Raw genomic sequence first — 288358 nt, forward strand, 5'->3', positions numbered from 1 at the left:
ATCAGCTTTGGAATGCGTGCTGTAAATGTGTTGTATTTAAAACACGGCCATACTGTTTTATCGCCATGTCAGCAGGACTGATCTACTTACCTCACTCTCTGCTAATCAGGAACAAATCCTTGTGCCTTAATCTACGGCCCCCTGCACCCCTCCGCCCATCCCATTAGATTAACAAAATAGCATGCATGCACTTATGAACATACACACACACACACACACACACACACACACACACACACACACACACAGCCCATGACCTCAATCTCATTCTCTGAGAAAGGTATAGTTAATTATAATTTTGTGTGAGTTTGAACAGAAGTTATTTAATAGGAAAAACATGACAACAAAAAACATCACTCAACAAGCTTCACACTGATTTTGTTATTTATTTGTTTAGTTTTAGGAGTTGTATGTGTGTGAATTGTAAACTCTTGTGTGTGTGTGTGTGTGTGTGTGTGTGTGTGTGTGTGTGTGTGTGTGCATGTGTGTGTGTGTGTGTGTGTGTGTGTGTGCGCAGCAAACATATGCAACCAAATTAAAGCCTTAAAGCTGGTGAATTGAAAAGGATTTGATGCAGAGAGCAATTCATGGGAATTAAGCAAATTAGGTCTCCAATTAGCTGCTGACATTGAATAGGAAGATTTGGTGAACAAAAATTAATTAGATGGATTTGTCATTGTTCTAATGAGCATCACCAGAAAATAACTGTTGTGAATAACTCCCTCTCTCTCTCTCTCTCTCTCTCTCTCTCTCTCTCTCTCTCTCTTAAGCTTTATCCTTCTGACATATTGTTTGTCGGTTTAGAATCTAATTTCATGTCAAATATTGCCTCATTCAAATATTCAATAATTTGCAAATAAGAAGGCCACATGAGCTAAGACAAACAAACTTCAGAAAAGTCAATGTATGACCTAATCCTCTTAGGCTGGAGCAGTGTGGATGTAAATGCCAACCTTTGCAAGTCAGAGAGGAATTTCACTATTGATGTGAGAGCCGGACAGGTAAAAATTGATTTCATTCTTATTATGGCAGTATTTTGGAGTCATCTGATCACTGAACTGTTCCTGCTTTCAGTTATTCTTTTTAGGGTGTCCCTTTATGATATGTGGCTTCTGTCATTTACTGTATTCATTTTGTCAGTGACTTTGTGTTCAACTTCAATTTATCTTTCATTATTTCAGTTGCTCTATGTTTCTGCCTCGACTGGTTCTCCTTCTTAGCAAATACAGAGTCCCTAAAAAAGCCTTCCCACCTCTCCAATAAATACCCTCCCCTCCCTCTCTCCCTGCTTCCTTCCCTTTCCTCTGCTTCCTTCATCCCTGACTTCCCGTGGCCCCCCTCTTTCTGCAGCAGTGGTTATGGATTACACTGTGTGATAAGCTTCCTATTTCTTGAAACTATTTGGGATTGCTCAGATTATCGGGCCGCATATCCTTGGGAGTCGGCTTTGGAAAGCCTGATTTTAGTCTCTTAAGGTAGAAGATTTTGCATCCCGACAGCTTTGACTAATTAGCATCTAACACCGGGTGGTATTTTAGCATTGGGCTCACTTTTAGTGCACACACGCACACACACACACACACACAAATCACAACTGAGTGAATAAGGTGTTGAATTCAATATAATTTAATGAGAACAAAACATTGTGTTTTTGTTCTTCTAAAAACATTCAGAACACAATTGAAATAAGTGCAGTAGCTCCATACAATTCATACATTTAATCAATGAACACACTAAAATCACTTTAGTTTGCAGAATATAATGTAAAATTGTCCACTTCAATTTCAACATCACCTAATGACGTATTGATTAGTAAATAAGACTAAAATATCTCGTTCACCCATCAGTAATTCAGGGCCAAACTGTGAGTAGAGTATAAACTATTAACTCTCAGGGTACGGAGGCATGCAGGACCGGGTGGAACCCCACTTGTGGCTGCATGCTGGACCATGGCCAGTAGAGTCTGGGTGCCAAGCAGGACAGGGGGAGTGTTTGGGCTTGAGGGCAGCACCAGTAGGTGGTTCTGTGGGGCCGGGCGAGGGCAGGGTGGTAGGTGGGGCTAAGGGAGGGAAGGGGAAGCTGTCCTGCCACCCTGCGTACCCTCCGCCGCGGCCTTCGGCAGTGGTAGTCCCCGTTAGAAAAGTCCTGGTAGTTTGTTGGGTGAATTGCCCAGAAGTGACCTTTGCCGTTGTCACTGCGGCCTGCTTTGATGAAGCAATCATTCAGGGACAAGTTGTGACGCACGCTGTTCCTCCAGTTTTTATCCTGTTGGAGCAACGAGAGAAAAGAAATATGATTAGGCAAAAAAACAAACCTGAAACCAAAGTAAGAGTTAAATAATGGGCGTCCCCAATTGAAAATTAACATAGGTGACTATTAAGCATCACTGATCCTGCCTAGGATGTCACCTTGTCCTGTTGTTGGCAGGATGCGCCATAGCGTGTGAAGACTGTATATGATCGCAGTAAGACACAACACCCTCAGTTACCTTTTTAGCACATCAAACCTGTGATCGACTTTAATCCACTAGGCAGCGTCCAATCTGTTGTTGCACTTGGTAAAGGCAGAGGCGGTTTGCAACCTAGCAACAGGATTACTTTATTTGTAAATTTGCCAACAAGAAGATCATCAAGTGTCCCTGCGAGCACCTAATTGCCTAACCACTCCGACAGATTACCTGTGCCAAGTAGGTCGCTTCACTTGTGAAAATGGCAGCCATGTTATTTTTTAGCAACCGAATGAAACACGCGGAAGGCTTTGGGCAAACACGCGTTCTCGATATCTGTCTCGTGATCACCTTACCAGCAGCTGCGACAAGTCAACAAAGCAACACAGCATGATTCATTTCAAAATCGTCCCACAGACAGAGATCCCGTATCGTAGTTTCACATTATCGCCCAGTTTGACCTTCCATAAGTTCCTCCACAACTACAACTACTGTCTTCATACAGTGCCGTGTAATCTGCCTGCCAGGTAAATAGAATAACACAAGACCACTGATGTGAACATACCTTACTCTTGAAGTAAGGGTAGTGGTCCATGATCCACTGGTAGATGTCACATAGCAGCAGTTTCTTCTGCTCTGACGCCAGGATTGCCTTGGAGATGAGCGCTATGTACGACTGGTTGGGTTTGTCCGCAGACTTCTCTGGACTGCCGTTGTTAGATGTGGTGGTGGTCACTTCCTCCTCCCCCTCCTCTTGTTGCTCTTCATCCCCCTCCTCTTCTTTGACTTTCTTTTCTTTGGTCTCTGCCTCTGACCTCTGTAGCCACTTCTCCTGTCTCTCTGAGCGAATCCCCACCTCTTCGGGTTTAAGATTCTGATGATTTAGCATGTTGTTCGCCGTCTGCTCTGCTGTACGACTTCCTGTCGCTTCCTCTTTAGAACCTTTGACTCCCTTATTGAACAGAAGGTAGTCAATAGTGAAGCTCAGTCCCAGCCTTTCTCTACCGCCGGTGCGGCTGCTTCTGTCTTCCATTGTCATCTCTGAATTAAGATACCTGTTAAACAAGTATCAGGTGATAAGTGAAAAGTCTCTCTCCCAAAAAGTCCCTTTTTTGTGTATGAGTTTCACTGCATGGCTATTCCCTTTAAAAGTGCAGGACCCTTCATAAACTGAACGCCTCAATGCCCCTCGCTTCTCCCGCTGAAGTCTTTCTGTTGACAAGATCACAGATAAAGATGAGCCTCTCAACTGTTGTTAACCTCGACGCGCTCACGAGCGACACAATCTCAACCTGTGGAAATGACGTCAGTCTATAAATAAATACGGCTACTTTGTTAAGCAACAAATTCTAATTAAATTATTTCCCCTCTCTGATAAACCTGACGATCAAAGACACTTTCTCAATATCCAACAGCCTTTTTGCTCCTGACTCGAAGAGTTGTGCTTCACGGTTGTGAAGGTGTCTCTATTTATATGACTGTGAATTTATCCCTCACAGAAAGGGGTAAAGAAGGCACAGGGGAGGTCCAGGTAGGGGGTCTCAATTGAGGCGGATTATTTTTATTAACCCAAGCAAATCTTTGTAATTACGGGAGATTAAACACTCAAGATTTAGTAAGACATGGTGTGCAGAGGATGGATGCTGTAGAATCAAAGGCCTTTTAGATACCAGTGTTATCCTGTTAACGTTGTTTTGTCCATGAGGATGCTGTCCAAAGAATTACTTCAATTACCATAGAGCAGTAATTAAAGGGATAGTTTGGATGTTTTGAAGTGGGGTTGTATGAGGTACTTATCCATAGTCAGTGTAGTAGATGGCGGTCGGCATAACCCCCAGTTTGGAAAAGCAGGCACGACCCTTCTAGCTTTCCAAAGCTCCTGTATAGCAGCGTAAACACTCAACACAAAACACTCCCCTAGTACTCTGAGCTCCCAGTCTCGGCAGCGCGGCTAACTGAGCTAACTAGCTGACGGCAGTTGCAGTTAGCAGCAGTGGGCGGTTAGCATTGACGTTACTTTAGCAACAAATAAAGCTTTCTGTCCAACAGGCAACTCTGTAGATCACTGAGAGTCAAGGCAGAGCAGCCGGAGGACATCAGAGAGAAAACCAGAAAACATTTTATACACAAAATATGATCCGGTTTCAACAAAATCAATGGTCGTGGCATACAGCGTTACGCACTTTCCCCGGGAGATCCGACCCGCTCTCCAAAGTTACATAGTGTAAGAACAGGCAATCTGGGCGAGCAGTTGGAATGACAGAAGCACAATTCTCCCTATTACAAGTCAGCATCAAAAGGATTTTTATTGTCACTTTAATTACCACTGTCCATCATGCGAACTGCAATACATATTATAAATTATATTTCTGTATATCTGTATCTGTGTCTCTGTGTCCCAACAGGCAGCAGCAGATGGCCGACCCACCAAGAGTCAGGGTCTGCCTGAGGTTTCTGCCTGTTAAAAGCAAGATTTTCCTCACTACTGTCGCACCAATGCTTGCTCTTGGGGGGAATTGTTGGGTCTCTAAATCATAGAGAGTGGTGTAGACCTACTCCTGTAAAGTGTCGCGAGATAACTATTGTTATGATTTGACACTATAAATAAAATAGAATTGAAATTTTAAAGTAAAATAGTTACGCAATGTTGTTTTAAGTGTACACTATATTTAGAATATGTTTTCACTGCTTTACATTGCCGTCAGGCTTTATGCATTCACCATACATTCTAATGGGGAACTGAAACCATTATCTATGCTCTCTTCAAAGCCACCAGACTCCGTTGACAAAAACAGTAGTTGTACAAGGGAGTTGCTGGTCTACAATGCCTTGACCGGTTAGTTAGTTAGTGTTATTGTGTGACTTTGGTGTTTTAAAGGGTTAGTCACACAATAAATCTGAACTATCCCTTTAATGCAGGGGTGTCAAACTCAACTTCACTAAGGGCCACATTGGGAAATGAGAATCGCATCATGGGCCACACACCTTTGACACCAATTCACTTTTGCTAGTTTAACGGTGGAAAAAAGGGTCAATGAGCGAGGCGCATGGTTCAAAAGGGTTGTACTTAGTGTCTTCATTCATTCACAGGCGTGTTTTGGGCATAACATGTAATAAACCAATCAGAGTGTCAGCTCCCATTCCCTTTAACACCCAGGGGCGTTTGGACCTTGCTATTGTGATGGAGGATTTGCTAAGCAGGAAGGAGAAACTGATCTGCTCATATATGGCACGAGCACTATGCCACCAAAACTATTTCACATTGTAATATTTTTATTTTTTATCTTTTGCATGTGCGTGTGCTGCTGTGTGTCCCTGTGTGTGTAACAAGCATAGTGTGTGCGCGCTGTGCATGAGCCTAAAATATTTGCGCTGTTAAAATAACAATGAAATGCTGCGTTATTGACTTAGACCATGTTTTTGTTTGTCAATGGTGCGATCACTCTCCGCTGCCTCAAGATAGCAATACGTCAAGAATGCACCTAAACACACCTTCCTGTAAGACCAGCACGCCCATGGGCGCACAGATGGGCGCAGGTGCATTTGCTATTTAAACGACGCGGGCACTGGACGAGAAATTGACAACTGCGTCAGTCTTAAACTAGCAAAGACACTTGGGTCAACCTTTGCACTGCGCTGCGCCGGGTGCAAGATAGGGCCCACAGTCAGCAAAAAAGTTAGCCATCATAGGGTTTAGCAAATCAAGCAAAACAATGATTCATTTTTTTTTTTTTTTATAACAATCTGTTTCACAGGCCTGAATATGCAAACTCACTGGTTGTGTGGGAATTTCTGAGTCTCAAAGTCGGCACATCTGCCAAATTCTGTTTTGAGTGTCACATAATTACAGTTTGAGTTTCCCCGTCTTTTTGATTTGGCGCGCATATAGACGGGCCAAAATCTATTGTGAACCTAAATTGATTGCGGGCCGGTTTAAAATTTGCGAGGGGCCGGATTTAGCCCGCGGGCCTTGAGTTTGACATGTGCTTTAATGGGTGAAGTTCAATTTTTTGGAGAGAAAACACACTTGAGTCTCCTTTTCTGGAAAGGGCACAAATGTACTGGCTAGACACTGACAGGTAACAGAACAGTAAAATGGATGACTGAAACAAATTTTTCCTGTTGTTGACATGACCTGTTTTTTATTTGTGTCAGTTACCTTTATTCCAATTCTTACAAACTATTATTATAAAAGAGACGTCTTTGTTATTAGCCATGGGAAACGTTTTTTTCACATACAAAACAGTATGTAGGCTAATTGATATGGTTTTACTGCTTGTGAGTGAGTTCAACAAATATAATCTTAGATATCTTTTAAGATCCAAATTGAAAGTTTAAAATTGAGAGGCCTCTAATCTACTACAGTGTATTGTATTGTATTGCAATCTTTACTTGTGTAATGTATATTTGACTTGCTCATTATGGTTTATTTCTCAGAATGTACATTTACCTCAATTTGAAAGAACAGTTATTGAATAGTCCTCTCTAATTATGTGTTAGGACTCTATTACTGACTTTTTCTCTGTGTTTAGCCTACTTTACTTCTTAAATGTTATCATTTGTGCTTTAATTGTGATGTTTTAATGCCAATGAAGAATTTATGGTTTTATTTTTTAACCACTTGAATCTTCATGTACTCAAACTGTGCCTTTACGTTTCTTATAAGTAAGATCAAAGTCATATAAAACATTTTATAATGTTTTAATTATAGCATTCATATTCTGTATCTGCTTTTGTAGTGCTTCAGTGAAACTGTGTTTATGAAATATTTAAATACAAAATGTGATTTTTACATTTAGAGTGTTACATCAATTGGGAAATTATCAATGTCCATTATTTCCATGTTTTATATAGCCTATCTATAAGTCTCTGGGATCTAAAACAAATAAGGTCTAGTTTTAACAGTGTTTATGTGCATGACACTCCCCAACATTAGGGTATAATAATAATAATAATAATAATAATAATATTGTCCACACCATTATACCTCAGCCATCACATTAGTGCAGATAAGAGCAAAGTATATATGCTTTATGCTGTAGTTTTAGTGAGAGAATTAATTAAAAGACAAAAGTCAAATCATGGACTATATTGCCCTCTTCTGTTTAAATAATGAAACATGTTACACACACACACGCGCACACACACGCGCACACACACACACACACACACACACACACACACACACACACACACACACACACACACACACAGCAGAGAGCACCATGCTGCCTTTATATTAGCAAGCTTTTGCATTGTAATTAACTACATCAACTCCAGTGTCCAATACAGTTATTACAAAATATGAAACTATTTAAAAAACTTGGGTCTGCATTTGTGAACTAACTTTAGACAGGTGTTTGAAAACAACTAAATCCTGTCTATCCTATATATTTTATTTATAAATCATAATAAACAACCTTTTCCATCAAGAAGTGCAGTGGAAAAATCAGCTGCCCTTTGTGTACACAACGTTGTTTTATTGACGTTTCACATCCCAAGTAAAGCCAAAACAAACCACACCATTTTATTACATAATACTGCAATTCCTTTAATAGATTTTTGTGTTTTGATGAGGCTATTATTTGCCACCGTTTGCCACATATGAGGAGCCCCTGGAAAAGCAGGGCTGGATCACCAGAGGGAGTATACATTTGTTCCTTAGCACACTTATTTCCATTTTGCTAAAAGCGTGACCCAACATAGTATTTGTGTTTTGGTCAGGGTCTATACTTTGACGTCGAAGTGTATTTCGTTAGTTACTCATTTTAATTCAATTATGAACATACCTTAGACAAAGCATTAACTCCACAACTCACGGCTTGACGCAGAACCTGAAACGGAGTATTTTGCTCGGACGGGATTGGAACAGACCATGCGACCCGGTCCACATGTCACCCCATGCTTTACATCAACGTTGAATTTAAACAGATTTTAAGACACAATTTCAAGATATCTCGATACTATAAAAAAGAAATATCATGGGTATCAAAATGATTCGACACGTGGTATCATTAATGGACACTGAGGCCTATTTTCGAAAAGAGACCTGTCTCTTAGTGTTTTTAAAAAGTTGCACTGTAACTTTAAAACAAGGTCGTCCCGCCCACTTTGTATATAGCTCTTCGGGCTCTGGTTAAAGCAGCACTGTGATTGGCTGAGGATACCAGTCTATCAAAGCAGGCTCTGCGTTTCATTGGTGAGAGACTACCCTTCGTCTCTGACTCTCGCGGTACCGCTGCACGAAGATGGCGGCCGAACTGGTGGAAGCGATGGCAAGTAGAGCTCGGCTAGCTTTGGTTTGATGGAACTGGCGCGTTAGTGTGGTTTGAAACTCACCTCGGTCGTGGGGATACTGGGGACTTTGTATGAATGTATTTAAGAGTTTTCCTCCAAGAATTGTAGCGTAATACATTCACAACCAAACGAACTAGCCTGTGTTGCTAACGTAGCTAGGCTGCTAGGTAATGTTAACTAAGCAAGTGCGTTGGTTTAGCTAGCATCACGCTGGCTCTAAAGGAAGACACCGAAATAAATGATGTGACCATAAAAACGCTGCTAGCATTCTTCTCGGCGCGCTACTATTGGGCATTATTTGGCTTATAATGATGTATGTCTGTAGGTACCCGGTTCGTTTATGAAGCTGTGCACCTGTCAAAATGTCCAGTTGATGATTGAATAACGTTTTCTGAAAGCCCAGTCTGTAGAGAAGCTAGCCAGCCGAACATCGCAGGCTGTATTGTTCAAGTGAGGCTGAAGACATTGACTTTATGGCTGCATTTTGCACAGTATGGCCATCACTAGCCTGGACAGCCGCGTTATTGTGCTCATTTAACGTTCATCTAGACACAAAGCAGCTGTGCCACTGATGCACATCTCAACGATGTCAGACAAAGCTAAAGCTCGTTATACGGCTCAGGTCTTTCCAGTAACAACAACATTCCATGATGTGTCCTAGGTTCACATACTCTACGTTGCTGCTACTTTATAAATACAAAATGCGCATGCAGGCTGTAGGTTTTGTCTTAAGTGGCCTGTTTTGAGATAACCGACGCCACTTATTATTTAAGTAGTGCACACATTAAAGTAAATTAAGCCTTTGTGACAAACGTTTGATTAGCATTTGATTGCGCTAAAAACACTCTTAAGTTGATTCAAGGACTAAACATCTGTGCTTGGTATGGTTTGTCTTCCGTTCAAAGTGTGGTTGTCATTGCTACACAAACGACTTCACCCGTAAACAACCAACACTAAATGCAAATAATATTTAACAGTGAATACTTGGGAATTGATTGATGTTAGACGTTGGTTAGTTTTAAGGCATATTCTACCTCCGTGGGACTGTAAACAGACTTGGTATACATGTAATCACTGTGCAAGGCAAACTATACCGGTCTCTTTTTATAATAAAGATCCAATTTATAGGTTTTACCACTTTTTTGTGTGTGATCCCTCTTCATCCCCACCAGGATGTGCGCCCGGCTTCGTGCGTTGTGTCGTGTGTTGGTTCGCCGTGTAGTGTATGTATTACAGTGAAATGCAGAGATGGTCATACTTTTGAACTTTTGTTGCAGATTCAGGGTTTGTTTAATGGTACCACAATTATTTTTAAGACTGATGAAAATGAGTAGGCCATAATGCAAGTGGTCAGAACAAGGAGCAATGTGACTCCTAATTACAAGGCAGGTTCAAGCCTCTGGAGGATTAAAGTGACTAAGGCCGAAAGCTAATTTTAGTAGGAATCAAATAGTTTGAGACACTGTTATGTCATGTTAAATGCTGTATAAGTTAATTATAAAATAATTGTGTGGAGCCTGCCATGGGCAAAAGTTAGCGAGTGTGTTTAGGCAGGAATTTTCACAAGAAACAATGTTTAATAACTTGATACATTACTGGAGCAATTCACAGAATGTTAACACTGTTCTACTGGAATGTATTTTCCACCTTGGGTTACAAAGGTTACACTTAGAAAATCAAACTGTGAATAACTTCAGAAAAACAATGCTCAAAAAACTCAGAAGTAGAAGAACTCAAAAACCATTAGCATTGTGGAAGTAAGTGGTTCTGCATTTAAAACAAGTATCAATATGCCCTGAATGGGGACTTGGCTCTAAAACTTTAGTCTGTATTTGTAAATTCATGGCATTGTCCCTCATACCTTCCCCGTTTACAGACGTCATTGTCCCTGTATCGTGTTTCTCATGATTTTTGTCTTGTCCTCCCTCTAGAACATGGTCAAAAGTTTCCGGGTCTCAGACCTGCAGACGCTGCTGGCCTCAATGGGCCGCAGCAAAAGTGGGCTGAAACAGGACCTGGTGGGGCGTGCGCTGAGGCTAGTGCAGACCGAATACAGCCCGGAGCTTCTGAAGAACGTCAGGCAGCTCTACGAGTCGCGCTTTCCCAAAACATCTGGCTGGCTTGCAGCGCGGCGTCCAGAGGGCATCCCAGTTGCCTACTCATCCCTCAGCTCCTCCCCCACTGCCACCTCTCAGGGCGCAGACTACCTCAACGGGATTTCCAAACCGATCCCCACACCTGCAGCAGAGGTCAAGCTGGTGCCGCTGCCCTTCTACCAAACTTTGGAGACACTGTTGCCTCCAACAGAGCTAAGTAAGTGTATATAGTTTGAAGTTTCTGTATCCTTGTAATTGTAATCATTTGTTTAGTAGAAATGTTATCTCCACATACTGTGCTGTTCTTATGATGGGTTGTCTATATACATTTTTACAGTTGACGTGAACAGTGAGAAACTGCAGGACAGTCAATGCATATTTGAGTTAACACCGAACCAAGCAGACCAGATCAGAAATGCAAGGTAAGGAAATCCTAACTTTCTCCCCAGATCTGCTTGGATAACATTAGCTCAATTTACAAACTCTGTAACTAATCCTCATTTCAATTTCATCTTTTTCTTTTTTAAGTGAGCTTCGTCCAGGAATCCGATCAATCCAAGTGGTTCTTAGGTAAGTTCCCACTAATTCCCATTTGAACATAATAGATATTTCACTCTCCTTTTACTTGGAAGGTGCTGGTTCTGCCAATGACTGTGCTGGTAATCTTACACGTTATAATGCCATTTATATATTTTACTGCAGGAAGTTCTATTACATCATATTTTATTCTTTAAACTTGATTTGGGGCATCATTAGTTTGCATAATTGGTCAATGGCAAAACATGCAGAAGTACTCTAGGATATTTTAAACCAAAATTAAGTTTGAGGCTGAGGCATAGCCTACATTTTCCTTATATAACATAGGCCTGTTACTTTGACAACATTGCATGTTTTAGTTTGTTTGCAATGCGTCTTAGAGATGGCTCTTCTGTAAAAACCGCAATATGAATGAAGATCATTCATTCGTTGAGTCATCAGTCCCTCCAGAAAAACGTGATTATGCGATTGCATAATTCAATGCATAATCAGCCAAAGTCTGCATATTGATGCAGGGGCCGCATTTTTTCAAATACGCAGCACTTTCGCCGCATAAATTGCCGATTTCCGCGCAAAACATGCGGGGCTTGCATGATTTCATAATCCCCGCATTTTCATTGCAAAAAAGTCCCATATATCTTAGCAGAAATTTGAAAAAAAGTTGCGTTTACTTCACACAAGAGCAGCCATTTCCCTTGTTGCCATGGAAACATTATGAAGTGACGTAATTATGCGACGTGAACATCATCGAAAAGCAGGGTGTTGGGGGAATCCCTTTTTTTTTTTCTCTCTCTCTTTTTCATCAAACCGCAGTTTTTGCAAGTTCCCACAATTTCATCGCATAAATATCCCGCATATTCCATCGCATTTTTTAAGAAAACGTGCTGCATAATCAAGGATTTTTGCCCACAATAATCACACAAAAAACTGCGCATTTTTCTGGAAGGACTGAGTCGTGAAGCCCATAAACATCTGTGTAGCCTATATATGGAAAATGCGCCGCTTTCAGTCGACTTTTTAATGTGTACTTTAAAGTTGTCAAGTTGCATCCACTGGTGTTTTCCAAAGTAGCCCATCAAATGAGGATGTTTCATCTGCATTTATTGGTTTTGTCATCAGTTACTTTGTTAATATTTTCCAAACACTGACGACTCTCCGCTCTCTACGTGAAAGGACACAACCTCTCAGCTGAGCGCACGCACGCACACACACACACACACACACACACACACACACACACACACACACACTTATGTAGAACATGTGGGGGTGGGACTGATACAGACACATGGGCACGTTTCTCCATCATCATGCTTGCATTGTTTTAAAGAGGAGGCTAGTGGTCGTAAAAATACATGCTTAGCGAATAATAACTTGTTGATCTAAACTATTTTATTAGAATAAAAAAAATGTATGCAAAAAAAGTAGCCGCCTGACTGGACTTAAATAAGCAGTCAGCCGTTTGGCTGGCAGACGACACTTGTGGAAAACTCTGCTGAAACAGATTCAGATCTAGTGGTCAGACATTCTTATGATGCTAACCTTTCTCTCTCGTATCCCACTCTGTTGCAGACTCTGTTACACAGACTCCATTGGTGTCCAGGAGGACCAGTATCCTCCCAACATTGCTGTCAAAGTCAACCAGTCCTACTGTCATGTGCCGGTTAGTTGATTGACCTTTCTGAGACGAGCCATACCTTTTTTAGAGTTAGTAGTCATTCCTGTCTAGGGCTGGGCAATATATCGATATTATATTGATATCGTGATATGAGACTAGATATTGTCTTAGCTTTTGGATATCGTAAGATCGTAAATGGCTTAAGTGTTGTCTTTTCCTGGTTTTAAAGGCTGCATTACAGTAGTGATGTACTTTTCTGTGTTACCAGACTACTCTAGCTGTTGTATTATTTTTTTTACCCAGACATTATATCTACATTACTGAAGATTACATATCTTAAATCTCATTGTGAAGATATTTTGTTAAAGCACCAATTGTTAACCCTATGATATCGCCACAATATCGACATCGAGGTATTAGGACAAGAATATCGCGATATCTGATTTTCTCCATATCGCCCAGCCCTATTCCTGTCTTCCATTTGTTTTTAAATACAGTCAATTAGTCACTAATTTAGGTGTCATTGGCAGATTTACTGACTGGTCAGGGCCAAATTAGATGTTGAATAAGGCAAGACAAATTAATAACCAGGTGGGTTCACCAGCCTAAAGGCATCAACTCGCTGGCAAGTTGTCAGTAGGAAACTCTCCGTCTTGGTGTTCAAACTGTTCATGTGCTGGTGGGAAGCTAAAACATCCAAGACTAGTGTTTGCTGTTCCATTGTTGGTGTTCTCATAACATGGGCTGAGGTCAAAAGAGCTTTCCTGAGTCTCTGCAGTTCTCTTACTAACTTAACAACTTGTATTGTTTAGACATGAAATGTGCAATTTAGTAACAGCAGGGTATTATCAAAAATTAACAAAGGAGGCTTTTTGGTTGGTAGGCTTTAGATATACGTAAATAAATAAATACACAGAAGCACAAACCGATGACAATACAAATACGCTGCATGAGTGACTGTAATCTAACATCCATGTGCAACTTGCTCAGTGCTCCACCTTAAGTTTTGCTCATTTTACGTCTTTGCAAGTAAACCACTTCTGTCTTTTCACTTTACCAATGTTTTGCTTCACAGTTCAAAAAGGGACAGTACAACTAACCCCATCAAGAGCCCAACAACTAATTAGTCTTTTAAACTGTATCTAAGCCCTTCAGATGGAATTCTGATGCCTGTCATGTCAACAAAGTACTCTAAAACAATTTTATTAAGATGATCCATTGGATAATTTACATCATTCTTTTTTTTGTGTGTGTCTGTGTGTTTACAGGGCTATTACCCTTCTAACAAGCCTGGCGTTGAGCCTCGTCGCCCTTGTCGTCCTGTTAACATCACTCCCTGGTTGCATCTCTCCAATGTCACCAACAGAGTCACCGTCACCTGGGGAAACTTCGGCAAGGTCAGAGTCTGATGCTGAACCACTTATGTTGGCGTAGCTCAGGGTCGTGGTGGGGCACCATTGCAAGCTGGTACATGCAGTTCTTCTTTTGTTTCATGGGTTCCATTCAGTTGCTCCTGAGGGCCGTGAGCTGAACTACTTTAACTAGCGTCTTGATCCAGATAAGCAACTGGGTGATGAATGCACTCTTACTCCTGTTGGCACCCTCTTCTTTAGACCTCTCGTCTAAACCAATTAGGAATGAGCAACATGAAAGTTGAAATTAAACACAATAAGAAGTAGGGCTGTAAGGAAATAGATCAAAGCTTATTTCATAATGTTGAAATTCAAGTTTTAAACCAACATTCGAATGCTGGGGCTCTGGCGGCATTAAATATGATGACATTTGAAGCTTCATTCGAAAACATCCATAGAAACTTTGAATGTAAAGGAAAACAGAGTGACATTCGGTACAGCCCTAATAAGAAGCCTTTTTGTATGCCGTTTTCCTTGTGCGATAATAGTGTTTTCTTTATCACAGAGTTTTGGAAATCCTCCGATCACCATAGCCTACAGTAAGCTGTTGCCTGACAGTTGAATAGCTCTGTGTTAAAGCTATATTGCTCAACTATTTTATATTAATGAACGTCTGTTACATTCAAGCCATTGCCAAATGAGTTGATACAAAGCTAATTCAGACTATCGGCTCCACAAAAACTCTGTATTTCTCCCTATGGCTATGTTTACAAAATGGTGTGGTCCGGCGACATTCACATGCAGAAGCTCGAGTGATGCGTTTTTACATCACCGCTGAGAAAGGACGACAGCAGCGTTTGGCTTTGGAGATGAATAGGACATAAAACTTACAAGACAATAACCTCTTCTGAAGAGTCCATTATGTTTTTTTTTTTTTTTTTTAATCCTCCGTGTCCTCCTTGATTTGACTGGTTAAGCGCTACTAGCAGCTTCACGGAGGAGGAGTGGGGGGTGGTGCGCGATCACCGAAGGCTTGCGTCATGTGGATGGTCGACAGTGTTATTACTTAGAATTCTTAATGGGGGTGACAGAAACTGCGATCTATAGCTTTAAGTAAATATAGCCTGCATCAAAACATATGATGTCCATGGGAAAAGGAGTGTCATTACAGATCTGTTCCGGCACAAAGGTTTGGACAGTATTTTAACAGCCTCCTTTTATTTACAACATGATCAAAATACTGCTGTTTTAGACCAACAGCAGCCCTTTAGAAGTGTGTTGCACCGGAGCAATGTTGAATTGATTTAAGCTCAATCCTCTTTCTCCGTCCATCAAGGTCCATAACCTTGTGGTTGGCCCACAAGTGGGGGTGTGGGGAATTCAGTCCATCAAATTCTAAGGTTTTTGCTAAGCATCGAGTCACATTTGCACAAATATCCCAGAGATACTGAACATTCATTAATAGAAAGAATTTGCTGTGTTTGGTTTCCCTAAGATGTGTGACTTTTGTAGTTGGCCCACATAAATTATGTAAGAGGATATTATCTTGCATTAAATATGGTTATATAATCAGGAGGGTTCAAGAGAGTAGATTTGCCTTTTTAATTCTTCTTCACCAAGTAGATTTCCCGTACCATAATAAATCTTGTGTATTAAAGTTTCTGTTTTTTAAGTGGCTTTGAGGTTCACTTAGTGTATATGCTCTATTTTAGATTGGTAGCCTTTTGAAATAAATGCTCACAGCCTGTTAATCTGATTTCAGCGGTACTCGGTGGCAGTGTATTTAGTGAGGGTTTTCACTGCAGCAGACCTCTTCAGCCAACTCAAACTCTGCTCTGTTGAAAGTGCAGAACGCTGTCGTGAACGCAGTAAGTATTACCTTCGTACTCTGCCTAAATTATTTTGCAAATGGGACTTTGAAATTGAAAACTACACTAAGAAGAAGCCATTGACGAAAACCTTTTGTTAGCACTGTTTTGCGTGTTTAATTTCACATGACAATATATTTGTCTGATAAGCTGTTATGACGTTATATTTTGTCTGCCATTGATCTATAGTTCAAGACAAACTACGTTTTGACCCAGAGAGTGAAATTGCGACTACAGGCCTCCGGGTTTCTCTTATCTGTCCAGTGAGTATACCTGACATGTTAAGATGTGGATAGGTCAGTCTTCACTGTCCTAGACATGTTTCTGTTTCTGATCTTTTGCAGACTCAAAGGCCAGTTTCATAAATGTTTGTTCTATGATTCCTGTTTTTGTTTGATTTGTTTTTCTTTCCTCGAGACCACAGAGGGTGGGGGGTGGGCGAGGGTTGTTATTCTTTTTCAATTGTGTTTGTATGTATCATACAAAAAATTTTAAATAAATAAATGTTTGTTCTATGAAGCTTTATTAATTGAGCATGCTTCTTCCCTCTCCCCCTTCCCAGTTGGTGAAGATGCGGCTCGGTGTGCCATGTCGAGTTTTAACTTGTGCCCATCTCCAGTGTTTCGACGCAGTCTTCTTCCTGCAGATGAATGAGAAGAAGCCCACATGGACTTGCCCCGTCTGTGACAAGCCTGCTCCCTTTGAGCTGCTCACTATTGATGGGTAAGAAGACAGAAGCATGCTCTGACTTGTCCCACCCCCGCAGCACCATCTTCCCCTCAATAAATTCAAAAAATGTACACTATTGCGTAATTCTAGCTATGTGCTGTGTGTTGAAGCCAGCTTGGGGGAAATTATTCAACCTGCACAGATGTTGGGGTATTTTAAGGACTCTTCATACAAGCTGAACCATGCACCAACCTCCCTTTTTTGTTATCAGTTTTAAAGCTTTGAATGTTTTGCATGGCATTAGAGAGTGGTTATCTGTATCCTGTCAGGTTATATTTCAACATTTTTGATCCTGTAAATTGGCTTGTTTGCTGACTCTAAGATCTACTTAATGTAACAAGGCTGTAGTTTTAGAGAACCATGTAATCGTGGGACTCAAGTGGACCCAACATTTATTTTTATTTATTTTTTATACAGTACTCATTGCTGCAAGTGACTCTCAAGACAACTACAGTGATGTGTACTCTCAACAAATGTACATTTTTATATATATATATATATATGCGCAAAATGTAGAACAAAAAAAATAATTCATGATAAAATACTTTTATCCACAGCACTTTGGGCATGTAGTTTCCTGCAAATTCTAAGCAACTCTCACAGACACTCCCTTACTTACACAAAGACTGAAAGCATTGTGTTACACTTTGACTTTGCATTCCTTAAATTAAGCTGGTGTGAAAGTCCTTTCTTTAATTCACCTCTCTAGGTTTTCACTAGATCACTAATAAACTGCTAGGGGTTTAAGCTTATTTTGTGAATTTTCTTCATGGAACGTAACTTGACTCAATCTTGCTATTTAATGAAAATTGTCAAGATTATAGAACATGGTAGATCATGGTGTCAAAGTAGTTTGAGGATTTAGAATGAATGATTTAGAATGACGGACATGATCTGCAGGCTGCAGAAAAGGACAAAAAATATGAAATTTGACTCATGCAGACCTTTGCTAGGCTCCTGCAACTACGTTTGAATGGAGTATTCTGTTCCTTTTCTGGTATGAAATCTGTTTACTGAGGCGACTCTAACCAGCAGTGTGTGCATTTCAGGCTACTATCTGAGATTCTGAAAGAGACGAGCGAGGACATTGAGGAGATTGAGTACTTAACTGACGGCTCCTGGCGACCCATCCGAGATGACAAGGAGAGGGACAGGGAAAGAGAACGCAGCAACACACCAGAGTATCCTGTTGTTGATATATGTAAGTGTCCAACCCCTTCAATTTGGCCTCTTTGCCCTTTTTTGTGTGTGCTTTTTTTCCCCCCACCCCGTGCGTTAGTTTGCTAGTGTAAATCTTTTTGTAATCCATTTTAAAATGGCCTTAATGTCTGCAGGCATTCCTGAGGCAAACGGTCATTCACCGGCCCACAGCAGCACCAGCGTGGGGATGGCAGGAGGACCTGCTGTGGCACCGGGAGGAGGTGCAGTGGTAGATCTGACTCTTGACTCCTCCTCTGAGGAGGAAGGGGGCGGGGCAGGAGGAGACAGTGAAGACACTGAGGACAGCGCCGACAGTCCTGCCCCGAAGAGGGGCCGATACAACTACGACAAGGACCTGGTCACTGCCTACTGACCCCACAGCTCTGTCCCCTCACAGACTGACACACACACAGAGACAAGAGAGGCAGGGGGCTAAAAGGACAGGAACACAGTAATCCACTAGATGCAACAACCCTCCCTTATGCCCAAACGTCAGAGCCTTTTAGCAGCTCGGGTTATATCCAGTCAAAACAGACATACACTCAAACATGCACTGTTAATGAATCTTCAATCTGGAGTGATTAGGATTCCTCTTTGTACTGTACACCACTGGACGCAACTCTCTTTTTGGCCAACCGTCACCTTGCAGTGAATATCTGTACCGTCCTGCCTCTACTTAAGAGACTGAATGGATCGGGCACCCCACCACCACCGCCACCCTTCCCCCTCTCTCTCCAGACTATTCCCTCTCTACCACCTCATCTCTGTTTGTATTTGACTTGGAATTACAGGCTCTTTTAGCCATGGGCGTTCCATCTGTGCGTCTCTGATTTTTGTCACATTTGTGATGAACAGGCAAGTTAAAAATGGAGGCTCCTCCGTAGCTTTTGGTAAAAGGTCAAAAACAAGTAGTGGAAAAGAGCATTCAAAATTTGGGTGAGGACAAGGCAGAGATATCTGGAGTGTGATGCAAATTAAAATCTCTCCCATTGTGTTTATTTGTTTGTTTAGAGAATTAATTCAAAGCTTGAAAGGGTTTTTTCAGGAATTTTTTTTTTTTATTATGAAAGGGCAGAACACAATACTGGCCTCAGTGTGTGATGCTTTCCATTTATATTTGTCCTTAGCTAAAGAGAACCTACCTCAGTCATAAAAACTTAGCAGACTGACCAGAGAGTAGCTTAGAAAGAAGCGGAGGACAAGAATTGATTTGTCCTTCTGAAGTCAATTTTACACTGGAGATTTTGTTTTCCTACATGTTTTTGTTTTTTAATTCCATCGTTCCATGCAGCTCTGTTCCCTCTGCAGCAACACAATCTTTGTTAAAGGGTGAGATAGTTTGTGGATAACCAAGCTAACTAGGCAAAATGCAAAAAGGTTGTGGGTGGAACGCTTCCCCTCTGTAAAACAACCGCGGTTATTGCGCTACAAGTAACAGGATTTATTAGGAGTGATATATCAGCATTGTGTATTGACGTAACTCATCCAAATTACTGTGCGGCAGCTGTGCCAAAGCAGATCTATTTTAGGAATTCAATGACAGGAAATGGTTGTGAGATTTTGGTGCCTTTTTCGTTGAGTGGTGAAGATAGGAGCCCATTGTTTAAGGCTGGCTGAGCTGGCCAGCAGATGAGACCCCAGTCTGAAGGATGGTGTTTAGCTACATTGAGGATTTCCTTAGATGTTTTTCCAGTGGGAGAAATAGACAGAAGCAGAATGAAATCTGTGGTAAAAAAAACAAAAAAAAAAAGTTATGGAATAGTAATCAGAAGTGCCGTCATCCTTTTTCTTTTCTTTTTTTTAACCACTTTTTGATGTCCTCTGTCCTCCCATATTTATTGAATTGCTTCACATTTTCTTAACCGTTGTGTGTAGTCTACATAATATGTGGCTGTAGTTGTGTACAGACAGAACTATTGCTTGCAGAAAGCGGGACACCTCTGCTGCTGTGGTTTGAGTGTTGAGTTATAATTGGTCCGGGCTCATGGCTGTGCTTTTGATGAATGCTCCTTTTCTTTTCCTCTAAATGAAGCCGACCTGGGTCAAAGCACCATTCGGAGTACTTTGCTACAGTGGGTTCAGCTTGTCTGACGCAACAAAACTTAATGAAGTGCCAATAAGTGCAACCCTTCCACGCTTAAAGTCATTGATTGGATTACAAATGGTTTTTGTCTGGAACAAGTTGCTTCAACCAGCAATCCCCTCGGGCCTCTTTTCAATATACATAAGGTCACATCTATTTGCTGGAATAGAATTGGACTTTAATTGCAACATGCTGTAGGCTTACAACTAATATTCCTAGTATTGTCAGTATGTGATGGCTGCTCCTCAGAAGGAGACTCGGGCTGCATGTGCAGGCTTTAGGTTTTGTCTGCAGGAAGGCCATCAGGGTTTGCTTGAAGATGAGAAAAGATGTTGCTGTGTTGCTAGAGCTGTTTGCACTTTTCGTCTGATACTTCATCCCAAGTTTAAGGTTTATTTATTTTAAAACCATCATGTAGTGAGTATTAATCAAGGATCCCTGACCATGTGATCAGATCTCGTCGACCATCTCATGCGTGTGATTCCAAAAAAAAAAAAAAAGCGTCTGTCTGCTCCACTGTGAGACACATTGGGTGTGGGCTTGTTTCCTTCTCTCATCATCCCTTTTGTTATGGTTTGATCAGTACAGAATCTGGTGTTCTTTTCCTTGCTCATAAGCACAGATAAATGACATTTATACGTCAATACGGAGCCTCACTGTTGCAAGTGCATTATTCGATAAGGTTGATGATTTGAAAAGGTAGGTTGAGTCAAATCTGGTCTTCCATTTTTCTCCTCCTTTTGACATTTTGACATAGTTTACAGAATCAGTATACTGTTGAAACATGTTTGATAAACCACACAAAATTGATTGAGGGCACTTTGCCCGTTATACGTTATAAAGAATGTCCTTTTCAGGGACAGACTCTAAGGCGCTTAAAACAAAATAATGTACAGAACTCTAATACCTGTCTTCAACTAGGCAATTTGTATTTGTAAGTAACTGCGCTATACATATAACAAAAATCACATTGTTCATTTGTTAATAGGTATAGAATGTCCTATTTGAACGGATCTCCTAAACTTTTCTTTTCCTTTTTATGGTTAAAGATGAGAGGGCGGTGCCGGTTGCTTCTGTGGAACTGAGCCAGACACGTTCGCAGCTTGTTTGGGAGCTGGAGAGAGCTGAGGGTCTGGTCTTTTTGTAGTGGCATCTTTCTTCTTATAATAATGCATACGGTAGCATGGGCAGAGGCTTACAATCCATGATGTAAATGTTTTGTTTGTTGTGTTTTTTTTATATGTTCATATTAAAAGACAATAAAATTTAAATAATATTTTATTAAGCCTTGAATCGCCTCCAGTTGTTACTATAGGCAAACCGACAATAAGAAGCTGTTGAGGGCAGCAGCACCTGAAGCTGATGCCACAGAGGTCCGGTTGAGGTTGAGGTTGAGATTGTTCTGTCCTGTACCAAATGCTCAGATCTGGGGACACATTTGATGCCTGTTGAGGATAAAACTGTAAAATTTCAAATGATCGTATTCTAACAGCTGTTTATTGATGTGTGGAATTAATTAAAATCAGTTCTTAAAAACATGTCTGCCATTGTTTTATTTTGACAATAGTGAGTAAACCATGAAACAAAGCTGCTTTTATTTCCATATATTTTAAAGGTTTGACAAAATGTTAACTTGCTTATACAGGTCGAGGGTAGCACACATACTGCATTTGAAATTGATCCAGTGGGTTTTACATACATATCAGTACATCAGCTAAATCTCTGTCTGCTGACATTTTTTTTTTTTTGGTCTAAGAAAACATTGACTCAAACCGCATTATATTTGTCATCTATGTTTTTCTTTTGATCACACTGAGGTTGAGCTTCATCACGATGTAATAAAGATTAACAGGAGACAGTGAGATTGTGCGGCAGCCATGATTTACAAGCAACAGAAGATGATAATAAATTAGGTTATTTATATGTAATATACTATTTTCTATCTTTTCTTCCAACACCACAGGTTTGTGGTCAAGATTGGGACTTCAGGAAAGGTCAGAGAAGGTCCTGCTTTCTATTCTGAGAAGGTGTGTGGATGTGTTTGTGTTTGTAGCCATGGCGAGATGGGGCATGTTCTGTTGAAGAAATTTCTTTTTGCATTTATCACATTGGTTGTCCATTAGTTTTATACTTTGTAGCTCTTGTACCTCAGCTAAGTCTGATACCGGGGGAGCCGGTATATTGAAAGACCTAAATAAAAAAATACAACTGCAAATGTTCCACCTTGAAGAAGTGTGTATTTTGTATTTTTAAACTGAAAACGTAGTGAATCTCTTTTCTCATAATCCATTGTAAATCTTCAGTTCCCTCTTGTTACCGCTGGGTGGCAGTGATGTTCTACGCAGCTTGTTTACTAACCGCCATTAAACAAATAAGAAAGCACCAGCAGCCGGGTGGATAAGATTGTTAAACTGGACTAACGTTATGCTGTCTATGGATTTGCCTCATTTAAAAACAACATTCCGGAGGCGTTATCACAAACTGCAGATGTCGTAAATCTTCCAGTCCGTCCATGTACATCTCCCATGAGATTTCTGCATCTCTCGTATCAACTTGTCAGATGGACTCAGTCTCGCGCTATTTATGAAGAGCTCTCCCTGTGGGTGTCACAGGTCTGATGCCGCAGCTGCTGCTTCCTGTATTGAAGCACCACCAGAACGAGCCAAAGCCCAATTTCGTTTCAGAGCCCCACACCCAGAACTGAAACACGGAGGAATTTGATGCTCGGACGCTGCCGTCCTGCAGAGGGGAAGCTAGCCGAGTCGGTCTGCCGGTGTAGCTGCGGGGAAGACCGCGGCGGCCCGTGTCTTGTGAAAGCGGAGAAGCGAGGAGCTGCACATTAGGACTGAGAGACGCAGGGCACGATTTCTCCAGGAGCTGGTGCTAGCTAGTAGCAGCTAGCTAGTTGGGTAATAGCAGCAGGTAGATAACCCAGAAGAAGCAATAGAACAATAGAAATGTGTTTACTCCAAAAACTATAGATGCACCGGAAAGCGACCTGACCTTTAAAGAGCATCTCGGCATGATACGGTTTAACGTTACCCAAATAGCTGACTGACATGCTACCGAAAGTATACTAACTCTTTGCTAACGTTAGCTAGCCAAGTTACTAGCCACCAAGAGCTGATCCTGTTGCTTTTTCAAACTTGAGTTTCGAATAAGGAAAAGGCTAGATTAGCAGCCTTCCAGCTCACTGCGGGTTAGTGCATTCTTTGAGAAAGTCATTTAGGTTTTTTTTTTATTGAAATGGCTCCTAAAAGAAGACCCGTTCCCCTGAACATAACGCCCATCGGGGAAGGACAGGCCACCTCAAACACGATTGATGCTGCATCTGAGTGAGTAGCCCTAGTATAAGTCAAGATTAATTGTATTTGTATAGCTGTGTTAAAGAGAGCTTGTTAATAATTGATCTTTGTGTGGTAGTTATGACCATTTACCAACACGGTATACCACCATTACCTCAATTTAAATAGAGTAGTTAAATGTTCCTGTCTTATGCTTTCTCGCTCCCTCTGTCTGTCTGTGTGTTAAACCCTGCTGCTGAACCAACTGTCTCTTCCCTACAGAGCCAACCTCGAGGCCTTACAAAAGAAACTGGGTGAGTTGGACCTGGACGAACAACAGAGGAAACGACTGGAGGCCTTTCTGACCCAGAAAGCTCAGGTTGGGGAGCTGAAGGATGAGGATTTTGACCCCATATGTGAATTGGGTGCTGGAAACGGAGGAGTAGTCAACAAGGTCCGCCACAAACCCTCGGGATTGGTCATGGCTCGGAAGGTAAAAAAAATAAAATAAATTGCTGCATTTTTTTTGTTGCATGTGAAGTGTGACAGTTGGAGGGAGCTGAATCAGAATACATTTCAGAGGTGTTTTTGCGCAACACTGGTGCTGGCTATGTTTGTTTCACACAATTCTGCATCATGGATGACTTGCTGTGTGGAGAAAAGCGCACCATGCACCATTTTTCAATGCAACAATAACATACTCGCCAAAAGTATATTATAGGAAAATGTACACAGGCAGATATTCGTAACAGGAATACGAATTTTGCATAACTGGCTATAAACTGCTGTGCTTTTCCAGTAGGGCCGAGATCACCCGAGTGGTATCGACGCCTCCGTGGCAAGTGTTTGACGATCGCCACAGAGTCAGTAGTCAGCGCATCGACGAGTCTGTGGCAGGAGCCAAGCACTGGCAGGCGATCTGTGGCACTCGTCGACACCTGTCCGCAAACTTGCCGACTTCCCGTTGTAAAAACCATCCATGCACCCCACCACCCCCAACCGAGGCAGATGTGTAGTAGCTGTAACTGCCGTCAGGTACTTGGGTGCCGCTCAGATCGGCTGCCAGTGCTTGGCGCCTGCCACAGACTGCCCACAGACTCGTCGATGCGCTGACTACTGATCAACTCCTCTCTGGCGTCTCATGACCCTGGTTGCCACAGAGGCGTCGGAGGATCTCGAGATAAAAATTCTTATTCCGAATCGTACCCCGCTTTCCCACATGAGAGCCCTGAGTCCGACCCAGCCATCCACTACAACTGACATGTTACAGGAGTGAATAGGCACATTTGTTGTGTGTGACAAAAGTAGGCCGAATAAATTTAATCTCACCAAGAAAAGCTAAAATGATGGGGACGTAGACAGAAAAGGCCATATCCAGTGGAAAAAAACATTCTGCACATTTCATGTAGGCCTACATTTAAGTGTATGCCTCCACAAGTAACGTTACTAACCAGAATATAAACAAAGCCTATGTAAACGTTACTGCTTTTTTATCAAAAACGGCAGCATTCCTGTTTAGTTTTTGCCATTTAAAAAAAGATTTATGCCAGCTGACCACCCCCCTGCCGGTTGAGGGACAACCAGGCAGATATGTAATATATTTATAACTGCCGACAGGTAGTCACAACGTGGTACCGCTCAGCTAGGCAAGTTTGCTGACGGGTGTCGACGAGTGCCACAGATCGCCTGCCAGTGCTTGGCTCCTGCCACAGACTCGTTGATGCGCTGACTACTGATCGACGCCTCAGTGGCGATCGTCAGACACTTGCCACGGACGCTTCGATACCACTCGGAGGATCTCGCTGCCGCTCTGTCTCTCATCATCCTATGTTTGACCAAGACAAAAATATGTCGTCATAAATCATCTGGGCCAGTATACTGGCCGATAATGGCTCATCACAGATAAATCATTTGTGGCATGTACGTTCAGTTTTTATTGAATTTTTTGAAATGCCAATTTTGTTTTTCACAAATTACAGGTGTGCATCTGCCTCTAAAATCCAGTATTGGTTAGGCATTTTAAGCGATCTTCGTATAGTGTTGTAAACTTGTGGTGATTTGGTTAGCCCGTTCCATCATCATCATAATGAATAGTGGAAAATCTATGAGACAGAAAGTTATTGGGACTCCATACAGACACTGCAGCAGCAACTCAAGCAAGCACAAGCTTGTAGACTCGAGCCTTTTCATCTTGGTTGAAAATTCATTTTTCCCCTAAAAGTTCTGCAAAGGACGAGAAACAATTTGGAAATATGGGCACTTGTCTTTGTTATATTTCACTAGCAATTTAAACAGTTTTTAAATGAAATCCCAAATAGTGTGTGTTGAGATTACTACGAACAGGAAAGCGTTATAGTTATGCCAAACGCCACCTCTGAAATGCGTTCCCTTGAGACACAAAGAGGCCAGAGAATGATGTGACTGCATCTGCAGCAGTTTATGGTGTCATCCTTTCCCTCCTCAGTTGATCCACCTGGAAATCAAACCTGCCATCAGAAACCAGATTATCAGAGAGCTGCAGGTGCTTCATGAATGCAACTCCCCCTACATTGTGGGCTTCTATGGAGCCTTTTACAGCGATGGGGAGATCAGCATCTGTATGGAGCACATGGTAAGAGCCCTCCTACCAATGGCCAAAGAAATGAATGTGGTTGGACACAAGTATTTTGTCTTTTATGTAATGATTTTTAATGTGCAACTTGTCTCTACAGGATGGTGGATCCTTGGACCAGGTCCTGAAGGAAGCCAGAAGAATCCCAGAAGAAATCCTGGGGAAAGTTAGCATAGCTGTATGTAGTTCTGTTGCATTTTAAAATACTAGTTTCTGTCTTTTTAATGACATTTTAAAAATAGTTTGCAGTTTGAATTTGCCAGTGATATGAAGATTCTCAAAGGTTGTTACTATGCATGTTGATGCAGACGCACTGCTCATTGTGGGTGGGTGTGCTTGTGGTGTTGCTTAACTAGCTGTATGTTCAGTCATGCATTCAACTCTTGCATCATGTTCAAATACCCAAGTGTAATAATGGGATTACCAAAAATAATATGTATTTTAAATTGATATGTACATAAGGAAAGTGTGTGTGTATATATACTCTTGTCTAAGAATTGGCCCTTTTGTATTTTTGTTAAATGGTTTTCCTCCATTGTTTACAGGTATTGAGGGGATTAGCCTACCTGCGGGAGAAGCACCAGATCATGCACAGAGGTAAGGGTGTTCTCTAGTCGCAGTGAAGTACATTTGCTCTCAAAATCCCTTGTGCAATATTTTTCAGACTCACTGCAGTACAAGAGATACAGAGTGTTTTAGTTTACAAAATCAAATGATAAGTGGCTACACAGTTTCTGAGTTATGTTGATGATCAGGGTCTATGTGGACATTAAATTGTGGAGTGTTGTGTAGCACTATAATTTAATTTGCACATCACAGATTTTTATCACAAGCATTCTGTTAAATGCAGTGTTTATTACACAGTCACTTTTAGGGGTATTTATTGGCTTAAAGCTGGCGTGCAAAACGTTTGTTCCCCTCTGGCAGTGAGCGTAATTACACAAACACTGTCGAAGTGCTTGAGAAAAGAAGTGGGATTACTAATAACGTATCGCAGTGGTGTCACTTCCTGCCTGTCAAGGTATTGGGTGATACAGGTAGACTGACATACCGTGTAACCAATCAGAAAACCCAAATAAGCAGCTAGGCTGTGAAGAAGTAGAAGTGAGTGAGCAAGGTTGGTTGACTACACTTCGTGCACTGCTCATGTAACAACGTTGTTGTGGGTTAAATAAACCACTTGTTCTCAGTACAAATAAGCTGTGTCGGCATCCTTCCGGTGCGCCGGTGTGGGAATGTCACCACCGATATCTGACACCACATCTCAGGCCTACTGAGAAATACAGAGCGCTTTCCCCTGGCAGCGATAGGTTTAATCAGCATTGTGTGAACTTGTTTGGCAAGGACGTGAATGTAACGGACGTTCATTTATATTTAAAAGTTCTGCGCTCTAGCTCTAACTCCTGACAATTGCTTTCAGAACGAATAACGCTAAAAGCAGGGTGCTATTTTCAACTCAAAATGTCGATAGATCCACTCCTAATGATATTTTATCGCATGGCGACTGAGAATTATGCTCAAGTACAGTCTTTCACTACAGTTTCACCATTTAGTGTATGGACTAGGAAACCATTAGGGTGAATGGGCCTCCATTCACCGACGTCTTTAAGTTTTCTCTTTAATATGTTCCTAAGGAAGTCCCTAAGAAAAGTCTACGTCTGATTCATGACGTGTTCTTAAGCAGCAGAATTATTCGCAGGTGTGTTCTTAGAATGATGAATCCCAATGTCTTCGTAAATTGAAAGCTTGTGCCTGTTGCTCCTATTTAGCATAGGTTAACGCCCCGTTAATTCCCATAAAAGGGCACGAGATGGCAGGGCACCCTTGGAGAAATGTCCAGAAGACGTGGCAAAGACAGAAAAACATTGGTAATTCTGAAGTGGAGGTACTGCAAGAAGTTCACGAAAAACGAGACATCCTATTAAGTAGCGTCAGCAGTGCATACTAAGCAGCTAATACAACCGATGCATGGAACGCAGTTACTCATGCAGTGAACGCTGTATCCGGGGAAGGGCACAGAACCAATGAAGTAAAAAATAAATGGTTTGATCTGAAATCTGAGGCAATTTTTTATTTTTATTTCAAAACATAGACACTTTTGGCGTATAAATAGCGTGATCAATCACTTATTGGATGGAAGGGGGTTCCTCGTTAACCTAATTGATGTGAATTGAAGGCAAAGCAAGTTTATTTATATAGACCTAGCACAATTCATACACAATGGCAATTCAAAGGTGTGTGTGTGTGTGTGTGTGTGTGTGTGTGTGTGTGTGTGTGTGTGTGTGTGTGTGTGTGTGTGTGTGTGTGTGTGTGTGTGTGTGTGTGTGTGTGTGTGTGTGTGTGTGTGTGTGTGTGTGTGTGTGTGAAAACAAACGTATAATTAGTCACAAAATGGAGAGAAATTTAAAATTGGAACGGACGAAAACGGTATAGCTATTATTATTTTTTTTTCATTTGTTTTATTTCAATTCATTTTGAGTTTGTAATTTTGATCAGTCGATTTCTCAAGGACTTGTATTGCCAAAAAGTAATGAGCACATCGACTACTTCCAACCTTGCTGCAACAGTTAACCAGTACTACGGGTTGTTAGACTGAAGCATATTGGCATGTTTTTAATCGTTAATTTTTATTTTCGATAGGACATACAGTTTTTTAGCCACAATGTAGTTAAATAAAGAGATACATCTGGAATATATTGGGTTTTCATTGGCGTTAGCTGTAAAATGTACAGACATGCTATATGGGTTTAGGGCAACTCTGCCTTGTTTTCAGATTACAGAAAAGTCATCCTCGTTTAGAAATGTAGATATATTCTTTTTATGGACTTTTGATGTGGTTAATATAATGAGTCCAATCCTTTCAGTATTAGTGGTGGCTAAATTTTGCTGATGCTTGTGAGGCAACCAGCTGAGATTCAGACCCTGCAAATGTTACAGTCTAAACACCACATTAAAAAATAAATAAATAGAAAAACAGGATTATCCTCTAATTTTCCCCTGACATTATTCTTACTTCTCTGAAACAGACTCCAACATAAATAACAAAAAGCATTCAGGTATGATTGCTATTTCCAAATGTCTCTGAACTTGTTTTTTCTTCTTAGTGGAACCACTTTAAATATGCCACATTAACTAGACCGTCTCCAGTCGTCCCTGTACTTTTTCATTCAAATTTGTATTAATTGTCTTCATGCTTTTTCCTCCATATGTACTGCATCAACATCTTAAGAGCTTTAGCACGCTCACCACAGGGCAAGCTATTGTTTAAGAATATCACGAGTTTCTCATCATAGAAATTTGTAGCATGATGGGGAAGGCTCAGTAAAGACCATTTTCTTTGCATTCAAACTAAATCACAAGTCCCATCATAGCAAAGTCTAAGCACACAGCGCACCAGCGAGCAACCATGGGTGTGTTGTTATGATTAGCACTGGTGAAGGCAGCGTTTAGACCTGCATAGTGCAGTGAAGTCTCTCAGTGCTACAGGGTCGGTGGTACTCTAGGACAGTTGTCTGCGAGCTCAGGCGGTAATTACAGCCTCTCAGATGTGATTATACAGCAGCCGCGCCCTGTTGACCCCTCCCTCCGCGGCTCCCTCCACCGTTCTCCCGCTCTTTCATGCCACCTCTTTCTCAGTCACTCCTCGCATGTCCTCGATTAGATTGTTGAAAAAAAAAATTTTTTTTAATTTAAAATTTTTTGTACTGTATACACACACCATTCATGCCCCTACATCTGTTAACATATTCAAGCCATACCGGCGTAGCAGTGTTCTTATCTGCCATCTGTTTATAAGCAGCCCCCTTCCCTCAAAAAATGGTATAGCTCAAATGATCAATGGTAAGGTGTTTGGAGTATGGGCGACAGATGAGATACAGTATGACGACGTGTCTCACTGAAAAACGTGATGTACATTTGTTTGTCTGTCCACGTCCCCTCTGCCACATAGATGTCAAGCCCTCCAACATCCTGGTCAACTCTCGCGGGGAGATCAAGCTGTGTGACTTTGGTGTGAGCGGCCAGCTCATAGATTCCATGGCCAACTCCTTTGTTGGAACGCGCTCCTACATGTCGGTGAGTCAGCTCTGCACGCCTGCGCCCCCACCCCTTTTCCTCTGGCCCTATCCCCACTTTCCTTCTCCTCTTTTCTCACATTGCTCTTGTTCACTGGCCCCGCCCTCTGCCTTCCCTACCTCTGGCCCTCCCTCACTCCCCTGCCAAGAACCGAGGGCTGTGCCCAGGAAAGGGCTCTTTGGCAAGGAGCGAGGCAACTGTGCTCGCTCCTTCTCGTCCTTCTCTCCCCTCACTCTTGGACACCTGGTGGGTGCAGTGGCGAAAGCTGCTCGTCTGTCTCGTCCCTTACCCACAAGGCACCAGTGGTGTAGAGACACTTGTCCTTTCATCATTATTTCCTACACACACACACACACACACACACACACACACACACACACACACACACACACACACCTGTCTTTGCTCACCCGTCTAACTAAAGCTACTCTTCACTTCCTGCCAAACCCTCCCATCCTCTGTCCTCTTACCCTCACCACACCCCAGCTCTCTTTGCCATAACACCCCCCCCCATTATCCTCTCCACCACTTCCTGTACCTTCCCCACCCACTCCTCTGCCCAACCCTCTCTCCTGCCTGGCGTCTTGGCTCTACTCGCTCCCTCTGACGTAGATTCTGTGTTTCTCAACAGCCGGAGAGACTGCAGGGCACTCACTACTCGGTTCAGTCTGACGTGTGGAGCATGGGTCTGTCCCTGGTGGAGTTGGCGATTGGCCGCTACCCCATCCCCCCACCAGAAGCCAAAGAGCTGGAGGCCATCTTCGGACGTGCCATTATGGACGGGGCCGAGGGAGAGCCTCACACCAACATGCAGAGGCCCAGACCACCGGGCAGACCCGTGAGCGGTAGGAATCGCAAAAACATTTTCACACACGTACATGCAGATTTGTACAGACTTGGCAGTAACAGCATTTTAACATTCATGTTTTCAGGATAAAGGCATTCAAATATAAAATAAACTTTGCTCAAGAAACGATTTCAATCAATTTGTTACGGAGGGAGAAAAAAATCTAGTGGTGTCCATGATGTGCAACTTCTCCACAGGTCATGGGATGGACAGTAGACCAGCGATGGCCATCTTTGAACTTTTGGACTACATTGTGAATGAGGTTTGAGAAAGCACTTATTTGCATAAACGCACATTTCTCTACACACAACCACACAGTGTATGTTTGCTTTAATTCGGTTTTTTGACCTTTTTTGATTCTTGGTTCCTCCTTAGCCACCCCCTAAACTGCCACTTGGGGTATTCACCAACGACTTTCAAGACTTTGTGACAAAATGGTGAGTGTCTGCAACGACATTTTTAGAGTTGGCTGCAACAACAAAAAAGTGCATTGCTCTTATCGGTTTTTACGCAAAAGTGAATCATGAGAAGTAGATAAGGAGTGTTATGTACAAGATGGTCGCAGAAACTAGTTTAGTAAGATTGTTTGAAAAAATAAAATCCAACTTAATCCTTTATTTACAGGATCAGTTTTATAGTCTCACTTGTCAGTAACCTTTTTTGGTGTCATTTGTGTCTGCAGTTTGATCAAAAACCCAGCTGAAAGGGCAGATCTGAAGATGTTGATGGTGGGTACCTGAACTTGGTCTTCATGTACTGTATCTGTGTGATAGTTTGATTGCCGGTTTATTTATTTTTTGTGCTAATGATGGTAGCAGTAAAAAAAAAACAATGGTATTCCTTTTGTTTTTCTTTCAGAGTCACACATTCATCAAAAGATCAGAAGTGGAGGAAGTGGACTTTGCTGGCTGGTTGTGCAAAACCATGGGCCTCAACCAGCCCAGTACTCCCACCCGCGGCACTGAGTGAACAGGCCCCCACTGTCCTGACACACCTTCGGTCTTGCTTGCATACACATCAATATACTGCACCTACACACACGTACACACACGTACACAAGCCATCCCACACATTGGCACTTTTTTTCTATCTTTCTCTTGGGGAAAACGATCTTCCCCCACATTTATTTCTTCACCAGCAGCAGGGCCCGTTGAGTCATTGTACCCCAGCTTCACCATGCCAGTGTCAAGAGTAGCCACAGCTCATGTTTCCACACTGCAACAGCGGATGTAAAGCACTGAAGGGCTGCCAGTGTGTCAGCTGAATTTGCATTGATTGACAAACTTCTTTTGTATTGTTGAATATACTGTATTCATCTTTTTCTTTTTTTATGGCAACAGTTGATGGCTTGTGTGACTTGTATTTTAACAAATGACCTGCTGTAGAGATTTCCATACAAAGAAATCCGAACATATCACCTACTTGCAAATTCTAAATTGGTTTTATCAAAGGTGAATGCACTTATTTTGATTTAAAATCCCTTTGTCAAATGTATTCATGCTAAAATGACCAGAGACCTTGCAATTCAATGTAATTAATTGTTAGTAGAGAGTTCAGGGCGTGTGTGTGCGCGTGTGCGTGTGTGCGTGCGTGCGTGCGTGTGTGTGTGTGTGTGTTCATTTTCACTTTTTGGTAAATGAGTGATCACTCTAAAGATCCCTTTGTGAACAATGTCACAAACCAAAGAGGGTACTCATGACTAAATGTTTTCAGTGCGTGATCAGTTTGTTTTCATATGCACATTCATGAACAGTATATTGGTGTATTTTAAGCTTTTTGATTGTTTTTTTTGTTTTGTTTTCTTCTTCTAATCCGTGGTCTACACTCGGCGTTGACATTGTTTCCTCAACATACATTTCAATGCGCATCCCACACTGGGGCTCTCACATGGGAGGAGTCCTATGCTGTGGATGCCTGATATATGCCAGAATGTCATTAATTGACATTGAGAAAACAATGATCAAAATGTATTCAAGGGATGATATAGCATGGTTTATCTTTCTAATACTGTATGTGTATTTTTTTTTTCCCAAGATCATGATTGGGATGATGATCTATTTTTATCAAAAGCCTGAATCTCTGCAATGTCAATATGAAATTTCAATCATGTTGACTAATTCAATTTTTTTTTTTTTTTTTTTTTTCCTCTTTGTTGTTGGTCTGTACTTTCCCCTGAAGTGTATTTGGTTATGCTTTCACTGTACTGCTACATGTGGCGCTCCAAGCTTTCTCTTGGGACACAACCAGCCTAAAGGCGTGCTTTTGGAAAAGGGTTGAAATACATTTGACAACCCTTACCATGTGATTTTAACCCAATTAATTATGGTGAAAATACAACCCAAAGTTGAGTGGCACTTCAGACGTTTCAAGTAGTACAAGGGGTTTGACTGAACATTTTAACCCAGGTCAGTGTTGCTCACATGGTGGTGGTGGTGTTACTTGCTAGCCTGCCGTCTTGCTAGAGCTGTTGTATTCTCTGCTTATGGCTGCCCTTTCTTATCCCCCCCCCCCCAAAGAAAAGTGCATCCGTTCAGACAAAATGGATGCATTGTCACTTGTATGTGTACAAAGCTATATACAAAAATTACAGGAGTACTATTTTGCAGTCTTAATATACAAATTTTTGATTTATGTAAATGACAAGGGAGAAGAGTCATTTTATTATAATATAAAAATGTGTTGGATATGGTTATAATGTATAAAAAGATTAAAATAAAACTTATTTGTGAATGTACTGTACGTTATTTCATTCATGACAGCCATTTATGCAGCTATGTCTAACAGCCTTACCAGAAATTGTACCACACCAATAAGATAGATAGAAATGCTTTTGTCATTGTACTAAACACAACGAAATATTATAAATGTATCCATTTTCAACAAAACAATAACCATACAGACAACAGTGAAGAAACATATAGATATATTACAGTGACACAACTACAGACCCCATTTTAGAGTAGACCTCAATAGTGAATATTTTGAAATGTTTTACTTCATGATTATGAATTGATATAGTTACTGTCAGGGTCCTCGTTGTAAAGTGTATTTATTGTCTTTTCTGAACATTTTTATATTCAGCATAGACTCACAACCTAGACGACTTTGATTTTCCCCAACTACTCTCTAATACGGTAGTTCCTAACCTTTTTGGTCTGAGGTACCCCCCCCCCACACACACACACACACACACACACACACACACAGCCCTGTCAGATGAACTCACATACCCCTTCATCGATTCCAAAGTATGCTCCAAATGTATAACACTAATTATTATATAAAAGTTGATATTGTTATTTGTTTCATACAATTGAATTTACAAAATTTGTTAAAATATTAGTTGGTTTGGTCTAACTAGTTTTCACACACACATAACTGCAACATGTAATGTTCAGGTGTAATAGTTGACCTAATGTTAATATGTGGATATATTATTTTAATCAAATCAAATAATTTCAATGTGTTGAGTTCGTTGAGCTACTCCACAATCTTGTAGGAACTGCAGAAGTACCTTTTATTTATATGTCAATGAGAAGTACCCCCTGGAGTCGATACTGGCCACTGATTGGCTGGCAGGTTTCCGATTAAACACGTCATCAACATAGTTCCAGGCACAACGCGCAGGTAATCATAGCAACAATACGCCTAGCTTATTGAACCATATATGTCAATGAATTGAACCCGTTAACGTTAGCTAACATTTAGCTAGTAAACTGACTACACACAGTTTGAGAGATGGATAACGACTATTTCTAACTTTCAATTAAATTAGCTACATATTTAAAAATAAGTACATTATAGCCATGTCCGTTCAGCATTGAACGACTGTATGGGTAAGTTACAGTTAGCTAACGTTAGCTTATTATTTTTTACATTTAGCTAACGTTAACGTTAACTACCAACTTTAACTGTTTCAGTCTTTGTTAGTCAAACGGCGATCTGAATCCGGGGATTATTGTTAATCTTTTTTTGCTAGCTTTAATCAAAACATCATTCAGACAGTAATGACAAACACAGATATGTGATGTGGGGTGTCTGGCCTTGGAGAGGAGCAGTTTATATTGGACTGAAAGACGAAATTACTATTAAAAATGTCTGACTTCATCTCAGACTGCCAAGGGCTCAACGAAGTTGGCTTCCGATTCGGCAGTTAAGGGGAAATTTAAGGGGAACTTAAAACTGTCCGATTCAGCAGGGAAACATAATTTACATTGCTGAGTGATTCCGTTTTTTGAACATCTTACTGCATTGAAAGAGTATTAGCTAGTCATTAGATTAATTTAATAAATGTATACATTAATTATGTCTAAAACTCACTTTTAGATTTGTTATTGTCTTTATGAGAACGTAATAAAAGGAGATTTCACCGTTTTTTTCATATGTAGACCACATTAGACCAAGTCCAGATCCAAAACCAATATACCTAAACTTGTCAAATCTGGACTAAATTATCCCAGAGAGTCTAAATAGTCTTAAAACCCCATTTTCAGATATGTGAAAGCCTTATTCTATTTGTGAAAATGCAATAAAGGGAGATTTTATTTTTCACATGTAGACCTGACCACATAAGACCAGGTATTGAGGTATAGTCTGGGTACAGTGGTTTCGGATCTGGACTTGGTCTAATGTGGTCTACATATATAAATATAAAAAAAGAAGAAGTAAAATCTCCCTTTATTGCATTCTCATAAAGACAATAAAGCTTTCACAAATCTAAAAGTGTGTTTTAGACATAATTCATAATTTACCTTAATGACTAACACTCTTTCAATACAGTTGGATGTACAAAAACCGGAGGATCAGGAACCAGGATCAGGAAGACAATTTAAGTTCCCCTTAAATTTCCCCTTAACTGCCGAATCGGAAGCTGCGACTCGGAAGCCAACTTCAGCGTCGTAATGGCTCAACTAATTAGGCCAAAACTGAATAGAAGGCAACTTGTGTAAATATTATGTATTTATGTGAAAGTGCATATCCTGCTGTTTTCATTTCACTTAGGCTGCAACTTATCCACCTGCAGCCTCTTCACTTAACATAGTAAATTATAGCAAGTCATGGCACCAAACATCCAAATACTGCAATTCATGTGCGTTTCTGAAGTTTAAAAGCTTTGACTCCCCTGTGCTTAAGCAGAGACAGTGCTTAACAGTGCCCTCTATGCAGAGGGTGTGTCACTACCTCTCCCTGCCAAATAGTCCCTTGACTCCCCTGCATGGTTATCTGTGCAGTGCCAAGCCAGTGTCGAGCCCTGCTCTACTGTGTAAAACACGGTTCCCGTGAGACTGGAGCCAAACGGCAACGGTTTACAGCCAGCAATTGTGAAAATAACGTTTTCTATAGTATGAGCATGGAACATATGACTTTAAAGTGCTTTCAGTGGTGTGTTGGTATGGTTTATGGTGCAACAGAATTATTGAATACATCTTGTGCTCCATCCCACTCTATGGCACAATGGCTGGCTTGCACTCGCTGAGGGGGTGTTTGGGTGGGCGGTTGGAAGTGGCGCAACATCAAGTGCAATAGCTGTACATTTACACTAGGGAACTTGCCATATTCCACAATGGATAAAGCATTGCTTGACTTAGTAATGTCTTCTCTGATGCCTCACCTGTTGGAGCTTGGCAGGTATTATGTACAGAGACCAGGCCCGAGCCAGAAAGTGTATCAAGGGGGTTGCTGGCAGCCCCTACAGTATGTGTTGGAATGTGCCATGGCTTGCTTTTGGGGTGGGACACCATGACCTCAGGCAATAGGATGGGTGGGTGTAACCCGACTCACATAGAACAGGGTAAGGAGCAGTGAGAGATGAGGCGGGTGAGAATTGACAAGAGTTACAACTCATTTATCCTTTAAACCAAGTGTCCATAGATGAGACGTTGGCTGACGTTCACTGTGAAACCACAGCGTGGGAAGGCATGGGTTAATGATTTGTGTCATCTCTGATTGAGTTTATGTTTTTGACAACTGTCCACTTTTGAGCGCAAATAAATTTCCACTTTAATTTGGTTCACAGAGGGAGGAGGGAGAGGAGACGGAATGCTGTTTCTTTAAGAGAGAGGGAGTGAGAGTGAGTGAGAGAGAGAGAGAGAGAGAGAAAGGGAGGGACCTCTTTGCCCTCCAGAAACCAGGAAGGGAATTGAGTTGATCTGCTGCTGCTTGGTTAGCGCATACGGGGCTTTAAGCTGCACAACAGTGAGAGGGAGAGGAGGAGAGGAGAGGGCTGAGCTAACCCACAACAAGCTTCACCACGGCCATCGCAGGTGAGCTAAAGGCACCCTGCCATCCCCCCGCTGTCTGCCCTGGGCCTGAAGTCCAGAGGGGAGCAGGGCAGAGGAGGAGAGGAGAGAGGGAGGAATGAGGGAGGGGGACAGAAAGGAGAGCAGGGTGGGGGGGTTGGCCGGAGAGGAGAGGTGGGTCGCAGCAGTAGTCCCTAGTCAAGGTTCCTCTTTTTTTAATCCTCCTAAAGTACTTCCTCTGTCCTGCTCTTTACCTCTGGGGAATCTTGAGATAAAGTTTATAGGATGTGTTCAAGGCATTAACTTTTCAGGCAGGTGGAAGCACTTAAAGAAGGAGGAGGAGGAGGAGGTGGAGGTAGGGGGGGGGTGGTGCTCTCGAGAGAGGGTGGGGGGTACTGAACTGAAAATAATTGCACAAGGTATAAGCAATAGCAACAACTTTTTGGGACAGCGGCGATTGAAATGCTCCGTGCGGGGCAAGTTGTGTGCTGTGTGCGCAGGGCATGTTGTGGTGGCATTACACTGTTTGAAATAGGAATAAGTCATAATTTAGGTCAGGAGTTTTACGTGTGTCGGAAATGTCACTAGAGTGTGAGCCAATGATGGAATCCACCTCTGATGTTTGGTTACTGCTCTTGACAGTTGTGGCTGAATTTTCTTTCCTTTTTTTTTTTTTCTTCACACGAAGCTCGGCCCTGTTTGATGGCTGGTCTGTACTTTAATACCTGGCAGCCTGCTAGCAACATACTGTAGTGTATAATTCAGCCCTGAGTGCTTACGTTAGAGCAGGCTTGGAGATGGTGGGGGTGGTGAGGGCAGAGAGAGCTGGGATGCGTAGTCCACAGCAGGGGCTGTAAAGCAGGTCAAATGGGGATTCAGAACTCTATATCCCAGAGTGCCTTGCCCTTGGCAATCCAGGAAAGGGAACAGCCGCCAGCCTATCCTGACAAGGAGGTGTGGTGAGTGAGAAGTTGTCACACCAATGAGAGCAGGGGATGCAGAGCTGAGTTGTGGGCTGAAAACAGAAAGAGGTTGGGTTGGTGGTGGTGGTGGGGGGTAGGTGTCTGTTTGTGTGGGATCAGGCAAGGGCTTGCCTGTATGACTAGGGCCACTCGCAAGTTTCCTGTCTGGTAAAGCTCTATAGCCCTGCCCAGAGACGGAGGCAGCAGAGCTGGCCGGCAGGCAGGGGAGGCAGATAGGGCCCTGGAAACATTTTCTGCCTATTTGGTAAGCACTCCAAAGACACACACAACACACACACACACACAACACACAACACACACACACACACACACACACACACACACACACACACACACACACACACACACACACACACACACACACACACACACTGTGTCTTTAGACTGTGACAGAGAGGAGAAGAGAGGGGAGCAGAGGAAATAAATACCATATTGTGTTGTGTGTGTGAAGGAGAGTGAGAGAGATGGGGCTTGATAGAGTTCAGAGTTCTTGACCCACTTGCAGATAAAGGAGGGAATTGCAAATAGGTCAGTACTGAGTGTAAGGTGCTGCACAGAACACAGCTCATAGAAATAGTTTGTCCTAAAGTTTCCATCCACATCAGGCTAACTTTTAAACTATGGGCATGCATTGCACATCAGTATTGTTTCTGTCTTATCAAGGCACATCACTATTTTAATGTTTTGGTTTACTGCTGTGATTAAATGACACTGCTGCTATTATTAGTAGAGTGAAAAGATGAAGACCGTTGCGCATCCTGTACTGCTGCTTCTTTAGGAGTGTTAAAGTAATTCCACTACAACTACTGCATCAAATTTTTGCCAGACTATTATGCCTGTACTATAGAGTACAGGTGTGGTATTGAGTGATAGTTTACTTGAGAAACCTCAGACATCTGTTCTTGCTGAAGGGGAGAGTAGGTGACACATCTTGTAACAACTGGACTTTACTGGTCGGGCTAAGCTGCCTCAGCTAAATCCATGCAATATTAAAATAAAACTTCACCTCTGGTAACTTTGTGAACTATGCTGAAAAACTTGTGTACTTGCTGATTGATTTCAATTTTTCTCCGCTACTCACACCATGGTCAATCTCATGACATCTTCTACTCCCAGTTCACCCCCCCCCCTCCCCTTTCTTACCAACATCGTGTTAAAAGCAGATTCTAATCTAGCCTGTCATGTCCTGCTTGCTTGTGGTTTAAAGACTTCACAGTAACCCTGAATGCCTTGCTCGATAACCAGATGCTTATTTTTTGGCTTTGCATACTTGTTGAACCCGTTTTTTAAACGTGTGGGCACAGAGAGGGTACAAGAAGAGCACAGTACATGAAGACGCCCAAATGCTGGGAAAGTGTTTGGAATGCGGCAGCAGGAAAGGTTGATAACACATTTTTTTTATTCCGTTCAATGTCATAGAAAATATTAGTTACTGTACCTACTTCCTAGGTACTACTATGGAAGAAAAGTATAGTTTGTTCAAGTAAATTCCAACAAGAGGTTAAACTAGGACGCCATATGTGTTTGTGTGTGTGTGTGTGTGTGTGCGCTTGTGTGCATGCATGCATGTATGCGTGTGCGTCTGTGTTACCAACAATAGACTCCAGGGGAATTGCAGGGGACTTCAGTGGCTGTGGGCAGGTCCAAGACACCACCCATCAATTTGGCGGTGAGGCTGCATACAGTTTGATATTCCTGTATGTTTGTGCCTACACCACTATGGCCTGAAACTAGCAGGTTCAGTTAGACTGAGAAGACAGGTTGCGTGATGTCGCCGTGGCAGTTTTAGGCTTTATTTCAGAGTGAAATGTTGGCTGTATACAATGCACTACATGTAACAGTCATTATGTTTTTCAAAGTTTTGTTTATGTGGTCAAATGATATATTGTGGCCCATATGGTGGAATCAAAACTTGAGTTGTTTTGTACTTCATACCATACATTATCATTTCTGGGCTGCTGTTCTATCTCTGTTTGTTTGTATCAGTTACAACATTTTGAATACTTTCATCTGCCTCTTCCTTAGTGAATGCAGCTTCACTTCCCCCTAATGTTTGGTTCCCCTGGTCAGCTGCTCAGTATACCACAGCTTCCAGCCTGGCTAGGCAGATAGACAGACCCCTCTCTGTTGTTTTTCTGTTGTTGTGCTGAAGTCTAGAGGGAGTAAAGGGGCTTCTTCTGTTCTCTTCTGGGACATTTATTATGGAGAGGCCAACACAACCTGATCAAATTAGAGTGGGAGAGGATGAGGCTGGGATGTCTTTCAGGTTGGGGTAAAGCTGGACTTAAATTGTCACACTTTTGGAGTTGGATGACGTCTTTTGGTGATGTTAATCGAGGGTTTTTACATTTTCAGTATACTGTTAAAAAAAAAAAAAAAACTGAATTAGTTGAAGGCAGAATAGATGTATCAGAACCTCCTTTTAATTAATCAGAAAGGCTAACTGATCAGGAAGGGGATATGTGACCAATCTGACACTGTCTGCATGTTGATTCATGGCGTTTTTCCATTATATGGTACCTGCTCGACTCGCCTCGACTCTACTCGCCTTTTTAGTTTTTCCATTATGAAAAAAAGTAACTAGTACTAGCTAGGTACTTTTTTTAGTATCTCCTCCGTCGATGTTCCAAGCGAGCTGAGGCGATACCAAAAGGTGACGTGAAAACATGCAGACTACTGATTGGTCAGAGAGAATCATGCTCGCCTCACGCATGAGGCAGTACCAACGGGGTAAGCTAGCCTCCACAAAGCGTAGCTCCTATGGCGCCATTTTGATGCTAACAAGCCATCACCTCCCGTTAGCATTCCATTGACTCCCATTCATTTTGGAGCCACTTTGACATCGAATAACTTTACATCTGAAGCGTTTAAAGACTCTATTTGTCCATTGTTTATTTCTAAAGAAACATGACAATGTATAAAAGGCTTCATTACCTTGTATCTCACGTTATGGCTCCGTAGCAGACGGTTTGTCGGTCATAACGATTGTGTCATAACCACGCGACTAGTAGAGTACAGGAGAAGCTCGCAGGCAGTTTCAGCTCACATTAGCTGTTTAAGTTTAATTACTGTTAACTAGCGTTTTAGTTAGCAATAATTAGCCTGTGCCTATGTTATCTCCTTACGTATACCTATGCTCTCTGTCTCTGCAAGATTGGGAATGATTGAGATTTCTCTTGGCACAGCTACCAGAAGACTTACAACTTTCAGACAGGTTGCTCACGTCACATCTACGTTGTCTCTCTCAGTTGGAGGCTGCGCAGTAACGCTCAGCGCTCACCGGAAAAGTGCTTCTAATATCCTTCACTGGTCTCCGTCCAGAGCAACGGGATCTGTTGGTTATTTTACTGTCTGTATGTACGGTACTAAATCTGCAATGGAAAATGGAGGACGGGGCACCACGGCCGAGCAGAGCTGGTACTAGCAGTGGGTTAGTGCCATTAGTGAATTGGTTTGGGATGAAACGGGAGAGAAGATGGGTGGGTTGCATTGAAGGACGGCGAGACACACGAGGATGGGTGGGTCTGCGATGCTTTGCCTCATCAGCAGTGGAAAGGGGAAGTGGGTGATGTGGTGGTGGGTACTGTGCAATGCAGAGTCTGAGACAGAGATGGAGCAATGATGAGATGAGAGCGACAGATGAGAGGGAGGGAGAGCGAGAGAGGGTCAGACAGTAGGGACAGAGAGAGCAAGCAAGCAGAGAGCTGGTCATCTGATAACAGAGCGGGTTCTGTTACACGCCTGTCACAGACTTACAGGAAGTCCTCTTTCCCTGTTGGGCTGCGCATGCACAAAGTGGCGCATCCAGGGCAAGTTGGGCCTGTGGACTGACCAACCGGCCCGCTTGAGTTGTGCAGGACGGCGCTGTGTTGGGTTGTAGTGCCGTTTCTGAAGCCATGTGTTAGATTTTGTTACACTTCCTGGTTGGCAGCATGGCGGTGTCAGAGCGTGTTACTCAAGCTAAAAGGAACTCAGACCGTGGATGTGGTTTTATTACACTGCAGCTTGTGAAAGGCTCCTGTCCCAAGACATGTTATATTTACTACTATGTTACTTAATATCCACCAAAAGACAATATTTTTAACTGGCATGAAACTAAGGGACTAAGCGAGTATTGTAGTTTATAGTTTTTAGTTAGTATTGATAGAATAATATTTAATTAACAAGCATAATCAAATGAATGAATTGGTTAATGTCGATACACTGTTGTGTTTCTCTGTATAGAATAAAACAAAAATAAACACCTCCACAATGCTATGCTGAGAATACTATTTTAGTTCTTTGTATGTTGTCTCAACTCTAATGGTAATCTTTTATGCTGTACGTCTTAGCGGAGTGGCATTAAACTGCATTATATTTTGTCTGTCATTTACATATAGAGAACCAAATAATATGAGAAATTATTACATTAAAATGCAATCCAACACTACAAACTACAGATTTAGAATTGACCTCAAATACCGTCTTTCAGTTATTGTGTTTCAGTTATTTTAAAATGTAAGTTTTTATAAAAGTAATAATTCACAGCTGTTGTACTGGATTGAATTACAATGTGTGTGTGTGTTTTAAAAAAAAAAAATTATTTGTTGGCCTGTGGCTATACAGTTGGTCTGCCTGATACAAACAAGCAAGAAAACAACATACAGACAGATTTAGAACAGTGGGAGAGCTTCCCGACCCTGAGTACTTAGTGCTGCTAAGTACTCGGGTGGGGGTTTCACTGCTACAGGTTTCACTTTTCCAGGTCCTTTGCTATGTGGCAGCACACACATAGATCTTTATAACATCATAAAACCCCCTGCTAGCTTCCTCACATTAAACTTTGCCCAACTTGTGCACGGCTACCTTCCCTCCCATTGAAGCAGGTTACACCAGGTAACTGAATGAGATCTCTGAGTTTATCATTGACAGCTGAGCCGGATTCCTTGGCCAACATACAGTACGCTCAGGAGTTATGATTGAGCTTGTGAGTTTAACGCCCTGCCTCGCCCACTACCTTTTCACTGGCTTTGTGTCTGTGTTTGGCTGTACTTCCTGGTTCATTTCTAGTAAAAGCTGCCAGGCTGAGACCAGCCCATGCAACTTCAGTTTTATCAGTCACTAGCCCTCTTCCTGCTTTGCTCCCAATATGACCAATCAGGTTTCCTTCCACTACTGGCAGCAGTGAGTCACTTGACTTGCACTTGCGCTCAAAATCCACTCTTCCAAGAAACTGCCACCCCCTCCCCATTCTGATTATCTTGCATTATCTTGGTCCGACCTTGAACCACCTTGACCTGAGTGAAGATTTTCCCTTGCAGCAGGGCGGGCTAGGCAGGTTTGTTGCCTTAGATGCCAGTCAAGATAGGCAATGAATGAGGACAGGGGGAGGAAAGTGAAATGATAAAAAGGGTCAGGGAGGCATAGACAGGAGCAAAGGGCATACCAAATTCTTCAACTTGATGTTTAATGTCTTGATTTTTCACTTGTTTTCCGTCCGGACTTTGCTGCTGTATTTCTGTTGCACTCTAATCTTAATACAAGCGTGCATTAAGTCTACATCTGAGTAGAATTGGGAGTAACCTGATAGAATTGTTCTCTAGAATTATCTTGTAAAAGCTAAAAACACTTCACAAGGTGTTATACAATTAACAACGGCTCTGTATTTCAGTACTAAAAGGTGGCCCATCTTTGCTCCATTAACATTTTATGTTTTAAGACGGGTCATCAACTACATTTTTCCAGGGGCCAGAATGTTGCCAAGCTCACACTCCGGGGGCCAGACTTTCAAATAAAGAAAATAAACTGTACTTATACCTAATAAGCCTATCATTGTTTGATATTTTCACTTTCTTACTAAATTAATGCTCTATTTATTTACATGTATTAGTGTAACCAGACTCCTAAAAAAACATGGAAAATCCATAATGTTAACTAGATAGGCTACTTAACTAGAAAATGATCTCAGACTAGGAGGCAGTTCACTGAGGAATGATGGTTAAAATCTGTGATTACGGAAACGTCGTTGTAGTATGCAGTGTTCTGATTGGAGGAAAACACTTGTAGGAAGAAAGGCCTGTTGTCAGGTAAAAATGTCACTCAACAAGCCTGAAGCGATAAGTTGACGTGGAAACCCACAGCTTTAATGAAGAATGGTCTAATAAGTACGGATTTGTCTTGCTGAGTTTAAGTAATGCTAAACCTGTAGGCATCAAGAATAAAGAATGCAAACATGACGATGACGTCATTTGCATGCATATTAAGTAGCCATGTGGATTTGTTGTGGTCTTATAATACATCCATGGATTTACTGCTCCAGCGGAAAGGGTGGTTTGTTTAGCCAGCAGCTAAGTTTACAATAATTTGTCCAAATTTCAAGATTCGTGGCAAACTAAGAAACAGTTAGACCACAAATCGACAGCTTTTCATTTTAGCTTGTGTGTAAAATATTCGCTATTTGCAGAGTCGCATGCTGTGTTTGTAAAACAGCGCAGTGGATGAGAGTGGACTGCATGCAGACAGAGCAGATTGAAATATTGCTTCCTACATGTTTATACCTGTAGGTATTGATAAGTATTGGCTTTTTACACACAAAGGTTTTATTTTACTTACAGTAACGAACGTAGCGTCATCGGCACCAGCGGCCGTTGATAATCCTCTCTGTATCGTTCAGAGTTAGGTAGCCTACATGTGCTGCATGTTGTAACACGCATACCTCAGCGATGCTGTGTGTGGAGCGCGGACATCGCTGTGTTAGAATCCAGGGAAGCAGGAGGATTTTCCTGTTCGGTTTCTCCGTTATCTCCGACTCTGGCAGTGGCTGTGGTGCCTGGAAAAGAGCAGCTGCAGGCTACCGGTAAGCTAACGTTACCCTGTGTCTTTAGCTGCATGCTACCAGCCGGTAAGCTACTTTGTTCTTTTTTTCCTTCAGGTGTGCGCAAGTAGGTGGGGGTGGAGCTGGGGGAATCGCCGATCCAGCCTTTGATTTCGATAGTTGAAACCATTTCGATCAATTTCGGTTTATAAATAAAAATCGTGACACCCCTAGTATTTGCTTTAACATTCAATAGAGTCAAACCAAAAGGTTCTCAAAAATTGAAATGCAAATATTAAAATGGTTAAAAACGGAAATATTAACTTCAGTTTTTGATAGTGTGATCATAATTTTCTTTACTATAGGAGTGTACAATAAAACCTTAAAACATTTTTTTTAAAGTGCCGGGTAAGGTATTTCTTTCTTTGTCTATCTAAGAAACATCTGAGGTTGCAGAGGGTTAACAGTTTGTTCCTTTTGTATTTAGGAATGACTGGTATGTGTCAGCCAAAGACAGAGATACTTTGAAAGTGTAATTTCTGCAGTCCTTAGATGATACATATCAGGCATGGTAACAACACTTTTACTAACTGCAACCACAGCCTGATGTCAACGTGTTTGTCAGTGAATGACAAGCAAGCTGGGTGTGACTGCCTTGGCATGGATAGTTAGAACACAGCGCATAGTCATCTGAAGTAACAGCAAAACGGAAACTGCTTTACAGGAGTCAGTTGTGGGTTGTTTCGTTCCTGAGGTGTAATTTTGATATGTCCTTGCTGTGTGTGTGTGTGTCAGTAAATAGGAAGGGCTAGAGGCACGTTACGGGTGAGATGGAGGTGATGAGGGTGGATGGGATGGGTCAGTCCTGTGTTGAAATAGTTGTTTGACTTGCAAAGCAGGCCTATGTGCTCTCGGACTGGGCATTGAGAGAAGGCCCTAACCCTGGAAGTTGAACACCCGGGACACGGATAGCTGCCGCGTTGCTCTGTGCTGGGTTGCGGGCCTTGTCACCCACAGGCATGAATTAGTGATAAGGAATGTTTCGAGCTATGAGGAGGTGTCGGGATCAGGTTTGTTGCGCTGTTTCCTCTTTCTCAGTGCACTTTGCGGGGTTATTCTGGGACAGGTGGCTCCTGCATGCCGAGTATTCCCTCCATGCTTCGCTGGCACTTAATTGCATTTGTGTGTGTATGTGTGTGTTTTATCTCCCCTCAGCTCAGCGTCTTTACCCCACAAAGCCGTGACCCGGGGTCAGCTATATGCACAGGATAACGCGATACGCAAGCTTGCAGCAAAGCCTGGACTAGTGCAGGTGCTGTGGATCTGTGTTAGAGAAAAGCAGGTTGACTCGGGTCTGGATGGGCTGACAGAGATCTATTTCCACCTGTGAAGGGCGTGACCGGTAGGCATGCGGTTGCCCTTTGTCTTGATCTTTCTTCCATCTCACTCTGCTCTCTCTTCCTCTCTCCCTTCTGTGCCATCTCTCTTTGCCCTCGCCTCCCTCCCGTCAGCATATTCAGATGAGGGCTTGGATAATAAAATTTGCTCATGCCATGTCTGACAGTCCGCTTTCATCTGAGCTTTGTGAAACGCAGTGGCAGTGTTTGCAGAGGCTTTGTGGTCAATTGCCTATCAACACTTAATGAGTTAAGGGAGATGTACAGTATGGAGCAAGAAACGGTGGAGCTGTTAAACAGTTTACCATTAATCAAACAAAGTAGTACCCTTTAATATGACTTATCCTTTTCGTAACGAAAGCAATCATTGACCCATTTAGAGGATCATGATAAGTTTGAACAAATGTCTGCCTGCCTCCCTAGAGAGGTCTTTTTTTTATTTATTTATTTATTTTTTTTATACTCTCACCTGTGGGCAGAGCTGAAACGTCAGATCACAAGGTGTGGGGACAGATAGGCGTTGCTTTTTACAGGGGAGAACATAACCGGTAGGAAAGAGGAGAGGCAGCCAGGTTAGGCAGGTTTGATAGTGGCGTGTAGCATTCAAACATACCAGGAGGGCTGATCTGAAGAATTTCATGTCAATGCCTCACTCGTGTAGAGACCAACACACTCAATGCCTCACCCCCTGCTGGGTCTCCCTGGCAGATGGAGAAGGGGTGGGGGGTTGGATGTGCTGGATGTCCTATGTCCTATATGTGTGTTTTATGTGTGTTTTGTGCGTTATTGATGTCTCCATGATGTTACTGTACGTGTGTGTGTGTGTGTGTGTGTGTGTGTGTGTGTGTGTGTGTGTGTGTGTGTGTGTGTGTGTGTGTGTGTGTGTGTGTGTGTGTGTGTGTGTGTGTGTGTGTGTGTGTGTGTGTTCATAGAGAAATCGAGGATGGCTTGTTCTGCTGAAACCCCCCTCCCACTGCGCAGGCTTCAGTCGATCATTTTAATCTCCCCCCCACACGTGAGCGAGGGGACAGTCTTTCCTGAAACTTGGCACACAGTACAGGGTGGGGTAACCAGCTCAGACCGGATTGACAACCTCCCTTTTTAATACTGTTCCCTCGCAGCTTGTTGCGTGTCCTCTTCCTCCTCCTGTGGAGTTTTTCCACAGGGTCTGCTCTGGCAGCCCCCCTCCCTCCCTCCCCCCTGCCCCTTTTCCTCCACCTCCCCAGCTCTCTACTGACAGTGAACAAGCTGCACAGTCCAGATCCCAGCATGCTCTCTGATCCCCACTGCCCTCTGCCTATCTGTCCTCTACGACCTCTTGGTTTCTTGCACGAGTGCACACACACACACACACGCACACGTAAATGTAGGCGTGTATATACAAGTAAACGGCCACCTGCGCACATATACAGTTCATATTCACGTTTTCATTTTAAAACGATAACCATCTCGTCCTCACAAGCATTACAGCACCATTTCAGATCTCTGTCCATACTAACACACCTGAAAGCGCATATCGCAGACCGTTCACGTACAATTGGCATGTGCGTGCCGTTAAGGCTGATAAGCCGCTGGACACGGGAATTGTCGCAAAATGAATAATGGCTTGCCTCTTGCACACGAGGCAGTAGTAGCATTATAAAATGCCGAATTTTAACTGCAACAACAGCTGCTAGCATCAACGGCAAGGCCAGAAACGGCTGTAATTCGTTATCCATGTTGAATTCAGTCATTCAAGTCAAGGCTGATGTTTTCTTGTCTTGCAGAAAAGGGTCACATGATAAGGGCATGACCAATCAGGGAAGGACACGTTGGGACTGATGAGACCCAGTCAGGGAGTGAACGTGGGTGTCTGCGTCATTGTTTCCAAAGGTTTCCGTTTCTGCCGGCTTAGACTAGAACGCAAACTGAAATGGGGTCAGCAGCATTCCAAACCTCTCCATTTGTAGGGGCTCTGAAACGCCGCTGTAGTGTGGATGCGAGGCATAAATGTAGCAAAGGATATGCGTTTTATTACGAATACATAGTAGTGTGGATGTAGCCTTAGTCATTCAACTACTTATGATGTTTAAACAGGCAAAATGCCTAGCCAAATGCATTCAAAATTGTTGTGAGCTACCATTTATTCAACAGAAACTCATGGATTGAAAATTGTCACACTTGTGCTATTGTAGTAAATACACCTGTTGTGCCAGTAGATTTGCTTTAAAATCAGTTGCAGTGTTACTGTGTGGCTTCTCTCCAGTTACTTGGGACACACCCCCTAACGGCTCTGGAGTCCAGTGAAAAGGAGTGCAGTGTTTGAGTTGGCTGTTTTTGCTCCTATATCATTTGAGCTACTCCTCACAAAAAAGATTATTTACAGCGTTCAACATATGTGGCAAATGTAAAGCCTTCACTGTGAAGTTCAGTTTCAGGTCAGAGCTCAAAATGATTTTCCTCCTCTTTGGGTATAACAATCACATCATGGTGAAGGATTTTGATATGATGGCTTGGGTATTAAAACACATATTTTAATGAAACTGTCAATATGTTGATGAGAAAAATCAGTAGAGAAACGTTGGCATTGCCAAGATACTTAATGAATAAAGATGACGTGTAGAGTGAATCTTTTTAGATTTGATTTAGAGACTGACAAAGTCAGTACACAGTTTACTTGAGTGAATGTCATGAGCATACAGTATAGGATAGAGAAAAATAATATCAATACATCACCGATTTTAAAATGGGGTCATTTTAGGTTGCAGGCCAAATATTAGTATTCACCAACCACCTTTTATACTGCATACAGTTACATACAGCAGTATTAAATTGTTATAGCAGAGTCGCATTGTCGTTGCGGTTTGTTTGCCAGAGGTTTCCATGATTTTTAAGACAGATTTTTGACATTAAATCATTTTGCAGTCTTTTATTTTTTTCTGAGCTGTGACATCTTGCTTAGAAAGCTCATCCATCAAAATGCTGATTACCAAACCTGTTTTATGGCTGATAATACTTAATTGGCACGCAATCTGATATTAATCAGAAACTTTATTGATCCCCAGGGGGAAATTGGGTTATGTTACAGTTGCTCCCATTCTAGAATAGAAATATATGTATATATAAACATAGAGAAATTATTAAAAAAATAGAAATAAGTATGTAAAAATGTGTGCATCATACATTATATAACAATATAGAGAAAAAATGGAAATAAATGTGTGTATACTAACGATATATAACAGTGTAAACAATAATTAATGGTGTCAAAATAGTCTTAGTTTAAATGTACAGTATAAAAGCAGTATTGCACAGTTGAATTATTATGACCCAACTGTGTAGCTGTTGCTAAGAAACGCCTGTCTCTATCTGTGCATTTTACCCGCGTATGTTGTGGACTGTGCACTAATCTCTTGTGATAGATATAACTGCATGACAATGCATCCTACTAACTAACTTGGTATCTTCATGGTTCTTAAATTAGGACTTCTCCGTTCGTACCTCCATAAGGCCCTCTTTGTATATGTTATCAGAGGGGCCCCTCGTTTAGAACTATAGAATATGACTTAATAAGGATATGAGGAGGTAGTATCATGAGAACTGCAGGATCTTAAGACCAGGATGGATAAGTGGGCTATGTACTTTAGTTGAAGAGACTGTATTTCCATACACTGTTCTGCCTCCCAGACTTGACAATATAATCTTAAGTTTGGACTCATGTGGGTTCAGTGTTCTTTGTCTTTAGAATCGTCACAATTGAAGTAAACCTTACACTCGTACTAAGATTTGAAATTCCAACTGTGTCCTCCATTAACCTTTTTGTATGTACTGGATTGTGCTCTTAAGCATTCCAGTATATATTTCTGACTGTGGTGAATCAATGAATCAATATACCTCTCTCTTTCTACATAAAGAATGTCATGAGCTGATCTATTATTTCCTGTTTGTCTCTCCCCTCCATCCCATCCCTCTATCCAACTCTTCTCCCCTCAGACAGGCAGACGGACAGACGGCAGGACGGATACACGGGTGGGGGCTGTGCTAGGCGGCTCGGCGGCAGGCTGGTGGAAGATGTCGTCAGGAGCCGGTGGGAGGGGTGGCAGGCGGCTCAGGGGGACAGCAAGCAGCGGTGGTGGAGGAGGGAGAGGAGGGGCAGGAGAGGCAGAGGAAGGCCCAGTGGGGATCCCTTTCCCTGAGCACAGCGCAGACATCCTGGGCAGCCTGAACAAGCAGCGGCTCAGCGGCCTGCTGTGCGATGTGCTCCTGGTTACGCAGGACCGGGAGTTCCCAGCTCACCGCTCCGTCCTGGCGTCATGCAGCTCCTACTTCCACAAGCTCTTCACTTCAGGGGCCGCCGCTGACCAACAGAACATCTACAACATCGACTTTGTGTCGGCAGATGCTCTGGGATCGTTGCTGGACTTTGCCTACACAGCTACATTGACAGTCAGTCACAGCAGTGTGGCTGATATCCTTGCTGCTGCACGCCTCCTGGAAATCCCACCTGTCCAGGACGTCTGTACACACCTGCTGGACACCAAAGTGCTCTCCCTGCCGGTACAAGACCATTATAGAACTACAAATGACGTGTTAAAGCCAAATTTAAGCTTTGAGTTGAGATTTGATCTGCTCTGCCTTAATGAGTTAATGACACCATAAGCAACCCATTGTAAGTGTTGTAAATGAATGTATAGCAAAGCACAGACCATGCAGTTCATGGGGGAGTAGGTGTGTTTTGGAACTGGAATAACTCATTAAAAATGTAGTTCTTCTGCTTCAGCCACTTGGGGAATTAGGTGTCTGGTGGTCATCATACCACCCCCTTCATTAAATAGTCAGCATAGTCAAGCTTACATCATGGCCTTTATCAGTCCCTCTCACCACACACACCCACAGCCTTTGGGTTCAGCACTCATTCTGAGCCAATAGCGTGTGTGGAAGGACAGAATGCTATTTCGCCAACTACAGACGCAGCATATCGCAGCTACACTTCAGCATGATCAAGTGTAGCTGTGATATGCACATGCATGTGCTCATGGGTATAATGAACCCCTGGGTGTGCATCCAGGATAGTGATCTGCCTATGCTGATAGGCCTTACAGATGTAGGTCTTTCTCGTCAGGCTTCACCTTAACAGATGTGCTTTATAGAAAGTGATTCCTTTTTTTAATATATTTCTTTATTTTGACATTACTGCTGTACTCCTGTCTTTCTCTATATCTTCCCCTTTCTTTTTTTTGTGCAAACTTTCACGGACACTAAATATTTCCTGCACTAACTCTCTTTGTTCCCCGTCATGTTTCACTAGACGGGCAGTGAGCAAAGAGATGAAGATGAAGATGAGGAGGGGAAGGGCAGAGGAGGCAGGGAGCAGGGGAACCGAGTGCGGGCCAAGGAATACCTGGAGTACTTCCAGAGAGGGGCGCACTGGAGCAGCAGCTGCAGCACGCCAGAGCTCAGGGACCTGCCCACACACCTGCACTTTAACCACGGGAATGGGGGGGGGCCCAGCAACGGGACTCCTGCTGGCCCTGGTGAGTACTACTCCCCCCTGGCCCTCGCCTTGGCTCAGGCCCCCACACTGGAGCCAGAGGAAGAGGAAGAGGATGAAGAGGAAGATGAGGACGGGGAGGCGATGCAGGGGAACGGAGCAAGTCTGGGGTCGTCTTACTACCCTCCATCCCAAAATGGGCACTTCTACCTCCCCCCTGAGTCTAGGCGGGGGCAGCAGACAGAGGTGGAGGATGGAAGTAGAGAGGCGAGGGAGAGGGGTTCTGCCAGTGCCCTCCTGCAGCAAATGATGGACTCCATCGAGAGGCAGAAGGAGCGTGAAACAACCGGGGAGGAACAGGGCGACGGGGATGACCCCGACATGGAATTTTACTTGAATTATTTTAACAGCACGCAGCATGAGGACCCAGCCTCTGCCGCCATGACGCAGGGAGTGCCGCCGCTCTGGTTATCACGGGGCAGAACGGGCCAAGACAGAGTAGGAGAAGGAGGAAGAGAGAGGGGGGGGGGAGAGAGAGGCAGCGGGGTCGGAGGAGGTGGAGGCGAGAGGAAGATGCGCTCCAAGGCCTTCCAGAAATGCCCCATATGTTCCAAGGTCATTCAAGGAGCAGGCAAGCTACCCCGCCACATCCGAACGCACACGGGAGAGAAACCTTATGAATGCGCCATCTGCAAAGTGCGCTTTACCAGGTAAGCCCAATTAATGAAGTGACTACCCCATGTCACATGTACTAATAGTCTTGGACTTGGCACCGTTGACAAATTGTCCGCCAGTGGGAAACACCACGAAGCCAGGGGTATTAGCACTAACCAACTTAGCTTTGCATTAGGGAGGCACAGCAGTTTGTGAATCTAATGAATGTTTACCTTGATCATGGACTGAGTATCCCTAACCAGGTCTTTTCAATGTCACATTGTAACCAAATGTTAATCAAAATGGCATGTGGAATATTCCAGCCCTGAGAGAGGGGGTCAAATGGTTATAAATGTCTGTTTTATTGTGACGGCCTTCATAGCAAAGTCCTGGAATTTTAACATAGGGATCCTATAAAAGGCTGTGCCATGGTAGTGTTATCTAGTGGAGGGCTGCTATAAAGTGCTGTGTTCTGATACAGAGGGGGGATTACAGGCCCTGGATGGTGCTCTATGTGCTCCAATGCAGTAATTTGAACTTTTGATCTCTGGTTATGTTGATTATTGCCCACGGCAGAGTAGTTACACCACCTCTCTCTCTCTCTCTCTCTCTCTCTCTCTCTCTCTCTCTCTCTCTCTCTCTTCCTCCTTTACCTCTCTAATGAAATCTGCCATGTGCCGAGCCGATAAATGTGGCTAGTCTACAGCAGGGGACTTGAGTGCACATGGTTTCCCTGTATTTAGGAGTCCTGCATTTTCCTTGAAATCATTCCTTTTAATTAATTAATCAGTGGACTTGTGCTGGAAATAGATGGCTAGAAATACCCAGAACCTCTGCTGGCATGGCAGGTAGGGAAGACCAATCAGAATTTGCCTTCTAGCTAAATTCGACCGGCAGTGGGAAGGGGGTATTGTAATCTTAATCCTGTTTGATCAGGGTTAAGAGTGTGCCTCGCACGGTAATAAATCACTCCTGTCCTTTAAATAATTCACCTCTGTCAGTGTGCCACTTTTTTTCAAGGCTTCGGCCTGTGTGTATGTGTGTGTGTGCGTGCGTGCATGTGTGCGTTTCTCTTACATGTTTCTTTTGTTCATTTTTATATTTTGGGGCGCAGGTACAGACCTGTAAGTGGTGCTGTGGGTTTATTTATTTGCTTGTATGACAGTTAATCCACTTACATGGCGTGTGTGTGCGTGCATGTGTGTGTTCAAATTGAGTTGTCTTAACTACGCTTGTTTGTTTAGGAGCCCTCTGCCCTTAGTGGAGAAGGGTTAGGCGATTAAAGAGCTTGGGAGCTAGAGACATAGTAAGGGCTAAAGGGGGGAGGGAGGGACAAGAGTCAGATGAAGGCCAAGGCATCCTGATAAAGTTTAGTAGGTGGCGGGGGTGGACCATTGCAACATGATAAATGTTCCAGGGTGTTATGAGATGACTTTAGGTTTAGAGAGGTCTAGCCATAGTTTTGGTCTGGTGTGACAACTGCTCTTGTACAAAATGCAATCAATTGCTTGTGGGGATAGAACTAGGCGGCAAAATTGATGCCCATTTACAGACTCATCTATATTTCAGTACTACTCAAATATAAATGTCAAGTTTTCAAAATGATTTTGGAATTGTTCAGCTGCAGAGAACATTGAAGTCCTTAATTTCTGTTCACAAAGCACATGCTTTTCTGGAATGTGTCAATTGTTATGGTTTCTTCCTCAAAGAAAAGTTAACAGAAATCGTAAAAATGCCAACTGACAGAGTGAACATTGAGCTTCCGCGTCAGTCCACAGTTGTGCTCTTGTGTGCAATTACACAGATAAAGATGTAAAGTTTATGGCTTCTCCTCAGTTGGCCTGGCTGCCCTCACAGAATAATCCCACTGGAAGAGATCCAAAGGATGGCTGTTTAATAGGAAATAAAACCATCGGAAGCATATTAAGCTGACCACAAATGAGAACTAATAATATATTTTGAGTTAATTATATATTTGTACGTGATATACCCTGATTAGTAACTGAGGCTGAAAAGAGAACCTGAAGCTGGCTGTGTGTACTGAGTGTATTCAGATAGCTGGTCCTCTAGTGCTTTTGAATTCTTTGTCTGTGTATTCTGATGTGATCTGATGTTTACTTTGTCTTTCTTCCAGGCAGGACAAGCTCAAGGTTCATATGCGGAAGCATACAGGAGAGAAGCCTTACCTGTGTACGCAATGTGGAGCCGCCTTTGCTCACAACTACGACCTGAAGAACCACATGCGCGTACACACCGGCCTGCGCCCCTATCAGTGCTCAAGCTGCTTTAAGACTTTCGTGCGCTCGGATCACCTGCACCGCCACCTCAAGAAGGACGGCTGCAACGGCATCCCCTCTCGTCGAGGCCGAAAGCCTCGGGTGCGAGAGCCAGGGCTCCTTGATGCCCCCCTGGGTCTGCTGAGCCCAAGCTCCGACACAGGCCCTGGGCCTCGTACCATCAGGGGCCGGCGGCGATCGGAGGCATCCTCCGCAGCAGAGGTTGAGGGGGCTGCTGGAGCCCGTGCACACAGTCCTCAACTGCAGGACTTGGCAGGGGAGGCGGGGCCCTGAGACTGCAGCGGCGACAAGGACACTGCTGGACACCATAGTCACTCTGCACCGCCTGTGAGACAGGCCAGTGAACAGAGAGGAGAAAAAAACACGCAAAGGCAAACTTTAAAAAACAACAACAACTAACTATTCCTCTATAAACCAAATCAGGGTGTCACAAAAAATCTAATCTTTATATTTCTTTCTCCTTTTACTTTAGGAAATGGAGTAGACTTGCAAGCACTTGAGTCGGTTTATCTGTTAAAGAGCAAAGAACGCTTCAAATCATGCACCCATGACGTCCACTTTCTGGGCCATTTCTTTCTTTATAATAATAGGGGTTTTATACATTGGCATATGTGCGTAGGCAAATGTATGATAGATACAAAAAAAAAAAAAAAACTATGCAGTTGATTTAGATTTTTATTGGTTTTGTCCTCACAGCCTTCAAAGCTCTAAGCAAGGTGTCTATCAAGCACCTTCTGGCTGCTGTACGGGTGAAGCGAGGACAAATCCTCCCAGTGAAAACAACTCTTTTTCTATTCTTTTGCAGTTCTGAAATGTACAGTTACCATAGAAACAACATTGCCACAAAATGGCATATGCAAGGAAAAACTCACCACAATTTTGATGCAACAGTTTTTTCTCTCTAAATGTTCCAGAAAGAATCAGACAAGGGTTTGATTGAAGTGTTACTTACTCTATAAAAATGCGTTTTAAGAATCTATGGTTTGTCTTATTGCAAAACAAATTCATGTTGAGTCAAATCCACTTTAATGGGGGCTCTTCAGTTGCAGGACTAGGGAATACGAGGGGTGGAGGGTTTGTGTTTTTAAAGCACTACCACCGTCAATGTATCTGTTGGCTCGACTACTTTGCCTCTTATCCCTCAGAACCCTGCAATTTCAGCATTTCTGTTTTCCCTTTAGATTTTGTCTTAATTGTTTGTCGTTCCTTTTTGTTGACTGCTTCGGGTACTTGACACTTTATAATTGTATACATGTATATACAGCAGGTGGTGATATTGACATTAGTCCCCTCTTAATGCTGAGGTGTACTTACCAATCCTCTTAGGCTTGATGTCATATTTCTCACAGAGTGAAGCTTGTGGGTGGGCGAAATAAACCTGTATGAATGTCTGATGGGGAAAAAAAAAAACCCATTGAGTCACCCATTTGCCCTAAACTTAACTTAAGTTTAGGGTTTAACTTAACTTGATTTGTATAGTTCCTGCCCAAAGGATGAGAAGGTTGAATGAATGAATGTGCTTAACTTTGTGCAGTTTTTCGGAATCTGTCCTTGTGTGACAAGGCGCGGGTAGCATTTAACCAACCGCAGGTTAAAGGAATGGCAGGGATCCCGAGTGAGAGAATGACAAAGAGTACGAAGAAGAGATAGATGAGCACCTTTTTTTTCCCTATGTTTGCACAGCTTTACTAAAGATATCCAACAGAGCGAGAGAGAGAGGTTATATTTAAAGGAAGTGGGCTGGTGTTGGGGAGGGAGTGAGTGGAGGTTTATGTATCATGCTTATTCCAATCTTTTTTGCCCTAGGGACCACACAACCATGAGGCAACCTGTATGATGAAGAGAGCAATAAATACCTGTCCAAGTTGGGAGGCCAAATAGGAGCGCAGCTGCAGCTGGTTGATGGGGGAGGGGAACAAGGGAAGGGGAGGGGGATCTCACAATGTCTGTTGCATTCCAAAAAATAATCTCCCCCAGCTCAGCCACGTTTCCAGGCAGGAGGGGATCAAATCAGGCCTTTTCTCTCCCTCTCTCTCCCTCTGTATTCCTCTAATGCCCCCGAACTAGCCTAGAGGGGATATTATTATATTAGAGCCTGGTGTTACTGTGGGTAGGATGCCTGGTGCTGGCAGTTTAGTTTGCGAGTGTGTTTATATGTACGTGTGTTTGTGTACATGTGTGTGCGTGGCAGCCAGGGTCGCTCTGGCCACATCATCAGTGTGTGAGTCAGCCACAGCCTGTTCAAACATGCACCCTGAGCTGCCAGCCCCAATGCACTTTCTCTGTCTCTCACACACACACAGACACACGCACACACACTCTGCTCACTGGGCCCAGGTATCCTGTAGAGAATGGGAAAGCACCAGATCTGACATATCTGTTTGAATATTGCAAGTGACTCCATACATCTGGATTTGTTAGTCTTAAAATACCCAAGTTTTGTTATTGTGATCCAAATCCAATGTTATTTTTTCAAAATAGCACATTGAGCTTTTGAGTCAAGAGAACATGTGTGTCACAGCCACCCTGTAATTTCTGCAGTAGTGCTATAGTTCATCTATCAGTCCTTTTTGCACCTTGATTGGAAAGAGGCAGGTTATGAATGCACTTTGTTACTGAGGAGGGCACTTTTGTCAAGAAAAACGGGTACTTTCAAACAAACTTCTGTCCATGGTGGTGAAGTTGAGCTCCTCCACTGGTTTGGTTCAGGTTTTGACGACCAAGCTGCCAAAAAAAAACAATCTAAAAGATCCCTAAAAGAGACGCCGGGTGGGTTTCCGATACAACCGTTGAGTTTTGTGACCTTTTAAAAGACTAAATCAATCCATGTAGCTGATCGCACTTGAAGTTAGTTGATGCTGAAATCTAGCAGAGTTGTCTGTTAAGTCTTAATGTAAAGGAAGCGGCTAGAAGAAGGAGGCAGACAAAGAAGAAAGGGCGCTGGGTGTGTGTGTGTGTGCATGCATGCATTTTCTTTTCGTGCATGTGCACAAGCATGTGTTGCAGGCTGGAGGGTCTCAGGACAAGCTTGGATAAACAAACTTTGTGTCTGCCCCATCTGTTCACCAGCTACTCTCATAACTACACGTGTTCTCCGAGGAGCCACAGTGAAAATAGGTCCACTGTACCACAGAAGCAAAAATACCATATTGTAAAACAACTCATTGGACAGTTGCTTGTTTACTTCACGGCTCTCTTGGTGCAGATTTGCATACCTTTTTGTTTACCCTTGTTGGTGATTGTCAGGGGTTGGCTACGTCTTCATAGTTTTAGTTTCTTTTTTTGCTTCTCCGTTATGATGAAGATGGGGTTTATTAATTCGCAGTTTGACTCCCACAGGCTGACCAATGCAGGCCGGGTGTGTGATTTTCATGTAGTGTACTTCATGTACTTGGTATGGACCGCTTAAATCACTTTTGTGTTGATGTGGCAGGATGTCAGACCTGTTTGCCATCTTAAACACTGTTTCTTTGGACCTTAATATTTCCCCGCAAGTCTTACGTTGTTTTGTAGATTAACCAAAGCTTTTGCCCTCGATCTTAGTCTACTGTAGACTAGAGATATTGAAAGTATGTCTATAATTTATCCCGACTGGGACTCCCAGATTTAGCCACACACAGATGCCCTCCTCTTGAATAGATATGCAGAAATGTGTGTGAAATCATACAGCTATTTACTTGAGTTTGCTTTCTCTTGCTCTTTGTATCCTTGTGGACAATAGAATCAGAGGTTTAAGGATGTATGGTTTATTTCTGTCTGTCTACACTTGTTTTCTTAAAATAACTTGTTGTGCTACATTTTTTTTTCTAACAATTTTACACGGCTGTGTGTGTATGTGTGCGTGTGTGTGGGTTGGGGTCATGGTTTTGGGTTGCTGTGCCAGGAGGGTGGGGTAAATGGGTGCTTGGGTGGGGTTATGGATATAAAGCCTGATAGCACTGGAAATGGTGCTTTAGCTGAGAGAGCAAAAGTTTGCACTAATGTTAAATGTCCTTGTCCTGCTTATGGGAGAAGGGCAGGCGACCTCAGAAAGGCCTGCGAGTTTCCATGAGCACAGAGCAGTGTGGTTAATCAATGGTCTCTTAAAGAGTCCATCCAACCCATCCGTAGAAATAATCATGTACAGTATATTAAGAAATATACAGACGTCCAACAACAACAAATACCAAAGGAGAAGAAATGGCTTGCATTCAAGTCATTGGACATTTTAAGCTACCGAGTTGGATTAATAAGTTTTGTTGTTAAATCTGAAGGCTCTTGAAAAGAGAACTTTTGATGGACACTAGAAATGGTGTGATTACAGTTCTTCATATTAAGAAATATTCCAAATATACAACATTGAGGCACTTAGAAAGTTCAAAGCCTCACCGAAATCATTTGAAACCTTTTTGAGTTTGTCCTGGTCTGATGGCTGAGATGTACCGTGTGCAGGTGCCAGATAGATTAAATCCAGTTCTTTTTTCAATTTTACAGATGGGATCTTATCAACATTTGTCTCATGTTCAGTCAACTGATGAATAATGAGAATGAAATATATTGGGTTTTGTTGAACACTGTTATTTTGATAATTGCTGAACTGGATGTTTTCAGTTTACTGTCCGAAAAAAAAAAAAAGATTGAATTGAAATGTAATTGAAGCAGACTGGGACTTTGTGGCCTTGTCTGAGCAGCACTAAGCTTGTTTGTTTTTTAATGTTTCCAGACAGTTGTATTGTGCAGTGTGGGGCTGAGGCTCCCTCCCACCAGGTTGACAATGCTAACATCAAGGGCCACAGTGTGGCAGGAACTGACAAAACTCACAACTTTTGTCTATTTTTTTTTTTTTTTTTTACCATAAGCACTTTTCTTCCCATATTTAAAAACCAAATTGTTAAAAGCTGATTGCTTGGTACTAAAATTGATCATTTAGTTGTTTAAGCTTTACTTGAATAAATATTTATTTTTTAATATATTTTATAATAATGTCTCTGTACTGGCCACTACTTCAGAGCTTTGTCTCTGTCAGCCTCTATGGCTCCACAACTGGTGCATCCCCAGCCTCAGCCCCAGACCAAGGTTGCTCTGACCCAGGCTACACTGAGACAGTCTCAGAACTTTATTGCAAGTGTTTTTCCAAATTGACCTTGATATGTTTTTTTTTTTTGTTTTTGTTTTTTTTGCCTATGCTGTTATCAAAGAGTTTTTGTGAATATCTGAGAAGGCCATAAAACAAAGACAACCAACAGCTATGATAACAATTATAACTGTAAATAATCAAGCGAAGCAGGACAGGATGACTGTTAATATTGAGATTCGTGGCGGCAGACAGGGGACTATTTGCTTTGCTTTGTCATTTTGCTGCACACCTGATTATTTTATTTTTTTTGCGTTTTAAAAAAAAAAATTTCCATCAGGCTCTTGATGCACAGCAAGCTGAGCACAGCATATGCAGTACGGCACTATGCGCAGCGTGGCTCTGGCACTTCCACAGACAGCCCTGGGTCCTTCAGAGAGGCAGGCTGGTGTCTGTTGGCTGCTCTCAGCCAAGTGGGGACAGTTTGCACTTGGAGTCTCTCTCAGTCTCTGGGGATACAAAGGTTGACATACAGGGAGGAGGATTAAATACGGGTGGTAGGGGAAAGCAGGATGCTGTTTTTTTTTTGTTTTTTTTTCTTTCAGGGATGAGGTTAGAAGCCCAGGTGATGGACTACTTGCTGAGCAATGGTTCCAGTGTCGGTCCTCTTTAGCTGGTAGGAATTGCATGGCCACAATATAATAATTTTAATACAAAGGAGTTCACCACAGATTTCACATTGGGGAATGGCAACAATGAGACTGTTGCTGATCTCTTTTGTCTCTATGTAAGTACTACTCAGGTGGAAAATACACTGCTATGCATTGGATTTCAGTGTCTGCTAAGTTTATGGTATGTCTAATCGCCCTCCAAGTTACTTCTCTGTATTTGGCTTTCTTGTTCATACCAATATTTAACCTAATAGTTCCCAGAAAGATAAAAGCAGGAACAGTTCCCTCGTTAAAAATGTGGCTGTGACCAGCCTATTTCTCCATCTAATATTGATCCAGTGAATTGTTTGTTAGAGGGAAAGAAGCCACTGGAGATTCAGGGTAGGGGGGGGGGGGTGTATGTTCTCCTACTCTCTTCTCCCAACGCTCTCCCTCTCTCCGGACTCCCAAGTCTACATCTTTGCTGCCGACTGGCCTTTGATCAAAGATCACACACCCTTAGTCGGGGAATTGAAAGGAGGGAGAGGGGATTGGATGAGGTACAGAGGAAGAGACTGTTTCAGTTTTCCGTCACCTAAACTAATTTCGGATACATTCCATAACTTCATACTGTGACTCCCACTTTGGAGTTTTTGGCAGGTGTAAAGGATGTGTGTTGCAGACGGCAGGAGGAAATGGTCAACATTTTGCAGTTGGCAGATTCAGTCAGTCTGCCTAGCCTCACTATCCCTCCACAGTGTGACACACAGACATGTAGACAGACAGTTAAAAGGCCCCGTGGTGTACCGCTATCCAACTGCCTTTTTTTTTTTTTTTTTTCCAGCTTCTGCGATTGTAACAAAAGCACTTTGCGAAAGGCCATCCTGAAATTTTGTGTGCTCTTATTTTATGGTTATCACTATTGTTATTAATTTGTTGATCTTGTTGATGTTTTCTCAGTGGAGATGATTATTTAAAACAAAAACAAACAAAAAAACAATTTGATGAAAATAAAAATGAAAAAAACTTGAATATTTGGTATCTGGATTGAAGGTGGTTTGAGCTGCCACCATATCTGGACATAAACAAACACTTCTCTGTTGTACCACCACCATACCTGTTATATGCAGCTTATTGCATAGTCACACAAAGGTAGGGTGGGGGGGCACTGGACAGGCCTCCCCCTACCTGCTCTCTGCTTACTGTCTTAGATCTTGTTGGGAGAAAGGTCATTTGATCTCATTTTGGGAGACTCCTTTTCTTGAAAAAGAAACCTGTATAACAGTTGGAAAGCTTTCTGAGAAGGCTGGCTGTGCTGAATGTTAAACACGCAGTGTTGTATCTACTGCAGAATCTTTTTGTCTGCAATAACGCCCTGTCTGTAGTTAAATGCTGGATCTGGTATCCATAAAGAGCTTAAATGATTATAAAAGACAGATGAAATGGCCAAACGACCATCATGCACTTTTGCAAATCAGTACAGATTTTTTCTTTTTTTTTTTTTTGGCCTTAACATCTTTTGTCAAATCAAAATTATCGCAGTGAAGTGGAAAGAATATTGATCATTAAAAACTTTTAATAAATCCATAGTTCGGGAAATGTTTTGACTTGGGAGAGAGATAAATGGGCTACTATTTATAATAGATTTGTAACTGATTATTATGATAATCCTTTACAGAGGGTTTTTTTTTTTCTTCTGATGTACATAAAAAATTAAAATGGCAGAATATGTCCCAATTCTCAAACCTTGATATTAATTGTAAATGCAATGCACACAATACCCTTAGGCAGAAAACTGTTGCTCCACTTCTTCCTTGTTGCACATCTGACCACACCCCAATCTGTTTCACAACAAGTGTATCTCAAAGGCAGAGCACCTGCTGTGGCATCACTAATTGAATGGAGCGTGGCCAGAAAGTGCAACGCCATTGAGCGTTTTAACCCGCAGAGGGCAGCAGCCGTTTTCTTCCCCATGTGATTCAGTTTACTTTTTTTTTTTTTTTAAATAACCCCTTTCTCTTCACAAAGTTTTTTTCTTAGCTTAGCAGTCTGTTAGTCCATATCTGTTGAAAGCTGCAGGGGTGGGGGGGTGGGGACTATAGGTGATTTTTGGAGAATTTGCACTTTTTGGCGATGAAAAGAAATTGTATTGTATATGAGACCACTAAATCCACACAGTCTAAAACCATATAATTCCATTTTGTGTCATTTTTTTTTTTTCTGTTCTTTTTTTTTTAATATATCCAAAAATGTCTGGCATCTGGTTGTCTGGTTTAAAGAATATAAAATCTTTCTATTAAAAACAATGGTTGCAAAGCTTTGGCTGGATGATTTTGTCTCGTATTCTAACTTATCAAACATAATACGGTACATTAGTGTTACAATAATACAAACAAAAGTCTTTGGTTTGTTATCTGCAATCAGGAATGTATGGTAAGTACACAGTATTTTACCATATTACGTTACCCCGTCCAATAATTTAATAACTTTATTATGTAGAGTTAGAAGGGTGATCAAAATAACAGTCTACACTTTACATTACAGTTTAACATCGGTCTGTCATATGTTAACATGGTTAGCTTCACAAAGGCAGGTAGTCCTTTATATAGCAGCAGGACTGCTGTATGGGATTACATTATATTGATGTGTTTCTGTTGTATTGCTCTCTTATGTACGTCGGTACTCTACACCAACCAGAAGGTGGCAGTATTGTCACTTCTCATCATCTGAGGATGCAGAAGATGATGGGGTCAGTTCAGCCACATATCACTGCTGTGTGTGTGTGTGTGTGTGTGTGTGTGTCTCTCTCTCTCTTTTTGCATTCCTTCTTTTGCTCACTCACTCACTCTTTACTGAGCAAGACAGCATAGATCAAGTTAGTATCCACATTTCATACGACGCATAAGCATGTTCACACGTACAGCCTTGTACGTTACAAATAAATCCTCCATATCCAGTGCAGACACAGTGTGTTTTGGCCTGACGTGCGTAAAGAATAGTACCGTAGTTAAGGTTAGGTTTGGTTCTAAGGATGATTACTAATCGAGGCTAAGGTCTTTGTTTGAGGATATATTTATCGAGGTTAGGCCACCTATAGTGTTCATCCAAGAAGTCCAGCGGCAGACTGCAACCGTGGGCTTGTTGTCACCCTGTCTTCCTGTTTGTCTCGGTCTGTCTCCCTGAGGCAATCCTGTGGGGTGACAGAGGTCATAGAACAGCTCATTAACCCCACCCCGACAGCCCACACATTGCTGCAGTCCTCAGGCCCTGGCTACACACACACACACACACACACTTTATAATGCTCTACTAATAGCACTTAAGTCGACTTAAGCCCATTCCGTAAGCATGTTTTCAGGGATGCACTATGAGACATGTATGTCTTGCATGGTTTATGTAGTATCGCTGCATTTAAATGTTTTCTCATAAAACTGGATACTCACATTTTCCGTATATGTGTGAAAAATTGCATAGTTTGCATTTTTATAAAACCACTTTTTAACATCTAATATAACACAACTACACACTGAGTAATATCTTAGAGTATGTGATGTTTCATTCAGTCATGTTGAACCTGTTGGCCAGATGTCTTGGGGCTCCAAGTCATTAATTGTTATGTTTGTAAGGTATCTAAAAGCACAGTGGGATATGGTGTTATTTTCCATGTTCAGACAGCATTGTTGCAGTCAAAACATATTGGATAAGAGGAACAGCAGCACTTCAGGGGCTGGGAGATGCCTGGGAGCTGTTGTCTGGCGTCTCTAGTGGTATTATTCCCCCAATCATGTGCTTGTGAACGTGCATGCATGTGTGTGTGTGTGTGTGTGTGTGTGTGTGTGTGTGTGTGTGTGTGTGTGTGTGTGTGCCTGCAATTGTTTCTGTTTACATGTTTGTCTATATGCTTATGCGCAAAGGTGTGGTTTAATAATCTTACTTGCTTGTGCACATGTGCACGCGTACAATTGTCATTAGGGCTCACAGTAAATGAGCCTCTTACTGCCCTCACAATGAACAATTGGAGATAGGCTGTAATGTAAAGGAAAACAGTGTGTGACACACACACACACACACACACACACACACACACACACACACACACACACACAAGCCTCATTTTAACCGCTACACACCTTTCTCCAGGGATATAAAATGCTCCTGCCTCTGCACACTGTGGGACATGAGTTTCATCCAAACTAGCTACCGTCCTCAATAAAACCCACGTGAGCAATCTCTGCAGTATAGATTTCCAGTTTCTCTCAGGGTATATTTTGTTTGGATCAGGTGTTTAAACTGCTCAATATGACAATAATTAGGCAGCGCTGGAGACATGTGTTCTTTCTTATGTTGATAAGGGACATTGACCTTTAACCTGTGCACCCCTGTTGTCCCCCCACCACTGCACCCCACCAGTCCCATATGCCCCTGGCTAACACCCCCTCTCTTCATGCTCTGTCCAGCTCCCATCAGGATAGGATAGAGAGGGGATTGGACAGGCTTGGAGCCTTGCCTCTGGCCATCTCTCCTCCTCCCCGGAGAACAGAGGACTGAGGTGCCTTTAAACCACTGCGGCAAAAAACCCTACCAAAACCCTGCAGTCATTAATATGCAAAAATGCAAATGAGAAGGTAATTAAGAGCTGGAGCTCTCTGGAGGCTCTTTGATTGCTAATGAATTCTAATCTGCAAAGAAAGGGGGGAGGGGAGGAGAAAAAGAAATGAAAGAAAAAGAGAAAACATCGAAAAAGAGAAGCCTCAACCTGAAATTTGTCATATTCATAAGTTTTCATTTTGGATTTGTTTTAACCGGGAAGCTGTAATGTAAATCATTAGCTTAGTTATTTGACACAATTACTTGAGATATATATATATATACAGGCCAAGAGTATTTTTGGGAATAAAAATGTATAACGAACAGCCTTCAAAACACATTTAAATCAAGTTAGGAGCTTTATTTGCTGTTGTATTTTCTCAGTAAATCCCCATGAAAATAAGAAGTAATGTTTTCCGATGCAGATTTCATTAATGGCATGAGTATCAATGGGTAGGAATCTGTTTGTAATGGACACAGTGTAGTCATTGTCTAGATATAGCTAATAAGAGGTGAACATGACAGGCGAGCAGACACTTCTGACCAGTGGCTACCAAAGAAAATAGAAGGTCAGATTATCTCAACAGTGTGTTCTTTGCTGCAATAGCAGCTGTGTGCCGAAGTAAAGGAGATGTCATTTCATCACTTTTGTGAGCCATAACACATCCCCACTTCCACTCTAACTCATTCACCCTGTCACTCACTAACTTGCACACACACACACACACACACACACAACACACTGCTGTTATTGTTGTTGCAGTGCTCCCACGACACCAACAATCTCTGCTTCCCTCCCCCACACGGGCTCACATCTATCTCCCTTTCACTCCCTCTCTTCCCCCTCCTGTCCTGGGCAGCCCTGACATGCCTACTTCAATTGATTTAGAGTCAATTCAGCTTCTGATCTGATTGTTATCATGTGGCTTTTCACACACCTCCCCCTCAATATATGACTACTGTGTTATTTTCAGATTAGGGTAGAGATTTTTTTTGGGCTCAGGTAGGAAAGCTCATCTTTACTTTGCACTTTCTCTGTCTGATAGTGCCACTCTCTGTCTCTCTGTTCCTCTATATCTCTCTCACCTTCCCATTCTTCTATCTATCAAAACAACCCCTCAAAATTCAACCACCACCACAGTCTCCTATCAGCTCTTTCCTCGACTGTACAGTCTAGAGGTGGGGCACTCAATTGCCCGGCTTTGTAAACAGGAAGCTGGTGTTCTGTTCACTGTACCTGGAGCGTGGGTGGTAGAACAGGGGGCACCCACACAACTGCACAGTAATGGGAATCCAAGATGGCAGGGAGGGGTCCCATAAAATCACCAGAGAGAACAGAGGAAGGAGGCATCCGGGAAAAGCCATTGTCAAATGAGAGCAGACAGAAGTCAAAAGGACTGTTGATTTAGTTTTTCCTTTAGTAAATAGATTGTTGAGTTTGGGTTTGTCTGTCTTTAATGAATCCTGTCTAGAACTGTAGTGTTTGGGAGGATTAATGTCATGGACAATCCCTCAAACTCATTTTCTTTCTCACTCTGGAGCTCTGTGGGAATTACAGCTTCAGGTTAAGGGAGAGAGAGAGACATTGCATTTTCTGCTAGCGACGGTCCCATTAGTGACGAAGTGAAATCTGGGTTCATTGTGTCCCTTTGAGTTTGGCTGTTTTAATACTAGTTTGAATTCAAGAAGAGATGCCGTCCCCTCACTTGTTCCAAAACAACTGCTCTGCTTCGCTTATGTTTTCCAGCAATCACTGAAAGCGGATAGCATAACCTTTTGGACTGTTGCCCTTTTTAAATCACTCACTTCACACATTTTTATTGTTGTTTAACATGTTGGACGTCAGTGCAAGTTTGGGTGTTTTCTGCCAGGCGAGCTGTAATAGGGGGGGAAGAAGCTTGACGGGAGTCGGTTTATCATGAGCACAGAGAGCACAACAGATAGATTCACCCTGTCTCCTCCCCTTCAGCACAGATAGACTCAGAGCATGGGCACTCAGCCAACATTATCAATCTATCCGCTCCTACCCCCAGCCTCTAACTCTTATTGGAGGACAGCTTCCAAAGGGGCAAGGAAGCATGAATCATAGCCCGGCTATGAAAAGCTGTTATGCCTCTAAATACACGTGTTGTGGCTCAAAATGACTCCGTTGCTTCGCCATTAATGACAATCTCGCAAGTGATTGTCACAGCCCTATAACAAAGTTGTAGCATTTAGGAGGGGCTGAGGCTGTTCAGGGAGAGGGATTGTTGATCTTGGCCTAGTTTTCTTGTCTGATCAGAAACCTGTGCACCTCTGCCCTTCCCCCACCCAAACCTAAGCCTCTATTACAGGCTGTGAGGGGCTCAGTGTGGAACGAGGTGAGCAGCTTGCCTCGGCACCGAGCTCTGTGTGCGTTATGCGTGCTGCCTATACTGTATGTTTACAGGCTTATCATTGTGTGTGATATAACCTGGCGATGTGGTTTGGCTTGCATGACTGGCTTCCTATGAACAGAGCAGGATGGCAATGAGGGCTAAAGGTGAATAACACGTGATAATGTCCAAGCAGGTAGCCGGCAATAAAGCCAGCTATGATAACAAAGCATTGCTTTTTGATAGAATCAAATTTGGCATATTTAGGGCATCTATACTATGATGCAGGATCGCCCTCTTTATTTGTTCTCTACAAAGCATTATTGATTAAAAAAATCCAAAAAGAATTAAGTAACTAGTAGACATTATTAAACGTTATTATTATGTCTTGTGTGAATGTAGGTAACGCAAAATATGTGTAAACAGATATTTCATTAATATGCACACATATATGACCGATTAGCACCAATGTGCCAAACATATGCAAATTTCCCATGTGCATCTGTTGTTAATTACACATATGAAGCTGGGAATGGCTGGAAGGAATCATGGAGGGCATGTGTGAAAGCATCCCTCCCCATTCCGCCTTTAACTGTCCATTGTACTGTGAATGTATTTTGAGATTATAGATGACATGTTTGTGTTTTTGTTTGGTCCTCGCCGTATAATTATGCTGAAAACTTTTAGGTTACCATGCGGTAGATTACCCATAGCTGCCGTGGATAATGAAACATAATTTTAGCATACAAATTGAGCTTTTAGAGGTCACTCTGTTCTTGTATGTCTGTGTTAATTGTGAAACAAACAAAATAGTGGACAGCAACATTATAATGCTCATATATTCCAGGCTGCACTAAATATTTTGTAACAGCTGAATGTAAAATTGCATCGTTCAAAATCAGGAATGACATATTAAACCAGCTATTGCCCTTTACTCCAATGAGAAAGTGGTACCACCTTAATTCAATTGTAAAAAAAATAGAAAAAGAAATATATGTGTATATATATATATATAGGCAAGATGGCAATATAGTTCAAGAGAGGATCATGCTTTAAAACACATTTCTTCTTACTTAAGCTTCCTGTCATACAATCAATTTCTGTTATAACTTTGTGTCACCATAGATGCACTCTGTTCATTAAGGTGAAGATCCTCACTATATATGTTTTTTTAATTCTTTTTCAACCACCCCCTCCCTCTCTTCAGCCTGGCTGCCCTTGTACATGCTCTCCATGTCAGACCCAGCTGTTACTACAAACTACTTGGAGGGCTTACAAGCCTCATTGCTAATACTGACAACAGCACTATTCTTACTCAAGGCCTAACGTCTACTGGAAAAAAGCGAGAATATGAGAGATTTTCTCTGCCTCCACTAGCAATTCATTTCCCCAAACAGATGTTTCCATCTGTTCAAATCTAATCTTTTGATTAATACATTCCTCAATGAAAGGATTCCAAATAGGTGTTAGATAAATATCTCAAGATGCTCTTTCTTTGATAACTGTGATTATTTTTTGATGCCACGGCTGTCTTTTGAATTTTTTTGTGAATGTGTGAGTGCATGACCAAATGTGAATGTGTGCATGGTATGTTTGTGAAGGTATTTATGGCCCATATGTGCGTTTCTTCTGAGCAGTAACCCCATTACATTCCTAAGACGGTCCATGAGACTAATTAATGTTCTGTGCCGCGGCTTTTCCTATACCCAGGGGAGACCCAATGGATTATTTACCTATATGTCCTATTGACAACAAATCCCCCTTCCCATTGGTGACCTCTGTGCAAACAGACAGTTTGAGGCATTAGGGTGTATAATAACATGAGGCAGCTATGTAGAATTTGCATTTGCAATGGGAATCCTGCCCACATAGTGACTCAAAAGATACTTGAGTCACTGCGGCCTTTGTAGTGGTCGATAGTGATAGCTGTGTGCTAAGAAATCTTTCTGTATCTGATGGTTTCTGTGGTTTTTGTCTTTCTAAAATAACATGCCAAAAATGTATGTATAACATGATCATTTTAGAGGTTGTAGACCAGAAACTAAGCCGGGCAATCTTAACTCCCCCCTTTTTTTTGACAAGGTTTGCCCTCAGGTTAGAAACAACAGCTGTCTAAAACCTGCATACATTTTTTAAAAGTGTGTTTTTGTATGATGAATGTTGTGTGCATATTGAATAAAGGCATGAAACACACCAGTTACATATCAGGGTCATCTAAACTTATTCTATTGTACGTAGTTCTTTGTCATCATGGTGACTGAACTTCAGTTCATTTCAAATATCTATCTCGTGGTCTTGTTATCTTGTAAAAGCAGCATTTTAACATTACAGACACATTTGCTCTGATCATCCGGTGTGCCCTCCCTGTTTGAACTGTTTTCTCTGAACTATTTCTCTCCTCCCCTTCTCTGTGATCCTATACTCTGTGCTCTCCCTCTTCACTCTGCTCTGGAGCAGGCAGTTCCTAGGGGTGTGTTGGTTTTATGTTTATCAGCCCATTCACAAAAAAGACTGGCAACATAGAAAGTAGAGCATAAAACGAATAATCTTAGTCGATTGATAAATCAGCTGTTTAGATAACCTATTACTTGTTTCAGTCAGTTTTCAATCCAAAATTCCAAACATTTTCTTGTTCAAGCTTCTTAATTGTGAGGATTTTATGCTTTTCTTTGTCATTATGTGAAAGTAAACCAATATTCTGCAGGTTTATGCGTTGGTCGTATAAAAAAATCAATTAAAATGCATTCCCTCGGTCTCTGGGAAATCATGATGGCCTTTTTTGTGTGTAGACAAAACAATTAATTGATTAGTTGAGAAAATAAACAGCAGATTAATCAATAATAAAAATAATTGTTGGTTGCAGAACTTTTCATGACGACAGCGGTTGATAATTTTTAAGTATAGTCAACTGGATGAAATATTATTTTGGAACCAGACAATGTTTGGAAATTAGTTAGTTTCTTTTAATAACATTCATCTTATGTCATACAGTTGTATTTATATAGAAAAAAGTAATAATAGTTTTACATAAAGCATAATTTAAATGTTAAGATAAAAAATACAGTAACAATTGAAATTGTTATTTAATTTACAGTTGCTGTTGTTATTGTAATGAAAACCAAATATTTTAAAGCCGTGCGTTGGTTTGTTTGTTTTTTTTAAAGGGAAAGAGGACACAGCAACCAAAGTAATAAAATGATGTCAGCGGGCATGTTTGAGCCCCCCTCAGCCAGCTTCCCTGAGCACACAGGGAAAGTGAGCGTCAAGAAAAAGGCGGGTTCAACTTGGATTTGAAGCTGTTCGATGGCTGCCGTTGCTGTCAATCAAGCGCACACGCTTCCCCATTTGCTGAGCTCTTTCACATTTATCGTGCCATCTCGTCAAGCTGCTGCTGTGTAATCGCAGGTAACTTTCTTACGATAGCCTTCCGCTGGACAACCTAGTGCTCGTAGCGCTCTTGCATTTTTAAGGATTGCAGATACAGTACACATAACGAAGCTTCGGCATTAGACATTTCCGTAGTTTTGACCGTCGGAAGACGTGAAAGCTGTATTTTTACTCTGCGAAAATACCCCGTCTCTCAAAGGCGTTTGAAATCGGACACCGCTGGCATTGAGGCCCTCACTTTTGTGCGGAGGGATACGTTGTTGCGTCTGACAATGTGGACGGAGGTGGTGAAGATGTCTACGAGAAGAATGAAATCATCTCAGTTGTAACAACAAAAAAGGAAGACGCGAGATTAGTTACCATAATAGATTTGTTTGCACTCAGACTTGTAACATTGAAGCAAACACGTGTGCGCAGTGTGAAAAGCAGGCTTACCGGGACAAAAGGAAGACATCTACGGTGCTCCAATGCGTTTCATGCACTGAGGTCGAAATTCTCTTGAAGTTTTATGTTTTTCCCCTCGCGATTCTCTGCTTTTCTTTTTACTGTTGGATATCAGACACTTGCAGAGGAGAGGTAAAACACCTTATTTCACTTAATGTTTCGGGGGAAGCTGCATGAATTACATGGGTTTAACTGACACCTATTTTGACGCCTGCAATTTGCAAAAAGTTTTTGGGAATGTGTGGTTAAAGCGGGGGATGTAAGTTTTTGTCTGGTTTGAGGTGGCGAGCCAAGTGTGTGATGGTCTCGCATCGACCACGGAGAGGAGGAAATTACTCCTTTGTTCTGCAAAAAGACCCCACTAACGTTAAGTGTTAGTCCTGCCTAACAAGCCTCATTTTGTTTTCATCGTGTGTCTCCACCACTAGCTGTAGCCAGAATGTGGACCTATTAAATGTTAAACGTTGTGTAATGTTGCTGAGCATTTTAGCTAAACTTTGTGTAGTGGGCCTACATGTATTTTCCATACGAGCGCAAGCAAACTTTCCATAAAACCCCTTTTGGTAGCCCTTTAAACATTCCTTTATGGAAGTGTCTGGCCACCAGCTAGACTTTATTTTATTGCACATTTGGCAGGAAATTCCTCTTGCTCCCACCCCCACCGTCTGCTCCACTGAACTCCCTCATAATGCACGACTTGAACCCTAATATGTGAAAGAAAGAAAGCTCACTATTTGTTGCATGAAGTTTGGAGCTCTTGGTCTCCAGGGTCACGACCGTTGCACTTGTTTTACACATAATTTGTTTTCCTTAGGAAGCCACAACTGAAGATTATGGGTTTGTTAGTCTTCATGGTGATGTCAACATGCTTCAAGATAAATGGTGAATGGGTTAGTTGTCAGCAGTAGCTTGGCCCTGGATGTGGCCTAGCAGAGATTATCATATAATGTACAGCCTACATCCTGTGGTGCCCTGGATGTTTACTGTCATTGTTATAAACTATTTGACCCAACGTGTCTATCATGTATAATGTGTTTTTGGCACAAGACGTTCACATCCGTTTCTTTCGGACAGCATTTGAATCAACAGTTGAATATGCTTTTCTGTTCGGTACGGCGGCCCTTGTTGTTCCCGAAGTAATAGCATTGACATAAACACACGTTACAGTTACTAACTTTGCTTTTATTTCCCCATTTGATAGGGCTAACAGCATGTACAACCTATGCGGACGGAAATGTTATTTCAAATTTATAAATCTTTTAATTGTAAACAACATTTATTACATGTTTGTTAAACAGACCGAAGGAACTTGATTTGGCCTATTATTATTATTATTATTATTATTATTATTATTATTATTATTATTATTATTATTATTAGGTTTGAAAGCCATGGTAAAAAAACAAACAAAACTGGCACATGCATTCATTTTATATGAAACATTTATATGAAACATTTGAAAGTTTTTGGATAGTTAAGATCGGTGGTTTGTTCCACTGGATGTGCAGGCTATTTTGTGGTGGAGAATGATCTGCCTTCTCTGCCTTGTGTGGGGTGACAAAGACCCCTAATCTACTTGCTTCAAATATTGATCTGGCAGTAGCCGAAGATGCCATTTTGTTACATTAAGCCCCTCAGTGTGCTCTATTTAATTTAGCTCAGTGGTTAAATAATATTTACATATACTGTGTGTGTGTGTGTGTGTGTGTGTGTGTGTGTGTGTGTGTGTGAGAGACCTATTTTGTTCTTGATTAGCCATCTTATCAAAAGTTTGGAAAAGCAATGAAAGCCATGTTCCAAGCCTATACTCTTAGGCCTATGTGTTGTGTGTGTGTGTTCGTTCACTTCCTTTCCTTGTTTCAAGGTTAAATTAGTTCTGCTTGCTTGAGTTTACTAGACTTGGACTGCACCGCTTGTCTCCCCTGAAGTGACTTGTGATACTTTAATACATGCAGAAAATAATTTTATGATATGTAATACTTTTGTTACTTTGCTTTCTAGTGGTTCACAATTTATATTTTTATTTCTTGACATACATTTTAATATTCTTAGCTCCTTTTTGTTTACATTTTACAACTTGCATTTCCTCTAATACATCCATCTTTTTTTGTTGTTGATTGCATCAATTTATGTTAGTGTTGTATTGCAAAAAGGTTGTAAAAGCACACCACCTGTTGGTGTTCAAGTGCCTCTATTCTTCCACTCGCTCCCCCTACCACTAGTTCCCTGTGAAGCTTGCAGAACCGCCGCTCAGCATCAGAGAGCGGCCTCGGGCTTGCGTTGGAATGCAAAACACAGGGTAAATCCACTATTCATGCTCACTGTGTCATTTGACAAGGTTCTTTCTGAGTTGACATATGGTAATTTGGTAATGACGTGTTTGCATACAGTCATTAGCTCTGCCTTTCACCCCTATTTCCTTGGGCTAACAATAGTCCCAATTATGTCTGTAATTGTAAATGTATTACATTCTCTTTTATGTAGCAATGATCGACATATGGCCTTGTTATTTGCCAGGGTTGCGTAAAATGAAAGACAATTTTTAAGTCATTACTTGGTAGTGATTTGACTAAGGGCAGAGTATTCATCTTTTCATGGCAGTGTCTCTTCTACTGCTTGGATAGGAAGGCAGTGTCTGACTGAAACCAGCATTTTTAAGTAGACCCAGCCGAAGAGTATAGTGTTAAGGAGGCTAATGTTGTCTGTTTTCCCCTCATCGGTCCGTAGTGAGTGAAATAGTAATTTGAGCTGTGTGTTTTGGCCAGCTTAGACTCAATAGAAGATCATTGATTGTTATACTTCTCAGATGCACAAGATCTTTGCCTCTCACCTGGATGTATATTTTAGTATTATATTGGAGTTTTGAATCACAAACACAATTTATTTAATTTTTTAAGAAAATTGCTGACTTAGCCCTGCATTGATATCTTATGGGAGACTAACCAATATCAATAATATCTAGGGTTGTGATATACAGCAAAGATAGAGTAGTTTGAATCATTCATTACCATCACCCTCTGTTTTTTTAAAGAGCTAAATGTAAATTCTCTTTGTGCTTGCTAGTGCCATTAAAATCCTGTATCTGCAAATTTCTCTCATAGGGTTTATTAGAGACTGAAGGGTATGAACGAACAGCAGCAAAGAATGGCTGCAGTGGGAACTGACAAGGAACTCAACGACCTCCTGGATTTCAGTGCGGTAAGAGAGTGGGAGAGCAGTCTGGGTGGTTCTGGGTGGTAGGTGGGTGGCATTGGGAGAAAGAGCTAAATAGAGTGCGATACAGGTCTGGGTATGAGCAGAGGAGAGCTTGAGGTCTGAATGAGAAAAGTGGGGAAACGGGGCAAGCAAGAAAAATCAGTGGGATGCTTATTTTCTCAAAATCTGCAACAGAAAATTTTAAATATTTTTTTTCTTTTCTTTTTTTTCCTTCTTTTTAACAATAGGTTGTGTCAGCCCAAGATATTTCCATGCTTCATTCTTGGCATGCAAAGGTAGTGCTGATTACATCAAAGCATGGCAAGTAAAATACTGCTGTACCTCAGGGTGACTGGTGAAAATTATTTCAGGTTTTAAATATAGGTTCTTTCAATTATGTAGGTGATGCAGAGCTACTGCAACAAGAAGTGGATCAATACTACAATGAGCTGGTATCCACTGTAAAATGTAAATAGTGAGTTAGTAATGACTGCAGGAAACTGCGGAAATAATATCACCCCTGTTTGTCTTGTTAACAGAATCTGGGGGAAATATTGTTATATATAAATTGGGTTGAGCAGACAGCTTCTGCATTTCTTTTATTTATTTTTAGTCTTTAGGAAGACATTTTCACAGAAATGCTTTCAGAGGTATCCTCCAGACATTATCTACAAAGTGGATAGAGGTATTTTGTTCAGCTTTTATTTACCTGTGTTTCATTTTGTTGTGAAGCCTTTGTTGAGCTTTACACTGACATAAACATCTCACAGGCCCAATGGAGCTGTGTTACTTTTTTTTCTCCTAAACAAATCTAATAACTGGTAAGGCTAAATTGCCGACTCTTGATAATTATTATATACAGGGCACAACAGGTAATTCCAAACTCGGACTCCTAATGAATATTTGTCAGCAGACTTGATGTCCCATTGTTTGACAAAGTACAGTTGAGATTTCTTTTTACAAAGTACAGTTGATTAATAGTGAAGTGTTTCTGTCTATCATTCCAAGAGTCAGTGACATTTTATCAAGTGTAAGACTGGGGAACAGTTTTTTTAAAAGCCTTGGTGTGCATGAATTCTGTTGGTGGCGCTTCATTATAATGACATGATTCAGTCAGCTGCATTGTTAATGTCCTATTCTCTGCCAGAACATCGGTATTTAAAGGAAACCTTACCCCATGAAAGAAAAACACTCGTTGTTGTGAAGGGGGTTTGTGGGAGGTTCTCATTAGACAGTTGGGTTTGTGTTAGAAAAACTCAGATTGATCAGCTGCCAATTTGTATCAGCAGATGTTCAGTTTAAGGATGACATTGATAATTGGGTGAGAAACTGTCAAAAATTGTACAAACAAATTTCATCCTGTTTGTATATTTGCTGGCTAGTCAAGGAAATGCATGCTAGATTGGACGTTGAATAAAGAAAAACTAAACATGTTTGAGATATCTGTGACCAAACGGAAACAAAGATGGTGTCCAAATCGGTTGTTGGACCGTGTAGACCTACCCTGTTAAAACTAAAAGAAAAGGAAAGGAAGAGATAATATGTGGTAGTGGCAGATTGTGTTTTGGTGTCCTACTTAGAAAAAAAGTTTGGTTTGTACAGTAGAGTTTGGCCACATCACTGAAAGATGCCACATAGCTGATATTTAGGCCACACCATAACCTCATGGTAAAACTCACAGTGGCTCGGTGACAAAACCTACGGCCTCATCAGAGTGTTTTGAAAGTTTAAAGTTGGTATTGCAGGATCAACTCCATATGAAAATGTGTCTGTTCGGTTTCATACCAAAATGCTTTATATCTTTTTTTGGGGGTGAAATTTCCTTCATTTTTTGATATCCAATTTAGAAATTAGTTCATTTTGAAATGTGGTATTTTGCAAATAAAGACATCAAGCATGTTTATAACTTGATCGTTTTTATCAGCGTGTTTTACTGTTATGCTAGAAGTCGTCTTATCAATAGTGGAATCGAGCTTTTTTTAAATGGCTTATATCTCACTTTAGACTAATGCAAAACTAAAATGCTTGCAAGGAGAAAAACACAAGAACTGAACTGACGTGTGTGTGTGATGTCATTTATTAATGGAAATGGGACGTGTGAAGTGTGCCATCCTTTGTTTTGGTAGATACTGTATCTTTCCTCTTTTGTCTTGTAGATGTTCGCGCCTCCAGTAGCCAATGGGAAGAACAGAACAATGACACTTGCCAGCAGTCAGTTTGGGGGATCAGGTAAGCTTTTAAAGCAGTAACACTGCATTACTGTACTGTATGTCTTGGCGAATGTTGGTTTGCAATTTTCTACTGTTTTGTACATATACTTGTATTCCCAAGTGACTTTAACTGACATTACTGTGGCTGCATGTTTTTGTTTTGGCAAGGCATCCATATACTAATTTAATGTTACATCTATGATCTCACCCAAAGTCACAAAAAATTACTTTCTCACATAACCTTTTTGGTACCTAGCATGCAGACAGTTTTTGTTTTATTGGCACCAGTTTTGAGACTGCTGCCTCAGTAGGTACAATGGAGGTGCTTTTTATTTGTGGTGCTCAAAGCGTTACAAAATTGCATTTGAAAAACTCTAAACAGCCGGGGAAATCCATAGACTTTGTTGCTAGCAGATTTCATTGGAACATTTTTTTTTTTTTTTTTTTACAGAAGAAAAAAAAAATTGGAAATTGGCTGTGCTTGTATTTGTTTATTCAACTATTTGTGATTAAAATAGTAGACCCCCCTTGAAAACGAGATAGTTGTGGCCGGGTTGGCTCAGTGGATAGAGCATGCGCACATATAATTAGAGGTTTATACCTCGACACAGAGGTCCAGGGTTCGAATCCGACCTGTGATGATTTCCTGCATGTCTTCCCCCTCTCTCTCTCTCACCTAGCTGTCCTGTCAAAAAATTTGGGTGGGAAAAAGCCCCAAAAAATTATCTTTTAAAAAGGGGCTATCCTTCAATAAACTTTCAAACTAATGTCAATAATTTCAGAAGAAATTCACATTTAGCGTCATGCTACAGTTTTGCTCTATGCCTGGTGTGGCTGTCCCTTGATTCTAATCTTCATAGAAAAAAAATATAAATTTACTCTACAGCCCTTATGAAAGATTGAAACTATGCAGATTTATTATCTGCACACCTTTTTATTTTAACATCTGTCTGATAATCTTTTCCACATTTCTTAAGATAGTCTTTGTTTCACTATTTTCAAGTGCAAAGTAGCTGCAGTTAACCCCCTCAAGCACCTGAAGCCTTTTAAGTGAGCTATTTTCTCTTCCTGAATGTTATTAGTGAGTCGTGTTACTTTCATTCCTCTGTCACCCTTCCAACCTGGTGTGTGAAATCGAGTCACACTTCTCAGTGTTCCCCAGAGTGAGAACTTGGTCACTGAGGAACAAAGGCAAAAAAGGGGGCTTATGGACTTGAAACGACTCCCCCACCCTGAAGTGTAAAACACTCCTCCCCCAACACGGCACAGGGCTCTTACCCCCACTGATCTGCAGGAAATGGCTTGAGTCCGAGACAATGTCCCTCACCCCTTGCTCACAGCCTCTTAAACTGGCCCAGCATGCAGTGAGTGGCCAGAGTGGAAGAGAGCGCTTGTTGAATAGAGGGATCAGCCTGTCGAAGGCAGGATTCTGTTTGTTTCTATTACAGCAGGCAATTACTAAGCAGTGAGGAGTTAATTCCTCCTCCACCCCCCTCCCTCCTCATGTCCTAAAGTGTGGCCCTCGGTCATTGACACCTATTTTAATGCGATACTTCAAGCTGTCCCATTTAACTTTGGGAGATCTGCAGGTAGAATCAGAATCTGCTTTAATGACCAAGTAAGAGCGAACACATGCAAGGAATTTGACTCCGATTTTTGTTGCTCTCAAAGTACATGCACAGAAAGAAACATAAAGCTAAAAACAAGGACAAAAAAGCTGAACAAGGTAAACAGATATTTGACTACTATGTATAGATATAAGGTTGTGTATAATACAAATACATACACACACACGATTAAAACAAACTGCTATATGAGGATTGTAAACAGTAATACAATAGAGCAATACAAAAGTGCAAATGGTGCTGGAATAAATAAAGAGTTATTACTTGTTGCTTATAGGTACCATCAAATAGCACTTGGGAGTCAAAATGCTAACATCTGCTAATTCCAGTCCAAGAGTTTCTCATAAATAGACTTTATGTATGTTTTTTCTTTCCTTTTTTTTTTTTTAAGATTTAATGGCTGTGCTTGTCAACGGGACCATCTTTTGAAACTCCAAAAGATTGCCTATTATCCCAAAATATGATATGGCTATGGGCCAGGAAACCCATTTATTATAGAAGTGATGACCATTAAAGAACAATGTCCATCTATGATGTCACGAAGGAGGCTTGTATATTCAGGCAACCAGCAGCGCGGGAACAGCAGCGAGCAGCCTAGTGGCCCACCAGACCACTTCTATTCATCAACACAAAACTGCTCAGAGGGGTGCTAATTGCATTAGGCCTCCTTCTCCCTTCCTTAGTGGCCTGTGTGTGTGTGTGTGTGTGTGTGTGTGTGTGTGTGTGTGTGTGTGTGTGTGTGTGTGTGTGTGTGTGTGTGTGTGTGTGTGTGTGTGTGTGTGTGTGTGTGTGTGTGTGTGTGTGTGTGTGTGTGTGTGTGTGTGTGTGTGTGTGTGGAGCAGAGTGGAGAAGAAAGAGGAGAGGATTGGCAAGAAGTGTGGGATGCTTGAAGTATGGGAGGCAGAGTGTGACGGTGTGTGGTGGGAGCTGGCCAAGCCTTCAGGCAGGCGTCCCCTCTGTCACCTCTGCAGCTGCTGGCAACGTCTCCAACCCCCTACACACACACACACGGGACGCGACAGGCTCGCTTCCCTTAGATCACAACAACCGACATTGTGAATTTACACATGTGGTTTCTCTTGGTAGCTAGCGTAAACGCTGCATGTTTGACTTTTGCACTCTCAGTTGTTTACCTGTACACGCATGCAGTAATGTGTCATGTATTTTACTGTGTACTGGTGGGTTGCAGTTGAAAAATCTAAGCCCTCTGAAAGAGGAAATCTTAAAGGAGAGTGGCTTCCTTCTTCAACTTCAAATTAGATGTTTTCAGAGCCTGCAGTCGCGAGAAGGCTTTGTGGCAGAAAATAAATATTTTTCTGGGTTCTGGTTGTGAGTCAGTATTTGTCTTGCCATGTTACTTTCACTGGAAGTACATTCACACTAGACATGCCAAAAGTCTGGATGGATGTGATATACGTCCAGAGAACCTGTTGTTTTCATGCCAACCCCATGTCTCTTACATTTCTTATGTGCATGTCAAATTAGTAGATAAATCAGGGAATTTTCAATCTTCAATCTTTTTTCCCCCAGTTTGATCATCATGCCAATTAACTGTTCAAATGTTTATCACTTACTTCACATTTGAGCTATGCGTAGCTAATTGATGGTTGTCTGAAGATGGCAGAGATTTTGGTATTCGGTTTATTTAGTTAGCATGAGCTACATTGCTCAAGTACTTTTAATGCTGTCTTCAAATAATCTTGGATGTCATACTCAGAAGTCTGTTGTACAGCATCCTTTTATCTCCCAATTAGCATAAAAAAATATGGAAATGACTGTAAACATTTTAACACATCTACTAATATTTGTAATCTATATTAATGATAGGTTTTATTGTATTACTAATGTAATACCAAACAACAATACCAGTAACAAATACCCCATTTGTCCATGATAAAAAAATGTTGTCGAAGCATTGAAAGCTTTTTTGCTTCTACCAGTATGATGTAAACATAGAAAAGTGTAGCATACATAAGGAGGCATGTTGGTACTGCTACGTAAGCATCACATTGACTATTGTCTGTCATGATAATCAATTGAAGCCTTGTGAAAGGCATCTACAGTAGCTTAGCACTATAGTGTGAGAGATTGGGCAGATCTGTTTGTCTTTTTTAGATTTAATTAAGAATGCAGGCTCTTAGTGTGCTCACAGCAATTTTTATTGGGTCACAGGCGAAGGGTTGGTTTACAACAAAGTACTAAAACTATTTTTACTGGCCAAAATAACTAATGTAGAAGTACATCACTGACCTACTTTGATGGTACAAAACACATCCTGACTTTAGTTTTTAAAACCTGCTTACTTGCTCGTACAAGAGCAACATACTTAGGATATAAATATTATTTCAAATGTGAAGCATTTGACCCCAATTGATTTATATTTTTTTATTTTATTTTTTTTCTAACCGCGTGTGAAGCTTGGTGGGAACTTTATTTTGCATTATTTTAATATTTTGGTTGTCTGTGGAGACAGTCAATTCGTGTTCGATATTACACATGACAAGAGGTTAACAATAATAGAAAGGTCTCTCTTCTAGCATAGTGGGGCTCTCCTAGGCTGGCTGAGCGCACTGTCACCTCAGCAGCTCTCCACCTTGTTTTAATTGCCTCAGAGTTAATTACTCCAGTAAGTGTGAAACAATGTTGTCAGACTTCTCCTGCACAGCCGTGCTTTCGCACTATCCTCTGCTCCCCCGCTGGCCAAAAGGAGGCTTCATAGGCGAATGAGTGTATTGAAAATAACTCTGAAGTTTATGAAGTTACTCTCTCAACTCCCCTTGTTGGCTTGGTAGGGCTAATCGGTGCAGGTTATTGTTGACCGTGATGATGTGTATTTTTTGGGTTACTTGTGTGAAGCACGTGGGAAAATACTTTTGTGGTCTACCAGCAGTTTGGATGAAGCTAGAGTATCTTGAAGTGGGACAAAGAAAGGTGTTTGAGTTAAGATGCATTTATTTGTTGCTAAGACTGGAAGTAGACACCATCATTGTTGATGCATCTCCATTCAAGTGGATTTCTATCTCAATGTGGCATTGCTTCTCCTGGCACCAAACTTTGGCTGAAGTATCTTCATACAAAGTCTTTATTTAGCCGCAAGCCCGTCACCACCAGTGTCCTGTGCCATTGGACGGTGGTGCGGTGCTTATTAGTGCTGTGGCCTTTCAGCAGGGCCGATCTGACAGTGAGCGAGGCTGATCTTTTGAGGTCCCCTCTCCTCCCTGCTTGCCTGATTCTCCATGCCACTGGCATCAGCTCTATAGATCACGGCTGTCGCAGCGTGTGTAGGTGCTTGCACCGCTCTGTTAGTCTCATCACTCATTCTCACTCGTCAGCCGGGCTGCTGATCTCGGCCAGACCCCTCTCACTCTGCCTTCCCTTTTGTTCCTACCTCTCTCTCTCTCTCCCTCTCGTCCCCTTGCTTTCTCCTTTCTCCCACTCGCTCTCTTTTGCTTTCTCACACACATTTTTTTAATTAGGCAAAAATCAAAGAGGAAATATGAATATTCATAAGGAAACCACATTAATATGCACAATTATGCAAATCAGCATGCAATTAAGGCTTGTGTCTCCAGAGAGCCTGGATAGCATTAGTGCATAAGACAGGGAGAAGGGGATGATGGGGGTATTTTGGAGTTTTCTGCTCCACCAGTCTTTTGGCTGCGTTTTTCCTTTGTGCCACACATCGGTTCTTTCTTTACCTAAAACATTGTGGTTCATGTTTTGGCTTTACACATTACGTTTTGTGTTATTTTAGGTGTATGTGTCAATTTTGAGTGAAAGTTAAATATGGTTTAGGTTACATGTTATCCTCTTGGATTACATTAGGGATGTGAATGGTTAATTTTCTGCTATTCAGTGACCGTAAAAAACACTAATGGATACACTGAGCAGCATTTTCTATGCTTTTTTTTTCTCTCTCAGAAATGGTGTAACATTGCATTGCATCTTAAACGGCAGTGTGATCAATAGTGATGCTCTCTCCTGGTTTGTGCAAGCCCATTGTGGCCACTTAAGGACATTGAATGTTTAGAGTAGGACGGTGTGACAGGTTCCCTTGATATGACTCCAACATCAGGGCATTTTTACATATCTTCAGTTACACATAGGATAATAATGATATACTGTCATTTGGGGATTGCTAGTAGGGCTGGGCGATATGGAGAAAATCGGATATCCCGATATTCTTGGCCATATACCTCAATATCGATATTGCAGCGATATTCTAGGGTTGACAATTGGTGCTTTAACAAAATATCTTCACACTTAGATTTTAGATAAATAATCCTCAGTAATGTGGACATAATGTCTAAGTGTGGAAAAGCAAATAGAACAGTCTAGTAAGTTCAGAAAAGTACATCACTGTCGTCATATATTACGATATCCAAAATCTAAGACGATATCTAGTCTCATATCACGATATCAATATAATATCGCCCAGCCCTAATTGCTAGCATTATTCACAGCATTTGTCAAACCTGCTTTTTTGAAAAATGTTATTCTTTCGTTACTTCACACTAACCTGCTGGTCTCCCTACCTGTCAGTCTTAACAATATGTCTTCTTACCGCAGTAGATGAGCGCAGCGGCTCTGGGTCTTGGGGCTCAGCAGAACAGAACAGCCCCTCTTTCAGCCAAGGACGGGTAAGATTTAAACACACACTCTTAAGTCGCACATGATTTTAAGTTTGGAGATCTAAGCTTGAACACCAGATGCCATGATATTGTCACACACTCACACACATTCAGTTAATTGCTTTGCCATAGATGAACACACACACACCACCCCCCACCACAACAGCTTAGTACTTTTTCATGCTGTGTGCCATGTTTGATTTAAAGTGGTAGTTTTACTCTCTACCTAATAACCTTGGCTCGAGATCTTGCATTGGCAAGCTCTCTGGTAGCCCAGAACCGCTGTGGAAGCCCACTGGTAATTGCAGCTTCACATCCGCTGTAACTGTCTTGGCACAACTCTGTGTAAATACAAGGAACAGGGGGTGAAATAGATGCAGCAGGCTTTGATTACCACAAGTTGATAATTAAGAAAGTCGGTTTGAATCCCCTGAGCTGATGCAGATTTGTTTGGCATGGATCCTGTTAGTTAGACAGAAAAGCAGAGGGAGGGTAACCACTAAGCCATATAGGTGTGTATCATTTAAGTCTGTCTGTGGGTGTTAGTTTGTTTGTCCAATGTTAGAGCCTGCATGTTTTATTTACATTTTTCTTTGCTTTATTTAAGGTTACTCATATTGTTTTGTGTTTACCATTGTTCCTACAGGGCTATGGCGAAGGGTCCCACTACAGTGAGCATGAGGGCTTGTCCTCTCCATTCATCAGTTCGGGTGTTGCAGGTATGTTCTTTTTTTGGCTTTCTTTTGTCCACTTCAGTTTTTTTATTGATGATTTCAAGTTTATATACATTTAAACCCACAGATGAACATGTATTCAAACAATTCAAGTCCAATTTTCTTTTAAGTAGATTTCCTTTACTATCTCTATCTATCGTTCCTGGGTAGGGGGATCTACTTTAACCTTTTTCCTTATAGGGTGATAGCTTTTCACTAGCTTTTGTTACTGGCTTTCAACAACATTTTGACCAGATACCTATCCCTTATTTGTACATTTTCTTCTTCTAAAATTAAAATTACAGAGTATCATGTAGCTCATAGAGATAGCATATTCTAGTATCATTTGCAAAATCCTGTATACCATTTTCTAAAACACAATATTCTGTGGCATTTCCAAAATATATGCGTGATCTGCATCTAGTAGTCCACACTCTCCAGCATGTGTTGTTGTGTGTGTTTTTGTTTTTACTTTTTGTTTTTTTACTTTCTAAATAATTTTTAACAAGTGACTCTGAACCATTTTTTAGCACTTTAGTGGAATGAGTGTATATATTTACTTCTCAGTGATAGAGGACATGTTGCCTAGTCACGCTGCAGTTTTAAAATAATCATGTTGATAATGGCCGATTCGACTGTTGTGCATTCTTTGTTTTCTGGGTGGCAAAATGTGTGTCCACATGCATGTGTGTGCCTGTGTTCATTCGTTGAGTGTTGGGGATGTTAGGGCACTGAAGCAGAAACCTTCCCTAGGGTTTTGTCTGGCAGGCGGCTTTATGCAGCTGAGCGTACTGAAAAAGGGGAGGGCATCCCTGGACTTTTTGTACTTTAGAAAACCTACTTTTCATTTGTTTTAGCACACACCATTGCCTCTTAATGTATGTACACAGCTCATGGTTTCACTCACATTAATGTTTAAACAATCTTCACTTTTATCTTACAGGTAAAAATGAGAGGCCACCATACCCTCCCTTTGGAAGCCAGGTATGTTAACATTAAGCCTATTCCTTGCATCTCCCCGCAATGTTACATGTGTGTGAAGGCTTATTTCATTTAATTTGTCATGTAAAGGAAGCCCTGTTTTCTCACTTCCCTTTTCATGTTAAACACTTTGAATGAACTGTCTTCATTTCCTAGAAGAGAAGCTGTTGTGCTGTGCTATCCCACGCCCCTGTAAGTATTATTAGTAAAACCTTGTTTCCCCGTCTTTCTCTATTCTCCTAGCCTGGATTTCTTCCTAGCGACATAGCGATGCCCAGCCCAGATGCCATGTCCCCCTCTGGCCTGAAATCTGGCTCCCAGTTTTACCCGTCATACCCAAACAACCCCAGGAGAAGGCCGCCTGATGGAGGCATAGGTAAGATAACAGGACAAGACATATGACATGTAGGGCCAGTCATTTCTTTCTTTCTTCATTTTCATCATCCTCCACCTTTTTGTATTTGATTCAGTTAACTGGGGCTGCAACTACTCATTTTAATTTTAGATTAATCTGCCCATTACTTTTTTGATTAATTGTTTGGTCTATAATATATCAGAAAATGGTGAAAATATTGCATCACAATTTCCAAATTCAATTTGTTAAACCATTCATCGATTATCAAAATAGAATTGACTAACTGAATAATCAACTAATTGTTTCAGCTCCAATGTTAACTCTTAGCTTTTTATATTATGTTGGAGCATAGATATGAGCAATTTGTGTTTGATAATCTCTTTGTATTAAAGATTTGTTGAATGTAGATGAAAAATTACTATACCCCCCCCCCCCCACAAAGCTTTATACAGATGAAGGCACAGCAACATTCATTCACACTGACAGACTCACTAGGATACACGTGCTTCAGTGTGTATTCTATTCAGATAAAGAGACTGTACCTGAACTGACATACCATTGGCAAATGTCTTTGCTAAGTCCTTATTTGTGTTTTTATCTCTCTTTCCCCTTTTCTCTGTCTCTGCCTGTAGAAACCCAGCCAAAGAAGATTCGGAAACCCCCTGGCCTGCCGTCCTCGGTGAGAGCTTATTTCTGCTCACCTTCACAGTTCTCTCTCTCTCTCTCTCTCTCTCTCTCTCTCTCTCACTCACTCACTCACTCACTCACTCACTCACTCACTCACTCACTCACTCTCACACACACACACACACACACTTGCTCCACATATACACACAGACAAACGCACCTACACACAGACAAACGCACCTACACACTGCTCTCCCCACTCTGCTTGAGCAGTTCTGTGACAGACAGGGGTAAAGACCCTCTGCTCAGTCAGACTCTGTGAGCTGACAGTCAGGCAACTTAGGCCCCAATAACATCATCACTGTAGTTGTCTCTACGCCACACTCAAGTGGTGTTCAGGGTCTGGGTTGTCATGTAGACGAGCAATTTTATAGGATTTTGAGGTACTTTGTCAAGTCTGGTAACTCGCATGTCTCATATGTTTCGTGTAGCCGGTGGACGAGGGGTTCAAGTAGATTGGATTTTGGTGGCTGGTTCAATTTTGGATCAAGTTCAAAGTTTGTAATAAGACATATGAATTTGTTAAGGACAATGTAGAAAGCATTTGAGAAGTTGTTTGGCTAAATAGCAACTATGTGATCTGTCTCATCAAAGTTTCCCTGCTTTGAGTGTATATATATGTGTGTGTGTGTATATATATATATATATATATATATATATATATATATATATATATAGATATAGATATAGATACTGGATTCAATGAAGTGCTATTGAACTCCAATCCTAGACCCAAGCGCTACGAAGTACCATACAGTGCTTTTGACTTACTGTGCCAAGTGTCACATTTTGTCAGTGGGCCTAGAATTCCCAGCAGCTGATGTGCGGATGATGGCAACCACACATAGCTAGAAACACAAGTCACTGTGACATGTTTGAATGTATCTCACTGTTAGTTTAAAGTGACTTGAATCAGGCAGCAGTTGCCCACATTATTCCCATTTCTAGATTATTTCCACTAAGTCCTCTGTGCTGATTACCAGCCAGTCTGTCCATACAGCTTCAGCTGTTGTAGATCATAGATGATTCAGAGGCCATTTGCTCAATTTGAAAACCACATAGCTTTTTCAAGGTACATGCATGTATTTGTGGTCCCAACAGATTCTTTGCTTTGTAAAATAGCAAACATGATATTTCAAATCAGAAGAACCCTACCAGGTAGTAGCTTGTGTTACTGTTGCTATTAGAGCCCAGTCTTGCTGCTTGAGCTGCTACTGGATCATCAATATGAAATACTGCCATTGCACAAACATTTTCTGTCACCAGGTCCTCACGCTACTGTAGTTCTCAGATGACAAGAGTGACCTAAAAGAAAAACTGTAAATGGAACCTTTGCATCTCCTCACTTGTGGCATCCATGTTTCAGCATAGCACATTGAAGCAGTATACCAGCAACACATGCAGAGGAGAGAAAGATTAAGACGAAGAAGTTATTTACCAGTTTTTGTAAATATTGGGTTTTAAAATGCAATAACTGCACATTAGCCCTGAATTTCCCCTACAATTTAATCATCTTATCAAAATATGTGCAACATCTACTAACAAAAGTTAAAAAGAAAATGGACTCATGCCTATGCTGATGTGTGTTTTTTTTTTTTTTTTTTAAACGCATGGATGAAGTAAATTCAAAGGATTTATATGGTTGACTAGGTCCAAATCACAGAGCCATGGATGTGTAATCTGGCAAGAAATGAAGTCAAGCATTAACAGTGTTATGTTTACTCTCTTAGTTTAAGATTAAGTTACAACAGATGCAACTACTGTAGCCGGCTGCATTGATAAGGTGGGTTCATATCAGATCGACGACTAGTCGGTATGGAGATGGATCAGACTTGGACCTGGTGAACTTGCTGCTTAGCTCATTTCTTGATCTGTTGTTCATTGAAGGAATCAAGGGTATCTGTTTTCTTTTTATTTCATATGGCATCAGTGCTATCCCCCACCTGTGGGTGTTGTTGTGTTGAAGTGGCTGCTGAAACCTCTGTGTGTAGACGTACTTCGCTGTGGTGACTACATCACAAAGATTGAGTGTGAACACTCTGTCTGGCCAAAACCCCCTCTTTTTCACTGTCTGAACCTCTGTCATTCCCTGCAGTGTGAACGATGGCCGCGTGGTTTTAGTGCGAATGATGAGATGTCTGTGTGTGAACCCCCCTCCCCCACTCCCCCCAGCCCTCCGCCTACGCTTCACCACATGATGGCCTGGGTGGGCCTCCCCCTGTGAGTGACCCAGTTGTGAGGCGCGATGCTTGCGAGGCCTCTTAGCCCCGTGTCTGAGCCCAGATTAATGACTGCTGATGATGATGATGATCCTGTGGTCTTTCGTCCTGCCCACACTCCCTCCCTTCCTGCTTCTCTTCACCACCCCATCAACATACTTTTCTTTTTTCTTTATCTACTTTTTTTCTTTTCTTTTTTTACTTAATTCATGTTGCTGTAAATCAGCAAATGCGCAAGTAATAGCTACACTGTGTAAGGATATTTCTCTTTCCCCTCAAGCTCCTGGACTTCAGTAACCCACCACTACCTGTACACAAGATCCTTGCCCTAAGCCCATGAACCTTCACCCCCTCTTATCTGCAACAATCAAACATGGAGCAACTTCTCTTCTGCCCCCTAGTTGTCCAATAGACTTAATACAAAACCCTTGTGGTTGAATAAAGCGGTTTGAGGTTAGTTTGATGTTAATCTTCATCTACTCTCCATCCCTTGCCACAACCAATGTTCTTCTAGTGTAGAGACCTTTACACGGTCATAACCTGAATAACATTAAACCCCTATTAGTTAAGGATTTTACCCTAGAAATCCCTTTTCTTCCTGAGAATACAATTATCCAGCACCAGGCATTGTGTAGCTCTGTTTCCATCTAGAGCAGCAGGATTCACTCGACATTGTTCCCCGTGAAAGAACAACTCAAAGCCTATTGTTAAATGAAGCCATCTCCGTCATGTTTTCCCCTGAATTAACCGTGATCATTTTAAATCCCCTGTTTCCTTCACACTCCCCTGGCCATATCAAGCTTTGTTTAAGTCATTTAGATTACCTTCTCCTGTCCCCCTTCAACACCCCTTATCTCTCTACCCATTTCATAAATCATCAGGGCCTTCATTTTTTCCCCTCAATCCTCCCCCTTGCCCCCTTGCCACCCCCTACCCACTTCTCTCTCTCTCTCTCTCTCTCTCTCTCTCTCTCTCTCTCTCTCTCTCTCTCTCTCTCTCTCTCCCTCTCTTCGCTCCCTCTCCTCAGCCCAGCTGCCTGTGGAGTTGGATGTGGTCCAGGAACAGGCAGATGGCTCTGTAATTAGAAGTGCATCTCTCCATTCCCTTTCCACTTCTCCCTGTTAAATCAAATTACAGAAAAAATCCCTTCTCTGGATTAGCATTCTTTGCAGCATAGCCTCCGTTCTTTTCCTCTATCTGCCATGTTCCACTGAGAAGGAGAGGAAAAGACGGACTGAGTGGTGACTGGTGTTGAGAAACTGAGGGCTTCTCATGTGTGTGTGTGTGTGTGTGTGTGTGTGTGTGTGTGTGTGTGTGTGTGTGTGAGAAGGGAGGGGCTGCAGTCTAGGCAGGGCGATGTCACTAGGGTCCTGGGAGCTAGAGGAAGTGCTCACTGTGCACTGGGATTCAAGCCGTCGCTGTGCCCAGCATGGCATGGCCGCTGTGTTCTCCTCCACAGACAAGAAGCCGGCTTGCCTCCACTCCCGACAGACTCCCTCTTGCCATCTTGTGGCCACTTGAAGCTATTGTAATTAAATGCTTTTCAAAAGCAAGGACAGGGTGGATTGATACCTTAGTACTTTGTCTCTCATCATGCTCAGGGCTGCAAATCCAGAATCAGATGTCCAACTGTTGATACATGTCCAACTCACATACATACATACATACATACACCTTTTTTAAGTCACAGTCTAACTGCTTACTGTATGCATGTTTGTTTAGGTATATGCTTCCACATCTGGTGATGAGTATGCAAGAGACAATGGAGGATATCCTGGTGCTAAGCCTGGAGCTGTCTACCCTGGCTCTTTCTATATGCAAGGTAATGTTCCACATATCATCAATGGAAGTCATTTGTTCTGTGATCCTATTTGTGAAGGTGTTTTTCACATTTGCAAATGTGTCTCCGCTTTTCTCAGAAGACCCCTGGTCGTCTTCTGGCTACTCTGCCATGCTGGGTAACTCTCCTCACATTGGACAGCCAGGCTCCTTCTCTGCAATTAACCCACAGGACAGGATGGTGTGTAGAAAAGGCCTCAATTTTCAATCATGTATTGCTTTGTTTTTATTATGGCTCACGTCTTCTAGTGTTGCTTGTAAGGAAATTATGTGGTGAACTCCAAGGGATAACCTTTCACTGAGAGCGAAGACTTTAGCGTCTGTTCTTCAAAAGTGTAAAAAGTAAATTTTCTTTAATAAAACCACATATCATATGAGATGCATGAACTAAATTACCGGTTAACATTTTAGGTACTACATAAGGTTGAATAAATAAACCTTAGTCTTCCTTCATGAAGCATTTGTCACATTTGTTTATTTTTCTGTGAGGGGTCTGTGCCTTATGAAGCTACTTGTATCCCCTTTCCAGAAGCGTCAACCCCTGCCTCTGTCCCCACAGAACTATCCTCTGCATGGCAGCGATGTCAACGGCTTCCACTCAGCCCCCACCACCTACAATCACACACCCACCATCAACGGAGAAGGCATCATGGGTAAGGAACTTAAAATGAACTTATCACACTAGTATCTTGGTAGTGTCTGTCCCATGGTCATTTGATTTTTTTCTTTTCTTTTCTCAAAAACAAATTACCGGATCATCTGACTCACATTATTTATTTTGTCTCTGCAGCCAACCGAGGCACCACAGCTGGCAGTTCCGGAGATGAAATTGGAAAGGCTCTTGCCTCAGTGAGTTTTTTTCTGTTTGTTATTCTTTTTTTTTTTTCTTCTTTCTTTTTTAGTGCTGGGCAATGAAACAATTACAGTAATTTTGTTTTATTTCCTCTCAAGTGAAAATCTCTGATGTAGATTTGTGTGGCAAGAGAACAAATGAGTACAAATTTTAACTAAGAATGGTGACCGTCAAAACATTTTCATCAGTGGTTTAGCATTATTTTGGTTGTTCCTTCAAAACAGATGAATGTCCATTTTAAAATTTGCTGAAGGCACGTCTTCAGTGAAAATCCGTTAAATTCAAGGACCTAATAATTTTTTACAATTTATTAATAGTAATAATAGTCAAGGACCTAATAATAGTAATAATACTTCAAGGACCTAATAATATAGTACTCAGTTTTAAAGTGTACAAACAATTCTCAAGTCTGATTTTGATTCAAGATAAATATTGTATGATATATATAGAGATGTACCGATAGACTGGCCGGTGACTGGAATTGGCCGGTTTTCATGTGCTCGGCCATCACCGGCGACCGGCAGGTCAGTCTGACATATGCCAATTTCATGCCGATCAATACTACAATTAACTGACAACATAAGTGATACGAGTTACGGTTTCACAAGGACGCACGCCCACACGGACGCGTGTGTCGCTCGTACCCGCTCGAGGTGTGAAGTGCGTGTCCGTGCTATTCTTGCACATGTAGGGAACCTCGTGCAAAATGGTGGTTCGAAAAAATGAAATTGGAATCGGCTAAAATCGGTATTGGCTCGCCTAACTCAATGAAAATCGTAATCGGCCTAGAAAGTTGTAATCGGTGCATCTTTAATGATATAGAAACATTATTTCATGTAGAAAAATCTATTGTGGTGACACATTGTCCAGCCATAGTTCACTGTTTGACTAAAATGCAATGTAATGTATTCTTAAGGTGTGCCATAATGTTGGGGTGTTTTGACCAATTCTTTCAGATTTACCCGTCGGACCACAACAGTAATAACTTCTCCTCGGCTCCGTCTACTCCTGGATCTCCTCAGGCTATTGCAGGTACAGTTCGATTATTACATATAGATCATAAGAGCGTCAAATTGTTTCTACTTGTATATGAAAAGTCAACCTTTTGAGGTTTTAATGTGTTATGCCGAGGCACTTAAAGGCATTTAATCTCCAATCACCCCGTAATGTGTCATCTAAAACACCAATATCAAAAAAATCTGCATTTTCATAAACACATTATTTAGTCTTTTGAAAGACCTTGTCTTTATTTTACCCGCATCATTTAGGTACTATCTTGCTTTGATGCAAGATTCTTGTCAACCTAACAGCTGAGTAAATTTTGCCAATCAGAAGGTTGGTAAACTCAGTTCAGGTGGTTTTATCCTGTGCTTTATTCTCACTCATGCAACCACAAATTTGGATAATATTTCAATTTCAGCCACAGAATACCTACATCTGTCCAATTTATTTAACTTGTTCAGTTTGATTGCAACCTTGTTTTTGGCACACAAAAATGAATCAGTTGAAATTGTTGGAGCAAAAATGATCCTCTGCATGTTTAATATTCTTCAGCACAGAAATGTGTCTGCAGCTCCATCTGCTGTAAAGTTAAGAATTACCACTATACACTTTCCCAATATTTCTCTCTACAGGAGCTCAGTCTCAGTGGCAAAGACCAACCACACCCAACTATGAAGGGCAACCACACACACTGGTATGTTAAAACATTTCTCTGCCACATCAAAGTTAATTTGAAGCGAGAGGTTGCCATAATATATTCTTATTTTAGTTAAGTACACAGTACAGTGCAATTAATTATTTCTCAGAAACATACTGTGCATGTATAATGTAAACTGTTTCTTTGACTTGTATTCTGTTGTTATATTGATATCTAAGTGCACGCTTATTGTGTTTATTTAGCAGAGTAAAATGGAGGACCGTTTGGAGGAGGCCATCCATGTACTGCGTAGCCATGCTGTGGGCCAGGGCTTAGAGGGTGCCCCCGACATGCACAGCCTGCTCTCTGCAGTACACAACGGGGGCCTCGGGGGCCTCTCTCCAGCTTTTCCCAATGCAAGCCTTGCCCTCAGCAACAGACATCCTGCCATGGTGAGTCACCTACGCTGCTCAAATTGTGTTTCATTTGTGTGCGTGTTCAAAAGAGACTTGGACTTCTGATTATAAATGACAAACATGAAGCAAACAAAGGTCTTAATATGTGTTTGTGGTTAATTTGATCACGTACATAATATCAATCAACACTCCTGAAACCTCTCTGCAAGAAGTTTGTTTTCTTACTGACATAATGGAGATTGAATTGTGTTGGAAGTACATGCTCATTCCATCAGCCATTGCTGAAGAAGCGGTCTTTATCGAGGTTGAAATAAACCTACTATATGTTGTTTGTAACTTGGCTTACAAGAATCGTAACGTGCAATACACTTTGAAGTATTGATTGATAGGGTACCTTGATTTTATGGTATTAAATCGCCTTTTAGAAGAAATTAGTTTTCTGTTCTAATTAGCAAGAAAATATGAGGAAAAAAAACAAAGAAATTGCATTCCTAATGCAATTAATTTAATTTCCATGAAGAACAAAAAATGTCAAATGTATTATCATTTGTGCCATCTGCTGGCCCAAAGTAAAATTGCAAGCAATTAGGAGTAAATGGTATTTTTATGCATCTTGTTTTAGTGAGTTAAATGGAATGGTCCCCGTGCACTGCGGCTGCCCACTGCTCCTGTATATAGGATGGGTTAAATGCAATGGGCAAATAAAGTTTCTATGTATCTAGGTGCTTAGAAATGACAATGGCACCCTTCTCCTTTAATTAACATTGGTTACACCAAAAAGATGTTTGCAAAAAACCTATAACATTTTTAATGAGCAACATCAATAATTAAATATTTGCTCTCACACAGTTGTGGACACGTTGAGTTATTTTTTCTCTCTCATTATGTCTTGAAGTGGCAGTCTGTTTTCCTAAGGGTGTAGTTATGATATGTCTGGCCACATCATGTGCTTCTCTACCTTCACCAGCAAGGAGGGAAACACGAGGAGCCCACAGGCCTTCCTCCCAGCAGCACTCTTCTGCATGGTCATCACGCATCCGGACCCACACCGCCAGTTGGCCAGCCGGAAGGCTTTACCAGTAAGCCCAAATAGATATCTTGTTACGTACAGTAGAGCATGTCCGTTGTTGTTCAGTAAAACTGCACCATAGTAGGTCTTGTATTTAGTCGTATCATGATTGAGTATCTGGGTGTTGAAATCAAAACATTTGGTTTTGTGGCAAAGCTTGTGTACATACACAGTGATATGCATTTGAGAATTCTTCAGTGATCTCTGCTTAACTTTATTAGCTTTCCATGTTCGTCTGTTGTATCACATCCCCTCTTTAGAGATGTTTCAGTACTTTGGAACATTCTAACAGCTATGTGTTTGTCCCTAGGTCTCCCTGGTGGTTTGGCCCGCTCCACACACTCCTCTAGCAGCTCAGACATCAAAAGAGAAGACAAAGAGGATGATGAAAACTCATCTGTTGCAGACAAATCCGAAGACGAAAAAAAGGAGTCCAAGGCAGCACGCAGTCGAAGGTAAGGTGGTCCTTACTGTTTTCTAGTCTTTGTGCTCTAGATTTGTGTTTTTAATCAAAAACTTTATAAAACTGCATTTAAAAAAAGAGAGGAAAAAAAAACTGCACTTACTGAATTTAATGGCATGAAATAAAAAATTGTATCCCACAAAGGCGGAGATTGTCTTGACACAATTGCCAAGTGTGAAAATATAACGGAACTTAACGGAAATTTCTGCTGCAAGGTTCCACATGTCAGCTGTTAAATGACTAAGACAATGTTATTCATCTTAGTCATCTCCTCTTTGCTGTGTGCCCCACTGATTGCCCAGACTATGTTAGGTATTTAACAATGTTGAAATCCCCCTTCCCTTCATGTCACGCTTTCAGAAAGGAGGCGTTGACCCTCCAGATGCTCTCTAGCCTTTCAGACCAGAAAGATGAGTAAGTTTCTCCAATAGAGGGGCAATTTCTTGTGCTTTGTGGGCTCTTGCACATTGTGAAGCTGGTGTTGAAAATCTGACTTTTGATTGGTAGAATCATAGATATAAAATGATATCTTGGATAATGTTTTTCAAGGATTCCCTTTTTATATAGTATGCATTCAGTACAAAGTTTAACTGTGGGTGTACAGTCCCTGCTATTGATGCTAAATTTAAAGTAGCTGAATGCTAGTCATAAGGTCACACTAAGGTATTTGATGGTATGTCTTGAAATGTCTTTCTACCTTTGGCTTCATCATTTCATCTGTTTTTGTAACTAGTCTGGAGGACGAAGATGACGAGGACCTTCCTCCTGAGGTGAAGATGGAGCGTGAGAAGGAACGGCGAGTGGCTAACAATGCCCGCGAGCGTCTCAGAGTACGGGACATCAACGAAGCATTTAAAGAGCTTGGGAGGATGTGCCAGCTGCACCTCAGCCACGACAAACCTCAGACCAAACTTCTCATCCTGCACCAAGCCGTCAATGTCATCCTCAATTTAGAACAGCAAGTCAGAGGTCAGTCTGCAAGCAGCACATCATGAATGGGAAGCACAGTTGTGTTTACCTATGTTAAATCCAGTAATTGTTTTATACTGAGAAGGCCTGTTTCTGTTTTCCCTTCTTCCCCTGTCAGAGCGTAACCTTAACCCTAAGGCAGCATGTTTAAAACGCCGTGAGGAGGAGAAGGTGTCTGGGGTGGTGGGTGAAGCACCCATGCAGCTCTCAGGAGGCCATCCTAGTATGGGAGGAGATGGCCACAACCCAGTTGGCCACATGTAACACCAGGTAGGCCTTAAGGATTGGCTACTGAACTGATTATTGAGGATGTAACACTTTGTATGTTATAGGTTTTTTATTTTTATTTTTATTTTATTTTATTTTTTTTACCTACAATAACATTAAAGTTATAATCCTTAAGATTTCAGTCTCAGTTGATTTTGGCAACACCCATGGTTACTGGTGGTAACTGCAAGTGCGGTTCAGTATAGGGCTGCACGACATTGGAAAAAACTGACATTGCGATATTTTTTTTCCTGCGATATATATTGCGATATGAAAAGAGACTAATTTTTACAAGATGACATAAATAGCTCCATTTGGATATAATAAATAATTCTCGATTACTGGGGTGATTTTTGTAGGAGAGTGCATCTACGTAGAAAATGAAATGTGTGAACCATTCTTTGTTGAACTTGAATGCTTTACAAACATCAAAGCAAGTAAGCGCTGTGACTACTATTCTGAAGAGATTTTGGAGAGGGAATTTAGATTTAGGAAGAAACACACTGACTGACATGACTCAATTGTATTCATATAATACTATCAATCCAGGTTAAAGTGAATAATATTAATAATGCATGCATGTTGCTTCCTCTAAATTTCAGGTTGTGGTCGACTAGCAGGGCCTGCTTTGGTTGTTTGATAAATTGATCAACATTGATCGTGATTGGTTTGCTGTGCATGCAGAGCCTGCATGTCATGCACTAGCAACAAACTGTGCATCCAAGAACACTTAAATCTGTGTAAATTCCGTTATATCAGACACAGGCTGCTGTTGTAGATTAGTGTTACGGTATGAAGGTAAATATGGTGCAAAACGTGAGAGCTTGTAGAATACAATGTGAGAACTTGCAGAACAAAAAAATTTAACTTGTATGTTAAAATTTGCACTTGTAAAATAAAAATTTGCACTTGTAAAATAAAAATGTGCACTTGTAAAATAAAATTTGCACTTGTAAAAATTATTCACATTTGAAGTCACAAAAAGAAAAAAAACATGAGAGCTTGTAAAAAAATCTGAACTTATAAAAAAATTGTTAAATTGAAATTTGCACTTGTAGAAAAAAATTCACAAATGTGTAGATTGATATTTGCATGAACACAATGACAGCTGCAAACTTGTAATGCAACATTTACTCATGTACTTTTTTTTTACTCAGGTTGATTTTCCATCACAACCACAACTCAGTGATTACAACCTCTCGAATCTGTCACTGTATGCGCTCTCCGCATCACAAAGAGGAATCTGCGCCTCGACTTTGCAACACTTGTTGCGATACATTTGGTGCAAAACTAATTTGTACCTGTGGACTTAGGCTGTGGAGCTCTGATCCAACAGAACGGGGAAAGCAGGGTTTCTATCGCCAGATGAGGGACAACTCTGTCCGGCTTATTTAGCTATGTCGCACGGAAGCCTGGTTGAATAGCAAGCTAGCGTTAGCTAACTAACCAACCAGCCTGATTCTAAATAAATACCTTTTAATTATCTTAACACTTTTTAACAGTCAAACTGAAACACTGGCGGTGAGCTCCAGGTCCTGCAGACGGACCGTCACCAGCGGGTATCGGCCAGCGAACAACATCGCTATTATTGCCAGAAAGCCCGCTGCCGACCTCGACCTGCAGTCGGAGCTCCAGCGGGACACAGAGAGCCCCGCACACCGGTAGCATCGGCACATCCCCGGCCATGACCACAGCTTGCTTTGCTGATGTTGTGCCTCACTGCCAATCATTGCACCCGCAGGCAGCAACAATAGCTTCTGCAGAATTACATCCACCTCGCGGGCAGCGTAATTATTTTTGCCGAATAATGCGTCATTTCTTAACCCTCGTTGCTGCCGAGATTTGCACCCAGGTAGCAAGGAAATGATAGTCTGATAAAACATTGATGTCTCTAAACGTTGTAAAATTATAATCATCATTGATGAACATGACAAAGGAATGTATATAGCCTACATTTTAATTAAACAGTAGCTACTTTGCCTTATAAAATCATTATTTCCCCTTATGGATGGAAGTCTTGGCAGGGATGCAGAACGGCACGCGTGTTACCCGCTGATGACGGTCCGTCTGCGGCTGCAGGACCTGGAGCTCACCGCCAGTGTTTCAGTTTGACTGTTAAAGTGTTTAGATAACTAAAAGGTATTTATTTAGAAGCTGGTTAGTTTAACGCTAGCTTGCTATTCCACCAACACTAGCGGTGAGCTACCGGTCGCGGGGCTCCGCGTCCCGCTGGAGCTCCGACTGCAGGTCGAGGTCGGCAGCAGCTTTCTGGCAATAATAGCGATGTTGCTCCCGCTGGCCGATACCCGCTGGTGACGGTCCGTCTGCAGGACCTGGAGCTCACCGCCAGTGTTTCAGTTTGACTGTTAAAAAGTGTTAAGATAATTAAAAGGTATTTATTTAGAATCAGGCTGGTTGGTTAGTTAGCTAACGTTCAGCTTGCTATTCAACCAGGCTTCCATGCGACATAAGCTAAATAAGCCGGACAGAGTTGTCCCTCATCTGGCGATAGAAACCCTGCTTTCCCCGTTCTCTTGTTGATCAGAGCTCCACAGCCTAAGTCCACAGGTACAAATTAGTTTTGCGCCAAATGTATCGCAACAAGTGTTGCAAAAGTCGAGGCGAGATTCGCCCTCTTGGTGATGCGAGAGCGCATACAGTGACAGATTCGAGAGGTTGTAATCACTGAGTTGTGGTTGTGATGGAAAATCAACCTGAGTAAAAAAAAAGTACATGAGTAAATGTTGCATTACAAGTTTGCAGCTGTCATTGTGTTCATGCAAATATCAATCTACACATTTGTGAATATTTTTTCTACAAGTGCAAATTTCCAATTTACAAGTTCAGATTTTTTTACAAGCTCTCATGTTTTTTTCTTTTGTGACTTCAAATGTGAATAATTTTTACAAGTGCACATTTTTATTTTACAAGTGCACATTTTTATTTTACAAGTGCACATTTTTATTTTACAAGTGCAAATTTTTATTTTACAAGTGCAAATTTTAACATACAAGTTAAATTTTTTTGTTCTGCAAGTTCTCACATTGTATTCTACAAGCTCTCACGTTTTGCACCATATTTACCTTCATATTACGGTTCCAGCGTCGCGGCTCCGAACCGTAACATTAGTTGGGACAGACTCCTTGTTTCTTTAGGCAAACTTTATTAGCTTTAGCCAGGCTGGTAGCAGCTTTCTGCGGTGAAAAATGGCCGGGAGATGTCGTGATTACGTTGCAGTAATCAGGTGATTTAGTTTGTCTTTGCAGCGAACATAAAAAAAACTTCTGACCACTGTAGCTTTACTACCCATGGAAAAGCATGTGCATCACTGTCAGCGGCCTGTCTTAAAGGGGAAGGCTCGGCCGGTAACAAAAGGAGAACGGTGAAAGTTTCTTTTTTATCAAGCAGCAGAGAAGTTGTAGCGTCAACATCGCAAAGTCCTGCAATGTGACTATCGCACATGCGCACATTGCGATGTAGACAATGAAACAAAATATCGTGCAGCCCTTGTTCAGTACTACAAGTCCCAGAATTCTTGGGAAAGAAAATACTCCTGGACTACCGGTTTTGTCAGAAATGCAACAAGAGTTGCCAAAAAAAGTCTATAATTGGTCTTTTCCCATCATTCCATGAGCAATCGCTATCTAATTTAAAGATGCACATGCAGTTATCAACACAACAGCAGGACTCAGTAAAGTTGGTTACCTTGATGAGCAGTAGGTGTGCAGCCTGTAGCTCTTTATCTAACCGCTTGCTCTTCATCTAACTGCTTGCTTCTTCTTGTTCCATTACTTCCTGCAATATTTAAAACTGATCCTGAGTGTTGTCTTGTTATGTAGATGCATTTTTGATAGACAATCGCTCTCTGCACTAACCGTAGTCACAAATACATGGTCTTACCTGTGGCTGCTTTACGATTACAGCCACTCCATGTTTTGCCAGTTGAATGCTTTAAATGTTAAGGAGCAGGAGTAGAACATGTTTCTTTTGAAAGAGCAGCAATTTCCCTTGAATCCCTCGTGTGGAAGGGCAACTAGAATCCAGCATGGGAAGGCGGAATCTCCCACAAACAATGAAAACACAACTACTAAATGTAAATACATTGCTTTTCGGCGAAAATCGCCGTTTTGAATGGGAAAATGTCATCCACATGAAATCGTGTAGATCCGAAGAGTTTTTATTCGGGGAGGTGGGGGATGTCCCAGACCCGGTGCTATTACGGCACCGGTGGCTTAACGACCATTATCTACCGGACCGAATAGCAACGCGGATTTCGGTACCTCATTTAGATGCCACTTAAATGCACGCGCTTCTCTCTGATGCTCCGAAAACGGACGTTAGAGGTAACTGAATAATGTCCCCTTTTTCAACCCTTCTGAGTTTGCAGGTATGGGGGTTAGATTTTGGGAATATCTTAAGGATTATAACTTAAAATATTCATTGACTAGTTTGTAGGAGTCAGTGGGCTCAGTATTGTCATCAATATTTTGTTGATGTCTTTATTGTAAAGGAATACTACAACATAATGTTTGTGGTCCTTGCTTTTTACAGATCTGGTGGTGTTTCCCTGGCTGTCAGAGGATGTGGCCTTAACAGATTTCTTCCACCCATTATTCTCAGTGTGTGTGTGTATATGTGGACATGTCTGTGTATTGTCCGTTCAAGTTTCAAGATGCACATTCACACACTCGTACACACATGCATACTGCCAAAACTGACACAGCCTGTTTGTCGCACTCCCAACCATGACTACAAGCTCAAATGTGAAGAACTTTTTTTTTTTTTAGTTTTGCTTTGTTTTATACATGTAAAAAAAAAAAAATCTTCTTGGTTTCCAAAAGATGATGGAACACCGGAGTACATTTTGTCCTGCCACAAATTGGGACTTCACACACTGCCGAGAGGTGCTCTTGTGAAAGAAAGGAGACCTAAACAAACACAAATTGAATCAAGGATTTGTGCCTAATTGTTACATGTTTTCTATTTGACATTTAAGCAAATTGCTTTACATGTGAGGAACATTTATTGTGTGGGATTGCTTATGTGTATGAGCAATTATTTTTAATGTATGTCATTCCCAGCGTGATGGTACAGTCTTACATATGTTATGTAACCAAGCCCATAGTTTAAGTTGAATTGTCTAAATTCAGTGACTTTTCCTTAACCTTATCAGCAAGTGTTGAAGGGAAGGCGATGGAAAGGTCAAAGCCTTGACAGTTCAAAAGCAGCTTTTAAAAGACGGGAACTCTGACCTAGAGGAAGTCTCTGACTGATGCCTGGTCTCCTCCCACGAGGCATCTGGAGACTTGGAATAGAAGACTCCCTCCTTGAAGGTTATGAATTATCCAAGTGGTAGAGTCTGTCAACTTCAAAACCGTTTTTTCCCATTTGTTGACCACAAATTCTAGTGTTTCTCCAGTAATCCCTTGTCATAGGTTCAGGTGTTTGTACTGCTTTATGTACAAAAGCATACTTAAGACAAGACAAAGCACAGTTGTATAGGTTTAGGCTTAAAAGTTAAGTGTTGACCTGTTGTGCATTTCAGTCCCTGAAAGTCTTGTATAAAAGCCATTTGAGACGCTTGCTAAGTGATCAGCACCACTTAGTGCTCTTACTTACCTAAAATGGTTTTCTGACAATGCCAGCAGAATTAACAGCTCAAGTTTTTCCTCCTTAATTGACGTTCTGTAAAAGACAAAAAAAAAATCTGGGTTCCTTTTGATGAAGGGGTCTCATCAGTCCGCAGTTGTTTGAAGCAGACAAGCCTCAGTGTAATGGAGGCTTTCTTTTCCTAAATGAGCATTCCCACTGAATTACAGCCCCTCACCTTCCTCCTGAGTAAGTTTGTTCTCACACTTCTTACTGAGAGAGGTGTAATTTGTAAATTCACTTCACACATTACTCGGATATGTTTCATTTTTCAAAATTAAATATATATATGAAATATATATTTTTTGTTAGTCTATACATTGTAGATTTTTTACATAAATGGCAATATTAGTTTGAAGTTTAGAGTGTATTGTAGATGAGCTGAATAAGGGGGATATTTGACATTTGACACGGGGACGGCAGAGGAAAAGGGTCAACAGATGATAAATGAAAAAGCGTTTGGTGTATCCTTGATTCCAGTTTTAGTTGTAAGGCGTATCATCAGCTACCCAGATGATTTTTTTTTTCTTTCCATTTGGGGGATTTTGTGCCACAGTCTTGTTGAAGTCTTCTTACTTTATCAGTGAGGCACTGAGGAAAAATGTCGGAAGATTTTTGTCTCTAACAGTAATTATGCAACTGGTATTTGAATGTAGCTACCATACAAATGTGGATCACTTTCATTTTCAAAGTTGTGTTCCTGGGTTTTGTCAGTACAGTATACTAGTTTCCATTTCACCGTTTTCTAATGTTTGCCCTCAAAGTGGCTCTCCGTGTGCAGCTCACTTCTTAGTAGCCTGTACATTTATTTGGAGGCAGACGTCCGTATTTGGGTGTAAGGTAATGGATAATATGGAGAACAAAACAGTGTTATTATGATGTTATTCCCATGTCATATCATGTTGTGAATGGTTTTGACCAACATGTAATCACAAATGGGAGGTAGAGCACATCGTGTGTTTAATTTCTACAAAAAGAGATGAAGAAAAAGACCTATACAAATCAATAGTGTGGCCTTTTCATTCTCAAGACTTAAGATGACATGATGGGAGAGTGATACCTTATCAGTGCCTGAACTTGTATTTTCATTTAAGACAGTTTTATTTTGTGATCCATATCATTTCATATATCATGGAGATTAAAGAGGTACTTGTTCATTCCCCCACCCTCCCTTCTCCTAATGCTTTTTCAATTTTTCAGGAAGAAGTTTAAATGGTATAAAGAGATTTTCTTTCAGTGTATCTAGTTAAATAAATAAATGTTATGTAGATCTTGTTCAGTTTTTATTCCCTTTTTTTTCTAATTATTCAACTGGATTATATTGCCCAAACTGCTGTTTTAGTTAAGGTAATGGGTCCAGTTAATGAGTTTTCTTTCTATCTGCCCTATATTGCTATATAATTTGACATCACTTGACAACAGGGTTCAAGAGATGCTGCTTTTGGCTCCGATTGTCTGCTTTTGATGCACATTAACATGTTTCAGTGTACGTGTTGCTTCAATTTCAATGTAGGGAGTGAGTTTTATTTTCTGTCGTAGCTGGAACCTCTAATGACTTGGAGCATTTTAAGTTTCTGTATATCGAAGTGCAAGCCCTTTGCTGCAGTGACTTTTAGTATATTCAGGATAGTTTCCAGTGACTATTTTCACCTCCAGACCTTTCACTCTTCCAGCTCTTTGATGCCATTGACAGTGACTTTTTGTGAGAAGTTCTAATCACTTCTTTCAAAAAGTTGTATTTGAAGTTTTTCTTTTTAATATTACAAGATCAATAATTGTACTGAATATTGCTGGTTTGTTCCATAAGGAAAATCTGACTTGATGTCATTTAGTATTCTGTGAGCATCCCATCAGCCTACATACTCAAATTATTTGTTTGGGGGGGGGGGGACCTTATTTCTTTACGAGTCTTGACATAGACTCAATGAAATCTGCAGAAAAGCAAGCCAACCACTGCAGGAGCACATGATGTCAACAGAAAATTACAATATTATGATGGAAAATGTTAAGTTGACGGGCTTGAACTTGTTTTGGTATAAGAAAGCAGTAATAAAACACTTGCTTTCAACAGTTTTGTCATATCTTTGTTGAACTAAAAGGGGAGACTATTGAGTGTTAAAATACATTCGCAGGTACAGAGCCTGACATCTTGGGAGTGAGGACACTGACTCCTGCAGCGTCCTCAGCGTGCCTCACTCACCCTCTCTCTCTCTTTTATATATATATATATATAAATATATATAGTTGAGAACTGTCCTGTATATAACAGTAATGTAGCAATAAATGTGCCATTTTTAATAACAGATTATACCTTTTCCAATGTCTGGCTTTTGAATATTGTATACATAAAAAGGAAAATAAAGGAAAACAATGTAATAAAGGGTTTATTGTAGTTCGGAAAATGAATTTGTTCATATTTGCTATTGTCAATTGCCGGTTAGGGGAACAAATGAGTTTATGACAGCTTCATGATTATGCAACCAAGGCACCACATATAAATTCAAGACCTGATACAAATAAATGCCAGTTGATTTCATAAAGCCAACGCGTGCAGGACTGGAATATTTCATTATTATGAATGTATTACCACATGGTTGCCTAAGGCAGAGTACACAGAGGCTTTAAAACAAATGTGTTGTAAACAGAGACCTTTGAAATGGTGGCCTGAAATGACCCGTAGCTGTGCACGCAGTTTGTTGGTTATTTAAATACCAGGCATAAGAAAGGCAGCCCAGGGTCCTTAACTGCCATCATTGAGAAAACATTGGTGTCAATGGGTGTAGCTAGTAAGAACTACAACCGAGAGGTCACGATGGTCCAGAAAATACTAAATAAATTGGTCGGTACCAAGTACATTACTATTCTAAGGACGTGGTAAGTTTGGTCAACAACAGAGGTGGAGTAACGTTACTGTAGTAGAAATATTTTTTGAGTGACTTACTTGCGTCATGTTCAAAATGCTATCAACGCCTCTGTGTCCTTCTGTGTTTTGCTTAATACAGTATACAGTCTCTCTTATTAGCTAACTTTAGCCTGCTTGTTTATTTTCTACTGACTTAGCTAGCTGGGCTTTTTAGCATGCTTTTCCTAGATAACTGAAGAGCTAGCTAGGTTAGTGGAGGAGGTAAGGTACGGTGTTAACATTGTCAACAAATTGTATTTGTAAGTATTGTGTTATCTTAAATGTGTCAGAGATTTAATTGCTAGGTAACCTTACCAAATTACTCTAATGCCCTCAATAACGCTATCTCAGTACAGAACTGCTCATATTCCTTTGATCAAATATAGTATATCTATATATATCAGTTTATTTATGAAATACTTGACCAGTTTATTAGTCTGATAAACCTCCCAATTATGCTAAATCAAATATACATTATCAGAATTCAGCATGTGCGTTAAAACCATGTGTTTTTTTGTAACATTTTCTCCCTCAAATATGATGGTTTGCCTTACAATGAAATTATACTTGACAGCTGTTTGATTTTGTGTAACTATATTGAGAGCACAGCACTAAAATTGACCTTGCAATGTGCACACAGAAAAACTCAGATGGCCACTGCTGAACAGTAATTTATGAAGATTATTTATAATCAATTAATTTGTTGATTAGCAAATAAACGAACATAAGTACTAATTCATTTTTTAAAGCTTTTCTATCAGCTCACTATTTTTTACTATCTGTTTAATCAGAAATTCACTTTTGCCCATGTATGACAACTTAAACCAGTGTTCAAGCTTGTTTCATTTGATTCTAGTTGTCAGTAATCACAAAACTTATGACTTATAATTATATTAATTATGATAATGAACTCGTGAAAATAGCAACCACTGACTTAAGGTGGGAAAAAATATGTTTTTAAATTTCAAACTGCTGCAGTTGACAGTTTTTCGGAATATGAATATGGTAGCTTTTTGTGAGTTAACCGATAACAGTTTGTGCATAGGCTTAGGGAAGTCTGCATGCTGAAACTTAAAAATGCTGTCCTGACAAAAGTGTAAGCCTTGAAAGAATATCATGCCACCTGAATTAAGTAGTATAACTATCCAAGTTGCTCTTGATACGTGTGTTGCAGTCAGTCCCATCAATGAATCCCATTGTTTTTTCCATCAAGGGTACCAAATATGGCTGCCTGGGGAACAGTTGGTGGAGTGGCGCTCGTTCACTTCACCGACTGGCGATTGGTCCTGGACTATGTGCCATACATTAAAGGGAAGTTCAGCAAGGATGAGTAAAGTCACACAAAACGAAATTGTGAGTGTATTGTTATTATAACCAACACTTGTGTAACTGAGTTTTTCTTCACACACTTTGTTTGCAATGTGCAGTTGGATTGCTCATTAGCTTTAGCCCCACCCATGTACTCATGATAAGATGCAGACAGGTGTTAGGCCATGCCAGGTGTAGGAACTGAACATTCAAGTAAACACAATTGAGTATTGATTAAAGTTTCTGTCACCTTGCATACACTTGGCACTCAACTCATGCATCTGTAAAAGCAACCTCATACTGAGGCCAGAAATCCCCGCTATTCGAAAACATCTGTAGTGCTCACTAACAAAAGCTTATTGAAGGATAAAGGCCATAGAGTTCTTGTAGCTCTTGTAAGCTTGTTAAGATGACAACTGTGCAGACATAAAGGCTTCATGCCTCTAATCTGAAAGCTTTGCAAAAGGGTCAGATTAGTTTTAGAATAGAAACCGAGTCAATTTATGACAAAATAAAGGTTTAGAAAAAGTATACATTGAGCAGAGCTGCCCCGACATATTTATTCATATATATATTATTTTTTTCACTCTGTTCATAATTATGAATAATGTGACATTTTTGGTACTGGCCATTTGTGCTTTCCTACAATAATCAAGTATAATATCAGTATTATAATACTTATATTGCAATCTAAATCCCAGGTAATATCCATGATACCCATTCTGAAATCACACCACAGACATTATATTGATATTTCCAAGCCCTATTAAAATTTATACACCTTCAGAGCCCTCCTCACCATCCCGAACCCACAGCCACTTCCACCTTACCCCTTTAACCCCTACTTGGATGTGGTCTTGTCAGAGAGACAAGGAAGGATGTGCTTTTCTTACACACTGATATGTTCATGTACAATTTGCTAACGAATGGGCTGTGTGTCTTGCCTACAGGACCAGGGCTTGGGAATGGGCACATGGGTGGATTGCTTACACAAGCAAGCTTAAGTATGATGCCCTGGCTCAACAATCAGTCACCGAGGGCTTGTTAGGAGTTTGGACTATGAGATGCACTCTGTATAAATGCTGTTTTTGATCCATTATTATTTAATGTGCATAAATCTTTATTTGCTCCAATTTGTCCAGTTATTCTGCAAAATGCCAACTATTAAAAAGTTTTGTTTAAATTGTTTGCTGAGAGTTTGTTTTTATCTATTTTGTGTTCAATGCTGATTTACTTTAATTTTGCATGGAGCAGTTTTGCTTTTTTACACCATTTGCCAGCTGGTCATGACTAATTGTACTGTACAAGTATTGTGAAATAAAAATGTATTGAGGATACTGTATATGTAAAGTCGGTGATAATACAATTTATTTTTCATGCTGAGTCACACATCTTCACCGAGGTTCATGGGCCTAGTTGCACACTGAGAATACGCCAGGTTATACTCCTGTTATCAACCAGGCTGCGAAATTTGCGTGGATAATGTCTTTCATTTCTCCCATCGAAGGGGGAGGGGACTGAAAGAGGAGAGGGGAGAAGGGATTTAACATAGCGAGAGGGAGAAAGCGAGATAGTGTCTTCAAGATGGATAAAAACGAGTAAGTACATCATCTGAAGGCTTATGAAACCACCAACAACTGTATGCATTCTAACTGTATCGTTTGATGCGCGATATGTCGTTTTCATAATATATTTGGAAAGTATGTTTATCACCGATCAGGCAGCTGCACTCTGTGGTTTCGCATTTGCAAATAGCAATGCTGTGGTCTTCAGCTAGGATGTCGGTCGTTTTTGTAGCATCATTTTAAATATGCTTTAATTTTCCTGATATTTACAGCTGATGTTGAGTTAAGTATGGAGTCGGTACACTGCGTCGACAGTGTGCTATTTCGACAGATTTTAACCTTACAAAGCGGATCGCATTTTTTCTGCATACACAAAGCCTCCACAAATACATGCATAAGCTTTTAAAATGGTGTCTGTGTTTTATCAAAAAGATATACTTTGTTCATTCATAAAAGCCGGCTCCAAGTCGGAATGACAACGGTATGCATTGTCGTGGTGAAACGGCTCTCCCATTTCACGTAGCCAACATGGAACTTTCACATTTTGTGTTACTGAGCATGCTACAAGTGAGGAACGTTATTTTACTACATCTAGTATTTTTAATTATTCAGCGGCGTCCATTATTGTTGTCACTGCATCTGCGTGATTACTATTTACGGTCTATTTGTAGCCGTAGCCTAATTTATGTTTCCCATAGGTTAACATTGATGTAGCGCTAGCTACTAGCGTCAAGCTGGACAATAGAAAATAACACTTCCGGTAAACATTTCAAAACAAAAGACTATCGGCCATAATTTATTTTGTTGTAAATGTTGTTGTTTCACCTTCACGTGACCTTTCTCGTGATGTGATCAGGGACCGGTTCTTGAATTGGATTAGGTTTCAATAACCCAAAGCTTTGAGATAACCAAAGAGCTCAGGTTGAAAATTAAATTTAAACTAACGTTATATTCAAAGACTTGCTAGACTATTTAAATTCAAGGGGGAGACCTTGACATAAACACTAACTAACTACTACAGTACTAACTAACTACTACAGCCTGTATAACAGCCGCGTTGGCCTATGTTTTTCTTGCGGATGTAGCCCTCGTGCCCCGTGCACGACAGGCAGGTAGTGATTTGGCCGAGGTCCGCGGCGGAGCGATCTGCGCGACGACAAAGAAACGAGATGTTGTTAGCAGGGAGATCCCATTACGGAGGACGCATGTTATAATATGGTCGAAACAAAAGCGTAAGAAGCGATAGGCCTGACATCCAAAAAATCCTTAAATCCAATCCGCAGTAACTTTTAGTGGATTTATAGGCTACTCGCGTGGGAAATGGAGAAGAAAAGGTGGGATTGCACTGCTCTCCCCAAGGGCTGGAAAATGGAAGAAGTGACCAGAAAGTCGGGTTTGTCAGCTGGAAAAAGCGATGTCTATTATTTTAGGTACTAAACGAACGAGGGCTTGCAAAACTTATAGGTGCACAAGACACCGAGTTTGCGCACGGAAACAGGCAGCGGTATGATAAGGGGGGACGGTGGTCTGTATAAAGTTTGGGATGGGGAGGGGGGGGGTGGGTCTGTTTGCAGCCGGGTAACAAGGCCAGCCAGGCCAGCTCCTCTCACAAGTGTTAAGATAAGAAGCAGTCTGTCCAACCGTGCAGGCTAGTAGTAGCAGCTCCTGGCGAGGCCTTTTGATGAATAAAACTCGGTGTCATCTCAGTTAATACTCTTTATTTCCCACTGAAGTGAATCTACAAAGCCAGATTTGTTTTCATTTAGCAGAGGAGAAGAGCAAGATGAGGAACAGAGGCAAGAGAGGGGGGAGGCGGGTCGGTTGTATAGTTTGTGGTAGGCTAACTGTACACTCATACTGGTGTTAACTGTGGTTTGTGATGATGTAAGATACATTTGCATGAGTTACTAGCACGTAACCACCCACAGATGTTCCTTTTGTTGGTCATTGCTCAGGCTAATACTATATTGTTTCCATTCTGAAACATTTGGTCAAGTGTTACTATTGCCATGTTTACGTGTTCACTGGTTCATAGGGGTTCATTTTAAGCCTGTATATATATAATGTTGTTAAATATGTTTGTATATATAGTCTGCTCATTATACAAAAATGTGTGCAGCTTAGATACCAAGGCTAAGGTAGATTGTTCATCAAAGATTGCATCCATTTCACAAAGTAATGTGATTTTTTTATTTATTTTTTAAGTGTCATTGCCCACTTGAATGTGATCTGCTTCTGTTTGCTTTTGACCTGTTGCATGTTGTGGTCCTTGTTTGTAATGTGTCTGTGTTAGAAGTGTGACCTGTCACGCTTAACTTCCCTGCCGTCGTCTCTGTTTTTTTTTTTTTTTTTTAGTCTTGCTACCTTTTCTGTTTTTGTAAAAGATGATTCAAGTATAACAGTAGTTTTTCTCATGTCTCTGCCTCCCCACCAGTCCATCTGGGAAGAAGTTTCGGAGCAAGCCTCAGCTGGCCCGTTACCTTGGTAACCAGATGGACCTCAGCTCCTTTGATTTCCGCACGGGGAAGATGCTGATGAGCAAGCTGAACAAGAACCGCCAGAGACTGCGTTATGATAACAACAACCAGAACAAGGTGAGGCAAACAAGCTCATGATGACCAGCCTCTGACCGCCAAACGCTGACACTACACGAACACAAACTGTAGTATGATCAAACGTTAACAGGTCGAGCACTGCAAGTGAAACACCCACGCATAAACATCAATTGCAGACTAGAACCACTCGTTTAGGGACTTTAATATAGGTGCACGTTTGGTTGCTGTCACTTGGTTGCATCTTTCAAACAAAATTGGTGTAGTCCAACAGCACCATGAACAAGGCAACATTTTATATAGCTTCTCAAACTTTTTTTATTACTCTAGACAACTAGCTACTTATCCATACAATACATATAAATACCTATGTAGGTTAGACAAGACAAAAAAACTGATGCCCTATTTTAATCTTCTGAAACTTTGCTACTCATCAGACCTGGAGGGAGACTAATGTAGGAGCAGGTTTATCTTTTATAAAATGAGTTGTCACCAAACTCTCTTTGTTGCATTTCGTTTTTTAATAATCACTTTTTTTTTATGGACTTGTAGAATCTCAGGCGAATCTGGTATAAAAGTTTAATGAATAATTATATATATATATATATATATATATATATATATATATATATATATATATATATATATAATGGAAGATTATGTTGAACATCAGTAACTTAAAGAGGTACATTTTATTACCACACCCGGTGGCACGGTGTTGTTAAAAAACAAAACAGCAAAATTATTATTTTTTTCCTTTCAGAGTTGATTTCGTATGCTGCATCATTTCAGTTAACTGGTTTGAGCAGTGCCATAGGCCTCTAAGTGCTGTATGAATGATGTCTGCTTGCGTGGTTGTAATCAACAGCCTTGTGGAATAACTGGTCATATTTTTGTCTCTCTGCCCCTTCACATTCTCCTGTCCACCCTGGCCTCATCCTCCCTCTGTGCTTGATATTTTTAAGGGCAAACCTGACTTGAACACATCACTCCCAGTCAGGCAGACGGCCTCCATCTTTAAGCAGCCTGTTACCAAGGTTACTAACCACCCAAACAACAAAGTGAAGACAGACCCTCAGAAAGCTGTCGACCAGCCCAGACAGGTGAACAGTCTCCGTCTGTTACCATTAACACCATCCCATACAAACCAGAAACCCCTGATATCTGATGCTGTGCAAATGCTGGATGGGAATGTGCTGCTTTGAAACTGGATGGACCAGACCAGAGTTTTATTATTTTAATGGTGTATTTGTTTTTTTTTCCTGTACTGGAAGCAGCGGCGTATCTTCATTTAAATGTTTTGGTTTATTTGTGTCAAAACTGCCTGCAGCTAATATTACTGTTTTTTGTCTACAGCTATTTTGGGAGAAGAAACTCAGTGGTCTTAATGCTTATGACATTGCCGAGGAGCTGGTGAAAACAATGGAACTACCTAAAGGTCTGCAAGGTAATATACACAAGTTAAACATTGATTCTTTAGACAGGAAAAAAAAAAAAAAACATTCTGAAGTGACATGATCGCTCAGCAACAGTTTAAAAATGTTTTTGTATAAGATGTAACTAATTCTCCGCAGAGTTACAGCTTTGGTGTTTCTTCAAAATGTCCTTTTAACCACACGTTTGGTCCTTCAGGTGTCGGTCCAGGCTGCACAGACAAGACTCTCCTGTCGGCCATTGCGAGCGCTCTGCACACTAGCGCTGCTCCCATCACCGGCCAGCTGTCTGCAGCTGTGGAGAAGAACCCAGGAGTCTGGCTCAACACCACACAGCCGCTGTGCAAGGCCTTCATAGTCACTGATGAGGACATCAGGTGGGCGATCACAGAACACATCTGCACATGGATCACCTGTTGTTGTTGTTGTTGTTGTTGTTGTTGTTGGGTTTTTTTGTACTAGGTATTAGAAGCTGATTATTAATTGCTGGAGCCAGTATCAAGTCAGATCCAAATTCTGTTTTCTCATTTGAACTTTTTGCTTTGAGCAATAATGTATCAGCATGTGTGCGCCTGTGAAACTGTTGTGTTACAAATATTGCTCAGGGGTCCGTTCCAGGTAGGAGGTTTCACAAACTCTGAGTCTAACCCTGATCTCTGAGTTGATTTACCCTGAGATGGGGAAACTCCCGAGTTTTCGGTTCCAGAACAGCTGATTTGAGTTGGTTCAATCAACTCGGAGTAGGTTCACTCAGGGTTACGCGCGTGCACATAAGGCAGTATGAATGGAGCCATGATTCTACGATTCACCATGGTAACAACCACAAACAAACTGTTGCTGCAAAAGAGAGATAATTGGTGTGGGAGAAAATTGCTGCTCGAGTCAATGCGTACGGATTAACAGTGTATTAATTTCATATTTAATCACAGTTAACTTATAATATTAGGCTACTGGTGAAAACTGGAATCGTACGCTACACCTATAATTTTATTCAGGTGCAATCCTGCGGGCGAAAAAGTAAACTACTATTCCCATTCTGAGGCTGCAGCACCATGATCATTAACAGAACTATAAGTATAATCATTTATTTCTTTTTAATGGCTCTCACTGGTCTGTGTCCAGGGAACACTACAAAAACGTTTCGGAGCGATCACACTTTTCTGACGGCTCTACATACAGTGGCTTTACTATTACAGTATGATCCGCTGCTGTTATAAAAAAATGTAATGTGTCACAAAGAATCTGCTGGGATGTTAAAGCCTGTCCACGATGTTGAACTAGTTGAAGGATAAGGTATCTGCATATCTAATAGACTGTGATTAAAAAAAAATACCACTCAAATCGGTTATGTGGAAATGAAAAAACATCTAGTCGGAACTCAATATCATCTCCCGACGTAAACTCTATGAATTAATACAGCTTTTTCATCAACGGGATCGTCGACAAAAGGACATGACATGTTTGAGGAAAAAAAACATTTTATAGTCTACCTAACATAAATAAATACATTTTTTTTATTCATGCAGATAACAAACTGCATTAAAATGCGCCTGATACAGACTGAATGAATGAGGAAATGAGTTTCCCCTCCCTCTGAGAGGGAGGAGAATGAGAGAAACTCAAGTTTTTTTTCCCCGTTTCTTGAAGAAAACCTGCTCCCGACCAGGTTAGGTTCACAGACTCGGTTACCATAGTAACTGACTCTGAGGTTAAGTTACCTCTCTTTCTGGAACAGAAAACCCAGAGTTTCCCTCATCTCAGGGTTAACCAACTCAGAGTTTTCACTAAACCTGCTTTCTGGAACGGGCCTCAGATCTCCTTCAGTGTATTTAAAAACAGGAAATAACTACAGGCAGTGTGAATAATGGCACATTTTATCTGTTTTTCCCAGTTCATGAGATATGGGCTTCCATTTTATATGCTGAAGCACAGTAACCACAAAGGCTGAGTCACAAAGACATAATGGAGAAATCTTTGGAATTTGAAGATTTCTTCATCCCTTTTTGTCTTCTTTTTGCCCCCCCCCCCCCCCTGAAGTTGACAGAGTTGAGTCTGTTCCACAGTCCATAACAAGTGACCCTGCTCTTTGTAAAAACACACCATCTGTTCAGTGCTGATTCAGTGGCAGCTGTAACTGCCAACTGTAACGGCTTCCTGTTGTGTTTGTGTGTAGGAAACAGGAGGAGCTGGTGTACAGTGTGAGGAAAAGGCTAGAGGAGGCACTGATGGCTGATATGTTGGCTCATGTCGAGGAGGCTGCCAATGAGGGAGACACTCTGCAGGAGGAGGGCAACGGCAGTGAAGATATGGAGAGCGTATAGCACAGGTTGGTTAAGGGACAATTTAGGCAAATTATGTCAACAATGTATTACCTGTCCCACCTGTGGCTAGCTTCCTGCAGGTAAAAAAAAGTCATATGAGTTTTGTACTTAGTGCATATATTCTTACACAATATAAGATGCAACCTAGCAGTCCAAAAAACTAGAGAATGTTTTTTTTTTTTTCTTTCTTTCTAATTGTCAATCCTCTCCTTGTAGGGTTTTGTTCAACACCGGTACACATGACCATGAGCAGTCGGAGCCATACAGCAGTCCTGCCCTGATGAACTGTCCCTGAGTATCTGCGTCCAACTTAAACCTTAACCCGACTTACACCAGTCCAGTTCAACCTCAAGAACTGTCTTCTCCTCTCCTGAACCCACAAACGCTTGGCGTCTCAAATGCGTCTTTTTATCATTAACTCCACTGGATGGGACTCACTGACTTCAACTGCAATTAAATTACTCGACGTATTTCCGAGCTCGGTTGATTTTTCTTTTTTTTTTGACTGACATTTAAAAAAAATTCCCTTGAACTTTCAAATATTAAAAATAATTTATCTACAGTGTGACAAATTCAGTGTTTGATGAGAAGTGTATTTTTTACTGAAAGGCTTTGAATGGGTTTGTATTTTTTGTGACAATCGTGTCAAATTCAAACATTGTATGTCAGCAAAAAGTTGATCTGGGTGCTTTTTTGTTTGTTTGTTTTGGGGCAGATTGGAAATGAATGTTTTGTATCTTTGGCTCTTGAATTTTATGATGCACTCCACAAGTTGTCAGACACAAAACACTGTCTTTTCTAGTGGAACCAATTGAGATGTAACTATACTGAGTTGATCTCATTCAAATTAGCATCGGTGCCAACCTGCAGGCCGGCTGATGTTACTAATGCAAATGGTGAAGTTTTTAATCCCTTGTACATCCATTGGAGGGGATAGAGTCAAGTTTTTATTGTTGTAATTTCAAGGAAATATTGTACTTCATGACAGCTGTGTCATCCTGTGACTCATGTTCAGTATTGACCCTAAAGGAGACATGTCATTTTGAAGAGGGTTGTTTGAAGTGCGTTTAACTAAAGTCTGCTTGGTATTTTACCCTAAGCGTAAAATGTGCTGTACACATGATGGTGAAGAAATGACTTGAAACTTTTATCTATTGTACAATTATGTTTTGTAGTCCTAATCATTATAGGTGCTTACTGTGAAACATCGCTGTTTAGTCTTTGTTTCTATTGGTTTCAGTCCACGTTTCTTTTTAATGTGTCAATGTTACCACACACATGCTGCCTCTGGTACACTCACGCACAGAATTGGTGACACAGCAAATTACAGTTAAGAAATTGAGTTTTAATGTCATTTAGCATCTGAGGAATAATAATTTTGTATTTGTTTTTATTTTTATTTTTATCCCTGTCAAGGATTGATGGTAAATAATGTATCCAGCTGAAATCATGAATATCCCTTTTCAATATCAGCAGGCTGATTGCTGAAATGAATTTGATTGTATTACTTATTAAAAATGAGTTGATATGTCATTAAGTCTGCTGCTAGTGTGTCTTTTTTTTTTTTCTTTTGAAAGTATTGGAAATATTATGGTTAAACCTGTGTTGAGATGTATCTAACCCTCCCAAAAGTACATCTTCTAAGGGCCACCTGGTCTGGCAGTAATGATTCACACTGCACATTTAAATGGAGAATCCCCTCCATCCAATCACTGCATCCTCTCACAGATTAACAGTTAACTTGTCTTTGTGAGCCTGGACAAAGTGCAAAATACTGTCACCAGGACACAAAGTGGCTGTTCTGCAGAGTTGTGGAGGATACAGACTTTTCAGAGGGACGTGCTGATGTTACCCCTGTTGATTGTTTTTTAAATGATGTCTATCTGCATGCTTTAAAGTAGTCAAGATGACATCACTGGAGCTATACAGCAAGGTAAGACTGTATTGAGGGCCTTCCATTTGTAGGTCCCTAAAAGAAGAGAATTGATTACGATATAAAAACTATATTGCTAATGAGGTTAGCATGATTGTGTTTGCATGACATATCTGGTATGTGTGTCAGCCTTTCCCATCATGTCATGTCAATTTTTTATAAAATGTTTTCATTTTAGTGAATGATTACTGGTAGAAGAAGTGGTAGTTACTCTCTTATATTTGTCAGCCAAAAGGTTACAGTTAATGATAGATTTGCTGTGACCAAATCTACAAATCTGCGTTTTTAAATCCTTATTTCTGTGAACTTGGTGGTCAATAAGTGTGGATTAATTTCTAAAATGCACACATTAATAAACAAATTAGATGTTAGAAGTAGGTAATGGCTAATCCATGTGGGCAATTTAAAGTAGGATGACCAGTGTTAATTTTTAACACTGTTTAGGAGCCTTTTATGCTGATGGATGACAAATGTCTTGTCTGGGTGGGGCCAGGAAGTGTTACATGCACCTGAACAGTGTCGGGAGAGAAAATGAAAAATGAAATAAAAATCTCTTCTTTTCTGCACTCTCACCATACCCAGTGTTTTCAACCTGCAGTATCTCTTTCACTCTGCACACTCACCTGAACCAATCTGTTCCTTTGCTAGGGAGCATGTGTGTGGGTTCCTGACCCAGATGCAGTTTGGGTGTCAGCCCTGCTCCTCCAGGACTACAGTCCTGGAGAGAAACATCTACTGCTACAGCTCTCTAATGGAAAGGTGAGACATGCAGTAAGATTATATTATCCAAATATCAATGTGAATGCTCTAGTATCATGGTCCTCATAAAACAGCAGTGTCCTCTCTATATTTTTACACAAGAACCCCTAACTTCCTTCTCTATTGGTAGGAGACCCATTATCCAGTGGCGTCCCATTCTGATCTCCCACCTCTGGGGAACCCCGACATCCTGGAGGGGGAAAATGACCTGACAGCTCTCAGCTTCCTCCATGAACCTGCTGTCTTGCACAACCTGCGGGTTCGATTCCTGGACTACAGCAGCATCTATACGTACTGTGGTGAGCACTGAACTGGCAAAAACAGACAGATTTAAGGAAGTCTAGCTAAAATAGGGATGATTGTCTGAAAGTCGGACAGCATTAGTAACAGTCTTTCAGATGTGTACTGTCAGCAACAAACAGCTCCTCAGTGCTTCTGTCTGCATTATTACAGCTCATAATGTCAACTATATTACAGTAGGTCAAAGGTTGAGCCAGGGAGGCAACTCCCTTGCTGCTACTGGTTCAAGATGTAATTGCATATTACTATTTAGGTAATTTAATCCTAGATAAGATAACATTTGTGTAGTTTTGTCAATGACAAATGTTTTGTTTTACCCTTAAATCCCTATACATTTCGAAAGGTTGTGTGTTTATTTTTACTATAATAATGAGTGACGTGCTTGGTTTAATTTAGACTTAAAGTAGACGGAGTGAGTTTTATTGTTTTTCATTTGGATTTAAGTGCAGATGAAAATGATATAGCTATTGCATAATATTTCTATCAACATCCAGAGTCCCTTGCTGATGGGACTTTCTTTTCCTGTCCCTCCAGGTATTGTGTTAGTGGCCATCAATCCCTATGACCAGCTCCCCATATATGGAGAGGAGGTGATCGATGCTTACAGCGGCCAGGACATGGCCGACATGGAACCTCACATCTTTTCTGTGGCCGAGGAAGCCTACCGCACTATGACCAGGTCAGAGGTCAAAGTCTAGGGGGTCATGTTACAACAAATTGTATACAGTAGAACATATACATATACAGTAAGAATATGCTCCTATACTGTCTTGTTTATGGTGCACTGCAACAACACTGATGAACTGACTGAACTGTCTCAGCATAACTTCACTGTATAGGATTTGATAATCACACTATCTGTGTGTATAGGGAGGAGAAAAACCAGTCTATCATCATCAGTGGAGAGTCTGGCTCAGGAAAAACAGTCTCAGCCAAATTCACCATGCGATACTTTGCTGTGGTTGGAGGAGCAGCACAGCAGACCAGTGTGGAGGAGAAGGTTTTGGCTTCCAACCCAATATTGGAGGTGACGGTTGAACACATTTGTTAATTTTCCTGTCAATAATGTGTTTTTTTTTTAAATATACAAACAACACATCATTTTGTCTACAGTCGATTGGGAATGCTAAAACCACACGAAATGACAACAGTAGTCGTTTTGGGAAGTACATCGAGATCGGCTTTGGCAGAAAAGGGAACATCATTGGGGCAAACATGAGGACGTATCTGCTGGAGAAGTCAAGGGTTGTCTTCCAGGTAAGCTCTAAAGCCAGAGTGATGATGAAAACAGTTTTTGCACATAAGAATCTTTCATTTGTCAAAAGGTGAAATGTTACACACCTATTTATTATGCATCTGTTCATGAACATTGTCTGTACGTTTGTGTGCATGTAAGGCATCAGCAGAGAGGAACTACCACATCTTCTACCAACTGTGTGCCTCCAGGGAGTTACCTGAGATGAGAGCCCTTAAACTGGGTGAGACTTAATCACAAACAACCCTCTCTGCTTGTTCTCAAATGTTCATTCACGTTTTGTGTATTATAATGTCCACGCTGCATGCAGTCTGACTGTGCGTTGTGTTTGCTGAAGATGCACCTGAGCATTTCCGCTACACCAGCCAGGGAGGAGAGATGCAGATTCCTGGTACTGATGATCTGTCAGACCTGGAGCGCACTCGCAATGCTTTCACCATCCTGGGTAGGCACACACACACACACACACACACACACACACACACACACACACACACACACACACACACACACACACACACACACACACACACACACACACACACACACACACACACACAATGCATACCAGTGGTGGAAGAAATATGTAGAATCAGAATCAGAATCAGATTTATTGGCCAAGTATACCAAGAAATTTGACTTCGGTAGGTGTAAACTCTCTATACATAGACAAATAGTAATATAGACACATACTGTATAATAGAGACAACAATATACATTTAGGCACATATCAACATAATATACAAAAATACAAATATACAAATAAATACAAGATAAATACACATGGAGAGGGATGTGCAGTGCAAAAAGTAATAGTGCAAAGTAGTGTGCAAGATGCATATTGGAATGATAAGTATGAAATGTGTAGAGAAGTGAGTGAGTGGCCAAAGTGGGGATGACCCCACTTATCAGCAGTTCAGTAGAGGGATGGCAGTGGGAAAGAAGCTGTTCTTATGTCTGGTTGTTTTTGTGCGCAGGGATCTGTAGTGCCTGCCAGAGGGGAGGGGGTTAAAGAAAACGTGTGCAGGATGTGTGGGGTCTTCGGTGATGTTTTCTGCCCGCTTCATGGTCCTACCAGTGTACAAGTCCTGGAGGGAGGGCAGGGGGGCACCAATGATTTTTTCAGCTGTCCGAATTGTGTGTTGTAATCTGCGTTTGTCCTGTTTTGTGGCTGCCCCAAACCAAAAGGTGATGGATGTGCAGAGCATGTAGGTCCTTTACTTAAGTAAAAGTACTAATACCACACGGTAAAAATAACTCTGTTACAAGTAAAAGTCCTGCATTGAAAATGTTACTTACGTTAAAAGTATGTAAGTGTCATAAGAAAAATGTAATTAAAGTATTAAAAGTAAAAATACTCAATGCAGAAAAATCCTCACATTTTTTTAAAGATAATTTTTTGGGCTATTTCTTGGCCTGCTGACAGCTGAAGAAATGAAAGGGGAGAGAGAGGGGGGAATGACATGCAGCAAAGGGCCGCAGGTCAGAGTCAAACCCACGGCTGCTGCGTCGAGGAGTAAACCTCTATACATGGGTGCCCACTCTACCAACTGAGCTATCTGGGTGCCCAAAATCCTCACATTTAAGAAGCAGGAAATGATCAAAACAGTTATGTCAATCAACTAATTATAATCTACATGTGTTTTGTGTGCAAAAATCTTGATTTGTAAAGTAACTAGTAACTAAACCTGTCGGAGTAATGTAGTGGAGTAAAAAGTATAATATTTCCTTCTGAAATGTAGCGGAGTAGAAGTAGAAAGTAGCATAAAAAGAAAAGACTCAAGTCTTACTTGTGTAAATGTACTTAGTAACATTCCACCACTGATGCATACACAATGATGTTGGAGGATCCAACTCTTCAGGCTCTGGTAAGATTTTTATGTAAATGAATCATGGCATTGCTTATGAAGATGTTGGTGTATTTGTTGAAATTGCAGATGTGCAGCCTGACCAACAGATGGAGCTCTTCCGGATCCTGTCAGCTGTTCTGCACCTGGGAAATGTCAACATCCAAGCCAGTGGGAGAAGTTCTGACCGGAGTTATATTGATGTAAGAAATGTATTTCTATTGTTATCTATGTCTCCTCTTACCTATAGTGCCTTAGTTCTTCTATACATATGCTTTTTCTCTCAACTGACATCATATTCCCTCTATCAGTGCATATAGTATACTGTTACAGGTATATCTGAGTCTTTTGTTTTTTCTCAGGTAGACGACCACCCTCTGGCTGTCTTCTCCAAGCTGTTAGGAGTGGAAGGACCTCAGGTAGCTCACTGGCTGTGTCATCGCAAACTGGCTGTAGGTGGAGAGATGCTGGTCAAACCTGTGTCCGGTCAGCAGGCCATAGAAGCCAGAGATGCACTGGCCAAACATGTTTATGGCCAGATGTTTGCATGGGTTGTCCAGAGGCTCAACTCTGCTCTGCGCACCCAGAGGGGACAGGCCAAATCCTTTATAGGTGTACTAGACATCTATGGGTGAGTGATGAGCTTTGTAAAACTGGATACAAATTATTTTTGTGGCCTTATTACAACTCTAAAGTTTGCTTTAGTATTGTGTATTCTGAAGTGTATTGTGTACATTATCTTCAGTGTGTTATTACACAGTTGGACTGACAAGTCTTGTTTCTCGGAGCAGGTTTGAGACCTTTGACCGGAACAGTTTTGAGCAGTTCTGTATAAATTATGCAAATGAGAAACTGCAACAGCAATTCAACAGGGTAAGTTATGTGACAGGCAGACATGTCTATTATTCTTGTTAAACTCGTCAGGGAATCAGCTCTATCACCACTGAACTCTATCATCGCAAATTCCAATTGAGTTTGATTTAATGATAATAATACTACAAATAATGCATCAACAGATGTTTCTTTCCATCATTTTCTTCCACTGTTAAAGTCCGTCTTGTTTTTTAGTTTTGCAAGTTATTGCACATTTGAATGCATGTGTGGAATACTCTTTGTCTACTACAGTGGTGTGGTGTACTTCTTTAGGGGTGAAATGTTTTCAAAATCACGTTAAATTATTCAGATTTGAAGGAATAAAGGGTTGTCTTCCTCATACAGAAGTGCTGCTCTGTCTGGGCCTCTCTCTGATGATCTCTTCTTTATAGCCAAGCTTCCCTCACTGTTTTTATCCTCAGGATGGTCAGGTCGTCTGCCTTCCTTGAACTTTCTATGTAGAGTCATTGCATTTCTTTTATCATTTTTCCGCATCTTTAAGTTTTATATATGTTTTTGTGTTTGTCTGCAGCACGTGTTCCACTTGGAGCAGGAGGAGTACATCCGGGAAGAGCTGGCCTGGAGCAGGATTGAGTTCAGTGACAATCAGCAGTGCATCAATCTAATAGAGGGACAGCTGGGACTGTTTGATCTTTTAGACGAGGAGTGCAGGGTCAGTCATGCTGTCTCTCCCCCCCCCCCTTATCTGTCTCTTTGTTAGTCTTGATTTGATCTGTCTTCTCCTCTGTTTGTTACATCTCTCACACACATTTGGCACAATCTTCACATTACACTGAGTGAAATGCAAAAATGTTCACTGTTATTTTAGGCACTGGATGGTTTTAAATTTTTAACTCACTGGTTTTAGTAATATTCTCCCTCTAAACTCTAGTCTCTGTGATCATTGTTTGAGTTTTTCGTCAGATGCCCAAAGGTTCAGATGAGAGCTGGGTGCAGAAGCTGTATGACCAACACCTGACCAACAAGCCCCACCCTCACTTCCAGAAACCTCGCATGTCCAACAGCGCCTTCGTCGTTCTGCACTTCGCGGACACAGTGAGTGATGAAGGTCAACACACAGAGAAACTGTAGTGAATCTGTGTTAGGACTGTAGTTCAAGTCTTAATATGTGGAAAAAGTCTCTTCTCATGTTTATGTTAATATTAGTAACAGTTTTCATTTGTTTTTTTTTCATCAGGTGCAATATGAATGCAATGGCTTTTTAGGCAAGAATCGAGATACAGTCTTTGAGGAGCTCATTAACATTCTCAAAGCAAGTCAGGTAGATATTTGTTACGTATTCAATTTTCATTTCATTTCTATGTGACTGTGTGATCACTAACTTGTGTCTGTGTGTGTTCATGTGTGTGTCAGTCTGAGCTGGTGGCTGAGTTGTTCCAGCAGCAGGGAAATGTTTCCTCTGTGGCTAATGGAAGTGTTCGTTCAGGGAAAAGAGCCACCAAAGAACATAAACTGACGGTGGGCTTCCAGGTGAGCTGTTATGGCTTTGTTCTCATGTTCACTTCATTTTTGGTACAGCAAACTTTAACACTATGTTTTTGGTGCCTGTCAGTTCCGTCAGTCCTTACAGATGCTAATGGACACTCTGAACAGCACCACTCCTCACTATGTCCGCTGTATTAAACCCAACGACCTCAAAGAACCTTTTATGTATGTCTTTGTTTGGCCCCTCTTTACAAAATTAAAAGTTGATGCATTTGATTTTGTGTTGTCCCTGACACTGGTGTGTGCACCAAGCAGCCTAATAGCCTTGCTTTGTTAGGTTTGACCCCAGGAGGACAGTCCAGCAATTGCGAGCCTGCGGGGTGCTGGAGACAATTCGCATCAGTGCTGCAGGTTTCCCATCCAGGTACGGAGTACTTCCTAGACATTCAGTGAACTCTGTATAGCTCTCACACAGTATGAGAGCTCAGTCTTTAAAGTCATGTTAAGAAAGTCATATAAAAGAGGATATCAGATGTTGCACTTCTTCTCTTCTAAGTCATTGATGAAAGACATATTGACCACAGCTGGGTTTTCCTAAAGCACCTTAATCTTAAAGGACTAAACCAACCATTTGTGGTTAATAGACCATTATGTGTACCTTGTAGAAAATAAGGTCATAGATTTATTTCCTACCTTTTAGGCATTTGTTTCAGATTGTGGTTATATGGTAGAGCATTTTACAGAGACATAAAACATGCTTGAGATTTGTGTTCAATATTTCACCTATGTTACCTAGGTTCAGGGCCCTTTGCTGCATTTCTTTCACTCACTCTCCCCTTTCCTCTCTGTCACTATCTAAATAAAAGCATAAAGTGCCTAAAAATATCTTTTCCAGTATCCAGTATTTTAGAGTCAGCCCCTGAACCTATAAACGATAAACAAACATGGATGTTGAGGAAGGAGTAATGTAGATTTGTTGCAACAAACCAACTCTCACGTCTCATATGTCCAAGTTTCGTGAACGCACCCACATGAAGTCAAAACAATCCCTTAAAAGTGTTACCGAATGATGAGAGCATAAAATAGTATAAATGTCAAGTAATGTAATTATATGTGTCTCTTTGTTAATGCTTTATATTTGTATTTTCCCTACAGTGAACTATCCACTAGAGTCAAAATATGTAAACAAATAAATTTAATTGATGAGTGGACCAAAACAAAAAGACAGAATCTATCTTAACAGAACTAATAAGATGTTTTCTCTAAGATTTCTGTTCAAAATCTTTGTTTCCAGATGGACCTACGAGGAGTTCTTCAGCAGGTACCATCTTCTGCTTCGAGGTTCTCAGGGCCAGGATCAGGCCCAGGCCTCGTGCAGACAAGCCCTGCCTCAGCTCATCCCAGACCCAGACCAGTACTGCTTTGGAAAGACCAAAGTATTTTTCCGGGCCGGTCAGGTGGCTGTACTGGAGAGGCTGAGAGCTGAGAGGCTGCGTGTTGCTGCTGTGATCATCCAGAGCAGGGTCAAAGGATGGCTGGCACGGATTAGATACACCAGGATCTGCTGGGCAACCGTCACCATACAGAGATACTGCAGAGGAGCTCTGGCCAGACGGTTAGGATAGAAGAAGATATATACATGTTGCAATGCAATCTTCATCTGTTTTCTAAATATTATAGTTTAGCCTCACTGCACTATATTATTTCTTGAAAGGAAAGTGACAGATGTTTTAGAGAAACTGATTTGTCAATGATAGCAAATTTAATTTAATCTTCTTTCTTTATATATTTTTTAAATATATTAATGAAATATTCAGTGTAGCTAATGAAGACAGGTTTATGTTTAGAACTATTTCATGTGAGCTACAATGTATTTTACACTGCACAATAATCTGTGGAAACTAGAACAACTATTACCAGATCTGTTATTTTTCTGTATTTGTATAAACTGTATCAATCTCCAACACAAAATTGCCAGACATAACCCAAAACTTTTTGGTTAAAACACTTACATTTCCTCTTTGTCACTTTGGCTGCAGACTTGCCCTGACTCTGCGCTACACCAAGGCTGCTTTAATAATCCAGAAGACCTACCGCATGGTGATGGTCAGACAGATGTTCCTCATGATCCGACAGGCCACCATCACCATCCAGGCCTTCACCAGGGGCACGATGGCGCGCCACAGATACAGACTGGTCAGCATTTAATTACAGCCTTAATCGCTACCTGCTTAACATTGCACTTCTGATCTGTTTAGAAGAGAATGTAATTGTGTCTAAGTTATGTAGACATAACCTGAACTAATGTAAACCCTATTCTCCCTCCCCAGTTGGTGGCGGAGCGGGCTGCTGTATTGCTTCAGGCGAGAGTGCGTGGGTGGTTGGCGAGGCAGGCGTACAGGCGAATACATGCGGCGGTGGTGTTCATGCAGTGCTGCGTGCGCCGCAGGGCTGCCAGGAGAGAGCTGATGAAACTAAAGACGGAGGCCCGCTCAGTGGAGAAGTACAGAGAGCTCAACAAGGGCATGGAAGTCAAACTGATGCAGCTGCAGTTGAGAGCAGACCAGGAGGTGTGTGAAAGGGAGTTTGATCCTGTGATGTGATCCTTGTAAGAGTTCATTTTATTTTCTGCTTTCTACACAATAAAGTTGTGTTTGTTTGTTTGTATTTGTCCAGGCCAGGGAGAGTGCAGCTTTGAGAGAGACCCTGCACGCAGAGCGAGAGGCCACCAGTGCTGAGCTGGTGGCCCTGAGGGCGACGGTACAGAAACTGGAGAGACAGAAACAGGAGAAGCCTCAGCCCTGCGCCGTCATTAGCGAGAAGAAGGTGGAGGAAAGAAGGAGAGCTGAAGAGAAGGCTGCCCAGGAGATCCTTCAACTCACACAAGTAGGTCCTCTGACCCAAGAATAATTTGACACATTTTACACGGTGCTGGTGATTGTGTTATTATAAAACATGAAGAATACCAGATGTCTCATAATTTAAAAAATTTAAAAAAATCCCCTGACCAGCTGTTTATTCTCATCCTCTCTTATTGTCAAGGAGTTACAAGCCCTGCAAAGAGAAAAGGACCATTGTTGCAAAGAGAGAGAGGATCTCTCTGCTCGCTTGTTTGAGCAAGAAAAAGCACAAGAAGGTAGGTTCTTTTAACTTTGCAGCATCAAATGTCTGCATAGCTTCAAAGGTAAACCCTTGGTCTTCTTCCTCTCTTTTTCTTTGTGTGTGTGCAGAGCGTGTGCATCAAGCTGTGTCTCAGGCGGGTGCATCTCTGAGGGCGTCGCTGGATGAGGAGAGGAGAAAGTATCAGGGTCTCCTGAGAGAGTTCACCAGACTGGAGCAGAGATACGACAACCTCAGAGAGATGAGTCTGCTTACTGAGGTTCATAACTACACCTACAGACACACAAAATACTATTTTGGTCTAAAACTCCATCCTTGGTTGCTGATGGTATTTTTTTTTTCTTCCTCACAACAGCACTCCAAGGGCCACAGAAGGACGGACTCCACCCAGAGTCTGAGCTTGGAGCCTCTCTCTCCCTCCCCCACTGCGTTGTCACCCCAGTCTCTCAACCCACTCTCACCCTTCCCATCTGTCTTCCCGTCCCCGGAGGAGGGCCGCAGGGTCAGTGTGACGTCTCCCTCGATGGAGCGGAGAGCCTCAGTGTGGAGCTTGGAAACGCCAATGGTGAGAGAGTGTAGGAGTAGAATAAACTCAAAGAACAATATCACAAAACTTCCCGCAAGTTTGGTGGCAAAAACATGTTATGATTATTGAGTATGCGTGGGCGCTTTTTCCAACTTGCAACGTTTGGAACATCAGGTCAGGCAACAAAAAAATGTCACACTGTGTTCATGTGTGTGTTGACAGGATCAGTTGATGGAGAGGATGGATGTGGCCAAAGACCCGGCAGTGAAGATGAAAGGAGAGGACCTGGCACATGCTTACGATGCCGTACGAGTGGCCAACAAGTCAGTCTGTCACTCAGTTTATCATCTTGCTTCCCCTTCGATTTTATGCTGTGATTTATATTTGTTTGGATGAACTCTGTGATCCTGTTTCATCTCTCCTCTTGTCTGTGTCAGGTTTCTGGAGAGCCAGCTGCGTAGTCGGCGCAGTCAGAGGGAGGAGGATCTGGAGGCTCTGAGGTGCCAGCTTAGTCAAGCCATCTCTGGTTCTTCCTCTGCTGCACAGCGACAGGTATCGACTTATACGGAGTCTGCTGAAAGACTATGTATAAATTCTAAAGTCTAAATTCTTCCCCTGAATTTATTATGCTCCCGGCTTCCCAAAAATCCCTTCCTACTTTTTTCCTAATCACCTCTTCTCTCTCTCATAATCACTCTGCAGTCTAAAAAGTAAGAGCCGGCTGCTTGTAATCTTGTTAAAAAGTTTAAGCTTTTCTACTGTTTCCACTGGAAGTCAGTTTGGTTTCCGAGCGTTGGCTATAAGCCACAAATCCTGTGACTGTGTTTGTGTGTAAAGGAACTGCAGGAACTACTCGAGGCCAGAGAGCAAGAGTGTGTCAGATTGAGAAGAGAGCTGAAGGAGCTTAAAAACACAGTGTCACTCAGACGACTCCTGACACAAGGTAAGATTTCATCACAAGCTTAAATTCAGAGCTTATGGTTTGCTATGCACTTTCAGAATAAAGCGTTTAGTGGGTTTTCTTCGTCGCTGAAAAGACGCCATTTGTGAAATATGAAGTTTTCGTTTATCATCACGTATTTGGATCATTAACTTATGGTGTTAAATATGATGTTAAAGGTCCCATGACATGGTGCTCTTTGGATGCTTTTATATAGGCCTTAGTGGTCCCCTAATACTGTATCTGAAGTCTCTTTCCCGAAATTCAGCCTTGGTGCAGAATTACAGCCACTAGAGCCAGTCCCAATAGGGCAAGGTGGAGGGTGGGTTGAAAGCCATGATGTCTCTCTCTCATGGGTGGGCCAAATTCTCTGGGCGGGTAAAGCAGAGAAAGGGGAGGTAACCTTGCTCCTTATGAGCTCATAAGGAGCAAGATTCCAGATCGGCCCATCTGAGCTTTCAATTTCTCAAAGGCGGAGCAGGATACCCAGGGCTCGGTTTACACCTATCGCCATTTCTAGCCACTGGGGGACCATAGGCAGGCTGGGGGAACGCATATTAATGTTAAAAAACCTCATAAAGTGAAATTTTCATGCCATGGGACCTTTAAAATGTCCTTGAGTACACTTTTTACAGAAATATCATCACCAAGTTCTCCCAACAGCTTTCATTCAAGAGACATCCTCCTGTCAATCCCGACCGAAGCCAGCATCAGTCACTGGTCTGCTGGAATGTAGGAAGAGAGATGAAACCAAGCTCATCAAGAACCTCATCACAGGTGAGACAGTAAACGTTAGCAAACACTATATTTAGGTTTTAGTACATAGAAGCATTCAAATTTTTACGTAGAAAACACACAAAAGTAATTTTCATCAGGCTATAGTTTATAAGTCTTCATAAGTATGTAAGTTTAGTAGGGGAGTTTTTATTTATAAATTCCTCTAAATATTTTGTTCTCTAAACCTGCATACATTTTATTATGTTGACATTGACCTAGAATACAAGCCGTTTCACATTTGGTGTACACATGACATACATTATATTTAAAAGGAAACTTATCTTGCCCCTCAACTAACATTTAGTTTCCTCATCAATTAACCTGCTTACTATTTTCTTGATTATCCATTAATCATTTAATCTATAAAATCTCACAAAATAGTAAAACATTGCCATTACACTCCTCAAGTATCTATCTATCTATCTATCTATCTATCTATCTATCTATCTATCTATCTATCTATCTATCTATCTATCTATCTATCTATCTATATATTCATCTATCTATCTATCTATTTATCTATTTATATATAATTATCTATCTATCTATCTATCTATCTATCTATCTATCTATCTATCTATCTATCTATCTATCTATCTATCTATATATTCATCTATCTATCTATCTATCTATCTATCTATCTATCTATCTATCTATCTATCTATCTATCTATCTATCTATCTATCTATCTATTTATCTATCTATATATAATTATCTATCTATCTATCTATCTATCTATCTATCTATCTATCTATCTATCTATCTATCTATCTATCTATCTATCATAGTGACTCCTTGAACAACAGTTTTACAGTTTTTCTCCATTGGTTTGGCTCATTTCTTAAAACAGAAATTATAACACTATAGCTCACTTGTAAAAGCTCATATCTCTCCCAAAACTGTTCACTCATGCTTCAAAACTAAATTCCTTTCCCATATGAAGAGTCAGTGCCACCAAAATGGCAAAGATCCTTCTCAATCGCTTTGGCTCATTTCTTGAAACAGACCGGACGTTCTCAACACTCTTGGAGGCTTTTGCCAAAATAACCTGGATGGTTCAGCACAACACCATGGTTCACCTGCAAAATCTCATATCTCTCCCAAAACAGTTCACTCATGTGTCAAAACTAAATTTCTTTCTCATTTAAATAGTCAGTGCCCCCAAATGCTTCGTCCCTTTGTCATTGTGTAAGCACTGCAAGTCAAAATGTTTAGATGTTTTGTCGCTATGGCAGAGGACCATTGAAATATCCCTCATGTCCACCTTTCAGTCCCAGTCCCAGTCCAGCGTCCATTGCATGGAGCAGGGACCTCTGATCTTGAGCCCGATGCTCATACACTCTCCACCTCCAAGCGGAGAAATACTCCTCAATAGGATTGAGGAAAGGAGAGTAAGGTGGTAGGAACACCATGACCATGCTTGGATGAGTAGTGAACCAGGCCCTGATGAGCAGGCCACGGTGGAAATTCACATTGTCCCATACAATGACATATTGTGGTAATTGAGGACCTACGAGACCTCTCTCATTTTCAGGGATCAAATCAAAATGAAGGCGGTCCAAGAAGATGAGGAGCTTCTGTGTATTGTATGGGCCAAGACTGGGAATGTGATTGGCCACTCCATTCTCAGAAATGGCAGCACACATAGTTATATTGCCCCCTCGCTCTCTTTTGTTCTTGTTGTTCATTGAGAAGTTTTCCTCTGCCACCCGTGCAAGGTTGTAGTCCAATCCTAGACATAGAATTCAAAGGACAACACTCCATTCGTAATGTATACCTTATGTATTCCTTACAGAATGAGTTACCAATGTAATTGTATTGTTGTTTTACTTACAGTAACTTTACCACAATTCTAATGCATCACTGTGCAGTGACTGGAATACTACTGTAAACTGTATCATCAATACTATTCCATAGTTTATTTTCTCCAATATGTTTCTTGTCATTTTTATAACATAACATAACATTGAGGTAAGCTATTACTGTAGGCCCATCACACACACACACACACACACACACACACACACACACACACACACACACACACACACACACACACACACACACACACACACACACACACACACACACACACACACACACACTAAATGAATAGGTAAATGAGTAAATAAATATATTTCTTGCTCTATGCACAGTGTCCTGTCCTATACAACATATAATTCCATCGTTGACTGACTACATACCTGTTTTCCCTGCGAAAGGTTTGGATGATGGAGGAGACTGTAGAGCGAGGCACATTAGACTGCACTGGGCGACCTGCCTCCGCCATTGTGAGGCCATGGTTGATGACATTTCATCCGGGACAGCATGGTGTCTTTGTGCTCCTCGGCCTCTTCCCCCTATTCCACCACCATGCACCCTTACTCCTCCTCCTCTTCTTCTTCATCTTCCTCTTCCTCTTCCTCCTCCTCTTCTTCTTCATCTTCCTCTTCCTCAAGCAGGCAGTTGCCCTTGTTAATTTACTTGGCCAGGTGCCTCCATGTTCAGAAATTGTACTGGTCCTGCATGGTCAAGCTCTATATATACATGTTTGACAGCATTCACAATCATGGACAGCACCTGTCAGGTAACTAAACATACTGTTTGATTGGTCATCAGAGATGTGTGAAACTCCTCCTTTGTTAGTCAAGTTCTAGTTTCACTGTCAATTGCTGTAATCAATTTATCAAATGTTCCAAGGGATTCATATGTGGTATTCATGGTGTTATGTTGATTATGATGACTAATTTTGACAATTGAACAGACTATTGTGCATGTGATGACTTATACAAAGAAATGACACTGACATTTGTGGTGTAATTGGTAGCGATGCTGTAATGCTATGTGGAAAGGAATCCGGCGACACTGTTTCTTGATTATAAAGGTTTATTTACATCAAAGAAATCAGCATCAATTGACAAGCTCTGAAGAGCCCGGAGAGGACCACTTCTCAGATTCTCAAAAGTCACTCTAAAGTTCTTTGTATGTGTGCCACATGAATTGGGGTGGGATCGATAACTGACCAATGGCTTCATGCCAACTGGCTCTGTCCTGGAGGGCCCCATTGATAACACTTTTCCAGATGTGTCTTCTGAAAGTAGGCTAAAGTTCATCACTTCTAGCTACATCTATATGTAGCTAGAAGTGATGAACTTTCAGATATGACCTAAATACAAGTTATAGAATGATCAGAATAAAGTAGGATGTTAATATACCTCACACGTTTTGAAAGGACAACCATTAGACTGAGAATCAACAATCAGTTTAGATCAACAAGATCTATTCACTTGGAAATTGTACTAAATGTAGGCTACCTGTACATTTGCAATTTGATGAAGTGAATGAGAAATTCAATTCTGTTGTGAACAATTGCCAAGTGGTTTGGAGATTTGTCCATGTTGTTTTGAGAATGTCATTTCTGTTTCAAGAAATGAGCCAAACCAATGGAGAAAAACTGTCAGAGGACTCTTTAAATGCTTTAGAAACCCGTCTATGGGATGTTGCGACCACAATTTTGTAGCGTTGCGTCTGAGGATGATGTGACACACAAGAATAAACTTTAACTTCGACTAACTCTTCTATGGCTGACAAATATGACCTGGCCATGTTCACCATGTCATTGCTGCTCTCTGTCTGTGGCCCAGACATCCGTGTCGACAGCGCCCTGTCTCTGCCTCCTGGCCTGCCTGCCAGCGTGCTCTTCCTGTGTGTCCGTCAGGCCGACTGCAGCGGAGACCAAACGTACGCCCGCTCACTTTGTAGCGCTGCTGTCACTGCTATAAAGGCAGCTCTGAAGGTAACCTGAGCTCTAAGTCTGCTTGGTGCACCATATGCTTGAGGTTTAATGTGTAAGGGCAGATCACATCACGTCGGGTATCTGGTCACTAAGAGGGAAGCATCGACAACTGACTTTGAAACCCTTTCAAGTGATTGTTTGCGGATTGTTTTGTCCAACAATCTGGCCCCCTAAAGTCAACAACAGCAAAGCCCATATACCTCTCACATACACATGACAGCACATAGCAGCACTGAGATATATTTTTTAGATTAGTGTTGATCTTCAAGTGACAATATAACCTTTGTTCATCCTATCTGTCCCTGCAGAAACATAGTAACGATGTAGATATGACAGCTCTGTGGCTAAAAAATGCCTCTCTGCTGCACGACCTGTTGACCCAGCACTCCCCGAAACAGGTAGGATGAACATGTATTTATTATTATTTACATGTTATTAACCGGGAGCATCTTTGTTGTCTTGCACAGAGTCCAGTCTCTGATGAATAGAATTAATAGAACATAATCTTTGTTGTAGTTGGGGATTCTTTGATATCAATACATTTTACTACCTGAATAAACGCATGGATAATTACTTTTCAGACCCTTGACTCAGACGAACTGGTTCCATTGGCGGCTGATCTGAGTGACTTGATCCGCACCCTGAGTGACCTCTGTATCCAGGCCTATCAGCAGCTCCTCTCCATCACTGAAAAACGCCTACAAAACATCATAGGTACCACTATAATGAAAACAACACTGATTCTATTAATGCTCCCCCCACTCTTATGTTACCTCCTGCTCCCTCTTTCCCTCAGTCCCTGCTCTGTTGGAGAGTGAGACCATCCCAGGGCTGTCTGGATCGGCAGTTAAGTTGGGAACGTCCAGAAAGCGAGCAGGTTCTGACCCCAGGACCGTAGGAGGTGATGCTCCCACAATGGCGGCAGTGCTGAGGGAGCTAGGAGCCCTTCACACCGCTTTGTCCCATCAGGCTCTGCCCCCGTCACAGATGGAGCAGGCCTTCCACCAGCTCACCTACCTCATCTCTGCCTCCGCTCTCAACAGCCTGCTGCTGAGGAAAGACATGTGCTGCTGGAGTCGTGGGATGCAAATACGGTAGAAATTTACATATGAACAATTTTTTCATATCATTTTGTTGGTTTGTTTGTCTGTTAGAAGGTGTTGTGGAAGTTTCTTTTGCAGCAGGAGTAAAGTTTTGAAAGTTTAGTAAAGTGAAACAAATAAGACAGTCGAAGACTAAAACCATGTTATGCTTTTGCATTTTATTATTATATAAATATATATTATATATTTGCAAATATAGGAGGAACACAGTTTCACAAAAAGCACATCAGCTCAGCGTGGAGTCAGTTCCTCAATGAGTGAAAAGAAACACTTAGCTTATATGCACAACAAGAAAAAGGGAGTGACAATCACACATGTTCTGGTCTAAACATGACTTTGCATTTCTCACAGGCAACATAAAGATAAAGATACTGCTAAATCTCAAGAGACGTCCTGGAGCCACTTCATCTAATCCCCTGTGCCCCACTTTCACCCTGAGGTCACATGCCCCGTACATCTCAGCTGGCAAGGGATAAGTGAATCTGTAGAAAAAGATAGTTTACTGTGGCCTTGTACCTTTATCGGTTCAGACAAACAAATATGCTCACATTATGTTCCAGACTTTGGGGCTCTCACTTAGTTTAGTGAGAATCAGAATCAACATGTGGAAATGAGATAAACACTCTTTCAGTATTGTAAGAGAATCAAAGTAGAAATAAAACATAAAAATATAAGGAATTATGCTTAAATGTAATTTTGCCATTACACAGGATTACGGAAGAACGTGTGGCCTGATTTTCATTTAACTTGGTGGGATGGTGTAGCATGGGCCAAGGAAGAACCCATTACATTTTTAAGCAAATCGAATCACAGGGCGGATGCAAAAAATATTTTTCAACGTCGTTAACTTTCCGAGATAGGGCGTTTGTGCTTCATTCATGTGTTATAATTTGAATAATCGACTTGTAAAATTCACACTGCATTAATATTGTAAAATAGGGCGTGCTTTGTCAGAGGTTTGCATTCTCAAAATGCCCTTCTAGTTTAGTATTATATATTTATTGTTATCTATAAATTGGTTTTCAATTGAATATCCAGAAATTATACCATATCACTTCTTTTTTTTTGATTATTTGTTTCTGCATTTTCACCTTTATTGTGGAGTTGATAATAAAGCTGAGACAGGAAACAAGGGGAGACAAAACTGCCAGGTTGTCGCACGACGTTTTTATGCAAACTATGACTTTTTTTTTACTATACCATGACTTTTCTTCCCTACATACAATACTATGACTTTTTCGACATACTATACTATGACCTTTATTAGATTTACTATACTGTGACTTTTTTCGAGATACTATGACCTCTTTTGGAGTTTTTTCAACATACTATCCTATGACTTTTTTCAACACCTTCAACACCTGACCTTTTTTGGAGTATACTATGACTTTTTTATTTCATGCTATACTAACAAAGAAGGAATGCCACACAGCAACAATTTTCTTTTGGAATATTTTATTTACAGAACACAAAACACATTTCACATGACCTTTTCAACATACTATACTATGACTTTTTCAACATACTATACTGTGACTTTTTTTCGACTTTTTCCAATATACTATACTATTACCTTTTTTTGACTTTTTTCGACATACTATACTATGACTGTTTTAAACATACTATACTATGACTTTTTCCGACATGCTATACTATGACTTTTTTCGACTTTTTTCAACATACTATAGGTTTTTAGACTTTTTTCGATATACTTTACTATGACTTTTTCCAACATGCTATACTATGACTTTTTTCTTTAAATTATTTTGACATACTATAGTATGACTTTTTTCAACATGCTATACTATGACTTTTTTCCAACTTTTTCCAACATACTATACTATGACTTTTTCCGACATGCTATACTATGACTTTTTTCTTTAAATTATTTTGACATACTATACTGTGACTTTTTTTCGGACTTTTTTCCATCATTCTATACTGTGACTTTTTTATACTTTTTTTATGACTTTTTTGTCTTACTATACTATGACTTTTTTCAACATACTGTACTATGACTTTTTCCGACATGCTATACTATGACTTTTTTCGACTTTTTTCAACATACTATACTTTTTTAGACTTTTTTCGATATACTGTACTTTACTATGACTTTTTTTGACATGCTATACTATGACCTTTTTCTTTAAATTCTTTCGACATACTATGACTTTTTTCAACATACTATACTATGACTTTTTCCAACATACAATACTATGACTTTTTTATGCCTTTTTTTCTTACTATACTATGACTTTTTTCAACATACTATACTATGACTTTTTCTGACATGCTATACTATGACTTTTTTCAACTTTTTTCAACATACTATAGGTTTTTAGACTTTTTTTCGATATACTTTACTATGACTTTTTTTGACATGCTATACTATGACCTTTTTCTTTAAATTATTTTGACATACTATAGTATGACTTTTTTCAACATACTATACTATGACTTTTTCCGACATGCTATACTATGACTTTTTTCTTTAAATTATTTTGACATACTATACTATGACTTTTTTCCAACTTTTTCCAACATACTATACTATGACCTTTTTTTGACTTTTTTCGACATACTATACTATGACTTTTATCAACATACAATACTATGACTTTTTTCGACATACTATACTATGACTTTTATCAACATACAATACTATGACTTTTTTATGACTTTTTTGTCTTACTATACTATGACTTTTTTCAACATACTGTACTATGACTTTTTCCGACATGCTATACTATGACTTTTTTCGACTTTTTTCAACATACTATACTTTTTTAGACTTTTTTCGATATACTGTACTTTACTATGACTTTTTTTGACATGCTATACTATGACTTTTTTAGACTTTTTTCAACATACTATACTTTTTTAGACTTTTTTCGATATACTGTACTTTACTATGACTTTTTTTGACATGCTATACTATGACCTTTTTCTTTAAATTCTTTCGACAAACTATGACTTTTTTCAACATACTATACTATGACTTTTTCCAACATACAATACTATGACTTTTTTATGCCTTTTTTTCTTACTATACTATGACTTTTTTCAACATACTATACTATGACTTTTTCCGACATGCTATACTATGACTTTTTCCGACATGATATACTATGACTTTTTTCGACTTTTTTCAACATACTATAGGTTTTTAGACTTTTTTTCGATATATTTTACTATGACTTTTTTTGACATGCTATACTATGACCTTTTTCTTTAAATTATTTTGACATACTATAGTATGACTTTTTTCAACATACTATACTATGACTTTTTCCGACATGCTATACTATGACTTTTTTCTTTAAATTATTTTGACATACTATACTATGACTTTTTTCCAACATTTTCCAACATACTATACTATGACCTTTTTTTGACTTTTTTCGACATACTATACTATGACTTTTATCAACATACAATACTATGACTTTTTTCGACATACTATACTATGACTTTTATCAACATACAATACTATGACTTTTTTATGACTTTTTTGTCGTACTATACTATGACTTTTTTATGACTTTTTTGTCGTACTATACTATGACTTTTTTCGACTTTTTTCAAAATACTATACTATTACTTTTTTTCGACTTTTTTCGACATACTATACTATGACATTTTTCGACATACTATACTATGACTTTTTTATGACTTTTTTGTCGTACTATACTATGACTTTTTTGGACTTTTTTCAACATACTATACTATGACCTTTTTTTGACTTTTCTCGACATACTATACTATGACATTTTTCGACTTTTTCCATCATACTATACTGTGACTTTTTTCAACATACAATACTATGACTTTTTTATGACTTTTTTGTCTTACTATACTATGACTTTTTTCAACATACTGTACTATGACTTTTTCCGACATGCTATACTGTGACTTTTTTCGACTTTTTTCAACATACTATACTTTTTTTGACTTTTTTCGATATACTGTACTTTACTATGACTTTTTTTGACATGCTATACTATGACTTTTTCCGACATGCTATACTGTGACTTTTTTCTACTTTTTTCAACATACTATACTTTTTTAGACTTTTTTCGATATACTGTACTTTACTATGACTTTTTTTGACATGCTATACTATGACCTTTTTCTTTAAATTCTTTCGACATATTATAGTATGACTTTTTTCAACATACTATACTATGACTTTTTCCGACATGCTATACGATGACTTTTTTTCGACATTTTCCATCATACTATACTATGACTTTTTTCTGACAAACTATACTATGACTTTTTTATTTCATACTATACTAACAAAGAAGGAATGCCACACAGCAACAATTTTCTTTTGGAATATTTTATTTACAGAACACAAAACACATTTCACATGACTTTTTCAACATACTATACTATGACTTTTGTCGACATACTATACTGTGACTTTTTTCGGACTTTTTCCATCATACTATACTTGTTTAGACTTTTTCGATATACTTTACTATGACTTATTTTGACATGCTGTACTATGACCTTTTTCTTTAAATTATTTCGACATACTATACTATGACTTTTTTCAACATACTATACTATGACTTTTTCCGACATGCTATACTATGACTTTTTTCTGACTTTTTCCAACATACTATACTATGACCTTTTTTTTTTACTTTTTTCGACATACTATACTATGACTTTTATCAACATACAGTACTATGACTTTTTTATGACTTTTTTGTCGTACTATACTATGACTTTTTTCTACTTTTTTCAACATACTATACTTTTTTCTACTTTTTTCAATATATACTTTTTGACTTTTATCAACATACAATACTATGACTTTTTTCAACATACTATATGAATTTTTCAACATACTATACTATGACTTTTTCAATATACTATACTATTACTTTTTTCGATATGACTTTTATAGACATACTATACTATTACTTTTTTCCGACTTTTTCCAACATACTATACTATGACCATTTTTTTTTACTTTTTTGACATGCTATACTATGACATTTTTCTTTAAATTATTTCGACATACTATAGTATGACTTTTTTATGACTTTTTGACATACTATACTATGACTTTTTCATGACTTTTTCCAACATACTATACTATGATTTTTTTCGACATACTATACTATGACTTTTTTTTGACATACTATACTGACTTTTTTTTTGACATACTATGCTATGACTGTTTATGACTTTGTTTGACATGCTATACTATGACTTTTTTATGACTTTTTCATCGTACTATACTATGACCTTTTTTCACTTTTTCAGACATACTATACTATGACTTTTTTATTTCATACTATACTAACAAAGAAGGAATGCCACACAGCAACAATTTTCTTTTGGAATATTTCATTTACAGAACACAAAACACATTTCACATGACTTTTTCAACATACTATACTATGACTTTTTCGACATACTATACTATGACTTGTTTTGCGCCTTTTTTCGACATACTATACTATGACTTTTTTCGACTTACTATACTATTTCTTTTTTTCGACATACTATACTATGACTTTTATAGACATACTATACTATTACTTTTTTCCAACTTTTTCCAACATACTATACTATGACTTTTTTCGACATACTATACTATGACTTTTTTCGACTTACTATACTATTACTTTTTTCCGACTTTTTTCAACATACAATACTATGACTTTTTTATGAAAATGAAAGCTCAGATGAGCTGTTTTGGAATCTGCTTGTTATGAGGTCATAACAAGCAAGGTTACCTCCCCTTTCTCTGCTTTGCCCGCCCAGAGAATTTGGCCCCATGAGAGAGAGACATCATGGCTTTCAAACGAGAAAAGTCACACCTTTAGAAAAGTGGCAGTTGGTCAAGGCCACACCCCCACCATCCACCTTGCCACTCCCACTCTCCTCCTCAATAGCTTCAGACACAGAAATGGCACATACTAAGGAAAGCTCATTGTAGGACTGGCTCTAGTGGCTGTAGTTCTGCACCAAAGCTGAATTTCGGGAAAAAGACTTCAGATACAGTATTAGGGGACCACTAAGGTCTATATAAAAGCATCCAAAGAGCACCATGTCATGGGACCTTTAAATTATTTCGACATACTATAGTATGACTTTTTGACATACTATACTATGACTTTTTCATGACTTTTTCCAACATACTATACTATGACTTTTTTCGACATACTATAACTATGACTTGTTTTTACTTTTTTCGACATACTATACTATGACTTTTTTTCGACATACTATACTGACTTTTTTTTTGACATACTATGCTATGACTGTTTATGACTTCGTTTGACATGCTATACTATGACTTTTTTTCGACACACTATACTATGACCTTTTTTATGACTTTTTCAGACATACTATAGAATGACTTTTTATTTCATACTATACTAACAAAGAAGGAATGCCACACAGCAACAATTTTCTTTTGGAATATTTTATTTACAGAACACAAAACATGTCACATGACTTTTTCGACATACTATACTATGACTTTTTTCGACATACTATACTATGACTTTTTTCAACATACTATACTATGACTTTTTCCGACATGCTATTCTATGACTTTGTTCAACATACTATACTATGACTTTTTTGTCGTACTATACTATGACTTTTTTCAACATACTATACTATGACTTTTTCCGACATGCTATACTAAGACTTTTTTCGACTTTTTTCAACATACTATACTTTTTTCGACTTTTTTGATATACTTTACTATGACTTTTTTCGACATGCTATACTATGACCTTTTTCTTTAAATTATTTCGACATACTACAGTATGACTTTTTTCGACATACTATACTATGACTTTTTTCAACATACTATACTATGACTTTTTCCGACATGCTATACTATGACTTTTTTCAACATACTATACTATGACTTTTTTGTCGTACTATACTATGACTTTTTTCAACATACTATACTATGACTTTTTCCGACATGCTATACTATGACTTTGTTCAACATACTATACTATGACTTTTTTGTCGTACTATACTATGACTTTTTTCAACATACTATACTATGACTTTTTCCGACATGCTATACTAAGACTTTTTTCGACTTTTTTCAACATACTATACTTTTTTCGACTTTTTTGACATACTGTACTATGACTTTTTCATGACTTTTTCCAACATACTATACTATGACTTTTTTCGACATACTATACTATGACTTTTTTATGACTTTTTCCAACATACTATACTATGACTTTTTTATGACTTTTATCAACATACTATACTATGACTTTTTTATTTCATACTATACTAACAAAGAAGGAATGCCACACAGCAACAATTTTCTTTTGGAATATTTCATTTACAGAACACAAAACACATTTCACATGACCTTTTCAACATACTATACTATGACGTTTTCGACATACTATGACTTGTTTTTCGACTTTTTTCGACATACTATACTATGACTTTTTTCGACTTACTATACTATGACATTTTTCAAAATACTATACTATTACTTTTTTCGACATACTATACTATGACTTTTATAGACATACTATACTATGACTTTTTTCCGACTTTTTCCAACATACTATACTATGACCTTTTTTTTACTTTTTCGACAAACTATACTATGACTTTTTTATTTCATACTATACTAACAAAGAAGGAATGCCACACAGCAACAGTTTTCTTTTGGAATATTTCATTTACAGAACACAAAACACATGTCACATGACTTTTGCGACATACTATACTATGGTGACTTTTTTCTGACTTTTTCCAATATACTATAGTATTACCTTTTTTTGACTTTTTTCAACATACTATACTATGACTTTTATCAACATACAATACTATGACTTTTTTGTCGTACTATACTATGACTTTTTTCAACATACTATACTATGACTTTTTTCAACATACTATACTATGACTTTTTCCGACATGCTATACTATGACTTTTTTCAACATACAATACTATGACTTTTTTATGACTTTTTTGTCGTGCTATACTATGACTTTTTTCAACATACTATACTATGACTTTTTCCGACATGCTATACTATGACCTTTTTCTTTAAATTATTTCGACATACTATAGTATGACTTTTTTATGACTTTTTGACATACTATACTATGACTTTTTCATGACTTTTTCCAACATACAATACTATGATTTTTTTCGACATACTATACTATGACTTTTTTATGACTTTTTCCAACATACTATACTATGACTTTTTTATGACTTTTATCAACATACAATACTATGACTTTTTTATGACTTTTTCATCGTACTATACTTTGACCTTTTTTTTACTTTTTCGACAAACTGACTTTTTTATTTCATACTATACTAACAAAGAAGGAATGCCACACAGCAACAATTTTCTTTTGGAATATTTAATTTACAGAACACAAAACACATGTCACATGACTTTTGCGACATACTTTACTATGGTGACTTTTTTCTGACTTTTTCCAATATACTATACTATTACCTTTTTTTGACTTTTTTCAACATACTATACTATGACTTTTATCAACATACAATACTATGACTTTTTTATGACTTTTTTGTCGTACTATACTATGACTTTTTTCAACATACTATACTATGACTTTTTCCGACATGCTATACTATGACTTTTTTCGACTTTTTTCAACATACTATACTTTTTTTTACTTTTTTCGACATACTATACTATGACTTTTTTTGACATGCTATACTATGACCTTTTTCCGAATTTTTCCAACATACTATACTATGACTTTTTTTTATTACTTTTTCATCATACTATACTATGACTTTTTTCGACATAGTATACTATGACTGTTTTCGACATACTATGACCTTTTTTCACTTTTTCAGACATACTATAGTAGGACTTTTTTATTTCATACTATACTAACAAAGAAGGAATGCCACACAGCAACAATTTTCTTTTGGAATATTTCATTTACAGAACACAAAACACATTTCACATGACTTTTTCGACATACTATACTATGACTCTTTTCAACATACTATGACCTTTTTTGGAGTTTTTTCAACATACTATCCTATAACTTCTTTCAACATACTATCCTATGACTATTTTAGGAATTGTTTCAACATACTATACTATGACTTTTTTATTTCATAGTATACTAACAAAGAAGGAATGCCACACAGCAACAATTTTCTTTTGTAATATTTTATTTACAGAACACAAAACACATTTCACATGACCTTTTCAACATACTATACTATGACTTTTTCGACATACTATACTATGACTTGTTTTGCGACTTTTTTAGATTTTTTTTCGACATACTATATATACTATGACCTTTTTCCAACATACTATACTGTGATTTATTTGGACTTTTTTTTAAAATTATTTCGACATACTATACTATGACCTTTTTTGGAGTTTTTTCAACATACTATACTATAACTATGAATTTTTCACATGGTATACTTTTTCGACATAGTATACTATGACCTTTTTTCACTTCATCAACATACTATACTATGAGTTATTTCAACATTTTACTTCTTCATGACTTTTCTTGATTAATAAACTATGAGTTTTTTCGACATATAACCTTTTTTGAAGTTTATTTAACATACTATACTGCCCTACAAAGCAAAAAGGCAGTAACTGCATTTTAGTCAAAAATGAGTTATCATTTTCATAAAAATTCAAGGCATCCTTTGTTATGTGACAAAACATCTTATCTCAAATGTGTGTCGTTTTGGAGAAAAATGGTAGTCGTTTGTACAGTAACTGCAAAAATCCCTAGTGAAACAAAGCATGCGTACAGTAACATCCATTACTGTATTCTTGTTATGTTTTACCTGCGCAGTGAAGTTTCTGTTTCCATGGTGAACACACATAGCTGATTTCGCGGCATCCTCACGAGACGGTTTTAACATTTGCGATTTCACCCTTCTAACTTCACACAAATTTTGTTTGAAATGGCACAAAGCCGGGGATAGAAGATGGTCGAACTGGCGTTGAAAAGAAAATACCCGGAGAATGGTAACAGTGACAGATTAAACATTTAGAGGCAAGGCTATCACAATATAAACACCTGTCATCCACCAGGGCGGGACTTCCTCTCAGAGGTCCATTCAGATAGCATTATGCTAACAGGCGATACATAATAATGTGGTCCTATTCAAAATAAATTGTCCCCATTTGGGCCTTGATACAGCTTAGCAATGTGAGACTTTAAGCAGCTGTTTCAGCACCAGAACAGCTTCCGGGTGGAAAATATTGACCTAAAATGGTCAAATTAGTTTGGGTTTTGGTATATCCATGTTCAGGAAAACAAATGGTTCCAATTATTTCAAATACAGTGTATCTAACACACCCAGAGCCCAAGTTGTGGCAAAATAGTTTTTGGAGAATCTGTAGTTACTGCCTTTTTCCTTGGTATGGTGCCACTTTTTGGTAAGTAATACAAAGCAAGAATACAGTAACTGCAAAATAGGGGTAAAATATCAAATTAAATATGAGGATTGATATGTACAAAGAATAAGCTAATATAAAGTAACAAAAACAGCCACATGTCCAATAATCTACCTACAACTACTTAGCTGGATGACAGGATAACTTTAAAGTCATTTTTCTCAGTTCTGCACTCTGCGTAGTTACGCCTTTTTGCTTTGTAGGGCAGTATACTATTCACTTTTTATTAAATATATTACAATATGACTTTTTTATTGTGTACTATACAATTTTAACATTTTTATGACTTACTATACCAATACCAACACTTCTTTATGACATACTATACTATTACATTCCATAGCATGACATGACTTCTGTATTATATTATATATATTCTATACTATGACTTTTTAAAATATCTTCATGACATACTATGACCTCTTTTGACACTCATATGATGTACAATAATATCACATTTCATGATACACTAGATTATGACCTTTTGGACATAGTATTTAGGACTATGATTTTTTATGACTTTTTTGACATTTTTATACTTTTTGTATGAACTATACTATGACTTTTTATGACATATATTGCTTTGTATGATTTGTTTTGTTACATACTATACTATTACTTTTTTTGGGGGGGGCAGGGCTTTTCCACCTTTATTTGACAGGACAGCTAGGTGAGAAAGGGGAGAGAGAGAGAGAGGGGAGACATACAGGTCGAGGCATAAACCTCTCAGTATATGTGCACTTCCTCTACCTACTGAGCCAACCCGGCCATATTACTTTTCATGACATACTATACTAAGACTTCTTTATAAGTTTTGATGACATGCTTTTTTATGACATTGACTTTTTAATAACATACTATACTATACATTTTTTATATGACAATTTATGTTATACTGAATTACGACTTTTTGTGACATTTTTAACCAAGTGTATGTATTCATATTATTGTGCCCACCCCTTTTAGGTTAAGTTATATGTTTTAACATATTAGATTATGAATAAGCCTTTCGTTCTCTTGTCATTAAGCTATAATGTGAGTCTGCTGGAGGAGTGGCTGCGTAGCCGAGGTCTGCAGTCAGGGGGTGCTGTGGTCACACTGGAGCCCCTCATCCAGGCGGTTCAGCTGCTGCAGGCTGGGAAAAAGACTGAGTCAGACGCACAGGCCCTTGTTCAGACCTGCACTGCCCTGTCCAGCCAGCAGGTGGGTCTCTATCTGCATCTGGCTTAAAGAGAGAGCACATTTTAGTGCAGGTGAAGTGTAAATAACTTCCTGTTGGTATGTTTTCTTTAACAGATAGTGAAGATTCTGACCCTCTACAGTCCCCACAGTGACCTAGATGAAAGAGTCACACTGAATTTTATCCGTACTGTCCAGGTACTTTCTACAGCTGCAAGGGTTTCATGTGTTTATCAATTTAAAATGGTGTGAAACTCCATGTGATTGGTCTGTCTTTGCTCTTCTAGGGGCTTCTCAAAGGCCGTTCTGACGGTCAGCCTCCACAGCTCCTCATGGATGTGAGACGAGTGTTTCCTGTCACATTTCCCTACTTGCCTCCCCCGGTCCTCCATGCTGAGCAGTTAGTCATCCCAGACTGCCTCAAGATCTCCTTTCTACGCAGAGCCTAGAAAAGGATGCCTTGCCTCTTCAGGGCAATATATATTAATGTTTTAGCAAATTTTAATTCCCAATATATTGAATTTAATCCTTTGAAAGTAAAATTACTTCCAGGAGATATTGTGAATTTAATTCCTCTCTCAGATTTTTTTTTAGTGGCACTTACTTTTTAATCTGTTAATTATCAGTGGCTTAGTCTGTATGCTGTAGAAGGTCAGATAACAAACTGAAATGGCACCAATGCCAAAATGTTTCTTTAAAAAAGGTAGTAAATATTTGAATAAAACAAGGCAGTTATGTAGTCAAAATATAGTGGTGTACATACAGTAGGTGCAGCTATATCTCAGTACAGTTTGATAAACACGAGTGAGATTAAGCTTTTTTCCCCATATTTTATTGGAAGCAGAAACACAATGAGACTGCAGTCGCAGTCACCTCAACCCCCAATAAGAACAACCAGAATTAAAAAAACGCAAAAAATTAGAAACATCTTGTGTATAAAAAAATTCTCATGCTAGTACTTTGTACCACTACACATCATCAGTAATGCATATTTATATATTCACAAACATTTGAAAAATAGAAAACAAAAATGAAATCAATCAAAATAAAAGGAGACAACAATTGGCAATTAACATCAAATAATTATACGTGCTGGCACAATACATTATTTCTTTTTGTTTCATTGATCCTATCATGCACCTTTTCTGAAAGTACAGGACCGGAGTCGCTGTGCAGCTGTCTGTGCGGCCTGGTCAGCCAGACACAACAGATCATACATGTCTGTCTGCTCTTTGTTTTTGTGCTTTTCATTGTGCTTCTACATTTATCCTTGTCCTTAACATCTGTGTGCATTCCTGTTCCACATCCCAGTCCGACACGCAAACTGAGCCTCTGAAGGAGGAGACTAATGTATCATTGTCAACAGCAATAAATAAAGATTTTTTTCGTGGCATTTCCAGCTTTGTGACAGTTGTGTACCTGCTATTTAAAAGTTATTAAAAGACGCGGTGCAGTGCAGATGTCCCCTTGAATAAAAAGACCTTGTACACACCAGAGAGTGACAACACGTTTAGAATTTCTTTACTTAGATGGCTAGTTTTCCTTTTATAGTCTATATGACGGTCTATAATGGCAGTGTAAAGGTCAGAAGCTAGCAATGTATTTTTTTTTGCCTCTTAGATTGAGACTAATAAATGATCAGATTTGTACAAATTGCTTGTTATTTATCTCCAGTGTGTACACGGCCTTCTTGTATCTTTCAATAATAGCTACATATCTAGATGGGGCACCCACACACACTTAATCCCCAACTGCCCAGTCACCCAGAGCAAAAATTCAAGTCTACAAAAGAGCAGCAAACTTCACTTCACATAGTTTGACATGTGTTTGTTACATCCGAGCTATTTACAACGCCCAACAACAGCAATTGATCGCTCTGATTAATTTTCCTCAGCACTGAAAAGCTGCACAAACAATTCAGTCTCTAATCAGCTCTACTACAGCTGTGATATCTGGCCCATTACAATAGAGACAGCATGTACAACATATCAGACAAACACTTGTTCTGATATAGTAAGAATAATCCACAATGTAAACATTATGCGACTGCTTCGAAAATGACTATTGATCTACATAGACTTTTATAGATTAGATGCATAGAGTTCAGTTCTTACACCTTGTTTAAAAGAGGGGGTCTGTTATGTTATCCATTAACGATCAAATGCTTTGGGTCAAAAATATAAAAAAACAAACAAAACACCCTGTCATTATTTAACTTGGCCATTCCTCGCTTGGATGCTTTTTATTTTGCAACAAACACACACACACACACACACACACACCTGTTAGAGATAAATAAACCAATCAATCTTATAAAAAAAGGGCATTCATTAAAATAGAAGTTGAATTAAGAGACATGCTGGACAGTCAAATCAAAACATTTAGTTTGACATGATATTGACTCTAGATTAAAGAAATTAATTTAACTGTAGGGTGATTTGAAGCCTTGGTGTGTAATTCCTGTCATTCCAACAATTACTGACAAAAAAATAAAAAAATAATATCAGAGTATAAAATGGGTGCATCAAAACCCTGTGCTTCTAAATCTTCACACTACATCTCTAATAAGCTGTAGGACTCTTTTAAATGTCAGTGCCAGACCTGGTATGGTCTGGATCTGCAGCCCTTTAGCAGAGGTCTGACTTCTGGGCATCAGAGATCAGGGCCAACAGCACCTGCAGCTGGATCAATGGGGGATCATGGGTGGTAGATCATTACTGATTCATGCTCTCCCTGGGGTGCAGCATGTGTGGTTTGGTAACTACCTCAGTGCACGTTGCTCAGGTTCTTAGATTATTATGAGCTCCTTAAATGCAGGTTTTGATTTTAAGAAAAGGAAGTGGCAGTCAGGTTGTTCCTCCTCCTGCACCTCTCACACACCCAGTACAGGTCTGTTGGGAATGTTTACAGTAACACAAAAATGATGGAAATACCCATCATAAGATATAAATTGCATCCTCCCAAGAATAAAAGACACTTGAAAATCCTCCAAAATCTAATCTGAATATGAACAACCCCCCCTCTGTGTGATGTTCTTTACTTGTGATGGCTTTCTGTGATTACATTTGCAGGTAACAGGCAACATGGGCGGCTACATGAGGTCAACATTAGAACATCTTATAAACATGTTCGCACGTTATGAGCTCCACACGTGCTCAAAACGCATACATATATACATAATACATTCACTCTTGCACATTCCCTCTCTCACACACACGCACACGCACACACACACACACACACACACACACACACACACACACACACACACACACACACACACACACACACACACACACTCACTCACTCACTCACTCACTCACGTACTCTGATGGATCACACAGTGCTTGAAGGCGTGTTTTCATCAGATTCAGCTCTCTACACACTATCACTATATAGGAGGCAGACATACCGTACAAGGGTCAACACGACAGAAGGCATTGAGGGTGTCAGGCAGTGTGCTGTTACAGGGTAGACGGACATAAAGACAAACGCGGACAATCTTTTAAGGACCACGCATCCATCAAATAATCCTGTATATAACTTTACATATGTCATATATTTTGATATATATAATTATTTAAATATAAATTGAAAAAGGGCAGTAAATAAATATTAAAAGCATCTTAATTAAATAGTGCTTTATCCCCACCCGATATCTGGAATGTTTGAAGCCTTGCAGCCGGTGTTGTTGTTGTCATGGGGTCAGTTGGAAAGTTGGTCCTGTTGTGCTTAGCGCTGGTCTTGGCATATTTCAGCGATTATCTGTTGGCACTTGCGGTCCCTTCTCTGAGGCGGTGCAGGCCAGGGAAGGGGCCAGAGGAAGCCAAAATATTAAAGGCTACAAGATATTTCTCACCTTAACCATTAACACGATGTGTGTGTGTGTACGGAATGACATGACTCACCTCTACGGACAGAGGAAAGTAGATTTATGCTCTATGATTGAATGTGTTCATCAAAAGGATGGCTGATAATACCTGCAACACTAAAGACACTCGTGCTTTTTAAAAAAAAATGATTGATGATTTGTTTAGCACTATGTTCTTTCCACTGAAATGAATGTATTTACAGCACTGGATGGATGTGTGGTGTTGTCTTATGTGTGCTTTTACAACACTGGATCAGCAGGGCAATGGCTAGCAGTGGCTCAGGAGAGGTCCAGGGCAGTAGGTGGCAATGTCTGATTGAGCTTTAGACGGGTCGTTTCAAATTCTGTCGTGTCTCTTAGCTGCGGCCCTCCTCTGCAGAGCGCTGGTCCGACTTGAGCTTGACAAACTCCTTGGCCACGTCGTCGTTGTTGCGTTGGGAGAGGATACGCAGGACGGTGAGGCCCGTCTCGTCCATGTGGATGCGTTTACCCAGCGGCAGCCAGCAGGCGACGCTGCCTTTGGAGGCCATGTCCTTCAGCTGCAGGACGGCCATGCCCACGGTGCGGTCCTCTCGCGCAAAGCAGTAGTCCTTCACGCACACCTGCAGCTCGTAGCACTCAGGACCCACCTCGCTACTCAGGGTGCTGCAGAGGAGAGGAGAGAGAGAGAGTTACCAACTATCTGTTGATTAAAACAAAACAGCCAATCATTATCAGTATTATTACTCACAATGTGAAGGTTTCATTGTATTTGGGAGCCCAACTGTTGTTCTTCGACTTGGTGGCATACTTCCTCTTCTTGTCGCTGAGGTGAGGGCCGATGATATAGACCTCCACAAATGGCCGGAATATTCCCTGTGTCTGCCACCTCAGGTCATTGGCAGCCACCACTGAGACAGAGACGGATGGAGGGAACGACAGTGGGAAGGTGTGGGTCAGAGAAAGGGAGAGAGAGCCATGTGGAGAAAATGTGGAGCAGTGATAAAAAGTGTGAACAGAAAATTCAGAACAAGAAAATACTGTCTCGGGCACCCAGATAGCTCAGTTGGTAGAGCGGGCGCCCATATATAGAAGTTTACTCCTCGACGCAGCGGACCCTGGTTCGATTCCGACCTGTGGCCCTTTGCTGCATGTCATCCCCCCCTCTCCCCTTTCATTTCTTCAACTGTCCTGTCAATAAAGGCCTAAAAATGCCCCAAAAGATAATCTTTAAAAAAAGAAAGAAAATACTGTCTCTCCCTCAGGTATCATATTCACTTCCTTGTGAAAGTGAAGGGGGGGGGGGTATTGCAATATAATATATATGTAATATATTGGGGTTTTATTTCATTAGTCCTTTTTCTTTGGAAGCTGAAAAGCAGTCGGGCACGGGCTTTTATGTCTATGCCATATTATGGCAATATTATATATCCATATGACTTTCTACTGCATGGGCTTGTGCCTTTGACATTAGAACAATGAAATGTATTAATAACTGCGAAGCTCACACTCATTTGCGTTTTACTTTTTTCTTTTTCTCAATTCTACTTTTTGGCGAAGGGTACATTCAAAATAGCATATCCTGATGGTACAACCTGTTATCGTATGTCAAATAACGCGCTGTCTCACATTTCAAACATGATATGATATGGTTGAAATGGAAAAAGGTCATAAGTGGACCTTCAGTTGGGATTGTTTGATTGGGAGGTGAAAATAAAGAGGGGTTAGGGTCCTTTACCTTTTACTGTGACTTTGTGCTCTCCGGTGTTGGGGTGAGTGAAAATCTCCACGTGGATGGACACCTCCCCCACGGCATCGTCCACCCCAGAGCCTGATGGGACAGACAGACAAGAGAGTGAGGGGCGCGTTATCGCCTTTGAATGTGGAGGCGTGGACTCTTGGCGCTCCTATCACAGACCAAACACTTACACACACCACTGTGCCCAAATTGTCCTCCTCACTTTGAAAAAATTACAGACCAATTCCATTTCAATTTAAGTTGAACATTGAAATGGATTTGACTATAACTTTTTGGATATAACACAGAATATTGACTGGGCAAACATTTCTTTGTGCTATTAACTAATCACTGTGTAACAGGAGGACTTAAAATAAGGCATAGTGATCTGCTTGTGCATATGTTGTGGTCTAAAAGTGGACAATCAGACAGAGCTGCTATTAGTGGGCATATGTTTTTAATATAGGTAGTAACGCAGTTTAACTATAATACATTAACTGATGAAGCCTCTTGCGGCAAATCATCTCTACAAACAACTCTACAACAGTCCAGTGGATAGTTTTGTACTGACCTGAAAAACTGTATTCAATCCTTCAGTAAGGCATTCTACATTATGATTAGACGCTGTCTGAATAGCCATTGTACAGATTCAGCAATTGAGAGGTAATAATTTGGATCCAGTGAGGACAGTAATTTGTGCCCACTCATAGACGCAAGTTGTCTGTTCAGATGCAGGGTGGTTAGTAAGAGGCAGAGAAGAAGACAGGAGAGAAGCTGGAGAAGGTCAACTGACAGTGCGGTTCCCCCGACATAGATCAGGTCAGGACATGCTCAGATGGATCTAGATAGGTGGACACACCCATTCCTTGGTAAAGTCTTTTACCCAAGCATGGCAAGAGGAGGGACAAGAAAAAGGGGAAGGAGCTGATGAAGAGAGAAGCAGCTCAGCCTCTCAGATCTGTCGGTGAAGGACGGCACTACTGATACCCAACTCTCTCAATAAAGCTGTACTGTGGGAAGAGTGTCTGGAGGACTCAAATTCAAGTTCCATATTTTTCAAATAGGTTTTTCTTTATTTGCCTAACATTGTCATTATGTTTCTCCACAGTGTAATTTTACTATTGCTGTTTCTATCTATCCTATACGGTACATAGGACATTATGCCATGAGTTGATCCACCCCCATCCTAGATAATTCAACTTTAGACCTGGGTCCAAGTTCCGGTCTTGGGTCCCTTGGCTCTATACTCTATACTCTATGCTAGCTGTAACACTATTTTAAGGCAAAGAAGACAGTGATGGCTTCACTCAGCCTCTAACTCTTTTGTCTGGGAGGGAGATGGTGGTCAAATCTTTCCTCAGTGTCTCGGTGTGTGATTTTGTGCTGCATGTGAAAAAGTGGTTGAGAGCCACGTACATCTCCAGAAGGATACGGTGACAGATGGACATTCATTTTCAATGTTTTAATTAGTGTCTTCACTTTGTCAACGGTATCTTTGTGGTGACGACAAGCAGTGTGCGTGTGTGTGTGCGTGTGTGTGTGTGTGTGTATGTGTGTGTGTGTGTGTGTGTGTGTGTGCTCAACCAGCCGCCCACTAAACAAGGTGTCTGTGGGAGTTAGACGGCAGAGTGTTCCTGGAATGCAGCTCTCTGCATCTCTCCAGGGAGCAGTATGGGATTGTTGGTTTCACTGCCAACAGGACCAAAGAGAGCAGCAGTCGTCCATCTGGCCTTGTCTACTCTATGGAGGACGTCCATAAAAGATGGGAAAGAAACTGTGCTGGCTGGGAGGCAGGGAGATGTTGCCAAGAAAATACTGGCTATTCTTCTTTAATAAACACTGCAATCAGAAGTGCAAATATTTCTACCATATTGCAAATAAAAATCCCAAACTTGTACTGTGATTGCATCAAAACATCGCCAGAGTTTACTGCATATTCACAAATGACCTTTGCTTACTTCTATTACAAATAATGCAGCTCATAGACTGCAGTAAGGATGGCAGTTGTCACTGATCAGCAGCAGTCGAGTTCATAAGAATAAATTCCACTCAGCCTTTAACAGTCATCTTGCTCTAATCATCTACTGGTATGAAAAAAAAAACTGTCAAGTGAAAGCTGCTTGGCAGGAAGTTAATGACATCCTTGTTACAGTCAAGGGCATCCAGCAGCTGGCATGAAAGCTGAAGACAAGCTACTGTTTTCTATATATACACCTTCACTAAGGAAGCAAAGAAAGACCGTGATAATTAGAATTTCATAAGCAAATGAATACATAACTTTCAGAAGTCAAAAGTTTCAAGTTTTGCTATCAAAAAATTGATTTAAAGATTATTTGACACAAATTCAGATAGAAAATCCATGTCTAAAAAAAGTGTCAAGATGCTTAAAATAATAATGTTCGAGTCTTAAAAGTCAAGTAGCGTCTTTTGATTTGGTGAAATTCAGACACATAAAATCAAGATGAAAATTCAAATTTAAACATTCAGGGATTATCAAGGATAAGCAATTGAGTCTCAATTTAATTAATCACACTTCCTTACAATCAGGTTATGTTCTGTCAAGTCATGTGATCCAAGATAGAGGAGCTCAGATATGCGATTAAATTACCTACTGGAAATTTCAGACGGGCAATTAAGATCACACAAATTCGGACAGATGGTTTTCAAAGTAAAAAAAAAATGAATGTTGTCAATTCAGTGGTTGTATGTTGTACATACCACTGTTGTCCTTTAAGAGGACTGCCAGTGTGCTGGAGCTTTTGCAGCATCAAATGAAGTCATCCTGTGGCAGTGTTAGTAAGCAGGATTCAAATCTTTTGATACTAATCTAAAGTGACAGAAATCAGACCACATGACCTGAGGGACTTCCTCTGATTGGCTCAATCTGTGGGGGAAGAGAGTTGAGCGTCCTTTCTCGTCACTGCTGTGAGCGGGCTGCACCACACGTGGGAGCTGTGTGTGCGTGTGTGTGTGCGTATGTGTGTGTGTGTGTGTTTGAACGTGTCCGTCTCCGTCTGTGTTTGTGTGTGACGATGATCGAGCAGGCTCGAACAGCCCTCCCAGACAAAACTGAGCAAATAGCCATTATTATTCTATCCTCATTCTAGTCCCCTTCATCAGCGTATTTCACTTCAAACAGACTGGCCAGGGGTGGTAACGTGGGGGTTAAGGATTTCCTCGCTGGAGACGGACAATACACAGTGCTTTCGCTTCAACAACCTTTAAGGACAGTTTCACTCAGTCACATTGGCTCTGCTCAGTCACTCGCTCTTCCTCTCGTCCATGTGTACATGTACACACACACACACACACACACACACACACACACACACACACACACACACACACACACACACACACACACACACACACACACACACACACACACACACACACGGCCCTAGGGCCTCTCTGGGTGACATCATGCTGGATCAGGATTGCTCCGCACTTCAATGCATTTCTACTCTTTTTGTCTGATGTCAGCACATCATGCTTTAGTGTCTGCTCATACATACAGTCCATGGCGTATGTATTCTGTGCAGTTCCTTACATACAGACATCAGTGTGTACATTACATGCATGAATGCATAAAGTCTATGTTCGTATTGTTGCGGTGGGCATGTAGAATATGTTTGTTCAGAGACAGAGAAAAAAAGATGTTCAATCGGTGCATTGCATTTGTCTGTTGGGATGAGTTTGAGCAGGCAGGGGAGTTACGGGATGCACATGGGGTGGGGTGGAAGGTGGAGGGAGTTGGGCTTTGGTCTGGAGGCTTTTTGGTAGTCCTGAATGTCTCAGGCCCCGAGCCTGAGTGCCACATACCCTTGTCTGGGTAAACATCCTCACTAGTGGTGAACCTCACCCCCTTCCCGCCGAACACTGGCCCACAGACGGGGCAGAAGGAGGGAGTAGACAGAGAAAGGAGAAACACGTAGAAATGTGAGGACTGCAGAGGTTGAATTTAAGAATAACAGAGTAGAAAAACAAACCAACATTTATAAGTCTTGTCCCTAAAGATGGGAGAAATCCTGACAGATATGTCGTTATTAATTATTCTGATCTGCTGTGCAATACTGCAACATGCAAAGCTCACACAGATCTACTGCTGTAGCTGTAGCATTTCTACCAGCGGTGCTCAGGGATAGCACGTCAGCATCAGCGTTTCCACAAAGAGGATGGCTGTTATGTAGCCATCTGATGGTAGGATGGAGGCTGAGCAACAGAATCAAAGAGCGAGAGAAAAGAGGGGGCGGCTATTTATTTTTTCATTGCAAATAGCTGTCAGATCATGTAAAGAATAATCTCTGTGTTTCCCGAGGCTGGCTACCAGGAGACTCAACTTTATGCTCTACAAAGCAGCATTTGGGAAACCCTAATATCAAGAAAGGAGTGGGAGACACTGAGTGGAGTGGCTTCTCTGAGAGAGCACAGCAGACTTACGTAACATTAGACATTAATTTCACACTTGGAAAAAAAAGATCCTGAAAATAAAAAGAATCGCAAGTCTCCCAAAGATAGAGAAAGGGAGGAGTGTCACAGAGAGTAAGGACCGTTAGGTTACCTTGTGCGTTCTGTGACTGGACAAAGGTCTTAATGAGTTTGTCTGTTGCCTGCGTGTAGAGCGACAGGGCGTAGTGGAGAGACAGGAGGTCAGGACTCTTCTCCAGGAAAGTCTTCTTCAGACCCACACCGCCAGCATGGAAATATTGCTAACACACACACAAAGACAGGCAGACAAAGTAGAAGACTTACTTAGCTGTTAACTTACTTCCTGCTGCAAAATAGTACTGAAGAAGAGGCACTTTCTTTGTTCTTGTAAGAAAATAAGGGATTTTAAAATGTTTACACAACAATCCAGAGCTGCAATGATTGGTCCATTAATCAATTAGTTGATTGACAGAAAATTATTTCCATGAGTCATACCTCTTCATTGTCAAACATTTAAGGTGGCCACTAACAGTGAAAGTCTGCACATACTGTATAACAGAGTGTTTCTACCTTGATGGTGTCCAGAGCCAGCTCTATCACAGCGCACTGCTTAGGTGAAAGCGCTTTGGCCTCCTCACGAACCATGTGCTCCTGAAGACGACAACAATAGAAGCAAAGACCAAAATCATTTGTCTGTCCATTCATATGCCCTCCCTTATATGTGCTAGTCAATCAGAGTCTTAATCTGAAGCACTGATGGTGCATAATGGTGTAAAAACATTTTGTACCTTCAGCTTGGACAGCTGTCCCAGCTCCTTGGCAGCGTTAAAGATGAGCTGAGTGCCCTGGAAGAGACAGAAAGATGGATAGAAGAAAGGTAGACAGGAGAGAGTGAGAGAAGTATTGTTATTATCACCACAATGCAGGGCTGCAGTAAACGGCTTAGTGTCACACAGAGGACAGCGACGTTTCTGACACACACATTCATGAACAGCCACTTTGAGCCGCTTTACAATTGTCAAGATACTTTTTCCTTCAAGTGCTGTTATCACACTTATATGTGTTTTATTCCAAAACATTACATTCCGCTGCACAAACCCCACACACACACACACACACACACACACCAGTACAAAGAGAAGGGAAAGTGGTTCAGCTTGTAGTGAGGAAAAGAAAGAAGACACACTCGTGCACTCATGAACACACACATGCAGGTGCGCATGCGCGCGCGCACACACACACACACACACACACACACACACACACACGTTGCACTGTGGTGTACGCAGGTATTTACTGGATGTCCAGCCTAATGTAATACTCTGGTAAGATAATATATCACTAAGTGCTGCTGACTGCACCTTCAAATCCTATCCTTGGTTACAGCCTTAGGCATGAAATAAGCTTTTATATTTACCGTCTGAGGCTAAAACCTATTGAAGTTTAAATAATCTTACAAAGAGCATTACAGTAATGTGAGAAAATGAAACAAAACAGATTGTAATTTGTATGTACTATTGAAACTGATGCATCTAGTCATTTAAACTGTGTTTACTTTAGATTCAGTCAGGCAAGAGAAGACTAAACTGACAGAAAATAAGGTTAGATAGTTGTAATTCTTGTTGCAGGGGCTGCTGTGATGAAAATAACTACTTCATGCCAAATGTTCTCACCCTATGAGCACACTTTTGCAGCTAAAATGCAGTACAAGTCGCAGGTCAAAGTGCCAACCATCACTTACTTACTACTGACTTTGCCTTATGAGACTCATGAAGCTCAGCTGCTATCTGTGTTGCGTTGCAGAAATGAACAAAACAGCGCATTGTATTTGAAATCCAAGTAAAATTAAGTGCCAATTAAACTCCTTGACTTACGATTTGTGGTGCGTTTGAGCCGCAAATGTCTATAGAGTGTATGACCTGCGGTGAGGCTGGGAGTGCAGGCAGCTACTGCTACAGTATTTCTATCAGCATATAAACAGCACTATAAAGGAATGTTGTGTAAAAAACAATAGCGAAAAATCTATATTTCCACTGCTTTGTTTGACTGGCGAGCTGAGGGAGGGACACGGAGACACGGAGAGAAGACATTGAGAGACAAGACACATTGATCTAAAGGGGTTTAGTCCTTACATCACTGTGAGAAGCATTCTTCAGCCTCCCCTGGAAAGAGAGCATGTGGTTAATACTTCAAGCAGTGGCCAGTCCCTGCAGTCTGACTTCACTCTCATTGGCTATATGAGAATATGCAATCAAAAGTGCATATGTTGCTTTGCAAAATGTGAAATGAAATTTGAGGATATTTGTCACTGCCAGAGACCTCCCTTCAGTTAGATAATTAGCTTGACCTCCAAAGCAACAACATCAGATGATTTTGTGCCTAACCACAAAACAAAGAAAACATGGTTTAACAAATTGCTGGTTGGCAGAGCATGAACAGCATACATTCTGACAGGAGTACATGGATGCTGAAAACATATACTTAGAAATTGTCAATTTAACAGTTTACTGATTAAACAAACAAGGGATACCATGTTAATTCGTGAGCTTTAGAGGTGATGGTGGGCTCTTTAAGCTATGCTAAATTAAGCTAATTGACTCTGGCTCTCGCGCCATACTTAACACATAGATATGAGAGTGGTTTCAATCTTCTTATCTGACTCTTGACAAGAAAGAAAGTACGTTTATTTTAATAAAAAAGTCAAACTATTCCTTTAAAAGAAGATAAGATAAAAATCATACATAAAAGCTTGATGTGACAGAAGGTCAGAATTTATAACTGTTGCACTCACTGGTTAAAACTAACTACATTTACTCAATGTCTGTAGTTAAGTACAATTTTGATGTGCCTTACGATCATTAATGAAATTTGTTGCGTTGCATATACAGTATATTGGATTTAACTACCCAACAGTATATTAAATAATTAAAACATTTTTCTGCCTAATATGTACTTTTACTTTTGATACTTTAAGCACATTTTACTGATAATATTTATGTACTTTTACTTGAGAGACATTTTCAGAACAAGAATTTGACTTGTAAAGGATTATTTCACAGTGTAGTGTTGTTGTTTTTTACTTAAGTAAAGGAACTGAATACTTCCTCCACCACTGGTCACACTTGACAATAAACAAGCGTCACAGATCATGTGAACGGAGAAACGCACGTCAATTCTGTTCATTAGAAAAGCCATCACTTCCTGTGTGGCACTACATTTTCTTGCCTGTGTACAATCATCAAGGATACCACAGAATAGACAATTCTAAAAGGTTTTATTTGAAACTAGATGCTTCGTTATATCCTGCAAGAGTCAGTTCCAACACTGGCAAAAAAACATCACATACAGTAGAGCTTTAAGACATTAAGAGTAGATTTTGCATAGTACGCTGAATGGACCTTTTTTAGCCAACATCAACTCAAATCAACGCCTCATAAGAAAAGCCATTCTGTGTATCAGAATCAGTGACATAATACCAGCATTACAATTGTCATAGTAACAACAGAACATGAATTCAAACCAGGACAGGCCAACATGACAGGTCTGCAGAGACATACAGTACAGTGTTGTACAGTATACTGAGAGGAGACTGCAGTGTTGAAATAGATCAGACGCAAGCAACAAACCCACAGTGGGCGGTGGAGGGGGGACACAGTTCAAACAGGTGGGAAAGGTGGGGACAGTGGGGGGGAGGGGGCAGAGGCTTAGAAGGAGGGAAAGGGGCTGGGGGTGGGGCAGGACACCAGATACCAAGCCATCGATAGATCAGAATCACCCCACCAGAGTCCCAGTAAAAGGACACAATGCATGAGAAGATACAAGGCAACACTAGGCGCAAGAGAGGAGTACCACTTCCTGTTTGAAGAAAGTGTTCAGGAAGAAGAGACAGACAGCGAGGGGAAGGGGGCGGGGGGCGTTCATTGGTGGAGATTGTTGAAGGGGGTGTGGGACCTATCAGAACCAGTCAGGAATGCACCATGCCTCTTCCCTCTCAAAAAAAAAAAAAAAGGGGGGGAGGGGGGGAGAAAAAAAAGAGAGAGGGGGGGGGGGAGGAGGGGGGGAGAAGAAAAAAAAAAAAGAAGAAGAAAAAAGGGGGGGGAGGGGGGGGAGAAGAAAAAGGGGAGAATAAAGGGATAGAGAAGAGAAAAAGAGAAGTAGAAATAAAAGAAGAGAAAAGGAAGAGAAGGAGAAGAAAAGAAGAAGAGAAGGAATACAAAGAAAAAAAAGAGAAGAAAAAAAAAAGGAGAAAGATCTAAGAGGCTGTGAGAAGGGAGAGGGTGTGATGTGGGGTAAAAACAGGGGAAGATCGCCACAAGCAACAAACTAGAAACCGGACAGACAGACACCACACAGATTTTATACAATCATCTGTGGAGGGAGAGCGGTGGGAATGAAGTATGAAGATCAATCAACAAAAACACAGAGAGAAGGGTCTGGCCTCAAGCGGCAAGGGCACCCCCCCTCATTAAAAAAAAAAAAAATTTTGGCCCCCCGGGCTGGAGGGGCGGCCAAGTGAATTGTACCGGTCAGCCTGACTAAGTACATGTTGAACAGTAAGAATTAATTTACGACCTACAATTATTTTTAGAATAGAGCAAATAAGAGTTTTAGCTTTTAACAGCAACTTCAACTGAAAAAAATGCTTTGCTAGAGATGATCATGGGATCAGGGATAACTATCTTCTCCTGTTTTTGTCCCTCTCTCTTTTTCCTAATCGAATAAACTCAATTGGACAGGGACTAACTGCAGACCTACAGTATGAGGCTGAACCAGTTGTGTTGATAACTGGCTAGCACTGTACATGGTTACCAGAGATTAATTATTACCTTATTAACAGTGATATGAGGCTCTTTAGTTAATAACCAAACACAAATAAGAACACATATATCCAAAACAAAAGAAAACAAGAGGCTGCTTTCCAAAATGTATGATTGTTTTTGAAAGTGGGCCAGATCCTTTGGGCAAATATTTTCTGCCACTCTGTTATGAGTTACTCATAAATCAGAAATCTATCCAGATAGTTGGCTGACATACTGGAGAGCAGCCATGAGCTGGTGTTAGAATGATATGGTGCACTCCTTTTGTCTTTCAGCTTTAACAGAAAAGGGGTTTCAACTTGATTGTTTGAACGCATGAAGGCACTGGGGGCGATGCTAAATATAATGTGTGGATAGGATGCCATGTAGATAGCTTGATCCTTTGTTTATAAGAGGGCCATCTGGAATCACAACACACACACACACACAAAATGTCTGCCTTTGTAATCCATTTCCTTATTCTCCAGCTCCTCCTTTTTCCTTTTGATGCTGCCTTGGCAGTTGGAGCTGTGTGCAAGTTTGTATTTGTGCATCATTTTTCTTCTGTCTACCTTGTTGCTGCGGTCATCATGAGATCAAATATTCGTATCTCTTCGTAGCAGCATCCATGCTTACTTAAAATAATTAGTAAGCTTTCTGGAAAACAGATCCTAGTGATGTGTATGTGTGTGTGTATATGTGAATATTTATTCACACTAAAAATGTTAAATAATTTCTCGCATGTAGCGCAGGCAGAGCCAGCAATGAGTGTAGCTTAGCATCATTATTGTGTGTATTTGTACGACTGTATACCTCTGTATGTGTATCTGTACGACTGTGCGCTCTCACCGTTTGGTCTGTGAGTGGTGGCAGAACGATGGTCTTCTCCATGGTGTTCATCACCAGCTTCCACAGCTCCTTCAGCACACGTTTCAGCACAGTCTTCTCACAGATCTTAGCAAACAAAGTCAGGCTGGCAGGAGGGGGGAGACGGGAAGGAGTGATGAATAAAAAGCAGCTTAAGAAGGCAAATTACCACCTCGCAGTTGTATGCCTCCGCCCACCACTCAGGTTGCACGTTGTATGTTGCATGATGTTGTTTACATCCGTGTCTGTCCAGACTAATTTAATACAGTATATGTAGTAAAGACTTTGAAGGAGTTTAATAAAAGATATGAAGTGTATTTTTTGGCGAGTGGAAGTTATCACTATATTGACATGTATGATTCCAGTGAATCATTTCCACTGAGAAACATGCTGACTTCAGAGGACTGATAGATAGCTGCATCACACCGAAAATCACCTGAAGCTCAATATCAGTAAAACCAATGAGCTTGTGGTGAATTACCAGAGGGAACATGAGCTCCCTCATCCAGGAAGAGGAAGTAAAGAGGGTGGGCTCATTCAAGTAACTGGGGTCCAATTTGCCCAATATTGGGAATTGTTCCTCATTTCCATTGAGGGTCTAAGGATAGAGGATGTTGTTTGCTGTATATAGTGTAAATCCCCTTTAGGGAAATTTCTGATTTGTGATATAGGGATATATAAATAAAATTGATTTGAGCTTTGCTGTTCTTGTTCTGCTGTATCTCCATTAGTGTGGAAGTTCATTGAGAACACATCTTTGATTCCAAGTGGACGTTCTGCTCACCTAGAGTCAGGCCAACTAATAGACTTGGGTAAAGACCTAATAAACTTTCTTAGTCTTTCTTATGTCTGGATGAACAGTTTGAGTTATAATATTAGCTTGACACAATCCAATACAATACAATGACAATGGAATGAAGTAGAAATTACTCTCAAAAGTAGTTAACTTGCATAAAAATATTAAACACTTGTGTGTGTGTGTGTGTGTGTGTATGTGTGTGTGTGTGTGTGTGTGTGTGTGTGTGTGTGTGTGTGTGTGTGTGTGTGTGGATTGCTGGTATAACTCCTCCTGAACTGCAACTGAACATCACAGCCATCTACATGTTGACGTGAACTATGATAACCATTCAACATACCTTCAAATTGCAGTCAGAGACAAAATAAGCATCTATGAGTAAGTAAGTAGGTAAAAATAATAAAATGCTCCAAAAGCTAAACTATCCCTTTTAGACTCCTCTAAAATGTCAGACCATCTCACTTGCTGTCAAGGAACTCCATGATGGGCTGTAGGACGTTGTCAGCATCCTGGGCCACGCTGCTGGCATTTCCCACATTTGAGGTTCCCTTCACCTGAGCCAAGATGTCTCCCATCTGCTTCACATTCTCCTCTATGTGAGGCTGGAAACTACAGAGGAAAAGTAGAAAAGGCTTTTAACAAAGTCTGTCGGTCGGTCGGTCTAAATATACATCACATTAATGTCACACTCGTGTGTGAATGACTTTTTGTGTGAGTGTGTGTCTACCTGACAGAAAAGACCCTGCTGAGATCATCCATGACATTGTTTAGCTTCACCTGCAGGTCTTTCAGGATATCGCTGGCCTCCACACACAACTAAAGTACGTAAATGGAAACACACACACACACAAACACACACAGAGCTGGATGGAGTCTTAGGGCAGGTGGGTTAATAATGACAATAATGGACACATTGGAATTAAGAAGACTGTATGAACTAGGCAACTGTGACCAAATTCTAACATACGCACACAAAACTAAGCTGGTGAAAAATACCGGTTGAAACTCAGGAGAGGACAAAAAAAAGAGAATCACTCACATCTTTCCCCCCCATGGCTTCAAACATCTTCTCCAGCTGAACTCGTAGCTGTTGGATGTTGTTGATCAGGATGCAGGGCTGAGGACAGAAAGAAAAATGGATCAGCCTTCTTGTTGGTAAATAGAAAGCAACAGTGTTAAACCTTTTTTGTTTTTTTTTAAGTTGAGTTAAGTCTCTGACCACTCACCACTTTCTCCATGGTGACATAGTTGGCAAAGAGCTTTGAGATGATATCAGCATAGGACAGAAGCACGTTGCTGATGGTCTGGAGAGGGAAACAAACAAGAGCAACAAGTCATCAATCATCAGGCTGTACTGAAAACTACATTTAAAGACCCCTTTGTTGTACGCTGATTTTGTAAGGTATGATTTAACTGCAAATTGAACTGAATCTACCTTCGCAAATCGCTTCATGTAGTGTCCTACGATCTGCGGATCTGGACACTCAAGCTTTCTGATGATCTCAAAGCTCTGGTTGAGCTGGGAAAACACGTCCACCACCGAACACGAGAACAGAGCATGTTCTGATGTGACCTGGAACTGTAGGGCAGGAAAGGTGTGCGAGAAAATTAAAATCCGGGAAGAAAATAATGGGGAAGAGGCGTAAGTGATTAGGGATGAGTAGGTGTAGCAGGTGAGAAGCGTGGATTCGAAAGAAAGCTAGCAAGATGTGTCCTCTGGACACATTAGACCTTAGATACGGACCACTAGAGGCTATTTTAAACTGAACCTTTGATATCTTTGCCCACATGTACTTCACCTCAGACCCTGTGGAGCCGAACCAGCCATACAGCCAGTTAGACAGCCATCCGGTGACAGATGGGGGGTCCGGTCTGTCTCCTTGTAATTGGCTGCTGGTCCCTAATTGGCTATAGGTGAGTGTGTAGGTGCTCTTCTGGGGAGTCTGGTTAATGAGGTGAGGACCGCTTTCCTGCAGTCAAAACTCTGGAATAAGGCCATTAATTCACTAAATCTTGCTGTCACAGACTTGTCTAAATCCCTAAGTAAATGCACGTCTCAAACACACTTCTTTAAACTTCCAAAGAGTACTTTGACTGAAACATCCTCTTAGCCCAAACACACTTTCTACTTTGAGTCCACGTGTGTGCTGCTGTGACCATGCCTTTCTTGTTTCCTTTGCAGACTGCAGGAGAGGCACGGGGGAAGTGTGGGAGGTGGGAGGTAGTGGTGTGCGATACTGTTAAATTTGGTATTGATCCGATACCAAGTAAATACAGGGCCAATACTGATACTTTTTTAATAATTAAGGTTGATTAATCATCAAATTGCTAAATCTGAATGAATTTTCATGACCTTTAAGTGGTTTTGTGATTTTTACTTTGGATTATTAATAAGTTAAAACCCAGGTCAGAATTTTCATATGCTTGTATAAATTTGTTGTGTTACCACTGTATCTTACAGCCTTTTTACAAATTGTACAGCTTGCCGTTGTTTCATTTTTGGCCAGAAAATCTAGCCACACGGTGCTCCTCTTCCTCTCTGCAATTCTTCTGCTATGTCTCTGTCCTGCTTGTATGTGTGTGCTGCTGGCTGCTTGCTTGCTTGTTTGCCTGGTGCTGGTGAGTCATGTGACGGTACAACATCAAATCACAAGAGGGGGGAGGAGGAGCAAAGTGTGCCTGCTCTGCACTGTGACAGCATGTGTGACAGGAGCGGCACTTGAAAGCAGCGGCACCTACACAGTCACAGACAGCTATGTCGCCTCTTTGATGAAACCGCAGCGGTGCATACTGGAGAGAAACTAAAACTAAAGTATCGATCTGATTACACTGGTACTGATCAATATCAATACCAACGTTGGTATCGATATTATCGATTTTTGGATCGATCCGCCCACCACTAGTGGGAGGCAGAGCGGGAGGGAGGATAATACTTTGGCTGATAACTTTTGAGTGTGACAGAGAAAGTACGAAGGATGGATTACAGTAATTCTGCCTGAAAAACAGCGCTTTCAGAGGAGGGAAGTGGAGATGAGGGGAAAGAAGAGCTGAAAATCTTTACCCCATCTTTTTTGTCTCTCTCCAAAGCACCGTGCAAAAAGTCCCGAGACACTTCCTCATTTTCGTCCAGCCACTGAATAACAAATGGCTCAAACCACCTATGGAGAGCAGAACATATTAACACATATCTACAAACTTCTTCTTCTACTTCTCCTCTTTCTAAATGTCTATTGTTTGTTTTTTTACTTTCCGTTTTCAGTATAGGTCGATGAGTTGCTACTCACGCAGGATATTCAGGCACTCTGCTCTTGAAGAAGGGCAGGTCTTTGCAGTATTCGTTGTACAGCCACTTGACTTTGAAGTGCAGGTTCATGTAATCTGCACTCTTGCACAAGCGATTTTTTTCATGTTCTGAGAGAAAGAATAAAGTGGACAAATGCAGGTTGAGTAAGAAACTAATTTCTCTCCTGGCATTTAAGCTATGTCTACCTCCAATTTCCACAGATCTATAATTGTGCATACAGAGACATTGACCCACAGTTAACGGCTACATTTATCTAACGAGTCTTCAGTGTTTTGACAAGGCTCGGTCAGTTCAGAGGCTCAGTACATCATTGACTTGCACTCACCCTCCATTGCATATTTCATATCCTGAGCAAACAGGTTCCACATCACTTCCGCACTAATTTTACCCACGTTGAGCTCCTGGGGAAATCTTGATGGAGGAGAGAAGGAGAAAGGCTTACTCTATATGCACTTAGAGAGAGAGAAGGTTTTTGAAACTGAGTGAGCAGATAGAGCCTAAGAGAAACTGTGCAGAAGAGATGGAGAAGGAAATGTGACCACATTTGAAAGGTTCTTGGAGTAGAGGATGTGTAAAGTTGGAGTATAGAGACTCACTGGTTTAGGCAGGGGGTGTAGGAGTTCTTGTCCTCCTCGATAATGGAGACGATAAGTGTAATGAGTTTTGACCAGAAATCCAGATTCTTGATGCTGGGTCCCTGCTCCTCTGGAGGCACAGCCCCCTGTTTGGCCTGGAAAAGCAGTGACACAACTAGAGTCACAATAAAACTCTACACAGACTTTTTTGGGGTGAGTTTTGCCTGCTGGTCACTTTGTTGAGTGTATGACGGTAAGATCAGCACCTCTGGCAACAACTGCCAACCTGTAGTCTGCAGATTACTGTATTCTGCTCAATCACTTGAGCCAAATCATGTCAGTTTTTTTTAACAATTTCATCATCATCATGCAACAAAATTTAGAACATACTGCACACACCAAACCTCTACTCACATGTTGGATAAAATACCCAAAGGGCCAATCTTCCAAAGGTCAGTGTAGATATTTAATTGTGTGACCATTTAGTACTCTTATGTGAATTTTACTTATGGTACTTTTTTTTATTGTTGAGACAGAGAGACTTGTTGTGGGGAAATCTTGAATGTGTTGTTAATTAAACAACTCAAACATATTCAACATTTTCTGCTCAAACAGCTTCAAACCGACTCAGAATGTTAACTGTCTGGACGACTTCTTTGAAACAGCTGAAGATGTGCTAGAAGAAAAGGGAAAAAAAAGCTGAGTACTGCAGGGGTTGAAGAGTGAAGAATGATCTTGCAGAGATTTCGACAAAATATAGCAACGTCCCTCAGGATGAAATGTTTTATTCAAAGGGAAAATGCTTATTTGAAATTCACCATGGAGTCTGAATGGAGTTGCTGCTGTAATGAGGACTCAAAGCAAGTTCTAGAAATTCCTGTTGAAATCTGAGTGATGGATGGGAGAGCCTGGCCTACCCAGACTGAGAGGATGATGGGGACTCACACACACGCGCACGCACACGCACACACAGCACATGCACTGAGCAAAATATAGAAATCAAGCAAAGGGGGTACAGTAACATTAAAACAAAACTGGTTGTCAAGTTTAAAATAAATAGTTAGCCCAACTATATGAGTAAGCTTTGAGTTAGGCAGTGATTTATCCTGCTTGCTTCTTCCGAGAGAGTGAACCAAATTACAGCCAAGGAAAAAGAAAAGTACATAAATCATTAGACATCTACGACAAAAAAAGAAAAGTAAATCTCAATGCTTATTAGCACTGAACAGACTATACACAGCGGCAGATTATCAGGGCACCATGAGCAACCAGAAACATCAACTAAATACAGGTTGAGTGACCACAGACACTGGTGCAACACGTCCTGCTACATTGTAGTCTACACTGTATGAAGAGATGAGAACCGAAAATTTGACCACAATTTAATTCAATATTTGCTAGACAAAACCAGTGGAACAACACATGAAGATGTGCTGAGTTCCTTAAAGGCTATGGAGCAGGCGCAAAACCAATTGATGTCTCTGAATTTATTTTACACAACTTTTATACTTACATGGCCTTTGGCAATACTGTACTTCATTATGGTCATGCCAATAAAGCAAACAGAACTTTGAACATTGTAAATGACAGAAAGGGAGAGACATTAACTCACACCTACAAAGATATTCAATAAATTGCTGCTTCTTACCGGGTCTGTCTGATACTCGCGGCTGTACAGTTCATGACAGTTATTGAAGATGTACTCGTAGGTGGAGTTGAGACAGGCTTTGACACAATCCTTCACTACCTGACTGGCTCTGGGTGGAGACTGAAGCTCTTGGACCTGAACACACACACACACACACACACACACACACACACACACACACACACACACACACACACACACACATACACACACATACACACACACACACACACAGTTAAAATAGGCAAGTACACTGAAATCAATTCATCAAATTATGTATATATTTTAGAATTGTCTTCATGTTTGTCTTGATTGCAAAGACAATATTTTGAACACCAAATATATACAATATAATCTACTGATATATTTAATTGTGCTTTTTAAATCAGAGTAAGGAGGAGATTGGGGATGAAGTTCATTATATCCTATATGTGTAACACATTGAGCAACATGGAAGTATGATGGGTAGGTGGAGCGCTTAAAATACAGAAGAAAATCAAAAAGGCTTTGACAGATGAAGACAAAGGGACAGTACCTTCATTCTGAAGAAGGTGATACTGGTGAGGAGGTCCACTGTGGACTTGAGGTCCTGCAGCCTCTCAGGACTGCTGGCAGGGAAGTTGTTCTGGAGTCAGACGGAAAAAAAAAGAAAAGAAAAAAAATACAGTGAGGAACAACAACATGACATCACATCCATCCTGGTCCACTGTGTTTGTGTGGCACGATCCAGCATAGGCAACACTTGTTACTGTGGGGGTGTGCGGTGTTTCCTGAATGTGTCTGTGCATGTTTCAGAGTAGCTGTCAGTCTAATTAACACATCCGCCTGCTATGTTTCACTGTTTCTCACAAAGGAAAAGAAAGGTACAGAATAGAAAAAGAGGGGAGGTGGGTTGGTGTTCTACCATGCAGTTTGACTGTCCAGCCACAATTAGTTGTCATCTATTATAATCTTTTCAAATATAATATATGAGTGTAAAAGGAAAACGGAGTGCAATCTTACGCGGTACATAGACAGGTCAATCCTCAGAGAGTTGTGGAGCTGGTCTAGAAGCTTGACAAATCGCTCTTTCTGTGGAAATTACAACACAGAGTTTAATATTGAAAAAACCAAAGCAGACACACTACACTGCTTTACACATAAAAGGCCCAGCCAACCAGTACCAGGATAATACATAAGCATATAGTAAAAAGGAAATTATGAATTCAAAACAAAACAAAAACTTTTACTTGTTGTTTGCAAAGCAAAAACACAAGATGATGTTGTGGTTTTTCTACAAGCCTTATTGTTTCATTTATTGATATTGCTAAATGTTTCTGCAGTGACTCACCCCAAAGTTAGAAGCAGCAAAGCGGTCAGAGGCAGAGACATTGTTCGTTGCCTGGGTGGTGTGAGCGTAGTAGGCATTGATGTTAGCCAGCAGGGTACTCATCACTGCAGGCACACCTGGGCACATGTACTTAGATGACAGGCAGGCAAAGTGACTGCAAAAGAGGGACAGACGTGTGAGCAAATACAGAATACTTTACACAGAGCTTGATGCATGAAAACAACCAGCAATGCACGCAAACACATAGTATGTATATATATATATATCAGGCTTTCAGACGGTAACATACGTCATGGCCTGGTATATGGACTCCACTCCATAACGCATGGCAAACTCATCAACAATCTCCTGGGGAGTCTCCTCAAAGTAGACCTTCCATGCATCATCCCCTTTGGCATCGGGGATCTTCACCACACCGTTGTTCTGGATATCTGTCACATAGTGGAAGAGGTTCTACGCACAATAAAATAGGAGAGAGTTAGAGAGTGAATGGAAGGAGGTGTATAGAAAACAAATAAGCAGAGAGACTGAAAGAAAGTCAGCACAGAAGAGTACAAAAAGAGAAATGGCAAAAATAGAGACTACAGGTTCAAAATAGAGCGATGGAGAAGTGTCAAATGGCTATAAAGAGCTTTGTCAGCATTCAAACATCTCTCAGTTGTAATCAAAGTTTCTATATGTTTCATTGTATAACAATAGAGCTGATTAAAACCTTAGGTCTGTTTATCTTTAAATGGCTGTGCTACATAAATAGCCATTAAACTATATTATGAGGCCAACACAAGTTGCTGTCTAGACTTCTCAATGATGAAAACATTCCGAGTTGGCTGTGTGGCCAACAGTGGTCATTTGTGTGTTAAGGTTCAGCTAATATGCTCTGTTGAGTAATGGGCTGAGAAATGACATACAAGGCTGTGATTGGTCTACAATCAAGCAACAGAGTTTTCCACACAGAGCCAGACTGGAAATGTGTCTGATGTCTTTGCTGTTGGAAGAGGTCTTCATCTCATGAGAGCAAAGCAAACTTCACGGAGTAATAACTCAAGTTTCATTTGGAATGGAGCTTAAAATCAATCAGTAAATTAACCTGTTTGGTATGGGTCATTAGGAAGACTTTGCACAGAAATACTCACAGATGCACAGACAAACACAGTAGTAGAAAAAATACTTCAAATCTACAGTAAAAGTAGTGATGCATTAATCAAAAATATAGTTTTTTATGCAAATGCCCAATCTGCCGTTAGTGTGCAGTGCACGACGTATCCACATATAATACAGGCCGAAGAAACTCAAAGGCATGGTCTGCATAATGTTGTGCATGTTGTTATGGAGACCAACAATGAATTTACCACTGCACACTGACTGCCAATTAGGCCTGTTAGTAAAAGCACAAGAATAAGTATGAGCTGTAAAATGGACTAAAAACTAATTACAATATTCCCAGAGATGTAGTAGTAAAGGTATAAAGTCCCTCAAAATACACATATAAAAACACCAATACCTCGAAACAGTATTTAAGTACAGTTCTTTTATATATTTTATTACGTTCTGCCTGTTTGAACACACACCACACTGAGCTTACTTCATGCAAACAGGTGTACTGAACGTGATAGGGGGCGACCGTCTCCTCTCCTTTGATCTCTACATTAATGTGCATGCGGATAGCTCCAGACACAGCGGATTTGTCTGTACGCTTGTCTGCGAAGAGCACAAGACATATAGCAACACAGTTACCGAACTGAAAACATCTAAATCAGAGAAGTTAGGTCAGTCAAATAACTGCAAAGTGAGGTGAACTGTGGTATCAATACAGTATTTGTGACTATAAATTTAACTGACACAATGTGGCTCAACTGACCCAGATTGTACCAGACGTCCATCTCTCCGCTCAGAGTCCGGACCTCGATGATGGTTTGACCGAGAAAGTCGTCCGACTCCCGCTTGAACTTCTGCTTTACGCGAGACTTAATGTCGTCATCCTCATCCCACACCCGCACCTTAATGCGGTCTGAGGAGTTGTGACATTCACTAAAACAACAACAAAGTCAGTCACAGCTACTAAATATAAGAGTTACATTGACAGTTGGCCAATAAGACCAGATGGACTACTATCATGATTCATGAGTCATTAAATATCAAAAGTGTGAGCAAAAAAAATTTGCCTTAAACAAATAGATTTAATACATAATCAACAGAAAGCAGATAGAAATGTTGAACTGCATCAGTGAAACAATTAAAGCTGAACGGTTAAGTTCATTGAGAGAAAATTAATTAAAAATGTTTAGAATCAATTAGTCATTTTAGTCATTTATATATCAAGCAAAAATGGCAAACAGTTTGCTAGTTTTCTATCAATGTCAATTGAAAATCTTTGGGTTTTTGACTGTTGTTTGGAGATGTCATCTGGAGCTCTGAGAAACGGTGATCAGCATTTTCTACTAAAATATGGCATTTCATTGGCTAATCAAAAAACTGAGAAACTGGGAAAAATAACCTACATATAATTTTTTTTTTTTCTTAACAACATATTGTGATGAAAACAATCATTGTTTGCAGCCCTGACGCTTACAAATGTCACATATTGTATATTTCCAAGAGGTCTTGACTCACAAATTAAATGTCTCCTCCCAGACAGGGTTGAGGTTGCCGTAGATGGTCTTGGTCCTCTTTTTGGTCTTTCCCACCTGGACAGTGACGTAAGGATCACTGGAGCCCGTTTTATCCTTGGCTTGTAGACCCTGGGCACACAACACTAAAAAGAAGAAACAAAAGAGGCGAGCTGATCAGCCACTGTTTGTGTGTGTGTGTTCGGATGCAACAGATGCCTGTTAACCATCTGACCTTCTGCTCTACTGCCCCACAAACGCCACCTGTGCTCTCTTCATACAAACGCCAGCCTGTCTCTTTTTATAGACTTTGATGTTGACAGTGTTGGCCAGCTCCGCTCAAAGCTACTGTACTGTACTTATTTGACTCCACTCTTACCTGTGATGCTGATCTTGGCCGACCATTTAGAGGTGCCATCGAGCACACTCTGTTTGATCTGCTTCATGTGGGTGACGTGGGTGGACTTGGGGGCTGTGAACACCTCCTGAATGAGTTCGAAGATCTCAGGTTTGTTCCTCTCGCGGATCTTCATGCGGTCTTTAAGAACCATGATGATGTTCTGGGTTCGGTCCTCCGCGCCGTGTTTGGAGCTCTTCTCTGCCGCTCCTGGTTAGCGTGAAAATCAAGACGAGAAAGAAAAGGATTAAGACATGTAAAAGCAAATAGAAGAGTTAACATATGAAAGGTGTTTGATATATGTTGGCCTATGTTGCCATACAGTCATTAATGAAAACAATAACAGAAAATTGCATGAAGGGTACATTTCTCCAATTATAGGAACACTTGAAACTGAGATCTGAATTTAAAATACAAAGCAGAGAAGATGACTGTGTAGGAGATGAAAAACTTGGCTATATTTCTTGGATGAGAGGTGGACACATTTGCAGAGCTATGAAATTCTGAGTAAAAGAGAAATGGAAAAGAGAGGCGGATGACAACAAAAGACAAATGGCTTTTAATATCCTCTCAAGAACACAAGGAAAATAAGAAAGTAGGAGTGAGAGATGGAGGAGGTGGACTTTGTCATTGACAAATAGAGATAAGAGGAAAGAGATGGACTAGATAGTTTACTATTATTAATAAAAAAAACAGCACTGACGCAGCAATAATTTTAAAACATAAAGTCAGCAAATGATTGTTCAGCTCGTGTAAATATTTTTATGCTATATTTTAGCATCCGTTTTCACTAAACACACAATACAACGAGTAATCAAAGCTTTAGCTGTTATATATTCCAGATTATTATTGGCTATGAAAAGCCAATTTTAGGCCAAGCTGTAAATACATAATTAAACATTTAAGAAATAGTTAAGAAATATTGAGAAATATGCTTATTAACTTTCTTGCAAAGAGTAAGAGTGATACCAATCTCATATTTGTACTGTAAAAATGAAAGCAACAAAATCTGCCTACCAGCAACACTAAAGCTCACTAATGAACATGTAATGTCTCAAGGCCGTTTTAAAGTCACCGCATCCGAGCTTGCGCGCGCCAATGTGACGTCAAAATGATGAAGATCCTGCTGGCATGCCAGGATTTTGAGTGCAAGGCCAGAGGGCGCGCACCACTCTATTTTTTTCAGCGGCGCACGACAAAGCGGAAACAGGAAGCCTGAAGGAGCTCGAGGGTAACCGGATACCAGGACTCTCAGAGTGACTGCAAGTCTCTCTTGTAAACTTACTGGGTTAAGACGAGTTCTTTTATGGTGAATGAAAGGCTTGATCCGACGAAGTAGGTCATCGAATCAAATCAAAGCATTGACGTCAATGCAGCTGCCAGTTCTGCCGTTGTTTACCTTTTTCTTCTTCTTCTAGTCTGTAGAAATACCAGAGACGGTAGCCTTTCCTCATTAGTGCCACCTCTGTTCAGGAGAAGACTGCAACTAGTGTCGCAACCACCACGCGGGAGTATAAACAATTATGGTGCTCCCATGACGTCACACTGGCACTCGACAGGTCGGCTACGGCTAGTATACCGCACGTTTCATTTGTCTAATCCGTACAAAAACCAAAGTAAAACTTTTTTTTTTCTGGATAGAGCCAGGCTAGCTTGTTTTCAGTCTTTATACTATACTAAGCTAAATGTCTCCTGGCTGTAGCCTTATATTTAAAGCTTTAGTGCATAACCTTTTGATATTAATGAACGTCCGTTACATTCAAGCCATTGCCAAATGAGTTGCTACAAAGCTATTAATTAATTAATTAATCAGCTCCACACAACTCTCTCTGTATTTCTCAGTATGGCTATGTTCAGAAGATTGTGTCATCCGGCGACTTTCGCACGCAGAAACTCGAGTAAAGATAATTACCTCTTTTGAAGAGTCCATCATATTTTTTTAATCCTCCATGTCCTCCTTGGCTACTAGCAACTGCGTGGAGGAGGAGTGGGGGTGGTGCGCAATCACAGAAGGCTTGTATTATGTGGATGCACCAACAGTTTTGTTGTCATTACTTAGAATTGCTCATGGGGGAGACAGAAACTACGCACTATAGCTTTAATGTAGAGACTTGAGAGTGGTATCAAGTGTGTGCTGCTATCTTTAAATGACATCATATTGTAGCATATTTATATACACTCACCTAAAGGATTATTAGGAACACCTGTAAGATTTCTTGTTAATGCAATTATCTAATCAACCAATCACATGGCAGCTGCTTCAATGCATTTAGGGGTGTCGTCCAGGTCTAGACAATCTCCTGAACTCCAAACTGAATGTCAGAATGGGAAAGAAAAGTGATCTAAGCAACTTTGAGCGTGGCAAGGTTGTTGGTGGCAGACGGGCAGATGTTTCTTGAACATAACAATGAGTTCACTGTACTAAAATGACCCCCACAGTCACCAGATCTCAACCCAATAGAACATCTTTGGGATGTGGTGAAACGGGAGCTTCGTGCCCTGGATGTGCATCCCACAAATCTCCATCAACTACAAGATGCTATCCTATCAATATGGGCCAACATATCTAAAGAATGCTTCCAGCACCCTGTTGAATCAATGCCACAAAGAATTAAGGCAGTTCTGGAGGCGAAAGGGGGTAAAACATGGTATTAGTAGGGTGTTCCTAATAATCCTTTAGGTGAGTGTATATCATATGTTAATCGAGCCTCTTATCATTGCTTTAGGAACTACGTTATGGGTAATGTTTTCCGACACTTCGCTTACTTTGCAGACAATCAGCATTGAGTAGATCTTGGCACTTCTCGTGGCATTTGACTCCACACTCGGTGCAGCGCATGCCCTGGCGAGCGATACCCCACAGCAGCCCCTCACACTCGTAGCAGTAAGTAGGCGTGGTGGCTGTCCACACCTCAAAATTGTGTGGGGTTGTGCAGGAGATGGGATATATGAGGGCCTGGAGGGTCTTCTTGTAGACATGACTCTTCTACAAGGGTCAAGAAGAGAGAAGTGCAGGTGTCAGCAGAGTGTGCTCGAATGACATGATGTGAGATATTTTGAATTAATATTGTAAATGAGTACTGACCAGTTCTTCGTTATGCAGGGTGCTCGACGTCAGGGCCGAGGTGATGCCCGCCTTCCTGGAGTTCTGAACCAAGGACTGAGTGACAGGAGAGAGGAGGGGTCAGTTTCTCTCAGCTTGCATCTCAGTATCTTATTTATTAAGACAAATCTCAGAGCAGCCCGTGAGGCAATGTGTATTATTACTGTCTGTCTGGCAATAGTTACAGCAAACTAGAGGTGACAGCTGCAGAATTTAAAGTGCTTCCTCGTATATCGATAACACTGGTGAGATGAGAAAACTAGTATACCTACATAACATAAGTGTTTTAATGCAAATGGTGTTGGTGTTACTCACCATAGCCTGTGGCAATGCAGTGACGGTGGGAGGAACAAGGGAGAGATTTAATATTAGAAAAAGGCAAGAAAAAGGGGGTTGGGGTTCTATAGAGAATTCAAATTGTTGAGAGAGGGTGCATTCACTGTGCATATACTGCAGTTATTGTGATTAAACAAACAAGGTGAATCTACAGACTTTAAGGGTGAGGAAGTCACAGCTGCGATCAGACTTTAGTATTTGATGTGTGAATGAAGTAGCCTGCGATCACTGCTCATTAAGCCAGACCACACCCTGTCCGATCAATTACCTGGGAGACTCTGACAGGTTGTGTGTGTGTGTGTGTGTGTGTGTGTGTGTGTGTGTGTGTGTGTGTGTGTGTGTGTGTGTGTGTGTGTTGTGTGTGTGTGTGTGTGTGTGCGCGCGCATGCATGAAAGCAAGAGACAGAGAGAGGAAGAGAAACAGTGGTGCACCTGTCTGTGAATGTCAGTCAGTGCTTTGTGACAGCAAGAATTATTAATGAAGACAGCATCGGAGCTAATTACTAACGCTTGGATCTGGTGAGTTTAGGAAAATGGCACACTGAGGGTTGCCTGGCAGTTAATATAAAGAGCCAAGTTGCTGTCCTATTTCAAGGCTGCCTTCTGTTTCACTAACATCCACTACAGAATGTGCTTTTGCATTACAAGCAATAGTTCAACATTTTGACAAATACTGCACGATTGCTTTCTTGACTAGAACTAGAGAAGATTAAAATCACTCTCATCTGTCAGTTAAATATAAAGCCAGTTAGCTTAGCTTAGAAAAAAAGACTGGAGACTGAAGGTAATCAAATCTGCCTCCCTGCAGCTCTAAGGCTCACGTTAGGATGTTATATTTTATTTGTATTATCTGTACAAATCCCAAAGTGTTAAGATGACAAGTTGTGACAGATTGGAAGCTGTTTCCCCTGCTTCCAGACTTAAATAATCTCTTCTAACTCATAGTTAGAAAGCATCCAAGGGTATTTATCAAAATCAACTATTCCTTTAAGGTTTTCTTTTTAATTTGTCAAATATGAAACATGATACTGTGTGTGTGTCGGTGTGTGTGTGTGTGTGTGTGTGTGTGTGTGGGTATTCATAGTTTGATCGTATCTATACTTGCTAGTAAAATTAGAGCCTCCTGTCTTTTTGACAAAAGCAGAAAAGTGATAATGCTGTCAGGCATATTAATACTCTCAGGAAGTGACTTATATGAATGAGTTACAGTTTTGTCGGGAGGATTTATATTTCTTACTGTCTTAACTCTAATGAGGCAGTGTCAGGGAGGCATGGTGACAATGGCAGAATGAAAGGTATGTTATATGACAGCATCTAACAAACATCCATGTCAGTCTGGGGGAAACCTCTGGCCTTGCCAGTTGCCCCTTAGCCCTGCAGCTCGCCTTGTCAACAGGTGCTGTAACAGGAGGTAAAGCAGAGTGGATGTGCAGTGGGCTAAAAGACGCGGGAGTGCGGAAGAGAAGTAAAAAGAAAGAGAAATTAAGAAAAGAATGAGGTAAAGAGATGAGAGTAATGAGATAAGAAAGGGCAGCAGACAATCAGACGGAAAACAGGAGTAGGTTTAGTAGATGAGAGCTCTTACTGCTGAGCCCAGTGATAAATGGATATGGGGAGATGTGAGACAGGGGAATATAAAGAGATTAGTGCAGAAACTCACCAGATCTCGGACGAGAGGCATAGCTTTCCTCTTCCTGAGGTCTGGCATGCTGTCAATGCTATACAGAGCGCCACCCATGCTGGAGACCAAACATGCACAGAGCAGGATTTAACACCAGCTATTTATTCAGCTACAGTCGTTAGAACCTGGACACGATCAATCAATTAGACAATAAATGCATTCAGACATTAAAGCCATGGGCTTGCCTTTCGGTTGGTAAAGTCATAGATTGTCAATGACCGTAGTAGTAACAGCGTCATGGTTACTTACCCTGCTGATAAAAGCAGAGAGGCGATGCCAACACTTTCTCCACGGGCCTGAGGAGAAAGAGAGAGATAAGATGATGAAGAGAGGCAAGAAGAGTGCCATTAGAGCTGTGGCTGGAGAAATGTACTGTACAGAGTGCTTTTATATACTGAGAACGACACAATCGAGACATACTGTATGGTCTTCCTTAGCAAAAAGCAATGTATCATGTTGAGTTTCATTAGAAGTTGTAGCCACAATGACTGCAAGTGTTCCCAGAATTCACAAATGGACAATACAACAGTAATACAAGTGGGAGAAGAAAAAGGGGAGATGAGGAGAGTGGTATAGCTTAGTTGTGTCTTTCTGAGTGAGTGTGTTAATTATTGACAGCAGCAGTGGCTTCTCTCTGTGTTTGAGAATCATAGTAAAAGTAGATTACAGCCAGATGGCCATCCGTGTAATCACTCTTCTAATTCTATCTGCTCTGTTATTGAAAGGCTCTTTGTTGTCTGTTCAAAGAACACACAGCATCGATACTCACGTCACACTGACGAACTGAAATAGTCACAAACTGGTATAAACGTCAGGCTTTAGACACTTTGCAGGCTTAAAGCAGTTTCCCATGTGTTGCTTGGGCTCCCCATAAATATCTATGAGCCACACAGGATGCATAAAAAAGAAATTAGATTGACTACTGGCCACACCCACCTGAGCGTCTGCTCCAGCCATGGGTAATCGGAATGGACTACATGCAAATCGCTACGAGGATGGCAAACAACTGAAAAGAAAATAATGAAATGGCAAACAGTACAAGGGGTAAACAGAAACTATCAATTAAACACAAGACAATATAATCCACAGCAAAAAACAAAAACAGGTAAAAATGGTGGACCAGTCAACAAAAGCTGGAAAAAAAAACACAGTAACAGGACATGCAGGGACTGATGCAACAAATCAGTGAGCTCAATATTAGACTTATGAATTTAACAACAACAGAAGACCTATTATTACCCACTCTTATGAGCCCAGGCATTCACCTGGCATGAATGCACGTTGCACGAATGCACACCTATGCGCACAAGGTACACTCAGAAACACACACCCATACACACATGTTGTACCTCTTGCAGCTGTAGTCGTACTCTGCTGAAAAGTCGAAGCCAGTTGGCTTTGGCTCTGGCAGGACCAGGTTCCATGATTTCCCTCTTTGGGAAACTAAATGAATGATTGGAGAAGGAACAACAAGCGTTATGCATATATGTGCTAGTATGTGCTCTATTAGCTAGTGTAGTGAATGTGTAGACATTATAGAGATAAACTATCATTGACTAATAGTGGTAAACACATTAAAGGGACACTCCGCTGATTTTGCACACAGTGTAGGAGAAAACGTGATGATAAAAAAATTTAGATAATCATTTTAAAACTTTGGCTGTTTTATTACAATGACACTGGTTCATCTAGACAGGCACTTATGTTGCTTTTTTTCTATTCCTACGCCTTCCCCAGTGTTTCCTATGTTCCTCTTAATTAATATCTACTGTATATATACTGTATGTGCTTATTGTTACTTGAATGAACTGCCAGATGAACGTCTATGTACAAAATGTAGCTGTGTTAGTATTGACAGTGAGTGAAAGCTGAGTCGGACGGTGTATGAACAGTGTTCACCTTGGAACAGGTGGCTCTTCTGTTCTCTCTTCAGGCGCTGGAGGGACACTCTTTGCCACTGGAGGCTGCTCGGGAGTTTGAGGTTCCTCCAACGGCACCTCAAACTTGGGTTCAGGCTCCAGGGGCCCGGTATCTGGAGCTGGAACCTGCGATGTGGTCGTGGGGGTGGATGTGGTGGTGGTTGACAGGGCTGGCTGGGTGGGTGCGAACGGAGGCTTGGTGGATTCTGCACTGAAAGGGGGCAACGTGTCATTGTGCGTGACTGGAGGTAGACTAGGAGCTGTGCTGTCGGACGGGAGCTGATCAGGAGCTGGCCGCTGCTGATGCAACGACGCCTGCTTCTCCAGCGGTGGTCTGGTGGAGGACAGACCATCAGAGGGGGGCATCAGGGGCGGGGCAGTGCTTGTGGGTGTGGGGGTGTAGGGCGGCTCCTGGTCTTCACCGAGTGTGCCGTCAAGTGGATACGTATCTTCATCTTCCTCGAAAGGCATCTCCTCCTCATCTTCGTAGATGTACTCCCCTTCCTCCCCGTACACGTCAACCTCCTCTCCGGCATACAGCGCCCCCTCTTCCCCTCCGTCTTTGAGGTAGCCTCCCTCGTCGCTGTAGACGCCTTGGGGGTCCTCGCCATCCCAGCCTGGGGAGTCCTCTTTGCCGTAGCTGACGGAGGAGTGGCAGGAGTGGTAGGAGTCGTTTTCATCGTAGAACTCCGAACCTCGCAAGCTCTCACCGTCCTCAGCAACAAACTCCTCACTGAGCTGAGAGCTGCCTCGACTCAACTCGCCTGACGAGGCGTAACGACTGTCTGTGGGACTGAGGGGAGGGGGAGATACAGACACCTGTTACATAAACACGCCCACACAGGTTTAAAAGTAAACTAGGGGGGTTCCAACACTTGAACAATACATAGTGTTGCTGTCACAGTGACACTTAAGGAACTCGTGTTGGGGCCAGAGAGGGAGACAGCTAATCAACAGGAGCAGAGGAGTGACTTTAAACTAACCAATAAAGAAAAAACTCCCGTCGGGTGCATCAATGTAACTGCAAGGGCAATCATCTTTTTTTGTAATGGGTAAGGTTACTATGAATACTAGTTCACACACACAGGTTAATACGGAAGCACACACCATACAAAAGCACACAATTAGCAAGAACAAAAAAACACATTTTTCATAATTCTAAAATATAAATAGAACTATTTAACCTGAACCTGAAGAGGTTGATGGTAATTTATTAGCCTGGCGGAACAAAAACAGTCTCTTTTTGCAGATAAATACGTAATATTTATTCATGATGATGAATGAGACTTTGAGACATTAAGACGGACCATGAGTCAGAGAGATTTGAGACACATGCAAAAACTATTTCTTACACACACACACACACACACACACACACACACACACACACACACACACACACACACACACACACACACACACTTCATTGTGTTGTCTCTATTGATTACAGTCATGTTGGTTCAATAATACATGGTGCAGGAGCAGCAAAGGAGCTAACTGTATTATGGCTCTGGGCTGTGAGCCAGAGGGAATTCACAAGTTTGGATGAATGGACACATAAACACACAATCACGAAACCCCTGTTCTTTTCTATTCATCACCTAAATCACAATCTCTCTCTCTCATCCAACACAATTACAGTTACAAATGCTTGCACAATGTTTGAGTCTAAATACATGTCTGCCCTCTTTCTTATCAAAGAATATAAAACAAAAAACATGATGAAATGAAGATGAAAATGAACGTAATCTGTCTTGGCTTCTCTGCAGCCCCCATTATTGGGCTGACGGCCTCCTGCTGATGTATGGGTGAAAATTAAATGTGTATAATTAACAAGAATGGGACACAAAGAATAAGACAGGGCTCTTCTAAGTGTCTCACGTAAAGGATGGGGGCTGTGTAATAACAGGCTGCCGTGACAACAGATTCAACACACACACACACACACACACACACACACAGATTCACACAGGTTCTTACACAATCTCCAACCAACAATTAACCTCTGACTGTCTCGGACTGTTACGAAACGACACACACATACACACATCTTGTCAATCACTCGCCCACACACAAAACTGCGCGAAACTTAATAGTTTAACAATGGCGACGATGAGTGTGATACATCATTTGTGATACTGATTCGTGATTCTTCACCAGGAACACAGTAAATGTAGATGCAGGACCAGTAGGTTTCTATCAATAGTATAGAAAATACATAGATAGGGTAAGAGCGCATGCATGCAAGCACAGCGAGCGAGGAGGACGGGACAAGTCCACCACTGACGTCACAGCGAGACGGAGTCACAGGCCGGAGCAGGAGAAGGAAGAGGATTTGGAGAGGAGGCACAGAGACCCACCTATCGGACAGTGAATGCCTACTGTCTAGAGAATACTGACGACTGGTGCGGCGGCTCGACCCTGAGCCTGAGTCGATATCGCTGCGCCCGTTGGTGGCCGAGTCTAAACTATCATAGCGTCTGGTAAGAGGAGTAAGGAGGGAGGTTGGGAAGAGGGGAGAGGTGGGAGAGGAGCATCAGTAGAGCTCAGTGCAAATCTTTCAAAGAAGCCTGTCCTAAACAATAGTCAGGTGTTCATGTGAACATTGAGGCAGGTTTCGCTTGATGTAATCATTCCTTCTGTTCGTACTGGCAAGTAAAAGATCCCTTCCTATTGTGCTCACAATGTAAGTGATGGAGGGGGGGGAATCCACAGTTCTGTGCAAAATTCCATTCCGACATGAATACAAGGCTACAGCAGTCCGGGGTTTTCAAATCAAGTGGATATGTCTTTCGTCTATCTATTGTCTTTTTAGTGTTACTAATGTCCTTTTTGTGTTACTGTGGGAATTTTGCACTAGAAAGACACTAACTTTAGAATATACCTACTTGATGTTGTTCCCCATCACTTAAATGAGAAGATCAAAGGAACAGATCTCTTAATAGCCACTGTGAACAGGAGGAATGATTACAGCATCAAAACCTGTTTCAATGTTCATATAAACACCTGGCTATTGTTTAAAGACAGACTTGAAAAATTGTGAACTTATCCTTTAAGTTTCTGCACAATGACCTCTCACTGAGGTCGAGCACTTTACCCATCTACATCTAAACAAATGAAAAGGTCAAACTTTCCGTTTCAGCTTCCCTGAACAAAAATGTTCACAATCACTGCTACTTTCTGCCCAAGTTAGTGCAGATGTGATCACATGGGGGGGAGGGTTCTGACACTCACACGCTCAATATGCACACAAAGATGCAGGCACTCGCTCACACATGCCCATTCACACAAAAGATAACCACAAAGGCCCACTTCATACATGACCTGTATACAAGAACTGTGTGCCCCAGCATGCTTGTATACACTGAGGCCAGGGTTATTCTCTAGAGGAGGAGAGCACAGTGGGACAACATGTTACCATGTACAATACAGTGAAACAAAACAAGGCCACTGGGGCTGAGCTGTCTCAGGGCTAAATGCTAGACTCCAAATAGGAATATTTGCTTAAGATGGGGAGTGTGATAATACAGCTTCAACATTAAACATTTTCAACAACTTTCTCCCTGTAGATACATTATGTCAACCCGCCATGGTAATCTCATTAAAAGGAAACCATTCTGTCTCAGTTATGTCTACATAGTGCCTGAAGGGTGCTTGTTACCTCATGACTCTGTGGTCGTAGTCCAGCTCATGGATGTCGTCGTTGTAAGAGTGTCTGTAGTTCTCATTCCTCATGGGATACTGGTGCATGGAAGCGTTGGGCTGGGAGGTGGTGTAGTAGGGAGGCGGGATGCTGTTACTGGTCTCACTGCGGTAGTCGCTGTCCCTGTCGTCCACGGCGCTGTCTGGGTCCTCGTCTGTTCACACAAACACAGCGGGAGACGGGATGAAGTGACAAGACACGAGAAGACGATGATGGGTCAGAATTGTATTATACAGTATTTGTATAGTGTATATGGGGCACGATGGCGTGGAAAAAAACAACAAAAAATGTAAATAAATCAAGCAAATAAAAACGTGCACAACATTTTTTTAGAATAATGATGTTTTAAAGCTCCCTTTATACAGTAGATACCTGATACTTTCTGATAGATAGTTGTTTTATTTGCATATTTACTACAAACAACATTATCTATTTACTGTCTTATAGTACTTCTTTCAATTCTAGTGTGTTTTAGGATAATATTATCTGTGAATTAAAATATAATCATTGTATAATGTATAGATATATATATAATTTTAATATCAGGGCATAAAAAGTCACCTACGCACCAGTCGCTGCTGCTTGTTAAAATACACGATAATAACTGAAGGCGACTCAGATGAGTGTATCAACATTTTTATCAACTCAGATCTTCTAGCATCTGGACTTTGGTGGCACAACAGTAAAATAATGTTCAGGGACATCTCCCCTCCATCACTAGGGGAAATTGCGCCCTTGGAAAAACTGATATTTATCTTCACCAAACACCACAGATTAATTTACTGTAACTTCACTGATTTTTATTCTTCCAGCTCATCAGGAGAATATGGATATGAGGTTAAAGGAAGTTCAGAGAGGACGTGTGGGGACAAAATATATATATTTTCATGGCAGCTCATGGTCTCTGAGGAAAACTACACAAGGAGATCATTACATTAAGTGAGACATGGACAATAAATACAGAATTACGCCATTAGCAGAAGCGCATGAAAGAGACTTACTTTGCTGATCCCCCCACAGACTCCAATTACCTGCAAGGAGATAAAGGGTTGGAGAAACCAAATTAGGTTTGGGCCACACATTAGACACATCAGCAGTCCACAAAACTGGGTAAGCAAACATGTAGAGATTTGTAGCCCTGAGAAATATGTGTTTTAAAATGTAAACGTGTGTGCAGAGGGTCCAGAAATGAGTGTGTATGTACATGTGTGTCAGTAAAGAAAAGCACAAGGTCAGATGCTGCTGGCCTTGCTGCTCAGTAACTAAGAACAGAAAATACTCCCAGACAGAAGATTACATGTTATCATTTATACACACACAAGCATCACGCCACCATCCAACCCCTCTGTCCAGAGATTTTGTATATATAGTATACTATACACACTTTGTCCCTGTGTCATCATCACTATACAGACAGACGGACAGACAGACAGACAGGGTGGTGTGTGTCTGACAGACCATCGTATGTCAGTTCACATTCATCACACATCGCTTGCATGCATGATTCATCACATCAGCTTTCCTCCCTTCCTCCTACACTTCATCTATCAGCCTCATTTCTACCTCCCGTCTAGTCTCGTTTTTGGAGCAGAGGGGGTGAGGGGAGGGGAAATAAGGAGGCATAAAAAGGACACAGTGGGGGAGAGCACAGAAGGAGGTCGACGCAGAAGTGGCTTATGACACTCACAGCACTGTGTGGTTGGTGCATGCAGTGGTCGCTCCTGTTCTTCTTGATAGGCATACTGAGGGGGGGAAAAAAAAACATCTTAGAAAATAAGATCCAGTAGTTCTTCTTAGGAAAATTGCTGGTAAAAATGTATTGACTCTGTAATTCTGCTGTTATTGGCAGCCACATAGAATTAGAGAGAGTATGGTAAAGGAAGAAAGAGGTGGAAAGGAAACAGATTAGGAAAGGAGTTATGAAAGAAAAAGGAAGGAATAAATAGATAGCTGAGGAAATACAGATGACAGATGCTGCAGAGAGAGTGATGTGGAATGTGGAGTCAAGTTCTTACGTCTTGATCTCTCATGGCATTTAGTTGTTCAAGTTTCTTGGCCCAGTATCTGGCCTCTTCCTCAGGAATGTCTGCAGCAAACATACAAACACACAACATGATCCTCTACTCAGCACATACAATACATGTCTCTCTGTATAAGCATTGCAACAGAACCATAGAGCAATCAAATTAATTCATTTTAAAGCCATGGCAATGGTATTAGATAGTAATAGACTGACAAAGCAATTTCAAGTAACAGCGCTAGATGTAGTGTTAGTACTATAGTAGTAGCAGTAGCAAAAACAGCATATGTAGTAAATGTAGTATTATTGAGACTAGCCGTACTAGAGATGGTACTAACAGTAAAAGTGATAGTGGTTGAGATAGTAGTTGATAATGTTGAAGTCACAATACTAATACTAGCAACAGTAGAAATTATATTTGTTTTTTTACATTGTAAAAAAAGAAACATATGTATATATGCAAAATCTAGCACTTACAAATGCAACAATTTACAGAATTAGGCATGTAGGATAAATACAACTATGACAAAAGGCTGCACCTAGTGGCAGTTCAAAGCGGGTGTCAAGCAGCAGCCTGTGAAAGGTTGGGTCTTTGGTTCCACAAATCTCATTCTCGGCCATGATCGCATTGGAGTCCAGGGTCAGCCACTGGCCTGGACCCTCCTGGAAAAGATAGAGGAAGATGGGCAGAGAAATATGACTTCAACTATTCTTACTACATGATAAATATGCCGTTTGGCATGCAAAATGTGCAAATTGCCTCACAGTGACGACACAACTCCTGGAAGTCACTTCCCTTGGCCACTGTCACATAACCCGCCTGAAACCTCAACTTGTCATTTTTACATTTCTGTTTGTATATGGAATAAAAAAACTTAGATACAATAAGTGAGCTTTAGAGGTGTTATAGACATATTCTTGAACTATTTATTTTAATTATGCAGTTCCTGACAGAAATCTGACGAGAACCACTCACTTGATCATCGTGTCCACTTTTTAGTATTACTTAAGTGGCTTATTTAACCAATTCCAATTCCATGTGCACAAAAATAACAAGTCTGAATGTGACATTTCTTATTGATTATGGCAAATAAAGTATATTTCACAAAGGCAACAGGAGGTGTGATAAATTATTGAGCAGGACTGCATTATTAATGAAGGCAGTGTGCAGTTGAAAACACTATGAACAAATACTGAAACAATAAAAGAAAAAAATAATACTGGATAACAATGCTTACCACTTTGAAAACAAAATACACACTTTCTATGAAGCTAAAATATTACTTTCCCACAGTGACTTGTTTATAATATCCACGATTACGACAACAATTTATCCCTTGCTTCTTTAATACATACTGTTTAGTTACTATTTGTATATTTCAAATACAGGAACACGTAGCAGCTATTGATCTGCACATAGCAACTGTCCCTATGGATACGTATATCTACAAGTGATAGGCTCCGCAGTTACTTTCTATTAACTATTTGATGTTTAAAACGTGAGAAATGCAAAATGTGGCATATACACATATAAAGTGGCTGAAAGTGAACAGTAAACATATTTAAATATAATTATAAAAAAAACTCAAAACACTCTGCAAGTTTCACATAATGGCCTTAATTAAAATAACATTAAACATTACGTGTTTTCATAACTCATATGTTGATAAGGCTATTTTAATAATTGCATTCATTCATCACTCAGACTGGAATATTGGTAAATGTACAGTAATGTAGCTAATAAAACCTAATGCTGGGAACCAGAGAGAGAGAGAAAGAGAGAGAGAGAGAGAGAGAGAGAGAGAGAGAGAGTGTACCTCATTGGACTGCCGTATGTTGCTCAGGGGGATCCATAAGGTGCCCACCATGGTGTCCCAGATCAGCCCTTTATTCCACACCTCCACTGTTAGGCCTAGATCCAGGCGGTTTATTTCACTGCTCAGCAGAAAGAGGAAGAGGCGGATTAAGGAAAGAGAAATGAGTTAGAAAAAAGCAGAGGGAAGAGAGTAAAATTATACAGCGTTATAAAAAGCTGAGTGGGACAGGGTTGTATACAGACACCTCACTGCACAGAGGCCTTTCAACAGAAATACAGTCTATGCACTTAAATCTGGTGATGGATATGCAGTGGGATTCAATCTGCAGAGGGAAATGAGTCATTCAGCATGAAGATGGAAAGAGTAGGTGATTGTCTACTAGGCTGCCGGGAGGATAGAAGAGACAGCACAGATAGGACAACAGCAGAGACTATCTATATTTCTGTATGACAAACAGCAGTGCACTCTATGATTCATTTTTTTTTCATCAAACACCACTCATACACCATATGTAAAGCTAAGGTCTGGACTAGTTAGGATTTGTAAAGTGATTAAAAATTTGACTGGCAGATTTTCAGCCCACTAAGCATCTCTCATTGTCAAGCAGTTCCTCTTCTCAAGCCCACTGGCTGTTTTTGAAAACCTAATAATAACCACAGCGTTAATATGGAAATACATCTTTCTGTTTCCATGGGAGCCAAAGGGGTTATCTGGAAAATGGCTGAATGTGCTGTTTTGTTTGGAAGATATGGCTGTAGTAGACTAAAAGCAGTATCTGTTGTGTTTTTTTTCTTCTTCTATTTAGTCACTTTCAGGAGTTATGAGGAGTAATGACGCCAAGAGAAACCCTCTACACTTGGTGTGTGAACTCTGCTGGAGCAGGTGTTATAATAATAAAAAACGTATTATGTCATCCCCTCACTCTTCAAAGGAAAAAGTGAGGAATAGGGCAAAAATAACAAATTTTAGGAATTATAAATGTCACAGCTGACCCTGCTGCTCTGTGTTGCACAACATCTGTGTGCTGAATTGAGCCCCTGAGGTGACATCTCCATGCATGTAAATTGACAGTATTCATTCCTTATTGAATGCCTATGTTAAAACTATTTATATACTCATATGGACTTGCATCTGCCAACGGATATTGACGTTAGATGTAGATTTTTTGGAACTTCGTCAAACTAAATGTATGACCATAATAGCAACGGCAAACATATTGCGCTCTTGAAATACCTTTAAGTTGAAAAACGTTCATGTCTTGCATGAAAGTCCATTTAATGATAGTTTCACTCTTTGAGAGTACAACGATATGTTCAAACTCAAAAGCTGCTGTGGCAGCAGAGCCAGAGCTTGGAGAAAAATTAGCAGAGAGCTTAATGCTTAAAAGAGTATTTCACTGATTCAGCATTGCACTGCTTTAATGTTGCCACACTCACAATAGACAGTTAAAAGTGTGATCAAAATCAATGCAACAGAACCAGACAATCATGACTTTGCGGGTCCAAGGGAAGGTGAAGGGAGGAGGCTCATTGCATTACAGGTGCTTTTAAAGGAAAAGGCAGTGAGGGGAGAAAGTGAAAGAGGAGGAAGACAAGTTGGTGTGAAGAAGAATAGGGAATGCAGTAAGAATGTCGAAAATGTGCAGAAAAGACTGTCCCCCAATTAGGCAACATTGTACAGGCAGATTTACAGAAGAAGACAGGGGCTAAAAGAGGGAAAGACATAGCAAGATAAAAGGGGGCAGAAGATGTGGGAGAGGGCAAGAAGCACTCACAACATGAAGTCCTGCTCCCAGCATGGCTGACTGCCGCGCACAGCGATGGTTGTGCTCTTAACATTCTGCACCTTCAGGGTCACGTATGTGTTAAATTTCTCTGTAAAATAGTAAAACACAAAAACATTGGCCATGCTACTGTGCGTGTGTGTTTGTATGAAACAACCTGATTTAGTAAAAAAAAATTTGTAACAAATGGATGCTATCTACGGGTCACATCTCACCTTGGGGTCCATCGAGCTTGGCTTTCTTCACTGCAAGCAAATTGAGAAAACAAGGAAGGAATTAGTCCAACTAGAAAAAGGGAGTTCAAATTTGCAAACATGTGAACATGACAGTTTTCAAAGATTTCACATTTTCATGCTGCAAATATAACGTTCAGTGAACCCTAAAAGGCTTTTCTCAGACCTAGGGTTACAGTGTGATGGGACTTAGACAGTCCAGGCAGGCCTCTGCCTGTAACTCATGTGGATGAAAGTATCAGTTGGCAGGTGATTGACAGGAGCCTGGCATTTTAGCGAGAGGAGGGTGGGGCAGTCTTTCATATTTCTCAATATGAAAGACTGCATCCATTCAGCAGGAGATGTCAGGCTCTCTGAGTCAGAGGGCCAGAAGGACAATCTGTTTGTGCAGGTGAGAGTAAAAGCTGAGGCCATGGAGGAGAGCGGTCACATGCCTTGTCCTCTCTGAATGATGTATGTGTATGTATGACAACAGGGGGTGCTGGATAAAAGACAGAGCAGCGCTGCTTTACGTCTCACACAATAGATGAGGCTCTGCTGAGGGGCCACTGCCAGCAACTCCAAGCAGGGACCTCTGAAAGTACTAGACTGACTTTTAAAACCACAGTGACGTCAACGGCCTATTCATTATTCAGTCAATCCGGCACCCTGCCGATGCCCAGCATCCCTATGTTCAGCAGTGAGGTATTAATATTCAGAGCTCTGTTTTTTTCTTTTGTTATTTTCTTATCCCTGCCTCTTTTCACTGATGTTACATGTCAGGAAAGAAATAAAGGGAATAAGCATAACTTAAAATCAATCTAATTGGGCCTCAATAGCAAGCCCATAAACATTTTCTGAGCATGTGGCTGCAAGAAGAATGGCTTTATAATGTATGACCTACAGTCTAACTCTCTAAAATAAATAGAACAAAAAATATAAATGAAAGCTCCCTCTTCTTATTCAAAAAGCATAAAAAATGAGGGTAGCAAAAGTGATGCTGACAAAGAAACACACTAAATATTTTCGTAGTCAGTGACAGCAGAGCAAGCATGATAATCATTGTTGACAAATTGGCTTCTAAAAATAGCTTCACCCCAGCAAACCCTTGGTATAATGCTTGTCGCTTAAATATTGTTCTGATTCATGAGGCAAGTGGCGGAGTAAGTGGTGTGGAGGAGCATGTGCTTCGTAGCCAACTTTAAAAGTAAAATCCACATCCTGATACTTAAGCTGCTGACAAGGCAGTCACACCTAAGCGGTGAGGATGGCTCTTTTCCACGGAAGCCCTGAATTTACATTTGACAAAGAGGCATTCAAATAAGCTATTTCTTTGCTTTAAATAGACAGTATATGACAGATGCACCTTGGCACCGCTGCCGACTCTCTCTCTCTCTCATACACTGTCCTCTCCTCACCATCAACCAGTCAGTCATCGGTCCTCTCTCTCCCTCTCACTTGCTCTCACAAGCTCCCCCTGCCATGTGGCCAGTATGCACGTGTGCTCCCTTTCTATCTCTTTCTCTTGTGCTCCATTAATCTCTCTGTGCAGCCGGATGCGGGCAGAGCTAGCTGCATCCCCAACACTAAAAATAACCACGCAGTGTGACAGGGATGGGGGGTGCCGGAAAGGGGTGCGTGTGTGTGTGTGTAGTGGTGGTGGTGGTGGTGGGGGGCTTACAGGCATAAGACTAAACCACCATTGCTGCAGTTAAAGCACAGAGGGAAGGAGTAAAGGGGAGAAAGTGAAAAAAAAGTGTTACATACTGTATATGCAAACCATCAACAGAAAATGTTGGAGGAGGAATGAAAGGAATTGCAATTACAGAATTTGATGTTCTCTTTCTTTGGGGAAAATTGGACAAAAACATGTACTCACGCCCCGGTGCGGACGACCTAAAGGGGCTTTTTATATCCTGATGTTTTCCCAATCCAAAACTTTCCAGGAGCCTACAATTCAGAGCAACGGTACGGACACCAGGAATAACAATATAAACCGGCAGACAGGGAATGCAGTGAAGAAAAAGCTAAAGATTATGACAAAAAAAGAGAAATGACTCATGAGCACAATTAAGTGAAAAACAGTGTGTGAGAGTGTCCTCTGCCAAATCAAATTCGGTCACACACCTGCAGTATACCTTGGGAAATATATCAGTGACACTGATTTGAGTATGACTGCTATAAAAGTATGCAATGCTAGTCACTGATGATTGGAAACTACTCTCATACACATAAATTAAAATGAGAAACATTATAATCGGAAAAAGGTGCAACATACAAAGACAATGCAGACTTTAAGCATCTGCCCTAAAACATTTCAGAGAATATATACAGTATATAAACAGTACATAAGTAGCCTTGGAATCATTAACCATAGAATATGAATGTTACAGTATATCTACTGTATATATTTCCATTGAAAAAACAATTGATCTTTCTTTGCTTTTAACTATTGCCAGACTCCCAATAACCTTAGTCATTATTACAGTAACGCAGTAGTGTGTTTGAAATGGTAATAAGACACAGAAATAGCCAAGAATGGTTTGTTGCTAAATTATGTTAATTTCTAATGTTGGACTTTCTGACTTCTTTTGCAAAAGATCTTCCCTAATGATCTGCATGCATAAGTAAATCTTAAATAGATGTTTGGATAATGCCTTAATGAGAGAAGGTGACAGTAATGAGGATGTCTCTATTTGCTCACTCTGTTATAAAGTTATAAGGCATGAACTGGCATCCCGCTACAGGGGGTGACAGTAAGAGCATGGTTGCCAGATCTGAATATGCTTATTCAGCTTCTGTGGCACAGGCTATCATTTCAAAGACTACATCATGAGACATGGAAGTAGAGCATACACACATCTCTGACCAGGCAATGCCATATCTACTGCTACTGCAGTGTTTATCAGCCCCAGTCATGTTACTGTGCAGCTCAAAGTGAACCGCCATGCTCATCATTCTACTTTATTTTTCATTCTTGTCACAGCCACCGTGGAAACGTATATCAATATAAACCTAGCTGCCGGCCTATAACAGAGTGAGTAGAAACTGATGACAAAATGCCAGCAGAGACCTAAAATACCATTGTGGTTGCTATGCCAACAAAGCCTCAGGACATAAAGGGACCACCAACAAGCCTGGATCTCAATCCTGACATCTGTGCAATCAGCTCTAGCTCTGGTGTCAACAATATAGCAGCCTCTTCATACACACTACAAGCCTGCTCCAACCTCTCCGTGAATCTAAAGAAGAAGCCCGAAGGAATCACTTCTTTCCCTCACTGCTCCCCGAAAAATCAGGCACCGTATTTATCAAGTGTCTCAGAGAAGGAAATGAGCCCAAAATTCTCAGAGTGCATGGTGCTAATTTTAGGCTCTGGCGTTATTACAGAGTTGTTATTAACTGTGCAACTTTGGAAACTCATTGAGGATTCAGGAGAGCTGCAGATCAGTTTTTTTGATATGTTAAATGAATGCTGTAACAACATGAACTTCATTTAAAGGTTCTGAGAGTTGTAAAACACAAGGATAACTTATCCTTGCTAAGAGGCAATGTAAAAAGAATCCTTTTAATCCTTATGAAACTTTAAGCATTGTTCTGGGATCTGGGGATGACCAGAGGTTGTTGAGAAGGTTACATGAGATGACCAGGATAATTGTATTTGCATAATGTATCGAGTTGCCTTTTGCACAGTAATGTAATTCAATTTAAAGCTGTCAGCAAAGGACTCAGATTCCTTAGAAGAAATAATGTCTTAATAAATGGAGGTATTCAGTCCTGATACATAACTCCAACTCCAACTTCACCAATCAAAACCAACGTAGCTTACATGATATGCTCTTATTACAGTGACTGACATCAGTGACATTTAAGGGCTTATCACTGATTCACCGATAAGCCACTGAATGTAAAACAGATGAGATCTCTTTTGAATGCTGCGACCGATCGCGTGGCTTAAAGAAATACCCAACTGTAAATAAACACGGTGGGCTACTTCACACGGCATTTTTTTTGGTCCGCGCAATTACGCATGAAACGAAGATGAAATGTCTGCTGATGATTTTTAATCAAAACGGTTTCCCGTTTTCTGACATAAAAAAACACCCCACGCTTCTGTCACACGGGGGGAAACTGATAGTGGGTTACATCTTGTTTTACTATGTTTGACCGCGGCTGCCACAAAAGCATACCCCTCCTCCGTAAATCGATCCGGTAGTAGGAATGGCAGGTTCGTATAAAATGAGCCCAAGCTGTAATCCATAGAAATATTACAGGGTAAATTAAAGTATTCGCCTTATTATTGGGATTTTCTTTAGTTTGCTTTAATAAAAAATAAAAAAAACTATTAATGGATGGATCGTTATCATTACACGTGAATCCTCAAAAGCAGTAAAGATCAGACTTAGAGCTATTTAGACTGCTCACACCAGCAGGTCGAGGAAATTCACAGCAAGTCGTGCCAAGACATGGATTATAGTTATCTTACCTCCAACACACAGCAATGACATTTCTTATATGCGCCTTTAGTACAGGGTCTAGCTTCTTCACCAGCGTCCGTAATTGAGCTAATTTGTGCAATATACAGCCTGGGAATGAATCGTTGGGCTGGAGATGAAGGAGCCTGCCGTCGCTGGTAGAGGCGGGTCCTGGCAGGGGCTCGTTAGCCTGACAAAAATAAAAATCTTCAAACTTCGAGAGTAAACGCCAGCGTCCTATCCTATCCTATGTTATTTTAATGGCGTGTCTGTCTAAATTTGAGACTCTTTCCGCCACTTCTCTCTCTCAGCTCTCCACTCCCCAACACACAGCCATCTTGTTCAGCTTCAGCACCGCCGATGCGTGGACAGCTCCTGGCAGTGACGTCAGAGCGGTGGTGGAGGTTGAGATGCTGAAACACCTGATTATCAGCCTCTCCCTCTATATTTTCAATACCTTTCTCAAAAACATCCTCAGATAATATCACATTATTAACATGGAGGTATTCAGTGAAGAATTTTATGATAATTGATTTTGTCAATACCCAGCCAGCCCTACTTCTAAGGAAACACTAGGACTGGGTAAATAACTTGGCAACCAGTTAAAGAACATTCATCTTCACATATACCAGTGGTTCTCAAAGTGTGTGGCGCGCCCGTGCAGATATTTGCAATAAATATTCAGTTTAGGTATTAAATGTTAAAACGGCTTTTGCCATAGCCCGGTGGGGCGGACCTAACGAGCGCTGACGTCATCACAGGCAGTGCCCGCGTGCACAGCTGATGGAGCAGAGCAGCGAATCAAATTCTAGACACTTCTGAGTTTCTTCTGAGAGTACAGAATACAGAAATAGCTAAATAGATAATTTGTCATAAACCATTGCCTCTAGCTGTTCCTTGGTGTGCCCGACGATCCCATTGTCAAACTTAGTCGTGTTTAAGTGTGCTGCAAATTGACAACAGGCCACATCACCTTCATCCTGCCAGTTAAAATAACACACCAACAACCAAACTGATAAACCCTTTAAAGAGATTCAAGACTTCCCCCCACCCAGTATGGGCCGACAGCTCCCCCTGCAGGAACACAACATCTGCTGTATCTTTACAGACTCACAAAAAGGCCTATTTTGCAAGTTACTTCTAGTTGTATTCAGCCTTGCATATTTAAGAGGAGAAAACAAGTTGTTACCAGCCACAACAGAGGCGCTGGTATTGTTTTCACCTCCTGAGTCTGTGTGTGTGTGTGTGTGTGTGTGTGTGTGTGTGTGTGTGTGTGTGTGTGTGTGTGTGTGTGTGTGTGTGTGTGAGAGAGTGTGTGGGTGCTCATAGCAAAATGTGGTTCTGGAGACACCTACTGTTACCGGAACTACCACAAAGGCAGATTTGAGTGCTTTGCCACGTGTTTATTAGCCTAGAAATCTAGACGCACCCTATTTTGCAGCCAGGGTCAGTCTAGGCACTCTCCGTTGGCTTGCGAGCTGGAAAAACCAAATTTTGGTCAGGCCAATCACATCGTGCATAGAGTCGGTGGGCGGGCTTATGGCTGCTGCTGCTGCTGGGAACAGCAGTCTTCTGGAAGACTTGGAGTTCAGCTTTTCTTTGAGAAAAAAACAAAGGACGGCACAGAAATCATTCTTAAAAAAGCAAGATGTGTTCGGAGTTTTGTCGACCGGATCCGGCAAAGGTTTAATCTATCAACTAGCTCCGCTAACTTCTTCGTTGCTCTGCCTGGTTGTAGCCCTATCCTATAACGTGCAGAGGGAATTTGAAAGACAACCATTTATCCCGCCCCTCGGATTGAGCCCTGTCAATGGTGAGTTCCCAGACCCAACATCTTGATGTGGGTCTGGCTTGTCAGGCTATGTGTTTATATGTCTGTGGGCATATTTTGTCACTGTGATAGCATCGGCACCCTTGCATGATGCATTCCCAAAACTTTACAGGTGTGTAGTTGAGATCAAAATGAAGGCGGAGTTTAAAGATGGGTGTTGTCCGAGCAAGGGTGCTGGAGGTAGGAGCTTATATACACTGTCTATGGGTAGGAGGTTAGGAATTAGGGAAGCGGCCTCACCACTTTACGGTGTTTGGTGTTTTTTGCCCCCAACGTCTCCTTCCAGGCAGCGCGGCAATGGTTATGTTTAGGGTTAAAGATGCAGTAGGTAAGTCTTATAAAACTAACTTTCTGTCACATTTGCTGAAACTGACCCTCCAGTAGAACTACATTAATTATGTAATATAAAAAAAAATCCAGCTCCTCTGGCACCACCTACAGCCTGTACCGCGATTGGCAAAATTCCACCGCTCGGTTTCTCCCCCTCCCCCCCCAAAAACCGCAAAAACCAAATCTGCCTGTCTGAGAATATTGGAGTGGCTTTTCAGAGGTGGCGTGAGCTCCGGGATTTTAAAGATCTGAAGAACGATGCAGATGTAGCCACATTTCTTCTTGACAGGTAACATAATTACCATGAATGATTTATCTTTCACTTGGTTATTAGTAGTCAAAAGTCCACAAAGCTACATTGGTGAGCATGATAGTAACGTTTGCACAGTGGTCGGTCAGATATGATGCTGAAATGGCTAACGTTAGCCTGCTAGTTAGCATCGTTTTACTGTTGGTGAGTAAAGTTAACATTGTGTTAGTGTTTAGTTATTGAAAATGTTGTCTGTCTGACATGCCGGCAGTTCTGTCAAACTCCCTTGTGTGGGAGGGGCTTAGGAGACGGTTTGGGCTGCAGCAGAAAGGGGGGAGGGACTGAGAAGCGTTGGAGGCAAAAAACACCATCGAGCCCACTTTACACCCCTGGCCCGATTTGGCGTCGCGGGCGGCTGGTGTGAGCCCATCGCAATATGGTCTCTAGTTTTGTAATTGAACTTTAAGTTGAGATGGGGAAATTTAAATAATTAGACATGTCTCACAACAAGTTAAAAAAGCAAAATTGCACACATTGACCTTTTGTTGGAAACATTTTCAGTATGGTTTAATGAATATTTCAGAAAATACAAATATACTTCACAAATATACAATATTCTGACAAGTGAAACTGCTTGTCCATTCAACAACCTGCCATTATCAATGTAAATTCAAGCATGTAAACCCCAACATTTCATTGTCACCCTTTTCAATTTTATTTGTTTTTCATGCATTATAAAAAAAAAAAAAAAATAAAAAAAACACTACGTACACATTCCCCACCCATTAAATGGCATTTATTGTGAACTATTATTTAGGCTTGTCCTATTCGACAGGTCACGGGCCTGTAGGTAACTGCTGATACTACACTAGGGTTAGGGCCAATCTAATTTAACTTAATTATAGCAGTTCAGAGGATAAAATTACACAATACACTTTAATGAAATTCCTGAACTGTAAACACCGCCACACAGATTTACATTCACAAAAACTCATGTGTATGAATACACATATTAATAAAGAAGAGGCATGTAGACATGGACTGTGTGTGCGGTGTTTTTGACGTGTTTGTACCCTTGCCTTTACTATCCTTGAGAAATCCAAATGCTCTGTTGAAGGGCACTGACTTGACCTGATACCACCAAGCCTGTCCCGTGTCCCTCTGATGCAGGAATGAAAGCGTCTCCAGCTGGAGTCTCCTCATAACTTCTCACTGACAATGAATTAAAGCATGCATATATATATATATATATATATAAAGACATAAATATAACATGTGGCTTTCGAGACTTAAAAGTTAAGACTTGTAAACAAATGACATGGAATATCATGTTAATAATAATGTGGATAATAATGAATGTTTCCTAAAACAATTGGCTCGTTATTGATATTAGTTACCTGTCCACATGAGAAAGGACTTCACACAGCTGGGTGAACAGTGCACGATGCTTGTGAGGGTTTCCCTCCAGCACTCCACTGAGACGACTTAGGTAGGAGTCCAGGTTCCCATGAGATGCTGTCTCACCTGTACCTGTTCAGAAAAGTCACAGATGAATGAAATCCAGACATCCTCTCAATGTGAAATATCATGGAATTTAAGCACTGATATGGCAGTCCAATTCTTTTTAGGAGTATTAATGAATATTCACTGTTGTTGCACTGGTGGTCGCTAAACAATGCTACCATTATCAATGCATACTGTAGGACTAAACAACATAAATCTACCATGAAAACATAACATAATAGCAGGAGATTTATCTAACATCCATCTATCTATATGCTTGAATTTCTCCTCTTACTAGAATTTCTCCTCTTACTAGATACAGCCAACTGATTGCTGACCTGGCAGGGGGACTGATGACAGACTGTTGACCAGTGTGTGTTTAATAGCCAGCAAATGTTGGTGAAGAGCGTGGGTACGCTTCTCGTCCAGCCCCAGTTCAGCCTCCAGGCGCTCTTTAGCATTGTACATGTCCTTAATGTGTCGCTGAAGCACTGCATTCTGCTCCTCAAACTCAATGTTGGCCTTACGAAGCCGTCGCAACTCAGCCTCTCGAGCTGAAACCACAAAGAGAAATAAAACGGGATTTGATGAGAGCACAAGATACAGTGCCTTGCGAAAGTATTCGGCCCCCTTGAACGTTTCGACCTTTTGCCACATTTCAGGCCTCAAACATAAAGATATAAAACTGTAATTTTTTGTGAAGAATCAACAACAAGTGGGTCCCAATTATGAAGTGGAACGAAATTCATTGGCTATTTCAAACTTTTTTAACAAATAAAAAACTGAAAAAGAAGGTGGGGTGCAAAATTATTCAGCCCCTTTACTTTCAGTGCAGCAAACTCTCCCAGAAGTTCAGTGAGGATCTCTGAATGATCCAATGTTGACCTAAATGACTAATGATGATAAATAGAATCCAGCTGTGTGTAATCAAGTCTCCGTATAAATGCACCTGCTCTGTGATAGTCTCAGAGGTCCGTGTAAAGCGCAGAGAGCATCATGAAGAACAAGGAACACACCAGGCAGGTCCGAGATACTGTTGTGGAGAAGTTTAAAGCCGGATTTGGATACAAAAAGATTTCCCAAGCTTTAAACATCCCAAGGAGCACTGTGCAAGCGATAATATTGAAATGGAAGGAGTATCAGACCACTACAAATCTACGAAGACCCGGCCGTCCCTCTAAACTTTCAGCTCATACAATGAGAAGACTGATCAGAGATGCAGCCAAGAGGCCCATGATCACTCTGGATGAACTGCAGAGATCTACAGCTGAGGTGGGAGACTCTGTCCATAGGCGACAATCATCGTGTATACTGCACAAATCTGACCTTTATGGAAGAGTGGCAAGAAGAAAGCCATTTCTTAAAGATATCCATAAAAAGTGTTGTTTAAAGTTTGCCAAAAGCCACCTGGGAGACACACCAAACATGTGGAAGAAGGTGCTGTGGTCAGATGAAACCAAAATCAAACTTTTGGCAACAATGCAAAACGTTATGTTTGGCGTAAAAGCAACACAGCTCATCACCCTGAACACACCATCCCCACTGTCAAACATGGTGGTGGCAGCATCATGGTTTGGGCCTGCTTTTCTTCAGCAGGGACAGGGAAGATGGTTAAAATTGATGGGAAGATGGATGGAGCCAAATACAGGACCATTCTGGAAGAAAACCTGATGGAGTCTGCAAAAGACCTGAGACTGGGACGGAGATTTGTCTTCCAACAAGAAAATGATCCAAAACATAAAGCAAAATCTACAATGGAATGGTTCACAAATAAACATATCCAGGTGTTAGAATGGCCAAGTCAAAGTCCAGACCTGAATCCAATCGAGAATCTGTGGAAAGAACTGAAAACTGCTGTTCACAAACGCTCTCCATCCAACCTCACTGAGCTCGAGCTGTTTTGCAAGGAGGAATGGGCAAAAATGTCAGTCTCGATGTGCAAAACTGATAGAGACATACCCCAAGCGACTTACAGCTGTAATCGCAAGCAAAAGGTGTCGGCTACAAAGTATTAACTTAAGGGGGCTGAATAATTTTGCACGCCCAATATTTCAGTTTTTTATTTGTTTAAAAGGTTTGAAATATCCAATAGATTCCGTTCCACTTCATGATTGTGTCCCACTTGTTGTTGATTCTTCACAAAAAATTACAGTTTTATATCTTTATGTTTGAGGCCTGAAATGTGACAAAAGGTCGAAAAGTTCAAGGGGGCCGAATACTTTTGCAAGGCACTGTAAGTGTCTTAAACGGTATGTTGGATGAAACTTACTTTACACTGTTAAAATATCCTATTAGCTAACAAAGCAATGGCACAATGTGTCTTAGCTTTAGTACCCATGTCATGTTAAGTGGGTTTGTGATATATCAGAATGATCCCTTCCTGTTTTCAGTTTCTCTGTTACCTTTGTTCTGATCGAGGAACTCCTCTGTGAAGATAGGGATGTCGAATCTGCTTGTTAGGTCAGAAGCCTAAAAGGACATAATCAGCAAACGGACAACTTAGCAGTTTGAAACGAACGTGAAAATGGCATTGCAGACTATACAGTAAGAAGATATGTATCATGGGCCCAACGCTAACTTTATTATAACTTATTACTATTAAAAATGTAATAATAACTTTTAACAGCAATTACTTCTTTCACGAGTAAATTGCATACGATACTGCAACATTTGGTATTGATCCGATATACGATATAGTAAATACAGGGCCAGTATCACCGATACTGATACGATATTGATACTTTTTAATAATTAAGGTGGATTCATCATCAAATTGCTAAATGTGAATGAATTTTCATAACCTTTGTTAAATGTTTTTGTGATTTTTCCTTTGGATTATTAAGTTAAAACCCAGGACAGAATTTTCATATGCTTGTATAAAGTTGTTGCGTTACCACTGGATCTTACAGCCTTTTTACAAATTATACAGCTTGCCGTGGTTTCATTTTTGGCCTGAAAATCTAGCCACACAGCGCTCCTCTTCCTCTGCCATTCTTCTGCCATCTCAGTGCTGCCTGTGTGTGTGTGTGTGTGTGTGTGTGTGTGTGTGTGTGTGTGTGTGTGTGTGTGTGTGTGTGTGTGTGTGTGTGGTGTGTGTGTGTTGCTGGCTGCCGCCGGGCCTGGCTGCTTGCTTGCTTGCTTGCTTGTTTGTTTGCCTGGCGCCGCTGAGTCAAGTGACAGTACAACATTAAATGACAAGAGGGGGGAGGAGGAGCAAAGTGTGCCTGCTCTGCGCTGTGGCAGGACTTGACCACTTGAAAGCTAAAACTCAAGTATCGATCTCGTTACACTGGTATTGATCGATATCAATACCGACGTCGGTATCGATATTTGGATCGATCCACCCACCACTAGTGACGAGTGCTAGTTTGTGTCTTTCTGTCTCATTGCTTTAGCGCCAGACTGTTCCGCTGTTGGAATCCTCCACAGTGAAATACAGTCACTCTTTTACACCGTTTAACTGTCAGCATTTTAACCGTGTTTAATCCAGTCACTACTGTAGCTAACGGTAGGCTAACGTTACTGGCTGTGTAACATGTTATTAGTGTTTACTAGCGTGACATGCAGCGATGCTTCTGTTGCCTCTAACGTGGGTTTCGGAGCATCAGAGAACAGCGCAGACATTTAAGTGGCACCATAATGAGGCACCAAAATCCGCGTTGCTATTTCGTCCGGTAGATACCGGGCACCGGTGCCATATTAGCACCGGATTTTAATATGCGCCGTTACCGTGAACAGAAAATTGCATTGCCTCTATCTTTTCACAGCAATTGCACATGTGTGGAAAGCGGTCGTGCACAGCTGAAATGTTGTGTTGCGCACAAATGTAGTGTTTAAAATTTACGGAGACAACCAAATAAAATATTGAGCTCTTTTGAAATAAATTTTCCTGTTTTTATATATATATATATATATATATATATATATATATATATATATATATATATATATATATATATATATATATATATATATTATTGAACAGGTGGTTTCCAAAGGGGGCAACCAGAGACCATGAAACGGTTGCCAATTGACTCAATTTGGTTGCCAAGGGCAACCGGGCAACAGTTACTGTCAAGCCCTGGTATGGTTCATGTACCTTGGATACAGATGACTCTGAACTAGTACTGATGATGACCGATGGAGTGTCTTCTGAAAGAAAACAAATGTATGTGCGTATTACAGCTGACATGGCACAGAGTAATGAAAACAAATGTTGTTTTGTGATGTGGTGTGCATAACATTTCTGACGGAAATACAGCTCAGTTGTCACCTTTCTTGATCCTCTTGTCTTGTATCTTAGCACTGGTGATCTGATAGGCCTCAGTCTGCTGATATTCCTTCAGTTCCAGAGCATACTGCATCTTCTCCCGTTCCGCCTCGTCCAGGTAGCGCTGTCAATGCACAAATAATGTCGTGCTGCTTTACTTAGGGAAAAATTCAATCTTGCAAATGGACAGGCGCTTGATTATTTGAAAACTTTTTTTTTAAAGCATGCTTCTTGGAAATTGATCATGAAGTACATTTTATCATAAAAATGTTTGCTAGCATGTGCATTTCACAACCAGTGGGCTGAAAAACACAGCAGATGAGAAATATCTTTAAAAAATAAAATCAAACAACATATTTATCAAAGTAAACAAGACAGATGATGCTCCTCAAATACAGTGATAACACATGCAGTGTTATTCTTGACTGGGGTTTGTGTGTGCAATTGTGAATACCAGCCCAATTTGCCCAGTAATAAAGCATCAACAAATACCCAGTACTCACAGTAATGTGTTGCACTGAATATACTATGTTAAACTATACATGTAACATTAATACTTGCAAAACTTGAATAACTACCTGTTTGTCATTCGGGGCTAATCGTGTCCATTCTGATCCAAGTCTCTTGGTGATTTCAGGGAAAGGTAAGTCAGGGTATCTGGCCCGCATATGTTCTCGGCGTTCATTCAGGAAGCGGACATATCCCGTTACTGGTGCCTTGGGACCGTTTGGTAGCACCTTCTTTCTTTTCTTTCCCTTCGGCCAGCCTCTCTTCTTTGGCTGCAGAGAGGGGAACACCACTTCCATGAAGGCAGGGGCTGCTCACTCATCGATGCTACGCCTTCTTGATCAATAGACAACTACCAAAACTAGACAACTACCAACACTAGCCTACACACTAGGGTGGCAACTAACAATTATTTTTGTTCATTATTATGCAGATTCTTTTCTTCTTCTACTAAACGTTTGGTCAGTAAAATGTCAACAAATAGGCAACAGATTGATTGTTTTGTCTAACCAAAGGGTCTAAAACCCAAAGCTATTTAATTTTCCATCACAGAAATTCAAAAATGACTAATGATTATTATACTCTAACCCTCTACTGCGCACACTCTATTACAACAACCATATACTTATACAGTTAGGCATTCGTTCAAACTGCTTCAGAGACAATGTCATTTTTAATTTATGTTCATTATGGAGGTTCTAGTTAGTGGTGCTGTTGAATTGTATTACATTTCTGTTTTATATACTGACACAGTCGGTCCTTGTTTTTTATGTTTCTACTATTCTGCTTAACTGTTAACAGGACATAGTCATAAAGAAGCATGGAGTGTGCTCAGCCAACCTAGTCTGTAAAAAATGAAATACATTTCTCAAAATGTGTCCAGACTTTTACGTAAAAGAAGGTCGGAATTATTGCTGGGTTGTTGTTGCTGGGTTGTTGTATTGGTGGGATTTATTTTTAGCTACCTAACAAAATGGGAAGTGAGTGTAAAGAGTTTAACTCCATAACCAACATGGGCATTTCAATATTTGGTTGCAAACCTTGCAAGCCTTGTTCCTTAAACTAAGGAGTGAAAATTAAAGTAATTTACAAAGGTTGTTGATCGTGGTCAGATGTAACAGTACCCACCTCCTCTTGTGGTTGATCTGCTGAATGGGATGGTTTGGAGAGCTGCGATGCATCACTCTGCTCTTGTTTAATCCCTCCCATGATCTCCGTGCAATGGACTAGCTATGTACTTGTGAAAATGGGTATTAATCCGTTAGGGTTATGTCGTTGGAAGAAGTCTGTGCAGAATAACATGGGAGAAGATGTAAAAAAAGAAAGAAAAAAAGATGCGAACAACAGTACATTTCAGCATTATTTTCCTCGCAGGGATGCCACTTCTTAAGCTAACCTGACCGCTAGCAGTTCAATGCGGCTAGCTAACGTAACTGTTCACACAGACACACATCAACACTCACCCACACAACGGACAATATCCAGTTAAAAAGGTAATCCAAACTGCTACTCTTCACAAAGAAATGTTGTATTATGCATACAATAATGTTTAGTCACTCCGGACGACGGTAGTTTTATAGAATTATTTCTACTTTTTTGGATAAACGTCTTCAACTCACCCGATAATGAGTCCCTCGGCCAAACAGGAAGAGAACCCTGCTTGCCATCTGATTGGACGGCACGGAGAGTCACGATTGGTTGGCTGGATATTCCCTTAACCCCCCTAAAGGGACTGTAGTAGAGTAGAACAAGTACCTCAATTAAATATTGAAGTACAGTACTTGAGTAAATGTTAAGACGTTACTTTTACTATTGACCGTCCCTACTGATTTAAAACTATTTATGGAATCCCTGAAACGAATGAAAATCTAGAAAGCACAAAACGGCATCTGTGTACTCAAAAAAATAAAAGGCATATTGATTTTCTTTTTGTTTATATTTTTACCGGAAGTGGTCATTTCAGAATCAGAATCAGGTTTATTGCCATAAGTTACGGTACACTTACAATGAATTTGCCTTGGTGGTTGATGCATACATAAATAAACAAACATATTTAACATGAATATGAAATAAACTATAAAAACAGAAACAAATACAAAATTTACGTTTAACATAGGAAAAGCAGGGATGAATGGATTGAGTGCACAATGTGCAAAAAAAAAAAAAATAGGTGTATAGTCCAGAATGGAAGTTAATGCAAAGTGTAGTGACTAAGTGGGGGAAAGAAACTTTTTTTTTTAGGTCGTGAGGTTTTAGTCCTGATGGACTGTAACCTCCTGCCACAGGGGAGAGGTTCAAACATTTGCTATTATGTCTGTTTTGACGCAGTGGAGTTGATAGTTGTGGACACTATTTTGTTGTTCCATTGGGATTTTTGAAGGCACTATATAGTGAATGACTGTATATAGTGAATTCAGACAATGAAATATATAATGTCTACTGTTAGTATTACTTGTAATTAATTGCACAATATATTGTATTATACTATACCTGCACTGCTCATTATGTTACCGTGTTTATACGGCCCATACTGTATCTATGTTTATTTATACACATTGTTAATACTGCTCCTGTAGGCTATATATATGTAGTGAATTATTACCCCTTACTCTTTATTCCATATTCTATGTTATTGTGTACATTACTCTGTACTTTTCTGCTTTTTGCACTTCTGGTTAGATACTTAACTGCATTTCATTGTCTCAGAACACGAAGACAATGAAGCTGATAAATATGAGTGATTTTGTAGAGAGCCTCTGAAATGATAACAATTGATGTGTATAAATGACTGGTTGTTCTCTACTTTTCTCTCCAAGCAGGTCCTAATATTAATATGCATGGACAGATATTGTATAAGTCTACAAATCCATGACCACAAAAGTCTCACCCACTGATTCCAAAAAAAAATAATTATGCAACAAAATTTGTCCGACCAAGAAAATTAAAAGATGCTCAAATGAAAGCAGCTGGAATAATTTCTTATTTTTGCTCAAATAAAATAAACATAATCTAATCATTCTGTTAATCTACTAGTAACCTACTAATTGTAGGCCTCTGATCAATCACCTGGAAGCCTGCATCTTTAAAGGACCACAATGTAAATAATGGAGTTTGTTTTATCCTTGACATGTTTGTTGTGGCATGTAATTTGATTTTTGTGTAATGTTAGACATTAAAAAATAAATACAAATAAGAGTGGATTAAACGCAACAAAACATCACCACATACAAGTGATGAAAATTATCTGCAAATAATGCACATCCCTTGGCAAATCAGAGCAAATCCTGTGGCCGTGGTATAAAACATTGTCAGGGACCAAGCAGTAAAGAAATGAGAAAAAACAGGAGTTTGTTGAAAAAGTGGGTATTTACCCAAAAAATGCATAAACCAACATAAACCAGAACTTAATATCTATGCCTATATAAGAGGTCAACACAATATAACTTAAACCAAAAATAGCAATAACAAAACAAGATATTAACTCAACCAACATACCTTCCTGAACGAGACAAAAAAGGGGACATATATATATATATATGTATATATATATATACATATATATATATGTTTTTTTGTTTGTTTTTGTTTTTTTTGGGGGTATTTTGGGGTTTATTTGTATTAGTTGCAATTATGTCCATTTTGGTTTCCCCCCTGTGTGTTATTTGGTTTGGCCAAGTCAGTAAACCTAAATCCCCCCTCCAGCATGGTATCTGATGGTACGGCCCAATTGGCAGGCCATATTACAGTCCTTCACCCTCGGGCACGCCTTTTCTGCACCGGGAAGGACCTCACCACCGGCATGATAACAAAGACAGAAAATAATGATTAATATAACAGAAAACCTTACAATGTATATTCTGGAAGGGTGGGTGGAGGGAAGTGGATTCTACTTGTTGTATTACTGTCTTTGAATTGTATCATGCCCTTCTCTTTTGAAAATAAAAAATAATTGATCACAAAAAATAAAACCTTACAATGTAGAAACACGTGCATCCCATTTAAACCATGTAAAGCTAAAGGAAATAAACGTGGATTATGAATTAACCAAACAGTGTAATGTGTTTGTTATGGTGCCTGAATTGTTTGAGGTGTGGCTGACTGCAAAATAAATTAATATGTGTACTAAAAAGCATGGGGTGAGATTGTGTACCATATTACCATTGCTGGCTGTCTTTAACCTGTGTGGCTTAGGCCATCACACAAACATTTGTTGAAAATGGATTGAGCACAATTCGACTTGCTTCACTACAGCTGTAGTTTCTGCACTGAAGAGGACTTCGTCTTCTACACACCGTTTACATCCTGAAGAATATTTTGTGTGCTTAATGGTAGAATGTCTGTTACTTATTCATTGAAATGAGACGCTGAGGAAGTTGGTTTGAGAATGAGTTTTTGGCTGGGGTTTGCACACCCACACAGAGATGCCAACTACTTTTGATGGAAAGTAGCTAAAGCCTGCTCTAAAAGTGATGTCATGCGATAATGAATATATCCGTGACGTCATCACGTCGTACGTGCACCATCTAGTGTCAGTTCTACACGTTTGCTTCTCCTCTGTGTCCACCTTCTTATATACTGTCTATGGTGTCCACATACAGTATTTTAATACAACCGAATTCGCAATAAAGCTGTTTTCATTCACACGTTTGTTTGTCAGACAATAACACAAGTAGGAAATAGTGAGTGAAATGTGGCCCATTCACACGTTAACCAGTAGTATTTTCAAGCTGCTGCTATGCTGAAATAATTGTATAACCACGACGCCTGACAAAATCACGAAACCTAAGTTGAGACAACAGCTGTGCTGCAGGCTGTATTTACTTGTAAAATGTTCACAATGATTAAGGTAAGAAGCTATAAAAAGGTCTTATTTTACTTACACTTTTGACTGTTATGGCATGATTTTGGCCAAGGGTGGAAGTTTCTCCAATTGTGAAAGTTCAATCTCAGTTCCTATACAAGTCAAAAATACTCAAAATAAGGACAAAAATGTAACCACATTTTTGATCTTACAGCCATAACAGCATTAAATCATTTTTATTTCAAGCTTACAATTAGTAGTTTAATATTTTCACTGTAATTTGTGTGGTGGGTGTATGCATTTCCATAGGGACTTGTGTGCCTACATGCAAGTTTGTGATTGCATAACCAAAAGAACTGAAAGCAAGAGCTTCAGAGATAAAAAGGGTGCTTTTACAGTATGAAAACATACCTTCTATTAAGTCAGAAGAGCCCTACCATTTATCACAGAGCCATTTTCTCATGTTTGCACTATGTGGACAATACATTTCCTGGTTTCCAGTAAGCACATTACTGCAGTATTATGGAGCACTGCAGCAAATGTAACTAAAATAACCTGTTGATGTGGAGAAGTTGTGGAGCATGAGATGAAATACTGTAACACAGGTAACAATTTGGAAATTGAATATTTGGTAGTGGTGTGGGTTCAATGATTTAACTGAATATTTGGCAGTTCTTTCAGCTGGACAGTTTTGTTCCGACACTGGTTATAAGTGAGACAAGGGTTTGCTCTGAAATGTTGCCTCATATAGCCAATTTACATAAAACTTATATTGAACCCCAAAACCCTCTCTCAAAAATTGTAACCACCATAGACTTTCCCCCACTGCTGCTTAAATTAAGTTTAATAGCAAGATAATCTAAAATCAAAAACAGCTATAACCATGAGTTTTTATGTCATTTTATTGTTTACAATTTTTGTAGTTTATTAATTATGGTCAATCCTTTTGGCAAACATTAAGCTCACTGTGTTCTGTACATTTCCACAATGTAGACTTCAATTTGTTGGGAAGGGAGGAATGAGGCAAGTGGGGTCAAGGCGATTACAATTTGTCCAGGTAGTTCTCCAGTTCTGGGACACCTTCCTTAAGACCCTTGCGTTTGCGTGTCTCCGTGACAACAATACCAGGCTTGGTTGCGGGGTCTAATGGGTCTCCTGGGAGGATCTGCCAATGGTCGAACACACACTGTGGGAAGGCCTGGCCACCAGTGTGGGAACGAAGGTCAGCTGTGAAACCTGGGAATAGACAGAGCAGACTATGCTTTAATACGTTCCTGCCAAACCTCCATTACATTATCACTAAAAGGGTTGCAAGGAGTAATAATGCAGCAGTCAAATGCAGGCGTGAACATATTTTTACCCTCTGGTCAATAGCTCAGGGCTTTCAATTTCACATGGTAGCTATAAACTACCTACTATACATCTGTATGGCACTAAAGATTATGTTAACATGAATGTAAAGCATGTGCATGATTGGCCCTACATATATTTAATATAAAAAAATTAAAAATAGGCTACCGTAAACCCATTCCTCTACTGCAATTACCTAATTTCATCCCCTTAAAATCTAACTGAGAATTGACACCGCAACGAAGCACAAAAACTAAACAGGCCATGTTGACAGGATTTCTGCTGAGAGCTTATAAAGTCTGATAACATCTGCCTTTACTAAGGAGAGAGTACTGTACATGTGCCTTCCTAAGACTAAATATAAAATGGTGTAAAAACACAGGCTTGAGAAGTAATGTTACACCTTCTCTGCTCACCAGCCCTTGTTAAAAGAGGACTTACCAAATGACTCCATAACAGGCAAGTAGGCCTTGGTAACACGCATGGGTGTTCCCATGACGGCGACCTCCTCAAACACGTGACCGCGCCTCCTGTTTAACACACCGTAGATTCCACCCATTGCAACCTCAGGACACTGCAAAGTAGACAGGAGATTTTTAGTCGTACAAACAAAACCCACCATTTGTGAAATGACAAGACAAGTGAACTACGGAAAACAACAATTCTGGTAAATACTTGTCAATGTGTGACAAGTAAAACCTTTGTAACTTTACCTAGATAAATCTGGTAACTAGAAGAAACAAATTACAGTCTACATCGACCCTTACCTGGATCTCCACAAGGTAGACAGGCTCCATCATTCTGGGCTGGGCAGTGAGCTCGCATGCGTACAGAGCTCTGCGAGCTGTGGGAATAATTTGACCACCACCACGGTGAATAGCATCTGTATGCAGGGTCACATCATGGACGTTGAAGCGAATGGCACGCATGTTCTCTTCACAGAGGACACCCTAAAGACAACATTGAGACACAAATTAAAGTTTAAAAAAAAGTAGACCCATAAAAAGTACACAATTACTTTAACAGATAAGCCAACAGCAGATTCTATCCAAACTTAACTAAGTGCAATAAAAAGTGAATTCTTGCCCACTTGGCCCCCGTACCTCCTTGACTGCCCACTGGAAGCCAGCCACGACGCTATCCTTGATCTCATTAAGGTACTGCACTCCCTTGGTAACATCCATCAAAAGGTTGGGGCCAGTTCCATCAGGTCCGAAGCACCAGATCTTCCTGGACTCACCGACATCCCATTCATACTTCTCATTGAGGTAGCGGGCACGTGCCTTCATCTCCTGACGAGGAGCAACATCACCCTTCTCAATGTCCTCTGCCAGGCCATCTGGGAAGGGGCAGGCCTTCATGAACAGACGGTTGTGCTTGTTGGGAGACTTTGACAGACACATAACACTTGATTCTGCACTGACTGTCTCCCTGTAGGACACGACTGGATCAGATTTCTAAAAAGAGAAATGAAAAGTTTCAATGCAGGAATTTCACCTCTAGGGACATCAAAATCTTTCACCATTTGTTTTTTTATTACCTTGAGTGGAACACAAGCATGATCCTCCTCCAGATCCTTCAGACAAATCTCCAGATGTAGCTCTCCAGCTCCAGCAACGATATGCTCTCCAGACTCTTCAATGATGCACTGCACCATAGGATCGGACTTGGACAGACGCTTCAAACCCTCCACCAACTTGGGCAAGTCGGCAGGGTTTTTGACCTCCACAGCAACTCTCACCACAGGACTGACACTGAACTTCATCACTTTCATGTTGTGTGCCTGCTCAAAGGTGGTGATGGTTCCAGTCTTGACAAGGAACTGATCGACTCCAACCAGACCCACGATGTTACCACATGGTACATCTTCAATGGGCTCAACATAACGACCCATCATCAAAATGGTCCTGGCAGAGAGCAATGAAACAAAACGTATCAGATATTAGTCACATCTAAATTTACTTCACATAACTTGTATCAATAAATAGCAACTAACTGATCAACAGACGTTGAAAAACCAACCTCTGAATCGGCTTCAAGTAAAGGTCGTCCTTCTTTCCAGGGACATAGTTTGGTCCCATAATACGTACTTTCAGGCCAGTGGAGACAGACCCAGAGAACACACGACCAAATGCATAGAAGCGACCCTTGTCATTGGTGGGGACCATTTTTGAGATGTACACCATCAAAGGAGCCTTGGAGTCACAGTTCTTGATACCTAGTTTAAAATAAAAAAGAAAATTGGCCGACAATCAGTTCCAAGTACTACAAACTGAAGCCACATCTGGCTTACTGCCCAGGTCTTAGACATTAGCAACTACTGAAATTATGCATGTATGGTAACATTTTATTCCTGTGTATGAGCAAAATTAAAATAAGCAGCATCATACCCATTGCAGCCTCATCATCTCCAGGTCCTTCATAGAGCAGTTCGCAACGGTACCTCTGGGCAGTGACAGGGGAAGGCAGGTGGATGGTGATCATTTGCAGAAGGGCTTCTCCAGCAGGCAGCCAGCGGCGCATCACAGCCTTCAGGAGAGGCTTACCCTCCTTTTCCTTGTCCTCTGTATCCAACTTGATTTCCAGCTTCTGGATCAGTTTTGCAGTTTCCTCCTTCTTGAAGTTCATGATGGCATCAAACACCTAAAAAGGAAATTAATTTGAATTAGTAGACTGCAATTTAACATGAACAAGCCAAGAACGTTAAGCAAACTACTATTTATGTGCCTTGCTCAGAGTAAAGGTTATCATCACTGGTTACTCAGGTCAAAGTGAAGAATTTTTAAAATCATCATCTGCAGGCACACAGTAACTCATTTATTTTGCTCAAAGTTTACAGATATGGAATTATCTGATTACAACATGTACTCATTTGAACAACACCTTGTTTTGTAACTGCACCACAACAGAATTTAAATAAATCAAAGTCATGTTACCTTGAAGATTGGATCCAGGATAAGAGCAACAAAGGTGCGGGGTAATTTGTTGCCATCAGGCCCATTAGGAGTCTTTAAGAACTTTCCAGTGGACGCATCGAAGTACCTAAAGTGTAGAGATTTATGGTTTGTATGTACCTCAGCTTTAGGGTTCACAGTTTGGCATGTTTTCAGGACAACAGAACACAAATGTGCAGAAAATAACATTTTTCTCATCAATTATAAACAATAATAAGGCAATAAGGCTTATTAGCAACACTTTATTAAAGCAAACAAATTGTGACAAAATGTCAGTAAGAAAAAACACATCAGTAATGCTCCATCATAAGACCTAACCAGGAAAGCTTATAGATTGCACTGGCCTAGACCAGTGGAGGCACAAACAGTTGCAGACATAAAAACAAACTTCTTAAAATAAAAAATTAAAGAATGGAGATTAAAAAAAAAAGCATTCAGCATTCAAAACTTCTACAGTAGTAGTACATGTCTACAGTTGTAGACAAACAGACTATTGACGTGTTTGAGTCACAGGGCGTACTGAACCAATCTTCCATACCTAACGTCCTGTATGAAACAGTTTGGCACAAGAGACTACCACTAAAGCCCTAGTAATCAAGCTGCATTAGAGACTCACCTATCACCCCACAGCTTCTTCATCATGTCTTCCACCTTCTTGCAGTGCTCAGCTGGTGTCATTTGGGTGTTGCCCTTGGCAGCAAACTTGGCTGCGTACATCTCAGCAAACTGCTTCAGTGTGAAAGCCCAGCCATGGAGTCCAGAGCCAAAGCCAACGGTACCAATAGTTGGGTCGACCTTAGAGAGTTAACACCACATCAGGACATTAGTACTTTAAGAGATTTCTACGTTTTATTTAGCCATTCTGATTTTATTTTGGACACAAGACTAAAGAGACAAAAATATTCCTGTTGAGTCTGTTTAGGAGCTGGATCCTCTAAATTATTTAACAGTCAACTGACATTTACTGCCCCAGAGAAAAGCCAAACCACAAGTGTGAAGATTGATTAACTGAACCAGTTGCACCACCTGTATTTTTAACTACTCCACCTTTTAAGTTTCAAAACCTCCAAGTCACAGGAATAGGATTTTTGTTTGAGAAAATGATGGCTGTTTGTTATTTCAGAGTGGTACAGTCCATGAATTTGGAAATTAGTGGTTAATTGATCATGACTTTAGTTTGAAAACGCACTGGACAGAAGTTTACACCATTGATCACAGTATTCTACACAACATGCCAGTGTGCTGCATTTAAGATGAAAAGGTTAAGACAGCAACTCACCTGGAGGTTGCCCATAGGTCCATGTTCATCTTCTCCATAAGTGGAGATTATGACATTGACTGACTCAACAATACGCTGGAAAGTCTGGTAAAGGTCTTCAGCTTCAAGTTGCAACTCCAGCAAGGCACGGTCCATCTTGTTCATCATCAGGACTGGCTTGATACGCTCACAAATGGCCTGACGGAGCACTGTCTCAGTTTGTACACAAACACCTGGCAGGGATACACAAGAGACGACTCAACTTGATTGGTTTTCCTGTAGGTTGAGTCTTTTCACATAAGCAGCACAATTGTCATAGTATGAGATACACTGCCAACTATTTACATAGAAAATCAGCACTTCAGAAGTTTGAGACACATACACTTTTCAATGTTAAGGAAACTTCTTGTAAGAAAACGTGTGCACTTGGGATCCCTGTCAAGAAGATGAATTATTCGCAAGCTGCCCGTGGGCCAAGATGAGCACATTTTGTAGTTGTCAACATTAACCTACTTTTACATAATTGTGACTGATGAAATTTTATGATATTGCATTGTGACTGGCAATGCAAATGTTAGTTTCATTTTATTTGCACTGGTGTCCATCTGTGGGTTATTTTGCTGATTTACTAAAAAAAATTGCCCAAGTGAAAAATTGAGAATCCAGTTGGAGCGTGCACACTGGCTATGAGGATTGTTCAACCTTGTCCTTACCAGACACACAGTCCACTACAACCAGGGCTCCATCAGTGACACGGAGAGCAGCAGTCACTTCAGAGGAGAAGTCAACGTGTCCTGGTGAGTCAATCAGGTTGATCAAGAAGCCAGAGCCATCCTTGGCCTGCTTAATGAACTCCAAGTCATTTTCGGCCAGCTCGTAGAATAGGGAAATGGCGCTGCAAGTCAGGACAACTTGTTAAGATGTTATGTCACAATTCAAGTGTCACTAAATGTATTGATTCATAAATATTTTCCAGCCACCTCATGGTTCCTCCCAAATCCAGCAATGCTGTTCAAGCACATATTGATCTGCACAGACCAATCTGTGCAGATCAAAGTGCTTATTTCTTTACAACACAATTCTCAGCAAAATGCATTTTGAGTGGTTGAAAGGATTGCTACGACGAGGCCGCCAAGGAAGGATACACCTACTTATAATGCAAAAACAGCAATGAGGCAGTGTAAGAGTGGAAATAAAGGATACTTACGTTGACTTGATGGTGATGCAACGTTCCTGCTCATCTTTGCGTGTGTCAGTGAAACGGGTCTCTCCGGCACGAGCTGAGGCGATGATGCCAGCCTTTGACACAAGCGAGTCGGTCAGGGTTGACTTTCCATGGTCAACGTGCGCAATCACAGACATGTTACGGATGTTGGCCTTCTTGTCCATGATGGCACGGATTTGGTCGACGGTAAAGTTCACCTGAGGGTGCAAAATCAGATTAGGACCTTCACCCCCCAAAAATTTTAAACACAAGTGTATACATGGGTCAGAGAGAAACATTCAATTGCTCCGTTTAGGTCTGGCACATATTGCAGAATTGGCAACAAAGTTGACTTGGCAAGAACGTGGCTTAAAATGCACTGGCTAACGTTACCTGCACTCACAGCATATTGAAATTTGTTGCTGACGTTAGTTGCTCTGCATCGTTTCCAACCAGGGCGTTATCCGCCATAATCACAGCTATGACGTTGCGGTTCTCCATTTAGACCTTCTATTTTAAACAATCCCATGTCGGTGCTCATCAATAGCCAATGTAAAACAATTATATATTGACTAAATTGAAAATAACTCATGAGTCGTTGGTAGAAAGATTCAACCAAGCAACACAGGCATAATATGTCGGCACGAATAGGCCACGTGTACAGACATTGACACTCTGCTAAATGCTAACATTAGCATGACAGCTAAAGCAGCTAGAAGGCTGGGCCGGCCAACGCGAAATGCCGGCTTATTATTGCCCCAACCTGTTACAACTGCAAAACAAGGCGATAACCCCTCCACAGACAACATGTTTAAAACTAGACGGTAGCGTTCAGCTACCATTCTTTTAAATGGTTATTGGCTGCATTTTCCGGTGTGAAGAGCAAAGAGCCGCCGCTGTTAACGTTAGCCAACGCAACACCATAGCGTCACTTAATGTTAGCCATTTCAACCTTTACAAAATGTCGACTGGCACAAAACATATGAATGCTTTAGCTAACTTAAATGGCAAAAAGCAAACAGATCAGTAAACAATTCAGAACGGGGTTTTTTCTAGAGTCTCAGTAACTCCGTAGGGTTAGCGGTACCGGTGACAGAATGGCTGCCATTTTGATCAAAGCACAATCCACAGAATTTACATGCAAGTACGTATATCATTCGTAAAATGTCCATAAGAATATTAATATTAACGTTGAGGACACCTTGGGTGCCTGATGGTTCATTAATAACTCTAAAAAATATTACAAACTTACCATTTTGACGGATGGTTTTGGATCCGCTTACTGGCGAAAAGACACAGGAAATTTTACGCTGCCCACCTCACGAGGTCATAGGCAGGGAAGAGACCGCTGACGTCAGAAAACAGGCATTTATACGACGTGCGTAAAAGGCCTGTGCGTCTTCACGTCCTATTATTACGCTAAAGACCATGTGACACGCTGCTGCTGGCCTGCACTGCACTGCAGTTTATATGTCAATGACTGCAGTACAGCCCAGTCCACAAACGCAAGTTTACTTGACAAAGTCAAATGAGCTTCATCATCATTCATTGAAGTAATTGATGAAGACCAGGCTAATTATGAATTCTGCAAATAATTTAAGAAATTCCTCACTAATAATGTCTGAAATACCTAACTTAAAATGTGTTGTTTATTAATTGTAGGCTACATCTAAAATATAATTAACAGATTAAGAACAGCTTTTATAATATGATACATTTACCATTTGCTCTACTATGGAAGAGAGTGAATGGCCTACAGCAGCCAACCTAAATTCTTCCCAAATTACAACAGATTGTGATTAGTTTCAGACAGGGACTAAGTCTCCTTTGAGTCTGAGGCTATTACCATAATTTATAATGCAAGAATTCAATAAATTGTCTGATTTCAATTTGCACAGCAGTTGATGTAATGATCTTACCTCTTTTATTATAATTCAAGTAGTATGTTAGAAATGAAATACGTGACACAAATGTTTGACCTAATCATTAAAAATAAAAATAAAACAAATGAAAAATAACTTAGCCCTGAAATTCCACATATTTGTCATGGAAAATAAATGTATATCAGCAAAGAAAAGACCAGTAATGTATGCTTCACATTGTGGCATTCTTCACATCCTACAGTATCATATCCACATTGTTTGTACATTGGGGCATCTCTTTATGTGATATTCCTTTTCAACCACTTATCAATACACCTTGTTGTCAAGCATTGATTATTTACATACTCTTTACTTTGTATTGTCCTATTTCCCCCCCCAAATATCACTAAACCTAATCATAAATGAGTTTTAATTTAGTTAACTTAGTGAGTGGCATCACCACAGAGACCTTTCAAGCCTCATTTTTAATTACCCTCGTCATCACCTATAAAGAGAATAATAAAGCTGTGTGATAAAATGGCGAAAACAAATATCTTAAATTAGTCTAGATTTTTTTAAATGAAAAATAAATACATAAATAAAAGACAAGGAAGAACCATGACATGACAGTTAGCCATAGAAAATAATGCAAAATCTATCTTTTTAACAATTTGTCAGATCATCAGGTGTTGGTGGCCCACTGCAAGTCCCACTGTCCAGTTTAAAACCTAGATCATTTTGACTTATTATAAAATCTGTTTTCTCAATTTATTGACAGTAATCAAGTCTCAGAGCTAAATGTGTAAAATTGGTAAATGTTACATTTTAAGTTGAGTGATTCTGATCTGCACAGCAATAATGCCACACACAGAACTCTTTGAATTATTAAAGGAAAGCCAGAATGTACTGTACTTAAGTACATTTTTAAAGTACATGTAGGCCTACTTTAAGTGAGTATTTCTGTTATTATACTCCACTACATATGAGAGGCAAATAATGTACTTTAGTTAGTAGTTACCTTTCAGATTCATATTAGCACAAAATATAATCAACACATTAATCCTGATGCATTTTCATAGATTAAACTACCAATAGTATATAAAGTAACACAAATTGGCCCCACCTTTACCAGCTGCAACATTAAACTGATGCCTACACATGAATGCATCAATCATTTTAATCCAATAATATGTGTATTATTATGATTATTAGAATACGTCATTCTGCATAATGAGTAGCCTACTTAGTGTTACTTTTGGTACTTCAATAAGTATATTTTGATTCTAATACTTCTTTAATTAAGTAAAAGTTCTGAATATTGCTTCAACCCCTTCAGAATGTTGACATTTTATGGCAGCATTTAAAGATTAAAAAATCAAAAAGCTGACTTGTTTTTTAGTTTTTCATTTGGTCTGAATCTTAATACAGTTCTGGTGTAATACAATAAATAAAACATTTTAGGGATTACATGCCTGTACAAAGCAATCTTCTCTTCCACCTGTTAGTCCCTGTACTTTGACTTCTCTGGGGAAAAAGGCAAACAAAAATAAAATTATTACATAACTACATCAAATTAATATTAGAATAACATAATAACTAAGGGATAATAATGTAACATTCCAAAATAAAATATTGGCCCAAATTTGCCATGTCTTGTCATTCTAAGAAGTAGGCAGTGGACAAAAGATCCGAAATGTGATTGAACAGAACAGTCATCAACCTTTTTTTTTTTTTATATATGCTGATGATAAAAAAAAAATACCAAAAGCAGTATGTTTTCAACCATCAAAAGATTGTTGTATTCTTAGTGTTGTGTTGTGCTAGAGATTCCTCTCTATGTATTGTAGTCTGGTTTTTCACATCATTATTATTTTTCTCCCTCCAGCAGATGGTGCTCCAGCTTCACTTCCAGAAACTCCAGCTTTCAGTTCACCCGTCCCAAAAAACACAGATAATACTCGACTGTGTTATCAAGATTCTCATCTCACCCTATACTGAATTAGGCAGTGATAATGTTGTAGTCACAGAGATGCTTTAGGCTATAAGACAAAATTAACATCACTTTTCTTCACCCTTCATGTCTTCTTTTGTAATGCACCGTTTGTGTCCAATTAAACTACCCCAACTACATTAAAAGACACATTTGATAGCCTACATTTTTCTTCTTCTGTTGAATTTAATTGAACCCTGTGTACATGTGCTTGATAGCCAAGGCTTTCTCCAACTATGTGGCTTTTAAGTACATATGTAGAGACAGACAAAGAGACACGGAGGGGGAGGGAGAAACAACAAAATAAGCTGTGAGAGAGCTAACAGTTTGGTGGAGAGGGAAATCATTGAGGGCTGCTGTTCTGTTTACCTTCAAAGGACATGTTTGTTTTAAAGAATATTGTTCTATGTAAAAAAAAAACCCAAAAAACATCCAAGATTCTTCTTCATAATTCACACAGTGTTCATATGGATGGGTTTCCAGTACCATGGAATAATACTACATGTGTAGCTCCAAGGAAATATGCTGTTGGATTTCCCTTAACCTACATAATACATTAAGGATACGATAGGCTTATCTAATGAAAAAATGGACAATTAAATAAATCGCAATCCATTTTTGAAGAAATATATTTGTATAAATAGATAAATACTGTATGGCTGCATAATACCCAAGGATGCATGCATGACAAAGGTCCTTGACTAAAATGCTGCCTAATTCAATAATAAACTCAATTATACTTTAAAAAAATATGACTATATTATTAATTTTACTTATGAGTCTGTCACCATTTAAGACTACCTTGCAGATGTGTTACTTTTCACTAAAACAGCTTCCGATGCCTCAAATTTAACCCTATACTGAAGTTTTAAAATCCTACTTCACCTACACCTTTCATAATTTCTAAACAGCACACACCACTTTTTGCCAGAGCATGTGCTCTTTTGTGTGACATTTCATTGCATCTGTGTGGTGCAGTTTTATATTCAAAGTTTGAATGTCAGCTCTGTCAACATGCTAAAGATGGATAGGTCCGAGAGATAAGATGACTCAGTCCACCTTTCTACAAAGGGTATACTGGTGAATGCAGATCGTTATTATTTTGTCTGTAAAGGTACACATTGCATTCACCTCCATCCCCACACTGTGCTGAAGTACCTTTTCTTTGCCTTGCTGGAATGGAAATTCTCAGTTTGATAACATCTTAAAGATTTACATGCAATTATGTGATGGATTGTATGGACATGTTAGTGTCACAAAATCACTCTCTAAAAAGCATAAATTTTTATATTTCATTATTCATATTCTGGGAGAAAACTGGTGGTGCGGGGATGGGTGCATCAGGAACAGAATTAGAAACAATTAGGCCTATAATGAACACAGACACAGGCATGCTCAAAAACCACAGACACAGTAATTTGAACAAATTTGACGGTGTTAATTACCTGTGAGAACAGGAAGTAAACGGTGTTAAATGTTCTCATTTAACGCCATCACACCTGATCTGCTTGTCTAGCCTTGTGCTGTAGCTCTCGGCGTGTTGTCATATGTGAAAACACTCACACAGAATGATTGACAGGGAGAAATGGCAGGCTGCTCAGCCTGAGTAATTGAATATGGATTGAAATGACACCAAATGTTTAGAGGCGTATGATTTCTCCCCCAACAGCTATCCCTTGGAGTGTGTTAAAATTCAATGTTTTTGTGCTTATACTTTAAGAACAGTCCATGTTCTGCTTGTACTTTGTGTGACAGAAAGAACCAGAAGTCTGACATATTGTAGCTAAAAATTTGCTTCAGTCTGATCCTCAAAATTTCTTGCAAGCCTGAAAATCTTCATCTGTGATTGATCCAGCGTCTCCCTCTCCCTCTTGCCTTGATCCTTTCCTTCATATTCAAACATCACACACCATACCCTATGATTGAAAGGGAGTGTTTAGAGGTAAATATATTATTTAACAAAAAATAAAAAATCTAACTCTTAAAATCCGTAATAATACTTTACAACATTGCTGAAAGCATGTGCCTCTAAGAGCCCCTAAATATTTTAAAAACATTCAAAACACATTTATATTATCTTGACTATAAACGTTGCTCAGAAAGAAAACCCAAGCACCTCGTCCCCTGGAGCCTCCCCAAGGTATCATTATGGCAAACAGCAAGTATGAGCTATAAATAATAAATGAAGAAAATGAAAAAAGTTTTCTCAATAAATAACAGAGTGTAATCCATTGTCATATTAAGTGCAATGTATGACTTCTTGAGACAAACGTGACTCTCTCAACGGTAAAGAAGTAAAAGAGCACCAGGTCGGGGTGGTGGATGGATTAAAGCTACATTGTGTAAGAATTTCTCCCATCTAGCGGTGAAATTGTATATGACAACCAACTGAATATTAATTCTAGCCCCTCCCATTCCGAGCGCATTTTAACTCCTACGGTGGCCGTATTATTCCGAGAAGTACGACTTCGTTCGTGAGTGTTCCTTCCAGTGTAATAATAGTTTTATGTTATTTTGGTACCATTTCATTGCTAACATCAGCTATCAGGTGCCCAAACATATGCAAGCTAATGTTAGTAAAGTATCAGTGCTATCGTTATTCTGTATATTGTACGAGATTAATAGTTTAAGGCAATGTTTACAGCACAGGAGAGAAGCAACGGAGGTTTGTGTTTTTAATACATTTCTCTGAGCAGTATGAACATTGTCAATGAAACCGAAATTAGCTCTTAGTATCTCCATCGTTTACACGCAGCTGGTCTAGCTGTAGCTAGTCTGTGTTACAACTGCACATGTAACTATAAAACTTCAAATTTACACAAATAGGCAGAATTACCTTTTGAGAAGAAAGCAGGCAACTTCGGCGTCCCTTTTTAAAATCCTTGCTCCTTATGAGCTCTTTCCATCTTGGAAAAGCCACTCCAATATTAACTTTGGTCTTGTTGCTTTGCCTGTAGTGTTGTCGTTTTAATTCTCTTTTTAACTTCCTTGGCCACTCCATGACCTTCTCCCCCTCCCTTCGTATGTGTCATTTTGGGAGTCTTTGGAAATAAACCTATAATGTCGACCTATAAGGATGTGTTGTACAAAAAGAGTACAAAAGTATTCATATTATTTATGGGAATATCCGAATCAGAATACATTTTATTGCCCAGGTATGTTGACCTACAAATTTAGTTCAGTCACATAGCACCAAAAAATAATACACAGGAGATACAGATATAGACATAGCAAACATAGCACTTTTGTACCAGGAAGGTGGTTTATGTGTGTCTATAGAGTAGCCTATACTGTATGGGGCACTACGTCTGGGGCGGCTGTGGCTCATTGGTAGAGCGGTCGCCTGCCAATCTGGAGTCCCATGTCGAAGTGTCCTTGGGCAAGACACTGAACCCCGAGTTGCCCCCGATGCTGTGCCATCGGAGTGTAAATGTGTGTGAGTTTTTATCTGATGAGCACCTCGGCCACAGTGTGTGAATGTGTGTGAATGGTGAATGGTTCCTGTACTATGTTAAAGCGCTTTGAGTAGTCGTTAGAAAAGCGTTATATAAATACAGTCCATTTAGACAGTTTAATACAGTTCTGTATAATGTTTAACTACGTGCTTTAAGACATATATATATGAATTGTAATTTGTGTCTAGCTCAAAAATCTTGTTTAAAATTCCTCCTCCCTCATTTAAAAATCCAGAATCAAAAGTGTAGTTTACAAGATCTCTCCAACTTCAATGAAAAGTCCAGCGTGAAATGTGCATGGGAGGATTCAAGTTTCCACATCACATAAAGCTGCATACCACTGCTTCCAACCTAGTTGTGATGTCACAAAATCAGACTTAGGTAAACAAAGCAAAGCAAAGAAAAACTCCCCCCTGGAAGGCTGTGTAAACATCATAATACACACATATAATACATCAATCACACATATAATACATCAAAACCAGTGTCCTTCAGCATTCCTTCTGCATTCAGTGCAAAGCTCTAAAAATGCAACAGGGCTCCACGCACCTCACCAACCCTTCTTAAAAACACTTCCCTAAGACTTCCAACACCCTAAGGGAAAAGACTCAGGCCCATCAAAACGCTGACATCCCATTTCCTCAACATGACTTAATACAGATCTATCCAATTATTAAATGGCTCCCCAATTCTGCACCAGCATTTTACATAAACACAGCACTAACTAATAATTTAAAGCACCAGACACTTTATTTTTTATTTTGCACTAGACGTTCCTCTTCTAAAACACCTTGTTAAAGGTCCCATGACATGGTGCTCTTTGGATGCTTTTATATAGACCTTAGTGGTCACCTAATTGAAATCCATGATGTCTCTCTCTCTCTCATGGGTGGGCCAAATTCTCTGGGCGGGCAAAGCAGAGAAAGGGGAGGTAACCTTGCTCCTTATGAGGTCATAAGGAGCAAGGTTACCTCCCCTTTTTCCAGATTCCAGATCGGCCCATCTGAGCTTTCATTTTCTCTAAGGCAGAGCAGGATACCCAGGGCTCTGTTTACACCTATCACCATTTCTAGCCACTGGGGGACCATAGGCAGGCTGGGGGAACGCATATTAATTAAATTTAATTAATTAAAAAACCTCATGAAGTGACATTTTCATGCCATGGGACCTTTATCGTTAGGGAACGACCATGGTTATAGTTAATAGAAAAACAAATGTTATCGCAAATCATTTTTGGTTTTGATAGGATGTAAACACTGCTTTACTGCATTGAAGTCAGATACACTACACACCTTTTAACCAACTAGACCTCCACACCATTACTTCTGGCCTTGCTACATAGGCCTACTGTATGGGGCACAGTGATTCTGGTATTGGCAAGATCGGCAACCAGTTACAAGCTTGCTCTTCACTTCTTTCACATCTTGAAAGCAGATTGTTGTTTTCTGTTTCTTATAATTGGTCTCAATGTTGTTGTTGACAAGTGTGGGACAAAGGGGCCCTACCTCCTTCTCTCTGTTGGTCACAAGATGCATCTCAGAAGTGTTACAGCGTGGTGCGTGTGTGGATGTGGCTCCTGTGACAAGGTGGCAACCAATTTAAAAACAAAAGGAAAAGAAAAAGAAAGCACTAACAGTGTCCTCAGTTAGCCGGTATACTCAAAGGCAACACTGGGTTGATAAAGAATACTTACTGTACATAAGTGTAGCCAAAGTTTGCCCTGACGGTGGCACTGCAACTAACGTGATGTTTGGGCTTTGGATGTATAGTCACAACCTACTTTATACATAATCTCTATTGTTGACTATCTCTAAGATATTTTCACATCTATCTTTACCTACTTGCCAGAAGCCTTGCCTGTGGGCAGTCTTGGCAATTTGTTTTATGAAATATTTAATTAAAAATAGAGTCAGAATTTCGAAGCAGGACACCTGAAGAACAGAGCTTAATAGACATTATTACCTACAAGAAAAGGCATAAAATACTTACAAACTTACTTGACACTTGATATGTGGATTATTGCTTTGGCATGAAAAAAGGGAATGCAGCAGGACCAGATGCGGACTGGTAAATCACAAAACTCTGGTCTCTGGTGTTAAAGTCAGGCATTTTTGTCCCCCTTAAAGTGGCTTAAGATGCTTGAGCAATAAACCAATTCTGCCCTGTCATTACTCACACATACATAAAAGGGTACTTGTCAAGAAAATTTAAAACTGGGTTGTTTTTAACCATTTTGCTGTTGTGTTTTTGAATAGGACTATCTGACTGTTTTTACAACAGTGTCTATTTCAGATAGACAGTAGATCATTATGTAGTAGTTATTATAACTACTATGATATACAGTTTAATAGTGGATCAATTATATAATTATATATAAAGAGTTTAAAGTAAAACAGTGTGTCTTTTTTCAGAAAACAGTTCAATAATTTGATGTCATTGTTGAAGTCCTCTGATTACTCAGTCAAGCTGTAGCTCAGTAACTGAAATTATGATTGAGGGTCAGTGTTGTTATCAGAGTGATAACTGGAAATTATGGTTGGAGACTTTACAGATTAAATTCAGCTTTATTCAAACAGTGAACAAACTCTCATGACAGTGAGACACACCGCTGCATGCACAAGAGTGACTGACTTGAACACCAGAATAAATCCTTTTTATACTCTTTTTTGGTCCTCACACAGTCCAGTCTATCTATCCTTGTGGGACAGTTACTTTCAAATTACTCCTTTTATGGAAGACGCTTCTAATAGATTCACACATTCCAGTCTATTTCTTTCTTTGAAATAATGTCACCTTGAACACTAATCCTAATGTGAAAGATCCCTAGAATAGATGAGATACATTTGAACATCTGCATGCACAAATACCAAACCTATCAAGTGTGATGTTCCATTTCATCACCATGATGTACCCACTGATTCAGCTTTCAGTGCAGAACAGCCGTTCCCCTGAGTTTAGTCTATATCCTTCGCGTTCCACTTCCCGAGATTGCTCCGGTGCTGCAGGAAATTCCGCCGGATGCATGCATTTTCTGATTCCTTCTACTTTCTTTGTGTTGGAATTTTAAATTTGGTGGACTTATGAGGACTATTGTTGACTGCTCCTCAGATCTCTGCATGGATAAATGTGTTTATCTGTGTTTTTTTCTTAAGGGTAAAAATATCCATACACATACCATTCAGAGTTAATAAGTGCTATGTTTAAAAGTGTTAAAGTAAAGTAGTGTTAAGTAAAAAGTGCCACACAATAAATAACATAAATAATTTAAAAAACATCATATGAATAAAACCAAACTGTTAGTAAAAAATTGCATAAAACCAATGGCATGTGTATAGTTATGCTAAAATCTTGAAGCAAGTAATTCAATTTGTAATAATAATAAAATAATAATAATAATAATAATAATAATAATAATAATAATAATAATAAAATAATAATAATAAATATAAACTATATATTAGCAACAGACAACAAATCCAATTAAATTCTTAAAATGTAGATAAGACAGAATAAAAGTTATAAAAGGACAAACAAGGCATCTTCAAAATATTTATTAAAATTAATAAAATTAAAGTATTGGGTAGGACCTCCTCTGCAGGAATACATTAACCCCCAAAAAAGGAAAGAATAGTAAAAATTTTGAAAAACATACCATAAAAGAAGTAAATATATAAAAGAAATTATTTTGCAATAAATAGTTATTAATCATAAAACAATAAAAAGTCATTTAAAATAGAAACGGATGGAAAAAAAACCAAGGAAAAGAAAAGAAAGGTTGGGTATAATCCGCTAAACCCTAAGGTTAGGGTTAGGTGCCTTGAAGGCAGTGGTCGCAGCGCTGCCTGGAAGGAGCAGTTGGGGGCAAAAAAAAACATCGAGCGATAAATGCATAAATTGATACAGCTAGCTAGACTATCTGTCCAATCTGAGTTTTCTCTCGCACAACTATTTTGCCGCAGCTCTGTGCGGAATTTAGCACCGCCCATGACGATTCTGATTGGTTTAAAGAAATGCCATTAAACCAGAGCACATTTTCCTCCCATCCCCTAATGCTATGTGGAGTAGCCAGTGTAAAATTATACACCCATGTGTGTTTTGACTGCAGTCATACCTACTCTGGTGTGAACATTTCTAGTATAGAGTGCGTGCAATACCGCAGTCGAAGGCCCATTAAACTCATTAACATGTATCATAAAGCCATTGATAAGGATGACCTTTAGGTTGCCAAATTCTCAAAACAGCATTTGGTTGGTGTGGACATATCCTCTCCCAGCTTTGTCTTCTTAGCTTGCCCTTCATTTCATCCAGAAGACTCTTGCAATGGACAGTTTGACCATTTTACCATAAAAAAGGCTACAGGGCATCAACTGTAGACGAAATGGTGTATAAGTCATTAATAAATGATAGTGAATTTCTCTTATTAAAGCTGCAGTGGGTAGAAACCAGACCTCTTCCTGCAGCTCTCCCTCTCCCGTCTTTGTTGCACAGGCAATGCTTGCGCAGAACAGGCAATAGCAACACTTTCTCTCTCTGAAATGACCTGTGATCGACCAAAGTCAATAAAGTGCCTTCCACAGCTGGCTGTGTTGAGTTGGCATGTCCTTTCTGTGTTGATGTGGGTTTCTTCTGGGAGCTGTGATTTTATACCACAGTCAAAATAGGTCAGAGATTTGAAACAACCACTTTAATTTGGCTCCCTAAAACACAGAAACAAAACAGTGAGATGATGTCTGATGTAATATGTGTTCTTTGAAAGAATGCAGATGTTATCATGACAAATGTTTTCATGTCAAATCATGAAATCCTGTTGTGGGATTGAAGAAAAGAAAAGAGAAAAAGGACAGGGAAAGACAAAGGACAGGATCAGAGACAAGAGAGAGGATCAGAAAGAGAGATGTATAGAAAAAAGGATAATCGAGAAAGAGGAGTGGAAAGAGGTGAGCGAATATAACAGCTGTTATGCCATGCATGTACTACCAGTTGTCCTAAGTGTGATCAGAGGGAGAATACGGGTAATGGCAGCAGGCGGCAATGGTTGACAGCTTTTATTTTGTCACTTGGCTCTTTTTTTATTTATGGGCTTTAACAAGTAACAAGCTTAACCCTTGTGTTGTCCTTCGGGTCCCAGTGACCCGAAGGACAACACAAGGATTATGTACTTCCCTTTACTTTGTTGAGAATTGCTCTCTAAACAAGGGTTAATACAGCACCTTAGTTCTTGTTTGTACAGCATTTTGGTCAGCTTAAACTGTGTTTAAATGTGTTCTAGAAATAAACTTTACTTACTTACTTTACAAGAAACAGGGTTTAGAGAGCAATTCTCAACAAAGTAAAGGGAAGTACATAATCCTTGTGTTGTCCTTCGGGTCACTGGGACCCGAAGGACAACACAAGGGTTAAATAGGCACTGACATTTTGAAAATGAGCCCAAAAATTCAAAATGACAAATGATCCAGGAATTTTTTTTTTTTTTTTTAGACAGCATCACCAGCAAAAAGGCTTTATTCAATTAACTTTTCTTGAATTTTTTCCTTTGAACAAACATTTTTTCAGTTATAGCTATACAGCTCCTGGTAGATGCCTCTGATAGTGGCAAAGGTGAAGGCGCTGCTCTAAATCACAGTGACACTCACATCAATGGGCGTGAGGTCCAGTTTTATGGGGCAGGTTACCGATATATATGTGATAGGGAAGTTTGATTAAGGAAGAGAAGTCATAGGTGTTGATTTTATTGTGTTGACAGTGTGTCATCATGATGCAAACAATGCCAACAGGGCGTTTAAAAAAGAAAATCCAAAAGCCAGCTTGGAGCCTGTTTCATTGACAGTAGGCAGCTTATTGAAGTGCTGGGGTTAACCATTCACACAGAACTGAAAGCTGCTGACATGCTGACTTTGAGCCAGCTTTTGTCAACGTTAAAATGGGCTTTGAAGTCATGGTATGCTGTGCCATCACATTTCTTTGACCCAATGTTTTTAAAGGTCTTCATGTGTGTATTAACTTTTTACACTGATATAAACTTTGCTACTATGATTGCTGTTGATTCCCATATTCCACCTGTTTCAGTGCTATTTTTTCTATGCAGCCTAAAGGGTCTTTATTTTCAAGATGACTGCCTGACTGAGGGATTATTTGCAATGCCGCCTGCATGTTAATTACACAAGAGTACAACTGAACAGTAAAACTGCATCGCCATTTCAATTTGCAATATCTGCTCTAATAAGATGATTTGGCAATCTATCTTCAGAACCTTTTCCTCTGTTTCAAAGAAAATACATTGACCCTTGCCCTGCAGTAGCACTTTTTGGTATTGGGCCTGACTATTGGCTATTATTCTCAATTGTCTGAACACATCGGGAAAATTATTGAATCTGTTTAACTTTACATTTGCTGAACGCACCTCCACTTAGGTAAAAGCTATTTTGTCTTCAAAACACAAGTGTATGTTCTCTGATTCCCCTGGAGAGCAACACTGATATCATGTCTAAAACATCAAGTTTAAGTGAAATGCTATTGTCTTTTATGGTCTATATATGACACTCAATAAGAAATTATCTTATGGATATATATGGATAAAAGAAGATCATCATGAAGCAGATAACAATTTTATTAATCTCTGCTACTATGAAAATAAGTTTACCAGCCAGACAGCTATCTGAACAACGTGCGACAATATCCTCTGAGGCATTTTCTCTCCTTTCTTTTTGGCCACTATATTGAAAAATAAGGATGATGGAACAAAATGACTGATTATTATCAGACTTCCAATATAAATGTAGAGCACATAGTTCTTTATCTAATGATGTGATTCATTTAACGTGTTTGCATTGATGCGCACAGAAGCATACACAGACACATATAGGCTACACTACATTTTCATTTTCACATCTTAACAAGCAGATTGTTATTTTCTGTTTCTTATAATTGGTCTCAATGTTGTTGTTGACAAGTGTGGGACAAAGGGGCCCTACCTCCTTCTCTCTGTTGGTCACAAGATGCATCTCAGAAGTGTTACAGCGTGGTGCGTGTGTGGATGTGGCTCCTGTGGCAAGGTGGCAACCAATTTAAAAACAAAATGAAAAGGAAAAGAAAAAGAAAAAGAAAGCACTAACAGTGTCCTCAGTTAGCCAGTATACTCAAAGGCAACACTGGGTTGATAAAAGAATACTTACTGTACATAAGTGTAGCCAAAGTTTGCCCTGACGGTGGCACTGCAACTAACATGTTTGGGCTTTGGATGTATAGTCACAACCTACTTTATACATAATCTCTATTGTTTACTATCTATAAGATATTTTCACATCTATCTTTACCTACTTGCCAGAAGCCTTCCCTGTGGGCAGTCTTGGCAATTTGGTTTATGAAATAATTTAATAAAAACAGAGTCAGAATTTTGAAGCAGGAAACCTGAAGAACAGAGCTTAATAGACATTATTTCTGCTAAATGATGATTTCATGCAGGACATGATAGAGAGAATATCAACAATTTAGCTTTATTGTCAGGAGCAAAGTTGTTTTATCATACCCTTTGCTTTATTGTCATTGCTTCTCCGTGCCATCACACTGTAAGCAAAAAAGGAAAGTCGCTATCCAAGCAATTCTATGAAAATTAACCTCAGTTTGCTTGACTGCATGAAATTCAACATTTATTTCTGCATTACGGAGGCACAGCAAATGTTTGTCCATGTACAAGGCCATAATGGTTAAAACAGAGTAAAGTGATTCAGAGATTAAAATAAGCGTACACAGTGTCTGTCTTTCACTGGCTGTCTATGTATTTGAACTCCACAGACTTTCAGAACAGCAGCAATTTGTTTGCAAATCAGGCAGCGGGTCACACTCATCAATTTTCCTCGCCTCCATTCCCGTCGAGGTAAGAATATGCTAACAATGTCTTTGAATTGCTAGAGAAATTGGTGATCCAGTCCTCTCGCAGTAAGTGGGTCCTTTCATACAAGCAGCCTTAAGGAAAAAATGCACTCTCACTTTAGCACTATTTTAAACACAGCTATTTGCAAAGTTGGTTCCTTTTGTTTTTTTATGCCGTATTTTTTTTTATTCATTTGATTAAATTGTGTCGTTTAGACAATGTGGCTCCTGTGAAACTAGTTTGTACACTGGATTTTAAAAGCAGATCTTTTTCAGACTATTTGAAGCTACTCACTACACCAACAACTGAAGGCTTTTTTCAAGACTTGCTTTAGTGTTTAACAGTCACCAAGGCAGAAATCCATTGTGCAGGCAGCAGAGATAACGTCTTCATTGATCATAGTGTCAATAGACTGTTGCAGGCTGAGGGAAAGTGGGCACAAAAACAAAGTGAGTACACAAACACTTATTTTGAGATGAAGTGCAGTGAAAGCTGGGATGCACTAAATGTTACAAGCTGATTTTCTAACTGTGGAGGAGGAGGAAAACCTTTCATCATTTTACCATATTTTTGCATCAATAATAACGACGTTTTCCTGCATGGCTTACTAACACATCTTTTAACCCCAATAACCATCATCGTGATGTGATAAACAGTATTTTATAGGCTTCATATTTGTATGCAGTCTGCTCTCTTTTGAAGCTGAGCTTTCACAGTGAAAGCTTTGCAACAAAAGAGCCATTCAGCTCAATTCCATTTGACTTGGCCTCTATATAATATGAGTGAGAGAGTCTCTGAGTGGATGATTTCACTCCAGTGATTTTACTGGCCACATTTGGATGGAAGGCTTGTGTTACTGGCACCTGTGTTGCATTTCCCATTTTGGTTTTGTGATGGACTGGTTATCAAACCATGCAGTATGTAAAAAGCTCAAGTCATCAGAAGCATGACTGGTGTGCAGATATGAAGTCTTCTTCCTGAGGAAAAAATAAACATTTTCCTTGAGAAATGAGCATGTAGTTATATATGTTTGCTACATGCAAGCTGAATCCGTTATATTCATAAAAAAGGGGTTAAAAACAAATAGATGAAGGATATGTTTCTGAAGTGAGCTGACAGAAGAGTAGGCTACAACTGTTCAGACAAAAACTAAATGTATTTTGACCTGCTAGTCAAAGATCTAAAAATCCTTCATAATGAAAGTATTATACCTAAAATGGGTCAACAGTTTCTCTGTCATGATATGTCGTTAAATCAAATTAAAAACTGAAGAAATGCCAATAAGCGATGCGGGGAAATTTAAGCCTTCCAGATCCTTGTGATGTGAAGTGATGGCAGCGTCCAAATCTCCCCTCTTAGCTCAGTAAACAAACTGCCGGAGGACGTTTTCCACATTCCTCACTGACTCATTTTTCACATTTTGTACCCCAAAGCGACGTATGAGAACTGAAGGGAGAGAACAGATCTCATTACACAACAAAGATACGCGTTGAATCAACACATCTCAGACACAGACACGCACTGTAAAGAAGTTGTTCTTTGTGTGTGTAGTTTGAAAAATCTAGGTGTAGGTTTTGATTAGTTGTCTTGCGTTTGACTGTTTGTTAAATTAGCTTTCACTGTTTTCCTCATAAGCCCAGTCATGTTTCTTTTTTGGCACTGCATCTCTCTTCTATGATTGCAAATATGTTCTTCTGTCAACAGACTGTAATTTCTGGCAGTGTGTACAAAATAGCAGGTCTCAAACATTACCATGACCAGAGGGTTCAATTTTCTCCCAAGCAGCCAGGCAGCCAACACCATCCTTGACAGGCTAAATAACAATTCTATAAGAGACTTACCAGGCACTCTCTATGACTAGAAAATACCTTTCTAATACTAGGTTGTACATGCTTAGAAATTGCAATTTTTCCATGGGAGGCACTCAGGGAAATGAAATGATTGGCTTCTCTTCAGATAATAGAACTTGTTAACACCAGGGTAAATTCAAGTAGTGGATGGTGATTCTGGCCATCGTAGCTCTATCTCCTTGATTCCTTTCTGTAATAACTCCATTTGCATTTAAAGTAAAGAATCGTTCTTGAACTGCGGTAAATAAAGGGTTGTGAGAAATAATGTCATGTAGAGTGCCAGCTAGATGTTGACTCACTGGACATCTATAGCGCTGCTGTTGATAAGACGTAATGTCCCTGGACACCATGACAGTCGTCGATTAAGGGTCCCTACTAACAGGGTATCAGTCCAACATGGCAGCACTCTGACATTGTCAGTTAAGACATTTCTATTTACCGACATGCAGCTCACCACAAGAGTTAATCTGAAAACAATTCATCTCAGGATCAACTCTTCTACCAGAACACTGAAGACATTTGTCTTTATTTAATTAGCATTAACCAAGATTCCATTACAACAAAAAGAAGGGCACTTCTTTATTGTATGGATTGTGCTACTTTACAGTATGTCACATAAGTGAGTCAGAAATACTGAAATATGTTTTAATAGGCTATTTCAATTAGCCATCTTTGCATTTCCAAGTGCACAAAATGAAACTAAAGAAATTCCAGTAATGCAATACAAAACTATACTGTACATTCACTATACATACTTTTATTGAGGTGGGATGGGATTCAGTTTGAACTCTGTGTAATTCTAAATCCCTTTGACTGGTGTTTATCCTCCTCCAGCATGGCACTTGCATTATCTTTTATTGCTAACTCTTTACTATAATTAATCAGGCAGAATCCTGCAGTGGACAAGTGTTCTGGCAGCATCTGGGTCAAAATTCAATTATTAACAAGCTATTAACATTCACAACGGCATTGATGGATAAGAATGGTATTATTACGCTCAATGGTGTTTTAAGCCCCCAACGTCTCCTTCCAGGCAGCGTTGTGACCGTTGACTTCAAGGCACCTAACCATAACCATAACCATAACCATTGCCTAATCGACATCAAGGCAGCGCTGCGACCGTTGACTTCAAGGCACCTAACCCTAACCATAACCATTGCCTAATCCTGGCCGCATCCAACCTGAGAGGTTGGGGGCTTAAAACACCAATAATCTATTATTACCAAATACAAAAGAACCACCAATCGAAGGAAGTTTTCGAAACCTGGCAACCCAAAAGTTGATCTTTTTAACGGATTTTGACTTTTCAATGATACATGAGTAAATTATTTATTACCCATTTATAAAGCCATTTGTTACACCTTATAAACCCTTTACAAAAGGTGCCTTAGAGTGTGGTGCCTTACAGTAAAACTTGTGACATTCTGAACATGGAGGCTTTGTTTTATTCCTTACTTTGAGTTTATTATTTATGCAGATACTTAAAAAGTACAAGAACACTGTGGATTAAACAGAAGACATAGACGTCACTTTCTACAAAAAGGGTTGAACCACCAGCTGACCAGACGCAATACTTCAGATCTATGCACAACCAATTTCACGTCAAGTGACACTGGGGTGTAAAATAAAAAGTATTCTCCTGTTCTACTGTGATGTCAGAGCTATCCATTGACTATACAGTTCCAACTTTGAAGGATTGCTTTTTATTGCATTGTAATCCTTAGTTAAAAGAAAACGTATCTTGAAATAACAATGTGTTACAGAGGAGAGATACAATAATGCTAAGTCTAGACACTATTAAACAAAAACACGGTTTTAACAGAGATAAAAAAAATTAAAGGGAATACAAATAAAATAAGTACAAAAATCTATAAACTATGCTTTCATTTTGCTATAGGGAAAATTTCAGATAACCTTTAATCTTCCTTTGTTGCTACCAAGCACCATGCATTTCAATTTTTGAACACAGCCCAAAACAATAGATGAGATAATTAAATCTTGTCATTACTAACATTACAAACACAGAACAAAATTACTTTCTGTTTGTTGTTGTCTGTGAATCTAAATTATTTCCCTGATCAGTCATGCAGTCTTGCTGCCTGCTTTATCTCTTTTCTTTCTTTCATACTTACTTTCATTCTTTTTCATCTTTCATACTTTATATCATGCTGTTTTACTGTAATCTTGTGAAATCTCATTTGCAAGGGAAAGTAATTTCCCACGTCTTCATATAGTCCAGGTCAGACAGAGGGGGACGAGGAGACAAGGGATATTTCTCTGTCATGCTGGTCGGTTACGTTTCTGTCTTTTTGTGTTTTACGGAACACTGACTGTTGTCAGAAGGTGAAGGATGTGTTGAGAATGTTTACACTCTTAAACTTATTTATTGGATTGGAATTCAAAGCATAACGCCAAACAGAAAGATTTAACAAGGATGAGCGCTCCCGCTGGAATTACAGAGTTGACTTGCTGTAACAAAATGCAAAACAGTTGCTCATTAAACTTTCTTAGACCTCTGATGCTTGTACTAATTAGCATACAAAGACAGTTCACACAACTCTCTCTAGACAGATATACACTTACCAGCCACTTTATTAGGCACACCTTGCTGGGGCTGGAACCATTCCTCAGAGATTTTATTGACATGATAGCATTGATAATCGGTTAATCATTGTAAGTCATTTTTCAGGCTAAAATGCCAAAGATTCTCAAATGTGCTGAATATTTGCTGGCTTTTTGGGTCTGATTCAATGATACTATATAGTTGCGTTTTAGACTCTTGGTCAAACAAAACCACCAATTTGAAAATGTTTATTTGGGGCATTTTACCTTGTTTGGATTTTATACGTATAAAATGATTAATCAAGAAAATAAACAGTTCAATTGATTAATTGTTTGTGATTCAATCCCTCACATTTAGATGTTGATATAATTATGTAGAAATCCATGAAACACTGCAAACAGAATCACCTAGAGTGAGTAATGTGAAACATCATACAGTAACTGGGGTCTACGGATGTAAATTAGCCCTGTGGCTATAATGCGGCGTGTTTACGTCTGTTTTTGTTGTTTCAATGCAGATGTTCATTAATGTGCATTGTCCCTATCAAATAAAGGATTAACAATTAACAACTGACATTTCTGTAAAAGAACATCCCCCCCCCCTGTTCTTGTAATCTCAGTCCACATCAAAATCCTTTTGCCTTTTGGGGTGACCTTGTTTTATCCCTCAAGCCAGTGAGCTTGGGATCTCTCCAGTTAAAATACAGAAGTGCATTGCACAGCATAGTTGGTTGATGGTTTCTCTCAAGAAACTGAAGATTGTACTGTAGCTCTACCAAAAAAAACCCACAAAACCATTAAGTTGTATTTTTAATTCACCTGAAATGTTTTAGTTTGAGTGTGTGTGCATGCGTTTGTTTTGTTTTTTAAATTTTACCATCATTTTCTCTTGATGTAATTGCCTTGTTGGGACATTTCAATGTAATGGCAATCCATGTGATAGTTGTCTTTAATAGATACTTTAGTGTGGACCAAAATGGCGGGTAGACAGACCAACATTGCTGTAGAGATAAAAGGAGTTGAAGCTTTTTGATTGATGCTGAACTTTGACCTTTGCAATATTCCAGTGACCTGCGCTCATTTCACAAAAAGTATTTTCGGGTTACTTGTAACAGCAACACAGTTGTTTTCCTGTAGCGAATGAGGATGTATCCAGATATGCTTTACATTGTCTTTCGCCAACAGAAAGCAACAGTAAGGTTTTTTTTAAGCTTTTTCTTTTGAGACTATAACATCTGTCTCACTACTTACCTAGATAGATATCTACTTAGATAGATAGCTAGATAGATAAACAGACAAACGGATAGATAAGTGCTGCTGTGAAATTTGATTCACAGCAACAACATGCCTGACCTACATGAGAGTGATTTGAGTCTCTGGAGGAATCGGACTTGTGAAGCGTTCTCTATTTAAAAAGGCTCATGGAAAACCTCACAGAGGGTCCCGTTGTCTTTTGAAAGGCTGAAAAATAAACGTTAGGGTGAAGGTTAGGAAGCTCGATTTACACTGCGTCAGTATGAATTCCATAACTCTCTCCAATCCTCGTCTTTCTATTTTAAAGCTCAGATGCGTATGTCTCGTCTGGCAAAGTTGAGGATGATCAGTGGGAAAATGTGCTCATTATTTTAGTAATTCATATTTATGATTATGGGGTTTGTTATTTTGTTACTGGCAGCATTTACACATTACATTACAGCAATTTAAAGGTCATATTAGTGGATTGGTTATTATCAGATTCATATCAAAACCGCTTATGTTATACATCTGGAAATGAACAACTTCCACAAAGTCTCCATAATAAAAAAAATGTATATACTTTATGAAATAATTAACATAATTAACATCTGTGTTGGAATGATAGGAGCAGGGATACATTTCAATATTCTGTCAACACCTCAGTTCATCATGCTGTAAATAAATAGGATTGAGTGGCGAGAACATATTGTACATTTATTTATCTGTCAGTCAGTATCTGTTTCCATTTCTTGAAAATCTGAACACACAAAACTACAGTTGAGCCAGTAGGTAGTCAACATCTTTGACAAAGAACACATGCTCCTCAGAAAGACTGAAGATAACATTCAAATGTTCAGTCAACAGCGCTCACACCTTGCAAAGTGCTCTTTGTTTGTCTGTAAATCCAGTATTAAATTCGGACCTTGACCCTTAACATGTTCAGTAGTAAATAACATTACTATTACTGATAGAGGTACAGTTACAAAATCAGGCTTTTGCAGGTCATACATTAATTTGAAATTTTTTTTTATTTGTACTTAAAAGATTAAATTTGACTTCTTTTCTTTAAGTGCACAAGTATGCATTTTTTTTAGGCAGGTACAATAGTGATGTCTTCTGTGGGGTGTTCATTTTACATTTACTGCAGTTTCACAGAACCAAAAAGACTGCAACTTTTTTAAATTTAGCTGTGTTGAGTGAGATTTAATCCCAGTTCCTTAGTGTCTAGAATATTCTTATTTATGGTTCTCGGAATAGATCACAGCCCTGAGGAATATTTTAGTGGCAGGGTACTTTTCAAAGTTTTCAGCTCTGCATCATAAGCAGCAACTTTTATTTGCAGATGTAGAAAGAGCAGCCATATCATTATCTCTGAGAGGTAGCAGTGACCCGTGGTGCATGATGATTATGATGATGTTGCAAGATTATGATTGCAGTCATCATCATTAACTGCAATGCCTTGGTAATTCTGATCCCTTGTCCTCATTTTAAAGACATTTGAACACTGTGATGACATGGTTATTGTAATATAAGTCTGCATCGACTAAATGCCCATTTATGCTTCTGCGTTAAATCGATGCCGTTGAGTGTGTAGGTAAGTGGAGATTCAGACCCTACGCCGTAGCCTGAATTGCACCTCTCAAAATATTTAACTATGTTGCAGCGACGCAGACTGCAACAACTCATTGGTCCGTTTGGCTGTGGCTTGGTAGCGTTGCATTTCCCCCTACTCAGTTCTGGGTTCTCCTTTGTATACATGAAATCAAGGAGAGGGTTAACTTTTCCTACTACAGATTTGTCAGAAAGCACAGGGGAGACACTTGGTTTCTCCCACTATGCCTCTAGAGTCACTACTCGCGCTGAAGCTAATCACGGTCACTCTCTCTACCACACAGACCACACACACACACACACAGAACACACACACCTCTTAAAGAGATCGACGCACACACCAACGCACAAGTATAAACCTTAGGCCTCTTACATAGGCTATGGCGAAAGCTCTGCGTGGAGCCTCCCTCCACAGAAGCATAAATCACACTTAAGAGTCTGCAGCCATGCCAGCAGCTCTGTGAAGCTTTGCTTGAATGCTAACCAAGGGGGTAAGCTTCGCTTCAGAACTCGAACCTCCTATGGTGCAATTTTGATGCTACCAAACGATCACCCGCCGTTAGCATTCCATTGACTCCCATTCATTTTGACATCACTTTGACAGCGAATAACTTTACATCTGAAGCGGTTAAAGACTTTTTGTCCATTGTTTATTTCTAAAGAAACATGGCAATGTATAAAAGGCTCCATTACCTTGTACCTCACTTTACGGTTCAGTAGCAGACGTTTTTATAAAAATAGGCTAAGGATTGTGTCATAACCACGCGACTTACTGTCGCATAGTAGAGGAATTACCGTACAGTACAGGAGAAGCTCGCAGGCAGTTTCGACTTACATTAGATTTACATTAGCCACCGCATGTGCCCACTGCAATCGATAGTCACTGCAAACCGGTTCACTGCAAATCGTGTCACCGTGCTTTTATCACTACAATCTGTGAAGGGAACCACACTAATGCGCCTAGCCTCCACCACAAGCTGGCTACTAGCTCCACTGGAAAGCCAAAGTAACAATTTAACAAAATCAACAAACCAGTTGATAACCTAAAATACAAGCAAACCAAACAGGGTGTCCTGGGGGCACTAACAAAGAGGTACTAAAATGATTAAAATCCAAAAACAACTAAACTAAGGCAAAACAGCAGCTGACAACCTACATTTCAGACAGAAGATTACATTAATGACAAGTTTAAAAGCAATGATCAATGTGTGATAACATTTAGCTCAGGTAGTGATCATAGCTTTAAGTTACTCATACCTTCACTCAAATGTACTCAGTAGGCTAAAGGAGAGTTCATCACAGCACTCCAGGCAGGGGGAGCTTGGAATCCCTTCCAGGCCCAGGCAGACAACAGTCAGGCAGGCAGCAGACTGCTGCAAAATATACAACTCAGTATTTGAAAACACCTTGAAAGCATAAACCGACTAAACACAATTAAAAGTCACAGAGCTGGTCCCATGTGGCAACCAACAGGCAGAGACAAAGCCAAGAGGCAGCCATGATGATACAGGTGCTAACGAGGGGGTTTGGTCTGGGTGGAGCTAATTTGGTCTAATTGAGGTGCGTTCAAGAGCCAACAGGGTGCAAAGCTTACTGCCCACACCACTACACTAACATATTTATGTTGAGCAGGTGTAATGTTCACCTTTTTCATCCATGTTGTAGTTTGAAGTGTTATCATGCTAGCGTTTGCTACTTAGTTCTAAACACAAAGTACAGCTGAGGCTGATGGGAGTGTTTTGCAGGTATTTGGTCATAGACCAAAGTATTAGGCCAACTGAAAATTTGACCTGATGATGAGGCTAGAGGAAATGTCAAAGGATCACCAAGGTTATTACACTTCAACCTACGGGTGTCATGGATGTCTGTACCAATTTGTTTTGGACTCTATCCAATAGTTGTTGAGATATTTCAATCTGTGGAAATATCTCAATATATATATTTCAATCAAAAGTGTTGGACTGACTTGCGACACTGCCATCCATAGAGTCATGCCGGTAGCGTAGCTAGAAATATATTAATCTAATTATATTTCTTCATCATCATAATAATAATCATACATTTTATTTATGGGTGCCTTTCTCGACACTTAAGGACACCTTACATGTACAAATAATAAAATATAAAAACAGATGAAAGCAAAGTAATCACTTTCATCATCTGTTACATACAAATACAAACAGCATTACAAAATGACAAGGTGTCAAAAATGAGCATTGGTGTTTCACAGCTGACAACCATACCTCCACGCATATGAGGTTGATCTGTGCTTAATCCACCTGCCTTCTCAGTTTAGCCTGGTGTGTGTGATAATAATGGCCCCAGATATGGATGACAGAATCTGAGTCCCGTTAGCTTTCTATGTCTTGACCTGTGTTTCATTACATGGCAAAGGGACAACAGATAAAGGCTGAAACACTGGCTGGTATTTTAGCTAATCTATGTTCCTTGAGCCTGGGCGAGATCATCATCAACAGGGAAAGGTCAGCAAGACCGCAGCAGCCGATGAGGCTGATTTCATCCCTGGAGCTGTAGCAAGTAACACGAAAAGACTTTTTGTGAAATGAGCGCAGGTCACTGGAATATTGCAAAGGTCAAAGTTCAGCATCAATCAAAAAGCTTCAACTCGTTTTATCTCTACAGCAATGTTGGTCTGTCTTACCACCATTTTGGTCCACACTAAAGTATCTATTAAAGACAACTATCACATGGATTGCCATTACATTTTGTACAGACATTCATGGTCCCCAGATGATGAAACCAACTGACTTTGGTGATCCCCTGACTTTTCCAGCAGCTCAAAGTTTTCACTTATTTTACGAAACCTCTCAACATATCACCATTTGGGAACACCATGAGGTATACATTTGTTGTTTTAAGTGAAATGTTCCAACAACTATTGGATGAAATGCCATACGATTTGGTACAGATGTTAATGTTCCTCTAAGGATGAATTGTAATAACTTTGATCATTCTTTAACTTTTAATCTCACGTCATCACCAGGCCAACATTTTTAATTGTTAAATTCTTTGGTTCATGACCAAAAACCTGCAAATTTAATGACATTACCATCAGCCTCAGCTATACTTTCTGTTTAGTGCTTATTAGTATATGATAGCATGCTAAAAAGCTAAACCAAGATGACAATCATGGTAAAGATACACCTGGATAGCACCAGTAATATCTTTGAATATCTTGGAAATGGAAGGTGCTCCTTTGAATGATTTATTTGTTATATGACCCAAGTAAATTGTGCCCTGGTGAGTTTGTGAAAAAAAAAGAGGAGAGTGTTTTTTTATTTATAAGATTCTCATTTAAGAGGGTTGTTTAAAAGAGGATTAAAGTGTGATTTTAATTAATAGATAGGGGAAATTGATTATAGTAATTAAGAGACAAGGAGGCACAAAGAAAATGGATTAATTAAAGTAATGACAAATAAAGAGAGAAAAAACAGTATAATAAAGTGACTGATTAATTAGTGGATGTAGTTGTTTTCAGGCATTTTCTCCAATTCTCCAATGTGCTCCTCCTGTGCTGCTTTCTAACCACTCTTAAGCACCCCACATCTCCTGCATATATAGTAACCCGAGCTCTCAGATCTATCACATAAAATCATAGGTATTTTAAATTCTCTTTTTATATTGCCTTGTGTTTCTTTTTTTATCTCCTGCTTTAAATTGACTTGATGATGAAAGATGCGTTGCAAAAAACTTGCCTTGCTTTGTCTCTTATGAGCTGCCCAACATGTATAGATAATCGATTTAGCTGTATGGTGTCTCTTTTACCTCAGGAGCTTTTGATGGAATTTATGTAACCATAACACAAATTCAATCAATGTTTGGAAAAAGTCAACCCAAGTCTGCGACCGTGCATTGCTAATGAGAGACAATTAAATATTCTAGAGATGCAAGTGTCGCGCAACCTTCTACAACCACTTCCTGTCCCAGGGGAAACTCGGATGTGTATCGATCAAGCAGCCCAACATGAATGGTAGTTAAGCTGTTAAGTCTATTAGCTTACTGTTAAAGCTCCATGAACTCCTGTTACAGCAGGACACGTTTATGTGTGACATTTGGTTCCAATCATAAACTTGGGAGAAAGTGAGAAAAAGAAATATGACCCTTTACTTTACTATGAAGTCTAACTCACTAAGGAAATCACTTAGTTCTTTGAATTACAGCCAAAGCATGGCGTAATATAAAAGATAACCCTGACAGTACTGTAATAAAATAAGAGCTCAAAGTCTTTCTGCTGCATTAGCTTCACTGTGAGTCAGCCAGTCCTCCATGCCATGCCCTACAGGTATATTTCCCTGTTTATTGTTAGAAGGTTTGGAAGTATGAGCTACATTTATTCTCAGGTGTTGACTTTAACGAAACATCTATTTACTTTTAATGGAAATCTATTGTTTGCACTGGTATAGCTCCTGTAATATATACATCCTTCTCTTCCTCAGTTCATTTATTTATATTACAAGGAAGTTGTATTCTGTTGGCAAACTGAGCTGCGGAGGGCAGAGAGTACTATGTAAAATGTATTTTTCACACACACACGCACGCACGCACGCACGCACGCACACATGCACACACACACACACACACACCCAATGGATAGGCAAAAATATAGGTCAGCTGTAATTACAGTATAAAAAAAACATTCTCTTTTCTGTTTTGAGCTGCTGTCTGGGGATAGTATACCTGAGAAAGATAGCACATAAATGCTTAACAGTTTTTTTCTCTACATGGCGCTTGTTCATTATCATTTTTATGAGCTTTGCATGCTGAGTTTTCATAGCGGGCCATTTGGCTGTTGGCCAGAGGTCCTGCCAGTTGTTATTGGAATTGCAGCAGGGTTTACAGGATGCACGCGCTGAAGCTAGTTGTACAGGTACGGGTAATTACAAAGCGATCCTCCACAGCTAAGAGTGAAAACAATTAACCAAGTTTATAAAGATAAGTCAGTGGTTGATACCATTGGTTTTTCGTGGAGAATCAGCAGTGCCAGATTAACCCACTAGGGGGCCCTGGGGCTGTTAAAATGAGCTGTTGGCTCCTGTTGACCGCCCACCTCCTACTCTATGTGCACTGTGTATGTACCAGGTTACCTTTAGGAGCAGCACGCACAGCAGACCACCCATGGCAGATTAATAATATTTTCCCTAGAGCCCCAGAAACAAATCAGTGCTTTTTAGCTGGATTACTGTCTGAGGTTTGCTGTTTTTCTGTTAGTTTATGGTAATTTTATATAATAATAATAATCATTCAAGAATGAGCACCGATTAGGTTTTAATACAGGACCCTTAATGTTCTTGTCATTTCATACTTTATTTAGTTGGGGCATATTCTGACACAAATGTACAATTTATTAAATGACAACAAATCAATTCACAAACAATGACTCTGGGGCCCTGGGGCATTTTTTTGGACCAAATAAATATCACCCCATAATGTTTTTTTAAATAATTATGTTTTTGTTATATTTTCACTCCATTAATTAATGAATTCTCAGAGATGATTAAGAAAACATATTGTTAACAGCACTTTTCTCAGCACCTTAGTTCATAGGTTAGTTTGTGCGGTACAGTGCTGATGTTGTTAGTGAGTGAAGAGGTGCTGTGCAAACACAGAATGAGAAAATGAAATCTCATTAATAAAAGAACAGAGGAGTGAGTCTCTGTCTATCACTGTAGGGTTGTTTTACAACATTTTTTTTTCATTCTTCTCCCCATGTATATGCTCTGAATTCTAACTTGCCAAATTATTCCAAGCAGTTCAAGCCGAGGGCTTTTAATTTAATCGTTACTTATTTGAAACATTCCATTGAAACATCAAATGAACACATTTCTTCTGTAAAATATCATGATTATGGTGACAGTCGTGACAGAATACAGAGACACATCACATTCACAGAAGATCACATTATCACATCAGCTTTACTCGGTTACGGGCTCCTTCAACAAATGTAACTGTGTAATTTCACAGAGAAGAAAAGGCTGGTGTTGACATCCGTGAACTGTCCATGGTGAAATGCTTTAATTTGTATAAATGGCCTGGTTTGAATATGCTGCAAATATATACAAATCTGCATTTGTAATGTAAATTCTAAATTATTCATTATGTTGTTTAATCTGACATATCTACTGCTATGATACAACTGCACCCAGATATATTTTGCATGTGTGAGTGTAGGAAATAGTGAGCATACATTTTTCCATTGTATATGTGCGTATGCAATGTAGTATATGAGCTCAGCTCACATGCGAGCAGCGTAAAAGTCATTGCACAGGGGTATGAATCTCATCTGAATCACCTGAACTGATCCTCAGGACTCCTCCAGATTCATCTCACTAACTATACACTCCTTCTACTGAACCCTTTGACATATTATGTCATGCTGTCAACAGGAAATTGATTTAAGTGCTTGTAGCTTGTATCGATTTCTTTGCCTTTTATTTTTTCACAAGTTCAAGTAGGAACCTTTTCCACAAGACAATGCAGCAAGTAACTATTGTGCTATTTTTTGCTCCTGAATAAATTGCACACATGTTGTATAGTGTTTGACCTTGCCATTTTCTCCATTTTTAACAAATACATACTGTTAAGCTTTTCAATGACTTGGCTCTTTTATTGTCTTTTAGACATAGTAAATACTACTATTCAATATGAGCCTACTTTTTAAATAATTTGGTTAGGTTTCATTCCCAATCTGCTTTTACTGTATGGTGCAATGTACACCATTGCACCATAGAACAAATATAAACACAGCACGGGGAACCCGCTCATTATTCATATTCTATTAATTATAATCATATTAACATCTTGGTCATGATTCCTTTTGTTTTCTCCGAGTAAATCCCTTGTCAATTCACAGTCTGAGTGTTTGATCAGTGAAGTTCTCATTCACTGTGAGCGTAAAGAACGGTTGATCCCACTCTTGATGCCGATGCCGTGGCAAATGTCATTCGGGGTTGAGCTAATTTCAGAGTATCTGAGCGCTGCAACTATTTAAATCTCATTTATGATTGACATCTATACAGACACATTACCAGAGAGCAGCACACGGATTGCCTGTCGGAGGCAGAGAGAGAGAGAGAGAAAGAGAAAGACAGATACTGTGCCGCGCAAGAGAGTCAGTGTATAACAAGTCAAAAAAAGATTTGCCGGGTGAATACTGGAGCACGCAGTGAAAGTGGGGCACATCCCACCGGGTAGTCCGTTATGATTATGTTGTTTTCAAAAACCAAAGGGATATGGTGACAGGGTTGAGATAACTCCAGATTGATAGGCAATTTTCACTTTTTACTTTGTGAGTTAGTCATTCACTCCTTCAGATCCTCTGCCACAGTGAGCCTTAGTCATCCACATCAGACATCCATCTGGACCAGCACCAGAGCAGGCGGTGCCTCAGCCACTTTGGCCCTGCGATGCAGCAGATGAGTCAGGCTACTGAAGGATGGCGTGGCGTTAAGGAGAAGTTCCTTGAGCCCTGCCCGAAACTCTTGGCGAATCAAGCAGTAGAGCACGGGGTTGAGGCAGCTGTTGGTGTGTGCCAAACACACAGTCAGGGGAAAGTGTAAGCCTGCGCATTGTAGAAGGCCTTGCTGAAGGGAACAAGGTCAAACTTTATTAGTACTCCCCACAGTGTCAGGGCCTGATTGGGAAGCCAGCACAGAAAGAAAGACAGAACCACGATGACAATGGATTTGGTCACTTTGGAGCGACGCTTTTGCCGGCCCAGCTCAACCTCTGGGCCCCCTGCTCCTGTGATTCGTCGGCTGAGGATTAGGCGGACTAGCAGCAGGTAGCAGACAGTAATTATGATCAGAGGAATAAGGAAACCCAGCAGGACCTTTTGCAGCTGGTAGAGTCCCAAAAGAAACTGTGGATCCCAGTTGCCTGAGTCCGGGAAGCGCACCAGGCACAGCTCCTCATCTGACACCTGGACGCTGGTAGAGTAGATGGCATGAGGCAGAGTGGCCAGCAGAGAGACAGCCCATATGCCCAGGCTGGTCCACTTGGCTCTAGTGGCTGCCGCCCGTCGGCTGTGCATCTTCAGCGCGGAGCAGATAGAGTAATAACGTGCCACGCTCATAGCGGTGAGGAAGTATACGCTGGCATACATGTTCATGGCGGTGACAGAGCTGATGATTTTGCACATCACACGGCCAAACGGCCATCGGAAGTCCAGGGCTGTGTCCACCGCCCAGAAAGGTAAAGTCAGAACAAACTGGAGGTCTGTGATAGCCAGTCCCATCACAAAGCAGTTGATGGATGATTGCTTCTGCCTGTAACGTGAGTGCAGCAGATACAGAGCCAGTGAGTTTCCTACCAGCCCGAGCGCACAGACTATGGAGTAGACACACGCTATCATCACACGCACCACTAAACTGGCGTTGTCTCCTGGAAAATCCATGATAGATTCCTTGGTGAGGAGCTGCAGCCAGCAGTGCAGCGACAGGTTGCTGGTGGAACCGCTGCTACGGTTTCCAGTGTTGTCCTCCAGTAGTATCTGCTGCTCACATGGCTCTGGAGCCAGTGTTTGAACTCCAGTCTCATTCAGCTGCATGGCTTGACTCTCTTGCTCACATGTTACCTTGGACAACAAAGTTGGACAGCTATTTGTTATAACAGAGAGATAAAAAAAGTTTGTGGTGATGGCATTTTGAGCATTCCTGATGTATCTGTGTCAGGTTATCTCCCACTGCAGTGAATACGCCATCCACTGCCACGAGTATCCTCCTCTCCTCTCTCCACGACTACTCAGCTCTGCGCGCCACGTCGGTTTATAGGTTCCACGGGAACGCGCAGCGCTCAGTCGCGCGGTCGACGCTCATCTCCTCCACCAGTCAGATTATTGGACCGCTTAAAGACGTGGAAACAATGGTGCGCGTAAAATATGAAAAGATGTGAGGAGGACGCCTGCATGTGCTGAATTCCGACTTCAGATTATCACACACTGTCCTGGGTTTGATGTTCTCATTTTACACATCTGATGAAAACGCTCGATGTTACTGGAGGCTTTTGGAAAAGAGCAGCATACTGCGCTGCGACTTGCGCATTCCGTTTATAGTGTATCAGATGTGCTTTTCACAAATCCCCCAGCAGTTGCAACTTTTTAAAAGAGAAACGAAACGAGGTCGGGAGCGTCTGTTATAATACACCATGACAATAAACTGCGTTGTTAAAAGGAACACACTGAAAATAAAGATGTTATTGCAAATACTACTACTGCTAGTACTATACTATTACTGTTAATAATAATAATAATAATGTAGGCTATATTGCACTTTTTTAAATTTACGCCTATATTTACTTTATTTATAAATGACTTTGATTATAAATACGATCAAAGAGAGAGAATTGTGAAGATTTGTATTTTCTCCTAATCATGAAGTTGTTTTTTTCATTCAGAACAGTGAATGGAGTTATGCAGGAATTCTCAGCTCAATCACTAGAAGTAAATATATCAAAAATAAAATCATACGGGAATTCATTACAAACAAGCTGCAACATTTATAAATCCCTGACACAGACATTATAAAATGTTTTCTGGCTCAGAATTGATTTACTTTGCAGCTTGTTATAATAACTAGCTGTGGTTTTCTGTTCAAATTATAATGTACATGCTTCCACATGATGTGCTGCAAAAACCACAGTTGTAATCAAAATAAATTTCCCTTCAGTTCTTGTTGGCTTCAAACTGGCATCAACAAAAACATGCTGTGCCACCTTGTTGAAGCTGATGTTATATTTCCAAACAGCGAAGGCCACGTAGACTTCAGAATAACGGTAGAAACAGTTTTAAAGTTGCCCACAGACTATAACAAATATTACTGGGGGTATTACCCTCTTACCTTAAGTTTTTTGGAGTCACTTCTCTAGTCCGTATGAAATCCCCCCTGTACGTGTTTGAGCAAACTAAAAAGACATGACTGGATGAAAAAAATAATCTGCACTGTTTTAATCCGTTGCGACCCAGTTCTTGACACCTTAACAACCCTTAAACCTCCGCAAGCACTGACAGCATGCTTGGTTTAATGTTCCAAGCGTTCAAATCTGTAATGGAGTAGGCCTAAGCCTGAAAAGTCGCCACAGATATAACCACTTTATTTTGATGTGTGAAAGCATGAACATTGGGTGAGAATGCATGAAGGTGTTTCTGTGTGTGTGTAACGTTAACGTTTGTACAAAAAAAAAAAAAAAACATGAATCAATCTCTCTCTTGTTCACTCACGACGTAAACTATGTATTTGCGCGAGTGGGAGCCTACAAGCGGGTGGGCAGTTTTTGTGCGTACTGTGAAGTAGAATCCTGCCAGCCAGGAAGCTTAGTCAGGTGTGAATAGATGTGAGAAGACAAAATGAAGTGCTGTTTGGTACAAAGGCACCAAAATTGCTGGAGAGAGTCATCGATTTTTCTGTTTAACAAGTCCTCCAAACCATACGACCATATAGGCTGTTTGTTTCTACCCTCTTAACCCTCTATTGCATGAATTATTTTTTAAACATGGTAAAAATGTTTATGACTCCAAGTTGCTTAAATAATGCAAATGTAAATTTGTATTTTTTTAAAAGAATTAAAGGGGGGGTGGGCGGGTAGGCCACTGTAAACATGAGTTGTAATTGCTGTTTGAACAAACGACTTGCTGGAGCATTTTTTGGGTAAGGACAGTTTCGATAGCCTGGTTGACACCAGACACTTCTCAGTTGTAACTGAGAGTGGGTCTGGGCAAGCTTCTTTCACAGCCCATTTCCAAAGGGGCGTCACCAACGGACTCCGCTGAATGTAAACAAAAAGCTTCTTGCCTCGTCATCGTGTAAAGCCCTCCTCAACCGTTGCGAGTGGTGCCTCGATTTGGAAAAATTTGAAATGGGCTTGAATGGGCTCTTGGCCAGACGGACTTGCAGAGCAAATCTCAAATTTGAAAGTTCGTCAGGGTTTTCCCAGGCTACAGTTTCGACTCCAAAGCTGATTTAAAATGCTTCCTATTCAAAGCAAAATGTCTGCTCTGCTAACATTTTATAGTACTCGCCCTGTCTACACTTAGACATAGTGATTAGAGGCAGAAGTAATTGAAGTGACTTCCAGACATCTTTAGACCATTTGTGCCTTCAGAATTTATTCAGAGTTCTCTATTCAAGCCAGGTACAGCAGCTAAGGTTGTTTTGTAGCCTACAATTCATGCATTGGTAAAATGTGCTTTCAGGGGTAATTTGATCTTTTTCATGAAAACATGAGCAACAAACCACTGCACCAACTGCCTTTGTAGAACTATTCAGAAATTGTGAAAAGCATGATAATTACACTCCCTGCAAAGACATCAATATAATACAAGTTTGGGGCCTTATCATGCAAAAATGTAGTCTTCAACTTTAGCAAAGATCTGAGTCCAGCAGGTCTCCTTTAAGGGGCGCTGTCTTGTCTGTCTGGGAAAGACCACAATGGCAGCACCTCTATTCCTAAAGGAAGGGAACAAGAAGCAACACCCTCCTAAAATGTGCCTCAAATGAGTGAACAGGAGAAAGATTCAGAAATGTCTCACGTATAGAATAGTAATAGTAATGTTTATTTATATAGCACTTTTCAGAAGAAAACCCCAACAAAGTGCAGTTAAACAAGTATAAGTAGCAGAAATTGTCAAAATAGGCCACTAACAAATCAACAGAGGCATTTTGTAGTCTGGGACAATCCGGTGGATTCTGAAAACCAGATGTGGTGTGCTTAAGACAGGTCTAACAGATGTATCAAGGATCTGTTGCGGTGGTACGGCCGCGGCAGGAGGGATAGTGTCACATCTAAAAAGAAGACAAAGACGACAGTTGTCTGTCTTAGTTGTTGTGTCATTATTTTATGTGCTGAAAGGACGTGAATGTGAGTTTAGGGTTTGACTGTACAGCCGGTTCAGAGGAGGGGGTTGTTCGGATTGATCATGCCAATTTGAATGCAGTGAGTGAGCAAACTGTAGCGTCTGTATGACAAAACCTTTTTGTTTTACTACTGATTATACTGCAGTGACCCTTGTCTTTGACTGTTCATCCTGACGGAATCATCATTTAAAATAAAAAATATGAGAGAATGATTAGATGGATATGTTTTGATGTTTATTTGCCTGGAGTACTGTCTCCTTGAATAAATGAACAGTTTACCATCTTGTCCCAGCGGGGGCCAGAGATAATGCTAACTGCATACTGACCTTTTTTTTTTTGATGGCATAAAAATCTCACGTTGGAGAGTGTGGTTACCAGTTCACAGAGCTTGCCTCAGGCTTACAGTCAGGATCACCTTGAACATGATTAGTATTCGAGGGTGGAGAAAGAACCATTTCAAATCAACATCTGTTAGGCTAATATTTGGTGTTGATGCAATTCTGCTGTCTATCTATTATATATCTATGACGTGACATCTCCTCAATAATTCAGAGTGCTCTTTAAAGGACAAATTATGTGCCAGCTTGTTTTTACTCTATCCACAATTCTGCCCTACAAGTAAACTCATTTGTTTCTGTCCATCTTTCAGAAGAAGTAGGGTAAGGTAAATGTATAATTTCATTTATAATTTAAGCGAAATGCTCAAAAATTAGTTCACACCAAAATGGAGTACCAGCCCTACCTTTAAATCTTGTCTTTAAATCTTGTGCTCCCCTTTGCTGCGTGTCATCCCCCATCGCTCTCTCCCTTTCCAGTCTGTCCACTCTATAATAAAGGGGAAAGCCCCAAATGCAGCAGCAAGACACCTTGCTGGTATCAGGAAGTGATACCTTATCTGCCCTGTAGAATTGATTTTATTCTTTTATTCTTTTATTGTTTTTTAAAGTACTGCGTGGGCTGGCACCAGGTTACATCTCGGAACTGCCTATTCCACCTCCCCACCTCCTACATCTAGTGACCAGTCACTGCTCACCATTCAACACACTCAGTTAAAAACTAAAGGTGATCAACATTTTTAGTTGTTAGCCCTAAATTGATTTTCATGTTAAACGTGCCCAAAACTTCAAATAATGAGGTAAACATATTTTAGACAAATCCCTGTGAGCTAAAAGATTTTTAGATTTTTTTTAAGAAGTGTTAACATTGTCCCATGTGACATGCTAACAGCAGTAAACAATGTCACCTTGGCTGCCAGTGTCGTTAAATTCTCCCCAATTCCGGGCCACATTACTCCTGAAACATTTTCTGTTAGTAGTATATGGTTTAAAATCCTTTATTTGCAATTTTTGACTGTAGAAATTGCTGCTATATTCTATTAGTGTCAACTGCTAACTAAAGTGGCTACATGGCTAATGGCAGCAAACAATGTCATCTTGGCTACCAATGTTGTTAAATTCTCCCCAATTCCGGGTCACATTACTGCTGAAACTACTGTGTTTGGTTCAGAAGCCTTTATCTGCGAATTTTGAAGGCAGAAAGTGCTGATTCGTTCCACTACCTAACGTTAGCATACTGCTAACTATTAAGTAGCTACATGCTAATGCAACATAGCTGTAATCTCGGCCAATGCTGGTCATTTCTCAGTGTTTGGTGTTTTAATCCCCCAACGTCGTCTTCCAGGCAGCGCTGCCTGGAAGGCACTAGGATTAGGCAATGGTTAAGGTTAGGGTTAAGGTTAGGGTTAGGTGCCTTGAAGTCAACAATCACAGCGCTGCCTTGAAGTCGACGTTGGGGGCTTAAAACAACATCAAGCTCATTTCTCCCCAAATTCCGGTCACTTTACTGCTGGGACATGTCCGGTTGTGTAATATTTGGTTTAGAAGCTTTTATTGGTGATTTTTAACGGTACAAAGTCCTGCTATATACTCCATTGCAGTAGCTCCAGCTTCAACTAGTGAAACACGAAGCGGAAGCTCCGAACATTCCAGGAAGCATGCTGACCAATCCGAGCAGACTGGGTTTTTTTCGGGAGGAGGGATTAAAGAGACAGGCGCTCCTACAGAGCGTCTCATACAGAGGGTGAATACAGTTGCAGCAGCCATGGGCAGAATGAACAAAAATAAAGTGTTTTTTTAGGGCTGTCAGCATTAACGCATTAATCGCGTTGTGATTAAGGGCTGAGCATAACGCCTACATTTTTTTTAATCGCATTAATCGCATGCCGCCATTTATTAATTTGTTTTCACTTCAGTCGGCTTCATGTCGTGCCTAACAGGCTACTATTTTGACCCTTTGCTGCACCTTTACTTATCATCAAGCTGTCATACTTCCTCCTAACCAGTGTTGGGTGTAACGCATTACAATAACGTAACTACTTTTTCGGGTAAAAAGTAGTGTAACGCGCTACTACTACTAACAAAACGTAATTCATTTTTCAATTTGGGGCAACGTTACTTTTCCCAGGGACAGATTTGACTTTCTCAGACAGATTCTCAGCTGCGCGCTCACAAGCTCCATACGGGACGTGACAGAGGCTGGTAGCAGAGAAATCATGGCAAGCGAGAAGCAGCCAAAGCTAACTTTTGAGAGCTTTTTAAGCTTCGTGGCTTTTTGCTGGACGGCGCTCTGAGCCAGGCAGACACTGACAACCTCACAGATGGAGGCAGTTGTGATGGCCTCATACACGAGCTCTAATAGTTTTGCTGGAAGTTAAGCAACCACGTTAAAATGGACAAACGACCACCAAAGCGCAAGGAGGTGCAGAGCGAGTGGGAGCGAGTGAGGAAAAGATGGAAGAGAGAGTAGATGACGATGTGGTAAGGAGTAGACAAAGTAACTGGGACTCTAGGAAGGGAGGGAGGTGTGTGTGTGTGTGTGTGTGTGTGTGTGTGTGTGTGTGTGTGTGTGTGTGTGTGTGTGTGTGTGTGTGTGTGTGTGTGTGTGTGTGTGTGTGCGCGCGCGCGTTATGTGCGCCTCACGTCATAACCATAACAAGCACTTTGGCTGTAACATTAAAGTTAGTGGCTAGGTAACCTAACTGCTAAGCTTACATTGAAAATGCTAGCGGTTAGCCTGTTGGGTAGCTGAAAAGTCTGTGTGATCTACAAAATCAGTGTTGATACAAGCATCAGTGTTCCTTGAATTGCTAAATTAGCTCTTTTCCAGGGCATATACTACTCTAAGCTTTATTGTAGCTTTTGATAAGGGTTATGGTTATTGTATTTAGCAGACACTTTTGTCCAGAAAAATAGTAATAAAGACAATAATGACAATACAATATAAAATATCAATAATAAAAAATAACAAAAATACCATAAATATACAAATCATAACTCTAAGAATGAATGAATTATTTAAGTGTAAGATCAACAGATAAGTCTTGAGACCCCTCTTGAAGGATCCAAAACGATCACATGAACGCAGAACACTAGGCAACTCATATCATAGAATGCACGCATATTTTAAGAGCACTGTCCGCAGGGAATGTGTCTGACCAATCACGGTGGGTGTGGGCCACCTGGGCCAAAAATGCCAGGGCCAATTTTTTGTCCCAGTCCAGCCCTGATAGGGGGTAACTAAGTAAAGTAGCGGATTACTTTTTTAAGAAGTAACGAGTAACGAGCAAACACTACTTTTTAAAAGTAACTTCCCCAACACTGCTCCTAACACATCCTACTGCTGCTGGCTGCAGGCATGATGGAGAAATGCAGCAGCAACACAATTCTGAATGGTGCATTTTATTTTCCAAAACTCCCGGACGGCTCGTAGACAAGTCGAAAGCCATATCCACATTGTGTAAAGTGTGCCGCCCTAAACAGTAGTAATGAGACCAAATAAGAACGAAAATTTTGGTGCCTCATTTCGGTGCCTGACTTTACACTACACCTGACAGCATGTAACGTTAGCCTACCTTTAGCTAGCAGCTGGATTAAACACGGTTAAAATGCTGACAGCTAACTTTAAACAGTGTAAAGTGTGACTGTATTTCACTGTAGAGGATTCCAACACCGGGACGTAACAGTCTGCTCTGCAGCGCAGCAGCTGCCGTTGTCGGAATTAAACAACACAGACGGTGCGTTCACTTAAAACAGGTAGCCTTGTGGTGCATTTACAGTAATTGTAAAATACCCTTTCCCATCTGGTGGTTGTTTTTTGTCGTTCAACTGCAATTTACTGGTGAAATAAGTTATTGTTATATGTTTTGACCATGGCCTTAACAATAAACAAGTTCCCGACTGTTGTTTAGTACCCTTCTTTTTTTTCTTCTTTTGTTTACAGTAAATAAATAATAAGCTAATACAAATCTTAAAGTCAAGTTCATAAAGGAACTTTCTTTGCATTCATTTGATTCCCAATCAAGATACACTGGTAAGAATAGCTTTCCATTGTTAATATGTTTATCATGTGATAAAACATGCGTTTAATCGCAATTAACTATAGAAACTCAGCGATTAATCGCGATTAAAACATGTAATCGTTTGACAGCCCTAGTTTTTTTTTTTACATTAAAGCATGTAAACATGTTCTAGAATAAACACAAAATTCAAGCATAATCCTGAAAAAGCTATGTAATAGTTGTCCTTTAATACCTGTCTAAAGACCAATTCCTTTTCTTTAGCCTCTTAATTATCATCTTAAAAACATGCCTGACCAAACTGTTTTTTTTTAAAATTTGTTTGGGTTTTATTTTTTATTTTTTCGCAGGAGGTGGTGAGTTGACGGTGGTTAGGGGGACGTAGTAAACCAGCAGTGGCCAGAGAAGTCGCAGCAGAATGCCATGCTGGTAAATCCAGGCTTGCAGCCCTGACTTGTCCACTGCAGCAATCCAGGCGTGCAACTCTTTCTTTCAACTCTTTGAATTGTGGCTGTGTCCCTAAATGTGCTGTTAAAGACTTTTCTTAGGCTCTTAACTGGCTTCTCGTGATTGATGGAATTTGGACTCCTACCAGGGAGAAAAGGAACTTGTCGGTTACGTTTCCCTTCCTCACAACAAGTGATCGGGATTTAGCTGGTTTAAAGTCCATTCGGTCCCACCTGATGAGGTGTTCGGGGCCTCGGAGGATCCATCTGCAGCCCAGTACGGATCTTGTGGTCACACATCGGGTAAGTGGGCCTTTGCAGTCCACTTCTGCTGACTTAACTAGCATATTCATGGCTAAGGCGAACAAGATCAATGAGATAGTGTACCCAGCGATTATTCCTTTTTCCAGCCTATGAAATGCAGATGTTGTTAATCCAGAGGTGTTATGGTTTTGGTGTCTTGTCTTATTTTGGTGGTCTGTTTTGTGCTCTGTTTCCTGTTTTATTTTGAAGTCTCTGGTTTTCTGTCTTGTCTTGTCCAATTTACTTCCTGTTTTGTGTTTCCCTCCTTTTGTTGATTGCTCTGCCCTGCCTAATGTGTTTCACCTGTTTCCCAGCCCTTGTGTCACCTGTCTTGTGTTATCTCATTAGTCTGTGTATTTAGTCTTGGTGTTCCCCTTGTCCAGTGTCAGGTCAGATGTTTGTTTGTTTGTGTTTCCCAGTTTCCCAACCGTGTTCAGTTCAGTCTCCTCGTCCGTGAGTTTTGGTCAGTAGTTCTGTTTCTGTTTTTCCTTTGTCTTGTTAGTCAGTTCTCTGTTGGATTTTTGGACTCTTGGTTTGAATAAACCTTCCACCTTACATATTCTCCTGCCTGCCTGCCTGTCTCTGCATTTTGGGTCCACCATTCCCTACTCCTCCCCGCCACAACCTAACAGAATGATCTGACCACCATGGACCCAGCAGAGACAATGGAATACGACCTCAGTGACCTCACCTGCAGGCTTGTTTGTGCTGTTGGGGAGTGGAGGTTCACCAGAGGTCGGAAGGCCAAGGAGGCAGTTCTCCAGGCTGCTCGCCGAGACGCCTCCGCTCATCCCTGGCTCCGGAGCTCCCTCCCAGACTGGATTCAAGACTTCCTGGAGTCTCCTAACGGTGAGCCTGAACCTCGCTCTGTGACTTTCCCAGTGCTGTCTGGTGTTCCCAGGCCTACCAGTGGCCACGAGCCGACTCCTGGTCCCCGTGTCCTGTCTGTGGTCGGGCCTGCTCCTGCCCCTCGTGCCTTGTCGGCACCCCTGTTGACCTCTGTTCCTGAGCTGACGTGCGGCCCTTCTGTTCCCGGGCTGACGTGCAGTTCTGCTGGCCCTGGGTTGACGTGCTGCTCTCCTGAACCTGGGCTGACGTGTAGCTCCCCTGAGTCCAGGCCAGCTAGCATCTCCCCTGAGTCCAGGCCAGCTAGCATCTCCCCTGAGTCCAGGCCAGCTAGCATCTCCCCTGAGTCCAGGCCAGCTAGCATCTCCCCTGAGTCCAGGCCAGCTAGCAACTCCCCTGAGTCCAGGCCGGTTAGCAGCTTCTTTGAACCCCAGCTAGCTAGCAGCCTCCCTAGTCCCCGGCTGGCTAGCAGCCCCCCTGATTTCCCACTAGCTGGCGGTCCCTCCGTATCCAGCCTAACAAGCGACCTCCCAGACCTCCCAGAGTCTCCGTCGCCCGACCTCCCAGACCTCTCAAAGTCCACATCAACCGCTCTCCCTGAGACTTTGTCGGTCTCCGGCACCCCGGTGACTGCCCCAGAGACTGTGCCTTTGTCGGCGGTCCGGCCGACTCCTGCCCCCCGGGTTTTGTCGGCGGTCCGGCCGACCTCTGCTCCAGCTACCTTGTCGGTGGATTGGCTGACTCCTGTTCCTGCTACCTTGTCGCCTGGCTCCAGCCCCGCTGACTCTTCGCCTGGCTCCAGCCCCGCTGACTCTTCGCCTGGCTCCAGCCCCGCTGACCCGTCGCTTGCCTGGCCCTCGGAGGGTTTTAGCCTTCATTGGCCTGCCGAGTCTCCAGAGGGGACTCTCCTTCGCCGCCGGCCACCGGAGGGGACTCTCCTTCGCCGCCGGCCACCGGAGGGGACTCTCCTTCGCCGCCGGCCTCCGGAGGGGACTCACCTTCGCCGCCGGCCTCCAGAGGGGACTCTCCTTCGCCGACGGCCACCGGAGGGTTTTAGCCTTCATTGGCCTGCCGAGTCTCCAGAGGGGACTCTCCTTCGCCGCCGGCCACCGGAGGGGACTCTCCTTCGCCGCCGGCCACCGGAGGGGACTCTCCTTCGCCGCCGGCCTCCGGAGGGGACTCTCCTTCGCCGACGGCCACCGGAGGGATTTTGCCTTCGCCATCGGCCGCCTGAAGGGTTCTGCCTTCGCCGACGACCACCTTGGAGTCCTCACCGTCTTGCTTGGTCACCTGAGGGGCTCTACCTTCGTCGCCGGCCGCCTGAAGGATCCTGCCTTCGTCGCCGGGCGCCAGAAGGCGTCTGCCTTCGCTGCGGTCCTGTGTCCCTTACTGCCCCAGGACTCTCTGTTCCCTGTGCCCCGGGACTTTCTTTTCCCTCTGGCCTCTCTCTGTTTCCCTTGCCCCGAGTGACTCTAGTGCCTTCCTCGCCCCTCCGGGGTTGATTTTGTTTGACTTTTTGGGTCGTCCCTCCTCCGGGCCCCCTCCGCCCTCCCTGGTTTGTCTTTTTGCTCCTTTCTTGTTTTTTTGGTCATCTGGGATCTGTCCCTTGGGGGGGGGGGGGTACTGTTATGGTTTTGGTGTCTTGTCTTATTTTGGTGGTCTGTTTTGTGCTCTGTTTCCTGTTTTATTTTGAAGTCTCTGGTTTTCTGTCTTGTCTTGTCCAATTTACTTCCTGTCTTGTGTTTCCCTCCTTTTGTTGATTGCTCTGCCCTGCCTAATGTGTTTCACCTGTTTCCCAGCCCTTGTGTCACCTGTCTTGTGTTATCTCATTAGTCTGTGTATTTAGTCTTGGTGTTCCCCTTGTCCAGTGTCAGGTCAGATGTTTGTTTGTTTGTGTTTCCCAGTTTCCCAACCGTGTTCAGTTCTGTCTCCTCGTCCGTGAGTTTTGGTCAGTAGTTCTGTTTCTGGTTTTCCTTTGTTTTGTTAGTCAGTTCTCTGTTGGATTTTTGGACTCTTGGTTTGAATAAACCTTCCACCTTACACATTCTCCTGCCTGCCTGCCTGTCTCTGCATTTTGGGTCCACCATTCCCTACTCCTCCCCGCCACAACCTAACAAGAGGTCTCAAATTGAAACAGAATAGTTCAGAATCAGGTCCGTGATCTTGTCTGGAACATGGTGTCGAGTCAGTGAGTTTTCCACCAGCTTGAGCGGAATTGACCCATAGGCGTTGGCGAGGTAGAGCCACAGCACTGCCTGATCGCCGTCGCCTTCTCGAGCCTCCCGGATTAGCTGGGTGATAACTCCTTTATGCTCAATGCAGCCTGGCACTTTTGGGATCCCACCTTTATGTACAGCGATGTCAATGTACTCATTCTGCAGCAGGAACTCCGTCGGGCGACGATCCTGAAAAATATCTTTTCCTCCACACTGAGCAGTGAGATGACCCTGAACTGCTCAATGTTGCTTGAGCTCTCCTCCTTAGGAATTCAAAAACGCTCTGCATGTCTCCACTGCTACACCACTTTTCCCCTCCTCCAGATGATCTTGATGATTTTCCATAGTCGCTGAAGGACATGAAGACATCATTAATAAATCAGAAGTCATGATGATTCAAATATCTTAATTTATGAATTAATTAACATATTGTTCCTGCATTAAGTCATGCATGAGATACTATTAATCATTGTACATTACTGATAGTTCATGAAGTACTACATGGATAAATTCATGCTTTTTCATGCATTAAGTCATGCATGAATTCATGATAATTCATGTACCATTATTATAAAGTGTTACTGCTCCATTTGTTATTTATGAAGCTTTTTTAGTTTCAATCTTGGTGACAAGTGGAGCCACCACCAGCTGTGACACAGTGCCCGGTTAAGGAAACCTTTATTTTTTTTGTGTGTGTGTGTTACCACCCCTCACTTAAGCCGCCTTCACACTGGCAGTTGAAATCAGCTCCGTAATACGCAATACGCCCCCAGCGGACGTCGTACTACACCGTTGAAAAGCTTCGGAAGCGATTTACAAAAATGGCAGAACAACTAGAAGGACTGATAAGTGTCTGAATGTCCGATTCTCTCGGATCTCTCTTATACCGATATAAATATAAAGGCTGCTGCGTGGCGTAAAGTTGCCCAGGACGTTGACATGTCACGTCGGTTAAATGTGATATAGCGGTATAATGTCAATAGTTAGACGTCTGTTGCTAGCTAACCAATTAGCATTAGCAGGTTTGTTTATCAGTACCATAGCAACGCTAACTTCCGTCGGATAGGAACCGTCCGTCGCTTTTCGCAAGAGTTCAATTTTTTGAACGCATCCGGATGACCAACTGACACGATTGTTTTCGCACCGCACTCGTTCGGACCCGGTTTGGACCCATTCGCATGCGGTCTGCGAATCTCCATAGGAAATGAATGACTTCCGCTCGTTTCGAAGCCGTATCGGAGCTGAGTTCAACTGCCAGTGTGAAGGCGGCGTTAGTCTCACATTGACCTCCCTCCACAGCGCTGCGGACGAGGGTCTGGCTAGTTCACACAGCATTCTTGGATGGGGGAAAAACGTGCTCTGGTTTATTGGCATTTCTTTAAACCAATCAAAATCGTCTTGGGAGGTGCTAAGCACCGTACGGAGCCACGGTGCCGCTGAAAAATAGCCTCGGGAAGGAACTTGTTTTGGTGGAACACGTGTACGTTCAAAAGTTGTTTCAGTTGTGCAACAGAAAACTCAGATTGGACAGATAGTCTAGCTAGCTGTCTGGATTTACCCTGCAGAGATCTGAGGAGCAGTTAACCATAGTCCTCATAAATCCAACACAAAGAAAGGCGAAAAGTAACTGACATCCACCCGTAAAGACATCCTGCAGGAATTTCCGGCAGCACCTGAGCAATCCCGGATGTGGAAAATCGTGGATATAGACTACCACCAACTATACCCTCCAAATGCTCTTTTATTGTGCTGCATCTGAGCGGACTGGACTGAGGTATAGTCTGTTTTGTATGTATTGATTAATTTGCCCACAGGAAAACTAAATTCCTCTATCTGGGTGGTCTACTTACCAGATCATCTTTAAATGTGCAATAATTATCAATAAAAGCCCACAGAAATCGGTGTCACATTGCAATAAATAACATGTGCCTTACTAAATTGAAGAACCAGAAGATTACAACTATGGTAAAATAACCTACCCCTTCCAAATCCCATTAGGAACTGGGAACTGGGAAAACAAATTGTTATAAGTTGCAGATAGACGTTACATACATAATAACATACTTTTGATATGTTGATACAAATCAAATCAGCCTTTCAGGAACAAAACTTGCAGGAGTCTCATTTATTTGTTATACCAACCAGTTAAAATATATATTACTCTTCTTAGGAGGGAAGAGCTATAAATAGTGTTTGTGTTTAATAGTGTACCAATTATACATTACCAGTCTTGTATAAAGTACTTGAAAGCAATACTTGAGTAAAAGTACATGTATCTTGCCAGACAATGACTTTGGTAGAAGTTAAAGTCTCCTTTTAGAATATTACTTGAGTAAAAGTCTTAAAGTATCTGTATTTACTGTACTTAAGTATCAAAAGTAATGTTCTGATATTAAATGTACTTAAAAAAAAAACTTTGATTATGAACTTTATGGCCAAAGGTGTGTAACGTTGTCGTCGAGGTGGTCATCATCTGTTATGTTGACGGCAGAGCCTGCACCTTCCATGACACTATCAGTCCTCCTCCTCTTCTTTAGTTTTGGCCTATGTTTGTTTTGTTTTTTGCCGCTTGGAAAAAAACAGGCATTACGTCACCAACTGGAATGGAGAGTACATTATCTTGGCAATTTTTGATGATGATTTGCCAAACCTGCTTTTTTCCAATGTAACAAATTTCTTCTGATTTTATTTTGTAGTATCGAGTAACTAAGATGCTTAGGGGAAATGTAGTGGAGTAAAAGTATACATTTTATTTAGGAAATGTAGTGGAGTAAAAGTAAAAGTTTCCGGAAATATAAATAACGAAGTAAAGTACATACACGTGAAAATTCTACTCAAGTACAGTATTTCTACTTTGTTACATTACAACACTGTACATAACATCTAAATTGCCAAAAATCTTCATAAGGGGAGACACTGCAGGTGAAAAGGAACAAAAAATTGAACCATGAAATTTCCCAAGTTGATTACTTACAGTAAGACAAATATCTTTTGTAATACAAATTTTCTGGAATTTTATGTCTATAAATGGAAATAAAGCATTATCTTGTTAAACATGCACTGCTTTGCATAAACTTCCAGAGCAGAAATCTGAACATTGGATAAAACCAGGTTCCAAATACTTTTATTTTGTTGACATATTAGAGTCAAAGGGTTTTACAGAGGGGATTTTGGATATCTCCTTTTATCACTGCATAAATCAGAATATGGTGTCAACAGTCGTAAAAAATTCATTTTCGCCACGTTTTTAGGTAATAAAATGTTACATAAATTAGGCTATGAATGATATCTGAACAAACCCCTCTGTAAAAACCTTCAGAATATAGATAGGAGTGAAACTGGAAGGTTTGGTGCATGTAAGTGCTACTGAAGTGAAGATTTCTGACTCAGAGTATGAGAAAAACCCATTTCGAGAAAACGACCTTTAAAGATATGGATTATGAAATATCACACATTTTGCAAGACATTACAGGTGATAGGGTAAAAAAAATAACTAATAGATATCAACATAAAACCCCAGTTAATTACTTACATTAAGACACATATTACACATTTGGATTAAAAGTTTTATGAAATTGTATGTTAAAATATGCAAATGAGGCATTATCTAAGGCTAACTTTTGCTGGATTTAGGAGAAATTTGCAGGTGCAAATACACAAAGTGTAGTAAGATAAACACCTAAATGTGTATTTCGGATGTTTCTTTCCTAATAGTCTGAAAGAAGACGATGGAAGTAAAATAGCCCAAAAACTCAAATTTGAAAAATTAAGGTTTTGCCTGGGGTGTCTCCCCATAAGGTGACTGGATCCAAAGCTGTTTTAAAATGCTTCCTATTTACAGAGAGGTGTCTGCTCTGTTAACATTTTACAGTACTCGCCCTGCCTACACTTAGACATAGTGATTAAAGGCAGAATTAATTGAAGTGACTTTTAGACATCTGTGCCTTCAGAATGTATTTAGATTCCTCCATCCAAGCCAGTTACACCAGCTAAGTGCTTTTTTGTAGGCTACAGTTCCTGCCTTGGTAAAAAAAAAGTGCTGTCAGCGGTAATTTTATCTTTTTCAACAAAACATGAGCAAGAAACTGCTGCACCAAATGTCTATGGAGAAATTCTCCAAAAATGGCGGAATGCTGATGCTATTTCTTGCACAACTGTTGTTGAGACAGTTGTGATTTATTTATTTATTTAAAATAAATAAATAAATCACAACTGTCTCAACAACAGTAATGACTTGGTATTGACTTGACTTGGGTTGACTTGGCTCGGTAATGACTTGTATTTGGTTCATCCTTGGATACTTGCTTAGTGAAAGTTAATTTGTCAGACTGTCAAGCTAGAACTGACAGCCTGTTTGACCAAGGCCAGTCTGTTTAAACAGACAAACAAGAGAGAAATATGTACTGTCTGTGCTGTTTGCAGCTCTTAGTTTTTTTTTCTAATTAAAAAGGTTCTACATGAGCCAGATCTTCACCCACAGATCTGGCTCATGCAAAACTTTTTTCATGCTATTTTTTAAAAGGCTGCAAACATTCAATTGCACGAAAATTACCACAAATTAAGTGCACAAATTAATAAATGGCATATCAAGAACCCCATCCTCATTAATTTACTTGAATGAGCACAAAGCAATTAACTTGATTTACCTTATCAGCCTTATGGTTTTAGATGAGTCAACAAAGTGTCTGTCTGCAGTAGTTTGCCACACAATGTGATGTGGCAACAACAACACCACACCTATAGATGAAGAGAATAAAGAGAGAACAAAAGCTTGTAGTGTCATATCTTCTGGCCAGGAAATACAGTATATTTCTTATGGCAATTACTTTATTCATACATTGTGTTTTTATCTGTATTGTATTACATTATTGTACTGGAAGAAGAAGCCAAAGGCAAATCTCCATTCTTGTGAACAGTAAATGTAACCTGCTCTCAGGTAAATTCACACTGGCTGATCCGTTTCTGTGTTTGGAAACTGCACACATGGCCCGTTTAATCCCACCATTTAATTCATACCTAAATTAAATCTAGTTCACACAATTAATCAATGCCAAATCATTATGTGCAAAGATGGTCACAACCACCGACTAATGTATGACTCATTTCCTTATCTGTGTAGAGCTACACAAATGTCTGTTGTCTGCATATTTTATTAACTTGTGCAAGAACTCTTTGTCTGATTCACAAACTAGTCACTCATATTGAGTAATACGCCCTTACTATAAACTGTTGCAAACCGATTATGCTTACTTTATGAATGAATAACGTGAATTGAAGGCACACTCGCTAAGATCAATTGTAGCCTATGTGTTTCTGGGTAACCAGTTAATGTAATTCACAGAGACCTTCATTATCAGACAGTTAATCTATGCTGGGGCGATGTCAATGATAATTTCCTGTGCTGATGTGTGCCTGGGGTTGAGTGTCAGAGAAGTTGTCCAGAGCTGATATTTGGACAGCTGACATTATATAGAAAAGACGGAAATAAGTGGCATTAAGAGACTGCAGAAAAATGGGTAGTAGAACCAGCTCTACAAGAATCCTTCAAACTACAAAGGTTAATATATGCGTTTGTAATTCCTTAACAAAAGAAGCTCGTCTGAGGCAAATCTTATTCTGCAGCTACAATATAGTGACATTTTATATGCTCCATATATTGCCTGATGTTAGAGATTAAATTGTGCACTGTATGGTACAATTCTAGGGAGAGACAACCAGTGTGTGTACACAAATCTTTTAAAGGAGACCTATTATGCTTTTTCGTTACAATGTTGGATGTTCATATCAAATGTGGCCAGAGCTTCAAATAATGAGGTAAACATATTTAAAAGAAATCCCTGTGAGCCAAAACCTCAGATTTCACACTGCTCTGGTTTCAACAGTTTTTTCCACTCTTGCCTCGGTATGACATCATACCGAGCCAGTTTTCTATATATGGTCATCTGCTCCATGCAGGCATGCTACTACAGTAGCTAGTTTTTTCTTTAGATGCCTTTGTTGGTAGTTTTTTTTTTATACTAAGTTGCAGTCAGTACCTGGCTGTAATGACGGTACAAAGACAGCGAGAGCAAAGCACAGATGTGAAGATCTAGAAACGCTGACCAATCCCTGACCAAGCAGACTGGACTTTTTTTGGGAGGGGGGGGGCTTAAAGGGACAGGCTCTTTAACAGAGCGTCTTATACCTCTTTCAAACCAATGACCCAGGTCAGGGTTATCTGACCTGTGTTCAGCCCCTCTTTTGTCAATTCAAACCAGTCAACACGGGTTGATCCCTGGTCATGACAATTCAGATACTGACATAATTTGTCCCAACTCGGTTGTTAGCGGCCCTGGTTGTGTAAAATTCACATTGAAATTGACCCATGTCCGTGAGCATGTAAACATGTTCTAGTAGAAACACAAAATACAGAGTATAAGTATGGACCTGAAAACAGTAAATAATCGGTCCCCTTTAATATTTTATTTAAAAATGTGCAGCTCAGGGCTGGACAGGTTATCTGGCACACCGGGCATTTTCCTGGTGGGCTGATGCACTTTTGGGCTGAATTGCCGATATAATTTCTAAGCCTTTTTTTTTCCTTCTTTTTTTTGGCCGCACCGGCCCATAAAGAACTGACAGCAGCCCATTGGTTAATTTTCTTTATTGGCACTGGCCTGACCCAATCAAATAAAGGAACCCCCTTCCCCACTCCCGGCCCAAGCTGTAATAGTTATGCTTATGCTGGAAGTTTAGCATCCACGTTAAAATGGACAAACGACCAGGGAGGTGCAGAGAAATTAGAGAAAAAGATTAAGAATCTACAGACGGATGCCTCAAAATGTGCCAAAATTTCTGACATGTTTGGGGCTGTAGTAGTAGTAGTAGTAGATAACTTTATTGTTGGGTTTGCGGCACAATCGCAAGGCACTTTATGACAAGACATCAGACATGTGATACAAAGAAATAGTCCTTACATCAGACACCGACAGACATAACATGAAGAATATACATCACACACTACAATACACTATACACCCTTGGGTATGACCAGGCCAGCTGGACGACTAGCTTATTTTGACTGATTTAAGGCTTTTATAGCTTGTGGAGTAGCTGCTTCAACATCAGTATTACCTGAAGTAGAGGAAGGAGGAGAGGTGGCTGGCTGGCTATACAGAGGAGAAACAGAAACAACATCATGACAGGCAAGAAGCCGAGGAGGAGGAGAGTGACCATGACAGGGCCATGGGAGCGAGTGAGGAAAAGATGGAAGAGAGAGTAGTTGACGACGAGGTAAGGAGTAGGCAAATTAACAGGGACTCTCAGGAAGGGAGGGAGGCTCTGTGTGTATGTGTGTGTGTGTGTGTGTGTGTGTGTGTGTGCGCACGCGTTAAGGGCGTTATACAGTAGCTGCAGCCCAGCTAGCGCGCAAATGTGACGTCATGGAATCGCCGTAACTATTTATACCCGCACTAGTTGCAGTCTTCTCCTGAACAGAGGTGTCGCTAATGAGGAAAGGCTACCGACTCTGCTCTTTCTACGGACTAGAAGAAGAAGAAAAAGGTAAACAACGGCAAAACTGGCAGCAGCATTGACGTCAATGCTTCGATTTGATTTGATGACCTACTTCGTCAGATCAAGCCTTTCATTCACCATAAAAGAACTTGTCTTAACCCAGTAAGTTTACAAGAGAGACTTGCAGTCACTCTGAGAGTTCTGGCATCCGGTTACCCTCGAGCTCCTTCAGGCTTCCTGTTTCCACCTTGTCGCGCCGCTGAAGACAAAAGAGTGGTGCGCGACCTCTGCTCGCTCGCTATAAATCTGGGTGCAAGATCTACGTCATTCTGACATCATGATGGCGCGCACCAGCTTGGCTGCGGCTACTGTAAAACGGCCATTATGTGCGCCTCACGTCATAACAACAACAAGCAGTTTGGCTGTAACATAAAAGTTAGTGGCTGTCAGGTAACCTAGCTGCTTAAGCTTACATTGAAAATGCTAGCGGTTGGCCTGTTGGGTAGCTGAAAAGTCTGTGTGATCAATGCAGCCTGTTCTACTAGGCTCATGTATAGAATGTATACAGCTGTCTCTCTATATTGCCCAGACATTTAAGCTAAATTAATTATACCTTAATTTAGCTGACATTTCTCTCTGTTTCTCACTCTTTTAAAGGCTACCTTGTTAGATTAAATCTTTCTTGTTGATTGGTGTGGGCCAAGGCAACATTTTGACTGACTTTACTGACAATACTTGTATACTTAAATGTTATTAAATAATTGAAATTATACTTTAAATTCTTCGTCTTTGGAAATTACATGCACTTGAGTATGGACATTGTGTGTGGCCTCCAGGTTGTCAATCAAAAGTGAGTGAGTACACTTCTTCTCTTGTATTGGTGCTCTTTTCCAGGGCATATACTATTCTCAGCTTTATTGTAGCTTTTGGGAAGGGTTATGGTTATTATATTTAGCAGAAACCTTTGTCAAAAGCGACAAAATATGAATCTTACAATAGTTAAAATTAACAGTAAATAGTTTTTAAACAGTTTTTAAAAGTTTCTAAGGCAATATAAAGCAAAATAATAATAATAACAATAATGGCAATACAATATAAAAGATCAATGATAAAAAAATAAACAAATACCATAAATATACAAATCATAACTCTAAGGATTAATTTATTATTTAAAGGTCCAATGGCATGAAAATTTCACTTTATGAGGTTTTTTAACGTTAATATGCGTTCCCCCAGCCTGCCTATGGTCCCCCAGTGGCTAGAAATGGCGATAGGTGTAAACCGAGCCCTGGGTATCCTGCTCTGCCTTTGAGAAAATGAAAGCTCAGATGGGCCGATCTGGAATCTTGCTCCTTATGAGGTCATAAGGAGCAAGGTTACCTCCCCTTTCTCTGCTTTGCCCGCCCAGAGAATTTGGCCCACCCATGAGAGAGAGACATCATGGCTTTCAAACGAGCAAAGTGGCAGTTGGTCAAGGCCACACCCCCACCTTCCACCTTGCCCCCCCCCCCTCTCAGAAATGACACATACTAAGGAAAGTTCATTGTGGGACTGGCTCTAGTGGCTGTAATTCTGCACCAAGGCTGAATTTTGGGAAAGAGACTTCAGATACAGTATTAGGGGACCACTAAGGTCTATATAAAAGCATCCAATGAGCACCATGTCATGGGACCTTTAAATGTAAGATCAACAGATAAGTCTTGAGATCCCTCTTGAAGGATCCAAAACTATCACATGAACGCAGAACACTAGGCAACTCATATCATAGAATGCACGCATATTTTAAGAGAACTGTCTGCAGGGAATGTGTCTGACCAATCACGGTGGGTGTGGGCCACCTGGGCCAAAAATGCCAGGATGATCTTTTTGTCCCAGTCCAGCCCTGAGGCAGCTGGAGTCTTATTAGCCTGAAAGTTTTCAGACTAGTGCTGCTGCAGCAGAGGAGCACATCACACTACACCTAAACAGAACTAAAGTATGTGGTTAGATGTTTTAATTCCCTCTTTATTCCTTTTAAGTTGGAAAACACATTTGTTAATAAGAAAATGTGGAGGTGGTCAGGAATCTTCCACCAAACAAGTAGCACGTTCACAAGTAGTAGCGTCACACCTTGAAAGGTAAAGCCCATTTTGTAGATTGAAAACACCGACACATTCCTTTTATGGCTAACAAACTCAGCGGGAGCCATTTGCAGAGGCCTCCCGGCCCCCTAGGTATTCGGTTAATCAAAGAGATTGGTGCTAATTGGAGAGGCTGTTGGTCCAAATACTTTCACCCTGATTAAGGAGGACAGATGGAGGTCAGAGGTACGAGACAACGAGACTACCAGCTCACACATCATCAGTTCATGACAAAGAACACATTGTGTGATTATAACCACGTGAAATGTGCTTATTACTTGCATATATAACTATTTATATTCATTTATATATATTGTATCTTATCTATCATATCTTAATTAGATTAAATTAGATTTAATCTAATTAAGATATGGTTAACTTTAAATTAGTTGTTTTACAGAATACACAATCCTATCCTCTGCAGACGGTTGATACTTGTTAGTATGCAAATCAAAAACCTGACACAAGCCCAGAGCAGTGTCAGCTATTAATAAACTAAATGGTGACAATTAATTGGTTTTGCAGTGATTGGTGCAATGAAACCCTATGGCCACATCCTTCATTAATCAAACATAAAAGAAAATACGAGAATTCAATTTCCACAGAACAATTATGTTGGGGGCGATGGCAGATCTCTATATAGACAATGATGAGTTTTCTCAGTAGTAAGCACTTAATTGAGATGTCATATTGCATCGACACAGGTGTAAAGTTTCACAGTGAGTCAGCTCCATGAGGGGAAAGCTATAGACCTGTTTCACAGCAGACATGTTGTGATGTTCATGTCGCGGAATTACGTCACTTCATAACGTTCCCATGGCAACAGGGGAAAATGGCTGCTCTTGTGTGAAGTAAACTCAACATTTTTCAACTTTCTGCTAAGATGTATTATGAAATCATGCAAGCCCCGCATATTTTACTGGGAAATCGGCAATTTTTGCAGCGAAAGTGCATAAAAAGGCGGAGTTTGGCTGATTATGCATTGAATTATGCGATTGCAGAATCGCATTTTTCTGGAGGTACTGATTAATGATGGCTGCATTCCACTTAGGAGAGGCCCTGATATTGTGCATGCTGACTCACTGAAATAGCTTACTGGGACACTTGATGGAACCGAGCCATCGTTAAGGTTATCAATTTCAGTTGTGCTTTTCCTACTATGACAAGTCAAAATATCTGCTGTGAAAAAGGTCCATTGAAGAGCTAATAAGGTATTGTGGGGGTTGTAAAATTCCCTTTGATGTATGGCATTTCGGTCAATTTTGAAACATGGATCTATTCTTAAAAAGCTTTCCATTTTAAAAAGGTTTCCTGTGTTTTTAAGGTGTTTAAAATTGCAGAAATGTGAAATGTTATGTCTCTTTAAAGGCCACTGTCACAATAACGTGTGTTTGCCGTGCCTTCAAGGAATGCTATTAGAAACCCATCTGCCAGGGATGTTGTTTTCCAGTTTTAGGATGAATTTGCTTTTATGTGGTTTATCCTTGTTTCTTTATTTTTTATTATTCTGTTCAGTTAAAGAGTCCAGTCAGTCAACCAGTCAGTTTCTCCAGTGGCTCATTTAATCTGAGAACTGAATCTCCGGTCCAGTCCTCCCTTGAAGTTAAGTCTAGCTGACCACAGAAAAATGTCAACCTGAACATGTCAGACCTTTAGATGAAATTCTGGTTCCAAGTGGTAGTGAGGATGAAAAACGCTTTCATCCAATCAGTGTGTTCTCTACGCCCACAAGCCAGTCAGGGTGAGGGCTGTGGATTCAAGCAACAGCCTGTCTTCACTAAATACATATCAACATGTCAATTATTGGGTAAGAAGTCTGAGTCATGAGATAAGAGGTCATCTGTCCCACCTATGGCCCAGTTTTCTGCCGTCTCTCTCTCTCAGTCTCTATTGACATCAAACCTACTGTACCTGCCCTTTGAGAAATGGCTTTTCTAGACATTGGCTCATAGCTTTTCAGGCACTGTCAGGGGAAATGTTTCACCGTGTGCTTTGAGTGGCTTTTTAATCATTAAAGCTTAATGAATCCACAGCATTTTGAACCCACTGATCTCGTTTTGACGTTTTATTTTTATTTTAAGGCAGTTTTAGTAATTATTCTAAACAGTTCCAATCAATTCCTTATAGAAAACAAGCTTTAAAAATCCTTTGTAATATTTTACAAATTATCTATTGAGATCAAAACTGTACACATCATCACTTTTCTACCCAGTTTTTGACAGTGTCAAACACACTAATTCATAATGGCATTGAGTACAGCCAGGCAAAGGATACACAATTCATCTTGACAGGCAATTTCAGTGTACGATTCAAATCCATATGCCAATATAAAACATTATCACAAATAAGGAAAAGTCATACAGACTAAATATAGGCTATATATGAAAGGCAAAACAGGAATAATTAAAACCAACAGCAGCCCCAGATAATTCCCTGCTCTACTTGTAGGAGGAGGACAATTTGGGCAATTCATGAAGGGATAATTTATTCCTTTCTTTTACATGTCATCAGCATGTGGTCGCAGCCTGGCAGAACGGTGGGGATCCAAGGTCAGAGTAGCGATGTGACCAGTAATTGGGTCTACATGGAAATGACCCATTCTTTCTTCCTGACTGCTGTTTAGAGACCCTTGGTTCACTCCAAGCTTTTCCATCATGGCAGTAATGTCTTCAATTCCCCGGTCTCCTGGGGATTGCCGGTGCTCAGGCTCCGATACGTCCTCAGCAGAGAATGGGGATTCAATGACATGAAGCACACGGGAAGCCTGTAGGTTCTGCAGGGACCGTGACTGGACTGTGTGAAAATAAGACACAGAGAAAAGATTAGCAAGTTCAAGCCTCTGTGGACATGCAGCTGTGCATATTTATTACCATGTTTTCCATATGCTTGCACTGTAGTAAACAAGTTTGCATCAGCTTGGTCAGTTTGCCTTAGTGTGTTGTGAGCACAACAAATCCAAAAGACATTAAACGACTAAAAAACGTGTAACATCGCCTTTAGCACTCAGGGAAAGTGCAGCATCAACATTTTTTGAAGCTGTCAAACAGCTTATGGTAACAAATTACACCTCGGTGCTCTGCAATGCATGACCTTGCCTCATAGTACAAAATTGACATTTTGGGGGTTTGTGCCAATAAATCTAATAATGGTAATGGTAATTCATGACAAGCTGTTGAGAGAGCAACAGCTTAACAACTGTAATGATAATACACGGCCTTGGTTCTCTGTGGACTGGCTCTAACCTTTACATTTTGAGTAGAAAAGCAAATCCTCAGCCAAGCAGAGCTGGCTGTGAGGCTCTGCAGGTGAGAACCCTTTCAGCAGCGGGTGAGACTGCAGTTCTAACAGCTGCTCAGATGTGACGGAGAGGTGCTGGATTAGTGAACACAAGCTATTTGGTGCTGAAGGTAACTCACCTCTGACAGGACTGAAGTCTCCTTGGCTGACCTGGGTGTCAGAGAAGGGCTTGAGGTTGGGGAACAGGATTAGTGAGAAGGACAGCAGAAGCACCTGAGAATGTGATTAAAAATACAAGCAATGGAGAAAAAAAGAGTTAGATAAAGAAAGGTGCTTGCAAAGGTGCTCTACACAGTGGTGGGATGTAATTAAGTACATTTACTCAAGTAGTGTACTTAAGTACAAATTTGACGTACTTGTAGTTTACTTGAGTCTTTTCTTTTTATGCCACTTTCTACTTCTACTCCACTGCATTTCAGAGAGAAATATTGTACTTTTTACTCAACTACATTAATCCGACAGCTTTAGTTACTTTACAAATTAAGATTTTTGCAAACAAAACCCCTGTAGTTTATAAAATAAGATGTTTTATTACAAATTAAACTTCCCAAAAATAGAACGGCCTACAGTACAGCGGACTCGATAAGCTGATTGAACACTTGGTTGATTGACAGAACTGTTTGGATCGTTTCCAGTTTCTAAAATGTGAGTTTTTCTGCATTGAGTCCATTTACTTTTAATACTTCAAATACATTTTCCTGATGATACTTACATACTTTCACTTAAGTATAATTTTCAATTCAGAGCTTTTACTTGTAACAGAGTATTTTTATTATTTTTTTAACAATGAGTCATATGGACTGGGTTTGCTATTCTGGCCGAAAAACACAGAGGACGTCCGTACCAGTACACATGTCCCAGTCTGGGCTGGCTTGTTAGATGTATTCATGACCATAGCCTGCAGTCTGCGCAACTGTTCCATTAGTGACCTGTGGAGAGGATTGGGAAAAAGAAAATGCAAAGAGAAAAGAAAAAAAGGAAAGAATAAAAATGGAAAAGACAGACAGAAATAATTGGATTAGCAAGGGTATTGCAGAACAGGAGGGAGATGCTAAAGGCAGTTTCTGAGTGGAAGAAATTTCATTCATCAGGAAACAGAAAGAGAAGTCCTATTTGAAAGTCTCTCACATGTTGCATTTCTGCAGCTGGGACACCTTCCTCTGCAGTTCGTGGTTTTGTGCATTGCAGGCAGCCATCCTGGAGGAGATGATACACAGTATATAAAGTTTTTATAGATATTAAGCAATATATATTTTCAAAGCATGGAAGGCAACAAGTTCAGGGAGAGTTTTATTGCCTCTCTCATTCAGGAAATTATATAAATACAAATGATTTTGCACATCTAGTGCAGTCCAATGTTTACAAAATTATTGCTTCCACTTTGCATTACTGACACATATATCAGTTCCATATGTTTTAGATTAGTTTCCCCCCTGTTCAGCACTTAACTCTCAATACTCACATGTATTTCCCTGTTCACAAATGATAACATATTGATGATAGAATGGATTGCATATCTGATGCAAGTTTCAGGTCTCTGCAAACTGAAAAATACTGTAGTTTCAGCATGTCTGTGACAGCCCATAATAGAGAGAGACAGCAAATTTGAGGAGCGAGGTTAACAACCTATGACAAAGGTCAAAATCAAACCAGGGAGTCATGCTTACATGGCTCAGCTGGCACATCAGGATGCCCAGGGTGACTTTCATAATGTGCTAAAATGAACCTACCAAGGGCATTTAAAGTTTGCTTCAGAAAATGGTTAGCATATTGAATATGTTATCATCTTTTCCCTTGTTACTCTTGCATAAATGTGATTTTTACCTGCTCTCCAGCCCATCAATATACTCCTTCTTCTTTTTCCTGCTTTCCTGAGCAGACTGCTTATTGCGAATCTTTCTGCGTATTTTCTTCAGAATCCTTTCTTCGAACTAGATTGACAGAGGAATGAACATTTTCACTTTGAGCCTCTACGATAATTGTTATAATTATTTTCATTGTGGACGTGTTGTAATAGCAGTTTACCTTTGTAAGAGGTAGCTGGCTGGGCAGATTCACCCCTTCCTTTGCCAAAAGTTTCTTCTCATCTTCATTGAGAATCAACTCTTGAATGGACTGTTGGGATGGGTGTGGGGCCTAGTGGTGGGATATGAATACTAATATTTAAAACATAATCTCTGCTGTGTGATTAAATTTTCTCTCTGCCCCCAAACCTCCTCTTCTTCCTCCTCTCCCCTAGAGCCTCACAGGAAGTAGTAAAATGAGCGCAGACTATCAGGCCACCTTCATCACTTTCATTTCATGGCTACCTCAAAGCAATTATGGTGTGAGAATCTACGTTGCATTCTGCCACTCTCTCCTTCATCTTTTTAAACTGGGCTGCTAACCTGGAGTGGGTTAAAACCCACACCACTGCACACCCTCAAGTTTTTAGGAGCACAAACACATTATTCTGCTTGTGGTGATCTGGTGTGTTCACTTACTAACATCCACTTTTAGGAATAGTTTCTTTGAGAATTAAATAATTGTGACCCATTTTGTTTAATAGGGTGCAACATGGGGCGGCACAGCACGGTGGTGCAGCGTAAGCGCTGTAATGATGGTGCAACATAATACTTTCTCTTCACAAAATGCAATTAGTAATCTCTCCACACTTTAAGGTTATATCTCAAAAAAACATGAAGGAACTAATAAATTATGGGGAGGTTCAAGAAAAATTTTAAACTTAAATGTTTCTGTGTATTCCTCCTATCTGTATCAGCATAAAAAACAGAGTGCTGCTGAGAAGGTTTGGCATTATCAGCAAACCTTTCTTTAAATAAACGTTTTAAAATAGATATTTTATTTGCATTTCCAAAAGGCTTCACCCCTATGGGAACCCATCATTTCAGAAAGTGTAGTCAGTCACACACACACACACACACACACACAAAAGATAAACAACAGGCCTGTATATGACTCAAGCAGCCACCCATACGACACTATCACTCTCCCACCTACCACTACTGTACCACCCCCACCATCACAAACTCCCATCACAACAATGATACACTTACGGGCTCCGGAGTGCCAGACAGAAGCAGATCCTTAACTGTTAGCGGGAAGCCGGATGACAGCTGGGGCCTATGTACATCAGAAGGAAATTGTGTAATCTTCATCCTGCCCGTTGGTAATCCGGGCTCCCAGACATCTGCATCCACACAGACACACGTATACACATGAAGCACATGCAAACAAAGAGCACGAAAAATTACATTTGGAGCCTTAATGTTAGCAAATACCAACTAGGTATTTGATCATTCCAAAACTCTTGTACACAGTCACAAACAATCCTACTTTATCTTCTGTGACACAGGAGAACCAGGTTTCATGTAGATATTGCGACAAAAACAATTTGTTTTTGTCAATGATCATTCTCTGCTCACACCCGAGGCTGGAAACACTATTTACTGTAATATAGTGTAATCAGAATTAAATGATGATGTTATTATCTGATTAAAACAAATTAGCAAGAATTTTGATAATCAATTAACTGTAATTTTTGATGGAAAATAGCAAAAAATAATTTTCTGTTTTTCTTACTTCTCTATGATTGAATGTCTTTGGGTTTTGGACTGTTGGTCAGATGAAACAAGACATTTGACGACATCTCTTTTGACTCTAACTTGTAACAAGCATGTTTCCCAAACTTGCTGACAATTTACAGACGAAACAAGAAATCGAAAAAAGAATTATGTAGATATTTGTGACTCACTGAAGTCAATGGAGACATTGGCTTCAAGGTCTGCCTTGGTTTGTGGTCTCTTGCTGAAATACTGAGCGTCCCCAGGGGGGCTCTCGGGGCGCTGAGGGCTGTCCATCTGATCTGAGGGAGGGTCTTCACTGATCCCACTGTCACTGGGAGAAGGGGACCAGAGAGGCGAGCCTGACACAGAATCCCTTCCACTCAGGAGGGCGTTGATGAAGTCATTGTCTGTCTGTTCAGTGGGCTGCAGCATCTTCTGGGTGAAAAAAACAACCTGTGCTATCATTAGTCTGTCTTTGTGAGATGACAACATGGCGAGAGACAGGACAGTCTTTTAAAAACAGACAAAGACCTACAGAGCATGTCAAAAAAGGGAACAATACAATACACTCGCAAAGCAAACAGCTATTTGTCGCATGTATGAGTGACATTAGAGATCCCACAGTCTCACGCACATTTGGGTCCTGGACTGGCCAGGTGTGATGGTTGCCATGGCGTCCTGTTTCCTCATGACGGAGAATCCCATCATTTTGATCAAACAGCCAATCGAGAAGCTCAATGCCATCCCAACCCTGAAAAGAGATCATGACATTTAATGACAACGCTCTGTCTTTCATGCTTTTAGAAGCAAAGACAACAACAATATGAAGGTTTCATATAGGCCTACAGCGTCAGCTGGGGACGGATTTTTACTGCCACGCTAACACTGTGATCCTCCCTGAGCACACTGTACAGTAAGACACGTTCTCCCAATCTGCCACGATATCTGTCAGTCTCTGTAACCATTTTACTGTGATAATTATGTCCTTTCAATGGCATTGTAAAGCAGGCATTTCTCTGTAGATTTACTTCCCCCAATCACGTATAACTGGCAAACTACAATCCAAGGAAAAGGTTCACATTTGGTAATTTACCTGGTCTGGGTAGTGCTCCATAGCTCCCTTGCTTGGGTGCAACACCAAAAATAGCCCCCCCAGAAAACAGCGATCCAGCAAAAATATCCAATTTACTTTGTTGTTGAGTAGTTTTGTCTCTGTTCCTAAATAGCTTCCACTGTATCTCTCAGCTCTTCTTCTCTGGTCCAAAGTTTAAACTCCAACCTAGCACACCCAGCCAACTATAGCTTGCTTTGTCCCCATTGGCTACAATGAGATATAATCTGAGTGGTAGCCAAGAGTACACAAATAAGGAACTTCACAAGTTGGTCTATCTGGAGACGGAGGACATCAAGTCTCCAGTAATATGTAAAACACCATGAGGGTCAAAGTCTGTTCTATCTTTTCCTCTTATTTTTTTTGATAGCTTATTGACTGAAGGAAAGCTCTGACCTTTGGCATATATTTATAACACAAGCGGCATACAATGGCCAGGGTCTAAAAAACAAAAGTTTTAAAAATATTGTACAATAAAAGCATTTCAACCGATTTGCAACAGCACTGTTTATTAGATTACACACACTTATGTGTGTGGCTCAAATCATATTAGTTAACTTTTTGTAAAGTAAATAAACAATGAAATAAATAATTACACAGTTTGCATATTGGCATGTTATGACAGTTCTTGAGGAAACTGTTTAATAAGGGAATAATTTATTTGTAGACTAAGTGTGACTAATTAAAAGTGACCTGAGGCCTTTTAAAGCTCTATTCAGCCTCTAAGGTGGCTTAAAAAAAGAGCGAACTGCAAAATAGTAGATGAAAACAAATTACACAGAAACACTTTCCCCCTTCTCTATATGTTCTCTTTATAAACTATGTAATTTGTTTGAGGCTATAATTATTTTCTTCAGAGTGCACCTCAACAAGTACGCACATAAATGAATGCATCATGGAGGAAACCTGAAAGCACAAAAACATCCATATCAGCGATGTCGTTACAGATGTAGGACGCTATGATTTTTTTCATATTGATGTCGATGCAGACTGAAAGAAAGAAGACAAAATAGAACAAGACAACATACAAAAAGAGGAGCAGCAGTGTGTTCTGAGGATAGAGATTTATTTATTTATTTTTGTTAACTAATGCAGTTTTCATGTATGTCCTTGTATGTTGGCCATCAACAAATTTGTCACCACCTGAAAATATTTACGAAATTCTTGTATTTATGCATTTTTCTTTTAAATGTTTGTTGCGGCTATGCACACAAAAAGGCAGATTGATTGAAAAGCATCCACGGAAATAGTTTTTTTTTTCTTTTCAAAATCAGTCAAACTATTCCTTTAAATCCCGGAGCTTCTCACCGGTATGAAACTCCCTTCACCAGCGTGACCACCACAAATCAATTGCAGGAGTGCTGTAATAGTTTTAGCGTAAAGATCAAAATCTTTATGATCTTCTTGCCTGTGTACAAAGTATGTCAGAATCACCGCTTCTTTCTCTTCTACCAAAATCTATGACTCTCATTCTCTCTGAGCTCACTGCCATGTAGAAAGGTGGGATGAGATCACCGCCTGTAATCATCATTTGATCAGTCATGTGATCATTAGATCAGAGTTACTGATGTCATGCATTGTAGTTAGAGATGATAACAAATTTATTTGACTTGGCGGCATGGATCTGCTGTTGGGAAGGCTCCCTGCTGCAGCAGCACAGCATATCACGTGATAAATAACGTGAGGAGGGAGCACAGCTAACAATTGTCCTGTATGTGTATGCAGTACAACCACAGCAAGGAGGATAAAAAGGAGCAGAGCCAGAGGAGGTGGAGACTGTGGTGGAGGAGGCATGATCGCTGAGATTTGTCTGGTATGATAAGGTAGCTGTCAGCTGACACAGCACACAGTCAGTGCGTCTTGCCGGGACTAGTCTATTGGGTTTTCATAAAAGAAGCATTATGTAATTGTTATTGCTTCATTATCTGATGGAGGAAGGTTCCAAAGGGCAAAAGCTCTATAATTACTCCTCCAAGCTGTTTCTGAAAGCATTGGCTCTGTGAAAAGCAGCTCTGTGAGAGGAAACTTTCGATACAAACACAGAGCGAGTTTCATGGTCCCTGGTCATTAACAGCATTGTCTAGACAGAGACAGATGTGTTTCCTGTGGTGCCACCACCAGTGTGTCTTCTTCCCACTTATTTCTCACTGTTTGTGTGTGTTTGTCACTGACTCCCTGTGTGTTCGCTCCAGGAGTCTCACTCATGCTGATAGACTTTTGATTACTCAAAGAGAGGCATTTGTTTTCATTTTGAAATGCAGCCATGATTGTTTCAAAGAAAAATGTGTTGTATACTATTCATGAAATGCTGTACTAAATGTAAAAGAAATGAAGGCTTTTGGTATGCTAGCGACACAACTCCAGGAATGGCAACAATCGGCTTTCATTTTGGCCAGAAAAAAATATCATACCTAAACAACATAATAGGTCAATTTCACTCTCAAAATGACACATACACATACTGGTCAAAAGTTTTAGAACACCCCAATTTTTCCAGGTTTTTATTGAAATTCATGCAGTTCAATGTCTTATTGTATTCTGAAATGAAAGAATAGAACAAATGAACAATTTAAGTTAAAAAAGAAATCATGGAATCAATTTATAAACCAAAATGTATTCTAAATTTTTGACTCATCAAAGTAGCCCCCTTTGGCAGATATAACAGCTGAACACACTCGTGGCATTCTTTCTACAATGGAAATCAAATATTCTTCAGAAAGTTCTTCCCAACTCTGTTGCAGAAGTTCCCATAAATGTGTGGCACTTGTAGGTTGCTTTGCTTTCACCTTTCTGTCCAGTTCATCCCAAACCAGCTCAATGGGGTTTAAGTCTGGTGACTGTGCTGGCCACTCCATGTTTTTAAGCTTACCATCTTGTTCTTTTTTCCTAAGGTAGTTCTGGCATAGCTTGGACTTATGTTTCGGGTCATTATCTTGCTGTAGGATGAACCCCTGACCAACTAGGCACATACCAGAGGGTACTGCATGGCGCTGCAAAATGCTGTGGTAGCCATTTTGGTTCAGGGTGCCTTTCACTCTGTACAAATCACCGACCTTGGATCCAGGAAACAGCCCCAGACAGTCATGCTTCCTCCTCCATGTTTGACAGTTGATGTCACACACTGAGGAACCATCCTTTCGCCTACTCGACGGCGTACAAAAATCCTGAAATCGAAGATTTCAAATTTTGATTCATCAGTCCATAACACCTTCTTCCAGTCTTCAGTAGTCCATTGACGATGTTTCTTGGCCCAGGCAAGCCTCTTTTTCTTATTCTGACGTCTTAGCAATGGCTTTCTTGCTGCAACTCGACCCATCAAACCTGCAGCTCCAAGTCTTCTCTTGACAGTTGAAACTGAGACTTGCTTATTACGACGTATTAAGCTGTGCTTGAAGCTGTTGTCCTGTGACCCGCCTATCACGCAAGCTGTTGACTCTCAGAAACTTGTCTTCTGATTCTGTTGTGGCTTTGGGTCTGCCAGACCTCTTCCTGTCAGAGTTTCCCCCAGTTTCTAAGTGCCTTTTGATAGTGAAGAATACTGTACTCACTGACACCTTGACTTTCTTCGCAATTCCTCTGTAGGAAAGACCAACATTCTTAAGTGTTATGATGGTCTGTCTCTCTTCCATTGTTAATTGCCTTTTTTCCGCCATTTTTATGGCAACACACTACTTTCTGCAGTACAATACTGTTCAAATAATGCTCACGAGGGTATGGTACCACACTGTGTTCCAACAATACTTTTATACAAACAGAGGGAGTTGTAAGTAATCCAGACAAGTTGGAACACCTGTGGTGTGGTAGCACCAACTTTCAGAGCTTGATCAACCTCCATTGCTGCAGAACAGCTTTACATTGTTATCCCTGAAAAAGGCCTTTTGTAAAATTCTGAAATGTACATTATTTTTCAGTTTTGGCTAACTTTACTTTTTTTTTTAACTTCAGGCAGTTCACCACTTACCTTTGTACCATTTCAAGCTATTCATTGGACTTGAACTGCTAAAATTTCAATAAAAAACAAAAAAAATTGGGGTGTTCTAAAACTTTTGACCAGTAGTGTGCCATATTCTATATCTATGTAGTGTGCATGGTGGTGGTTTAATCAGAGATGGGAAGTAACGAAGTACAAATACTTCGTTACTGTACTTAAGTAGATTTTTCTACTTTACTTTACTATTTTTTTTTTGTGGCGACTTTTTACTTTTACTCCTTACATTTTAACACGAATATCGGTACTTTCTACTCCTTACATTTTAAAAATTGGCTCGTTACTTTAGTTTTGTACTAGAGGTCGTAATGTCGGAGAATAGCGCGGACACGCGCCTCACACCGCGAGCGGGCGCGTGCGCCACACAGAAAAAAAAGTGAGAAAAAAAGAAAGAGAGACTGCTGTCCGGAGGATAATCAGTTGAGATGGTGTGTGTGCGTCCTTGAGAACTGTAAGTCGTATAACTTATGTTGTCAGTTCATTTAAGCCTGTTGTTGTATTGGTCTATAGTTCCTGCACAGTTAAAGTAGGTTAGCTAGTGATTTAGTTGTTTGTGTTCTTCACCTGTTAGCTAGGTTTCACGTTGCTACACGCAACGTCATTCCCAAGCATCAAAAGAGAGAAGTTGTCCGTGTTTTACAGACACAGGGGGGATGGAGGGGAAGTTGCGAAGTTGGAAACCAGCATCAGCTTTAAATACGGTCCTAATCTAGTTCTCACTAGCAAGTTTCAAATAATTTCACTGGAGTTACCGTTATTATTTTTCACGTGATCAATAATTCAATCTAATTGGATGGGAATATACTGTAGGCTACGTTGCATGTAACGCACCACTACAAGACGACTCGACAGATTCGACAGCTTTCATTTGCGGCAAATAATTGCAGCATGATGGTGGTAACGTTAGCACTAGTAGTATGGACGGCGACATGATTGAAAATGAAGAAAACAGAGATCCCAGAGATTAGGCAGACAAGCAGCAAGACATTCCCAATCATCCCTGGCCTTATCTGAGAGAGATGTTTGCGATAGGCTAGGAGGCATCAAGTATGACTCCTGGCCAATGTGCTGTGTAACTCTAAAAGTATGGGGAACTTCTTAATTAATCTATGTTTAGTAATTCATATTGTATCCTTTATTTTCTTTCTATATTTGAGCACACACACATGCATGTAGATTCCTTTAAATGTTAAGGGGACGATTACAAAAGAGAAACTGGATCTGTGAATTCTCACAGAATCACAGATGAATTCATATCTTGCTACTCAGTCAGAATCTTAATAAGCTGGAGTCCCAGTCTCTGTCACAATAATCATATATGTGATGTTTGGCAGACATCCATTTAAAATGTAGACAATGGCATATAAAGAGCCTGGTTTTTATGTCCACTGAAGTTTCTCATCTTGCACTCGAGTAACGTGTGTGGTCCAGGTAGCTTTGCATAAAAAGTGGTTGTCATTCGCAAGGCTACTTTTACTTTTATACTTTAAGTACATTTCAAAGCCTGTACTTTGTTACTTTTACTTAAGTAAAGAAGTTAAATCAGTACTTCTACTTTTACCAGAGTATTTTTTAACACAAGTATCTGTACTTCTACTTAAGTACGGGAAGTGAGTACTTTTGCCATTTCTGGGTTTAATCATGTGACCGTATTCATGTGACCATTCTATTTAATGTAACCTGTGCAGTTTTAGACATGTAGTAAACGTTGGGAAACGGAACTAGTTGCGTTTAGGCAACAAAAATACTTAGGCTTTGTAATACATCAGGAATTGGCTTAAACTGAGTCAAGTAAAACTACTAAAATGGGGACTATCCATGGTCCTTAAAACTTTGGTTAATTTCAAAATAACAGTTGTCTTTTTGTTTCACACAGGGCACAAACCCCATACTCCTGAAAAATATGCTAATAAACTTTGGAAAACGACACCGTACTGAGATTTGCCAAATGTCAATCATTACAGTAAATGCCAGTCTGACAAGACTGTAACACTGCTAGACCCCACAGGTGGCATGCATAATTTAAAATAAAAATCCCACAAAACACAAATTTCCCCTGAAATATAACAAATATGAATCCCCACCCTAATATAATATGGAAAATAATCTGGCTATGGCACTATAGCTTGGCTGACAGATGTGATATTTGGTGGCTGTCTAAAACCTGACATTTTTACTGTGGAACTTGAACATGGGTATGTTTAACTCATATAGATTTTCATTGGTATATGATAATGATAATGAGCATACTGTGCTCTTGCTACATCAGTACTGGTGCTTGTATCTCTGTTTACAACCATTAGAATAGCTTTTATCATACCATGTATTCATACAATGTGTTGTCTCTCTTCTCTTTCATTCTAAACTGCTCTAAAAAAGGATCTTGAGGAAGCATTTGGCTTTCGCATATCGCTATATGCCTTTTATCAAGGATGTTTTTCCCCTTGAAGTCAAATAAAGGAGGAAAAAAAAAAATTCTGTTGAACATATACCACAGAGGCAGCTAATACTGCCTCTACCAAGCATACAAAGTACCATTCAAGGTCTGGGTCTGAGAGTCTATTAGCATATCAGATCAGCAATGTGACAATAGGCTCATTTGCATTTACTCCCTTGGGTGAGTTAAGGTCGACATCAAGGCTGTGTGAATAACTCTGATCTGAAATCTGTATGATGTCATGTTTTTTTAAGAGAGACCGTTGTCAGAGGCTTTATACGTTGGAGAAAGAAGAAGAAAAGGACATTTTTTGATACAGTAGAAAAAAGCAGCCGCAAGAATCGCTGACAATACGTTTCTAGGACCTTATGTTAAGCACTACTTGCCAGTAGCACTGATTACATTAGCCAGCCATTTGATCAACAGGTAATTAATCAAAGACAAATCGTTAAATTGTTAAAATCACTTATCAAGTAAAGGTAGCAAAGCTTTGCTGGTTTAAACTTTCCAAATATGCTATTTGCTATTATAAGTAAATAGCATAGTAAGTATAAAGTAGAATCTAAACCATGAGTTGGGACTTTAGCTCTCTTTAACAAGAGCTTGTCTTTCACAAACGACAATCCACAGCCTTGCGTTTGTCTACCACTACACATTCACAGGGATGTGTTTCATGCAGACGCATTTGGATTGCTAGTTTCAGGTGGCATTAAACAGTATCATCTAACACAATCACGATAAATGACAAGTTAGTGATTGTGTGATCCGTGTACCAGCCATATAAACTGCTCATATCGCACAACGTATCACAGTTTATAGCATTATATCAGTGACCATGGCGATGCATCAGGCTCTGGGCAAAATAAATCACATTTACTTGAGCATAAACAACTCCAGTACAGTAATCCGATGGGAACACATCATTATAAAAATCATAAAAAAAAATGTAGATGCCCATTCTACACCTTCAAATTTTGTTTTTAAGTGGCTTATTAATTAAATTCCATTTTATGCGTAGGAAAAAAAAGAAATTGTGGAATGCAACAACATAGATTTCATAGATTCTTCCTGGATATTAAGAAGAGCTGGTTAGAATTAAAAAATCAAAGTAAGAGTAACTTAGGCCATGTTTCTAGCTGTGTCTGCATTCCCTCTGGGTGATCTGGTTTCCTCGCACAGTCAAAAGAGATGCAGGTGAGGTCAATCTGAAAGACAAAATTATACTTGTGTTGAGGGTGTGAATGTGATTGTTTGTTTGTGTCAGTCCTGTGTGGCCAATGTGTGCTGGGATAGGCTCCAGCCCCCTGCCACCCTGAACAAGATTAACTCCTCAGAAAATGATAGATGAATGGAGTAGTCTCTTATCATTTCAAGCCCTGTTTGATGTTCCTATAATGCTCCTTAGGGCATAATTGAGCCATGCCTGCAGACATTTTTGGCTAAAACCTGCTGCAGACAGCAAGTCAAAGCATTCAGCAGTCACTTACTTTAACTTGAGCTCTTCTCTTTCCGAGCCAGTTACGCTCAGACAATCTGGTTGAACTTGAAAAATGGATCAACTAAAGCAAACACAAGGGGCGAAGAGAGTCATCTAGACAGCTAAAACGCCCAAATGAGCTGGGAATTAAACCAAAGATAAAAGGTAAGTGAATATTGGAGTTTATTAGGTATCAGAAACACGCATCCATTCGGATGCTCATGTTAGCCAGAAGCTGGTACTGTAGTGTAACAGAACTATAGTGCTGTGGTCATTAATGCAGCTTTAACCAGCCATTTGGCATTACTAATGATATTATCTTACTGAAAGGCATTTCTCACAGATGTTTTGACCAATTTTGACCCATAGCAGGTGTAAATGAAATGAATGACTTCAGTTTTCTTCATACGTGCCAGTAAGCAGTGTTGTGAGTCACAGGTCTTTTCATTTACACAGTTCAGTGGGTTGTTTTGTTGAATTGATTTGGATTGGTCCCATCTCTCATGTGCCTTCATGCTCTGTTGGCGTTTAAAGTTACTGTTTTAACATAGCGAGGCAGCTTCACAGTATTTTCAGCTTTTCCAGGTTGTTAAAACTACTCTTTTCACCGTTGTTAACCAGCCACTGTCGCCTAGCAACCTCAACCATGTGCTCAACATGTGAGTGATATTGTGTTGACATGGTTTTGGCCTTCTTGATATCATTTGCATATACACGGAATACTCATTGGTTTGTATGCACCTCCTTCAAGAAATAAAATTGAATGGTGATTTGTTTTTTCTTTTTAATTATTTGATATTTTGTGTGACATCAGAGGCCTTTCAATAGCATCTGCTATCAAGTTTACCATAGCTTCAAACATGTCATCTTACAGGAGATAGTCTTCCCCATGCAGAGAGCAGTCCTTGCTTTAGAGCTGGCCCGCAAACATGCTGCAGGGACTTTTTCTCCTATCTGAATGGTAATGTCTGGAAATCAGCCACGGCAGAGCTTCAGCTCAAAATTACATCTGGGTTTTGTTGTTTTGATGCAATATGTAGACTGTAGCACATTTTAAAATTAAGGTCTGGTAGTAGTTGAAGACACTGTATGCCGCCTACATGATAAAAAGGACAAAGTTGTGCTCATGAAACACCATCTTACATTATAAAGTCTGCTGTGTTCAGAGTTTTGTTACAATCCTGTGTTACGCTAAGTCAGAGTGAAGTCCATTTCTCACTTGCAATGTTTCTGGCTCAAAGAAAAGAAATGAGCAAAGGATGCACAAAGTTGCAAGCAACAAGTGCAAGTTGCAGCATATTAAGTCTTCCCACCACTTACTGGGAGGGCTCTTTCTTAGATATTAGATGTTTTTTCCTCCTCATGTACATTGCAATGTACAAAATCTAAAGACCTTTACATACAATGCACTTAAATACACACACAGCCTCAAACTGGGGACAGTTGAAGAAACATCATTGCAGAAAACATAATTGAGGGAATCAGTGTATTGAATGCTCTAGGTGGTAGCATGTCATGTTTTCTGAGTAGTTTCTTTTCAGGGAAATGTGCTTTCTAAATCCTGTTAAAGTAAAGTACTCAAGGCAAGGCAACACTGTATTCATATATGTGTCATTCATGCAGGAATTAGTCACAAATACAATTTCCTGAATGACCCATAGATTGTACAGAAATAATGAAGCTGCAAAAACATGCAGCCAGACATTGACATATGTGTGGGAGGAGTGCTGTATCTCCTTGAGGCCTGAATACAGCAGCTGTTCAGTGGCCCTGAAACAGCCCCATCTCAATATGCCCAAACTCACCAGATCCAAACACACTTCACAACTGCTTATGTTATTGAATACTAACACTTCTTACACTGATACTATTATGATAGAGGTCTTTCTACACATGTACTTTGGTATTTAAAAGTTTCCCGCAACAGCTTTTATTAACACACATACACTGTGCCAAAGCAGAGAGATAAGCAGCCGACTAAGGAGGCCAAATATCCAGAGCTATCTGCTAAGCTCTGCTTGTTTGGCTGGCGCTTTCTGTATGAGAATGATTTCTGTCGATATGGATTATTAAATGTGGCATGGAATGTGATATTCAAGACACAGCTTTAGAGGAACTGGAAATAATATATTACAGTTTAATAAATCATTTAGACACGGGCATCCTTATATGAGCGTTAGGATTGGAGGGGGAAATCCAAGTAGAACACAGCTTCCATCTGGTGGTTAGCAAATGTAAGTACAAATAAAACCTTGGATCAAGAGCACAGATATTTTCGTATAAATGCGGATGTGCTGTTATATTGCTGTGTGGTGGGACTATAGCGATGCAGGTCCCAAATAATCAATATAATCAAAAGATCATCAAGGAAACCATTTTCTTCAAATCTGTGTTTAGTTGAAATTTATATTTCATCAGAGCTTCAGCATAATGCTAAGATAGTCCAACAACACAGCACAACCTTTTTGCATGTATTTTTGTTACAGTGGAGATTATAGTAGGCTATTGACTGTTGTGTGCTTTCCACTATTCTAGCACTGATTTATATTCATTTTGGCCAGAAATAAATGCAGATTTTGCTGTCGGAACCTGGATCATTTTGTTTGATGGTTTTAAACACATACCAACCTGAACACATCCTCACACTTTTCTGTATCTTCTGTTCAGCCATATACCTTTGCATGATAGGAAGACACATATTAATTCTACAAAATCCACAAGACTGAGCCAGGGATGCAGGGAGGGGCACAGGAGTGTGCACATTGTGTAGTCTGTTGATGTGATGATGTGTTTCTGGAGATAATTGTATTAATATTGAAACTGCAGCAGTCTTCATCTCAGATCACAGCAGTGACTTAGATTAGCAATAAAGACAAGATTGCTCTTCAGGCTGACCATTTCTCTCTTGTACAACAAAACTGCAACAATCACAGCATGGGATTCTTTTAAAGGCTGTTTTTGGATGATAAAATGAATTTTCAATATGTCAAAATTGGCTCATTATTTCCAATCATTCCTGCCCTTCTCTCATCCTGCAACTCCTGAGGCAATTGTCTGCCTCGCGGCCCTCTGTGGACAGAGAACAACCTGCTCAGTAGGAGGAAGCCACACCCAGAATTATGGGTCAAAGTTTGAGCCTAATCAGCAGTGGTGGAAGAAGTACTCAGATCTTTTATGGAAGTAAAAGTAGCAATACCACCAGCTATAAATACTCTGTTACAAGTAAATGTACTGCATTCAAAATCTTACTTACACAGTGTAATCATAGTTTAGCACATGCTTATTAAAGGTCCCATAATTTTCAGGTTTATACTTGTGTTTGGGGCTTCTACTAGAACATGTTTTAATGCTTTTTAATGTTAAAAAACACATTATTTTTCTTATACTGTGTGCATGAATATACTTGTATTCCCCCTCAGTCTGAAACGCGCCGTTTTAGCACCTGTCTCTTTAATCCCCCTCCCAAAAAAGCCCAGTCTGCTTTAATTGGTCAGCATTTCCGGGTCTTCCCTCTCAGCATCTCTACACTGACGTTGCAGCTGGGGAATGACTGTAACGGACACTGTGGATGCACTTTCTACCTATATATAGTATGGTTGGGACATCACAGCCGTACGGAAGTCCTCACAGCTCGGTATAGTTTATGAATATGGGCTGTATGCATTTCGCTGTGGATTGAGCATTTTTATACTTTTACATTATTTTTATAGCACCTCAACCTGCTTCATATGTAAACAAGACATGGAAATCTCACTTTTAACAATATGGGACCTTTAAGACAACTAGTTACAGTGAGCCCAAATGCAAGAGCCAGTTATCTTCCCTATTCCCGGTTCAAATAGGAATTAAAAATGTGAGATGGGGTGTTCAAATGCTTAAATAGTTTCTGTGCTTTTAAATTCACATCTGTCATATTTACACTCCACAAAAAGATCATCTATACATATATCACACACACTGTATTCCTTTAAAAGGACCAGCATCAGGTAAGAAAAGCTGGAGTGTTATCTAGGGGAAAAGCTCTGATCAATACCGAAGAGCTCTACACTTCTTTCAGACCAGGGAAGGCCTAAAGAGAAAGCTGCGGCACAATAACTCCCCAGTTCAGCCTGCTCTTACCACATCTCATCAGCCTGTTAAGTCAGTGGTCCATAAAACTCAAGTCTCAAGTGTGATATGCCATCATCACATCACACCCTAATTTTTCTTGAACAACGCCTTACAGTCAAACGAGCATGCTTTGCAAAGCATAACCAGAGTGCAATGGTGAATTAGGCAACGGGGGACACCTCCAACTCTTACCGCTTATTAAACCTCAGCTCCACTTTCGGAACTTCACCATGCCAGGCCAAGCAGAGAAGAAGCTTCCCCTTAACAGCAAAGTGTTGCACATATTGTTTTGTCAAGTTCCTCATTCACTCACAGACTTCAACTTCTAGCTGGATGGCATATGGCAAGTTAAATTGTGTGTGCTCATATTCACTGCATGCTAGTTGTGCCTATGTGCATGGCTGTGTTTGCACAATATGCAAGTGAGTAACTGGATGTGGAGAGTAATGTTGAATTTGGGTAATTAGGAAGTGTGTGTGTGTTTGTGTGTGTGTGTGTGTGTGTGTGTGTGTGTGTGTGTGTGTGTGTGTGTGTGTGTGTGTGTGTGTGTGTGTGTGTGTGTGTGTGTGTGTGTGTGTGTGTGTGTGTGAGCGTGTCTGCCTGCCTGCCTGTCTTGACTGTATGTCTACAAGTGCACACAGAATGCAAAATGACTCCCATAGCTGCCTTTGTCTCCCTCTGGGCCTTCCAGACTTCCCAAGCTGAACAGATCAAGCCAGTCTGCTTCCCTCTCAGGGTCCAGACTGGTTAACAAGCAGCAAAATAAACACCAGCCAGTTAAATTGTATGTAACTTTTAGTTTGCACTAATAGTGTGACCTTTATTGATTTCTTGTCTCTGCCTTCAGCTTGGCGAAACACTAATGGCATTGGTCAATAAAAAAACCATGAAGTGGAAGTTCTCAATACCCCTCCCCCTGTGTTGACCACATCCCTAAAAATAGCCACTCAACCTCCCTCGGAGTCCAGTGAGCCGGCGCCATGACAGCTCAGCGCTCTTATTCAATATGAGCTGCACCGCGTCCCTGTTTGTTTTCTCAATACAGATGTAAGAGGGCTAACATGCTGAGCCTTCCGCCAAGCGCATCTACTTTGACTCCTGTCCCTGCCAACTCCCATGCAGATGGCCGGCCACATTCAGCATAACACGATGAGCGACTTGGGAGCGCAAAATCGAAAACAAACAGTTTGAGCAACTGCATCTCGCACGGCACTCTGGGACCTACTGTTTCAAAGAATTACATTGAAGAGCAAGTTTATAATAAAAAATGCCCTGTGTCTGTGTAGCCACCACCCACTGTTTTATTGACTGGTATTGTCAATGTGCACCCCTGCCTGCTGATGTCTTTCCTTCTACTTTTGGCACTTATTGAGCTTTGCAGAAAGAAATATTATGAGCATGAGTTCAATAGAGCTGAAATTATCCTCACTTCCCTCCCAGTGAAAACAGCGATCGACTCTGGAAAGCCTGTGTCTTTCTCCACACTTCTCAACCTTGAACTTTGTTGACAATCTGCACTCCAAGGCCCTTTGGGTGTGAGCCTCTCCTTGCTTTACAGGTGTACTGCTGAATTCAGAGCAACGGAGGCAGCTGAAGGCGATTCTCTCTTCACACAGAGATGCAGCCATTCGTAAGTCAAAGTTCTGGGAGGGGACCCCTGTGGTACTGCCCCACCCCCCCCCCCCCCTCCCTCCCCTCCTCCCAGTAAGAGAAGCAGCAGAAACAGCCAGCAGCTATTGATTCACATTGCAGCCTTGATCCTGCTGTCACAGACGGTGTATATCACTTTATTTAATCCACTGTTAAATAGGCTGTAATTAGAAGTCTGTCCAGCGGATGTGTTCAAGTTAAAGGGGGGTTTGTGGCTAACTTGCAAGTCAAAATCTGCTGCCTGTTGTGTATCACTTTTGTCAGTGTTGTTCTCCTTTCAGTAACAGTTAAATAAGAATTTTATTTTAATGATGGATTTGGATCTGAGTGCTATTGACAGTGTCTGCAAAGGGAAGGCAAATGAAGCAAATAAACCCTCTCTTGGGGGATTAGCTTGCTTGCTATTTGAAAAGTACTTACAGTAAGTCTGCTAATTGTGGTTAATGTTTGCTGGTCCCTTGACTCATTCTAATGACAGATTGCAGATAGCAATACCATTCGCTTAGAAATAGTGCATGTGTTAATTGTAGCAGCATACACTATTCAATATGCATGGTCCCCTACAGTATCTTTTAACTTTCTATCATTCAGAGTAGCAGAGGCATGTACGGTATTTGTACTGTAAAACCTCAAGTTTAAAAAAAAAACCAACAGAACTGTGTATCTTTGAGGTAAGAAAGGACACTTTAACATGATATTGTTGTGCATTTTAAATCGTTGAATGCATACCCACCTGTTAGACAAAATCTTGGCAACAGGTCTAAAAACAAACTTCCAGGAGAGGGAGCAAAAGCCTGTATTCATCACTCTCCTTTTCTAATACAGCTACGTGGAGTAGTTAAAGCAGATTGTGTCAAACTATGAAGCCCGAAAGTTGTGATTTTCAAGAAACACAAATGAGCATCCAACCTCAATTTATCTTTGTTGCTAAAAAAAAAAAAAGCAGCTGTTAAGATAATTACTAGACCCTTAGTTGGGAAGTTGCCTAATTTCGGTGTGACTAATCCTCTGTATTTCCTACATTTATAGTTGGACATCTATATGCCAATTTTTGTCATTAAGACTTGGGAACTGATGGATTTACCACTTGCAGAACTGCACAGTCAAAGATATACTTTTTTTTTTTTTTTAAATTGCAAGACTTTTCTCCACCTCTTTTCTGGGGGAATTATTGCGTCATTTTACTTCATGTATCTACAAAAGTGTCAATTTATTTTTATCCAACTTTGTAGATTTTACTTTAGTCAGCATTTCACTTTTCTACATCGAAGACATGATGCTCAGGTGTAAATAATAAACCTAATGGTAGCTGTCATGGCCTAATGGGACACTTAGATAGAAAGAAGCCACTGTTGGCGTCATTGCAAACACCTGGGCTTTTCCTGCTACGACACGTCAAAGTATCTGCTGGGAGAAGGGCCTAAGGAATATTTTCCATTGTCGTGCTACTGCTATTTTGCCTTCTTTCCCCACTATTTAGAAGGAAAGTGTTTTACAAACTTGCTCAGTCATGTTAAAAAAAAAAGAAGCTGCTCAGAGCCCAATCATCGCTGCCTCTCTTAAGATGAAGTACTTCATAAGTAACGCTGGGTGTCGCTCCAGAGCGTCTAATATCGCTCCCGTGCGCTTATTCCGCCGCTATCACCCCCTGCCTGCCTCGTTCTGTGTGTGTGTGTGTGTGTGTGTGTGTGTGTGTGTGTGTGTGTGTGTGTGTGTGTGTGTGTGTGTGTGTGTGTGTGTGTGTGTGTGTTTTGTGTCGGATAGAAAGTCAGCCTGGTTTCCAGCTGAGTGCTTGCTCTCTCACAGTGAGCGTGTTCGTGTGTGTGTGTGTGTTGTCATTATTATCCACTCTGCTCCCAGCTCAGAATGGCCAGATTCACTCAGACTGAAACAAGAAGGCAGCACCATCCACAGCAGCTCCAGCCCGCTTACTCCAGCCTGGTTTTCACCGGACCGGGGGTACCACCGAGCCAACAACCACTACTACTTATCCCACATCAGCACCAGTACCCTCAGATCACATTTCCGAAACCCATGAACGGGTCAGAACCCATTTCAATTCATCCGGAGAGCGGCAACATGAAAGACCAAGATGCCATTAAGCTGTTTATCGGGCAGATACCGCGGAACTTGGAAGAAAAAGACCTGAAACCCCTGTTTGAACAGTTTGGGAAAATCCACGAACTGACAGTTCTCAAGGACCGATACACCGGCATGCACAAAGGTAACGTGTCGCCCCCTCAAATGGCTGCGAGGCCCATATAAAGATTAATAATTGCTTATTATTTCCTGTACCCTTTGATCTCAATTGTGTGTTTTTTTTTATTTATTTTTTTACATTTGATCATGCTTTATCCATATATTAATCTACTATTGTAAACAATTCATCATGTGCATCATAGCCTACTTTCATCTAACATTCATGAGGTTTGCTATTTTGTCCCAGTTATGAGTGCTTTGCTCATAAAGTTCTTCATATCTAATATTTTTAGAGCATTTGTATTTCCATTTTGATAATTCCACATATTTCTTTATTACACGGACAAGCAAAAGCTTGCGCTTGCAGTACCGCGAATGATAGGGTGACAAACTGTGTTGGCCATGTTCTGTATTTTATTGCTGTTTCCTTAACACGCTCTTAAGTGGGGCAGAGGCGCTCGGAAAGGATGCATTTTTAAAGAGCCTTCCCTTGCCAGCCAGTCCCGTCTTTTTTCGGAGGGCGGCATCATTTATTCATCCCGTACGCTTTCTTTTAACATCTCCCCATGTGCGAATGGGGCTGCGTGCAAACCCAGTGAAATCAGTTCAATACAAATGTCTCCAAAGGGCGCAAGAGCTGTCGCAAGATGACGGACGTCGCCAGACAGAGAGAGTGATGCTGCGCTGCCTGTGCTGAAATGGAAGGCTGAGGGAGGCGGGAGGGTGTACATCCACTCAGCTCACTGCACACAGTGACAACTTCCACCTTCCGTAATGAAGTTAGTTATCAAGGATGTGCGTGTAGATCACTGCCTGGGTGGGAAAACCATTTCACAATACGTGGTCCCACCCCCCCACCCCCACACACACACACTCACAGTCGATGCACGCAGTGTAGACGTCATCATCACCATCATCATCTTCATCATCATCTTCATCTTCATCTTCATCTTCATCTTCATCTTCATCATCATCATCATCATTGACAACCAACTTTCATTTTGTTGATTACGTTTGTTTTTGCACTCAGCCAGGTTGCACATTTTAACCTCTCGAGAGCGCTGTATATTGCTGAAGCAATCACAGTGACATTTACGCTTCCATGATAATAATGACTGTGACCAGTATCATAATTATTATTTCCATTGTAATCATACGTTTTAACATAGCCTATACAACACCACATTCATGATTCAAAGAGAGGAAAAACCAACACGGTCCAACCAGAGTTGTGACACACTATTCTTTTTCTAAAACTGCCCTATAGATGTCATGTCACAGAC

The 288358-nt window shown here is 40.5% G+C and overlaps 14 protein-coding genes and 1 non-coding gene across 55 annotated transcripts in view; 8 read left to right on the forward strand and 7 right to left on the reverse strand.

The window, feature by feature from the left end:
* Positions 1-1610: 1610 nt before the first annotated feature.
* On the reverse strand, positions 1611-3825 carry foxq2 (forkhead box Q2). Its single transcript, XM_039811430.1, has 2 exons — positions 3012-3825; positions 1611-2265 (listed from the first exon to the last, which is right to left on the reverse strand). The coding sequence occupies exons 1-2, from the start codon at positions 3483-3485 to the stop codon at positions 1891-1893; spliced, it is 849 nt and encodes a 282-aa protein (XP_039667364.1). The 5' UTR covers positions 3486-3825; the 3' UTR covers positions 1611-1890.
* Positions 3826-8612: 4787 nt separating this feature from the next.
* On the forward strand, positions 8613-21764 carry pias4a (protein inhibitor of activated STAT, 4a). The gene is made up of 11 exons (XM_039811431.1): positions 8613-8721; positions 10675-11056; positions 11177-11261; positions 11368-11409; positions 12949-13039; positions 14263-14391; positions 16109-16214; positions 16404-16477; positions 16777-16937; positions 17993-18144; positions 18278-21764. The coding sequence occupies exons 1-11, from the start codon at positions 8695-8697 to the stop codon at positions 18514-18516; spliced, it is 1488 nt and encodes a 495-aa protein (XP_039667365.1). The 5' UTR covers positions 8613-8694; the 3' UTR covers positions 18517-21764.
* An 856-nt stretch (positions 21765-22620) lies between these two features.
* map2k2a (mitogen-activated protein kinase kinase 2a) lies at positions 22621-32813 on the forward strand. Its single transcript, XM_039811876.1, has 11 exons — positions 22621-23561; positions 23793-24003; positions 25975-26121; positions 26222-26299; positions 26667-26718; positions 30071-30195; positions 30827-31040; positions 31240-31304; positions 31418-31479; positions 31725-31770; positions 31901-32813. Exons 1-11 carry the CDS (start codon positions 23473-23475, stop codon positions 32009-32011), a joined length of 1200 nt encoding a protein of 399 aa, XP_039667810.1. The 5' UTR covers positions 22621-23472; the 3' UTR covers positions 32012-32813.
* Positions 32814-47368: 14555 nt separating this feature from the next.
* zbtb7a (zinc finger and BTB domain containing 7a) lies at positions 47369-59699 on the forward strand. Its single transcript, XM_039810453.1, has 4 exons — positions 47369-47469; positions 50427-50990; positions 51742-52634; positions 54713-59699. The coding sequence occupies exons 1-4, from the start codon at positions 47398-47400 to the stop codon at positions 55146-55148; spliced, it is 1965 nt and encodes a 654-aa protein (XP_039666387.1). The 5' UTR covers positions 47369-47397; the 3' UTR covers positions 55149-59699.
* An 11239-nt stretch (positions 59700-70938) lies between these two features.
* On the forward strand, positions 70939-103527 carry tcf3b (transcription factor 3b). Of its 12 annotated transcripts, none has more exons than XM_039810471.1 (23): positions 70939-71482; positions 73573-73649; positions 74452-74548; positions 74794-74841; positions 76702-76774; positions 82950-83020; positions 83658-83730; positions 84668-84708; positions 84949-85081; positions 85693-85739; positions 89689-89788; positions 89886-89986; positions 90335-90458; positions 90596-90654; positions 91615-91690; positions 92293-92354; positions 92564-92749; positions 93681-93792; positions 94093-94237; positions 94606-94659; positions 94979-95214; positions 95333-95484; positions 100033-103527. In XM_039810471.1, exons 3-22 carry the CDS (start codon positions 74474-74476, stop codon positions 95476-95478), a joined length of 1962 nt encoding a protein of 653 aa, XP_039666405.1. In that variant the 5' UTR covers positions 70939-71482; positions 73573-73649; positions 74452-74473; the 3' UTR covers positions 95479-95484; positions 100033-103527. The 12 variants fall into 12 exon arrangements, with proteins under 12 accessions (XP_039666405.1, XP_039666401.1, XP_039666404.1 ...); XM_039810467.1 differs by having other exon boundaries at positions 70940-71482; positions 92561-92749; XM_039810470.1 differs by having other exon boundaries at positions 70940-71482; positions 82953-83020; positions 92561-92749.
* A 332-nt stretch (positions 103528-103859) lies between these two features.
* Positions 103860-106527, forward strand: LOC120565098 (cytochrome b-c1 complex subunit 10-like). Its single transcript, XM_039810486.1, has 3 exons — positions 103860-104004; positions 105246-105385; positions 106291-106527. The coding sequence occupies exons 1-2, from the start codon at positions 103904-103906 to the stop codon at positions 105364-105366; spliced, it is 222 nt and encodes a 73-aa protein (XP_039666420.1). The 5' UTR covers positions 103860-103903; the 3' UTR covers positions 105367-105385; positions 106291-106527.
* A 231-nt stretch (positions 106528-106758) lies between these two features.
* On the forward strand, positions 106759-114744 carry mbd3b (methyl-CpG binding domain protein 3b). Of its 5 annotated transcripts, none has more exons than XM_039810484.1 (7): positions 106759-106938; positions 109340-109499; positions 110423-110560; positions 110814-110904; positions 111090-111267; positions 113064-113216; positions 113428-114742. In XM_039810484.1, the coding sequence occupies exons 1-6, from the start codon at positions 106925-106927 to the stop codon at positions 113209-113211; spliced, it is 729 nt and encodes a 242-aa protein (XP_039666418.1). In that variant the 5' UTR covers positions 106759-106924; the 3' UTR covers positions 113212-113216; positions 113428-114742. The 5 variants fall into 5 exon arrangements, with proteins under 5 accessions (XP_039666418.1, XP_039666417.1, XP_039666416.1 ...); XM_039810483.1 differs by lacking the exon at positions 106759-106938 and adding an exon at positions 108036-108137; XM_039810482.1 differs by lacking the exon at positions 106759-106938 and adding an exon at positions 108038-108335 and having other exon boundaries at positions 110814-110895; positions 113428-114744.
* Positions 114745-114915: 171 nt separating this feature from the next.
* si:dkey-110c1.10 (unconventional myosin-Vb) lies at positions 114916-144261 on the forward strand. The gene is made up of 35 exons (XM_039810466.1): positions 114916-115144; positions 115793-115903; positions 116034-116202; positions 116738-116882; positions 117074-117230; positions 117317-117460; positions 117600-117681; positions 117796-117903; positions 119396-119508; positions 119668-119936; positions 120097-120178; positions 120711-120851; positions 121103-121234; positions 121377-121460; positions 121553-121669; positions 121752-121849; positions 121962-122048; positions 122919-123239; positions 123664-123820; positions 123955-124194; positions 124301-124510; positions 124667-124760; positions 124855-125003; positions 125100-125309; positions 125493-125593; positions 125708-125822; positions 126108-126213; positions 126874-126987; positions 130632-130783; positions 131092-131181; positions 131365-131497; positions 131580-131877; positions 143366-143540; positions 143634-143714; positions 143804-144261. Exons 1-35 carry the CDS (start codon positions 115118-115120, stop codon positions 143963-143965), a joined length of 4974 nt encoding a protein of 1657 aa, XP_039666400.1. The 5' UTR covers positions 114916-115117; the 3' UTR covers positions 143966-144261.
* A 65-nt stretch (positions 144262-144326) lies between these two features.
* Positions 144327-191258, reverse strand: unc13a (unc-13 homolog A (C. elegans)). 11 transcript variants are annotated; one of them, XM_039810454.1, is made up of 45 exons: positions 190912-191258; positions 186429-186458; positions 186205-186304; positions 184431-184548; positions 183153-183276; positions 182609-182679; positions 182281-182335; positions 181595-181624; positions 180552-180747; positions 179251-179370; positions 176871-177683; positions 176321-176414; positions 175221-175267; positions 174951-175029; positions 173270-173275; positions 172937-173011; positions 172618-172837; positions 169834-170061; positions 169459-169600; positions 168707-168876; positions 168431-168546; positions 167138-167301; positions 166849-167002; positions 166521-166589; positions 166054-166143; positions 165519-165653; positions 163892-164025; positions 163621-163706; positions 163276-163402; positions 163053-163149; positions 161427-161570; positions 161218-161295; positions 161031-161108; positions 160719-160807; positions 160454-160600; positions 159178-159301; positions 157895-157900; positions 155665-155694; positions 154321-154377; positions 154103-154183; positions 153666-153813; positions 152927-152983; positions 149105-149197; positions 148118-148277; positions 144327-148032 (listed from the first exon to the last, which is right to left on the reverse strand). In XM_039810454.1, exons 1-45 carry the CDS (start codon positions 190931-190933, stop codon positions 147744-147746), a joined length of 5493 nt encoding a protein of 1830 aa, XP_039666388.1. In that variant the 5' UTR covers positions 190934-191258; the 3' UTR covers positions 144327-147743. The 11 variants fall into 11 exon arrangements, with proteins under 11 accessions (XP_039666388.1, XP_039666395.1, XP_039666389.1 ...); XM_039810461.1 differs by lacking the exon at positions 179251-179370; XM_039810455.1 differs by lacking the exon at positions 157895-157900.
* Positions 191259-193845: 2587 nt separating this feature from the next.
* Positions 193846-201331, reverse strand: hmg20b (high mobility group 20B). Of its 3 annotated transcripts, none has more exons than XM_039810489.1 (9): positions 201211-201331; positions 200720-200877; positions 199663-199863; positions 199088-199208; positions 198914-198966; positions 197217-197283; positions 195153-195368; positions 194709-194841; positions 193846-194523 (listed from the first exon to the last, which is right to left on the reverse strand). In XM_039810489.1, the coding sequence occupies exons 2-9, from the start codon at positions 200798-200800 to the stop codon at positions 194511-194513; spliced, it is 885 nt and encodes a 294-aa protein (XP_039666423.1). In that variant the 5' UTR covers positions 200801-200877; positions 201211-201331; the 3' UTR covers positions 193846-194510. The 3 variants fall into 3 exon arrangements, with proteins under 3 accessions (XP_039666423.1, XP_039666424.1, XP_039666421.1); XM_039810490.1 differs by lacking the exon at positions 201211-201331 and adding an exon at positions 201055-201204 and having other exon boundaries at positions 198914-198963; XM_039810487.1 differs by lacking the exon at positions 201211-201331 and adding an exon at positions 201055-201204.
* Positions 201332-205276: 3945 nt separating this feature from the next.
* Positions 205277-212551, reverse strand: LOC120565100 (elongation factor 2-like). Its single transcript, XM_039810491.1, has 13 exons — positions 212411-212551; positions 211162-211376; positions 210668-210849; positions 209976-210187; positions 209313-209491; positions 208679-208784; positions 208133-208385; positions 207765-207960; positions 207283-207649; positions 206846-207199; positions 206510-206692; positions 206184-206316; positions 205277-205628 (listed from the first exon to the last, which is right to left on the reverse strand). Exons 1-13 carry the CDS (start codon positions 212411-212413, stop codon positions 205435-205437), a joined length of 2577 nt encoding a protein of 858 aa, XP_039666425.1. The 5' UTR covers positions 212414-212551; the 3' UTR covers positions 205277-205434.
* LOC120566224 lies at positions 208473-208541 on the reverse strand. The gene has a single exon (XR_005640358.1). It is a non-coding gene; the product is annotated as a small nucleolar RNA SNORD37 (small nucleolar RNA).
* Positions 212552-238900: 26349 nt separating the features above from the next.
* On the reverse strand, positions 238901-242340 carry rxfp3.2b (relaxin family peptide receptor 3.2b). Its single transcript, XM_039810374.1, is given in 2 exon segments — positions 238901-241167; positions 241170-242340. Coding segments are annotated over 2 exon segments (1200 nt in total). The 5' UTR covers positions 242161-242340; the 3' UTR covers positions 238901-240958.
* Positions 242341-265290: 22950 nt separating this feature from the next.
* creb3l3a (cAMP responsive element binding protein 3-like 3a) lies at positions 265291-271492 on the reverse strand. 2 transcript variants are annotated; one of them, XM_039810221.1, is made up of 10 exons: positions 271197-271492; positions 270738-270854; positions 270292-270538; positions 269594-269727; positions 268563-268673; positions 268362-268468; positions 267666-267734; positions 267382-267466; positions 266657-266750; positions 265291-266033 (listed from the first exon to the last, which is right to left on the reverse strand). In XM_039810221.1, the coding sequence occupies exons 1-10, from the start codon at positions 271215-271217 to the stop codon at positions 265738-265740; spliced, it is 1281 nt and encodes a 426-aa protein (XP_039666155.1). In that variant the 5' UTR covers positions 271218-271492; the 3' UTR covers positions 265291-265737. The 2 variants fall into 2 exon arrangements, with proteins under 2 accessions (XP_039666155.1, XP_039666156.1); XM_039810222.1 differs by having other exon boundaries at positions 270292-270535; positions 271197-271490.
* Positions 271493-286660: 15168 nt separating this feature from the next.
* The window catches only part of celf5a (cugbp, Elav-like family member 5a), a 202058-nt gene continuing 200360 nt past the window's right edge, over positions 286661-288358 (forward strand). For 11 of the 13 annotated variants that reach the window (XM_039811678.1, XM_039811681.1, XM_039811679.1 and 8 more), the window contains exon 1: positions 286661-287100. In XM_039811678.1, the coding sequence (XP_039667612.1) occupies positions 286743-287100 (358 nt within the window). In that variant the 5' untranslated portion in view covers positions 286661-286742. The remainder of the gene's footprint in view (positions 287101-288358) is intronic. The other 2 variants (XM_039811683.1, XM_039811685.1) reach the window with 1 other exon arrangement.

The sequence above is a fragment of the Perca fluviatilis genome, chromosome 9 (genome assembly GCF_010015445.1).
Source record: "Perca fluviatilis chromosome 9, GENO_Pfluv_1.0, whole genome shotgun sequence".
NCBI lineage: Eukaryota > Metazoa > Chordata > Actinopteri > Perciformes > Percidae > Perca > Perca fluviatilis.

What these genes read in the sequence shown, in the direction of transcription:
- foxq2 (XM_039811430.1), bottom strand. Translation starts at nt 3,485, where the DNA reads ATGACAATGGAAGACAGAAGCAGCCGCACCGGCGGTAGAGAAAGGCTG. An exon ending in ACCCTTACTTCAAGAGTAAG is followed by an intron (nt 2,266 to 3,011) that starts GTATGTTCACAT and finishes TTGCTCCAACAG; the next exon opens with GATAAAAACTGGAGGAACAG.
- pias4a (XM_039811431.1), top strand. Translation starts at nt 8,695, where the DNA reads ATGGCGGCCGAACTGGTGGAAGCGATG. An exon ending in GTTGCCTCCAACAGAGCTAA is followed by an intron (nt 11,057 to 11,176) that starts GTAAGTGTATAT and finishes ACATTTTTACAG; the next exon opens with TTGACGTGAACAGTGAGAAA. An exon ending in AGAACGCTGTCGTGAACGCA is followed by an intron (nt 16,215 to 16,403) that starts GTAAGTATTACC and finishes ATTGATCTATAG; the next exon opens with TTCAAGACAAACTACGTTTT.
- map2k2a (XM_039811876.1), top strand. Translation starts at nt 23,473, where the DNA reads ATGGCTCCTAAAAGAAGACCCGTTCCCCTGAACATAACGCCCATCGGG. An exon ending in TGGGGAAAGTTAGCATAGCT is followed by an intron (nt 26,300 to 26,666) that starts GTATGTAGTTCT and finishes CATTGTTTACAG; the next exon opens with GTATTGAGGGGATTAGCCTA. An exon ending in CAGATCTGAAGATGTTGATG is followed by an intron (nt 31,771 to 31,900) that starts GTGGGTACCTGA and finishes TTTTTCTTTCAG; the next exon opens with AGTCACACATTCATCAAAAG.
- zbtb7a (XM_039810453.1), top strand. Translation starts at nt 47,398, where the DNA reads ATGGCTTGTTCTGCTGAAACCCCCCTCCCACTGCGCAGGCTTCAGTCG. An exon ending in CCAAAGTGCTCTCCCTGCCG is followed by an intron (nt 50,991 to 51,741) that starts GTACAAGACCAT and finishes ATGTTTCACTAG; the next exon opens with ACGGGCAGTGAGCAAAGAGA. An exon ending in TGCAAAGTGCGCTTTACCAG is followed by an intron (nt 52,635 to 54,712) that starts GTAAGCCCAATT and finishes TCTTTCTTCCAG; the next exon opens with GCAGGACAAGCTCAAGGTTC.
- tcf3b (XM_039810467.1), top strand. Translation starts at nt 74,474, where the DNA reads ATGAACGAACAGCAGCAAAGAATGGCTGCAGTGGGAACTGACAAGGAA. An exon ending in ACCTCCTGGATTTCAGTGCG is followed by an intron (nt 74,549 to 74,793) that starts GTAAGAGAGTGG and finishes TTTTAACAATAG; the next exon opens with GTTGTGTCAGCCCAAGATAT. An exon ending in CCAGCCGGAAGGCTTTACCA is followed by an intron (nt 93,793 to 94,092) that starts GTAAGCCCAAAT and finishes GTTTGTCCCTAG; the next exon opens with GTCTCCCTGGTGGTTTGGCC.
- LOC120565098 (XM_039810486.1), top strand. Translation starts at nt 103,904, where the DNA reads ATGGGTGTAGCTAGTAAGAACTACAACCGAGAGGTCACGATGGTCCAG. An exon ending in ATTACTATTCTAAGGACGTG is followed by an intron (nt 104,005 to 105,245) that starts GTAAGTTTGGTC and finishes TTTTCCATCAAG; the next exon opens with GGTACCAAATATGGCTGCCT.
- mbd3b (XM_039810481.1), top strand. Translation starts at nt 108,226, where the DNA reads ATGGAGAAGAAAAGGTGGGATTGCACTGCTCTCCCCAAGGGCTGGAAA. An exon ending in ATAACAACAACCAGAACAAG is followed by an intron (nt 109,500 to 110,422) that starts GTGAGGCAAACA and finishes GATATTTTTAAG; the next exon opens with GGCAAACCTGACTTGAACAC. An exon ending in GTCACTGATGAGGACATCAG is followed by an intron (nt 111,268 to 113,063) that starts GTGGGCGATCAC and finishes GTTTGTGTGTAG; the next exon opens with GAAACAGGAGGAGCTGGTGT.
- si:dkey-110c1.10 (XM_039810466.1), top strand. Translation starts at nt 115,118, where the DNA reads ATGACATCACTGGAGCTATACAGCAAG. An exon ending in CTTCCAACCCAATATTGGAG is followed by an intron (nt 117,231 to 117,316) that starts GTGACGGTTGAA and finishes TTTTGTCTACAG; the next exon opens with TCGATTGGGAATGCTAAAAC. An exon ending in CCTCTGCTGCACAGCGACAG is followed by an intron (nt 125,823 to 126,107) that starts GTATCGACTTAT and finishes TTGTGTGTAAAG; the next exon opens with GAACTGCAGGAACTACTCGA.
- unc13a (XM_039810454.1), bottom strand. Translation starts at nt 190,933, where the DNA reads ATGTCATTGCTGTGTGTTGGAG. An exon ending in CCCTGCATAACGAAGAACTG is followed by an intron (nt 172,838 to 172,936) that starts GTCAGTACTCAT and finishes TGACCCTTGTAG; the next exon opens with AAGAGTCATGTCTACAAGAA. An exon ending in TTGACCTGTCTATGTACCGC is followed by an intron (nt 166,144 to 166,520) that starts GTAAGATTGCAC and finishes GTCTGACTCCAG; the next exon opens with AACAACTTCCCTGCCAGCAG.
- hmg20b (XM_039810489.1), bottom strand. Translation starts at nt 200,800, where the DNA reads ATGGGAGGGATTAAACAAGAGCAGAGTGATGCATCGCAGCTCTCCAAA. An exon ending in AGACAAGAGGATCAAGAAAG is followed by an intron (nt 198,967 to 199,087) that starts GTGACAACTGAG and finishes GTTTTCTTTCAG; the next exon opens with AAGACACTCCATCGGTCATC. An exon ending in GTTCCTCGATCAGAACAAAG is followed by an intron (nt 195,369 to 197,216) that starts GTAACAGAGAAA and finishes TTGTGGTTTCAG; the next exon opens with CTCGAGAGGCTGAGTTGCGA.
- LOC120565100 (XM_039810491.1), bottom strand. An exon ending in AGATGATGAGGCTGCAATGG is followed by an intron (nt 207,961 to 208,132) that starts GTATGATGCTGC and finishes ATTTTAAACTAG; the next exon opens with GTATCAAGAACTGTGACTCC. An exon ending in TCCAGTGGGCAGTCAAGGAG is followed by an intron (nt 206,693 to 206,845) that starts GTACGGGGGCCA and finishes TGTTGTCTTTAG; the next exon opens with GGTGTCCTCTGTGAAGAGAA.
- creb3l3a (XM_039810221.1), bottom strand. Translation starts at nt 271,217, where the DNA reads ATGGAGCACTACCCAGACCAG. An exon ending in ATTGATGGGCTGGAGAGCAG is followed by an intron (nt 267,735 to 268,361) that starts GTAAAAATCACA and finishes CATCTCCTCCAG; the next exon opens with GATGGCTGCCTGCAATGCAC. An exon ending in CAGCTGCAGAAATGCAACAT is followed by an intron (nt 267,467 to 267,665) that starts GTGAGAGACTTT and finishes TCCTCTCCACAG; the next exon opens with GTCACTAATGGAACAGTTGC.